This window comes from Marmota flaviventris, chromosome 1 (genome assembly GCF_047511675.1).
Source record: "Marmota flaviventris isolate mMarFla1 chromosome 1, mMarFla1.hap1, whole genome shotgun sequence".
Taxonomy (NCBI): Eukaryota; Metazoa; Chordata; class Mammalia; order Rodentia; family Sciuridae; genus Marmota; species Marmota flaviventris.
Genome location: NC_092498.1, coordinates 81,747,846 through 82,036,203, shown reverse-complemented (window position 1 = coordinate 82,036,203; position 288,358 = coordinate 81,747,846). Strand labels below are relative to the sequence as shown.

The window sequence follows — 288,358 nt, the reverse complement described above, 5'->3', positions numbered from 1 at the left end:
ATGGGGAATGCAAGCATCAATAGTTCTTAAAGTTCCCCAGGTAGTTCCAATATCAAGAACCTCTGAGTTCAGTTGCATGAGAGGAAGCAGGCACTGGGATTTTTTAAAAGCTTCCAGAAGATTCTAATGTGTAGAAATCACAGAGCAGTTACCTGTACAAAGGGCATATGAGCATTATTTCTGAGTTCTCTTGCTGTTTGCTGCAGTAGTGACTCATGGTGAGGTGTTGCCCCTGAAGAACTGTTGTGAAGCAGCTCCTAGTCCTGTACTGTTTATATTCCTAACACACGGTCAGGAAGTCCCTGCTTCCCCCATCCTCAGGTCCTAACATCTGTCTTGGTTGTACGTCACGGGCCTACTCACAGAGCATCGCAGGTGCATCCTGCCTCTCCACTCTCTCCCCTTCTCTTTGACAGAGCTCAGGCTTGCCCGGGCTGTACCCTCAGGGTGGTGTGGGAGAACATGCTAATCTAACCCACCAGCACTTGCTCAGGTAGGCTGAGGGAATCTGAGTTACTTTCCCCAGAAAACACTTGCAACCCCAAGTGTTAGTAGGAGCCTTTTGGAGAAAATTCCTTCAACCAGACAATCTGTTTCCTGGGAACCAGTCTTAATCTAGAATCCTTTTTCACATGGCATTACAGCCAGCCACTAAAAATAGATCAGAGCCCTATAAGAGTTTAAATCTTTTGTCATTCTTGCCTCAGAATAAAGCGGAATCTCTTCTAGTGGATCCAATTAGCACAGCCAATCCCAAGGAAGACAGTTTGGGGTGATGGGACTTTCAATGGTCTCACACTCTGCCCTGTCCCCACCATTTAGAAAGTAAAGCTAAAAACACAAGCTTGACAATGACAAAGCTGAATATCAGAAAACTATTCTTGTTTACTTTTCCTGCTCTCCTCCCGGTTTTGGAAAAGAGATCTCTTTTTCATAGAGAGACCAGACACACTAAGTTTAGCTATTGGTTGTGCTCTGGTAGGGAATGTTCTGCATCTTGGCCTTCCTAACTCTAAAAGAACCTAAGACCCACTTCTTTATCACTCTTTTATTCAAACCAACCTAATTGAATACATTTAACCTTTCTTCTTTCTTTAAGCTATGTGATTTAAACCTTTCCTAGTTATACATTTCCTTGAGAACTTGATGAAATTTCTAGCCTAGTACCCCAGAAAATTCACCAAAATATAAAAGTCTGCATTCAATTTTAAAAATTCATGATCCTCCAGGGATAGACCTAAGGATTCATGTACAACAGAAGATTCCACAGAGAAAAACCTAGATGCCTGGACCCCAAGATATTAGTCTGTTTACCTCCATTTACCAAGCAGCACTATAGGCAATACAAAAATAGACCAAGTTTGCAGAGGAGATGGAGAATTTTCACCTCCTCTATCTTAGTGTGGAAGAAAAGCTGCCAGAGAGACCAGGTATTGGGGGCAAGCCCCCTGGACTTGGAGTGGCCTTCCCTTTTCCCTTTCTTCACAATCTCTTCTTATTGAAATGCTACCCATTCAAACCCAGGGCTGAAGTTACAGCTTCCCAGTCACCCAACTTTTCTCTGCATCTCCTGCCTTAGCACTTTTTTAGTACAGAGAGGCTCCTATTTTAAATTTTCAGAGACTTTGTTTACACCTCTCTTGGGGATCATGATTAGTTCTGTTCTTGTCTTGCCTTCTTTATTACAAGATAAATACATTACGGGGAGTGATTTACTTATCCTCATATACTCTACAGTGCCAACCTTATTGACTGGTCTGGAACAGAAGAAATTTTTACTGCTGGTGTTAGAAATGAAACATGATGTGACCACTCACTGGTTCATTCTCCTCTAACCCATGAGATGTGAGAAGACATGCATCATTCTGCAGGAGCTCTGCCTAACGGGTGAATTGCTAGGATTGTCCACAGGCATTTTCAGCTCAGTTGGAAACCACTGATGGGAAACAGAAAAGCAACACAGAATTCTGACTCCTTTGTGAATAGGCCATAGGTAAATGGCTCTGGTCACCTCAGCCAGCTGAAATTCCAGGAAGATCATCACAAAGTTTCTTCTACTAAGCAGATTAAGGCCAGTCTGTTCAGTGGGTCAGTGAACCTGACAGGCTACTGAGTAAAGTAGAACTGAATCCAACTGTCAACCATCCAGCACAGTCTGTCCAAGGAGGCCTTTGTTCTTGGGAGAAACTGGATCCTTTGCAAATGGCCACAGGATCTGGGAGCTGATTTTAAATGGAGGAACACCTAATACATCCTCTAACTTGTCTGACACCTCCTTCTACTAAATTAATTTGTTTCATCCACAATTTCATGTCCCCAGCCTGCTTATAACTAACTGATCAGCAGGGATAGAACCATAAAGACAATTTTATTTTTGTTTCCCATGGTTCCCTCAAATCTTTTAATTGGGGTGGTTGATGAAAAGTCAGATAAAAGCTAGGACAATACCACAACTGTTCTGGTCACTATGAGATAACAAAAGTCTTCCAATTACTTTGCCACAAACAGTTTTAATTTGGGCATGGACTCTCCACAATTCCCACCTGGTTCAGGAAGAAGAAAAGGTTGATGGTTCTTTTCTTTCTGTATCTGACATTTCTAATTCTTCTCAGGATAGCTGAACCTTTTGGACCAGTTTCTAGGACATTCAGGGTTGAAGCAGATGGAAAGATAGGGGACAGGGAAGTCCACATGATTGGCATTGTCATAAGATGGCATCCCACTCTCTACACCTTTCTCCTGCAGTGCTTTCCCAAGTACATCCTAAGAAACCCCAATGGGACTCTCCTGATCCCTCTCACTGTCTGCCATTGATATTATAACCCTAGCCTCTTAGCATGACACCCCACCTTCTTGGGCAGGATCAAGGAGCTGGCATTTCTACCACAGTGTCCACAACTGACTTGACCCCCAGGACTCATGCCCATGCCCATACAAAGGAACTCTCTGGATGCAGCTGCCCACCGTACTGCCACAGGCCACATCTGATTTCTCAGATGTGATCAGGTATTGGTCCTCTGGGTCCCTGAAGGGAATACATATTTATCTTTCTGAGTAGGGATTATTAAAGCCAGGGGAGCAGCAGTGCACTAAGGCTGGCCCTCCCCCAAAAAGTGATTTTTGGAAAGTCTTCTCTTGCCCTTTGTCCTCCTCAGTGTGAGACTGGGAGTAACCGGTGTGCAAGCTGGTGTGCAAGCCCCTGTTTGAAGTACGTGCATGATTGTCCATCTGATAACTTACATTGACACCTAACAAAATTCATATTTTGGTGTCCCAGTTGATACTCCCAGTTTAACGCTTGGTTCCAGGTTACGGCCTTGTTTCCTCATTCATAGCTGATGGCCAGGAGTGAGCTCCTGCTCCAACACCAGCCAATTTATTGGTTGACCAAAGTCTTATGATTTTGTTATGATTTTGTTCCAGCTGCAATAAACAAGCAGGGGTGATCAAATTTGAGTAAGTAAATCTGAACAAGGTAATACCCTGCCATCACTTTGTGCTAGGAATTCAAGCCAAGGAGTCTCCTTGCAGATGGGTCTGGTCGCCTTATTAGGGAAAGCGAGCCCGAGTAAAAAGCAAATGAACCAGTTGAGAGGGACAATGTTGAATGGGTGAAAAAAACACAGAAGAGCTGGGCGCATTGGCACATGCATATAATCCCAGCAATTTGGGAGTCTGAGGCAGGAGGATCATGAGTTCAAAGCCAGTCTCAGCAACTTAGTGAGGCCCTAAGCAACTCAGAGAGACTCTGTCTCTAAATTAAATACAAAAACAGCCTGGGGATGTGTCTCAATGGTTGAATGGCCCTGGGTTCAGTCCCCAGTAACACCCTGCCAAAAAAAAAAAAAAAAAAAAACACAGAAGAGGGAGGCCTTGAGGAATCTAGCAGAGGGAGGAGGTCTCAGTTCTTCCTGTGGTCATGCTGGGATTGTCTTTTGGCCCTTCAATATCTGGGAACTTGCCTATTGCATGTTCCCATCCCATCTTCCTTACTTGGACCAGCACAAGAAGACTTCTGTTTCTTGCAACCTGATCAGTTTAGCCAGAACAGGAGGCAACTGAAATTCTGGGTGTCTTGGGTAACAATTCTCTGAGCAGTTCTTTGCGGTGCCTCCCATCCCCCATCAGATATTAAATGCTGCCTCAGATCAGTTGTGCTGAAAAGGACTTGAGTGGAAAATGCACAATATCGGCCAGACTGCCAAGTCAGCATGACACAGGCTTGGTTTTGCTTTGTGGTTTGAATGTTGCCCTCCTGGAGCAGGGAAAGGGTATTGGCTCATAGGAAATCCCACACTGAGTTTTTGTTGTGACTTATCAAATTTGGGAAAAACTTCATAGCATTAAGGAGACAAGCAGCAATTTGCTGACAAGCGTGGAAGAGTGCTTCCCAGCTCTGGCCACATACATTTGACTCACCTGACACACTTTTAAAACTATTAGTGTTGGGTCCCACCCAAGCCAATTAGGTCAGAAACAGAGGGTACAGCTCAGACTTGGTACTTTTTCAGATCTCTCCAACTTATTTTAATGTACTGCCAGAGTTGAGAATCGCTGTTCTAGAGGAAAGGAGGGAGAGCTGTACAGCAACTAACATTTATTAGTCATCTTTGAGTCTCTATTATGTGCTAGACAATTTACCTAGTAGGAGATATTATTTATTGAGCACTTACTATATTCATTTGCTAGGGCTGCCACAGACTAGGAGACTTAAGTAACAAAAATTAATTTTTCACAGTTCTTGAGGTTAGAAATCTAAGATCACTATGTCAACAGGATTGGTTTCTTTTGAGACTACAGTAGATGGTCATCTGTGTCTTCATGTGCCATGTGTGTGTCTGTGTCCTAATCTCTTCTTTTTAATTTTTTTTTTAGTTGTAGATGGACACAACAACTTTATTCATTTATTTATTATTTTATGGTGCTGAGGATTGAACTCAGTGCCTCACACGTGTGAGGCAAGCACTCTACCGTTGAGCTATAGCTCTAGCTTCTTCTTCTTATAAGAACACAAGTCCTATTGGATCAGGATCCACCGTATGACTTCATTTAATGTTCTGAGGTACTGGAGTTAGGAATTCAACATGTGAATTTGAGATAGGGCATACAATTTGGTTCATAATTCTTACTATATGTATAAGGCACTGTTTTAAAAGTTTTATATCTTGACTAGTTTAATATTTCTAACAATTCTCTGGTGCACACCTGTAATCCTGATGGCTTGGGAGGCTAAGGAAGGAGAATCATGAGTTCAAAGCCAGCCTCAGCAACTTAGCAAGCCCCTAAGCAACTCAGCAAGACCTTGTCTCAAAAAATAAATTAAAAATATATTTTAAAAGGCTGGGGATGTGACTTAGTGGTTAAGCACCCTCGGATACCTAAAAAAATTTCTCTGAGTCATTGTCTCCATGATACAAATGAGGAAACTAAGGCATGGAACAGTCACAAAACTAATGATTAATGGAGTTCAGTTTCAAATCGAGGCAGTGTGGATCCCAGAATGCATGTTCTTTACTCCTGCACTTTTCCACCTTACAACATCCCTGGCCATTAGCAGGTTATAGGAGTGGAGCAAGTAACCTGGAAATCCCTCAACATAATATGATTTCTTTACACCATCGATTCCTTAAGGATCCATGGGGAAATGGGAGTGGGGTGGGGCAGATGGGTGTTCATCTCCACCAAGTTATGCAGAGACCTAAGCTGCAGGGCTTTCACCATCCTGTCACCTGGACCACTCCAAAACATGTGGCTTTCTTAATTCCTGGGACCAGGGAAGAGAGAGATGGAGGCTTTTCACAGCTTTAGCCTCAAGTGACTGACACATGTCATTTCTGCTCATCTTTGGTTGGAGCTAGCCACATGACTCTCCCTAGCTGTGGGTGGTTGGGGAATGTAGAGAAGCAATAGAATACTTGTAGGCACTCAATCCTTTGCCATAATCCATGAGGCAGCTATTACTCTTGGTTCAAGAAGCAACTTCAGAGAGGTTAAAAAAGTGCACATATGGAGACACAAAATTTGGAGTTGGGCTCACTTGAATTCTTGTGCTCTTTCACCTCATTGGTGACAGGCTATAGACATCTGGAGGAGGCCTGCTCTGTGCCACTTAGCATTTATTTACCCTGGAGGGCATCTAGTAAATGTTAAACATCAACACCAAATATAAGGTGACACTAGAAATCTCCCAAGTTGTAATATAGATAATTGTGCTGTTTTTATAAGGTGTTCTCATTAAATCATTGGATGAAGAATTTAATGCCATCCTGGGAATAGAAAGAATCAGACTTAGTGCCTAAAAATAAAGGACTAATTCATTGTGGGTTCTAATAATGTAATTAAAAAAAAAACCAGTTACCAGGTAGCATAACTCATGTGCATGTAAAAGACTGCATTTACACTGCTAATGGCAGCTGCTTGCAGTTTCTGGAACTCTGCCATCCCAAATTGCTCCAGGTACAGCATTGACAAGTTGGAGGAAAGTTGGTTTTTCTTATCTCCATTCTCTGTGATCAGCCATGACTATGGTTGTTTATTAACCCACAGCATGAATAGGAGGAAGGAGTTCACTCAGCTGAACACTCCATGGTCAGAACCAAAATTGGACAAATGGTGGTGTTTCTCAATCGCTTTGCATTTATTGTTTTTTCTCTTTTCAATTGTATCTAAGAATATTGGGTATTTTCCAAATGACCAGTGCAATGGACTGAATGTTTATGTACCCCAGAATTTATGTATTGAAGCTTAATCACCAATGTGATGTTATTTGGAAGCAAGGCCTTTGAGAAATTATTAGGTCATTAAGGCTGAGCCCTCAAGAGTGAGACTGTTACTTTTATAGAAAAAACACCGTAGAGGTAGGCTACTCTTTCTACCATGTGAGGACAAAGCTAGAAGACCCCATCTGTGAATCAGAAAGCGGGCCCTTACTAGGCACTGAAACTGCTGGTGGCTTGATCTTAATTTCTTAACTTCAGGAACTGTGAGAGATGAGTTTCTGTTGCTTATAAGCCATCCAGGTTTGGGTATTTTGTTACAGCAGCCAAAGCAAACCAAGCCAGCCAGGTAAAAGGGAAAAGATGAGTATGACCTGAGATGGGAAACCCCATGCCGGCCCTGAAGTGGAGCTGCTTTGTCTCTGGTCCCCTGTGAAGACCCACTGAGAGGTCTTGGAGGCCCTGTGTGCAGGTGTTGTTTAACCACTGTCCTGTAGGCCAGTGAAGTGGTTACTTGCACATCGTTCCCCTCCTTGGGAATTAGATCTGCATAAACAACAATGACGATCTGGTTCCACACTTCCCTCCCTGACCTGGTGACAGTGCCCCAAGGAGCTGCAATTCCCCAAGACAGGGCCCAAGGAAAGAGCACCTGTCACAACACACTCAGTGCCCACCCCCCAAAAACCCAATGAGAAAAACAGCCACCGTTAATTTGCTTTACAGCCTGCCAGGCACTCTTCTAAGCTCTTTATATATTAATTCATTTAGTTTTCCCGACCGCTCTGTGAACTAGGTACAATTATTATCCTTATTTTACAGATAAGGGAGCTTGAGGCACAGGGACTTTAAGAAACTTGCTCAGTCTCTCAACTAGGAAGGGAATGAACCAAATTTTGGACATAGGCAGAATGGTTTCAGATTTCAGGCTCTTAATCAATGGGAAAAAGAAAAAACAGGCCCCCTACCCCTTTGCCAGAAAAAAAGCCCCATGATTTACAAGACATACTCTCTTAATTCCTTTGCCAGGCTTGCTTTGTTGACTTTTGTAAGATCCAGCCTGAGACTTGGGCTACTTGCCAGAGAGATCAGACCCAGATTCTGGCTGGAGGTCCACAGGGATGTGGTTCCCAAATGGGGCTGATCAGTAAAATCCCCTGGGGAAATTTATTTATTTATTTTTGAATGTTTAGATTTTTGTTTTAAGCAAAAAAAAAAAAAAAATCAAAGCCTAATATGGCTTTATACCAAGCATATGGGAATATTATGTCAGATGACTTTACTGAAAGTAAAATTATTTCTAAATTTAAATATGTACTCATTTTTGTTACATAGTAACATTAATTTATTTTTCTATTTTTATTATTTTTTATTTACATGAAAGTAAAGTATATTTTGACATATTTATACAAACATGGAGTATATCTTATTCTAATTAGAATCTCAGGCTTGTGGTTGTACATGATGGATGTTCACTGTGGTATATTCATATATGTACGTAGGAAAGTTACGTCAGATTCATTCCACTGTCTTTCCTATTCCTATCCCCCCTCCCTTCCTTTCATCCCTTGTTTTCAATCCACTGAACTTCTATTCTTCCCCTCCCCCTCCCTTGTTTGTTAGCATCCACATATCAGAAAAACATTCAACCTTTGGGTTTTGGAGGATTGGCTTATTTCACTTAGAATGATAAGTCTCCAGATCCATTCATTTACTAGCAAATGTCATAAAGTCATTCTTTTTTATGGCTGAGTAATATTTAATTGTGTATATATACCATATTTTCTTTATCCATTCATCTGTTGAAGGGCACCTAGGTTGGTTCCATACCTTAGCTATAGTGAATTGAGCTGCTGCTATAAATATTGATGTGACTGCCTTACAACAGTCACATTTTAACAACTTTTGATATACCTAGGAGAGGTATTACTGGGTCAAATGGTGGTTCCATTCCTAGTTTTTTGAGGCATCTCCATACTGGTTTCCAGAGTGGTTGCACCAATTTGCAGTTCACCAGTGACATGTGAGTGTACCCTTTTCCCCACATCCTTGGCAACATTTATTGTTATTTGTATTCTTGATTGTTGCTATTCTGACTGAAGTGAGGTAAAATCTCAGTGTAGTTTTGATTTGCATTTCTCTAATTGCTAGAGATGTTGACCATTTTAAAAATTTATTTGTTGACCATTCATATTTCTTGTCTAGTTGAAGTGCTGCTCAGTTCTATTGCTCAGTTCTATTGATTGGGTTATTTGTTTCTTTTGGTGTTATTTTTTGTTTTTTGTTTTTGGTTCTGGGGATTGAACCTAGGGGCACTTAATCACTGAGCCACATCCCCAGACTTTTTTGTATTTTATTTAGAGACAAGGTCTTCTTGAGTTACTTAGCGCCTCTCTTAATTTCTAAGGCTGGCTTTGAACTCATGATCCTCCTGCCTCAGCCTCCCAAGCCGCTGGGATTATAAGTGTGTACCACCTATAATGATGTTAGTGTTTTGAGTTCTTTATATATCCTAGAGATTAATGTTCTATCTAATGTGCAGGTGGCAAAGATTTTTCTCCCATTCTATAGGCTCTCTCTTCAAGCTCTTGATTATTTCCTTTATTGTGAAGAAGCTTTTTAGTTTGATACCATCCTGGTATTATTATTATTATTATTATTATTATTTTGTACCAGGGATCAAACCAAGGAGCACTTAACCACTGAGCCACATCCTCAGCCCTTTTTATATTTTATTTAGAGACAGGGTCTCCCTAAGTTGCTTTTATGTTTTATTTAGAGACAGGGTCTCACTAAGTTGCTCTTGGAGGACCTGTGTGCAGGTGTTGTTCAACCTCTGTCCTGTAGGCCAGTGAAGTGGTCACTTGCACAAAGTTCTTCTCCTTGGGAATTAGATTTGCATAAACAACAAATTTATATTAATTTTACATTTTATTTAGAGACAGGGTCTCACTAAGTTGCTCTAGGTCCTTGCTAAGTGGCTGAAGCTAGCTTTGAACTTTCGATCCTCCTGCCTCCACCTCTCAAGCCACTAGGATTACAGGTATGTGCCACCTTGCCCATCCCATTTATTGATTGTTGATTTTACTTCTTGCACTTTGGAGTCTTGTTGAGGAAGTCAGTTCCTAAGCCGACAAGATGGAGTGTTGAGCCTACACATTCCTCTAGTAGGCACAGGGTTTCTGGTCTAATGCCTAGGTCCTTGGTCTACTCTGAGTTGGATTCTTCATTCTGCTACATATGGATTTCCAGTTTTCCCAGCTCCATTTGTTGAAGAAGCTGTATTTTCTCTGATGTATGTTTATGGTGCCTTTGTCTAGTACGAGATAACTGCATTTATGTGGGTTTCTCTATGTGTCTTCTATTCTCTTCCATTGGCCTTCATGTCTGTTTTGGTGCCAATACCATGCCATTTTTGTTACTGCAACTCTGTAATATAACTTAAGGCCTGGTATTATGATGCCTCCTGCTTCACTTTTCTCATTAAGGATTGCTTTGGCTCTTCTGGGCCTCTTATTTTTCCAAATGAATTTCACAATTGCCTTTTCTATTTCTATAAAGAATGCCATTGAAATTTTTTTTTAAAAAAAATTAAATATATATATTTTTAGTTGTCAATGGACCTTTATTTTGTTTATTTATATGTGGTGCTGAGGATTGAACCCAGTGCCTCACACATGCTAGGCAAGCACTCTACCACTGAGCCACAAACCCAGCCCTATCATTGGAATTTTAATAGGAATTGCATTAATTCTGTATATTGCTTTTGGTAGTATGGCCATTTTGACAATATTAATTTTGGCTATCCAAGAACATGGGAGATCTTCCCATCTTCCAAGGTCTTCCTCTTTTTCTTTCTTTAGTATTCTATAGTTTTCACTGCAGAGGTCTTCCACCTCTTCTGTTAGATTGATTCCCCCTGGGGAAATGTAAAGGGCAACTATTCCAGTCCTGCCCCTGAGCTTCTCAGCCAGCCTGAACCCTGGTAAATAATGCTACACTCCCTCAGGTGTTCCTAATAGCCAGGCAGGGTTTGGAGTCCTTGCCATAGCAGAATCAAAGTGTCCCCGGCACATGGATAGACCAGAGCAGGCCAGAGGTAACAGAAGTAGGCCCAAGACAAATTACTGTACTGCTTTTATGCATGGGCAGGATATTAAAAATAAGCCTCAAGGCTGAGTTTGAAGAAGGCAGTAGTCAGGCTCAGAAAGGAGTCTGGTTTTTAATCTTCCCAATCATATTGTCTTAGTGATGGCATCAGAGTCCTTAGGATAACACACTTTATTGTTTCTGTTCCTTTTTAAAAATAATTAATATTTTCCATTGTAGAAGATACATATTCATAAAAAAAAGAAAGAAAAGAAAAGAAAAGCACTGGCATTCTTACCTCCCTGAGTTATTCTGCTAACATGTGGGTACAAAGAACCACTTCCGGAAGGTAAACTTCCTGTTTCTTTAGGACAAGCTGGTGGCACACCATTGCCATTTGCCACCCCAATGTGTGGCGCACCAGCCAAGGATCTGATGAGGTTACCAGAGCTTGAGGCCCAGGTTGAGCTGAGCTGGGGTCCATGGGTCTGTAAGATCTGATAAAGCCTGAGCCATAAATGCATTTGATTTGGTGGCGCTGTGCCACTAGCTGCCACAATTACTATCTTCATAGCAGCACCATAACCACTAGCATCAGCTCAGAGTCACAGTATTCAACTGGCAGGCAACTTTAGAGACCTGGTGGTGATTTTATGAATAAGGAGACAAAAAGCATGGAAGGACAAATGCCACACCCCTCCATTGTCCCTGGCTAGGAGTTCTAATATTCTTGAAACTAAACTGTGCTTTTGGCATAGGAAACCCATGGATTCCTAAGGGACATGATTAATGAATAGGCTATAGAAAAACAGATGGGCAAATTCAGTGGAGCTTGACTTTCTGTAAATCCTTTATGACTACTGGTTCACCTGTTTGTATAGGCTGACTGTCACTGAGTTGGAAGAAATCCATTCAACAGGCCCAACAATGGTTGTGTTCCTGTATCTTTTTGTGACAACACTGCCACATGCCCCTTCCTCCCTTTCTTACCATCCCCCCCACACACAATGCTGTTAAGTTTGGTCAAACCTGAGCTGGCAATTTTGGAGTATCTTAATAATGGCTATTTTAATGGATTTCCTTTAAAACTATTTTTGCAGTGTATGGCAGGGAGTGGACAAATTTTTCTTCAAAGTCATGTAGCAAATATTTTAGGTTTTGTATTGGATACAACTACTAAACTCTGCTGTTGTCACTTTAAAGGAATTCACAGGCAGTGAATATTGTCGGTGAATGAACCTAATTGTTCCACATCAAGTTGTTCCACAATAAAGATTTCTAGTTTTTCAGCTTTTTCATTGTTGTGATCAAAATACCCAACAAGAACAACTTAAAGGTGGAAAAGCTTATTTGGGACTCACCGTTTCAGAGGTCTCAGTTCATAGATAGCTGACTCTTGCTCTGGGCCCGATGTGAGGTAGCCCATCATGATAGAAGGCCCCAGAAGAGTCAAACTGCTTAGTTCATGGTAGGGTCTGAATGCAGAGTGGGAGGGGAGAAAAAGACAGAAGGGAAGATGCACCCTTCCACGGGGGCTCACCTCCTGCAACCGTGGGGCTCACCCCTCGGGCTTACCTTTTCCAGTTATGTTCCACCTGCTTACGGTTACCACTCAGTTTGTCCACTCAACTAGATGAACTGATTAGGTTACAGCTTTCACCGTCCAACTATTTTAACCTCAGAATGTTCTACATTAACAGGAGTTTTGGGGGGACATTTTATATCCAAACCACAATAAAACTGCATTTACAAATATAGGCAACCAGCTTGCCAAGCCCCTATTCTATTAACACAGCTTGTCTAAAAAGTTTTAATTATTTGATGAAATGTCAAAAGAGAAATCAATTAATCTCTCAAGTAAGTGAGTATGTAGTCAGATCCATCAAAAAAGTTTGCTTTGTTCTGAAAATTCTTTTTCTCCTGCTTTTTAATGACTTCCAGATTAATGTTCTCAGCAAATATATGTGTCAGTGTACCACAGGAGAATATCCATGGTGTGGGATTTTTGAAGCTCAGACTAAATAGTTTATGGAGGTCACTAAGAAGTTCAAGCAGATGAAGGGTGGAATAACAAACAACTCTAAGATTTTGGTCTTTACTAAGCAGGAAATGCTCTCAAAGTAGCTAATTCTTTGTAGGAATGTACTATGGTTATTTTCTGCATCAGTTGGTTACAGAAACAAACCACCTCAAGGCTTAATATTTTTTGTGGGGGGAGGGGGAGGGTACCAGGGATTGAACTCAGAGGCACTGGACTACTGAGCTACATCCCCAGCCCTATTTTGTATTTATTGAGACAGGGTCTCACTGAGTTGCCTAGCGCCTCACTTTTTTTTTTTTTTTTTTTTTTTTGCTGAGCCTGTCTTTGAACTTTCAATCCTCCTACCTCAGCCTCCTGGGCTACTGGGATTATAGGTATGCACCACTGTGCACCACTATGGGATTGACAATAACCCCTCATTCAGTTCATAACTCCATGGATTGTTTGGTTCTTTTGATCTGGGCCAGGTTTACATAATTATAGACTAGAGCTGGCTTGTGGTCTACAGCCAGTTGGCCACTTCATCAGGGATTGGTACACCAGCATGGCCTTATGCATAGAGAATATAACAACTGGCAGCGAGAGCAATGACAGGTGGAGAAGCGAGCACTAGATCTCCTGGCTCTCATTCTCCAGCAAGCTAGCCTAGGAGTGTTTGCATTGCAGTCCTAGGGCACCAAGAGAGTGACTAGAAGCATGAAAGTCTTCTGAGGCCTAGGCTTAGAACTGGCACACGGTGCTTCCACTGTGCTGGGTGGCTCTAAGCAAGTCACCAAACTAGCCCATATTTTAAGAGTGGGGAGATAGATTCCACCTCTTTCTGGGAAGAAGACAGAGCGACACTAAAAAGGCCATAGATCCAGAGAGGCAAGGACAATCATGGCCTCAATCAACTTACCAGAGATTCTAAAATAATAGGCAGAATAATGGCAAAGACAGGACACGAAACCATATTGGCAGCATCATTCAATTGTTTAGAGGAAAACAAAATCAGCAAGATTGACATATATTTCCACAGTGTGGAGGTCAGCTCTTATTGTTGAATGAATCCAGACCATGTCTCAGGTATTAATTCCGTCCACCTTAGGGGCCTGCCTGAATTCCAGTATATTTCGTAGTGTGTGCCATTGTACTCTGCCTTCAAGAAAGCTCTGGGTATGAACATTCAAACTGTCAAAAGAGAAATTAGAATGTTACTTTTTGATTGACAAGAATTCTTTTAATTTTTAACAAAAGATTTCATTATGGAGTTCCTTGAAATAGTGAGTTCTCTATTCACCATGTAATTTACTTCATACAAATTTGACATGAAAATTTTCTGAGCACTCCTATCATGTGAAACATGACACATCCATATTTCTCTCAGGACTCCTTTCATATTAAAATAATACTCCTGGTTTTGCTTTTCACTGTGTTTGTATATATGAAACATCAAATCTACAAGAAAAGTGCCTCTTTTTCTTTTTTTTTCTTATTAGGGTGGTCATCCACATTAGGTCTTGGGGGAAAATGCTGACCAGAGATTCAGTGGCTGCAAGTTATAGCCTCAGTTTATTGAGATGGTCCAGATACTAGAAAAAACAGTGGCTTAGAGCAGGAGATTTTTGCTACAGCACAGTCTTTAGCTCTTCCTGACTTCAGTTCACTAGGATGAGGACATCCCAGGTCTATCACTGCATGATTCTATTGGCTGACTGTGTGACTGCTCTGGGTCTTGGTTTCCTTTTTTATAAAGTGGGGCTAATGGTCCCTACCTTGTCAATTTCACTACATGGTAAGTAGCACTGGAAAAGCCAGGGGCAAGTTCATAATCAAGCTCCTAAAGATTGAACTTGAGACTGCCGTATTTACATGACATTCTTCTAAGTAAATTTCTTTTATACCTAATTTTGTATTCATAATTTTGATTTATTTTGATTTAGAAGGGTTCTCAGAGCCTGAATAGGGCTTCATAGATAATGTAAGAACAGATACTTTATTAGAGAAGGCTCTACAGCTTAGAAGTGGGAATCCAGTTTTTGGATTTAAGGTTTTTGCCTCTATGTACAAAGACTTCTGGAATGGAGGACACACAAAGGCTCAGCCACCATTTGCACTTTAGTGAGAGTGAGTTAGAGCTTTTCCTGAGAGTAGGTCCTATCAGAAAGGGAAAGATGAGAAAGCATAAAGTGGGAGACCTTGGAAGGAGTGGGAGATAACTCAGAGCTCAAGACAAGACACAGGCAAGGACCCTGGCAGAAAGGATGCCAGCCATAGTCCTAGAAGAGGGTCTGGACCCCTTTGGTTACTGAATCCTAGGGCAAGTCCAGGGGTGCAAGGGAAAGGTTGGAAAGCCCTGCACCAAAATGTTGATGAAAAGCATTTATCTTTGGGTGGCATAAATATATTTACTATCTCTTTTGTATATATTTTTATTTCCCCCCAATTATAAAGTTGACATGGGTTGTCTATATCAGAACTTTTAAAAGTTGAAAACAATCCTACATCTTAAAGCAAAGAATACAGAGAAAACACCTCACACTGTTAAATCAAAGACTGAGTTGCTCAGAGCTTAGATAATGTTTCAGAAGAAGGCCTGTTCTATTGGATGGTTTTATGTTTCCAGACAAACATGTCTATTTTAAAGAAGCATTTTCCTCCTTGATGCTGATTCGGGTTAAATAAAATGTTTTTAAAGCAACACAAAATTGAGTCTACTTTTCTTAAAGATGCCATTAAGAAACCATTAGGATTAAAACCTTTACCAAGTGTATTCAACTTAATTGAATTCTACAACCATTATTTATTGAGTGCCAGGATGTGGGAGTATCTAGATGAGGAGACTTGATTGATACCCCCTGAGATGCTCAAAGCCAGGTTAACAAGACAGGTAGAAAGACAAGAACCACAAAGCTGCCTGTGCTAACTGCTGTAGCCCTATTAACTCCTGCCACACCAACCTGATGGTCTTAACTCCAAAAGCCAGGAGAATATGGACAGCTCTTCAAAGCAAGGCAACTTTTCTCTATAGCTACTCATTAGTCACCACCAACAACATAGACCCAGATCAAACTTCAACTCTCAGCCATTACCTTGGATTTTAATACCTGCTCCCCTTCCCAGGCTCTTCCTTGGGTATGTCACCCCTAAGCCTGCTGGAGCATCCGTGAATACTCAGTTCTCTTCAAAGCCGGCTTTGCTTCCACCAGGTCATGCTTCCCCCCTAACAAAGCTAAGAGTGAAATTCCAAACATCTGCTGGGCAAGGCAGCGCATGCCTGTAATCCCAGTGGCTCAGGAGGCTGAGGCAGGAGGATCGCAAGTTCAAAGCCAGCCTCAGCAATTTAGCCAGGTCTTGAGCAACTTAGTGAAACCCTGACTCAAAATAAACTATTAAAAAAAGGGCTGGGGATGTGGCTCAGTGGTTAAATGCCCCTGAGTTCAATCCCCAGTACAGAAAGAAAGAAAGAGGAAAAAGAAATTCCAAACACCTATACATGATCATGATTTGCCCCAGTTTCTCCTAATCACCCCAAACATCAGGTGGCTTCCCCTCTTTTGCCCATTCTTCTAATGAACTCCACAAAATAGAGGCCCAGAGTGTGAAGGGGGTAGAAGGGAAGAAATGAATTCAAATTAGGAAGCTTCTTGGAGAAAATGCCATTTAATCTGGGCCTGTGAAAGTGGGTATGATTGTAAAAGGTGAAAGCAAAACTTTCTGGAATTGGGAATTTCATGAGAAAAGGGCCAGAGGTGAACAAAAGGAATGGTGGATTTGAGGATGGTGGATTTGGAGACTGCTCTGGGATCAGTACACTGCTGTTAGAGGAGTGTGGCTTAGGGGACAGATTTAAAGGAAAGATGATTGGCAGCTATTCTGCAGAGGGTCTTGCATGTCAGCCTAAGGACCTGTAAGTGTGTTGTTTGTGCCAAGGTGATAACCCTAAAATATGGTTGAGGGAGAAGAGCCCATGGAATTATGTGTGTTGAAAGTGAGCCCAGAATCCCTCTCAGAAACCCTCTGCACACAGCCTTTGTTCTTAGCTCACTACATAAACCAATAGGTGGGAAAGAGGCCCAGGAGGTAAGGCCCACATTTTAGAGCTTCTGAATCAGCACTCAGAGGCCTGCCAAGGTACATGCTCCCAGCACATACAGCCCTTCCTCTCTCTCTTATGCTCTATGAAGAAATGCTTACCGAGTCTAGGCAGATCTACAGGCATGCACTATGCCTCCAGGCATCAAAACTTCATGAAAAAATCACTCTGTGCACAATTCAGACGCATGAACCTAGGAGCCCCCACTGATCAAAAGAAACATGTTGTCAAAAAGACCCAGTATGCCAACCTCTATCACAGGACAGAGTTAGGTTCAGCTCAAAAGGAAGCAGACAGGTGAGTTCGTCTCAGGGAAGAGACACATTAGAAACATAATCCCTCCAGAGCCGTTCTGAAAATTGCCTTTGCTGATCCAAGATAGAAAAAACAAAGTGCATTTGATGAGTTCAGCTGAATAAAATCCTGGAAAATTATCTGAGTTTAAAAAGATTTCAAAGCAGAGCTTAAAAGCATTTAGCTGGTTTTTTTTTTTTTTTTTTTTTTTGGTGGGGGGGAGTGCACACATATGCACACATGCACACACACACAGGGGCAAGCTCAGGCAATGATGGTTCATGGCAATGGTGTCTGTATCAGAGAGCACCTCTAACCTCGGGTAGTATCATTTATTGTTCATTTCCTACAGGGAGAAGGAAGCGGAGGGCTAGCGAGACAAGAATTTTAAAACAGACTTTAGAAGTGAAAGAAAATCACATGTTTTTTTTTTTTTTTTTTTTCCCACTGGGAAGAATCTGAATCCTTTGTGCTTGTTATTTTGGAAAAAGTGGAAGCATTGAATTTTGGGGGTGAGAGTCAATCTTGAATTGTTATGACTACAACAGCATATAGAGAAAAGACATCAGAAATATATTGGGGCATGAACCCAGGGGAACAAGCAGAATTCTTCCCATTTTACCTTTCTCTGTTGTGGGCTGCTTGTCCTTGGGACAGACTAGAAGAGGCTGAAACAGAGAAGGTAATTACCTGTGCACTCCTTCAGTCCCCCGCGCTTCCTGTTGCCACACCTGGCCAGGGTGTGATACAGATCTTGCACCCATTGGCCCTAGGCTTCATGGAATCCAGAGGTGGTAGAGATGCATGGACAGGCCTTAGGTGACAAGGCTGACCTGCCCTATAGAATCAGTCTCTGTAGTGGTTGCTGTAGCTAAGCAAGAGGCAGAGGGTTTAGGAGACAGGTAAAGCCCTGAGCATCGGAGCAGGCATATGAGATGAACTGATACAGGGAGGAACAAAAGTCATCACATTGGCTTATTAGGAAGACCTGCCCTTCTGGCCAAATTACATAACAATCTTAGGTTGGACAGAAAATGTTAATGTTCCTGTTAGTTGGTTCCAGATGCATTTCCCATTTGAGCACTTATGCAAGGAATGGAATCCAAGAGTCTCAAGATGGGAAACTATTTTTAAAGACTTGTTCAATGTCCCCTCTTGTTAGAGTGCTGCACTCTCAGTTTATGTCTAGAATTCTTCCAGGGTCTTGTTCAGCCCTCATCAAGGTGGACCTATGAGACTGCTCCAGCATGTGCCTCATCACAGGATTTTAATTGAGCATTTACTAAGTGCTATGGTTTTGCTGTGTTCACCAAGATTCATTATACTGCTTTGTGTCCAAAGTTATGGTGTTGAGAGGTGGTAGAACCTTTGCCAGGTAACAAATCGGGAGGGCTCTACCTTCGTATACAAATTACTATGGTTGCCATGAGAGTGGGTTAGTTACCATGACAGCAAAATGTTTTAAAATGAGTTTGGCTTCCCAGGCTGGCTCTCCTTCCTTCCTCTGTCACCATGCAATCTCTTCTAACACATTCACTTGCCATTCTGTTTTTCCACCTTGAGAGGCCTTGGTGAAAGGCTGGGCAGATGTTAATGCCCTGTGCTTGGGCTTAAATAAACTAAATAAACCTTTTATTTAGAAATTAGCCAGCCTTTGGTATTTTGCTATAGCAACAGAAAATGATGGACTAAGACATCAAGTTCCAGGGAAGAATATGCAGAGCCTGCTTTTGGGGACCTGGAAATTGCCAAGGGGTTCGTTCTCCCTTACTGGTCCAATTAACTCCCTCAGGCAAAGACCCAGGCTCACTCTCAGGACCCTCAGTATGTGCTCCTCGAGTGGATCTCACTCCCATCAAGTCTTTGCTGTGACATCATCTTTGCAAGAATACCCACCCTGAGTACCCTATTTTATTCATTTATTTACTTCAATATTAGGGATTGAACCCAGGGACATATTACAATTGAGCTACATCCTCAGTCATTTTTTATTTTTTTATTTTGAGTCAATGTCTTGCTAAATTGCTGAGACTGGCCTCAAACTTGCTAGTAGAGGCATCTGGGGCTAAATTCTCCTGCCCCAGCCTCCCGAGTCTGGGATTACAGGTATGTACCACTGCGCCGTACTAGAGAACCTTATTTTTAAATTGCGGTATCCTTGATTTTCTTACCCTACCTTCTCTAACTATTTCTTTATTTGTATATGTGCTTCTTCTACCATACCATGTAATTCATTTAGTGTGATGGCTGGTATTTATGAATAGTATCTTTCCCCTAAGAATGTCAACTTCATAAAGCAGAGATTTTTGTCTGGTGGCTTCACTGTTTTGTCTACTGATATATCCCAAGTACCTATATTGTTACTGACTGATAGAATAACAGTAAGTCAGCCGTGCGGGCCCTGGGTCCCTGGGTCATGCTAGATGGAGTGGGGCAGGATTCCCTGCTGAGCAAGCTGCAGTTCAGATGGCTGCTTCTTTTTCCTCTTAGGACAACACTGATCACTTGCTGGGAGCTAATAGAGGCATCTGGGGCTAAGTCTTATAAAGCTGCTTCCAGGCTAGGATCTCATTTCTGTCCTCTCTGATCACAGTGCCTGGAATTTCAGAGGTACTCAGTTAATGTTGATAGAAATGAAACTCAGATGGCAATGAATTTAGTCCCTCCTTTCCCAAACACAGAGACTCCTTTTCACACTTTTTAAAAATCACCCAGGACTTGGGTCTCTCTATGTGTCTCCAAACACAGCCACGTGCAGGGAGAGGCTGGCTTGGTGCCGGGTGGTGCCGGGGGTGATTCTTATTCCTTGGTGCCAGCTTGCACCACAGCTTCTCCCTCTTCTGTTCCTAAAATTCCTCCCTAATGAGTTGCCCAAGCCCTTGCAGATGTCTGCTCTCCTTGCTATCCTTGCCCGTCATCTCTGAGTCAGCTTGGATTTAATCAGGCTCCTCCTTGCTGGTTGGGTCCCAGATCTCCACTGTCAGAAGCATTATTTACATCTCTCAGCTCTTTTCTAGGTTACCCAAGGAAAGCAAGGGGAGGAAGTGAAGATGGGACATATGGGCCAAGAGATGCCTAAACAGGCTTGAATGGCTGGTCAGGTATCACTGGGCCAAGAGTCCAGTCTTTCTGATTTGCATTTGATGGTGGTTTCATTTCTAAACCAGCAGCCTGCAACCTGGCAAGGCAAAGCCACGCAGCGGGGATTCTTCATGCTGCTTTGGTTCTGGAGGGCTGATGGCAGATCTTTCCAGACACTTTTTCTCTCTTGCTTGGGGCTTCCAGGAAGTGTGCAGGAAGGCGGTGCTTCTGCCCGCATCTCTGTATGGCTGTCAGGCGAGAGCTTGTGCAGGCGAGGAAGATGTTATCACCAAGCTAGACCCATCTCTGTGGCAGAGACAGGGCTATAGAAGGGGGTCTCTGGTGTTAGTCCTCTGTCTATTGTCACAACCAAGAAAGGGAGTCCAAAGGCCTTGAGCACCATTCCCATATGCCGGTACACCTCTGGGAAAGGATCTTTACCATTAGATAGCCAGAGAAAATAGGGTTGACTCAGAGCAGGAGGGCAGGACATGGAATCCAAGTCCCTTCAATGGGAGAATATCCTTCTGGTGTCAGGATACCCTTCCTTCAGGACTTTGCTGTGGTCGTCAATGCCCACTGGTCATTAGGTGAGTGAATGGCTTTGGGAGCCAGATCCCTGTAATCCCTATACATATAGCTCCTAGGACATAATCAATGTCCTTTAAATGAATGAGGAAGAGGAAACTGGGGGATAAGGAAGCAGAGTGCCTGGTACACATGGAATGTCTTCTGCCATATTTTTCCAAGTTTACCACCTTGCCAGGACATTGCCCATATGTGTGCCCTACAGCCCATCTCAGGCCCCATTCTGCCACATTCACTTCCTCTAACCCTGACAAAATCGGATAGCAAGTGAAGTGGTCACAAACTCCAGGTGGTTTCTCTGGGAGCATGAGTTGTCATCACCTTCAGGTAGAGTCATCAAAAGACAAGGGAAGTCAGCTGCCCACCACTCCATCTGACGCCAAAGCCATCAGTGTAACAGCAGAATCAATTACAGGTGCATCAGGGTTGACCCACTGGCAGCATGAGGCTGGGGCCCCATGGAGGAATCCACCACTACAAGTGTTCAGTCACAGTTTTCCTCAGCCAAGGCCAGGGTCTCCAGGACGGAGGGAGAGAAGAGATAGGCAGATATGCTAGGGCCAGACTTCAATTTAGCATGCTAATTGTAAATACCAGTGTCATTTTACTGAAAACAAGAGACATGTTGAAAAAGAAAAGAAAAACAAAACAAATCATGGGTGTTTCTACTGATGTCTGGCTCTCCATCATGTCCAAAATGAGGATGTTTATCTCCATATTAAGTGTCGCATATTGGTCCATGATTTGATCTGGTTTGTTTGGGTTGGAATTAATTGATTTAATGCCGTGCATGAAATCCCTAACAGAGACTCCCACCTATGGGCATGATTGTTAGTTACAAATCTCTGCTGGATCCAGGAAGTCAATGAAATCAAACCAACCCAGGCTTTGCTGTCTCTCAAATTTGCTGCCTATTTGTATATCATGATCACTTATAAATATTTGTAGTGGCTTCTGTGAACAAGATAGGGAGGCCACAATAGGTGAAATCACAGCTAAATACTTCTCTTTCCTGTTATTGCTCTGAACTGATCTCAGTTTTTAGCCAAGCGCCATGTTTAATGTGATTTGTTGTTTGTTTCCTACTGGTTCTTTACAAAAGAGGTGGCTTCTTAGTAAGTAACATCCAGCTTATCACTTCTCTGGAAAAGTATGTTCACACAAGCCAGTTAGAGAATCTTCCTTAATAGTAAACACTAAAAAATAAAATGAAATGATGATTAAACATATAGGAACCAACTGACAAGTATTTATGGTATTTTTTCTGAAATGGTCAGCTTTCCCCCAGGGAGTGCCCTGCATAGCCTGAAAAGGATTAGAGCAAATAACTCCTATTTCATTTGTTTACTTTCCCTTTGATGGATGCTCCATGACACTATGATCCTTTGGACTAATGTCTAGGGAGAAAAAACATTGAAGGATAAATGAAATGTCAGTTAATTCCGTTATGCCATTTATTGACATCCTGGCTGGGCTCAATCTCTCCCCAGGGGACACTGTACAGCAGAACACATTTGATGGGAAATATAGATTGTGTGGTCATAACAGCCCAATCAAGGTAACCACAGGTCCCAGGTTGGCAAGGGAGGACGTCAACCAGAGGGTCGACAGAGCTGGAGAGAGTCCTGTTCCCCATCTGTGTGTTGTGCGAGCTCTGTGAGCTTACGGATATTTGCAAAGACGAGGAAGTTAATGTTCTGTGATCGGAACACTACCCATGTGCTAAAAATCATGAAGCAGACCCAAGAACCCAATCCTTACCATAATTAGGCAGAAACCCCCACTGTATTTGTAACATATAAATTCCTCTTCTTGTTGGAAAGCTTTGAAACACAATATCAGCGACAATTTCTAGGACTTCCTATTTCTTGTGAGGACTAAGTTACTCTGTCTTGCAAAAACTAATTTGGCTGCAGACTTGATGATGTCACTTCTGCTTTGTTGTAAAACCTCTGACTAATCTAAAAAATGGGACAAAAAGCACTTTCTTTGAACTCAAGAAAAAAATTTTTTTTTATGTAGACTCCTACACAAATGTAGACCTCCAAGTGCCCCTTCTCCACGGCTTGGGTATAAAGTTCCAAGAATTTCAAGACTCAAGGTCCAGAGAATCTTTTAGGGGAGAGCCCCTATGGACTCTGCAGTCAATAAACCTGCTTCCTGAAAATTCCTCAGATGTCCAGCCTCTTCTGTCCTACCTCAGTCACACTAGTTAGAGGTCCCAAGTCAGACCCTGCTTATCAGTTATCAGTGTGAAAGTCTCTTTAGCCTCCAATCTCCTCCATCACAAGGTAGGAATAACCACACTCACCCCCAAAAAACTTTGAAGACTCTGAGGTGACACTGAAATGTAAGCAGTTGTCATCACTCTAACAGTGTGCCTTCTGATGCCACCTTTCTTTCCTACTTTAAATAGCACAGCAGTTGCTTTGCATAGAACTGGTGACTCCCTGTGTTCTGATCTTCATGCTTCCCTGCCTCTTGTCTGCTGGAGAGAAGCTGCAGGAAACCCCACACCTCAGCTCTTGTTTGGGCGGTAAAAAGCCAAGGGGGCAACTGAGTTTGCTGAGAAGAGTTGAAGGACTTTCTATTTATAAGAATCTAGATTTGTCACCTGCCTAAACTCCCCTCCCGGTGAATCCCAGCATGGAAAACTAAGGCAAAATCTGCAATGATGTCCTCCATTAAACTTCTGAAACCATGTAGGGTTTTGTGTAATTTAAAAAATATCTTACCCGATGATTACATTCGTTAGTCAAATAATTTAAATTGAAAATATCGTGCTCCCTTTTATTATTGCTTACTGTGGTAAACAAACCCTTCTATTCTAGCTGGAGTGTTGGCATTCTTCTGAAATTGAAGCTTCCTTGCTTCATCTTAGCAAATTTGATAAGTGATAAGGAGTTTCACTGGTCCTGCCCTAGGATGCAGAGGAGTTGGTAGGAGGTGGGAGACAATGACCTTGTTTTGCAAGGGTTGGACAACCCAGAAAGCAGTATAAGTTGGGGATTGCAGAAAGGTCACATGTCTGTCAACACAGATCTTGATGTAATTAAGATTAGATCAAGGACATTAAGTTCAAGTCCTAATCAGCCTAGAACTTGGAGTCCTAGATTTCAGGCTGGAAGGCACATTGGAGGTGATCTAAATTCTTGCCACTCAAAAGTGGGGACTGAGGTAGGCCGTGTCAGTACCACCTGAGAACCTGGATAGAAATGCAGAATCATGGTAGCAGAGACTGCCAGGAAGAAAATCCCCAGGGGATGGAAGCACATTAAAATTTAGATGCACTGGACTAAACCTTTCCTCTTGTTTTATAGATGAACAAAGTCACAGGACATCTAAATAATCTGTCAAGAGCATCCAGCAGGTTGCTGGCAGAACAGGCTCCCTCCAGCTGGTACTCTGGTTCTTGGCTATCTGTTATGAGTGGCAGTGAGTTAGGGACCTAGTCCCAACATCTTAGGTGAGTCTTCCTGGTGAAATATGCCATGATGACATCAAGCAATTCTGACTTGCTAAGTCTGGTCTTATCTTTGGTTTAACCAAAATTTCTATACTACTTGTATAAATGGATTAGTTCTTACCCAAGTACAACAGGTCTACTAATTTAATCTGATTGCTGGTCACATACTTGGATGCCTTGAAAATGAACAGTATTTATGACAGCAGAGAGGAGTGTAGCTTTGCTTCCATGGAAATGCAGCTTAGGATTGAGATAGGGTCTTTCTCAGGGCCTTTGCTCCTGCTGCCCTGTTGTCTTGAATACTCCACCTCTGACTCTTCACAGGTCAGGCTCCATTTGATCATCTAAGTCTCATCCTTGAAGCCTCCCTTGGTCACTCTATCTAGAGTCAACTCTTCTCCCCATCATATTCCTCAATCACTTCCTACCCTCATTACCTTGTGTTGTTTTATTTATTTATAACAATTATTAAATGGAATTACCTAGTTCTAGAATGTGTTGTGTCTTTTCTCTGAGAGCAGGGATCTTGTCTCACTTCTACACTCTACCTCCTATTGACCCAAACCAGTGCCTGACACATGACAGGTGCTCAATAATTGTTTGTTAAACAAATGAATGAATAACTTAGAATGAAGCTTGCCATACTGAGGGCTAGGATAATCACAAAGAACAGCTAACATTTATTGACTTTCACAATATGATGGACACACACTACATGCTTTATGTACATTGTCTTATTTAATTTTAATTTTTATTAACATTTCAAAAAGCAAGCATTGGTAATCAAGTATGATGGTGCATGCCTGTAATCTCAGTGTCTCAGGAGGCTGAGACAGGAGAATTGCAAGTTCAAGGCCAGCCTCAGCAACTTAATGAGACCCTCAGTAAGACCTTAATAAGACCTATGAAAATTAAAAACTGAAAATGGCTGAAGATGTGATTCAGTGGTAAGTGCCCCTGGGTTCAATCTCTAGTACTAAAGGAAAAAGAAAAAAACATTAGTGTTGACTGGCATTAAATACCTTCTCTTAAAATTAGAGAAACTCATGGAGCATAGACTTGGCTTCAGGAACATGTCCTAGAGGAAAGACCTGAGCAGGTTTTTGCATAAAGTAATTAGCACTGGTTGAGCTTCTTGAGGATCCAGGATGAACTGGTTTGACCAGGAGAATGGATACTTCTAAGACTGTGTTGGGTGCCCTCACCAGTTTCCTTTAAACACATGAATAGGGACAACAGACTTAGAGGGACAGCTTGGAATGAAATGTCCCCATGGACTTTCCAAAGTGACAATGGGAAAATGATGAACTGTCTCCCACCCCCTCTTACACGGCCTGTAAAACCATTTGTAACAGGAAGTAACTTGTGCCTGAAAGGATCATGATGCCAACCAGAGGACAAGCCTTGCTCTTCTCATTTTTTCACCAATTTTGGCCTCAATCAAGTAAATGTTGTGAGGTTTACAGGAGACGAAGGGCAATAAACCTACTCTCACCACAGGAACTTAGTACTTTCTCTCTCTCTCTCTCTCTCTCCTTTTTCCCAATTTAAGATTTCCCAGGCTGCTCAGTCTCCGATCCTCTCTCTGTGTAGGTTTCCATCAGCTCCACACATCCGTACAAAACAGGTGCCACCGGCTGACTCAGTGGGATGGCCCTTCCAACCCACCAAGAAGGCAGCCAGACAGGCATGACTCCAGCAAGAGGAGGGGGAAAAACAACTTGAGTAAATGCATTTCATTCCAGAGAAGAGCTTTTTAAAAAGCTGTTTAACATTTAAAGTTCTATTATTATTTTTGGCAGCATGTTGAGTCCATGTCTCTTTTTTGGCTACTTTTCTAGTACTTTATGTATCTGGAAGTAAAATTTGCAACTGATTTCAGTAACACTAGGGGAAAAATTTCAGTGCAATTATAGGAGGTATTGAAATGTTATTTAGATGTTATCTTGTATGCTTATCAAATAAGAAACATAAGTTAAAATGACCCACAATATAATTAGCATGTTATAGAAAATGCCTTAAACATGCATCACTGCAGAATTAATTATATAAGTAAAAAAACCAAATCCAATAACAATCACCATCCACTTCAAATTAATTACTCAATGAAAAAATTAAACAGGGGTAAATAAGCGCACAGGTGGTCCCTTGCATCACATGGTCAGTGGTAGGACCTAAAATTTTTTATTTGAATAATTTTTTTCTTATGGAAAACTTTAAACATACATAAAATTAGGGCTGGAGTTAGGACTCAGTGGTAGAGTATGTGTTTGGCAAGCAAGAGGCCCTGTGTTCAATCCCTACCACCAGTTCCCCCCCTACCCCGCCCTGGAAAAATGAAGACTATGTATCCATCATCCAACTTCAAAACTATCCATTTGTTAATCCTGTGGACCCGTGATGAGAAGAAGAGATGATAATGAGGAACTTGTATCCATTGGAAAGGCAAATCAATTGTCTATCATGGCAGGGATGGGTCTATGTTAAATATTTAGAGCTACAGGAAAAATAAGTGGTCCACAGGCCTAACCTCAACCTCTGCTTTGAGACATACAGTAAAAAATAAGGTCAAATTCACAAGTATCTGTCATTTCCCATGATTCCATGATGGTCCTAAATATTGTGTTGGACATAGAATAATCATTAGAATGCTAGTTTGGCAGAGAGTTTTCATTTTCCCTTCCAGATATAGTCTCCCTATTAACCCCCCTCTTACCTGCATCTTGGGAGGCTGATCTTCTTTAGATGAAAAGCACCCACCACTTTCTTGCTTCTGTTAGGTAGAGTCAAGGGATAGCAGGAAGAAGGATACCCACAAAAAGTTAGAGAGTGGGAAGCTAAGCAGAGAGGGTACATATGGGCTCACAAAGAATGTGAGGCTATGCTATGGGGCCTTGACTCTCCAGCCAAGGAGCTCTTGTTAATTCAAAAAGCTCTTGAATACTACCAATCATTTGGGAAATGCATATCCAACCAACAAGGAGATATCACTTTATACCTTCTCTGATGGCTATTAACCAAAACACAAAAATGACAAACATTGGTGATGTTGTGGAGAAATTGGAACCCTTGTGCATTGCTGATAAAAATGTAAAATGGTATAACCACTGTGAACAACTCCATAGCTGGCAGTTAGTTACTCAAAAAAATTAAATTTAACCATTGTGTAAAGCAGTATGGAGATTCCATACATCCATTTAACCATGTGTAAAGCAGTATGGAGATTTTATACATCCATTTCTAGAAAACTAGAAATGGAACCACCATTTGACCCAGATATCCTACTCCTTGGTATATACCCAAAGGACTTAGAATCAGCCTACTACAGTGACGCAGCCACATCATTGTTTATAGCAGCCCAACTCACAATAGCTAAACTACGGAACCAACCAAAGTGCCCTTCACCAGATGAATGGATTAAGAAAATTACACACACACACACACACACACACACACAATGGAATATCACTCAGCCATAAGAAGAATGAAATTATGGCGTGGACAGAACTGGAGAATATCATGCTAAGTGAAAAAAGCCAATCCCAAAAACCCAAAGGCTGAATATTTTCTCTAATATTCAGATGCTAACTCACAATAAGAGGTGGGGCTAGGTAAAAATGGAGTTACTTTGAATTAGGTAGAGGGGAGTGAAAAAAGGGGAGGTGGTATAGGGGTTCAAAAAATAGTAGAATGAATCAGACATTATTATCCTATGTGCACATATGATTACATGACTGGTGTGTTTTCACATCATGTATAACTAGAAGAATGAGAAGTTATACTCTCATTATGTATGATGTGTCAAAATGCATTCTACTGTCATGTATAACTAATTAGAACAAATAAAATAAAATAAAGAAGCCCATAAAAGAGTGTGCACTATGACTCAAATGGCAATCTTGCCCCTCCCGTGGACTGTGCCAGGAGTTCTACACTTTCCCCTTCTTCTTAATAAATTTTCTTGCTTGCTTGCCTCCACAAAAAAATAAAATAAAATTACACTTAAATATTACTATATAATTCAGCAATTACATACTGGGTCTATACCCAAAAGAAAGCAGGAACTCTAACAGGTATTTGGATACCAGTGTTCACAGCAACAGTAGCCACAGTAGAGGAACAATGCCACTAATCACAGTGGAACAATCTGAAAGTCCATTTGTAGATGAATAGATAAATAAAACATGAAATAGTCTATATATACAATAGAATATTATTTATCCTTGAAAAGGAATGAAATTCTGGTACATGCTATAAAAAAAGATGAACCTTGAAGACATTATTCTGAATGAAATAAATCAGGCATAATGGGAAAAGTATTATATGAGGCAGAAAGTTATATATATTATATAGAGGCAGAAAGTTATAGATTACCCAGGGTCAAGAGGAGGGGAAATGGAAAACGATTGCTTAATGGGTACAGAGTTTCAGTTAGGGAAGATGAAAGCGTTTTGGAGATGGCTGGTTGTGTTCGTACAACAATGTCAACATTTTAAATGCCTCTGAACTGCATACTTAAAAATGCCTAAAATGGTAAATTTTAAGTGTATTTTATAATTTTTAAAAATAAAAGAAGACTTTGTACCTTCACCCACAAGCAAAGCTGTGAAAATTTGTTTGGGGAATAATATAGCAGCAATGTACAGGATTAAAATACGTCCTCCCCTTAGCCCCCGTCCACTCAGCTCAATTAACTTCTCACTAGTGACTTTTTCTTTTTCTTTATCTTTCTTTCTTTATTTCTTTTTAACTTTTTTGTAGGTAGTCAGCATCTCCCAGGAGAAAGACAAGATCCAGGAAGCTGGTAATAGGGAGTCCTTTTCTGCAGGGAGTTAGGGCAGGTAACAGTGCTGCCATCAGACCAGCCCAGATCTTTTACAAGGGGCCAGTCTAGTCCTCTTCACCATGACCTCTGCCTTGAATTTAAACTACAGCTGCATGTGTTATTATTATAAGAGACTGGACATCAAGACTGACCGTAACATCCATTGCTTTAAGCAAAATTTGCACTGAGGAGGAGGATTGAGAACACAAAGAATTCTGAAAATTGCCTTTACAATCTGTCTTGAGGGTGAGATCTTAAGGATGATATTTTAATGAGGCACATACCACTGAATATGCCAAAATAGCATCAATACTTTCTCCAAACATGAGGAAAGAACATCAGATTTATCTAATAAAAATCTAACTCTGCAATAATGGAAAGGGGATCAGATGAAATTAGAAGACCAGAGTTTGAATCCTATGTCTGAGAAAACTAATATGCAAATAGACATTGTTATTATAGTTAGAAATCTCTTGCACACCATTCTCATTTATTCTTTATACCAAGCAACTCTTTTCACTATTCCCATGTGACAAGCGGAGGCACTGGAGCTGAGAGATGACCTGTCTTGAGGAGTAATTACTGAGTGGCAGACTGATTCTGAATCAAAGCTGCCTTCCCCAAGGCCAGAACTCTGAGGGTTCCCACAGCTGCCAAAGTCAGGCAATTACATAGAAGACATGATTAGAGTGTTCTAGTTCCCCAAGTTGTTACAAGAATGAGAGTTGAGTATTGTTCCAATGCATTGGTCCAATCACATGGTTCTTTCCTGTTTTTCCTTTTTGCCTTGTAATTTCATATCATAACCATTTCAATTCATTAAGTCTCAAGAAACCTGAGAGGTAGATGGAATAGACAAATTCAGACCTATTTTACAGATGATTAAATTGAGATAGAGACTCTGACTTGCCAAAGGTCACACAGTTAATATGCTGATGCTGAATGGGGTTAGAGCTCAGGATTCTTATCTCTGGGCTACAGATTTTCATCACAGTGCAGAGGTGACTCTACAGTGATCCTTATATATGATTAGAACCCTGGCCTATGCTGAGCACTGTGAAAAAACCCAAGCCATTGCAAGCTAGTATCGCCCATAAACAGGTTGTAATGGAAAAAGAGGAAACAAATTGGAAAAAAACTTAAAATTGGAAGCACAGTCTTTACTAACTTGATTTTTTTTTTTTTTTTTGCATATTAAGGAAAGGGCACCATTGTTAATTGACTTTTAGAATTAGAAAAGGTCAGATGTGCAGATTACAGTGTTATTGTGTTTGTGTCTCCTTTGCCAGCCAGCCTCTGTGCGAGTCACTTAAACTTAAAAAGAAAATCTAAGCCTCTTGAAATGCAAACCCTCCCAAGAGACTGATATGTGTAAGGGGCCCATTGCATCTTCTTACTCAGTTGATTCTACCTGCCTCTTTATTCCCACTTCCCATTCACAAGTGCCTAGCGCATGCCCTGAACCTTACCTTCTAAGTTCATTCATTTCATCAACCAATATTACTGAGCACTTAACATGTGGAGCATTTTCTACTTTCTTGGGAAATGCTGGTGAAAAAGATAAGCATCCCTGTCCTCTTGGTCTATTCTAGCAACTTTGAAGGTAATTTACCATTCAGATATTAATGACATTGAGTAAGTACATTGATTTCTAAGGCAAGGGGGGATCATTACAGTATTGTGATGCATTGCTGGTTTCTAACCACAGCCTCTCAATGATCATATCAGCTGAAAAATAATATTGATAAATAATATTAAAAGAAAATAGTCCTTAAACTCAATGTGGGCTTTGAGTTGTCCTTACATGTAGGATTGCTGGGAGCCTGACAGATGTTATCAGAGAGTAGTCCTTAAGCAAATTGTCTTTTTGGTTGGGGCAATGGGTTAAGTTTAAATTAGAATTAAATACTAGGGAAATATTTGTATCATAGCAGTCAATTCCGAAGAAATCTTTTCTTCCCACTTTATTCCAAGCATTATACTAACCATTCATCATTGAATTGTTTAGGAATTTTTTGACATATACTTTGTTTGTCTACAAAGAGTTTAATAATGATGGAGAAACAGAGTTCCGGGTGCAAATATGGCAGAATGAGGAGGGAGAAAAAAGAATAAGAGAATGAAAGAACAACTCAGTAACTTCTATCCTAAGAAGTGCCAACAGGAACAAAAACAGAAATGTATCATTTCACTATCTCTCATTTGTCCTTCTAATCTAGGCCCATCCTTTTGAAACGAATGTAGCCTTGAAACTTAAAAGACTATTTACAATGCAAGGGAAGCAAAACTCTGAAAGTGTTAGGTGGTGGAGGAGTAGTGCAGCTTATTATTTCCTTTAGAAAATGTGTTAAAGTGCAGATATAAATGAATCAGTAAGTACATTTTTAAAAGAAAATGTGAAAAACGTTGAGCTCATATATTTATAGCTTTAAGTTCATGAAAGTTCTGACTAGGTGAGTTAGGGCTTTACTTTTTTAATTAAAATAGTTATATTGAAATAAATATAGAGTCTCTGGTTTTTTTTGTTGGTTTTTTTTTTTTTTTGGTTGTTCATTTGTTTGTTTTGGTATTGGAAAATGAACTCTTTTTTTTAATTCTGAGTCAGGATTATACCAAGTTGCTTGCTTAGAGCCTTGCTAAATTGCCAAGGCTGACCTTGAATTCGTGATCCTCCTGTCTCAGCTTCTTGAGCTGCTGGGATTACATGCCCAGGGATTCTATGTATTTTTAATTTAAAAATTTAGCATATTCTGTGAGTAGTTTGTTCAGAAAGGAACATGTTGTTGGGCACTTCTCTGTACACATCATTTAAGTTCTAAGAATTTTTCACTTCCTTAGGCCTAATTAACATGAGTAGTTATAATTTTCTTGGTTTTCTGGGGGGCGGAAATGACAGTGACTTTTGAATGTGGGTGATAAAATGATAAATAATTGAACAAACATCATTGGGAGCTATGTAGAAGTTGAGTTAAACTCTCCAATGTGAGTGGAGGGTGGGACAACAAAGAGGAGGAAGATTTCTTAGTAGCACAATTGCTAAGCAGAAAGGTCCTTAACTGATTGCTAAAGTGCTTCAAATTTGCTCAATTCTGCAAAGGATGTTGACAGACCATTGTTCAAGGGTTTTTTGTTGTTGTTCTCATTTAAATGCAGGGGCATTTTATCACTAATCTACATCCCCAGCCCTTTTTATTTTTTATTTTCAGACAGGGTCTTATTAAGTTGCTTAGGGACTTGTTAAATTGCTGAGGGCTGGCCTTGAACTTGCTATTCTCCTGCCTCAGTTCTCCTGAGTTGCTGGAATTACAGGTGTGTGCCACTGCGCCTGAATTCTTGTTTTTTTTTTTTTTAGTCACCTAATTAAGATTCATAAAATGACCTCATTTGTGAAAATCTTCATTATTGCTACTGTTTACGCTAAAAATATTTTAATGGAATTCATTGTTTTATGCTTTTTTGCATTATCGAAGACTCCTCCATTTATAGAATCTGCTTTAATCCTGATGGCTGCTCCATTTAATTAGTGAGCAATCTCTTTAGCTATAAGCCAGAAGAATAGCATTTCCCAGATTAAATTTTAGAGAGGTTTTTCTTAACCTCTGTCAATTACAAATTGGAAAGATTGCTTGTCTATATGCAATGCTGAGATGTGTGTGGATAGGTGTCATAGTCACAGAGACAAAAGGCAGGGAGTTGGCCTGGGTATGTCCATCTCACAAATTTGATTTGTGTGTGCTTTTTAGTTGGGGGACATTGTTCAAAGAAACAAATAAAAATCATTAATGAACTAACTGAACCACATGTCTTCCATCTTATTTATAAGTTTAGGAAATTGACTTGAAGGAGATATTGATTGGAAACCAAAGTGGTGAATTATGGCATATCAAGGGCCTTTTAATTAGTAGAATTGCCAATAGCCTTGGTTTGAACCCCTGGGGCAACTTAGGGAACAGTTTGCCCACACTGAAGTCCCTTGCCACTGACCTCTACAGAGCCTCAACTCCCACAGATTGTTCCAGCACACACTGCAGACCAACCCTTCTCTAATTCTTCACCGCCTCATCTTGAGATACTATCCTAAATATGTCAGGAGGGCCCTAAAATTTGGAGGGGAGGAGAGAACTGATAGAATTAATTTGAATAACACATTAGATACTCCACAAAAATCGTCTAGATCTCTAGTAGGGGCTTGGCAACATTAACATCACTAAAATTTAAGTATTACCCAACTCTCTAATTTTCACCAACCATGTATTGCCTACTCTCATATTGGCAAAGTGTCAAGTGTCAAGACATAATTCTTTTGTTAACAACACAGAAACATAAAAAGCATGAATTTTCATGAGAGCTGAGATTAAAAGTTTTGACTAGAACATGATTTACAAAATATTGTGGAAATAATAAATGGTCAAAGTTGAGTACTCTTCTCTCAAGTCTAATGCAAAATTATTGATTAAACCATTTGCACTTGGCAAATTGCTGTGATTCCCACTTCCCTGGCTCTCCAACTCCTGGTAGCTCATAGAACCTCAGTTTGGAAGTTATATGAACCATACATTCCCTCCTAACACAGCACAGGAGTGGGAATGGAAGAGGACACAGAGGTCCTATGAGCTCTTTCTGATGGGCGAGCCTAGAGGCGCTGGGCTGACCCAGCAGCTCTCTTTCTTGCCATTTTAGAGATAGGCCCATCTGAATCTCCATCTGCTGAGAAACCCCAGGCCTTGTCAGCTTTCACTGAGAACTCAAAGTAGACATGAATTAGCTTATAGGACTATATTGGGAGGTGTTCAGTGATCATATGCTGACTGCTTGTCAGAAATAGTCCCTCATTATATAGGTTGATAATAGGGTTTATAAATTCAGGGGCCTCTCTATTGATGGAAACTCAATTGTGATTTATATATGGCAGGCTCTTTTGAAAGAACTTCACCTTCTTCTTTAGGGATTTGCTATGTCATAGATGTTATAAGGAACTCACATACCAGAGGTCCCTCACCTGAGAGAACTCATATTCTTCATTTCCCCTAAAAGTTTTGAAGTGTAATTAGAAATAATGAACAAGATTTACATGAGCATCTTAGATGAATCTTAAAAACATGGTGTTGAATAAAATAGTTTTCAGTGAAATAAACGAACTGAAATGAAATTTTCAACACAATAGAATTTATGTTTATTGTGTAAGTCAGCTGTCCATCACAATAACAAAATACCTGAGATAATAACTTACCCAGAGAAGAGATTTGTTTTTTCACAGTTTTGGAGTTTCCAGTTTGTGAGCTGTTGGCCCGTTGCTTTGGGCCTGTTGGGAGGCAGCGCCTCATGAGGGAGCACATGATAGAGCAAAACTGCTCATCTCATGGCCAGAAAGCCAGAGTGAGTGAGGAGGGACCCAGGATCCCACAATCCCTTTGGTGGGCACAACTCCAATGACCTAAAGACCTCCCACTTGGCCTTACCTCCTAAAGTTTCTACCACCTCCCAATAGTGGAAAAATTATTGAACACTCGGGCTTTGGGGGCATAGTCAACATCCAGACTACAGCGTACATTAGGAAACACAAAAATATGACCAATAACCATCCCCATTTTATAAAAAATGCACACATATCAAATGCTTAAAAATGGCATTGCCTATGAGGAGGAGGTGAAAGGAGAGACTAGAAAGGAAAAGGTTAAATGAAACAGAACAGGCAGTCATGGCCCAATGAGGTCATGCTATGGACTGAGCACAATTCAGTCAGTCACCTCTGTGAACCTCAGAGTCAAAGATACAAGAAGAATAAAAGGAATCTTGTGATTCTTGGTAGAAGTGAAGGGAGGTCCCTGTGCACAGAGAAGAGAAAGGGAACCCATTTCCTCCTTCATTCTATACTCTACCAAGCTTTCTAGTGAGATATAGAGTAAGGGCCATGCCTAATAAATCTTATCAAAGAAAAAAAAAAAAAAAACAAGCAGCAGACTGGAATTGGCCTGTGAGCTATAATTTGATGACTTCTGGCCTAGGGAGTTAGTCCTGGACAATTGACTTGGCCTCCTCGTCCACAGTAGAAACTTTAAGATAATTTTGTCATTCAAAAATATGACCTGTGAGGACAAATGCAAAGGCACCAGGCTTATTTAAATTCAGAGAAAAAGAGTCTAAGGTCCATAGGGGCTTCCATGGTAATAGAATCTCAGATACTGAACATTCAATGCTGGGATAAATAACCCATGGGCAGGGTTCACATCATTTTTCATTTGATCAAGTCAAGAGCATGTTTCGTAAGCAAATGCAAAACTCAGGAGTTTTCCAGAATTTGTAGCAAGTGGAGTGAATTTACATTCTGTGACATCCAGTAGAACTGTGTAAAGGGCTCCCTCTCTTGCCTTTCTCAGATGCACTGGTTAAATCTTTGGGAGACCCCTTCCAAGAACCCCCATGCCAGGTAGGGAGGTGCCCCAGGCAATAGCTAAACCCATGCCTGCCACATACATATATTAAGGAAACCTAACACAAATGTATAAAGCTCTGAAAATGATCACTTAGAGATGAATAGGCCAATCAAGCTTTGGAGATTCAAGTACAAGGATCATTAGTGTGATTTTTGGATGTTAAAAGGAAAAGGTTAAAAAAAAAAATCAAGCACCAATACTGCTTTCACCTCTGCCCTGCCCATTTGCTTCTACTTGCTAATTGCTAATTATTGTCTCTGGAGGCATCTGTCCCCAGTCTTGTTGTCCAGCAGGGATCTCAGCTTCCCTCTGATTATGGAGTCCCAGCTCTTTCCCAGCAGAGGGACGGCTGCCTCCGGTACAGAAAGGACAGCCTGTACCCTGATGTGGCTGACATCTTAATTCAGTCCTGTAACAATGCACTTTTCCAGGACTGTGCATTGGTTTCAAGTTAGATTTCCCAAGGCACCCTGCCTGCATTCTAGTCAAGTCTATACTTTATTGCTATAGCTCCTATGATTTGCTCTCTTGAGAAGAGGCTGTAAGGTAGTAAAGGACCCTTTATAAGCCTGTATAAGTTAGTATCTGTCATAAAATTCAGCCACAGAAATGCCCAGGAGTCCATGGGTTAAGAGAACGGTGAGGAGACTCATTAGCTAAGCACATGTATCTGTGGGGACCCATTAAGATCTCAGCTTGGGGTCTGTACACCCTGCCAATGACAGGGAGGGAGTTCTTCAAGCAGACATAGGGGAAAACATTAATAGTTAATGTCTCTATGGACCTTTTATCCCTATGTCTGGTTATAAATCCAGAATATTGGAGTATTGAAACTTATTCCTGAACAAAGTACATTCTGTTAATTCCCTAGTCATGGGAAATTGTCCTCAGTAGGGTTAACTCATACCTGATTTGAGAGACCATTGTGGATGGTAGTGCTAAAATGTTAATCCAACTGCATATTTCCTGATAAGTGAATGTTACTTTGATAAAGAAAAATGATGTTAAAAATGTTCATCTTAGCTCACCCATATTGAGGACCAGGGTGCACATTAATTACTACAATGTTTGCATTTTCTGTGTTTTTCTAGGATAAAGGGGAAGACTAACTTAAAATGTGGAGTGTCCTCTGTCTTCCCCTGTCTCTGTCATTGTCCCCTCAACTCTGCAGCTCTGTCCTGTTTTACCTCAGTTCCTATATCTGGACTCTCCAGGCTACCTCATATGGACCCAATTCCTCTTCACAAATCTGCATTGCTCTGGAGGAGGGAAAACATGTGTTTTTCTTTGCCTTACCATTCACAATGGTAACAGTGAATCAAGAAAGAAACAGAAAGAACACGGATTCTTCCCAGTTTGTGAGAACACCCTGGGTGTTATGTTTAAAGGGGTGATAAACTGACTATTGTTAATATAAATGGCTTAGATTATTGAGTGCTTATGATACGTCAGCCACTGGACTAAGCCCTCCATGTGTATTTTATCTTCACAATAACCCAATACAAGAGATATTAATTGAAGACCTCTTTCAGGTAGGAAAACTGAGATACTGATAAGTGGCCTGCTCAGGACATATAGTTAACAGGCAGGGTAGAATTTGCAACTAGAAAGCCTGGGCCCTACTTTCAGCCTCTACTACATTAGGGAAAGGCACAGGGGAGAGATTATCCCCATCTGGCCTCTTTATGTGGCTTCTCAACTCCATCACCCCTTGTTGAATTTACTCTGTGCACATTTAAAATGCCCAGTGGATTAATCATCCAGCACCTTCTCACCCTCCTCTCCTTATCATGGAATCAATCCCTGTCTATTCAGGTAATTATTAGCAGAGGAATAATTGTGAACATATATGATTCATGTGTGTAGATGACAGAAATATTTTCCTATTCTTAATCTTGTCTACAGTGCTATCATGAAGGAACATTCTGATATTTACAACCTAACCTCTTAGACAATATATAGTTTTGTTTGAAATAAATGTCCATGTGACATAACTCCTCAGTTTGCTAGAGACTGGATATGGTTTTTTGTTGTTTTAGTACCAGGGATTGAACCCAGAGGCTCTTTAACCACTAAGCCACATTTTCGGCTCTTTTTAATTTTTTTTTTAAATTTTGAGTCAGGGTCTCGCTAAGTTGCTTAGGGCCTTGCTAAGTTGCTGAGGCTGGCTGAATTTGCAATCCTCTTGCTGCCTCAACCTCCCGAATCACTGGAATTATAGGTGTGCACCACAGCACCTGGCTGTTTTGCTTTTTAAGATAAATATGCCTGATCTATTAAAAAGACCTCTTTGGCAATGGGGCAAAGGACTATTTTCCTGGTGCCTTTTAGGAACAATGACATGTATAAGAAATGACCATGCTGAGTCAGAATTGCAGAACTACTTTTTGAACAATGTACAACTTACAGTCCTACTTTTCTGCCCCAAAGGGAAGACTGGTTCCATTGGCATTATTCTCCTCGGAGGTAACCATCCAAAGACAAATTTGCATACACTGACAATACCTGAAACAACAACAGTGAGAGTCAGCTGACTTCTATTTACAGTATTCCATGGAGTTAGGTGTTGTACTAAGTAATTTACACATATTAGATGGTTCCTGAAGATTGGGTACAATATTATACCACTTGGCAGATGAGAAAACTGAGATATCGTATGGCAAATCGGACACTTAGTAAAATAGCAGAGCCAAGATTTTAAAACAGATCCCATTGACTTTTTAAAAAAATGCTTTTATTTTTTTGGTATAGATGGACACAACACAGTGCCGTTATTTTTTGTGTAGTGCTGAGGATTGAACCCGGGTCCTGCCCGTGCTAAGCGAGTGCTCTACCACTGAGCCACAATCCCAGCCTCGATCCCATTGACTTTTGAGTCCTCTGATTCACCTTGATGCCCAGCCAAGTGATAGTCCCAGCTGCTACAAGGGCCTGGCAGTTCATTTAAATGAGTGAGGTCAGCTGCTGTGAGAGAACAGGAAGTGGTGGGGCTGTAACAAACCTAGGGAAAGAGAAATGAGGCAGGTTTTAGGTCCAGTTGCCCAGATCTGATTTTTGCAGAGCAAAATGTTGACAGCACACACCTGAAGCTCATGCTGAGCCCACAGGCAGTCATCTTCTATCTCCACTGCACTGGCTCCCAACTAAATTTGCTTTCTCCTAAATGTTTACCTTCTGAACATAAGTGCTCCTGGAACCTGTGCTCTAATTCTCTGATCCGGCTTTAGAAACACATGATGTTGAAGTATAGAGAAGTGGATGAAGCTGCCCATTTCAGAGCCTCTTATGACAATTTACTCCCCTTAAGAACCACTGCCCTTTCAAGATTTCCTATGGCCTCCTTATTGAGCCTAATGTCTTCTTTGCCCCAGGCCTCTACAAGCTCTGAATTGCAGTTGCTTTTCTTCTATCTCCCCCTTACCTAGCATGTTTCTGTTCTCTCTCTGTTGCATAGTTAGCTTCTTGGAAACAGACCCAAAGCCTTATTAATTACATCTTCCCACCTTCCCCCAAGGCCGAGCTCAGTTCTTAATAGGTTCACTTTATTGAGTTGAATATATACAAATTACAGTACAAGTGAAACTTATCTTTGTATTACTATTAGGAGACAAGTTCAGTTCCTTTAATAAAGAGCTAAAAAGACAATTACTTGCCCTCTAAATCTCAGTTTCCTCACTCATTAAATGGGAATAATTGCCTAACGACAGGAATCATTCAAATGGTATAGACTTTTTAGCATGGAACCTTCTGCACAGCAGGCACTCAATTGAGGCGGGTCCACAAGTTGCACATGAGATTTAATAGAGTAGAACTAAGGCGTACTCAACACCAGGGGTTCCATTGCAAGAGGTCACATCATAGGGGTCATAGGGAACTCATAAAAGGTCTCTTTCAACTTCAGACAACAGAATATATATTTGTGTTGCTAATTGTAATTACATGTTTCAACTTAGTTAATACTTTTTTTCCTCCATAACAGCAATACACACCATTTTAAGTGATGAAGGTGCTTAATTATACTTTGTTATATGGGTTGCATTGTGTTCCTCAACACTTGTAGAAATTCATCTGTTACAGTCCTACCCTCCGGTCCCTCAAATGTGATGATATTTAGAGACAAGGCTTTTAAAGAGGTAGTTAAGGTAATGAGCTTATGGGAGGACCCTAATCCAATCTGGCAAGTGCACATAGAAGAAGAGGAAATTTGGACATGCATAGAGATGGTAAAGATGCATGTACATGGAGAAAGAGCCATGTAGGGACACAGCAGGAAGATAGGCACCTGCAAGCCAAGGAGAGATGCCTTAGCAGAGACCAAACTTGCCAACATCTTGACCATGGACTTCTAGACTGCAGAAACTGAGAAATAAATTTCTGCTATTTACACCATCCAGTCTGTGATCTTTTTGCTGTGGCTGCCCTAGTCAATGTTGAGGAGAGACAATACATTTTATGTCTTCTAAATTCTCAGCTAGGACTCCTGTAACAAAGGACAGACTAATGAGAGAAAAACATACAAATTTATTAAATATAAGTTTTATGTGAAATAGGAGGCTTCATAAGGAAATAAAGACCCCAAGAAGCAGCTAGGATTGAATGTTTATATAGTGACTTGGACAAAGAGTGGTAAATTATGAAAAAGTAACAAGACAAATGGATTTGAGTTAGCGCACTTGATCATGAAGAAGGATTTAACAAGGATTGTTTATACAGATTTCTTTTGCTTTTATCTTCCCATTGTTGGTGATAAGAATGTTACTTTCTTCCTAGTACAGGGAGGACATCTTGCATGTGGGGATTTATCTCCCATTATCTCCAAAGGGAGGGTCAGAGTACCCTTTTTGCACCTGCTGGTTCTTGAAGTGCCCTTAACTCAAAATAATCCTTATGCCAAAAAGGCATGTGTGGGGGTGCCCGAGTCTGCCATCCTTCACAAACCAGTATACCTTTCTCCATTGGACCTCAGCCTCTGTTTAGTCATGTGGCTTCAAGAAAATTGGAAGTGGACAGCGTGCTGTGGATGGGAGAAAAGCTTGTGTGGGGAGAAAGAGCATGGGTGCTAAAAGCTGACCTGATATCTGGGGGATTTGCTGAGAACATGGCAGCTCCTGTCAGCATCCTGTCCATTCCCCTGAGACATAGCCCCTGAGGCTCACACCAGTCAGAATTTAAACTGCCGGCATCACATCCCTGGGGAAAGGGTTTTTCCAGTGGCTGAAACCTACTGTCATTACTCAGGGCAGACTAAGCGAGCCAGAGAATTGATGCCGAGTAGACTGATGGGAGTTGAGTATAAGCACCTCCCTCAGCTTCCTCACCCTCCAATGGAGCAGCACCAACAACTCCACCCTGGCTTCCAGAGTTCTTCAGCAGAAGTAAGCTACTTTCACTCAAGTGGCATCTTCATCGATAATGCACCTTGGCTCCCCTCCTAACCCGTGTTGAAGTCGTCCCAAGAGGACATCTTGTATGTGGGGTTCTTAGGAGCAGCTCTCATATTCTAATTCCAGGGTGTGGTGTTTGGGAACTAGAACTTACTGGAACCTGCTCTCTGGCTACTTGTGTGTGTGTATGAAGCCACACCATATTTAAAGCTGCTGCTGCCCTTGCTGCTGCTGTTTCTAATCTGTCAAGCTGATACACCACACTGAGCTCCTCCTAGAGTACCTTGTCCCTCCTCCAATGAACTCTTGTGGCCTCTCCCTGAAGGGAGGGGTCCTCACACAGGCCTGTCCTTTGCCTCATGCATATGCCTTTGCCTCAGATCAACTGCTGTGCACCTTTTCTCCATAAACACAAAAGCCAATCCTTTCAATGCTATGGGTTTTTATTAGCTTCTACTCTTGTGTCATGTTTATATTTTGGGCAGGTGTGTTTGCATCAGCATTATATGATTTTAATAGGTTGTCTTGTGTCTGACCCAGATATTTCCTTATGGGACTGCTACAAAATCTGCTGTGAAGTTTGGTTTGTTGGAGGGGCTGGGGTTGATTCTGAATTGGAGCCCAGGAGACCGTGACAGACTTGACCTCTTATGAATGGCACGAGCTGTCTTATGGGTACTTGAAGCTCTGGCCAGGTACAGGCTGCTCACAAGTCTGTTCTCCTTTACTTACAGTTTGACAGGGTGCATTTCTGGTAAGTCTACTCAAAGGCCACTCAGAGCAATGCTCAGGACACTCTGTGTCGAGGAACTTCCAGCATTCTGGGCTACTTTAGCCCTCTGCAGACTGTTTACCCCCAAGCCTGCCATTGTGGAATGAGGACAGCCTGGGTTAAGCCTCCAGACAAGTCCCTTAGCAAAACCTAACCTGACCACATATTTAACCTCCTGTGGTTTTCCAGTGAGCTTATTCTGGAAAGGTATTGTCATGGAAACTCTGTTGCATCTTTTGTGAATCCTTTATATGAATACATAAATCCTGAGAAGTATTGCTGGCTTAGGAGATTTATAGGAAACGTTCTGGGTCCACTAGCATGGCTTTTAATCAAGAGTTAGTGCTGCCTGGTCATTAGCAGAGGGCCAAAGGTCAGAACCACCATTGTAAAGGGCTGTGTCTGACCCCTCCATACATCCCAGCCAACTTACTTGCCTTCTGCTCTTTACCCGTAAAAAGGAAAATAAAAATGGGTGGTACTCTAGTATTTTCCCTCTAATAATAGAAAAGTGTTCCCTATGAATTGACTAAAGTATATGGAGGGAAGATTTCAATTCAGCCCTGGGCAAATCTACTACCTGTGTAAATCCACCCATTACATTTGAATGGACTTCCTTTGAAATAGGTCATTCTGTAAAATAATGAGGGTCTTAATCCTTTCTGTAGTTTAAACATTTTTAGTAAGATAATTTCTCCTAGCAACCTGTTGGGTTATTAGTTCAGACCTAATGCGAACGGAATTAGGAATAAACCGTGAGGCACAAAATCCCGTTTGGTTTCCAGAATTTGTTTTCCGAAACTTAAAGAGGTTTATTTTTATGTTGTTTCAAGAATGGAAAATGAGTTTGGTAGACATTATCTTGTGATTCCTGACCAACAAAGCTGCATTTGGCAGCTCTGTGGGAGCAGGTGTCCTCTTGGCCTGAATCCTTTCATCTCCTGTATCCATATCATCATCTTGTGGGTTTTTGGTTCAATATATCTAAACTTTTCTATTCGGGCGTTGACCATTTCATAACCCAAGTTTTTCTGTAGCTTACAATGTTCTCCAGCATCTTTGGGATGTCCTCACTGATACAACTCTCAATATTCCAGGGAGCTTTGCCTCCTGTCAAGGGACTAACAGTCCTAACACATGCTTCCACCACGTCCCTACCTAACCCAGAAACATGCCTGCTCTCTGTGGCTCACCTGGCACCTTCCAACGTCCTCTGCCTGATTTTCAAGACCCTCCATAATTCAGCCTGTCCCAGACACCCCAGCATACTTTCATTTCTGACTACCCAATGTGTTTTGTTTTTCCCACATACCATTGACAGGCCCGATCATTTCCAGTACTGATGGGCATTGTTTTTCTAGTTGTGTTGTGCCAAACACCAAAACAAAAACAAAAACAAACAAAACAAAACAAACAAACAAACAAAAAACACTGTTCACTTAGATTATCACCTAAATGACAGCCCCTGTCCTTGAGCAACAGACAGCCTGGTTGTTGCTAGTCCCATGATTTTATTCCTTCCCATTCCCTGTCTAAATCCTTCTCATCTTTCAAAATGTAGCTAAGCTACAATGTCTTCTTCTACTATACCAATTCCCATCTGTCTCCTCCACTGATGTTATGGAAGTTTTATAAACTCCTACTTCTAAAACAGTTTTTAATAAGAACTCTGCTGCTGCAGAAGGCACATCCCCTGACTTAGTCATCTTTCCATTTTGCATCAGAATGCAGTGGAGCTTAGTGACTATTACAGAGTTTTCTCCTTTTTTGACTCTCTCGATATTAAGCTCCATTAGGGTATAGATTTTGCCACTGACGTCTGTAGCTAAGGCAGTGCTGAACAAGGATGAGATTGGGATTCCCTAAGTATTAATTGTTTGCTTACTGGGCATGAACTATGATTAAACCCCCGAAAATGTTCAATGTTGCTATCTTTTTAAAGGCAAAATTAGCATTATGTCTAGTTTGATCCCAGAGATATTTAATGTGAACCAAAGGGAAAATCTCCAACCCGGGAAGTCCCATTCCAGGAAGCTGTCAAAATTGACCAGAGAGAAGAAAGAATCAGTCTTTTTTTAAAACCAAGAATAATAAAGTAGATTTCAAGCAAGGCAGCTTCAATTATTTAGAGCACTGAGTAGCTATTCAAGGTTATTACTATGCAAGCTGCGAGGTGGAAAAGCCAGCAAAGCAACATCTCTGCCCTCTTGTTAGGGATTGAAATTTTCTGAGGATTACCTGTTGTCATGGCAGACAATTAGTCTCCTACATACCGAACAGTAACTATGAGGAGTCATACATTCTCTAGTAAATGCTCCAGAAAACGCAGCCCCCAAATTGTGCCATTCTGTCTGTCATTTTCTTCTCTGGGAGGACCTGAGTTGCCTCAAGTAGACAAATGCAACAATGAAATAAAATAAAGTTGCTTTGGGGAATGCCTTGTCATTTTCTGCTCTCCGGTTTTACTTCTCACGTGTGATCCCTGCTGGTTGTCACTTCTTCAGAGTATTTTTAGAATTCTAGTACAAACAGATGTGCTGGGTGTTGGATTTCCATTTGTGTTGCTAGGTCCTGGACCACAGGCTTCCAACCCTTCCCCATATTGCTTTGCCAGCAGGGACTGGCCCACCTCACAAAAGCCATGTAGAGCGTCAGCTTTGTTCGTTTTCAAGCTTGATCTCTCAGTGGTGATGCTGCTGGTGGTGGGGAGTGTCCATTTGAAATAGTTGAATATCCACCAAATGAGGAGCAATCCTTCAAATTATAGTTGAATTCATAATAAGTGACTGAGTGTAGATGGATATCCGTTTGATTTTTGGTTTGCTACACATGCCACATTTAGGAAGTTAGGCTCTGATCCAAATGCTGTAGATCCTAGATTTCCTTATTAAATTGCCTGCTTTGAAAATCTGATGAGGCCTCCATCTCTTCCATCAGAGAAATTCATGGACATTTTAAAATATAATTTCAGGAGGTTCTCAGCTCTACTGAAGCCCACAAACCCCAGATTGAAATGAAAATGAAAATAATCTCTCAGACTCTTATACTCCTGTTAGTACCTTTCTAAGTGTGTTTTAGATAATAACTCATTTATTCCCAAATAATCCTAGGAGTCAGCTCTTGTTATTATCTCTATTTTGCAAATGAAGGAACTGAGGCCAAAGATGTGGCCTAGTAGCAGGGCACAGTGGCACATGCCTGTAATCCCAGTGGCTCCTGAGGCTGACACAGAAGTATCTCAAATTCAAAGCCAGCTTCAGCAAAAGCAAGGAGCTAAGCAACTCAGTGAGACCCTGTCTCTAAATAAAATACAAATTAGGGCTTTGGGGGAGCTGGGGTGGTGACTCAGACATAGAGCACTTGCCTAGCATGTGTGAGGCACTAGGTTTGATTCTCAGCAATCCATATAAATAAATAAAATACATGTCTATCAGCAGCTAAAAAATATTTAAAAAAATAGAGCTGGGGATGTGGCTCAGTGGCCGAGGGCCCCTGAGTTTAATCCCCGGTACCTGACTCCCAACAAAGATGTGGCCCATGAGTCTCCACATAGTTGGTTAAAGGCACAGAGAGAACTGAACCTAGCTAGTCTGGCCCCAGAGACCCTCATACAATAAAGTTCTGCTCATTTAGGGTTAGACATCATCAGAAAGATGATAAGAAAGAAGGGAGGATAGATAACACACAACAATGCTTCCAAACCTTTCCTGTGATTTCATGGGCTCCTAAATTTATTTCTGGTCCTTTTCTAATGTCTACATTGTAAATAGAGACCTAAAAGTTATCTTGGCCATATATCTTGGAAAGAACTATTAAAATGTTACAAACAATAAGGCTTGTTGATCTTTTGAGTCTCCTGTTTAAATAAGCATAAAAATTCTATTGTTACCATTACAAAAGGTATCTAAAAGAATGTTTCGATTTACGTATTAGAAAAGTTAAACACTTTCAGTTTTGATCTGGATCATAAAGTTATAGTTCTATGTAATGGCTTACTATGTGGAGAACCATACTGTAAATAATGGGTAATTTACACATAAGCCCCAATTCACAGCCAAACAGGAATCCAGGATAGCAGACATGCAGACACAGTGAGTTATGACTAATCATGCACCCTTTCCCCCAGTGGATTGGAGAACTGAGTTAGAGTGCCTCGGTGTTGACAATGAAGGTTTTAACATTTCACCAGGAATAAGCAGAAACTTTTATTACTAATAGCTATTTCCACTTCTAAATAGACAGACATCATAACAGAAACCCCATATATGGAAGATTTAGTTCACAATATATATATATTTGGTACCTTTCTGGGTTAGATTCTTCAAGTGTATTTTGTCCAATCCCTTCCCACCTGATAGCATAAGTATTTTTTTTTTTAACTATTACACCCAGGGGTGCTTAACCACTGAGCCACAGTCCCAGCCCTTTTTTATTTTTTTATTTTGAGATGGGGTCCAGTTAAGTTAGTTAGCAGCTCTTTTAATAGAAGTTAGGAACAATGACCTCCTTCAAGCCCTCCTTCTCCAGGGACTATGTCGTCCACATGAGTGTCACATTTAAAATTTTACCCTAAAGTTCTTCATTGCTGCTCTTATCAATATTACCTCTTTTTAGAAGGTTTATTTAGAAATAAAGCATTGATATAAGGCTTAGTGTTTCTCTTCATCAGGCTTCATGTAAAATTTTAGAAAAGGAAAATAAATCTGGGGGATTGACCAAAATAACATATTCACAAAATTTATGTAATTGTAAAAAATATATGCAAATTTCATATCCAAAAAAGTGTGTGTGTGTGTGTGTGTGTGTGTGTGTGTGTGTATCATTTAAATATCAGTTGTGGAATTTTGGGCCTACACAATTTCTGAACACAGGAAAGATGATAACTAATAATAGCTGACACTTACGTATATTCTTATTGTTTACAGGGTGCTTTCATAAGCATTGTTTACTTTAGCTTTTACAACCACCCTGCATGTTGGGTTTTATTATCCTTATTTTATAGATGAGGAAAGAGGCTCTGTTTTATAGAGAGATGAAGTGCCAGGCTGAGGTCAAAGAGACAATAAATCATCCCGTGAGACTTGACCTGGGTTTTTTCTGACTCCACGCTCAATGTGTGTTCTATTACCCACAACTGTGTGTCCAGTGTGACAGACCAGGAAGTCATATTTTGATGGCTCGCAGTAAAGAGGTGCTTCAGGAATAACCTGTCTAAACGTTTTGGAGTTTGCCTAGAGAGGGAAATACATGAGGGAAGAAAAGTTGGTGGAAATTGTATCTAGGCCACAGTTTGCTTCGCAGATTAGGTGGCCTCCCTGGGGCTTTCTGAGGATTAAGTAACAACAGCACCAGCTGCTTGGAGATAGCATGGTGCCAACAATGGCACCCACTGCCACTTTCTGGGGCACCTTTCTGGGTTAGATTCTTCAAGTGTATTTTGTCTAATCCCCTCCCACCTGGTAGCATAAGTATTACACAGAACAGAGCATAGAGGCAGAGAGACAAAGTAACTTAAGGGCATGTGATCAGAGTCAAAGAAACCTGGAGTTGAACCTGACTCATCTGATGACAAAGTGTGGTTCTTCCACTTTACCACCCCAGGTCTCCAGAGTGGCCACCTGTGTAGAAGTCATTTTTTTGTTGGAATAAAAGTGGTATTAGTTCCATGGAACTTAGTGAAAAGAGCGATATTATTTTATACTTTTGTTAATTTTTTTGATGCTTGCCTTAACAGAGCAGCTGAGTTCTCAAATCTGCTCCTGAATTTGGTATTTTGCAACATTTCTTGTCTACAGCCATCAAGAAAATAGTTTAGAGCTGGGATGTAGCTCAGTCAGTGGTAAAGTGCTTACCTGGTTTTGATCCCCAGTACTGTTAAAAAAAAAAGAGTAGTATTTTGAAAACATCCTTACAAAAACCCTAAGAGGGCTTTGAGCAAGTTTCCCATCCCCAGACCACACTGAGGATCCCTGCTCAATAGTCACTTCAGTATGCATGAGGGCCAGTGAAATGACCTTTGTTTAGAAAGGTCATTATAGGTTCTCAAATTCAATCATCCACCTGATGATACAAAAATCCCACCAAGTTCAGTCTAAGCTCCCCATTTGGTAAGAATAGCAACCATTCTGTTTGGAAAGTACTTTGAAGGCCTCAAAAAGGCTTTATTATATTGAGAAGAATTATTTTTTTCTCTTAGTGTCTTCTTTGGTAAGTCTAATTCCTCCTTATTGTATTCAAAATGGTTGAAAAAAACTCCTTTGATATCCCTTGGATGCTGTTATCTTCTCCAAGCTAAAGACCTTCTTCATGTTTAATAACTTTGGAGACCTGCTGCTCCCAATGTTCTCTGGCCCAGATTTATATCTTCTCACTAGGATCTGCAAAAGCCAGTTTGAGCTCATACAATATTGCTAATATGCCCAAAGATAAGTTTGCTCATGGTCCATTCTGTACTTATCTTGGGTCAATGTTACAAATGTATAATATTCACGGACAGCAAGATGCACACAGTATGCACCCTTATTTGCACCTACGGTGGGTATGTTCCAAGATTCCCAGTGAATGCCTAAAACTGTGGGTAGTACAAGCCCTATGTGTACTATGTTTTTTTCCCTATACATACATACCTATGATAAAGTTTAATTTATAAAGTAGGTACAGTAAGAGATTAACAAGAGTAGCCAATACCATGTTAAGTAAAATAACAGTGACTTGAACACAAGCTCTGATATTGCAATAGTCCATCTGATAACCAAGAGGGCTACTAGGTGACTAATGGGTAGGTAGCATATACAGAATAGGAATGCTGGATGAAGGGCTGATTCACATTCCAGGTGAAATGAAACACGATGGCACAAGAATTCATCATGATACTCAGAAAGTTTCATGACTTAAATTTATTGTTTCTGGAATTTCCCACTTAATATTTTCAGACCATGGTTAATCATGGATAACTGAAATCAAGGAAAGTAAAACTGCAAATAGGGAAGGACTACTGTATCCCCAAAGGTCTTTAATTTCAGGATTAATTTAGAAAACGTCCTGGTTCCTCTCCCAGTTTCTTCTCTCAGCCTAGTCTAGACTCCACTTTTTCCTAGGCATCATTTCATCTGCCCCTTCCCTTTTCTTCCTATCTGTGCTGTGCTTTATATAAGTTTAGGAACACTGTTATAAACAGCACTTCATTTAAAGTGTGCACAGAATACCCTAATATAAATAGCCTAAGAAAAGCACAAGAGATGCTTCTGTTCACTGGATCACCATTTTAATTCTTCATGCCTGGGATCCTGTAACCTGCTTTGCTGGCTGCCCAGCATCTTGCATCTCCATATTCTAAAGCACTTTACATACTGATGCTAAAATCATCTTTTTTCCCTGCTGATCTGAACATGCCACCATCTGGAGTCCATTTATAGCCTCCCAATACCCTTGGGATAATGTATTTTCTTACAGCCTTAGAGACTCTGCATCTGCCAAGACCTCTGTATTTCTGCCCTTTACTGAGGATGGCAGTGTTTAGGTAGTCATGGCTTTGTTCATTCATTTGTTCATTCATCCATCCATCATTCATTCACTCATGCATTGATTTACTTAGCATCTACCATGTACTAGGCACTTTATTCAATGCCAGAGAGGAATATAATGATGAATCATTTATATCTTCAAGAGGTCTACAACTTCAAATAGGTTAGATAAAAGCATATGTGACTTAATTCAAATACAGCACAGACTGTGACAAGAGAAGTAGTAAAGGTAGAACTATAGTTGTAGATAAATACCAAGGTTTACCAGGGTAAGGATTAATGCCAGATGGGAAAGGCAGAGAAGCCTTCCAGGAGGAGGTATTGTTTGATCTGAGAATGAGTAATTTCCCCTAAGCAGAGAAGGGGGGATGGGACAGGATTGATTTGGCCTTCTTGTTATCTGTTGGTTAAGTTAGTTTCTTTGTTGCCCTTGTCCTCTGTCTTCCTGGGCATTTGACCAAACAGAATTTTATTTTATTTTTCCAAGAATATCCAAATACCCAAAGGTCCAGTGACTCTAAATACCTCACTTAAAAAGGAAGTTTCCAGAATGATAGTAGAGTAGTAAATAGCAAATGAAAAGGCATGTTGAGATTTTGTTTCAAGATTATAATGAATAGAAGATGAACTTATAAGGAACGGCATCCATTCTGGCACCCATCCTTATCAGCCGCTATTGCTGGCTAGAATCACCAATGCAAATCATACAGGAGAGTTTACCATCCCCAAGGGGAATATCTGCATGATGCATAGTGCATGGTGTACTAAAAAATAATAGCACAGTATCCCACAGGTTTGTCATGACTAGTCTGATGGCAGATAGTTCTATTTATGATTCTTGAAAACTAAAAGTGAGTAAGGCTTAACATTTTTAGGTTTGAAACATGTTTCATATTTTGCTACATTTCTCTCAAGTGTGTATGCATTCTATAAGAAAACATAAAAATAGCATTAGCATCAAGCATGTAAATGCTTCTTTCTGGTACACTTGGTAGAGGCAGTAAGGGAAGCCTTGGGTTTCTTACACAATGATCTGCCTTTGGGTCACCTACCTACTCAACCTTAGCCCTCCTGAAGGTCATGTTCATTTAATCCATTTGAGTCATCACATACCAGAGGGTTGGCAGAGTTGAACAGAAAAACAAAAATTATACATGTGTTTATTTTTGAGAGGTGGTAAAGCAACACAAAACATCTTCAATTAGGACAGAATTCAAAATGGGATATGATGGGAAGATGGACTCCAAAGAGGATTCATCAAAGTCCTAATATCTGTAGTGTTGGCAATGTCATTAGTCTGACATGCATTCTCTACATTTATCAGAAAACAAGCAGGTAGATAGGCAGTGGAGGAGCTCAAGGGAAACAAAGTCAATCCATGACTTCCTTGGTTTTCTTGGTAACCATATGGAGTCACATAATTAAAAGGTAAAAAGCCACAAAAAGCATTACCTGAATTCCATATGACTGGGAAGGAAAGTTGTATTGTCATGTCCTCCAAGGGCTGAACTTTAGCAAGGGGCAGACCACCTCTTCTCCTCCTCAATCTCCTAGCCTGGGGCTGCTCTTCACCATCAGGTTTTTGAATTCTGGCACAACTCTCTCTAGTCCTTTCTCAAGACCTCCAGTTCCCCTCTCCTCTCCTTGGCTAGGTTTTCACTTGGGTGCCTATCTTGTTTAGTCAGTGTAATTGCTACTTAAAATTAAAGCCCACAGAACCAGCTTTGCCCTACTTTCCTGGGTTAGCTAAATCTAGAACCATTTAAAAATTTGTTTTTGAATAAGTAATAACATTCACATGTTTAAAAACATATAGTTATTTGTTAACAATCTCTTGTCTTTTTCCCCATGTAGCCAATGCCAACCACTTGCAAGAAATTTCTAGAGTTTCTTTATGCACACACAGAAGTGAATATAAATTTCCTTCCTTTTTATTCAAAAGGGAGTATGTTCTTCACACTTTTTTGGAACCGTGTCTTCTGAACATCTTTTACTGGATACCACTCTAAACTTAAGACTTAAATAATTTATTATTCTTGCACACAGTGTTGTGGGCTGATGGCGCTCTTCTGGGTAGTTCTTGCTTATGCCTCAAGTATAGTTACAATCAGATGCCAACAGGTATAGACATTCTTTGAAGGCTTGGCTGGCCAGAATGGAGGCCGATGTTTAATGGGAGATCAATTGCCTGAGCAACTTCACATGGACTCACCACGTGGCTCCAGTTTCTCACAATAAGGAGGCTGGGTTCTGAGTGGGCATGCCCCAAGAACAAGTGTTCCAATGTAGCAGGAAGAGGAAGCTGCCAGGCCAACTAAGGGCTATTTACAGAACTGATAAAGTCATCTCTGTGTGTTCAATTGTCCAAAGCATTCACAAGGCCTGCTCAGATGAAAGGGGATGGAGATATCAACCCCATATCCTTATGGGGCAGTTTTGAGATCACATTACCAATGAGCTTGGGGTGATAGAAGATGCTATAATGATTGTCTTTGGAACCTAGCGTCTGCAACACCATCTGAAGTAATTTTCTATTCTTCCTAATCTTCTCTTGTACTGTCTAATAGCAAAGCTTTCATTTCTGCTTTCACTGCTATGACTAACCCAGGTTCTCAATGCTTCTTAGTCATTATCAGAGCTAACTTCCTGCTCTCCATTTTTCCCTCACTGCCAATAGTCAATAAAATGTGTATTTTCTCTCCATAGATATTTCCATAAGTTCAGCTCTGATAAGCTCATTCTCCAAAGTAAAACTCAGCTCTGTTAACTTAGCATTTAGGAAAAGTTGCAAACTGCTGGCCAGCAGTCTTGTTTGACCTTCGTGGTGTTGGGAAAATATAGGATTTGCATTTTTTTAAGCTTCTAATATTGCAAAACCAGGAGATTTTATATAAAAATCCAGGTTAAGCTCCACTTGAAAAACTAAGTTCTGATATATGGAAGCATTTAATTATTCAACTAATATGTTCTAGATACTAAACAAAAGAGGGGAAAAAATCCCCTTATGGAATTTAATTCTAGTTGTAGGAATTTCAACAATAGACAAAATAAATAAGCAAATTAAATAGAATGTTGGATGGTGATAAATTTTGTGGAAGACTGAGGAAGGAATAAGTAAAGAAGTGGATGCGAAGGGCTGTAATTTAAAATCACATGGTCAGGGAAAGCTTCACTGAGATGGTGGCATTTGAATATAAAAAATGAAATGAGGAAAAGAAATATGGATTTCTAGAATGGTGCTATACCATATTGGATAGCCACTAGCCATATGCTCCTCTAAATTTATATAATTAAAGTTAAATAAAGTTAAGAATTCAGCTCTTCAGTCACACTGGCCACATTTCAAGTGCTCAGTAGCCACACGTGGTAAATGGCTGCAAAAGAGAGAACATTTCAATCAGTGTAAAAATGCTGTTGGACAGCACCGTAGAGAAGTGGCATTCCCAGCAGAGGCTTCCGCATGTGTAGAGGTGCTAGGGTGGTTCACTGCTTGATTTGAAATTGTGGCATGGTTCTTCTGTTTACCATTTCTTCCCTTTGTTCTTGTCTACCTGTTTTTATACTGAGAATACATAGCCTTTGTCATTTATCACCTTTATCCAAACCAAATTTTCAAAAGGCCCTTATTGATGTCAAGTTTTAGACACTTGGTCAATGTCACAGAATCTATGGCATCTATGGCCTCGCATTGGGAGTTACATGAAGACCAAGAACCTGTACCAGGTGACAGAACACACATGTTCTGTTTGGAGCAGAGTGGGTTCATGGGATAATTCAAATTGTATTCTTAGGGGTGATATGGTACAAACATTGTTGCCTTAGAGTGAATGTTCACCAGAAGTGTCCTGGAGGGACTCTGGTAGACAAAGTGTATCAGGGGAATATTTGAAGTCCTGGGAAGGTGGCATTCTGGGGCTCAAGGCAATGACTACCTACTGGAACTGTAGTGTTTTAACACTATAAGAACAGATACAGTCTGGCATGAAGTAGGATTTCAGCCTTGGATAAATATAAGTGACAGGTATTAGGAAACCATAACAGACAATGGAATGTATTATAGAATTCTTTCTAGTAAATGCACAAGCCTAATGTGACAGGATTTAAGGCCTTCTACAATGTGGCATTGGCATCCATTCCTAGTTCTTCATTATATTTCCTCCTCTCCCACCAGCATGACATATTCTTAATGCTCAGTAGATTCTGTGTGATATCACCTTGGCGTTTTGGTTACACTTCCCCTCTTTACTTGAAGGACACTTACCCTCCTTTCTGCCTACTTGAATCTTTCCCACTCAGCCTTAAGGTACAATTCAAACTTCCCTCCTTTCATTGATTTAACTTAGAAGCTTTTCTCCTGCCTTATGCTATTAGCAAGAGTATAGGGGCTAAATCTTGTTTTGCTATCTACACCCTTTTCCTTACCTGGTCACACATATAATTCTTACTTGCCATTAAAAAAAAAAAGTGAACAAGTTTATTCAATTCTTGCAAGGTATAGGAAAAAAAAAAAACGGGGACCCCAGTGTCCTACTGATTAGAGGGAAAACCACTGGTTGGCTTTATTGAAGAGATGGAGCTGGGATGTAAAGGGTCACAGCCCCTGCGTTAAGGCCCTGCTGGAATAGTCTCTTTTTGGGTGCTCCAGGATTCCTACTCCTGGAATGGTATAAACAATGATTCACACCACGCTTGGCCTTCGCAGTTTACCAAGCACATTCATCACAGGCAGCAGGCTTTCAGGGAAGATCAAGTTCCAACATGTTAACAGAGATTCAAGTTCGGGTCACCAGACTCGCACCTTCTTTGCTGTACACCTATCATAACCAACAGAAGTTTCTCCCCTCATCTTTTAATGATGAGTATGCCCAGAGGGGTCGGCGTCGGGCAATTCTATGTCACGGTGTTTGTCTTGTAGAAGAATACAGAGCCTATTTTGAAGTTCTTTGGTGAAAACAGTCGCTAGAAATAAGGATTATGATGTGGGGCTAGGCTGTGCGTCAAGTGCGGGAGGGAGGACGACTTCTCAGAGCACTTGGTCGAAGTCCAGGTCAAGCCTGGCTGTTGAGAAACGGGAAGTGCACCGGAATTTTTCAGCCCGTAGGGAATGGGGAGCTGAAGAAGACGGCAGAGGAGTGGGCTTAACGGAGGATTCTGGGAATGCAGCACCTGTGTAGGAGGGTGCTTTCCCCCGGGCGCCTCTTCTGTTTGAGTCCGGGGTGGGAGTGTCTGAGGGGCTAGGGCTTCAGACGTAGGTGAGCAGCGGGAGAGGGCGGGGCGGGGCGGGGCGCACCTGGGCCGGAGGGGGAGGTGCACAGGGCTGAGCCTCGCGGGGGCCGTGGAGCGCGCCAATGGGCAGCGGCTGGCAGTGCGCCCCGCGCCCGAGCCGCAGTCGCGCCCTCTCGCTGCTTGGCGAAGGCGCGCGGAGGCGAGCTCCGTGGAGAGAAGCTGCCGGGGCCGCGGCCGCGGTCTGGGCATGAGGATGGCGGTGGGCTCAGTCAAGATGCAGCCGCCGTGCGAGAACCCGGCCCTGGCCGCGGCGGTGGCGGCGGCGGACAGCGCTCTGCGCCGCAGTCCCAGCGCCCGCGAGCCGGAGCGCGAGCAGCCGCCGGCGTCGCTGCGGCCGCGGCTGAAGGACCTGCCTGCACTGCTGCGGAGCGGGCTCACGCTGCGGAGAAAGCGGAGCGCCGCCGGGGGCCGGGTGAGTGGTCCCGGCCAGAGATGGGGCACCCGCGGAGCGCAAGTGGAGCCCGCGCCCACCCTCCGGGCGATTATAGGGGGCGTCTGGAAGTTAGGGAGGCGGCGGAAGGGGCTCCCTTCTGCCGGACTGCGCTGAAGAGGAGCCCGGGACGGTGGGTTTGGGGTTCCCCTCGGTGAGCGACAGCTTCCCCACCCCCAGATGCACTTGACTTGACCAAAGGGCACCTGAATTTAGGTTGCTTAACCCGGGCATCGCTGAAAGGACAGTTCGCCTCTTCTCAAATGGGAAGCTGCAGGTGTCCGGTGTCTAGCAGTCAGCCAGCCCTATCCGACAGTAAGCCTCAGGCCCTACGAATGGGATCCCAGTTCGCAGGACGCATTCAATGTGTTTGGACGTCCCATTGCAAGCTTTGGGCATAAGGACGGGCTCTGGCCGCACACCCCTGACCCCCCGACCCTCCTGCCCCACCCCACGGTAGAGAGAGAGATTCAGGAGTTGAAAGTTCCTGGGTGATCTTCTAGTTCCTGGTTTCCAGCCTCTCCAGCACTTAGTACTCCGGACATCCCCTTGAAGAGGAGGGTGCACGCCCCCAGGAATCTTAAATATTGACTTCCTGATGGTGTGTTCAAATATGATTACCTGTCAAGGAGTGCCCCTCATTGAGTACTAAGTGCATCTAATGACCTGAGCAGGTCAGACATGTTTGGTACTGGAGAAGTGAGAAAGCTCTACTGATTATCCTTCAGGATCTTTAAGCCACTCAGGAGGCCCCAGCAGGGTTTCTGGACACTGAACAGACTTACTCAGACTTCTCTTCTCACCAGGGGAGCACCTTTGGTGGGTCCTACTCAGTTTGTAGGAATTCCTCATTATTAAGTAGTCTTCACTGAGAAGTTGCAACAGTATACATGATTTGGGACTGTAACTTAAAACATGAAGTCTTGGTTGTCCACTTTAAAAGATCTTAGTGGAATACTTTTAGCTCTTGCATCTTGGGTTTGTGAAACTTGAGGGTTGGGGGGTATTTGTGTTGGTGTGGATTTCTTTGGGTGGGGAAGAGTCAGAAGTGGTGAAGGTCTTCCAACCTCTGGAGGCCACAGTTCCTCCTTTCCTAGGTGTCTTTTCAGAAGGATGATGTTCTGAGGATTATCTGTGTGTAATGGGACATTCTTAAAGTCGGTGACCAGGAGAGTTTTTGGAACTGTCCATCAATGACCTTAGATTTGGCATACAGGATTGCCTGCAAAGAAAGCAAGGAAATGTGTTCCCAAGACATGGTAGCTAAATAAACACAAGAACCAGAGTTATAGACTTTGCAAGAATCTAGGGAAAAGTAGGTCAAATTGTGTTCCTATTATCCTTGACAGTTACTTTTTCATGGCACAGAATTCTGAAGACATGAGGGCAGCCAGGCAATCTGCAACAAGAATTGCTGAGAGTTTCTGTATAAATAGATCTGTAGCATGCATCTACATAGATACTTCCGTTGCTCACTGCCTGGGATGATATGTGTCTTGCCAATATACATATCTACTCTTATTTTCTTAATTACTTTGAATAATATATACTTTATTAACCCTTCTTTAATTTTAGTACTATGTTAGTTCTTTTGGGGGGGCTTAAGTGAATGGCCATATTTTTTTCTTAACTGGGGGAAGATTGTCATATTTTCTATTATTGGAAACCCATAATTTTCAACAATTTTTCACTCTTTTTGCTTTGAACTGTGGTTGTGATGTTGGAACCTTTGCCATCAAATGGGTAGGAAAGAGTTTGAAAGAAATAGAAAAACAAGTGAAATGTGTACCTGTGTTAGCCAACTTGGGTTGCCATAACAAAATAGGCTGGGTGGCCTAACCAACAGAAATTTATTTTCTAACAGCTCTGGAGGCTGGATGTTGAAGACTTCAACATCAGTGTGCAGGCTGATTCAGGTTCTGGCAAGGGATCTCTTCCTGGCTTGCAGATGGCCACTTTCTTGCTATATGCTTCTGTGTCCTTTCTTTGATTACTCAGAGGGAGAGACAGCTCTCTTTTTCTCCTCTTACAAGACCACTAACCCTATCATAAGGGCCTCACCCTCACAACTTAATTTAATCTTAGATACTTCCAAAGTTCCCATCTCCAAATACCAACAAATTGGGGATTTGGGCTTCAGCATAAGAATTTTTTGGGAGACACAAATGGAGATACAGACTTTCAGAAGGGATTTGAAAGAAAGAGAAAAACAGATAAGATATGTTCTAGACTGGTTGGCTAGAGATTTGTTTCCAGTGCAGCTGAGTGAATTCAAGGGCCAGTTAACAGAACATTTTTACAATTGGTAAAGGAGGAGCTCTGTGAATTACATAAGTAAAGTTTTTAACTCTTGTATTGATCAAGATCTGAATTTGAAATATGTTTGACTTTTGTCCATGCTGCCTTGGGCTTCCACAAATTTGGACATTCTGACATCAACTCAGTTCTTGTAGGTTGTGTTGCTCCACCCTGGTGCATTGTAGGCTGTCTCTTAACTGGGACAACCAAATAACTGCTGTCATTTGGTTGATATAGCATAGTTGCTTGGTTCCTTGGGTCAGTCACTTCCAATATTATTGAATTCACAGTCCTATTGGTTAAGACACTGCATCTCTTTAGGATAAGGGAGCCAAAGACTAAGTTTTGCTTTGTGGAGGTCCCTATTGAGGTCACCCCTTAAGCCTCAGTGGCAAGTAAGCTTGAATTCCCACTAAAACCTTTAATGTTTTTTGTTTGTTTGTTTCTTTTTTGAGTAATTGGAATTGAACCCAGGGCTTCACACATGCTTGGCAAATGCTCTGTCACAGAGCTACATCTCCAGTTAATCATTTAAAAAATTTATATAATGGAATATATAAGAGAAGGGCATAATAAATCCTCAAGTTTCAACAGTTATTAGCATTTACCAGTCATGTTTCATTTATTTCTCCCTTCCCTACTTTTTTTTTTTTTTGTGAGAGCTGGTATATTTGAAAGCAAAATCATAAACATAGTGTCATCTCACTTACAAATCTTTCAGTTTACATCTTCAGTAAGGATATTTTAAAAGTGAAACAACAACAAAAACTTCTGTTCCTTTTTCATACCTAAGAATTTTAACAGTTCCTTAGTATAATTCCCATATTCAAATTTTCTCAAATATGTTTTTTTCTACTATTAATTGTTGGCATCAGGAATTCAATGAGGTCCTCATGTTGCATTTGTGGTTAGGCTTTTAAGCTCTATTATTATAGTCCCCACCCTTCTTTTTTCAGGCCATTGATTTGCAGGAGTGAGTGGTTGGTTTGTCTAGTGTGATGTCCCACTCCCTCAGGTGATGGTTTACTTGTGGTGTCATTTAACTTGTTCTTCTGTTCTTCACATTTCCTATAATGTGGTTGTTGATCAGAACTTAGTCTCAAAGACAAGTAAGTATCCTTCATGGGTGTTGCTGTGTAAAATCTGTTGCATCACGTTGTGAGACACATAATGTCTGGATGACTCTCTTTTTGAGAAATTAAGATTGATTAGTGGGCCAGGGAAGGCAGTGCTCATGACTCAGGAAGCTGAGGCAGGAGAATTGCAGGTTTAAGGCCAACCTGAGCAATTTAGTGAGACCTTGTCTAGATAGATAGATAGGTAGATAGATAGGAAGGACTTGGGGATGTAGCTCAGTGGCAGAGTGCCCCTAGGTTCAATCTCCAGTACTGGGGGAGAAGATTAAAAAAAAAAAAGATTGATCAGTGGGTCCAAGTAGTGTTTCCTTATATTTCTACCCTTTACCTAAGATTTTAGCCTCAACAGATGGTTATGGAACATCCATTTCATTATGGGGCACAAAATGGTGAAATTCTAAATCCATTCTACCTTGGCATTTATTATTAGAATTTTGTATATAAAGAATTTTTCCTCATAAAGTATTTGGATCTCTTGAAATTCAGATTATTCAGGAAAGACAGGGGAAAGATTCTTTTTCCCTTTATGAATTTGCAGAGTAATGATTTGTGGCCCTAACAACTTCCAGTGATAACTAGTTAGCTTTTCTAAGTATCTTTAAGAATTTGTGGATCTTAATGTATTGGTTTCAGTCCATTGTGGTAAATGTTCTTTTTGGTACTCTGTTGGTCCTTGTGTCCTATATAACTTTTACATGAAGCCTCAGTAGGCTTCGAGAACTATCTGGCAGGAGATATTCTAGGCTTATCTTGTATATTTCCTGCTCCAGACCCGAAGTCAGCCATTTTTCCAAGGAGCATGAATAGTTTTTTAACTGAAAAGGGTTCATTGTTCCTAATTTCTGTCTTTCTTGGTCTTAAGCCTTTACCTTAATTCATTCATTTTTCTTTTATTCCTTCTATTCAGGCAATGCCAAGACTGGTGTCCCCCTCCTTCCCCCAATAAAATAGCTGTTAACAACCATTCTCTCTTTCTATATATACTGCCAAAATACTGGCCTGACTTATTTTGGTCTTTGCTGCTGTGATGTTTTCGGCAGACTCTACCACTGTCTTCATCATCTTGAAATCTGTTTCATTTACAGCAGCCAGAGTTATTCACAGTTGGGCCAAATTGACTTCATCACAGTCCTCTGGGTGATCGTCAGCTTTTGGATTAGACCTCAGAAAGGGTGGCTGTCTTCTACCCCTTAACCAACCTCCGCTAGGCAGTGGCCCTGTGGCAGGTGCTTTTCAACTTGGAGAAACTGGGCAGAAGAGCTGGCAGCTCTCTGAATGAGGCTCTCTTATTTCAAGTAAGGTCACTTTCCCTTGTGATTCCTCTCAAAGAGGAACAAAGTGACCCCTTCCTTCTGTCCAACTGGAGTGCTATGGGTGAGACTCAAATACCCTCCTCTTCCAGAAACTTGACTTTGCTGATTGAGAAATATGTACTGCCTGTTGTTATACCAGTACACTCAATTTATACTCATTTTAAACACATCTCTTTCAGGCAAAGCATCTCCGTTCATTCTTTGTATGTAAATTGAAGTCTATTGGTAACACATCATAGCACTTAATTATGTGCCATGCACATTCTGATACAAACTTCATTTAACTCTTACAAGCTTGTGAGTTAGATACTGATATTTGCATTCTACAGATGTGGAAACTGAAACACAGATATAACTTGCCCAAGATCACAGAGTGTGTGGGTGGGAGGAGGGAGGTTTGATTCCAGGAAGCCTTGTTCCACAGAGCCCAATCCATGCTCTGAATTGACTGTCTAGTTTTCCTCAAATGCTCCAAGGGCAAAGGTTTTATTTACTTTAAACGACCACAGCCTTATAGCACCTGCTAATATTGCCTAACCACTGTGAAGATGGTCACTGAATGCTCCTGATGCCAGACTTTAACTTTCATTCATTGGAACACAGAGAGGCTGTGGCTCTCCTGTTGGGTGTGGGGCAAGAGGAATGGGGACAAACATTGTGATTAGAGGTGAATGGTAACAAATGGTGTTTGTCAGCTTTTCCTCACTGTGACAAATACCTGAGAGAAACAACTTAAAGGAGCAAAGATTTATTCTGGCTCACAGTTCCAGAGGTTTCAGACCATGTTTAGCTGGTTCATTGCTTTGCATCTGAGGTGAGGCAGAACATCATAGCAAAAGGGTATTGCAGAAGAAAGCTGCTCAGTTCCTGACACCTGGTGTTGAGAGCCACAGCCTAGTTAGAATGGCCCCTGGCATTTTGCCAGAAGTAATGGTTGAGAGGTGAGCCATTAAGATGATGCTGGATTGATTCAATTGTATATTAGACCTTTATACCAGTAATAGGGTGGCTCTTGCTGCCTCAGGCGCCCGCTACTTTGGAGTTCCCATTGAGTTCTCTAGGTTTGAGAGTGAATGTGTGCAGCCCAGTGGAGGGAGTTCCGGTGGGTGTGTGGTGTTCCTGGGGGCCACGTGGGTGGCGTTCAGGAGAGTTCCCGGGGAGTGTGCATGGAGTACTGTTGGAGTTCAGGCAAAAAAGTTTCCTGTTTGAACATACAAGTGCTATGTGGCGGCTTGGTAATTTGTGCCCAGCCAGACTGCGGCAACCTGGGAATCTGAGAGATTGGTGCTGGAGGATAAGATAGAGCCCCAAGGGGCATGCCCTCAGGGACCCCACTCCCTTCAAACAGGTCCCACTTCCCACAGCCTCCACCACCTCCCAGTAGTCCATTCACTTACCAGTGGCCAATGAGGTCAGAGCTCTCATGACCCAATCATTTTTCTAGATCTCCACCTCTGAACACAGCTGTATTAAGGACCAGGCATTCAACATAAGAGTCTCTGAGGGAAACTTTATATCCACACCATAACACTAATATTTACCAAAATTAAAAATAGTGTTTGTCATATTAGCAAAAATCACCCAGGTTCACCTTGATCAAGGTCAATCCAAAAACCTTGTGAATTGGCCCAGCTTACCTATTTCTTATCTGCTCATAGTAGCCTATGAGAAGATAAGTGTCATTAAAGGATACCTGCATCTGCCAGGGAAGGTAGTCAGATCAGATACAAGAAACACTTGATGAACTTAGAAACGTTGGCATTGCCACCTCTGATAGCTGACCAACTACCCGTTTGAACCTGGGTGCCATAAAGGTGTTAACCACAGCTACAGAGAAAGTATGGTCATTCCTCTGTTTCTGAGGAGGATTTGTTCTAGGACTTCCTATGGATCCCATCTTCACAGATGCTCAAGTCCCTTATATAAAATGGCATTCTATTTGCATATAACCTACATATATCCTGTGTACTTTAAATCTTCTTTATATTACTTATGACAACTAATGCAGTGTTGAGGCTAGGTGAATGGTTGTTTTACTGTATTGAGTCTATACATGTTTTTTTTTTTTTTTCCCTCCAAGTATTTTTGATTCGTGGTTGGTTGAATTTGCTGATGCAAGATGTAGAGGGCTGGCTGTAAAACTCTATAGATATCACCTCTAAGTATTTGGAAAGAAGGAAAGCAAACTGTAGATTTATTTATTCTGTTTTACTTTCATCGAATTCTAGCAAAGGAATTCAGTGACAAGTTAATTCTTCATTTTTAAAAATGTTTTCCCTATCCCCCAACCCCAACAGACTTTGGGTACAAGATTAGATGGGAGGAAAAGAGCATGGTATAACTGGGAGACTGGGTTGGACGCCCACTGCCACCGCTCTGTCTTGCAAAAGTTATTCCCCGAACTCCAGGAGTCTCTGGTTCTTTCTCTATAATGAGATACATCTCAGGTCAGCTTTTCCAGGAATAGAGACAATGTAGATAAGTGTTAGGTACATTGGAGCTTCAATTTTTCCTTCCCTGTCCAAATGCTTATTCTAGGAAATAAGCATATTTATGGAAATCTAGGCATAGTTTGCTTTTTTACTTTTGTATGCAATGTCAAATTCCATTTTTTTAAAAAAGTGATTTTCTAACACACACTGCATATTTTAGGTGGTGTCTAAGTCCTGGTACCATAACAAAATAGGCTGAGTTTCATACTTGTACTGTCTTTTAAATTGGCTTGGCAGTAATTCATAACTTGGGTAGCTAAAAATAGATGGAAAGGTGGGAGCTAAGTCACTGGTGATGACTTGGAGTACTTGTGATTTTTTTTTTTTTCAAATTCTTGACTCAATATTGCATAACAACCCTAGTTAGGAATACTGGTAATTCCAGTGATGATATGTGTTTTGGAAGTAGTTTGTAAGAAGTTGTGAGATTTTATGTGAACTCAAAATAATTCAACTTACCAGTTTAACTTTTTGTGGCCCATATTGCTATATTCAATCATTCATAAATGGGTGTGGAGAGGAGAAAGTCCACAGGTACTATTGTAGCAGGTCTTTTATCAGATTCAAACCTTCATAATCACCTAAAAGGAGGAATCATTTTCACTTATGAGGGAATTATGATATGGAGAGGTTGAGAACACTGCTGTGGCCACCCAGGAAAGAGTGGGAATGGAGCCCAGGATGGCCTGACTCCAGAGACCATGGCCTTTCCCAGTACCACACTAAGGCTCCGACATCATAGTAACATGTAGTATATTGAAACGATGGATGCACAGAACATTTCAAGTCTCAGTGTAAAACACGATTCATTTTCTTGCCAGTGTCTGCAGTGGTAGCTTCTAGGACCAGCACTAATTTCCTACAGGTATTGGCAGCTGTTTGAGCTGGGCAGCTGTCAGTCATCTCCCAGCCATACCAGCCATCCTGCAAGAGGCTCAAAGGTTGGGGACAACTCATCACAGGACCACTTATTTTCAGCTCCATATTATATTATCTACTTAGAGAGTTATAAAGCAAGCAAGCTGCTTTTCTTGCCTATATAAAAAACCAGAAGAAGAAGAAGAATGAGTTTCTTGTGACCCAGGATTTATGTTTCTGATGGTAACATGCTTGACATTTAAGAAAATTGAAGCTGGGTGCAGGGGTCTGTGCTTATACTTCCAGCTACCAGGAAGGCTGAGGCAGGAGGATCTCTTCAGCTCAGGAGTTGGAGAAAAACAACAGAGTGAGAACTTGTCTCAAAGGGAAAAAAAAGGAAAAAAGAAAAAGAGGAAGTCAGAGTTTGTGTACCTGTCAAAGTCACTGAACTCATTTACAATTAAATGAAATAATTTAGAATATTCTAATATTTTTAATGAGTTTAGACTTTGGTATATTTACCTTTTAATGTAGTATGATTATCTGAGGTGAATGGATCTATTTTTTTTATTCTAGGCATTTTTAGGAGTCAGGAGTTGGCACTGCAGAAACACACGCAGACATAATTTTGCTTCTCATTTCAGGTGGCTCGTGGGTGTTCTAAAGCCTGGACCACACAGACACCCTGGTTTGAAAATCTTCCCTCTCCTGCCTTCTAAAGAGCAAGACTATGGTTATATAATTATTTTACTGTTTATCTAAACTTACTATAATATTTTGACACGAGAACTCATTCAGTCGTAAATATTTTATTGAATTAAAATATTTTATCAGCTTGTTGGGTTGGAAAATGTTCACCTCTGAATGTGGCAAATGTTTCAGTAAGCCCTGGTAGTTGGTAGTGATGATGATGATAGCTATTGTTGTTTAATAAGTCCTTATATAACATTTATCCTGTTGGGTCATTCAGAGTACCTTAAAACAGTAACTTCATCCTAGTAACACAGCCTCATGTGACAGATTGTCTCATTGCGCAGAGAGGCTAAGTTGCCTAAGATCACCAAGGAAGCAGAGAATCTAAAATATGAACCCAGGAAGTCTAGCTTCAATCTATCTACAGTCTTTTGTATCCCCTCTCTAAATAATCAATGTATTTTCTTGATTATATTCCCCTTTTTTCTTCATTTTAATATTTTGGAAATTGGGCTGCATCTTAAGTGGATGTGTTCATTTAAAGGAGTACTATTCTCCCCTGTAAAGGTATTATTAAATTAATGGTATGTCTTAAAATTATTGGTGCCTTAGAATAAAAGAAGTATAGTAAGCCATGTTTTCATTTGTTAAAATTTAGCTGTGTAATTCATAGAAATATCAAAGTTTTAAATGGTGCATTCAAACAAATCCCTATTAATTTGTGGAAGTATGAAAAATGCAAATTAAGACTCTATTAACAATTTATATGAACATTGATATGGCTTAGGTAATGATTTCAATCTCAGGAGAGATTAAATTTAAATGTTTATTATAAAAGGCAGAAGAGCTGTAGAGAAATGTTGAGGGTGGAAGAAACCAAACTCAAATTGTGAGGTTAAAGTGTGTGTGTGTGATTTATTATTGGTTTCTTCACAGGTTGTGTTGTGTGTGTGTGTGTGTTTTAAAGTAAAATTTAACTTCGACTTCCCAATAAATTTCACAAAATGGACAATACATTTAGACTTGCCTTTGAGTCACCGTAATTTGTGTGGGGTGAGTAGGCAGATCTTCCCTTCTGTGACTCAGTTAATCCTTTTTGTATTTTATCTGCTTTGTTCATGAGACATTCCTGCTTGTAAAATGCTTTCCTTTTCATGTTGTACCATTTGTGTTGTCTGTAGAGAAAACATAATTCAGGATTCCTCATTAGGCAAAACAAGTCTTGACTAAAGTTGAGGAGTCCTGAAAACCAGGGTTTTTGCATTGTAGCTAGTTATCTTCCTGTATTTTTTTTCCCCCTAACTGGTCTAGCAACTTACACTGCAGCCCCATTGGTTGTTTTCTCCGGTTGAATTTGACCTTGTCAAATCATTTGCCTGTAGCTGTTATGGGCCGAACATGCAAATACTTGTGATTGCCCAACACTTGTGCCTTTGGTGCTGACTGTAAATTTGTTTTACTCTTATGTTGCTATTGAGGGAAGTGAGCGGCTTATCTCTTCTGCTTGCTCTACCTCTCCACATGTTGACTACAGTGAGCAAACACTGTAAAATACTTTACTCATCATAGTGTGCTGTGGATTTATATATAACTATGAAATCTTTTGTACTCTCTCTTATTTTTTCATTAGAGAAGAGAATGTGTATTGAAAACTTTTGGAGATCAGGAGAAGTCTGATGCCTATTTCAATCCGTTAAAATACTATTTATCTGTAGTACAGTAGAGAGAATATTTCTCTGTAAGTTTGTCAATTAATGGGTGTGTGACTCAGAGTAAGTCAAGTAAACTAAGTCTCTTGTTTCTAAGATGGAATATTTATATTCTATCATGAAAATCAATAGTGAGGTAGGATATCCATCTTTATTTTTTGCAACAAGCCTCTTCTGACCATTGTCAGAGTGGTGTTCTTTCTACATTGAGATGTCTACTCAATCTGCAGAGCACTTTGGTCACATCTTAGACAATATTCACTACATCACTTTAGTTGGGGAAGAAGATAATGTCCTATCAGAGGGAGTATTCGAAGATGCAAGAGAAATCTGATTAAATCAAGATCTGTCACATCAAAAACATGAAAAGAACATATCTCTAAATCTGTTTTTAGAAAGTTAAATCATTAGGTCATAAACTGAATTCTGGGAGAAGTGTCAGAAGAGAACTTGGTGCCAGTCCCTCATTGTGGCTGTCAGAGACCTTCCCAGGTAGTTTCTTTCCTTTTGGAGAAGATGCTTGTTGCTATTTCTTGTCATCAGTAAGTTACTTCTTAGCTTCAAGTTAGCATCAGTATTTTCTTTCCTCTACTATTTCAAGTTTTGAAACAGCACCTGTTGAAACATTCGAATTTCCCCATGGTTTTTGGCACATAACTCCTTAAGGAAAAAAATGCCTCCTAGACCTATTCTGGTCTACCTTGATATCTTAAATGAGGTTAACTTTAAAATCCTCAGCAAATTCAACTAATCAGCCATTGGGTATTCCCTCTGCTGTTGTTTATACAATACTTTCATTTACAAAGTGCTTTCACACACATTCTTATTTCTCTGTGTTCATAACTCTGGAATAAGGTATGTATTTTTTTCTCTTGTGGGTTCAGAGGCAAGTAACTGAGCTTTCCTGTTTGCCTCTGCATCCTGTTCACCTGTGTAGTCAACATCTGTGAAGCAGAGGCGGTTTCCACCTAGTTACATAGAGGATGCTCAGTAGGGCTCTCTGATCACATAGCCAGCTGTCAGGATGGTGCTGTGTTGTAACTTTGTAGCAGAAAGACAAGATGCCTTAAGTGGACAACCTGGAAGTTTAATTTGTACTCTTCTCATCCAGTAGAAGGTAGCATTTTTGATTCTGGAAAATTTGAACAGTTTCTGAGGGAGAAGATTGCAATAAATTATTGTTTTTAAACAATTAAAAAACCCCCATATGATGAGCATTTGGAACATAGAGGACTTGTGGCCACAGTCCTGATCACTCTGTCCATCCCATGCAGTCTCTTCTCATCTCTGTTCTAGTGTGCACCTTGGAGGCTGCCCTCTGTGGACTTTGATCCCTGGGATTCCCTCTTCCTCTAGCTTTGGTCTGGGTGTAGTCAGCGGGAGCCAGGAGGAGAGAGGTCCTTCTCCTTACTGGGGTGTGGGTGGTGACAGTGAGCAGCTATTAACAGCAGTTCCCACTGGGCAGTTCCTTCGGCCGTCTTCAGCCTCCTGTGGAGCTCCATCTCCCTGTTTCTCTGGCCTCCACCTGTTAAATGTTTTATAAGCTGTGAAAGTCCCCATGTGCTGTAGCATGTCCCAGGGTATGTGAACTTTGCCCACACATCTCTGATAGGCTCTTTTCTGAGAGAACTTTTGGCCGATACAGGATCCCAGGTAAGAGCAGTGTGATGGTGGATGGTATAGTTGGGATGTGAAGAAGCTAAGGAATGGAGTGGGCATTGGGCGTGGTCAAGGTAAGGAAGCAGCCTGATACCTGAAGTTCATGTGGAAGATGGGGGAGAGGCAAGGAAGGGCCTGTCCTTGAAAGTGATGCTAAGACCCAGGGAGGGTCCTGAGAGGTCTCTGGACCTCTGGTCAGAAGCTGGTTGTGTTAGGACATGACCTGAGCTCCATTCCTATGTCATTCCTATGCAGAGCCTTAGAAGAGTAGTGTTCAGAATCAGAGAAGCAGTTCATGCGTGCCTTTGCATGGTCTCTTTTTCTGCCGCTGCCTTTTTCTCAGGCACCTGAGCATTGCCAGCTTGTACACAGGAGTTCTAAAACCTTGATGTGGTACTTTGATCTTGCTAATTTTTGTCACAGTATATTGAGCATGTTCTGAAATGCCTGCCAAAACTGTATTCACAAGGTAACAAACGGTTGAATAGAATAATTACACCTTTGGATCCTTTGCCCATGGGTGCCGGTGATGGGTGTGTCAGTGAGATAAAAAACATACTTCATGATTTTGGTACTCAGCCAGATCATCTCCTATACTAATCTTGCCATGAAGCAGGATCACAGTTAGCAATTTTATTTGTCTGTGAGTTCCTTTTAGATTGAAATGTCAGGCCAGGTTGAAACTACTTCCCAGCTTTTGTGAGTAATATTAGGATAGTAAAGGCTGGATACTTCATTTTAACAAATGGAACATTTGAAGACAAACACATTTTCTGTTGTTAACAGTTTTGTTTTTTGAATAAGAGTTCTCTAAGAGGAAAAATCAACTCTGGAACGTTTTTCTCCCTCTTTCTGGGTTTTTGTTTGTGTATGTATCAGCATGGATGTGTGTATGAGGGAGTCCACGGTGTGACTTCACACATTTGAGACAAATCACGATGAATCACGTTATCCAGGCTTAAAGCATGTGGATCCTTTGGTGCTGCTTCATTTTCCCTTCTTTCTGGTCATTTCTCCAGTCAAGCTGGATGGCTGGGTACCCAGAGAAGACAAGCTGCTGGGTACACAGAGGGGAGGGGCCCAGAGGTACCAGGAACGGGGTGGAGCCTTATCTAGATAAAGTCTTCCTCGAAGTGGCCGTGCTTGAGCATCACCTGTTAGCATGGAAGAGGAGAAGGGTTCTAGCACAGCAGCCCTGGTGGGAGAGTCCCTGTCCTACTTGGGGTATGGAGAGGAGCTCTGTGTGGAGAAAGGTGGTAGTGGGCTTCTGGCCATGCAGGCTGCCTATTCCTGTCTCAGACCTGGGGCAAGAATGGTTCTTGCTAATCTAGCTTGTTTTCACCTCTAGTCTAGAGTGAAAATTGTCCCCAGCCCCCTACCTGGGAGGGAAGCCCTTTCTGTTCTTAGCATCTCCTGCTCTGGGTTCAGTCCTGAGAAATCTCTGGTGAAGCTTTCTCCTGGCATTTGACGATTCACCTCCTTACTCACTTCCCTTGGGTGAGCCCCTCTTCACTCTGGGTTTGGTTTCTTTTGGCTTTGCCATTCCTGTCGACCTGTTCTCCCTGAAGGCCTTTCTGGAGGGCTGTTCTCCCATGCTTCTTCTCTGAATCAGCACACCCTATTGTTGCACTCATTGTTTAACAGCACGGCCCTTCCATTTCTTCACTCTTGTGTCTGTCAGTTTACCTGGCCCTGGCTGAGGTCTCTGTTTCATGGGCGACAAGGTGCTAGATGCCTGTCGCAGGAGTTTGGATCCCTGGCGGCCACCTTTGCATATTAAGACTCTCACAGAAGCCCTCTCCCAACCCAACCTCTTTCTTAAAATTTTCCAAGACTATTTAACTTCTCAAATCCCCATGAAGCGGAACTGCTACAGGGGCTTGAGGAACCACTGTCTAACTGTTGTGCATTAGGGAATCGAATGCTGTGCACTGACTGCTAATTAGCATTATATTTTCAAACCCACTTGTTTTAAACAGAGACTTCTGCCTTGGATAAAGGATATACACACAGGAAGTTATTGCTCCAGTGAGAAGTAAAATTGTGAAATTCAAAACCAGTTTCATTTCTTAATGACTGTAATAAGCATTGGTTTTTCTATTTAAGCAATTAGCTTTGGGAATTCCAGGCTAACCCTAAGACCAAGTAAAGTGGACTAATGTTTTTGTTAATTGTTCCTTTCACTGCAGAGAGCATCCTGTGATGTAGCACCTGTCTGTCGCAGACTACCCTGCTGTCTACTGCAGCCACCTTTTCTGATATCCTTTCTTTCTTCTAAAGTCTCTTTGGGGCACCTACTATCTAATAGTCTAGGTTTTGCTGCAGTGAGACAAAAAATCTTTGTAGCTGAACATAACAAAAAAGTTTATTTCTTGCTTACAAAGAGAAAGCTTTGCATGGGAGTGCTGTCCAGGGTAATTGTCCTCCAGGTGTGATCTCTGCTTCGATCTTATGACAATTCCATGTCCACATCTTTTTTCATAGTGACTGCAGGATGTGAAGAAAGAGTAGAGAATTGCACAGAGGCTTTAAAATGCTCTGCCTGAAATTGCTTCTGTTCATATTTCATTGGTCAAAGCCAGTCACGTGGCCTCGCTCAGTTAAGACACTGGGAGCGTCATCCTTCCCAGACCCTTGAAGAAGACAAGCATAAATGTTAGTGACATCTACCTTGGTCATTAGATGCTGAGAATATAGAAATGAATAAAGGCCTGACCCTGGTCCTCAGAGATTCAAAGTGGGTGAGGCGAACATGTTGATAGTAACAAGTAATTTTTACAACGTTGTATAAATTACAAAAATACGTGGTGCAGTGGCTACTGTGATAGAACCAAAATACCCCAGGAGCACCAAGGTGTAGAATCTACCTCCCTGTGCTTGGGGACAAGAGGAAAAGCTCAGTGTGGAGGTGACATCGGAAGTGAGGTTGGTCTGTTTACCAGGTTCAGCTCAATGCTGCCTTGGTGAGGGTGTTATCTGACTTGTTTTATATGTCGCATAGCATCTAGACCAGTAATTTGTGACATAGTTCTAAGAAATAGGCTTACCTGTTCTTTGAGACCTCAAGAAAGAAATGAGAGCAAACCGTCAGTAATGGAACAGACCTGCTGGTTCAAATGAAATGCAGCACACAAGTGTCGTTTTAATGAAGACTTGCTAAAAATACTTTACTGAGCAGTTATGCTACTGACAGTTCTTTGATCTCAAAAATTAAACTTGCTGGTACTCTATGAGAAGAACAAAGCCAAGTGTAGAATAACAACCAAAGTTCGTCGTTAGGTGACGGAGGTTGCACAGGCAGTACTGTGACTTGTCCAGAATTCTGACATGTTTTTTTGTTGAGCATAGATGTGCGTGGTATGTTAACACTGCAGGGAATGTCCTTTGTCAACAAAGGTGATAGTCTTTTCCTCAGCTGTGTTCTTGTCCTCCACACTGCTGTGGTCTCACTGGCTTTCTTGACCATCTTGTCATGTTCTCTCCTCAGGGCCTTTGCACCTCCTGTTTCTCAATCTTAAGCCCTATTTTTCTAGATACCCACTCACTTGCTACAGGTCTTTGTTCAAAGGCTATTCTCTCAGTGAGGTCCCTTGGCCACCCTGTTTTAAGATTACAACATCTACCTCCTTCCCATGTCTGATTCCTCTACCACCTTGAACATAAATGAGAATGTGCTCATAATTGTTCAAGATCAATCTGTGCTCATAATTGTTCAAGATCAGTCTTCCCCCACTAGGATATAACCTTGTTTTAGTCAGCATTTTTGGTGCTGTGGCCAAAAGACCTGACAAGAACAATTTTAAGAAGGAAAAGTTTAGTTGGGGACTCACAGTTTCAGTCTCAGTCCATAGACAGCTGGCTCCATTCCTTGGGGCTTGAGGTGAGGCAGAACATCATGGTGGAAGAGTGTGGCTTAGGAAAGTGGCTCACATGATGATCAGGAAGCTGAGAGAGAGACTAAGCTCAGCTCACCAAATATTTACCCCAAAGGCACGCCCCCATAGACCCACCTTCTCCAGCCATACCCTACCAGCCTACAGTTGCCACTCAGTTAATCCCTGTCAGGGGATTAATTCACTGATTGGGTTAAGGCTCTCATAACTCAATCATTTAGCTTCTGAATGTTGCATTGTCTCACTCAATGAGCTTTTGGGGGACACCTAATATCTAAACCATAAAAACCTATTCCTATGCCACTAGAATAAAGCACTATTCTTTATAATTCAGTAATTTTATAATGAAGTTAATTTAATTTATTAAAAATGTATTACATGGCCCTTATTGAGCTTTGCATTAACATTTGGAAACAACTTTTATGCAATATGTGTGTAGGGGTGTATACATGATGTTTTTTTGATAGAATAAAGGTGAGATTGTTATGTGGACATGGAAGACACCATCAGAGTGGAGAGAGAGAGACTAAGCAGACATTATCAATTGACAAAAGCACTTCTCTAGACAGATCAGTCTGGTGGGTGGTGTGCAGGATGAGAGGTGGAAGTCTTGGAGGTCACATAGGGTGGTGGTCCAGCTGACAGACAGGGCTTGTTTTTAAGATGGAGGCATTGGGAATGAGATGCCAGAGTTTGGGATGAAAAGGAAGCGAGAACTTAATAATTTGCTTTTGAAAATCAGTGGGTACACAAAAAATCAGTTCCTGGTCTTGAGAGGAATTTAACTCTGTCAGAAATATGACCAAAGGTGGTCTGTGTTCTATGTAGAAAGTCTCCTAGATTCCCAAGACTCTTAAGAAATTATGTGCAAGATTGTGTGTGTGTGTGTGTGTGTGTGTGTGTGTGGTGTTTGTATGAAAAATCATCTTAATTATGTAAATTACCTTCTACAAGAGAAAGAGAGAGAAAGGAGATGCTTTCTATGTGGCTTTTAGGAGACATGTTTTAAAATTTCAGTGCTTTGGTTCAGGGATGGAGAACAGGATGGCAGTCTGCAGCCATCCTAGCGGCCCCGTGCACTGTAGTTGGTATTGCTTTGTGGCCTCCAAGCAGATGGAAGTGGATGCCCCACCCCCTGCCCTTGTCCTCACACAGCATCTGCCAGAGGCCAGGTCTCCCCCTTCAGGGCCGGATAAGCACAGTGCCAGCTGCCCTCAAGGCCAGCCTTGAGTGAGGTGGGGGAAGATAAGGTGGAAGATAGCCGTGTGGGAAGCCAGGAAGCTGACTGGAAATAAAGGAGGTGTTTATTCCCATTGTCCACTTCTGACTTTCCCACTTCTTAAATTTCTGTGTGTTTTGGGTCCAGGGAATTGTGTCTTAATGATACTCATAGCTGCTTTTCCCAGGAGCCTCCAGTGGCTGTGAACTTCTGTAGCTGACCATGTGAGACTCCCCACTGTCATGAAACTGAAAAGAACAATAAATACCACTATTCCTTCTTGCACTCATAAATTTATAAGAGCTGTTTGATTCTCTCCGAGTATGTTGAGGACTTGGCTCATTTATAGGACACACATGCCCCTATCCACCTCCAGCCTGCACCCACGTCCCTCTGCTCCTGCCCCTTGGGTAACTGACTCCTTCCTGGAGCTGGATGTGGTGGAGGCTCTTGGGTTTGGGATGAATCAGTCAGGGGTCTTAATTGTAAACAAGAGAAATGAACTCTGAAATTGCTGGAAGGGTATTGGGATGCAAGTCAGTTTGCAGAAGGAAGGGGGCGGGACCTTAAACTTCAAAAAGGGCAGGAATGAAGGGCATCATTCTCTAGGGGAGAAGACACAGGTGGAGAGATTCCAGGTACAGATGCTGGAATCAGCCAGCTAGGGGTTCATTGCCATTTACCAACTGAATGACCATGGACAGGTGACCTCTCTATGCTGCAAAAGATAGTCATGAATAATAAATATTTGTAAAAAAAAGTGCTTAGAACAGTGAGTGGCAAAAGGCAGTATGTCAATGTTTGGTAAGTACATACTACTGATTCAGCTTGTGAGTGTACAGATGGTCCCTAATTTAGGATGCTTTGACTCAAGATTTTTCAACTTCATGATCCCATGAAAGTGAACCTCTCTTAGCAGAAACTATACTTTAAATATTGAATTTTGCTCTTTTCCTGGGCTAGTGGTATGCAACATGAAGCTCTCTTGTGATGCTGGCAGCAATATTGTAGCATTCAATCAGTCACAAGATCGCTGGAGGATAAGTAACAGTCTGAAGTGTGCTGTGTTGCTAAGCTATGATGTTCGATTGATTAGGTGTATTCAATGCACTTTTTGACTAATGATATTTTCAATTTAGATGAGTTTATTACATAGGGTATGTATGGACATATGTATGTTGGTAGATGTTGCTAAATAAATGCCAGGTTGCACCCTAGGCTACAGGTGTCCCCTCCACGCACCACTCTTTTCTGCTTGCAGTGGCTCTCCCTTATTGCCAATCTCTGCATAAGGACTGATTTTCAGTCCTTCGTGGTTCTCTTAAAAGCATCATTTATGAGACATCATTATTAATAATGAAGGACACATAAAAGTTCTTGGTTACTACTTTTTTTTTTTTTTGTACCAGGAATTGAACTCAGGGTCACTTAACCACTGAATCACATCCCCCACCCTTTTCATGTTTTATTTAGAGATAGGGTCTTGCTAAGTTGCTGAGGCTGAACTTGAGATCCTCCTGCCTTAGCCTCCTGAGCCACTGGATTACAGGCATATGCCACTGCGCCCAACAGTTGCTACTCTATTTTACCTTGCCACCTTTATAGATAGTATAGTCAATTTTTTTCTGCCATCTGTGTGTCATTCTTTTTGATACTGTTTTTATGATCATTGTTAACATCCTTTTTCTCGTTCCTCTTGTTATTTTGCTAAGTGAGAAATAGCCAGTGGAAACTCCTATAGAAGATAAATTATCCTACCTCTATAATGGTTTTTAGAAACTCTTCTCTTTTTAAAATTGCAGCATAAGCATTTAGAAATATAAAAGAACAGGCACTTCTGCAAAATGTTCTTTTCCTTCAGTTTCCTTCCAGAAAATTACATCTATCCATTCTTTTGTATTGAAATAGTCTTCTTTAAGGAAAGATTATTAGTAGTGTTGGTTATTCAAGCAAACCCAAAATACAATTTATTTATATAGAAAATTTACTTAAAAATATTTGACTGGTATGTAGCCCATGTGTTGAATTGCTGTTTGTGTCTCAAGGTTGGTTAGCTGCCCTCCTCCCCCACCTGGCACACACCTAGAATATCTAGGCATATAGTCATTCAGATTATCCTGACTTTAGATATGTTAAGTTCCTAAATATTTATTTATTGAATATTTTTAAGATTCAAAGCATATTTTAAAAAGTGACAGTTTTTTTTCATTGAAAGTTTAACATGAGAATTATAGAATCATCATAATACAATGCTAATATTTAATAGGGCCATGTATCTATATTGCATAACTTGATGAGCTCAGAGTGTAATTTTTGCTGGCAGGCATAAGGGGTTAATTAAAAGCATTTTGTTTCCACTCTGTATGTCTGTCTGTATGTTTTTGTGACCTGGGTAATCATATAAAATATACTTCTTATGGTGTGGGTTGCAGTTATGAAAAGGTTTGAAAGCCAGTAATTGAAGAAAACAGTTACAGCATCTTCCAATGTCTGCACACTATGTAGCCAGTTGTTCTCTCAAGCATAGAAAGCGTGAGAAAGGCAGAGAGAAGGTGGTTAAAGATTTAATGTATCACTTGATGCTTAATAGGACAGTAATTGTGTAGAGATGTTTGTTGTCCAGCTTGAGATACACAGGACTTAAGTGAGGGTTGTGTGAAAAGAGTTGACTACCATGAGTCATGGAATTAATTTATAATTGGAACCCTTTCAAAAACACATTTCCCATGTGTGTCAAATCTTGTCAGTAATAAGAAATGGGGATGGCTGTTGAAAACCTTTTGTTGGCATTGAATCTGTACTTCAGAAATGTGGCTGAGAGTGGAGGGAGAAAGTGCTTTTCCAAGAGAAAGGAAAGTCCTGTTGTCTGAAGTTGGAACAGTACTCATTTTTACCTTCATATCAAGGCTTTATTTGTACTGACGACTTCTGTGCTGTATTAAGTACACATTTGTAACAAGAAACATGGGTACACACTTGTGCTAATTAACTCCTGGAGCTTCATGCTCATGGTTAGGGTTCTAGCACTGCCATTTACAAACCTCACTGAAGTGAAGAAGTAGTTTTGACAAGTACTAAATCTCCACGTGGCAACAGGCATTGCAATCAGGCAACGTTAGGCCTTGTAAAGAACTATCAGCCTGGAGGCTTTAGTTATAGTTTAGTTGGATTTGGAGATAACCATTTGCAACCAAATTTGGAATTCCAGAATCCATCAAATACAGTTTTTTAATTTCTTTCCTTCCCTTTTTTTTGGTTGTTGAATCCAGGGGCACTTGACCTCTGAGCTACATTCCCAGTCTTTATTTAAGTTGCCCAGGCTGGCCTCAAACTTTCAATCCTTCAGCCTCTGCCTCCCGAGTTTGGGATTACAGGCATGCACAGCCACACCCAGATTTGTTTTTGTTTTTTAATTATGGTTTAAAAAAACATAAAATTTAACATTTTAATCATTTTTTCAGTGTACAGTTCAGTACCATTAAGTACATTTACATTGTTGGGTACCCTTTCTCTAAAATCATAGGTTTAAAGCCAGATGGGTATAAAAACTTTGTTATAAGTATGCCTAGGATTTTAATAATAGTACAGTGTTCTAAGTTTTCCCATTACAAGGGTCTTCTAACTCATGACTTTTAAATATGTTATAGATATAGAAAGAAATCCTTGGTAACCTGTTCATTGTGGCCCCCTTTCTGAATGTATTTTTTTTTTCTGGAAAGTTCTTGGTCAGCTGAATATTTCCTGGAACTATTTTTGTTTCAAGGAACTCACATAATATCAAACTCAAAAGGGTGCAGACATACAAGCTTCTATAGGCTTTCTGCCCTGGAGAGGGGCATATCTCTTAGAAGAAAAAGGGACTCAATCATTCAGCTTTTATCTTCCATATATGAGTTTTAAAATAGTTTCCACTCTAGCTTAGGAACTGCTTAAACACAACTGCCCTGGTGATTTGATCTTATCCCCAGTGAAAGATTTGTGTGGAAAAGTAGTTAATTGCACATGTATTTCAGGGATGATGATGATCATCATCTCCTCCTCCTCCTCTTCTTCCTCCTCCTCCTCTTCCTCCTCTTCTTCCTCTTCCTCCTCCTCTTCCTCCTCCCCCCCTTTTTTTTAGAACCAGGGATTGAAATCAGGGCCACTTGACCACTGAGCCACATCCCCAGCCCTATTTTATATTTTATTTAGAGAAAGGTTCTCACTGAGTTGCTTCGCACCTCCATTTTGTTGAGGCTGGCTTTGAACTCAAAATCCTCCTGCCTCAGCCTCCCAAGCCGATGGGATTACAGGAGTGTACTACCACGCCTGGCTGTATTTCAAGGATCTTTAAAAACCTCTTTCCTCCCATGGGTTGCTAACTTTGTCGGTCTGCATGTTATAACTTCGGCACACTGACTTGTATCCTACTGGAGGTTTGGCATGCAGGAACCAGGAAGGAATATGATGGACAGTGTAGACTGTGAAGGAGGGAACAAGTGTAAATTCTTGCTCATGGTCATAATGAAGCCAGTGTCTTATATGTAAGGATCACAATTAATTAAAATATTGATGTGTAGTTTGCATATCCAGGAGTGAGTAGTCAATGCAGTACCTGTACTCTGCAGCAGAGGGGGGGTTTAGAGTCTACCAGCAATATATTGATTGTGTGCCTTCAGGTAATGTATTAAATATAGCTGTCAATCATGATTCATTGCATATCTTACACTCATCCTTTTCAAGCTGAGGTAGAACTTGGTTTGCACAAACAATTAAATTCAGCTACTGGGAACCCAGACAGTGAAATTATTGATATTTGTCTTTGAGGTATTTCTTCCTGAATTGTTTTGTTTAGATGTTGTCAAAACTGACTGTTTACAGGTCAATAGCAGGAGAAAGTCATCCGAAATGCTTTAGCAAATTGGTCACAGAGCAGACACTGAGGTTATTAGAACAGGAATTTTGGACAGAGCTCAATTTGTATCCAGGATGGGCCCCTTGGAAATAGAGGGACTGCCCCATATCTTCCCGCTCTGCTGTTTCTGTTGGATTTTCTCCACATTTCTTTTCCTTCTTGGAGGGATCCCTCCATGTTCCATGTTCTCCTTTATACTCAGGTCTCATTGGGGGCAGGCAGAGTGACTAAATGGGCTCCATTGAGCAGAAGGAACATGAATAGACTCATCCTCCCCAGCAGCAGCTTTAACCTTGTCCTGCTTGGAGTTGTCTCTCTCTTTCCCATCCATGAATACATTCAGAGTTCACTTAAGTTCAGATTTCTTTCTGACTGTAGACATGGTCTTAATCTTTTATGTATGAAGAGTAGCCATTTTCATTGTGAATATTTCTTCATAGGGATGGGGGTGGGATGGTGGTGAGAGTGGCGATTTTATGTTGTTTTATAGCTTTTTTTTTTTTTTTTGGTACCGGGGATTGAACCCAGGGATGTTTAATCACTGAGCCACATCCCCAACCCTTTTCATATTTTATTTAGAGACAAGGTCTTGCTAAATTGCTTAGGACCTCACTAAATTGTTGAGGCTGGCTTTGCACTCATGATCCTTCTGCCTCAGCCTTTTGAGCCATTGAGATTACAGGCGTGTACCACTGTGCCTGGCTGTTTTATAGCTTTTATTCTTAGTTATAAGGGTAAATATATTTGTTATAAAAATCTACCTAGGAGCCGAGTACATAAAGCCCATTATGTTATCATTTTTGGTATATATTCTTTTCTATTTAGTTTGTTTTGTTTCTTAGATGAGTTCTCATCTCACTTTTGTTGCCTAAGCTAGTCTCAAACTCCTGGGTTCAGGTGATCCTGCCTGAAGTATAGTTGATTTTATGCTGTGTCTTCAGTTTTACTTTTATTTTTTACTTTTCACCGGAATAATTTAATGTGTCACAGCTCACTAAAGCATGTGTAATAGCTGCATGTTTTATCCTGTACTGAGGTGAAGGTGGAGGAAGGGATGAGGCTTGGGAGTGAGGGAATGGAGGGAGCATATTGTTTTGGAGGAACCGCAGGTTATAAAACCCTTTGAGTAGCAAACATACCCCAGCAAGAGGTCTCTTTATGCCTCTTGTGTTGGCTGAGTCCTTGGTCTTCTGCTTTTGGAATGTAGGGTACCATAATAACTTTAGGTCTTCCATCTGGAGACAGAGAATCCATCAGGTTAGCATATTTGAAAGGGGCCCCTTTTTAAAAACAGGGTTGTGACTTACTCTAGCTGGGCTAAATTAAGTTAGGAAAGAAATTATGTTTGTTATTTCGTTTTATTCAGATAGAAAGCAGGAATACAGTTGCAGGTGTTCACAGTGAAGGTTAATTATTCAGAATTCTAAAGTGGGATGCCTTATTCTGAGGTATCTCTTACAGTTATCTTTTTAAAATATTTTTAATTGTCAGACTTTATTTGTTTATATGTGGTGCTAAGAATCGAACCCAGTGCTTCACATACTTTAGGCAAGCACTCTACTGAGCCACAAACCCAGCCTACAGTTACTCTTAAAGAGAAGGAGTGAATACAAAAATCTTTGAGCTGCTTTCGGGTCATTTACTGGAATATATGTAAACTGGAATCAGAATGTCGCTTTCTTCTTAGATGGTGAAAGAAAATAGAAGAGGAAAATGTGTCCAGAAAGTTGGAGGTAATCACAGGTGGCTTCAGACTGAGGATTTGGTAACTCTGGTGTTGACCTCTTTACCATTTTTCCTTTTGGTTGCAGAGTGACCTGCTTTGGGAACCTGGTTTTTCTTTACTTCTTCAACCAAGAAAGTAGGAGGCAACTTCATATCTAAACCTGACTGATATATATACTGACAAGTCATTGGTAAACAGGCCAGTGGGAGAGGTTTGGAGGAGTAAAATATTTTGCAATTGTCAAATGCAAATGATTAAACATTGAAACAGCCTTGTAATTTACTGTTTTCTATTAGCAGCAGTAAATGAGCTTTCAGATGGTAATGGGTGTTTAGCTAAATAATTAAATAAATACATTTTATAGATTCCTGGGTCAGATGTGTTTGAGAAATGCTGAAAAATAGGTCTATTTGTCTTAACTTTTAACATGACTATGTGCATTTTTCATCCTTAAGAAGGGAAAATAGAATAAGCAACATCTTCAAGATTCTCTTTGCCTATATAATCCTTTTCAGGAGGACCTTTATGGATATCTTGAGGGATATTTGATTTTTGGGGTGGAGCCTGGAATTTGTGTGGTCCAAAGGCCTGCGGGTGAGTCTGATGCTGCTGATCCACAGACCACACTCAGGAAGGTAGTAGGTGACTGTGGATTACTGCCACCTGGAGATTAGCTGAGATGAGCTCCAGGAAGGTGTTAGGTGGCTTTATTCACATTCCAGGAGTCTTAAGGGAGGTTCCTAATGAGCAGGGAGAACAGAATGGCAGTTGGTGATGTCTGCTACCCTGGCAGGGGAGTTTTCAGAGGGGACCAGAAATCCCCTTGAAATCCAGGATATCCACGCACTACGGTGACCTGCAGAGTATGGGCTGCAGAGACCACTGTGATGTTTGCTGGCCCTGTACTAAGTCTTTGTACCAGAGTAGAGAGTTGCAGGGAGGAGGAGGGGGAAATGATTTGACAAAAGCCTCTGTGATGACTTATTAGGACAAAAAATAAAGGATGTCCAGACAGGTTAGAAGAAATAATACAGTGAGTAGATGAGAAAGAAGGTGATTTGGTGGAGGCAGAAGGAAATGTAAACCAACATCAAGGAGCTAGGAAGGGTTAGGATAAACAGATGGCCTCTGACTCACTATTGTTCAGCTTTAGATTTTCTTGACTTTATGATGTTTCAAAAGTAATATGCATTCAGTAGAAACCATACTTTTTTAGATCTGAATCTTTTTTCTGGGCCAGCTTTATGTGGTACAATGTTCTCACGAGATGCTGGGCAGCTGCAGTTAACAGCAGCTCTCAGTTCACCAAGCAATCAGGAAGGGAAGCAACCAGGAGTGTAGAGCGTATTGTGTTGCCAAGCTAGGATGTTCGGGAGGTTAGGTGTATCAGATGTATTTTCAACTTAGGATGAGCTAAGCATGACATAACCCTATCATAAGTCAAGGAGCAGCCACAGTCAGGGCAAGAAAGTTGTCAGCATCAAGGCAGTACAATACCCACCAGGCTCTTTCCATTATAGAGAAGGGGCCTCTGCAGAAAGGACCATATTTATGAATCCTGAACTTTGTGGAATCTGATTTCAGCAAATAAAGAGAAGTGATAGTTGTCATAGCGGGAAACATTAAACATAGCTGAATACAGCACAAGATGGGAATGAAATTTCAATTCTCTAGTATTGCTGCTCAAATGTATTAGAAAAGTAGAAGGAAGTGAAAGAGACCAACGTGGCTATATAGTAAACTTTTGTAGAAACTTAGATTTTAAGAGCATATGCAGGGGTTGGGGATATAGCTCAGTTGGTAGAGTGCTTGCCTCGCATGTACAAGGCCCTGGGTTTAATCCCCAGTACTATAAAAAAAAAGACAGAAAGAAAAAAAAGGAAGGAAGGAAGGAGGAGGAGGAGGAGGAGGAGAAGGAGAAGAAGAAGAAATAATAATAATAATAATAATAATAATAATAATAATGATGCAAGCATGAAGAACGAGGGTCATGTGACCCAGAATAAGGTTTCACAAGCCTGCAAGTCTTAAGTGCCTGCTAACTGGGGTCTTGTGAAATAAGTGAAGAACAACAAAGCTAACAATTTTATCTGTGATTAGCACAAAAAGAAAGAAGGCATAAGCTTCCTTCTTGTGGCAGAGTTAGATGTTAACCAATGAGAGACACTAGCCTTATCTTTGTCAAGAGGATATTTTTTTTAAAACAACAGTTGCACCAGATAGAAATAAAGTTCCTACCATTGATATAATCTCAAAGGAACTAGAAAAAATGAACTTCCATGATACCAAGGGTTTGCATGTGGGATTATAGCAAACCTGTTATATCCTAAATGCTGTTAAGATTATTCACAGAATTACGGAGGATTGGTGTCATAACCCTGGAAGAGTGGGTGTTGTGAATTTTTAAAGTTGTATATATGAAGTGGTAGACTGGTAGTTTAATTTTGAGCATCTTGAATTCTAAAATGAATTCTTAAGTAAAATACTCAAGAGCCTGGGGAAGATACATAACCAGGAGTGGCTATAGATTTGGAATGAATTACAGAGTTTTCACTTGTCAGCCTCCAGGTAAAACTTTTGTTTGTATCACAATTGACTGCATCTAGAATTATAAACAGTGATGGTGCCAAGCTACCATTGACAGAAATTCATAGCAATTCTGTACCCAATTGGGAAAGTGCCTTGACCCTAAGCACCTTAATAACAAATTAGCTTTTGTTTCCAAGTTAGCCCTTCCAGACTCCCAAGTAAGGGAAATTGGACCTAATCTCATGGGTCAAGTGTGTGGATGAAATAACCCATGTTCAAGAGATGCTTGATGTAAAAGCCCTGGGGAGGTTGTAATTTTATTTTGCACACATCCTGTTTTCCCTTCTGACCAGGAGAAGCCTTGGGTGAAAAGATTCTATCTTGGTATACAGAGAATTCTGAAAGTGTTCCATGAGCCTATCTTTGTAGCATGACACTCTGCCATGTCCTAGGGATGTGGTTGAAAAACAGGATCCTCTCCTCTGAGAAGCTTAGGAGATAGTAAGGGAGACCCACATTCCTGTATCTGCTCATGGCAAAGTTTGTGGAATACTGCACCACAACGTGAGTTAACATGGCGCTGAGCACTCACCTTGCAGGTTCCGTTCTGAGCTCTTTTACTTAATTTTAAGTTAGTGATTCTCAAGGTGTACTTCCAGGACTCACAGCATTAGCATTCTTTAGGAACTTGTTAGAAATGCGGATTCTCAGTCTGTACCCTAGATCTACTAAATGCAAAACTTTGTATAGGGGCCCAGCAGTCTCTCTAATAAACCCTCTAGGAGATTTAGATGATGCATGCTTAATTTTGGGAATTACTGTCTTAAGTAATTTATTCTTTATAATATTATGAACAGTTTTTATCTCATCCACTAAAGAGACAAAAACAGAGGCATAAAGAAGTTAACTTGTCCAAGAACACAACTTTTTTAAGAGGTACAGATGGGCTTTGAATCCCAGCAGTGTGAACCCAGAGTTTATTCTTAACCACCATGCAAGACTGCCTTCCGGAAGGTGCAATGCACAGAGGAAGGGGCTGTAGACTCCGGAAGGTGAGCAGAGCTAAGGAAAATTTGAACAGAGATAAGGAGGGTATTTATGAGAGCTGAATTTCCCCTTCTTTATAAACACTTAATGAGCATTAACTATATGAAGCACATCATGTTAGACACTGTGGACATTTGAGTGAAACACAGACACTGTCTTTTTAAGATTTTTATAATGAATCAGGAAATTCAAATATAAATATCTAGAATAGAAAGTACTTTGGAAACACATAAATGAATTCTAAAGGGCAATTTGAGCATATATGAATGCATTTCAACAAACTATATGAAAATTTAAATGTATTCAAGAAAGTCACTCCAGGCAAAGAAAATATCGTGCAAGATTCAGATGTTTGAAACAACATATTATACTCTTGGATCTACTAGTATTTTTGTATATTTGGCCCTTAGCGTTACTTTTTTGTAGTTTAGACTTGTCTAGATTGTGGAGAAGTTGGAAGTTCCTGGTTTAAAAAGAGTTGTTTCACAGCTCCTTTTTCATTTTTTAATAACCATGCTATTGAGTTATCACTGACATTCAAAAAGCTCTACCTAACCTGATGAATTTGAAAACGAGAATATACCATGAATCAGTCACTATAATCTATGCTACGAACCCACTGATCACCTCCAAAAGCTTCCTCCCATCTTCTTTATTACTTTTGGTGATAACATAAGACCCACTTATTCTCTTAGCAAAATTTTAAGCATAAGATGTAGCATTGTGAACTGTAGGTTCTATGCTGTACAGAACATCACTAGGACTTACTTATTTCGTGTAACAGAAACTTGGTATCTTGGTATGCAGAGAATTCTGAAAGTGTTCCATGGGCCTATCTCTGTGACATAACACTCTGCCATGTCCCAGGGATGTGTGTGAAAAAGAGGAGTCTCTCCTTTGAGACACTTACAAGCTTGTAATAGATACCCACATGTCTGTTTCTGCTCATGGCAAAATTTGCTGAGTACTGCACTTGAACGTGAGTTAACATGCACCAAGCACTCACCTTTCAGGTACGGTTCTGTTTTACTTAATTTTAAATTAGTATCATTTGACTAGTACTTTCTCTCACTTTTTGTTTTGATCTTAGGTCAAAACAGTTTTTTGGCTGCTATTTCTTTTATGGAACATAGTGAAGATGGAAATGGCCTTAAACAAGTAGTAGAAGAAAGAATCTTAAATTGCAGAGGTGATTTTGGTGAGACAGTCAAATGCTACAGTATGTTGCTGGGAAGAGTATAGAGCTTGTCCTGCTCTGTGAATTCCATCTAGATCAGGGTTGGTGAAGTTTTTTTGTAAAGGGTCAGATAGTGAGTACTTTGGGCTTTGCTGCCTACTACTTAATTCTGCTGCCATAGTAGGAAGCAGCCAGAATGGATATGTAAACAGATGACACCCCATATTCCAATAAAACTTTATTTATAAAAATAGGTGGCAACTGGGTTAGGTTCATGGACCCCTAGTCTGAATTCTTAGCTCTCTTACATAGTTCAGATGAAATAGGCTCTCGAATGGGCCAAGTCACCCCAGAAGGACCTTTCTAGTGCTGTTTGTGTACCTGAGTTGAGTAATTGAGAAATAAACAGTAGAACTAGATTTCTTAATTTCTTACTTCCACTATAAGACTACTTATCACACTGTTTTGTGCCTTTCAAAATTTTACGTAGTTTGACAAGGAATTTCTAAGAGACTAATTTGTTTCCAGCTACCAAGGAAGGAAAGAAAAATGTCTATTCCAATATTTCTGTTTTTCTTTTTATTTTCTTTCTTTCTTTTTATTTTCTTTCCTTCTTTCTTTTTATTTTCTTTCTTTCTTTCTTTTTGTATCTGAGTTGAGTAATTGAGAAATAAACAGTAGAACTAGATTTATTTCTTTTCTTTCTCTCTTCCTTTCTTTATTTCTTTCTCTCTTTCTTCCTTTCTCTCTCCTTCCTTCCTTCCTTCTTTCTTCCTTTCTTCCTTTCTTTCTTCCTCCCTTCCTCCCTTCCTCCCTTCCTTTCTTCCTTTCTTCCTTTCGTGCTGGGGATCAAACCCAGGACCTAACACATACCACTGAGATATACCCCACAGTCAATTATTATTATTATTATTATTTGAGACAGGGTCTCTCGCTAGATTGCTGAGCCTAGCCTCAAACTTGTGATCCTCCTGCCTCAGCCTCCCTAGTTGCTGGGACTATAGGCATGCACCAACATGCCTGGCAATTCAGGTTTCTCTTTCTGACATATGAGTAATTTAGGAAATGAAAAGAGTACTTTTTTTTTAAGCTATTGAAGACCTCACAAAACAACTTGTGATTTTCACTATGAAGAAATAGTTATATTCATGTGACTTTTAAAGCAAGCACATGTTATTCAGCATGTAGCTGTCTATAGGCACATTCTATGCATGACCACTTAAAGGGTTGATGGAGGCCGGATAGAGGTGACAGTGGGCTTAGCACATTTTTGAGATGTATATGCTTTACCACTTGGCCTGAGAATTCAGGGATCACTAGACTTGGTGCCATTGGAAAATATCACCACTGGACCATTAGCTCCTGCCACACATCATAGAAGGGCCTAGACTTACAGAAGGCATAAATCCCACTGGGGTTTGAGACTGGTTGAGGAAAGATGGCAAGGAACCACAGATGGAGCCAGGAGGTTTTCTACTTAAGTGGCAAGTACTTACTTAGAGGCAAGTACTGTAGGGTTTGGAGAATGAGATTAATCATTGAAAGGCTCAGGCTTGGATGGGCTTTATGTTTCACTTGTGTGGGTTGAAGGAGGGCAGCGTGCAGAAATGTAGAGAACTACACAGGGCAGAGGTGGTGGCAAGGGTGTGGTGCAGAGATAAGAAGGCACATGGCTTCAGAGGACTTGCTTCTCTAGAGGACCTGCGAGTTCCTACGAGAAAAGTGCAGTTAGGGACTGGGTGGACAGGTTGGTGAGGGTTCTGACTGCTAGGACGAAGACTTGAACAGTGAGTGGCTGGGAGCACTGGGTTGGGGGAAGCTGTTTTATTATTATTATTTGTTTAATTTTTTAAAAATAAGGTGAGTGGCATACGCCTGTAATTCCAGAAGCTTGGGAGTCTGAGACAGGAGGATCACAAGTTTAAAGCCAACCTCAGCAACTTAGTGAGGCCCTAAGCAACTCATTAAGACCCTGTCTCTAAATAAAATATAAGAAAGGACTGGGGATGTGGCTCCATGGTTAAGCCCCCTGGGTTCAATCCCTGGAAGAATAATAATAATAATAATAATAATAATAATAATAATAATATATGCCTGGTGTGGGGGCTCATGCCTATAATCCCAGCAACTCAGAAGGCTGAGGCAGGAGGATTGTGAGTTCAGACCCAGAGGCAGGAGGATTGTGAGTTCAAAGCCAGCCTCAGCAGATTAGTGAGGCACTTAGCAACTCAGCAAGACCCTGTCTCTAAATAAAATATAAAAAAAGAGCTGGGTATGTGGCTCAGTGATTGAGCACCCCTGAGTTCAACCTCCAGTATGAAAAAAAATAAAATTAAATAAGGTGATATGAAAAGAGAGGTTTTAGGGAGACTAATCTGATTTGTGTGAAGGTTCTGGAGGCCAAAGCAGATAAGAAAGCTAGTAGAGGTGTTCCCTGGTGTAGCCTGAGGAAATCATGTTGAGTGCATACAGCATCTAGCAAAGAAATAAATGCTGTATTTGGGAATGATATTTGAATATTTTCCTGAGTCTGCACTTGGAGGGGTGAAAGAGACCATTACTTAAACAACAACAACAACAATAAACCCTTGACTATTTAAAAAAAATTTAGCCTTAAAAGTTGCAAAAATAGTGCCAAGAGAGTTCCCTCGGAACCATCCTCAGTTGCTCCTAATGCTAACAATTTTACACAACCCCATGTGTACAGTTCTCAAAACCAGCATTGATCTATATTCTAAAATTCAGACTTGTTCCAGTTGTCCTACTAAATTCCTTGTCCTAGTCCAGGGTCACTCAGTGCTTTGGCTGGCAGTGTTGTTCGATCTCCAATCTGGGATACTTCTTCAATTTCTCTTGGCCTCTAAACAATTTTAGCAGAGTTCAGACTAGTTATTTTAAAGAATGTCTCTTATTTCGGAGCTGCCAGGCATTTTCTTATGAAAATTTCAGATATGTATTTTGACAAATATACCATTAAAATTGCCAATCTCAGTTCTTGACATCAGGAGATAGATGATGTCATCATGTCACCTGATAGACGATGGTTTTTATCACTTTGTTAAGGTGGAATCTGCTAAGCTCCACTGTTAAGTGACTATGTTCTCCTCTGTACTTACTAAGTATCTTGAGGAGAGATACTTTGACACTGTGCAAATATCCTATATCTCATTTAAGCATGCATTGATGATTCTTGTCTCAGCATTTATTTTTGTGGTATTTCCTCAATGGTGCTTTTGTTTTCCTCTTTTTATTGCATTTAGCAAGTAGAACTATTCTGTGAGGAAAGGCTGTCTTTTCTCCTCCACTCCCATTTGTTTATTCTATTACTTCTTTACATCAGTATAGATTCATGGATAGATTATTCTATAAGTTGTAATTCAATACCTTCACTATTTGTTTTGCTCCCCAGAGTGTCCCAGATCTGAACAGTGGGAGCTACTTCAGATTGGCTGCTGTGGGAAGGGTCCAGGTATGATGAGGTTGGTTCATGTTATGAAAATAGGAAATTCAGTGACAAGTGGGGGTAAACTTTCTGATTTAAATATTTTCTTCCCTAAACTTTTAGTTAATAGATTCCTAAATTTTAAAGGGTTTTCTGTGATTACATTAACCAGGGAAGCCCACCCTAGTAGGCAAAATTATTCTCTTGTTTATAAAGATAGCCCTCCAAAATAATTTCCCAAGGACTGAATAAAGTCAAATCGATGAAGCTTTGGGATTTGTTTTCATTGTACCTAGATTATATATTTTCCCCAAAAGCTTTGGGTTCTTGCTGACTTATCTTCCTAGGCAGGCAAGAGTGTGAAATTTTTCTAACTATCCCCAGAACTCACTTTGCTTTTTCTACTGTAGCTTTTAAGTAGGGAAACATGTTTATACTAGAATGTAGCCTTTAATACTGGGAAGTCAAAGTTGAGTTTAATGCTGGGATGCTATTAAAAAGGCATACCTTTCAGAAGGTACGCAAGTACTATGCTCTGATGGCAGCTGTGAAGATACTTTGGCTTAGGGCTATGTCTAGGACGGGCTGTATGGAAACACATACCACATGAGCAGGTGCAGGGCGAGAATTGCCTAACAGTGGCTCTTTGTTTTGCACAAGTCACTTGGAGGCTTTGCCACAGATATCAGAGCTGTTGGCAAATGACTCTCGCCCCCCTTCCTTCAGCAGGTCGTGCATAGGAGAGGAGTGCCCCAAGCCCCATGGCTGAAATGGGTGAGGAGAGGATCCAGCTGCCATTCTCAATCACTTATTTTTATGGCTTTTACTCAAACCTGGCTGCACATTAGAGCCACGTGGGGAACTCCCAGAAGAAAGAGATTCTCATTCAGTATGCCTGGGATGGGATATTGAAATGGTATCTGTTTTGTTTTTCTTCAGTTGCCTGAAGAAAATGTAAATAGGTGGTCTTATTTACATCTAGGATTGAGAACCACTGGATCTTGAAGAGACTATTTGTGACTTCTTAATGTAATTAGATACTCTTAGTATAATTAAGTAGGCTTGAATTGCAAACTGGGCAAAATTTTTAACCTCTTTTAAGTCTACTTTTGTCATCTTCAAAATAAATTAATAGTACCTACCTTGTAGGTTTTCAAGGATTAAGTGATACAATACAGGTAAAATACTTAGTTTGGTCTCTGGCACATAGTAGGAACTCTAATACTATTATTTAGTAACATGTAGCATGTTATAACAGAGGGTGACTTTGGAATCAATCAAAATTTTGTCTCAGTCCTGGTTCTAAACTTTCCAGCTCTGGAACCTTAAGTAAAACACATTATTTCTCTGACTCTCTGGCCTCTTACCTATAAAAATAGGAATATGTGTGTACAGTATAGGAGCAGTGCTTAAGACAAAGGAGGTGCCCAGTGAGCCTTTCCTTTCTGTCACCTTCCTTTTGTTCTGCTTTCTTATCACATCACAGGGCAGTGGAAAAATGTAATTTCAAGAACATCATTGACTTTGGTGTGGCCATGCTATGTTGAGATGTTATTACAAATGGCCTTTTTGGCTATGACTGGCTATTGTCTTGGGCATGTCCCTTGGATCCCTCAGGAAACAGTTGTGGACCCAAATTGCAAACAGAGCTGACAGAAAGAGTTGTGTTCCCTGCCCTTCTGCCTCAGCAGCTGTCTCCTGTCTCCTGTTTTCCTTGCACTGAACTTGTGATGCCTGTGCAGACTGCCTGGGATTCTGTCCTTTTAATTTTAATCAAGCTTTCGTTGAGATGCAAGTTTATCCTGGGGCTTATGAAGGACCCACAGTCTCAGAAATCTTCTGGACAGCTTAACAGATCACAACCTTTATTCTGTTCTATAATCTCTTAAACTTGTCATATTTATGAGTTACTTATAGAGGCTTTTTGTATTCCTAGGTTTCTAAGAAATTCAGTGTACTTATTCTGCCATTCCATCCTCATATTCTACTGGACCACCCAGAATGGGGAAAGGGACAATGGCTGAAGGTGACAAAAAGCTGTGTCATGAGCCGAATTCTTGCATTATCAACAAATCTAGTAGTTCTTATTAGTTCATATTGCTAAGGCAGGTCATATTTCTGTGACTATTGAACTGTGACTGTTGAAGTCTTTCTCTTTTCATTTCTGTTCTTAGTCATCAAAGTAACTGGACTGCGGATAGTACTAAGGCATCCCCTTTAAGATCTGGTGAAACATGTTCAGCAAGATATTTCTAGCACCTCTGGAATGAATTCCATGTTTGGTTCAGACCCAGCTTCATGGACTATTATAGTTTAAATTGAGAAGGCACTGAACTAAAAAAAAATATGGTAATGTATTGTTGTTCATCAGTTATCCTTTTGAGTTACGCCATTATTTTGTTTTCTGGAAGTCCATTTTGTAATTGCAGTTTTCTAATAAATGTTCAAAATATGAAGTTTGCCTAGAATCATTTGGGGAACCATTCTCTGTGGTTCATTAAAATGGAAAGGAAGAAAAACAAATTAATAGTAAAATCCGTTTTCGTTTGTGTTGTTCCTGTCCCTCTCTCTCTGAGGTGTAGTGTCTTTGGTGAGTTATCTAGATTACATAGCTCTAGCAGTTGGAGATGAGAGGAAAAGGAATTGTCACCTTGTCAGTGCCTCGTGTCTAAGAGATGCTGTGCTGAGGTCCTTTGAGAGGATGGTTGGCCTTGGAAGACCAGCCACCTGAGATTACAGAGCAAACTGATAGGAAAATCAGAACGAAGGAGGAGAATTCAATGGATTTTAAGCATTCTTTAAGTCCTGTATCTTCTGATAAAGGGGTTGTGTAAATGAGGGGTGGTTTAGCTGGTATAGTTGGCACACACCTGTAATCCCAGTGACTCGGGAGGCTGAGGCAAGAGGATCTCAAGTTCAAGGTCAGCTTAGACAACTTAGTGAGAACCTTTATCAAAATAAGAAATAGGTGGTGGGGTATGTAGCTCAGTGGTAGAGTGCACCTGGATTCAACCTCCAGTAGTGCATGCGCATGTGCATACAGATCCGTGCACACACACACATACACACACACAAAGGGTTGGTTTCTTTTTTGTTGTGTCTATTTCTGGAAGTTCTCACAGTGCTTAACAATGAGCTCAGTAGCTTCTTCATAAATATGAAATGAATGGAAGTAAATTACTACTGGAGCTTTGAAATGAAGCCCTGGAATGCTGAGGGGAGAAGGAAAATCAGGAGATTCAAAGGTAGGAGGAAAACAGCTTGAGTACTTGTGTATTCAGGGAAGGATATTAAGAGGGGTTTGCACTTTCTAGGGTGGTACTGTGATGTTCTCTGGGTAAATGCTTGAGAGTGGTCCTCCAGGTGAGTTAGAGCAGCAGCCAGTAGGCCCATAAAATTAACTAATAGTTCTTTTTTATTACCTAGTAAAAATGAGGTAATGGGTAAAATAATCCTCATGTTATTTTTTTTCTTCTCCTTACATCTCTGGTCCTTGCTATTTTTGATCAATACTGAAAACTTCATAAAATGGTTTCTTCAGAACTACAGAGTTATAAGAGTTATTTTTAAAAATGTTGAAGGGGTCAGTCAGTACTTTACTGAGATCCCCAAAGAGCCCTGTGTCTACCCGCCCCCAGCTCAGTGGACAAATTTGAGAACTACTGGACTCAAGTGTTAATGAAACAGAGCTCACCTGAGACCAGTTAAGAGAGGGCTTCATAGGAGTTTCTGACAACAAGTCCAGGAATTGTGTCCTATAAAAGGTAGTTCTTATTATGTTGCTCTTGTCCATTCCCTGTGGGCTAGCAGCTGATCTAGCAGTGTTATCCATTCAGTATAGGAAGAATACCATTGCTTTATCTACTCACCTTACCAATCTTTTGAAACAAGGCATCCATGGGGGATGCTTCTGTTAAGTGGGATTGTGTGTCTGTAATACTAGTGTGGAGACGGCCAGATTTAGGGTGGCAGCAGAGAGAAAGACAAATGGTTTATTTTCTTTTGTGAAAACGCCTCCACCTAGTTTTATAGAACTTGTTTCTATCTAAAAATTTTCTCTTTAACTAGACCATGTGAAGGATTTGCTTTTTTGAGTTAATTCAGACAATTAGAAGAGTAATAAAGATTGTTATTTCCTGTCTGCTAGATTGATTTTTAAAATGCTTCTTGTTTAGGGGGAAGTAACTTATCACGATGATTTCATTTTCATATTATAAATCTGGTACATATGCAAGTTTTAAAAATAAATGAATATATTACATAGCTCAGATGATCTAAGGCCTAGGAAAGGCCAATTGGAAATGTGTAGTAAGTAGACCAGAACAGTGGGGATTATAACATTTATTTTCTATGATGCAAGTTGCACTTCTTTAGCAGAGCATCAATTGGCATTTCTGGACAAAGAGTCAATCATTTTATTTCAAGTTAATTAAAAGATAAGTAGTGTGGGAGTTATATGGAGTGGGCACAGGGCGGAATGGAAATTCTCTTTTTAGGCTAAAATTTGGTAGAAGGTTCAGATGGTGGCGTGGTATATTTTGTAAATTTAGCAAATTATTCTAAGAAGTGGAGGTGGCAGGCTAAAAACTCTGGGCTCTCAAAAGACAGCAAGCCTTGGAATAGAGGTATAAAGAGCTTTTAAACATAGGCTGGAAGTCCAGTAAATGTTAGTTTCTCTGTTCTTTTCCCTGTACTGCAACAGGAAGTGATAATCGTTCTCCATTGTGCTCAGGCACATGTGGGTGATGGTGCTGCTTACAAGATTGTTGGGTAGGAGAAATTAGCTCACGCAATTCAAACCATTCAGCAAATACTTATTTAGTTGATATGGATATATGAATAGCTAAAATAAATGAATAGAAAAATAAGCATCTTGATGTTAGGTTGTGTGCTATATATTGCTTGGTTGTGAAAACCAAGCAATCAAGTTTCCAACACTCTTTCAAGGAGCTTATGGATTCCATGGAGTGAATGGTTGCACAATGCAGAGCACCTAGGGGCTACTGTGTGCATAAGAAAAAAACAAACTAAAACAAAGAGCTCCAGAGAAGAACAAAACCCTGTGGGAGGAGCTTCACTCAGGAGGCCATGCACACACCTGGACTTTGAAGTCATTGGGGTTCAGGGAAGCATCAAGGAAAATGGAAGTTTTTAACATGGAGAATGGTGTGACCCGAGGCAGGGATATGAGTGTCATGCTCTTCTGACAAGTAGATCTTACTCAATTGCAGAAGACTTATATGGAGATGGAGAGAGAACACTAGAAATGTCTGGGAAGCAGGCTGTGGTGGGGCCAGTGACCCAGGGTTCATTCCCACAAGCAATAAAGTACCTGCTTCTGAGTGGAAGGGATGGTTTTAGGAGATTTGCTTAGTTGAGGTTGGCAGGATGGCTTGAAGCGGGGTGACTAGAAGACAGAGAAATCCACTGGGAAGCTGATGTATCAGTTGAGGTGGACAGTGATGAGGGTTTGAGTGGGGGTGGTGAACATGGACATGAAAAGGAGAAACGGAATCCCAATCACATTAAGAATAAAGTGATGAGGACAGAATCCCAGACTTTCTATGTTGCTTTTGTTGGTTGTACTTCCTAGTTTGGGAGCTAGTCAAGTAGAATATCCTGAGGCCCTTTTGGTATGAATGTTGACCAGAAACACCAAGTCAGAATAAGGAGGCTAATCCCATATGGCCCCTGGCTTAGATTTAAACTCAATTTTTAGCAGGTATACCTCCCAGGCCTACCATTATTGCCTTTGGTACAAAGGTTTCCTTTATTCTAATTTTTCCTCTTGTTTTTCTCTTAAAATAGACTCTGTCAAGAAGAATTTCCAATCCGTACCTTGAACATACTCCTCAGGTATGATTTTTCAGTTTTCTTTCTCTTACTGCATTTTCTGTAACAATGACTCACAAATTCTGGTGCAGAATTCTTCAGTTATTGCTGTTGCCTCTGCTCCTGACCTCATAGGGTTTTGCAAAGATTCTGCAATGATCACATTTTCTACCTACCAGGGATGACACAGGGAAAGTGTTTGAGATGCTCTGTTCATAGTGTCATGATGCAGGATGTTCACAGGATGGGTGTGGGTAATTCTTGTTTTCTACACCCTTTATATGGATGCATTATCGATGTGGCAGAGTAAATATGTAATATATTTTTCAATTTTTTATATTGATAGAAATGGCTTTTTTTGCAAATAGTGAGGAGTTTACACTGAAAACTATGTAAAATGTATGTGTATAGTTATCTACTGGAGGGATACATCCTGTATGCTCAGTGCTGAGAAAAGATAGGGACATCTTTTCTGTGTTGCATTAAAGAATTAGTTTACAAACATTTACATTCCCTAGGATACCAGGAGACTGAGTTTTCTGAGGGCTAGGATGTTTTCTACCTTGTTCCCCACTGTAACTGCAGCATCTAGAAAAGACCTGACATTGGCAGCTGCTCAATCAATGTCTCTTGAATGACTGATTGAATGAAGCTTCTGTGATGTCGGGACAAGTCAAGTGTCAACTGACTCATACTTCTTCCTTGGTAATACTTTCTGTCATATGACTTGTTCCAAGTTTTGATTTTTTAAAAAAATATGTTAACATGTTAAAGCTAAATCATTTCTTGCCCTTTTCACTTTCTCATCAGGTTGCATTTTGGTGATAGTATTGGGATAATTAAAGAAGTATAAGGACAGGGTTAACATGTTCCTTGTCAAGTCATTATCAAGAGATTATCAATTTATTTGCTTCAAGAGAAGACATAAATGTTTTATAGGTTCTAAAAGAGTTCACCAATAGGACTGGGGACATAGCCACATGGTAGATTGCTTGCCTAGTAGGCATGAGCCTGGGGTTCAATCCCCAGCAGCACCACCAAAACAACAACAACAAAAAAAAATTTACCAGTAAACATTTAAAAAGATGTAAGCTTGCACCTACCAACATTTACAAATTTTCATGAGTATTTATGTTATGCAGATAGCTCATTTTCATTTAGCCTCCTTTGCTTATGTGCTGCTATAGAGGAAGGCGCAATTAGAAAGGAAGAAGTTTTAAAAAGTAGGACCTAGACTTCTCCAGAGCTGAGAAGTAGCCTCCTTCATCTCTAAGAATCAGAGGCTCACATGAGGGAATTAAAAGATTAAAAAAGAAGCTAAATGAAATTTTTATCTGATAGATGGAATTGTGAAATACTATAGATGGAACCAAGATGCTTGGAATTAGCTGTGAGTTCAGCAGTTGAATATCACTTCAAAGCAAAGCAGCCTGCTGTCAAATTGTGTCATGGTTCAAGATGTTCACTGAATAAGGAAAAAAATTATTTTCTCATCTTCCAAGACCTTTATATGAATGCATTATCAATATGGTAGAGTTAGTATATAAATATTCTTTAACTTGCTGCAGAGATAGAAACACTATATTTAAAAAATAGTAGGTGTAAAAAAGCTTTGTGTTTTAAAAGGAAATTATTTATAATTATATTTAGGAAAAGAACTTTTAGAATTTGGAAAATAGTTATTATAGCTTAATAGCATAAGTGGACCAGTAGCTAAAATAAAATAAGGTAATTATAGGTCTGTAGCTACATAGGCTAAAATGTGTCTCAAGCTTAGGGATTTGGTCATGATTTTTTATATATAGCATACTATTGGGAGCTCACACATTGTCACGTTATTGTTCTACATTTACAATGAATGTTTGTCTTTTTCATTCAGATTTATGGAGAGAATTCTTCATGTGCAGGAAGAGCACTGAGAAATATTATTATCGTTCAGGCTGCTGACCTGGTGAAGGACAGAGTGAACCTTAAGGGGTTTTACAGGTAACACAGTTTCTTAACACCATATCAAAAACTTTCCTTCAGGGAGAAAAAAAATACCTCACAAAACAAAACAGCAACAACAAAAACCCAGCTTGTGTTAAATTGTGACCTTGATCATAGAGAGGTGGGTCATATCAGTACCAGCAGTGGAGGGGTTGCTGTGTTCTGTCTGTGGAGGATTCTGGTGATAACTTTTCTTTTGTTAAACTTAATCTTCTGTTTGTTTACCATAAGGCTGTGGTTCTGAAGTTAGGGTACAGAATACCCAGCTACAAGTGTAGATTCAGTTGTGCTTCCTCTGAGATGTGGTATTTTATATTTTCTTGACTGTGTGTTGTCCTGAAAAATAATTAGAAATACAGGTCCCTTCTTCAAGGATTTAATTACGCTCCTGTGGGGATTCTTTGGCGGTCCGTGAGCAGAGAGAGAGCTGCCTCACCCTCCAGGTGAGAGTGAATTCCATAAAAGGTACTGTTCAAAGTGGGGAGAGGCAGATTGGTGGAACACGAGGCTTACCCACCCTGCTAGTGAGTAAGGGCAGAGATATATTCAAGTAAGCAAGTAGGTTCTTGGCCAAGTTTAGAGTAAAACTGGACCAATAGTGTGATTCCTTACAAAGTTTGGAGCACATGTTTGCAATTTATGGAAAGCCAAAAGTGGATTATCAGCTCTTTATTTTGCCAGGTGAAGATACGAAGCCATACCAAATGATACCAGAAGAAAATTATAAAAATAAAACAAATAGAAACTACTATCATTTATTATCACTCTTCTTTAAGAAATGACATTTTAATACCATAAAGAATAGGAACAGTACTCAGAATAAACGTGTACATAAAAAGGAGACGTATTCTCAGAATAAAGGATGTTCTTTTCAGTTAAATAAATTTAGCTTTATGAAAAATTCATATTTATAATATTCCTGTTTTTTCCACTGGCCACAGATGGGAAACATTTCATCATGGCCTGGATTCTGGGGATAGCAATACTTAGGCTATTGGAAGAAGAGGACTTTTTTAAATTGAGGCATAAATTATATACAATAAAATGCACAAGTCTTAAGTATGCATCTTGATAAGTTTTTTATTTATTGTGTACTTATGTAATCATTATCTGTGTAACCACTGTGAAGATGTAGAGTATTTTCATGTCTTAGAAAGTTCCTTCAGGCCTTTAAACAGTTAGTAACTTTTCCTTGCAACCAACCATTTTTTTTTTAATATAAAAAATTTGGCAGATTATGTATTCTTAGGAGCCATTAATTAAGAAAATACGAAGTGTGGGGAGGAACCACAATGAATTAACCCTTTAAGGTCCTGTATTAAATCACATAAGGCTTTATGTAAGTTTTGAAAAGATGCTATCGGCTAAACATGACCTGTTCTGTTTATGAACAATGCTTTTGCATATTTGGATTCATGAACATCTTGAAAAAGCTCCATTATGTCCTTTTCATTTGAAATTCATAGCCCAAAGTGTGAGAATTACTAGTTCATAGCCCAGGCCACATCAACAGGACAGGAAACAAGAGGGGCTGTGGTAGTTGGACTACTTCATATAGAATCTATTTCTGTCTGTCTGTCTACCTGTCTTTCTCTGATTCATTTATTCAGTAGGTGATGGTATTAACTTTGGGCCCATCTGACTTGTTAAAAAAGTAAAATCATACCTGTGAGTCTTGGGATCTAGTTGTGAGTAAGCTCATAGGATTCCTTTCAGTTACTGCATAGGCTATGTGTAAGAGCTATCATTGTTCCTATTGTTATTTTCATTTGTTGAGATCTCCATGGATGTAGATTGAAAAGGGAATTGGGAGATGTATGTTAATCAGGAAAAAGAGCCATCTACCCAAGTTAGAACAGTTAGAATTTAGTGAGAACAGAGCCTGGAGTGTGTGTTTTGCTGTGACTGGAACAGAACGACTTTTCTTTTATAATCTAAAGACTGATTAATGTACTGAGTTTAAAGATGAAGTGCTAGTATGATTGCTTTGAGTGGATCATTTTCATTTGTCTGGTAGTAAATTGAAGTAAAGTGTTCTCCATGTACTATGTAAGAATCCACTTTCAAGACTTTGAAAAGTTTTCTATTCATTTCATACTGTAGGAGGAGTCCCACTGGCTTCTGAGACTTCATTTCCTTTGCATAAATAAGTCACTAAATACCACCATCCCACTTACATTTGAGGTTAGCATATGCATTACTGTTTCTTAATTGCTAAAATTGTAATGGGAGAGAGGAGGAGGCCAAGAAAAAACGAATTTTCCACTCCAGAGATTAGTAAAATTCATGTTTTGTTATAGCAATCACAGAGCTTTGCAGCTCCAGCACCTCTATATCACAGTGTTCCTACCTAGAATTGCAACTGTAGTTAGATCTGCATGTACCAGGAAAAATTTCTGGATTGAATACAAGTCTGAAAATACACTGCGGGTAAAAACTGCTGTCAGTAATGAAGTTGCTCTATTCCAACCATCTCTGTTTTCTCACTGCTCTTCCTGTGCTGAGATGATGATATTTTGACCTGATTATTGCAGACTTGGTCAGCAATTCAGGGGTCTAGGTATTAAATGCAGAGGCGATTTGCCTCATTTTGTTTGCTTTAGTGATATTAATGATAGTGCTTATCATTATCCCTCATGTTTTCCCTGGTACAGGTGGATGGTTGAAAGTGATTTAAACATAATATGATAGAATTAGGGGAAGTGTAGAAAAGGATCACATGCAAAGGAAACAGTAGCTTATCTGAAGGGGAGGCACAGTATCCATTAAGATTGTCACAGTAATACCATGTTCTAGACTATGGGCTTAGAGCCCTGCCCTCCAAACAGGTTGAGCCTTTCCCAAAGAGAAGGGAAAGGTGGGAGATTGGGGCTTTGTGGTCAACAGTATCACTTGAGGGCTGATTAGGAGTGGGGCTCTCAGGTCCCACACAGCCTTTAGAATCTTACTTTAACAAGATTCCCCTTCCCTCCCGGATGACTCCTCAGCAAAATTCCGAGAAGCCTGGTCTACATCACCATTGCACAAGCAGATGTATCCATATAGCTACCTTTTGCAGTTTGGTGGTTTGTTTAGTAAATAAATGTTTTATTGTGTGGTTCTGTATTCCAAGTGATGTCATACACTCAGCAGGCTGAGAAGCTGCATTGTTTTGAGAAAATGAATTCAGATGATACAGCATTTAATCCACAGGACAAAATTGCTCTCAAAGCCAGAGACACTGGTTAATTGAGAGAGGCGTTGAGGAATTAGTTAATTAACACTTTGAACCTTGAACATCAAAGGTGTCCTGTAAAATTAGAAGTTAATATCAACCATTTGATCTAATTGCCTCTTTTGTTGATATCTGTTTTCTCATTTTGTTTAAAAAACATCTGTATATTTGACTTTTAATCTTTCTGTTGTCTTCATGTTAACTTGCAAGTGAACACGTCTGAAACTGGCTTATGTGCCTTAGATTATCTTTTCCATAGTGACACTTTACCCCAAAACATGCTTCATCAAAAGCTAGAATATCTGACCAAGTGTCTCAGCAGAGAAGTTCATTACCTATTTTCCTTTGTCCCTGAAAACATAGCACCTCATAGCAGTCCTATGTATTGTCAGTTAGGTATGATTCCAAGATATATGTGACCATGCCAATCACGAGAGATAGAAAAAATGTACTTCTATTTTAGGAATACAAATAAATAATGACATCTCTGGTCCTTCAATATTGACTATAGACTAAAGATCGCCAATACATGATGCCACTCTTTTTAATTTTCTTTCTTTTTTCTCTTTTTAACATTTTAATATAATTCCACCCTCTTTTTTCATAACAAAGGGTGGAATTCAATGACATTTCTGCAAATGAAGAAGCATATTTCAGAAAGTTTTGTTTTTACACTGAGGCTGATACTGATGGAAAAGTAGGCATGAAGATACTGTTTGAAGTAACCAGGCTGTGGCATATTGTGTTTTAAGACAGAGTACAAAGAAGGTGTTTTATGTTTGGTTACACATATAGCTGGATCTATGGACTTATGATCTAGGCTATTTAACTAGATTGTTTAAATTATATTAGAAAGATGCATAACCAAATTTGTTGCTTGAGACAAATTTTGGGGCTTAATCTTGGAAGAATCATAAATAAAACTATTTTCACCCACTGTGGTTACAATTTTGTCCCGCCTTCTAGGAATTATTTTGTTCTCAAAGGGACTAAATAAAAATCTACAAATGGTTGAACCAGAGTTTATCACCACCAACTTGAAGAGTGTGGCTTTACCAGGGCAGAAGCACTATGTATATAAAGGGCTGCTAAATTTATTCCTTTATTTACTCAAACATTATGAACTTATTTTGAGAACTTATTTTGTGCCTCAGGCTTTGTAATTGTTGGGGATTCACAGTAAGTTGTACAAAGTCAACTGTTTTCCTAAAAATTATTTTCTGGAGGCAGAAACAAATATTATTCACTTGAAAAGATGTAGAATTACTACATAAAGGTAATTTGAAGAAAAACTATAAGAGGATTTAACTCTTAAGTTTTCCTAAGAAGTGATATTTAAGCATTAATCTGAAAGATGAATAAGAGGTTATGTCATTTGTTCTTGGCTTGCTTGAACAAATGTTTAAAAAAGCAAGAATATGAAAGGAAATGACATTATACATAACATATTTATTTATTTAGAGGAAAATATGGGGCCAATTTCTCATTATGAATGGCTTTGCTTTTGTCCAGGAGGAGCTGTGTTGGGTCAGAACTAGTTGACTGGCTTCTCGAACATTGTCCTTTTGTCCAGTGCAGATCTATGGCCATAGGAGTCTGGCAGCTCCTACTAGACATGGGAATCATGTCATCAGGTTAGTATTATATACTTTATTAAGCTGTTTGACCAAAATATATTTGCGTTTCTAGAGGATGTCACAACCTGGATGGAAATTGTTTTTGAAGGTAAATATCTACAATCCTTTTTTTTTCTAATCAAAAGTACCAAGTCATCTTCTGATTCACTTATTTTTATTCACACGTTCTAAAAGAATAATTAGGAACTTGTTGATTTAGAGACTAATACCTGTAAAAGGTCTTTCCCTCACCCTCTCCTTTCTCTACTCAAGATTCTACTCACAAAGTTTTTTAATCAGTGACATCTTTAGTTGCTTGCTCTGAATGTATTATTTATCTTGCTGTACTTAATCATCAGAAACTGATTTTGTGAGTGGGACGTGTATGCCATTTTAACTAAGTAATTATGAATGCTTTGAGATATGACCTATGAAGATTAGCTGTTTAAACAGGATAGAAAATAGATGGTGATATCTCTTTTCTTAGTTGAGCCCAGGGAATTGAAAGATTAGAAACCTAGCAATCTGGATTCTTTAGTGCAAATCTCTCAGGTGCTGGCTCATCACTGAGAAGTCTTTTTTTCTTTTTCTTTATAGGTAATGAATTTTGAGAGCATACCCCTGGTGCCATTGTGAAAGAGTGGTACAGATGGGGACATGGTTGTAATCTTCTTAGTCAATAATACCTAGCACCTAATACTCTTATTTAGAAAATCAGTTAACTGCTTTTGTGGAATGGAGGTATTATCAGCTCACTTGCTAGGTTCAGCCTTCTGGTTAATAGAACATTCATTTTGTGTTAATGTTTTTTTGGAAAAGTCTACAACTTATAATTCCTTCACTTGTGGGTTTCCAACCATGTTAGTAATGACATTTTGGATCAGGCAAGTCTGTGTTGCAGATGCTATCCTGTATGTAATAGAATTTGTGCAGCATCCCTTTCTTCTGCCTTCTAAGTGCCATAATCACAAACACACACTAGAGTTATGACAACCAAAAATGTCTATAGACATCACCAAATGTCTTCTGAGGGGGGCACAGTCACACCTAGTTGAGAACCATGAATCTTGCTAACTTAAAACTTGCTGTCATATAGTAATTGGGTGTCAGTGAAGAAATTAAATATATTAGCTTGTTTTTGGACACTGAAAAACATTTCTTGCCATCCTCTTTGAGTCAGTATTGATTTTATTGACATTTGTCTCTGAAGCAGAAGAATTATCAAAATCTTGTGAATATGCTGGCAAAACTTCAAGTAATCAAAATAGACTAGCCAATAAATCCTTTTCAATTCAATGGGATAGTGAACATGAATGAGCTTACAATGTAGAATCATAGTCTTACCTCTGGCTTCTCCTTAATAATTATTGGGTTTTCAATTTATTGTTTTATTTTGATTGTCTAAACTATATACTTTAAAAAAACTGATCCATATCTTTTTTTTTTTTTAATTTCAAACAGTGGACCAGCATCTGTATTTTCAAGATACTTATGTTTTCTACCAGTTTTCATCCGATGAATGTAGCTACCTGTACTGTGAATTTGAAAGAGAAGAAGAATGGCAAAATGGTGTCAAACTTCTGTTGCAACTTGTTCCTCTCATTCCTGCTAGAGCTGGCATCTGTGAGCTGTAAGTGGGGGTGATCATGCGCCATTGTTAGATGATTCTTAGAGAATGTGTACTGTGTCCAGAGACTTTGCTGTGCTCTTTAAGATCACTATCCAGTTTAGGAGGTAGTTGTACTATTCCAATTTTTTAAATCAATTTTTAAATTTATATATGACAACAGAATGCATTATAATTCATAATACACATATAGAGCACAAATTTTTCATATATCTGGTTGTAACAAAGTATATTCACACCAATTCGTGTCTTCATACATGTACTTTGGATAATGATGTCTACCATATTCCAAAGAACTATTCCCATTTTTCAGATGCAAGTTCAGAAAGGTAAAATAAATTGCTGAAAATTAAATCCAATTCCAAGACCAATGTGGTGTTTAAGTCCCAGATGTCCGTGCCTCACCAGCTGCACCACACTGCTCCTGATTTACCATTGCTGTATGAGTAGATGATCTAAATTAGGAATAATCATGATTGGGCTTAAATATGAAATGAAATAATAACTCACTTCTTAACTACCATTCCAAGTCGTGACTTTGCTAAGAAAGAGCTCAGCAGACATTTCTGAAAATAATCTAGATGCAATATTTGGCAAATTAAAACACGTGAATCATTATCACATGAAGATACTGAATCACTGTATGATTAAAATTAATTAAAATTAGAAGAGGCTTAGGAACAAAACTTTAGCTGTGATATGGAGACTTTGCCATGCCTTTGTTTATAGTGACAGTGACAAGCTTATTTCAGAAATGAGTTACAAATTAAAATTTCAGCTGAAATCTTTTATATACATAGAATATTTCAGGTCATAGAATATATCTCCATATTGTTAACTCCTTCGAGGGCAAATGAAATTATCCTCATTTCTTAGGTAAAAAAGTAGGTTCAGTTCAGATAGACATATCTGTATAATGTAACAGAGGTTAGTTACTCTTATTAATTAAAAGGTGACATTGCTGAATGGTTAATACAGTTTGTTTTTAGGAAATGAAAGTTTCAGGATATTATGAGACACTGTGCTAATAGATTTATTGAAGAGAATATATTTTATGTCAGGTACTGTGCTAAATAAATGCCTTATGTTCCATATTTCACTTTCAGAAGATTTCCATAAGACAGATACTGTTATTATCCCAATTTATAAGTGAAGAAACTGAGGCACGGGGACCAAGTAACCAGTACAAGTCACACAAAAGTAGCAAGCACAGAGTCTCGGTGTTTGGATCCATGTCTTTATAGCTCTAATGTCCCTTCTTTAAACACTTGCTATGGCATCCTTGGAAGTTATGGGGATCATTCTAGTATCCCCTTCTGAAAGAGTATAATCAGAAGCTATGAAAACTGTTTGAGTCGTAAAATGGTATGGATTTTCCCACCACTGCTGTTTATAAAGGCCCTTACAATGAGAAAGCAAAGTTCAATATCACTGAGTAGGCCAAGTACGGAAAATGTTCTTTATTGTAATGTGCTCTTAATAAGGTCAGAAGCATCTAAGAAAAGGCAAAGAGCATGTCAATAAACTTTAGTGAGCTTTCTAAGGAGTGGGATGCTTATAAACCAGAAGTGGTGTACTGGCTTTGACTCGGAGGGACCAGCATTCACTAGTAGCTCTTCTCAACCATTTCCTGTTCTGCACACGAAATGGATATGTGTGCAATCCCATGGGTGTGCCCAGATTAACAGGGACAGGAGGGCAGCAGAAAAAACCTTGCAAGAAGTCTTTGTGATTTAACACTACCTCCTTCTTTCCACCTCAGAAAGCAAATCTGAATGTCAGTGGGTGAGGTGACAGTTCTGTGGAAAGCCTGAGTCTCTTCTAATTTCTAAAAATGAAAATACTTTTAAAATTTGAGCTCTAATATGAATTGCAGATGAGTTGCATCTTTTGTCACACTGATCACTTTGGACACAAATGTCAGCTTCTGGAGTTGAGAATCACCATAGCATGCCATGTTTATCAGCAAGTTTTTGCTGTTGGTGTGAACATGTGCTTTTGTGAGTGATCACTGACTCCTGCAGACAAATGGTCACTGGGGACCTATGAACCCTTCTGTCTCCCTTATTATAAGTATTAAATATAAAAAGATAAAATTATTGGAGTGGAGAGAGAGAATTTTTTCCCCTGTGATAGAATTATAAATCAATTCGTGTAATGGTAGAATGTAGTTGATTAAATTTTGGGAAGCCAGGATTCTGTTTATGTAGATTTGGAATGAACTATGGTCAGGGACACTGTCCTCTGACATTTGCATTGTCAAAACTCTTGGCATGGTTCCATACCTATGTTTCCATCCTAACTCCTGTTCTGACCTGGCAATCTCAACCTCTTCAGCCTCTGGCCCACACCAGTTACTCCTCCTGTGATGTGATGCTCTTGCTCTCTCCTCTGCCTCTGTCCTTGTGAGTTAAATTCTACCCAACCCTCAAGGGGGAGCCCAAGTCCTACCTTGACCACAAAACCTTCATAATGTCTCTGATCTGCATTGATCTTTTTTTGGGTAACTTATTGCTCTTGTTCTTTGTAATAAAAAAATAAATAAAAATAAAAACATTTAAATCCACTCTTCTGTGTCACTCTTAGCTGTATGTTGTTTCATTTTGATCCATTCTACTTAAATCCCTCTGGATTCTTATATTGTTCATTCATGTTGTTTATTTATGGGCTGAAAACCTTTTTCTTTTTAATAAGCTTTTTGATATTCAGGAGCTATTAGTGTCTACCTATTAGGTCCCTCTAATTTGCCATCTTCTCTCTGTCTTTCAAATAATTTGAGAGAACCACTTAATGTCTCTATGTAAACACAATTCTGTTCTATACAATGCATTTCTAAAAGAGAAAAAAATAAAGAGGATTTCTTTTTTTAAAATTTAAAAAAGAATGTTTAAAGTAGGAGGGAAAATGAAGCTGCTTCAAGTTTCCAGGCTAGTTTGAGGGAACAAAATTTCTGTTCTAAACAAAATAACTTTTATACTCCAACTGAATAGATAATTCAAAAGGAGAGAATTGGTTGTCAAGGGTGCTATCGTGGGCAAAGAGAACAGTCATGGTTCCTCATTCAGACTGACAGCCAAGTCAAGTTACCCAGGGTGTACTTTTTCTAAACTCTGCTTTTGTGTTTTGGGTAGGAGGAGAGGAAGAATCGATGAAGAATGAAGAAGTAACAGTGTAGAGAGGCAGCCTATTCATTCCTTCAGGACCAGGAAGATGTTTCTCTCCAACATTAACTTACTTGAGGATCTAGGCCAAGGATCTAGGCCTTTATGGCAGCTCCCAACTCACCAGGTGTGAGAGGGGCAGGCATCTGAGCAGACAGAGCCTGTGATCCTTGGATATATAAAAATCTTTCCAGTTACAGAGCAATTGATGCTTATGCTATTATTAAAAGACTTGTAGAGGGTTGCCGAAATTGAACTCAGGTTGCACTTAGATATGTAAAGAAAAAAATATAGCTTCTGTGTCTTTTACTAGTGGGATCTTGTGTTTGTTGTCTATATGAGCCACCATCCCATTGGGTAGTCAGAAGGAGAAGAAGTCCCAAATTTTTGTCCAATCCAGTAAAATCATTTTAATATAGTAATTTTTAAAAATCTTTTTTAAACCACTGACCATGTTTTGGTACAAGAGCTCAGTCTTTCAGCATCTTGCTCTGCTCCTCAACTAGACATCATCCAGAGACATGATGAGTGGTGTGGGTCCCTGGACCCCTCGTTCTTGACAGCGGAAGACATGGGAGGCTCTCCTGTCCCAGCTGATACTTTCTCTACTGAAAGTGTCACTGTTCTGTGCACAGGTCTACATGTTGCCAAATGCAGTGGTTGATTTTCAGTCCTCGTCTTACTTGACAGGCCAGCGTCCCGTGGCACACCTGATCACTGCCTTCTGGAAGCAGACTTTCCACTTGGCATCCTTGGTTCTTTTATCCCACTGGCTTCTCTTTTGCAGGCTCCTTGCTTATTCTTCCTCTTCCTACAGCTTCAATGCTCTGATGGCTTGCTGACTCTGGAGAGACTGCCCCATTCAAAGATAGTCAATTTCTAGAGACAACTCCTGCAAGCTTACCTTTTATATGCAGATCAACCAATCCTAGCCCAGCCTTCTTCCACCTCAGGGCCACTTTCCACCTCCCTAATCACCCCAGGCTCAGGTACCAGGCAACTAAGGGCAGCCTCTATGCCCCAGGGCCTGGTGAAATTATTCAAACTAGTCAGATCCCAGCCTGTATATCCTACCTCATCTGGTATGGCTTGTGGGAACCACAGAAAATTCATGCTAGCATTTTTCCTGCCTCCTGACTGACCATATGGCCCCTTGAAGTATGTCATTCCCCTTCCTCTTGGGAACTGTAAATCTTTTCCGCGGCAGTCTTCTCTGAATCCAGTGTCCTCTGATTATTCAGGTTGGCCACACCTGAACAATAATAAAACCTGTTTTTAAAATACTGACCTCTAAACACAGAGTGTCCCAGAGCAGTCTTTAGTCTTCTCTGCTTTTCTGTTCCCTCTTTGGATATATCCTCACCCAGCCATGTATTTAATGTCAGCTCTGCAGCAATGGCTCCCAAAATTCAGGTCCCCTTAGCACCCTGTGAAACATGGCACCCACCCCCCACTCACACCTGCGGACTCCCTCACCTCTGCTCTCTTTATGCTCATCCTGCTTAATTTCTCCTTTTCTACCTGACATGGGTAAGCAACATGAGAACTCCACTGGCAGTCTTAGTTTCTGAAAGATGCTGGATTCACACCCTCTGACTGGGTAGCTCACGTTCAAGTCTGCCATTCCAATGTCCCAAATCTACCATGTATACTTCTGACATTTTCTCATTGGATTCTCATGACACCAGGATAGAAAGCAACACTGTTCAGGTAAACAAATAGTTTTTCAAGTATTTTCCAAAACCTTTTCCATAGTGAAACTCAGCTGAAATTTTGTATTAAGATCTTAGGTGACAAAAATTTCCATCTGTCTTTTTAAATGTTTTTATAGAAAATATTACTCTGCTCTTAGTCTTTGTTATTACTCATCACTCCCTCTCCCAAGGAAGCCTGGAGTCCTCCAAAATTTCCATTGTTTATAGATAAGGCTTATTCCACATATGGGAACAGATGGCTTACTCTTTATCAGAGCACATCTTTTGCGGAGGGGTAGGTCAGGTACCAGGGATTGAACTCGGGGGCACTCAACCACTGAGCCACATCCCCAGCCCTTTTTTGTATTTTATTTAGAGAGAGGTTCTCACTCAGTTGCTTAGCACCTTGCAGTTGCCAAGGATGGCTTTGAACTCTGGATCCTTCTGTCTCAGACTCCAGAGCCACTGGGATTACAGGCCTGTATCACCATGCTGGGCCAGAGCACATCTTAAATATACTACAGGAATTCTAGCAAAAATTGAACTTGTAAGTGCTGGGGTAGCTCATGGTAGAGCACTAGGCTCAGTCATGAGTTGAGCCTAGAATATGTGAGGTTGATCAAAGGGTTCAAACTTTCAGTCATGAGTTGAGCCTAGCATGTATGAAGTCCTGGGTTCAAAAAAAAAAAGTTTTTAGGATTGGGGTACGTGAGCCTTTGAAATGAAATTTAATTAAATATGAAGTGTTAGTCTTCAATTCCTCAAAATAAAATGTGCAAAAGATATCAGTATCTGATTTTATTTAATTTTAGACTAATATATCACTGTGTACCCTGGACCTTTAATGAAACCTGTCATATTCACAATCTGTCACTGTTTTGTAAATTTCCTCTGTCAGCATAACTAGACTCTATGAAAAATGATTTTCTTTCAAGAGGTGAACAGGTGTTTGCATTCATGATATCAAGATCTCAAGAAAAATGTAATTCTTATTCTTCTACCATCTTACTTTAAGAAAAAAAAAAGATAGGAATTTGCTCTTTTAAGCAATATGGACCTCTTCAGAATATCACAGTTAAGGGCAGGGAAAGGGGACAATGTTGATCAAAGGGTTTAAACTTTCAGTCATGAGTTTGAGCAAGTTCTGAGGATCTAACATGCGGATGGGTATGGATACTGACTATTAAATATACAGTGTTTACAGAGATCAAATCACCACCCTGTACACCTTAAATATACACTGTTTATACTCTTTAAAGATGACTTTGGTTTTATCTGAGTGAGATAGGGAGCTAGTCACTCCAAGATTTTGAGTGAGGAGAGATGTGCTATATCTTATATTTTTGCAAGATCACTGTGGCTCTTGGGTCCAGGCGAGAGATGTGGCTGTGACCACAGTGGTGGTAATGGAGGTGGTGAGAAGTGGGAGATCCACTTTGAAGGAACAGCCAACAGGATTTCAGGATGGGTATAGCAGGGAGTGTGAGGGAGAGGGAGGTCAAGGATGATTTCCAGCTAGAAGGGGGGAGCTGCCACTCATTGAGGTGGAGAAGGCTATAGGAAGCTTGTTCTTTTATCTTTGGGAGAGGGGTGAGTAGAATGATGACATATCCAGTTTGATGGTTGGTGGGACAAGGGCAGAGGAGCAAAGCTTCTGCCATCCTGAATCCTTACCTGCTACCCTTAAATATTAGATCTCAGAAACTTATAAAGACATCGGCACCAGGACTCAGCACTCTCCCTTGGAGAATTAACCAGCTCTGGCCTGGCCTGTTGGTAAACAAAGTCCTTTAGAAGCAACCAGGAGAATTCCCAAAGACAGAACTTGCTGGCTGAGAGCTTCCTACTGGCACAAACACTCAGGGATGGGTTTCCTTTCTTGGGGTCACTCCCTTTCTCTCCTGTCTGTCACTTGCTACTGCTGTTAGTTGCTGATTCCTGCCAAAGTTTCCTTGTTTCTTTTCTTTAACCACTGATACACCAAACCCACAGCTTCTCTCTTGTTCACATCCCCCTTTGGTAATAATGGAAAATATGCAAATATTAGACTTGATATTTTTTCTGCAGCATTTGTTTCATTATCTATTTGATCTGATAAGTGAGAACTTTCCTGGGTTGCACTGATGTGTATTTGCACATATAAATAAACTTTATTTACATTTTATAAGAATACATGTGCTAAGAAAAGTGAATTATAGTTTTGGGCGTTTAGACATATAGAGTTGAGTCGGTAGAATAAGGTAAAAAGTGGCCATGGCATTGACGGTAGAAGAGTAGCCAAGTGCTGTCCTCTCATTTTCTCCCTTCCTTCTTTCTCAAGCTCTTTAGCTGTCTGCCTATGATGGCCAATCCTGTTCCTCTGAGCCTCCTTTACATTAGGTGAGATGCAGGTGGCTGCAGGTGGAGGGGAGACTGAGTTCTGTTGGCAGGAAAGGAAGAATATTTCTGAAGTTTAGAGCTCTCAGCCGGCAGTGGGGGTAAACCTGAAGAGCAGGGTCTGGAAATGGTGAGCCCAGACCTGGGCTCTAGAGAGGTAATTTTGGTATCTATATGAGATTGAGCAGAAGAAGAGAGAGCAGAGCCAAACAAGTGGATTAGAAGGTGATCAGAGTTATGTATTCAAGAGAGGTAAAATGCCTGGACTGTCTGAGAGGCCTGGCAGGGAGGGAGGGACCAAAGGAAAGAGGAGGATGTGGTGGTTGGCCAAAGAAGAGATGGCCATGGTGTGAATTGGGTGCCACAAGGAGTGAGAGGCCCAGAGAGATGGTGTGGGCTGGAGGCAAAGGGGTCAGTATGAGTCAGGTGCAGTTCATGGAACCTATCAGAGGCTCACATGGGTGAGCATAAAGTTCCTGGAATTGCCACATAGAGTTATTTTGAAGGCAGATGGAGAAACAAGGAAGCTCAGGGGGATTCAGAAGCTAGAGAAGGATTTGGGAATTCTGGGTATAAATCTAAATCGTGGTGACTGAGGTAGTAAAAGTGGGATATGGGCGGCAGGATTGCTCCCAGGAGATCATCACTCTCTTTCATATCTATTTCCTTCAGAAACGTTTTTGCCAAGGTATGTTTTGTGCTGGAAGGATGATGAAAGATAGTTTTGCTTCTGAGCATGGACTGAATTATTTGTCACTAGAGCAACCACAGCTCAGCCAATTGCTCATGAAATAACCATTACCAGTCATGTACACGCGTGCTTCCCTTGGAATTTTGAGTTTCTTTCAGCAGTTTATTGGATAGATTCATGGCAGAATCTGTGCTAGCACTAAACACTCATGCCCATTAACTAATCCTCCAGGGATCTTTTGGGGTTTGAGAATAACGAAGAGGCAGCACCAGCCCACTCTTTCTAAGACAGATAAAGCAGAAGCCCTTGCTTGGTGCCCCTGTCTCTAGGGTGCTTGGCTCTTAATTTCCTGTCAGATCCCTCCAGTCACTTTAGCTTAATCACGTAAGTCTGGTTTGGTGGCTTAGGTTGTAAAGGGTTTCAGATAGATAGATCTCTTCTCAGTAGAATTTTAATAATAAAATTTGCTGTTTGACAGACTCATTATCCAGATTTTTTTTTTTTTAAATATGCCAAGGCATAGTGCTCAGTTCCCACTGTTTTTATTGGGCAGATCATTAGCAAGATTTTCAGATACCTTGCTGCTGCATGAGTAATTAAGGTATTTGATAACCTGAGCACTGCTCTATACCTGCATCTAGCAATTCTTGTAAAGGCAGTGGCTTGTAATTCATTGCTTTGATTTTAAAAATGTGACTTTTTTTTATTATTCTTGAAAAAGGGTGTAATAACATTTACAGAAGCAAGAAGCCAATGCTGGAATTGATCCGACTAGCTTTTCCCTTCTTGAAGAGTTGCTGCTCAGCTCTCCTGTGAGCTGGGAGAAACCTTCCTGCCCCACAAGGCCTGTGCTCCAGGTGGCCCACTGCCGCTTCTGAGATTGAAATCAATCACTGGATTGTGATTCTGATAACATGGCTCTACAGGGCAATTACTGTGAAACACTCCACATGCATAGAATGTGTCGAAAGGGATTACTTGTGGAAATAGATTTGGGAGACAATTTTATATATTCAGTTGGCATTAGTCAATTTTTTTTCTTTGATCAAACCAGGAAAAAATGTCATTTGTAAGATTTTTCTTAAGTAGAAAATTTTATATTAGTATATACATTTGCGTAGTGGAAATTTTTTCACAACTTAAGTTAAAAATATAATTTTTTAAGTAAAACCACTTAGGGTAGCAGTATGGAGAGTATTCAAAAGACTGGGAATGAACTACCAACTATCATATAACCCAGCTATCCCATTCCTTGGTATTTATACTGAAGAACTAAAATCAGCATGCTGTAGTGATGCAGGCAAATCAATGTTTATAGCAGCACAACTCAAAATAACCAAGTTATGGAACCAGCCCAGGTACCTGTCAACAGATGAATAGATTAAGAAAATATGGTATATATATACACAATGGAGTTTTAATCGACCATAAAGAAGAATGAAATTATGGCATTTGCTGGTATATGGGTGGAACTGGAGAACAACATACTAAGTTAGATAAACCAGTCAGAAAGTCAAGGGTCCAATTTTTTTTCTCATATATGGAAGCTAGAGCAAAAGAAGGAATGAAAGCAGGGTGGCTGAGGGGATCCCTTGAAAATAGAAGGAGTTTGGTGCAGTAGAGGAAGGGGATTGAGGGGGAGGGAGAAAGGACATGAAAAGGGAGGAACAGTAGCATGAAATTGACCAAATCACACTATGAACCTATGTGAATATACCACAGTGAATTCCACCTATGTGTATATCTATATACAGTTCCAATTACAAAACAATAAATAAATAGAAGGAATACCAGCAGAGTGGAGGGAGGGGAATGGGGGAAAGAAGAAGGGAAGGAAAGAGGAAGAACTGGGACTGAAATGGAACAAATTATGTTCTATGCATATATGATTATAATGTATAATTATAATGAACTAGTAAAAACACTTTTAATGTGACTTTTCCTAAACAAACAAACTGATATACCTTACCCTGTTAATTGTTTTACAAATGCATGTTTGTTTTTTTTTTTGTTTTGTTTTTTGGCTTTTCAACTGGGCTGTGGTCTCGTGCCGATAAAGCAGATTTCTTCTGCCATTTGTATTTTCATAATTTCCATTATAGTATTAGGCCTAAAACATACTATTTCACAGAAAAGTTGTTTAAACTAAAACTCAAGTGTAGTGAAAAATTCACATTTTATACTTTTTAAAACTTGGATTTCATTTATATCTAGAGGAAATTTTAGCACTTAACCACCTTATATTTCTGATGTGCTTTTGTGCATGCCCATATTTGTATTGGGTGTGTCAGGGTTATTCTGTGATATTTGAAGAACAGTACTTGATCCTTAGAATTCAGTTGGTGCATTTGTGTGGGGGGGGTGTACCATGGATTGAACTCAGGGGTGTTTAACCACTGAGTCATATCCCAACCCTTTTAATTTTTTTATTTAGAGACAGGGTCTCTCTGAGTTGCTTACGGTCTCACTAAATTGCTGAGGCTGACTTTGAACTTGTGATTATCCTGCCTTGACCTCCCCAGACATTGGGATTATAAGTGTGCACCACTGTGCCCAGTTTAAAAAGATTTTTACTAATTAATGTTTAAGAAATAGTTGTCTTGCAACAGGATTGTGTTTCTGTGGCTTTACAGACACAATGCTGTTTGCATACTTTCACTTGTGTCATAATGATGGTGTCATTAGTTGCCCTTTATTCCTTATAACTTGGAAGATAAATTTGAGGGACCGAAGTTGAATACTTTGTTTTTTGTTTCTCAAAGGTCTCATCAGAAAATTGAAGACGCCGAAGAAAGCAGTGATGAGATTCTTGCTCGTCTAACCTCTGCGGTAAGGCCATGCAATTTCCCTGTCTAGGGGTGCAGAAGTAATGAGGCTGGGTCTTCCAAGGAAGCCTGTTTGGGTGGTGGTGTAGAGAGAGATTTGCCCTGTGGCTGCTCTTCATTGTAGGAGGCCCAAGGCATGGCAGAGAGAAAGTGGCTTTGATTTTCTGTGCCCTGATGCAAACGCTTTTGCAAGATTGCAGATATCCCTAGTGGAAAGTTCCTGCAGTCTTCGTGGAGGCGTAGTATCTGATTGTTTAAATCCAGTATGATTTAACCTAGGAAAAATTGTGATCTGCTGCACAGTACAAAAGACTTTCTGTTTTATTATGGAAAAAACACTTTAGGTAACAAAAGGACAGAATGTTGGTTTTTATTGGTTAGTTGGTTGGTTGGTTGGTTGGTTGGTTAGTTTTTGTCTTTGTATTTTTGCAGTACTGTGATTTGAACCCAGGGCCTCCCACTTGCTAGGCAAACACTCTACCACTGAGCAACATCCTCAGCCAGGACATTGGTTTTTAATGTACTGTACTACACCATTGTCATTGTGGTTATTTTTTAAAATTATTTTTTATTTTTTATTTGTTTCAATTAGTTACACATGACAGTACAATGTCATTGTGGTTATTAAAGCCACTGATTGAACTTGGTAACAGCATTGCTGGTTGAAGGAGAGTTCGAGGCTTTCTTCATAGCAAAAGTTGGCTGAGGTCATTAATCATCAAACTTTTTTTTGACAGGCTCTAGCAGTACCGTGTTACAAAATCTTACCCATTGACCTGGCTATTTGGAAGCTTTTCTACACTTCCCAAAGATTCTTTAGTTCTGCTTGAATTCCACAAATAAAACGATTATTGCATAAAATCACGCTTGATTGGGTTATATGTATGGATGAAACTATCTGCACAGTGTTATGCACCAGTTTTATCACCTGGGCATAGCTTGAAGAATGAAAGTTGTCTGTCCTACTCTTTTGGCATGCAGCTTAGGAAAGTAATTTTTTATTAGGTATAGTGATGGTTGGTATAAAATGTCATATGAAATGAAATATTGACAGCATGTTATGAAAAAAATATTTAGCATGGCTTTTATTGTTTAAAATATGGACCAAAATGGAGGAGTGCCTATTGTAAACAAAATAATAATTGGCATCTTAAAAAAAATCACTCACTCTGGGTCAGATACCATGTTACATACCATATGTATGTATGTGTACATGTACATACACATGTGTATACATTCTGCTAAATTGCACCACAGTTCTATGAAGTAGCTGGTATTACTTCTGTTTTGCAGATATGAGATCTTTTAGAGGTTAAGTAATTTCACCCAGCTTGAAAGGAACAAAACCCGAATCTGAGCTCAGAATGTTTTCTCTCCTAATCAGGTTCTCTCAAATGTCATTTCTCATTTTTTCATAATATGGAACATTTATTTCAGAAATGGTAAAGATATGTAAGATTTGGTCCCTACAGCCATACCAAAGAGGCAAGACAGGTAGATTAGAAAATTGACACAGGATATGGTTGGAAACTGAATACCGAAGAAAGTGATGTCTAGATTTTAAATGCAAGAACAGTCGCAGAGAGCACCATTGAGGTGACTGTACCACCACTGAAGACAGCAGAGCTTTGAGCAGGTGATGATCTGGGAGATTTCTTCTAGCTTCAGGACTTACTGTGGGCAGGTGTGAGAATAAGAAGGTGCAGTGGGAAAATAGTACACTCACCTGATTAGAGGAGAAGGCATTAGTTAAAAAATGAAAGATTTTTTTTAACAACATATTAATTTGATGAAGTGAATGTTTAAGAAAGAAGAAAGTTGGAAGAAGGGAGACAGTTGGAGATTGAGGAAAGCCTAGGTTATGGTAGATTTTGTGGAAATCAAAAGAAAGACAAGTTCAATAAGGAATATAAAGAATTCTTAAAAATCAGTAGGACCGGGTAAAGGTAGAAGGGGAGTCAGAAGACTAAAGTTCCAGATTCTTGTGCATGGACACACAATGATGCTTCTAAGAAGTTGAGTAAAGTATGTGAAAAGGGAGATGATTTGGGGGTACATACTGATGTTTGTGGAGATAAGAACATACAAGTATTCAGAAGACAGGAGTCTGGTGTTCACGGAGGTCAGGGCTAAGTCCTTTGAAGCAGACAGAGACGTCACAAATGCAAGAGCAGAGTAGAAAAAGGAGTCTAGGGAAGACCCACAGTGAGAGATCACCAGGGAGAGGAGAGGACAGGGAGAGGAACAACTGGGTGGTTTTTACCCTGGAAATCAAGTTCAAAAGAATTCACTATGAATTTAGTTGAAGTAACCTAACTGGGAAAATACTCAAGCTGAAAGACTAAATAAATCAAGGTAAAATATAAGAGTGGCATTTTTGAATAAAAGGACAGTTTCATCTTTTCAAAGGATGCTTGCTTAGCCTAGAAGAGAAAAAACAAAACAAAACAAAACAAAAAAAAACTGTTCTGAGATAGAAGATCTTGATTTTTGTTTTTTTCCTAATAGTGTGACCTTGGTCAAGTTGAGCTGTTGGGCTAAACCATCTCTAAGGTTTCTCCAAGTTCTAAAATTCTACTGGTCATTCTGTTAGCTTTTATTAAGGGACTGTTGTGCTAGGTTCACCTCTTCAGAATGTGGTAGCACCTGTTGGCACTGGTAGATACATTTTAAGCTACCCAGGTGCTAACTGCCTGCAACAAGGGAGATGTTTACATGCATCACCCAAGTTAACCATTCTCCTCTACTATGACCCTCTCAGGTGGTAAAGGAGTAAAAGCAAAAGTCACGTTTGTAATGTAGAGTTGTCGATGTGCTCTCTGAGGGTGTGTGTTTTGGGGTCAGTTGAAAGGGGCAGTGGTTTCCAGTGGTACAGTTAGCTCTGCCCTCTTGCAGATGCACCTTTTTTTATTTCAAATTTGGGAGTTTTTGTATACCTGTCTCTTGAAACAAAACAACATAAACAAACAAAAAAAGAATCCTTATTTCTTTAATCCCAATAGTTTATTTCCTAGTTCTTCTCTTGGGTTTATCAGCAGGAAAGATCCTGTAATCTATAAAAAAAAAAAAAATACCTGAAATTCTACTCTGTTAGACAATTCTAGTGAATTTTCATATTGAAGAAACATGAGGAATAGAACATGAGTAGAAATAAAAGTGCCTTTATAATTCCTTCTGATTTAGAATTATCAACTTTATATAAAGCATGAAATTAAAATGGTCCAGTCATATATCTAGTAATTTTTTAGGGAATGGTAACCTTTCCAAGTACCTGACATATAAAAACTTAAATAATTAATTCTGTGGGAAGTTTTCAGCTTAAGAAAGGACAGGATGTAATGAACCCTTGCCTTTATGTGAAGTCTTCACAGATGCTCTGGCGATTGTTATCTGGGATCAATCTGTTTCCCTGTTGCACATATGATTTATACCTTAGCCTCTTTATAATATCTTCTGGCTTTTTTGATAGCTTGAAACCCCTTTTCTTTTTTACTTGACTCTGAGTCTCTGGAGGACCAATAAAACTGGTCAGCTGAGAAAGTCCCTTGAGTCCCTCAGCCTATTAGTTTCCATCTTTGAAGTTCTGAGCATAATCTTAATTTTAAACTTGCTTCTTCCAGTGTTCATGACAAATAGAGTATTCAGAATTGATGAGGCAACTTTTATATATTCATATTATAACCTAGGGTTCTGCTTGTCAAAACTAAACACAGGGAAAATTTTATGGTGCATTATGGATTGTTTCAAAGCCATAGCTGTTGTTTTAATCAGTTTTTTTTTTTCAGTGACTAAATGATCTGACCAGAACAAATTTTAGCAGAGGAAAAGTTTATCTGGGGGCTCACAGTTTCAGAGGTCTCAATCTATAGACAGCAGGCTTTATTCCTCAGGGCTCAAGGTGAGGGTGAACATCATAACACAAGAGTGTGGCAGAGGGTGATCAGAAAGCAGAGAGAGAGAAAAAAAACACTCCATTTTCCAGATACAAAAGATATACCCCATAGCCATACCCCCAATGAGCCACTTCCTCCAACCACACCCCTCCTCTGCCTCCAGTCACCACTCAGTTAATCCCATCAGGAATTAATCAATTCATTGGATTAAGGCTATAACCCAATCATTTCTCCTCCAAACCTTCTTGCATTGTCTCATTTGTGAGATTTTGGGGGACACCTCATATCCAAACCAAAGCATCTCTTAAGGATGTAAATTTAAAAAACAAGGTGAATATTGAGGCACTGATAAGAATTGAGAAGTTATTTGGGAAGTGTCCAAAAATAGGTAATATAAACATGGACATCCTTAAAAAGGAGTAAAAACCAATTCTAGACTTCATTCTCTATGTACTTAAGACCAACACCCAAAGCAAAACCTATTAGTTATTTCTGTTTCTAATGGCTACCTTTTCACGATGGAAATTGTGGAGAGAGAGAAATACAGACATCTTAATCTGGGCTTGAGTAAAACTTGTGATTTTTATTCCTGGTTTAATTGTGAAACTCCTGCAGTGATGTGCGTTCAGCTCAACTGCGAAATGTGTATGTTGGATTCCTATTTGGTTGGATGGCAACACATCACTGATGAATGGGTGGTAGCACACAGTGTCCTCTATGCTGCTTGGTCCAGCAAAATCAGCCCTCTTGAGAAGACCACCTGAGAAGACAATTTGAGTGCGTAGAGTGAAACCCAGCCTTGGTGCTGGCAGGGAGTCTATGCCCATATCTTGAGAGAGGAATTAAAATGACAAAAGGGGAATTCAGAATTTAAGAAGAGAGCTCAATGCGGATGTGAGCAATATTGAATACTCCTGGACCATGTGACAGGCACTCTCACCCCCTGCATTCCTCCTCAGAGCTGACTCAGTCTATCCTTTTCATCCATTTAGATTTCTTTAGTTGTGTGGTGCTGCTCTATCCCTGTGCTCATTTTACTCAGTTCACCTGGCTTGAACGTAGAACTGCATCCTCTGATGCGTATATTGGTATTTTTCAAATTCCTTCTCATAGAGTCTTGAGGTACAAATCATTGCTCCTCTGAGAAATAGCACAGAGCTAGAATCTTGTCAGTTGAACCCAAGTTATAAAAGAGATGGCTGCTATCAGTTTGAAAAGATCTGAAAGGAGCTATAGCCCCAAGAAGCACAAACCTATGCTAGGATATAGAACTTTAGGTGAAATAGAGAATAAGGAATCTGCTATAGATTTTATTTTTTCATCTCTCTAGGGAAAAAAAAAGGTGGCTATAATTAACTGCTGTACAATGTCAACTTCACAAAAGCATTTTTCACTGCTTGGTGTCTAAAGAATGTGACAAAGTTCCATCTGTTTCACATCAACCGTGAACTTGTTCTTTCAGATTTTCTAGCATCCTTTTTTACAAAAGTCATGTTCTCACTTTCCCCCATTTGGGATCCTGTTTGTAGATAAACTGGTCTGGTTGTGGTCTTATTAACAAGACCTGCACTCAACTGGGGCCTCTGATTCTCCTTTCATGCCTTCTTTTCCTTAAGAGTTCTCTTGAGCAGTACTTGTTACAGAACCACCAGGAGGCAGTCTTAATGAGAACAGTTGTCCCGCCAGCAGAAGCATGAGACTATGAAATTCAAAGACCTAAACTTTTAAAGATTCTCTCTTCTCAGCAACAGAGCCTGTTCTCCTATTTTCCTTTTACTCATTTAAAGCTCCTTTCCCATTTGCCACAACTCATCTTTCATCTGAAACTTCAGTCGTTTTCTTTGAGCTGCATCTGCCACGGGGGTCTATTTATACCCTTCCTTAGTGCATGAAGGAGTTAAAGTGGCTAGGAGTCCTTCAGTCAGTTCTTCTTGATGACTCAACAATTTGGATTCGATACACTGAGTAAATTCCTCTTTGAGTGGTAGTATCTGAAGATAGCAGTGACAGCTTTTTAAGTTGGAAACTATCATATTGATACTCATTCAAGAAGCAGAAATAGCATGGGATTTGGATTTCAATGAACCTTTAAAATCATAGGCTACTGGAGGCTCATTTAAGGGACTGGTTGCCAAGTTAGCAAGGTCTGAGTAATGTTGGGTGAGTGGAAGCGGGAGAATCTGTCACAATGAGTATGTGAGAAGCACAATCAAGTAATAATTTTTTTTCAAAACCATATAAAAATGGGTTTTAAAAACACAAACACTTAGTTTCCACTCAGTACTCCTTTTATTGTCTGTCTGCCTCTTCCTTTATGGAGTATTGAGAAATGGAGTGTAGTTAATTTCCTCCCCTCAGTCTCTCATAGACCTGAGCAGGCTTGTCTCTTCAGAGGAAAAAAACTAAGTTACTCCCCCAGGGAATGACTAACCTGTCAGGCTGCCTCAGGATCACAAACATCTTGTTACCTTTTATTTCTTATCTATGGGGAAAGTAAAATTCCTACCTAGAATCCTTAGTCCGGTTATATCCGTTTCAGTGACTTAAGAGATGATATATGATTTGGGGAAGGGCCAGGTAGACCGAGTTCTGAGAGGAGGCATCAAGCAAGGCCTAAGAAATCAAATCTGTTTTGAGATTTGTTTTAAATGAGCCAGTGCAGTTGTAGCACATCCCTTGTGTAGGCTTCTTGTTTCATTTGTTTTTGGGGAGCTGCAGGGCTTGCTACTCCCTACCCTGTTTGTGCTTTGGTGCTGCCCTTACCTGGCTACCGTGTCAGAGGGCCATGGGTTGTGGGCTGCCAGTCTCTGGGTCTCTAGGACCATACAGAGAGCAGGTTTAAAAAGCTCCTGCAGTTCCCCTTAGTTGGGATCTGACAGTTAACACTTTACAAATCTGTGGCTGTTGATACCTGAACAGATCACTGAACAGTATACTGCCATCCCTTATTAATAAAAAATGTTATATGCTCAATGTTTCTTTCCCATCAAAATTGTTTTTATCATCCTGGGAATAGATCCACAAATACCATAAAATACAAGTGTATATATATATACACATACCTTTTTAAAATAATTACTAAGTCATCATCTCTAATTCCAAAGAAACTATCCGAGCCTACCCAGATTATGTGGTGATCTAATGGAACCCTAGCTCTGAGAATTTGGTTTTGGGGAACAGCTTAATATATGCTGTTTCACCTACCAAAATGAGGCTATGTGAGGACCTTTATTTTAAAGCATTTGTTTGGGACTTGGGGGTTTAGCCCAGTATTAGTTGTGCTAAGTAAGATTGAAGCTCTGGGTTTTAGCCCCAGCATAAAAAAATAAATAAATAAATAGTAAAAAGTAAATAAAATATCTATTGAGAAAGGTGAGTGGAGACCATTCAAGAGTATCTCAGTGAGTCCCTCAGAGATAGAAGAAGAGCCCTATGGGTTTTTTGTTTGTTTGTTTGTTTGTTTTTGTGTGTGTGTGTGTGTACATGAATATTATAGTATTGGGTATTTGTTCCCAAGATGAAGAAAACCACTTTGATATGCATACACATAGAAAGTAGGAACTTTTTTAATTGGCAAGGAACAGAAATATACCATTCAACCGTAAGTCTGGATATTGACATCACAAGTTTGCAAAGTTACTATGAAATCCTCTCTGAGGGAAGCCAAAGGAATTATAAAAGAACGACCATGAACATTTCATATTGAGCCACTTCTGTGTGTATTTGTTTAAAATAGGATTTATTATGTCTATCTTAGATGAAAGTAATTTTGCACACTCAAGTCACTGTTATAGCCATAATTGGACAAGGACCAAGGGGCATATAAAAAGGGACAATTTTTGAGCTTTTGTTTTTGTTGTTGTTTTGGGTGATGATAGAATAAGGTAAATTTTAAATTAGTTTCTGTTGTTTCATATTGCTGTACAAATTAGGATATAATGACATGTTATGTAAATACTAGGTAGAAATAGCATGCATTCTTTCCTGTATTCGTGAAGGTCAAAGTAAATCTGATGGTTATCAACACTGTTGATCTTGCTTTGCAGCTTCTTTCACATTCATCTGATACTTGGCTTGTTTAAGTTGAATGTCAACACTTCATAATTTTTTAATCAAAAAATGCCCCAAATGAAGCTCTTCAGAAGCAATCCATTATTAACACTGAAGGATTTATTATTTTCTAGGTTATTTTTCTTGTGTGCATATTTATTTTAAACACAAAACCCCAAACCTTTGATTTTGTAGTCTTTTGTTTTTACTGTGTTTCCAGGGCTAATATTAGTATTACCTAGAGCATTTACAGTGGTGCTGAGTATCCCATTTCATGGATTTAGCATGTCCTCTATATTTAAACTTTGTGGTTATTTTCAATCTTTTTCTGTTAAAAACACACAAAGATGAACTTCTATATGGGAAAATCTTTTAGGGAAATAATTCACAGGTGTTAATGTATTAGGCTACTGTCGACTTATGAAGACCAAGTGATAAATGTGTAAGAGGCTGACAGAAGTTGGTGGTTGGTGCATTTTGACCTTGTCCAGGTGTTCTGTTGATGCCTTCTGTGCGCTGTCACACAGTCTTACATCACAGCATAAATTATCCACTTGGAGGGATGAAGCATTTACAACAGGCTGTATTAAAGATTTAATTAAGCATGCATATGAATTTTAAAAAACAATAGAGGGTTGAAAAGGGTAGTCTTCTTTTTATTATCACTTAGAAAACTTGGTATTCATTGAATGGGCCTCAACAGGTTGGGTTTGGAGTTTGATTCTGGAATTCTCTCCTTATTTGAGGCTTTTCATGAAATGATGCCTATCAAAAGGTATATCAAAAGCATTTTGGTTTTTAACCTATTAGAAATCTTTAAGTACTGGTAAGCGTGTCTGCATATCTGTCTGATTTAGCAGTTTGGAAGTTCATCGAGCTGGTTTTCAGGGTCTACTGCGTGAACTCAGAGGAAAAAAAAAACAAAAAAGAATATGGCGTGGTCCATGTCTTCAAGTGGCTTGCTGTTTACCAGTGAGTAGCTATAATCAAAGGTAGTGTAATGTCAGTTTCCTGTAGTGAGTACAATGTGCTGTGAAGGTCAAAAGAAAAAGTCGTGGTGCTCAGAGGTTTAAGATACGTCCCATGGAGGGAGGAGCCTTGGATGTATGTTGGACATAAGGGACAGTGAGAGTGAACAGAGAATAGCATTGTAATTAGAAAGAACAGCATGAACAAAAAGCCAGAGATGGGTAGGTTTAAGGAATGAGTATCATTTCTATGTGGCAGGAGTGTGCAGTTCATAAGTGGCAATAATAAAGAATCTCCTTTGTGAGGTGGGCAGGGTGAATTGTCTCACATCTATAATTGCAGAGGGAGGGGTTGAGATTTGATTAGGTAGACAGAAATAGCCACTGAAGCACCTGAGAGGATTGGGATGTGCTGTAAGGAGCTTTACCTGGTGACATCCTCGTTGGATGGATTGGAATGCGGAGGGAGAATCAGACTGTTAAGTGAACCCAGGAGACCCCGTTAGCACTCGGGGTTTCATTAAGCTCAAATCAGTTGAGCAGAGAGCTAACTGTACAGTACCTCCATGCTGCAAGTACTACATAGTATACCTCAGTAATTAGCATAAGGCACTGTTACAGTTTAGTGGAATTTTTGAAGTTTTGAGAACATCAAGGCTGGTCCCTTTGAAAGAAAGACAGCAGGGAAGGAAGGCTTCAAAGGTCTCCTTCTCTATTCACTTATATTACAGATAGAATAGGAAGACCCATGGCAAAACTATTTCTCAAAGGAAACCCCCGAATCCCATTTGCTTTTCTGAGCAAGAGGGAATCGATTTGTCAGGTAATGATAGTGTGGACTGTAAATTCATGCATGTTTTTCACATTTGCCCTCCTTCCCATGCCTTGTGTTTCTTACCTAAGCCAAGAGAGGAGGGTGGGGAAGCACTCTGAAGGCAGAAGTATATGTGGGGAATGTGCCTTTTTTTTTTCCTTTCAAACTTTAATTTTGTACTGCATCACATACTGCTCACAGATGCTGTTTCCTCAATGAGTTTTTTTTTTAAATAATTCAGTTAGGCAGATAGATATTCCTGATATTTGAGATTAAACCCAAAGATGACAGTTACTGGAAGATCTGTTTAGGGTGGAAGAAAAACATTCTCAGAGATAAAATAAGGAAAAAAAGGCAAAGGTTAAGATATAAATAACAACTAAAATGTTGTTTGCACTCATATGTGTCTGTTTTTACCATAAAACCAAGTATATATAGTCAGCCAGCCCTCTACATCCTCAGGTTCCACATTCAACCAACTTCAGACTGAAAATATTTGGAAAAAAATTGGATTTGTAATGAATGGGTACAGAATTTTTTTTCACATCATTATTCTCTAGGTAATACCGTATAATAATTACTTATACTATACTTATACTATAGTAGATATTATAAATAGTCTAGATATGATTCAAAGCATATGAGAGGATATATCTGGGTTTATCCAAATACCACAGCATTTTATCTAAGGGACTTGAGCATCTGAGAATTTTGGTATTCTTGGGGGTCCTGGAACCAATTCCTCACAGATATAGGGGGAGAATTCTGAATAGCTTATTAAATGAGCTGGATTTGATAAGATACAAGCAGAAAAATCCTTTAATTTTTCTCACCACTGTTCTCTCCAGTCAGCTCTGAGTGTCTCATTCCACCCCTGGATGAAGCTTTGGGTAGATCTATAGCTTTCCTTGGCTTTCACAGATCAATCCGTTCATTTAGATACGAGAAGTCCAGTTGAGTCCAACATCAGAGTTTTAGTCTGTGCGGTCCAGAGCATCTCCTTCCTCCTAATCTAAGCCTGGGTTGACATTCTCATCTTGTTTCCTGCTTTTCCTTCTCTGCCCTTCCTCTTCCTCTACCCCCAGCACTACCCCAGTGAGGGTTTGAGAGGCTAGAAGGAAGAGATCAAGTCAGTAAAGGTCTTTCTTGACTGCTACAGTTTTGTGATCTGGTATCAGGGTTCTCTGTGCAAGAGCTGTAGAAATCTATTTTTTTTCTACATGGGGTCATCCTGTGACTTGGCTGGATACTCCCGTTCCTTTGGAGCCATCAGTTGCAGTTCCAAGAACTCAGTCGTTTCTCTTCTTCTGAAACTTTAAGACTGTTCCTTTAGCCTCTGGCTTGTGCCTATAGTTTCCTTCTATTGGAGGAACCCCACCTTTCCAGGAGTCTTGTTTTCAAAATGACCTACACCCAACTCCCTTCTCATACAAAGGAAACATGAAAGCATTATTGTCCTGCCCAATTCTGGAGGAGCAGGCCATCCCAGCACAGCACAGCACAGCTCTTTCTTTGTTCCTTTCTTTGCCTCTCTTTGCCCCTTTTTGTTAATCCTCTTATTTTTTTTTTTGTTGTTGTTGTTTTTAATGGCAGCAGTCCCTTTGTCTCGTTAACTCCAGAGACAAATGCTAGATAATTCAAGTGATCAAGCCCCGCCACCACTTGATTCAGTGTGTATGTGTCCCCCTGCACTTATGCAACCAACTGTCCCTGCAGCACTGCAACAACTCCCTTTAAACAAGTGATCTTTGTTAATTCCTCTGGGATAATCTTCAAGCCTCCCCAATATTTCCTTGAAATGAAGTGGGTGAGTGGTGCTGAAAGGAGAATTTTGCTGCTTCAAGGGATAATGGAATCAGGCAGAGATGCACCTAGCCCTGGCCTCTAGTTCTGAGCAGTTTTCTCCAATTGTTCTTGGTTTGGTGATTCAGCAGAAATGCTAAGACCACAGGACAAATCTCATTTAATATAATGTTACCTATAGCATGAAGGTGAAACTATGCCTAAGAATATATTATAGCTTAGCAGGTAACAGAAACTTTTTCAAGCTTAATAGATTCTATGCTAATCATAGAAAAATTAAACCAGCATTTTAATTTGATTTGAATTTGGGTTAGAGGAAATACTAAGGAATAAATCCTAATAAAGCATCTTCTAAAGGAAGGGCTTAAACATATTAATACTTAATTTACAAAACAAAACTGTATATTGGAAGTCAGGCCAAAAGATTTACAGAAGATTTTTAAAATATAGCGGCTTAGGTTGTAGCTCAGTGGTAGAATACATGTTTAGCATGCATGAGGCCCTGGATTCGACCCTCAACACCGGTAAAAGAAAAAAGAAAGAAAAATATCATAAAACCCTTTGACAAACTTACGAGGTTTTTTTTTTTTTTACTTATGCAACCAAACTTTGTTCTTTAAAACAAAAGAGTCTGTGGATCTTTGGAGATTATATTAGTTCAAGCTTCAGTGGTCTATGGAAGAGTATGAGGAGGCCAGGTAGCTGAGTAAGAACCTACAAACACATGAAAGAGGTATGATGTATAAATAGGAACTCAGTTTATTCTGGGTCATGTTTATGTAAATTACAAAACGTTTTTAAGAGCTTATCTGCACAAGTTGCCATAGGTCAGATATATAAGGCAATATGTGGATACTTAAGGCAGTGAATACATGGAAGACATTTAGAACAATGTCCTGGCACATAGTAAGTGCCACAAAAGTGTGCAATTTATTGTTTTGTTATTTTATATTCTGTACTGTGTGTAGGAGATTATGGAACTGAACAGGGTGATCTTTACATTACTTCTAGCTGCCATCCTGTGCTACCAATATTTTTCCTAAAACTAAAAACATTAACATGAATGGTAGATATTTTAATAATCTGATTAATAAATAAATTTTTATAGTTTATATCAGCTATTCAGCACACACTGTGTACAGGATTAATTCATTGAACACTGGGACTATGGGTGATTTTCACCCTTCTACTTTTATACATTTTCCAAATTTTGAAAAGAAGCATATATGACTATAAGTAAATAATACAATAAAACAACAAAAAGTGGTTTTGCTTAAAAACGTACATATAAATTGCAATATGTTTTTCAGATCATGCATACTATGTGGTGGTGATGAGACAAAAATGAAAATTACAAAAAAAAATCTTGATTATTATGGTTAGCACCATGCAGAAATTGAGATGCAGGCTTTATCTCAATGAAGGAAGGGAAAGAACATTTTAGATAGACTCATAAAGGTAGGAAGACATCTCAAGGGGTAGAAATGGCTGCAAATGAATAATCTAAGATGAACTTGGGGGTCCTGGCTGAGGCTTGAGGGTAGAGTAACAAAAAGTTGGGAAGGGAAAGCAAGAGAGTTTGGTGGATTTTGTAAAGAGTTTATAAGGATTTTATAGCAGGCAAACTATGTTCTAGAACTGGTCTCTCTTACCAAGTTACTTACTGTAAGACCCTTAAAAGGTGCAGAGAGCTAAATTCCTAGGATGTCTCTGAGGAAGTGTGTTATCATTCTTGGGTGGATACAAGGGTCCCCAAAGATAAATCCCCTACTCAGTATCTGTGAATATTATGTGAGAAAGCAAAAGGTATTTTGTATATACAACAAAGTTGGGTTGTCTACATCTACACAGTCTAATCACATAAACCGTTAAAAACACAGAACTTGCCCTTGTGGGAGTCAATAAGAAATGACAGAAGAGAAGAGAATTCCAAGCCTGAGAGGATTCAATTGCTAGCACTAAAATGTAGGTCCTAGTGTGTAAGAACCAGAAAGAGGACTATAGAACTAAGGGCAGCTTGCAGGTGACAACCAGCGAGGAGACAGGACCTTCAGCACTAGATTCTGCCAATGTCCTGAAGGAACTTGGAAGTATATTCTCCCCTAGAGCCACCAGTAGGAATACAATCCTGTGGATACCTTGATGTTGGACTTTGAAAACTCTAAGCAGACCACCCAGTGGAGCCTGGACTTCTGATCCATACAATATGAGATAATAAGAGCTGTCATGTTAAACAGTTAAATGGGTGCTTATCTGCTATGGCAGAGATACAAATCAATATATATATTGCTTATTGAACATGCCCATAATCCCTTGATTCATAATAGTCTTTTCCCTTGAATGTCAAAAGCTGCCAGGCCACAGCTAGTTAAATTGATGATACCTATGAAGTTTCAAAGTGAAATCTGCAACTAAAGTCTATCCTTCATTTATTTATGAAAGCTTCAGTTTTCTGTGGAAATATGTTTATTTTTAAAGTGAACTCTGAAAATATAAGCACTTGAAGCACTGTCTACAACTTTTTAATGAAATGTTTCAGCCTCAGAACTAGACTCTATTTGCAAATTTTATGCTAGTTGCAGTGTGTGTGGGCTGGTAGATAGAACATAATGGGTTGAGGTTGTACTGATTGTCAAGGGTTTGCAGTTTAGGTGGGAAGAGGAAGATTAAGCATTTCAAATATAAAAGCAAATAAGGGCTGGATATGTTCCTTCTTCTATTATAGTCTATTGTTTAGCTCAGAGATACTAATTATAATAATGTGTTGGTGACAGTGAAGCTAACACACACACACACACACACACACACACACTCTCTTACTCCATGCCCAGCACCGTTCCAGAGGCTTTATACATATCAACTTATTTAAATCTCATAGTCCTATGAAGTAGAGGACTATGGCTCTCCCCACCAACTGGAATCCTACAGCATCTCTCAAGGCATAAAATAAGTGGAGATTTCCTACTTCTCTTTTAGACTTTTGGATCTCAAGTTCTGAATCTTGCTCTTCTAAGAAGCCCTTGCATGTCAGCAATTTCTGTAGACTTTGCAGTTGGGAAGGGTCTTAGTTGACTTGGGTTTATCCCAATGCGTGTTTCTGATGTAACATCCTTAAAAAGTTCTCCAGAAACTTCTTCCTACAGATGGAAGACCCCATCCACAGAAGATAACTGGTGATGGGGTTAGATTATTGCTATGAATGTCTCCAAAAAGTACAGTGACCAAGAAAGGACATTTTTGTGTAAGAAATTATATGTGCTGTGAAAGAAAGGCAGAGTAAGGCATATATTTGCAAATTATGTTATGTCTTTGTAGAAACTTTATTACATTTTATCATGCAAATTCATTGAAGAATATTTACAATGTCATATACATTTAAAAATAGTCTGGACTTAACAGAAAGTGGAAAAAAAACTTGAGATATAAAACTTAAAGATTTAATGATGTAAACATAATGAATCTTTTATTTCATTATTATTGCAAAGAATAGTATGTCCAATATATACTTTTTTCCTTAAAATTTATTTCATATGTATGAAATTTTTATTTATCAGGACATTTGTGTTGGTCAGCAGTTAGGGCTTTGTAGAAGTCACTGATCAGAGGTCATGAGCCACTTTGAAGGCTGAAGGAGCTGATATACCTGCTCCTTTGGAAAGATGTTAGTGTAATTGGTTTACTTTTTCAGATTTATTTCAAACATTTGTAGCTCCCCTGTTTTTTGTGTCATGAAATTTCCACAATAAGAAGTGGCTTCCCACAGTTGTTTTTCATTTGTTTGTTCAGATTGGCACCACCTATATCTCTGTTGGGTGGAGGGTGGTGTAGATGTCCATAATATCACAACTGTAGGCTGACATGTCACCACCACCCCTCCACCCCTGTGACACAAACACTCCATGTGAGACAATAGCAGGGTATTGGAGAAGGAGGCATTGTGTAACAAATCATTAGAGCCATTCCCTGTCCTGGGCACTTCTGATACTTACCTTCCTATATGAAGCATTATCTCTTGAACCTCACACAGTAGACCATCTCCACTGTGGACACTTCTGGATATTTGAAAGTTCTAAGAGTTAACATGCTCTTTTGCAACTTTTATCTGTTGGTCTGATTTTCACCTTCTACCTTTCAAACACTTGAAGTTTAAACATTTAAAGAACGTGATCATTGATCTTCTTCCCCCTAAGTCTTGTCTTCTCACTAGCAATTATAAGAGCTTGTTATGGTTTAGGTGTGGCATCCCCCAAAAGCTCATGCATAAGACAATGCAAGGTTTGGAGGAGAAATGATTGGATCATAGCCTACCTAATCGGTGAATTAATCCCTGATGGGATTAACTGAGTGGTGACTAGAGGCAGGTGGGATATGGGTGGAGGAAGTGGTTCATTGGGGGTGTGATCATGGGGTATATATTTTCTATTTGGAGAGTACAGTCTCTCTCTGCTTTCTAATCATCATGATATGAGCTGCTTCCCTCTGCCACCCTTTCTTTCCTGACATGATGTTCAGCCATACTCGAGCCTCAAGGAATGGAGCCAGCCTTCTATAGACTAAGATATCTGAAACCATGAGCCCTCAAATAAATTGCTCCTCCTCTACAATTGTTTGGTCTGGTCATGTATTCATAGAAGTGAAAAAGCTGATTAAAACAGAGCTTGTATTTTTTTTTTAAATCACAAATATATATATAACAATGCCAGGAACCAGGGTCAGCATGATGAACAAGAGAGTTTGTTTCAGTGGGTTTTTAAAATCTAGTATTGGAGAGCCCAGCTAAAGGGGAGATTTCACTGGAGTATACAAAGTGCTATTATAATTGAGGTAAGTGTAGCGTGCTACTGGAGTACAAACAGGGCTTGAGTCAATCAGGGGAGATGGTGGCACTCAGGAGAAGACGGTAATTAAGTTATGGCCTGAAGGACAAATAAGTAAACAGTCACTCAAAGTTGAGCAGCAGAAAGGCATTCTATATAGATAGTATGAGGAAAGATCCAGAACAAAGAGCATATACATTCAGAGAATTGCAATTTTTTTTATATTTTATAAATATTTTACTAAGTCTGGAGTATAGCTTATCATTATCATTATTATTATTATCAACTTATTTTGTTGGAGCATGGATTTTGAAAGGAGTAATGGAAATAGAGAGGATAGTGAGGACCAGACCAGAAGAATATTATATATACAGTATTAGATGTTGGACTCTGTCATAGTGTCATGGAGGAGTCTTTGAAGAGTTTGCTGGAACACAGCAGATTTTTAAGGTGGAGGGAAGTAAAATGAAAATGACTTCACTTTTGGAAATGTTGAATCTGAGTTACTAGTGAGACTTTCAGATCCAGAAGGTAGATGGACATTGGGCTCTGGGGCCCAAGAGGTATAGACTAGAGTCAAGGATACAGTGGAAGCCATGAGAGTGAATGGAAGGAGAGGAAGGTTGAAAGAACCCATAGGAGATCACTATGGAACATCAAATTTTAAAAATAGAACCAGGCACTGCAATGCATACCTGTTATCCCAGGGACTCAGGAGGTTAAGGCAGGAGGATCACAAGTTCAAGACCAGCCTGGGCAACTTACTGAGACCCTGTATTGAAATAAAAAAATATATAAAGAACTGGGGAGGTAGCTCAATGGTAGAATGCCCCTGGGTTCAATCTCAAGTACTGGGGGGAAAAACTCAGAGGAAAAGGGGTTCCTTGGTAGAAGAGAAGTAGTATTCAGGGAAGAAAGAGAAAAGCCCACAGCATATGAGGGTACAGAGTCCCAGAGGTTAAGAAGAAAGGCAGTGTCAAATTGTGCAAGGAGGACAAGGTAAATGAGGACTGTCCATCAAGTTTCGCTACAGGAGATGACTATCTCCTGGTTGCCCACCTGTGAATATTCTATACCTCTTGAACCAAAACAAAGGATACCCTAACCAGATGTTTATCTTTCTGGAATACATTATTTTTTTTGTAACCTGAATATCATTCCTCTAGTAATATTCCTAAAAATATTGTTATTCATTCTAAAGAATCCCATTTCTGTTGTTAACTTGCATTATGCTTATGATAAATGAAAACTATCAGGTTTTTTCCCCCCTGTCCTGGGGATTGAACCTAGGGCCTTAAGGGCACATGTTGGGCAAGCCCTCTACCACTGAACTACACCCCCAGTCCTTTTAATATTTTATTTGGAGACATTAGAGTTGCCTAGGCTGATCTTGAACTTGAGGTGCTCCTGCCTCAGCCTACTAAGTAGTTGGATTACAGGTGTCCATCACTATGTTTGTCTTAATGTGAAACTCTGTCAAACTAGATGTACATGTAGCAGACTTAAATAACAGACTTTTAAAAATCTAAGTGAAGAACTTCATTCCAATTCATTTTGTTAGTTTCAGACCACTTCTCCATATATTAGGATTTGAATGACTGGCCAGTTATTATCTTAGTCATAATGACTAATAAGCTATATGTATGCACTCAACAAAATAGTCTATATGAGAGATTCTTAAATATCCTTAAATGCCTTGAAACAGATGAGTAAGCATAAGTGTATTTTATCATCCCCACATACTTAATAAATACCTCTTTGAAATGGTGACAGAAATTATTGGAGAAACAAATATTTGTTAAATAAACTATTAGAATAGAAAATAGTAGTTCTAGGCAGACATATAACTTCCTTAATTTCTAATTATTGGTTTGTATTAACAATTAATCACAAGATTCTCTATGTGTCAGAACTGTGGCAATATTAGTCCTTCAGAATAAAATAATGAGCTTGAAAATAGAAAACCAGGCCTCTGAGAAACAAAGAAAATCATTACTCAGCTCATGCACCTCCTTCATAGAAGAAAAGGCCCAACTCACCATCATTGCTGAGTTTGTCCTTAAGAGGACAGTGATTAAGAAGCACATTTATTTTTTTTTCTAGAATTCTTAAAGCCTATAGTAGCTTAAGATTTTATAGTGGTTTAAAAGTTTAGTATGTTTGGAAATAAAACACTGAAGGATATTGGGTCATAATTCTTCTTGTATTTAATTTTAAAAATTGAGAAAAGGGTCTTCAAGTGGATTTTGGGGTTTTGGTTTTTGTTTTATTTTGGTACTGAGAATTTAGCCCAGGATGCTTAAACAATGAGCCACATCCCCAGCCCTTTTTATATTTTATTTTGAAATAAAGTCTCCCTAAGTTGCTTAGAACCTTATTAAGTTGCTGAGGCTGGCTTTGAACTTGTGATCCTCCTACCTCAGCCTCCTGAGCTGCTGGGATTACAGGCATGGGCCACCACACCTGGCAGTGACTCCATGTTTTTAAAACATTTTTATCACAGTTTCAAAATTTAAATGTTTCTAGATTTATTGAAAACGTATAGGAAAATTTTTAATTGCTGGTTCTACTTAGAATTAGTTTGTAAGGAAAACCTTTTGGGTGGCTAAGATATTTGCCAGTGTTCATTGACTTTCTGTTTAGACCTTCACTGACTTTTGTTTAGCTCTATGCTTTGTTTTCAAGGAAGCCTGCTCATGTCTTCTCAGTTAACCTCTCCCAGGAGATGCTCTCTGGTGATCAGAAGTTGCATTTAACACTTTCTGTTGCCTCTGGAGTCTTAGCTTTGATGCACAACAGCTTTGTGAGCATTTGGGTTTTGAGACCAAAGGTGCCAGGGAAAGTGCTAGTGAAAAAAAAAGAAGGCAGAGTGCTGGAAATAAGATTGGCTTTAATTCTCCCTGAATTTCAGAGCTATTTTGTGAGCAGTCCTGATGGTTATTTTTAAAATATTTTTTATTAGACCCTCATAATTATGCATAGTAATCAGGCTCATTTTGAAAAAATCATATCTGCAAGGATTTTGATTTTAAGCCCCACCCTCCGTTGTTCTCCCCTCCTCCCTCCTGCCATTCTTCCTCCTCTATTAATCTTCCTTTCTTTTACATATACATAAAACTGAAATTCCTTCTGGTATCTTTATATGCATATAGCATGATTTGTTAAATTCATTCCATTTCTCTTCCCCTTTCTCTTCCTTCCTCTCTCCCAACTTGTTCTCCTCCTCTTCTTCCACTCATCTTCCCTGTAACTTTATGGTGTCTCATTCCTTTGAATTTGTGATCCTCCTACCTCAGCCTCCTGAGCCGCTGGGATTACAGGCATGTGCCACTGACTGCCTTCTTTCCCTTATTTTGCTCTAGCTTCTACATGAGAGAAAACGTTCAACCTTTGATTTTCTGAGTTTAGCTTATTTCACTTACCATGATTTTCTCCATTTCCATCCGTTTACCAGCAAATGCCATTATTTCATTCTTCTTATGTCTGAGTAAAACTCCATTGTGTATATAAACCACCTTTCCTTAATCCATTCATCTACTGATGGGCATCTGGGTTTATTCCATAGTTGGACTATTATGAACTGTGCTGCTAAAACATTGAAGCAGCTGTACCACTATAGTGTGCTGATTTTAGGTTTTTTGTGAGCATCAATGAGTGAGTTAGCTGGGTACTTCCCTAGGTTTTTGAGGAATCTCTACACTGCTTTCCAGACTTATTGTACTAATTTACAGTATTGCCAACAATGTAAATCTTTTTCTTTACATCCTCACCAGCATTTATTATTATTCATGTTTTTGATGATTGCCATTAACACTGGAGTGAGATGAAATCTTAATGTAGCTTCAATTTGCATTTCTCTAATTGCTAGAGATGCTGAACATTTTTTAATATATTTTATTTATAAATAGTTATATATTATTTATTTAGTGGCTATTTTTGTTTATTCTTTGAGAAGTTACTATTTAGTTATTTTGCCCATTTATTGATTGTACTATGTATATTTGGCATTGAGTTTTTTTGAGTTCTTTATATATTCTGGGTATTTGTCTCTTGTCATAGTAGTAGCTGGCAAAGATTTTCTCCCATTCTGTAGACTCCTTCCTCAGTCTCTTATCATTTCCTTTATTGTGCAGAAGCTTTTTTTTTAAATTTATGTTTTAAATACATGACAACAGTGGAATTCATTACAATCCTTATTACACATATAGAGCACAATTTTTCATATCTCTGTATATAAAGAAGCTTTTTAATTTGATGACATCTCACCTATTGAGTCTTGTTTTTTAAAATTTTTTTAATTGTAGTTGGACACACAATGTCTTTATTTTACTTATTGATTTTTATGTGGTGTTGAGGATCGAACCCAGCACCTTGCAGGTGCTAGGCAAGCACTCTACCGCTGAGCCACACCCCAGTCCCTTGAGTCTTGTTTTTATTTCTTAAGCTTTAAGGGTCTTGTTTAGATATTGGTGCTTACACTTATGAAGTGTTGATCCTATGTTTTCTTCTAGCAGTTTTAAGGTTTCTGGCCTAATTTCTAAGTCTTTTATGCATTTTGATTTGACTTTTGTACAGGGTGAAAGATAAGAGATCTAAATTCACTCTTTTACATGTAGATATCTGGTTTTTCTTATCCTGATGGTTATTGAAGATAGAAAGCCAAAATATTTTGCATGTTTCTGACTGCAATTTCTGATGTGTCCCTGAGGAGAGGGTAAAATTGGGGCTATGTCTTATCAGTCCCTTAATCATTCTGTATTCCTATTGATATTCACAAGGGCAAGTATGCCCTCAGCTATATGTTTTGCATTATACAGTTGCTTTGTGTATTGAGTAAACAGTATTTTAAATTAAAGTTGAAGCTTTGTAAAAGCTTCCTTGCAATTTTCCATGTACTTGAGTCTGTCAACCTGCTGATGTAGTAAGTGAATCTAATCATTTGATTGGATTACAGCATGATTTTATCTCTAAGACACAGTGAAGGCCATGTCCCTTTACAAATGAATTAAATTAGAGGACAGCATAATAAAAAATAAAGATTGATTGTCAGTTCAGATGAGCATAAGATTGAAATATGGAGTCTTAGGGAAACCTCTCTGTCTTGTGGAACAGAGCATTGATTCTTAGCCCCAGATGCAACCTATAGTTAGTTGTAGGGGAAGTTTGGAAACATATTCTGCTCACACTTGGGCCTCTGCCCCAGAGAATGTGGTTTAGTTGGGGTTGGTGTATCAGTATATATATTTTTTAAAGCTCCCAAAGTGATTCTAAGTGCTGTCAGGTTTGAGAACTATGGAATAGATGAAAACTCAATCTATTTAAAGAAAGTATTTCTTAGTAGACAAGAAATAGTGACTAAAAAGCCATAGGATAGGAGGAAAGGTGAGAAAAATAAGGGGGAGAAACTTTTAGTGTAAAGTAAGCAGAGGTTTACATTCTCATATTCACAATTCTGAAATAGAAGAGCTCTGAAAAATCAAAAGTATTTCATAGCTTATTTGGTAGCAAAATCTAACCAAAATTGAACATAATGGATATCAAAACCTGAGGTTTTTTCTAGTCTTCCTCTATTCCATTTGGTATGAAAAGTAATTATTGCAGAAACATTAACGTGTCCGATAGGTGTCTGATTTTAGATCTTTGGGGTGAGCATCAAGAAGTGGAATGCCTAGTTTTTTTGAGGTCTGCTCCAGATCTCACTAAGTTTATAATGTAGAAAGGGTACCTTTATGAAATTTTGAATTCTGAAATTCATTTGGACCTATTGGGATGAGAAAGGGAGTTATAGATCATAGTAGGGAGGTTTATTCTTCCTGAAAAATTAACAATACATTTCACCCCACTGCCCACCCTCCTCATTAGGTATTGAACTCTGGCAGGCTGTACCACCCACCTTCATGCCCAACTGTTTTTTGGGGGTGGGGGGTGGGAGATTTCTGGGGCCAGCTCTTTTGATGTATTTATTTATTTTATTTTTCAAATTTTGAGACAGGGTCTTGCCAAGTTCCTGAGGGTCTGGCTGAATTGCTGAGCCTGACCTTGAACTTTTCGAGCCTCCTGCCTGAGCCTCCCCAACTTCTGAGATTATAGGCATGCACCACTGAGCCAAGAACAATGCATTTCTTCTAATTACCTAGGCAGTGGTTAGTGTCCACATTAGATAAAAACAGAAGCCAATATCAGAATGTAGCTCCTGACTCTCCTATATACTTTACAAGCCTAGCCTGATTAGAAGGTTCCATGTCAGTCTTGGTGAGAGAAAGTAAATTTAACCAACAACACAAGTAAATACAGTAGAAAAAATGATCATTATGCTATAAAAGATTTAAGCAACTCACCAGGAATTTGGACACATCTCAGATGGGTAGTTCTTGCTCAGGGTCTCTTAGGAGGTTGTGGTTAGAACTTTGGCCAGGATGTGGTCCTCTGAAGGTTTGATGGGTGCTGGTATATGGTATTCCTTTTCTAATGCAAACAGATTCCTTATTTGTATGTAAAGAAAATTCTAGTGTGTTTATACAGTTGCTCAAAATCTTTATTTTTTAAAAAATGTAAATCTATAATTATTTGCAAAGGAGGCTTTGAGTCCCCCTAATAAGTTTTGAAGATTCCCTGTGGGAGGAGCTTACTGCAGGAGAATGCCTTCTCTGTGAGTGTCCCTTGTCCTCCCTGAGGCAGCTTTCCCTCTTCCTGGGCCCTTTCTGTATCCTCCAGGGGTTGCCTCAATACCCACCTGCTGGGGGTCACTGAAGGTATGTCTATGCTCTGTACAAAGTGAGGAAGAAACATGCAGGTCCTTGCCTCCAGCCCAAGGCTTCCAGCCCAAAAGACAGCCATCAGTCACACAATTTAAAATGATTAATTACATCATTGAGTGTGTTTAAGAAACAAACAAAAAGATCTGAAGAGACGCTACAGAGGGATTGCATAATGGGACTGTGCCAATTCACATAGCTTGATCAGCACTTCCCCTTTGTGCTTTGTAGGAAGAATACCCACCTTTTGTTTTGTTTTGGTTTTGAGGTGCTAGGGATGGCACCCAGAGCCTCACACCTGCTGGGCAAGCACTCTACCCCTGAGATAAATCCTCAGCCCCTTTTGGGGTTTTTGTCAAAATCCTTTTATTTTCTTGGGCCAAATAATGGAAGCTCCTCTACATCCCACTCTGCATAAAACACTGACTTCCTCCCACTGCAGAGATTCAGAGAATGTAGAGGGTACAGAAATCTCACTTAGTTCACATTAAAAAAAAAAAAAAAATTAGAGGCTGGGAATGGTGAGGCATGGCTGTATGTAATCTCAACCACTCCAGAGGCTAAGGCCTGAGGACTGCAAGTTCCAGCCAGCCTCAGCAACGTAGTGAGACCCTGTCTCAAAATAAAAAGTAAAAATGGACAGGAGATTTAGTTTAGTGACAAAATACCCAATTGAATTGGTGTTCAATTCCCAGTACCAAAGAATATAAAATAAAATAAAATAAAATGGGCTGGGAATGTAACTCAGAAGTAGAGCACTTGCGTAGCATGTGCTAGGCCTTGGGTTCAGTCTCCAGTCCCATAAAACAAACCAAAAAGCAGCTTAGATTCCTTCAAAATTAAACTGTGAAGTTATTCTGGACTTTCTCACTGCCTGTCTCTCTTCTTCCCAAAACCGCAAAAATGCTCTATTGTTTTCTTGCTCATCCAATTCCTCCTTTCTTTCCCCAGTGAATCTTTGAAAAGATGTGGTATAGAGTGTTGGGAATATAATACTTTCCTTTTTTTTGAGCTACTTATGCCTTGAGCCTTATTTCTATTTAGAGAAGGAGAAACTAAGGATGCTGTGTAAAGAATTCCAGTTGGGAAAGCCAGAAGAAGGGGGTGGAGAAGACAGTGTCTAACTCTCTGAGCCTTGAGGTGATCCTCCTCACCCGTCATTCTCCATCTCTGCTGTCTTCCTATCTCTGAGCCACCGTAGGCTCTTCCCTGGGAAGAATGGGGAATCTCTTAACAAGATCCCAGTGAATGATTATAAACATGCATGACACCATGAAGGAGGAAAATCCCCAAGTAGATGATAATACTATAATAAATCTTATCAATAACCCCAAATTTAAAATATACAATGATTGATATTTTAATTGTGTTGCTTTTTTTTTTTTAATTTGAATACATACCCATGTATTTATAAAGGTTTAGCTCTGGGCACTCATGACTTCCATTCACCCTCCCACCCTGTCCTCTTTTCCCCCTAAGTTTTCATTATAAGCTTTCCAGCCATAAGGTTTTTCAGAGTCCAAACTCCCAGTATTGAAGAGAGAGGGAATGATTACCTTCTAGCTACTGCACAGTTGTCCTGAGAGAATGGCATCAAATAATCAGCTAAATTATGAGTACACACTCTCCCTGACATGCACACCAGCCCACAGGGAAAGCACTTGGAACTGCCTCCCTCGGGGGTAAGGATGCCCTGGCCTCTGGGAAAGCAGTCCTGAGTGGAGTCTCAGGGTCTAGCACATTGCTGCTCTCACCTTCCAGTAAATGAATATAAATTAAATTAATTTGAATAGCAGATCTGCAATTTAACCTTGAACTCCCAGACTCCCCCTTTGAAGTGTTATTACTGTAATATATTCAGTTGTGTGACCCTCCCCAACTCCCACTGTCACCACCTCCAAATTTCTCAGCACACACATGCTTCTGAGCTTGAGAGCTTGTGTTGTGAAGGGGAAGACCTTGCTTATTAAGGAATTTTTATTGCAACCTAGCATAGATTTTACAAAGATTATCCTCGTGTTATCCTTGAAAGCAACTGGGTTTATGTTTTTTTGTCTTTAATGTACCTTTTTGAGAATGTATTTAAAGAAGTATTTAAGCATTCACAATGGGAGGGACAAGAGGGCATGAAAGTCCTAAAAAATTTGGAAGATAAAAATTTGGAGTTTAAGACACTTGGGATGTTAAGGGTCATTTTATCTTCACATTGCACCTCAGGTGAGTCGGTGACACTTGGTTTCAGATGGTGTATTATCCAAATGGTTGCTGTAAACCTGTCAGGTCTGCAGTGGACATTCACTACATTTGAGCAAAGATTCAATTAAACCAGGATCAACTATCTCAATGTTTCTAGAATTTCTACATAAACTAGCATCTTTGAGGGATAAATAATATTTCATATCTTTGTCAGGATATCATATATATTTTAATAATTTAATTCATATTTGCATTATTTCTGAAGGTTACATAGTTTTGTTTTTGACATACATATAGCATATATTTGCTGGGAGCCATATATTGATCAATATTTCACAATGTATACATTTGGCAACTAGTTTAAAAAAAAGTAATTCAGTATGATTATTCCAGATTTTTTGGGCCTGAAATTCTTATGCAAAGGCTTTTCCATGTATTAAGAGAAAAAAAAAGTGATGGCATAAACTTAAGTGCCATTGCAACCAGTCTTAATTGGGGTTGCATATCTGAAATCAAAGTACTGATTTGGTAGCTTCATTTTTCTTCTTCTAATTTGATTTTTCCCTAATATTTCATTAGGTGCAGAGAGAGCTAGCGGCTGTTATTGCTTTGAAAGCAAGGAAATCTGGTGAGTAGTCTCTTATGGGGCTGAGGGAAGATTATAATTTTTGGTGGATATTTCACATATCACCTGGAAGTGTGCAGTTGAATGCATCTCAGATGCTTTGGTATAGGATGCAGAAAAGTATCACGATTGTTTTAATAGGATTCATTCTACCACATGCTTTTATATATCATTCTCTAAAGTAAAATTTCACTGCTTTGCTCTAATTTATTTCAGATTTCAAGGATAAACTAAGTTTGTAGTTCATTGCAGCCCTGAAACAGATCTAACTACATAAAAAGAGCAAGTAAATTAGCTTGAGTTACATATCATGACACAGAGAACAATAAACATTATAATGGTGATCTTTCTGTAAGGATATATAATTTTCTTAATCAGAAATTAGTTTTTTTCTAAAAACACTTTGTTTAATGACATTTCAAAACAGAAATTTTTCATAGAACTCATTACATAGATCTGATTCCTCTTACGCATGGGATATAATCTATCAAAGTAATATGTGGAAAGGAAAAAAGGGGCTTTCAAATATATTTTGAAGGAGAAAACAGAATTTTCTGCTGAAATCCAATATGAAATGGAGACTCACTGAAGTAGAAAAATGCTTGCTTAGAGAGAAATGGCAGAAAGCAGCATCATCTGCCATTCTTCCTGTTGGGAGGGAGGAGGTCAGTGCTGAGTGGAATAAAAATCAGAAAGGAAGTACTTCTTGTGTAATCTTAATTAGGATAAGACTTTTGTAGCAGAAAGACTATGACAAAATCAAAAGGATGACAAAACTTAAGGAAGTAAATTGCATGAAAATGTCTTAACATGCATTATATATTTTTCTTTTTCCAGTTAGAAGCTCTAAGATTTGCTTACCTCTCCAGTTACTTTTTTAGTCAAGCATGCCCTAGTGTTAGTTTATAACACTCAAGTTACTTCCTCTGTGCATTTGGCTGCTCTTGAGGACACAGGGATTGGACATTATAAAGGCAATGGAGAAAAGGATGCATGGAATGGTCTTCTTGGGTATTGAACAGGGAGAGCAGTGTGGACAGGGTTGATTCCTCAGTGAGCAGCATGATGCAGTGGATACTTGCAGGGGTGGAGGCCACGATGGAAAAAGGACACCAGTGTAAAGATTGCAAGAGGAAGGCTTAGACATAAAGCAGGCTAGAGTTGACCTTGGATCTTATAAGGATGAGATGCAACTTAAAGTCTGTATGAGTTAGAATGTCTCTGTGCCTTGGAGGGTAAAATTTGGTTTTTCAAGGTTTCAGAATAATGTAGAGAAGCATTCTAAAACATACAGTGTGCCATTTCCAGAGAAAGAGCAAACTTCATAGAGGGAGGCTGGAATAGAGGGTGCAGATCCCCACAGCATGGAATGGTAGGAACAGAGGAGGTAATCCCTGTGGTTGACCAAGTTGTGCCAGCTCTGTTCAAGGGACAGCAAGGAGGCAAGAGTGGCTGGAAGCAAGAGAACAAGGCAGAAAAAAGTAAGTTGTGGACATTCAGCTGAGAAGTTTGAACTTTCTGCAGATGAAGGGAAATGAAGATGAGTGAGTAGAGCCATACACACAAGATTGTGCAAAAGAGCAGTATGAGGCAGGATCAGGGGTGGGGGGCGGGTGGTGCTAAGTGGTAGAGCACTTTCCTAGAATGTATAAGGCCCTGCTTCAGGGAGCCAGGGAAGAGGTATGAAGTTGATTTTACTATGTCTTCTCACCACATGAGGTTAGCTTGTCTGCTTTCTTTCTCATTTGACCTATGGAACAGGTAATACAGAATACAACTTTAGCAATTTTTCAGGGACAGAGAGATCTCACACATATATACTGATTGTGGAGACATAAATTCATAGTTTTCAGGAAACTATTTATTCAGTATGTTCCATTGTCCCTAACTATGTGTTCCAGTAACTCCAAGGCTAGTGTTTAGGGATCATATAAGAATCAAGGACATCTTTTGCATTGCCTTTTTCAACAAAACACAAATAGAAATAATATGTAAGTCCCTATAGACCAATGACTGATGTGATGAAATGTTAAACAGCTTTAAAAATGATGTTATGAAGGATTAACATAGTAAAATATTCAGTGTTGTATACAATAACATATATTACTTTTATTTTTCTTAATAAAAAGAGCTTGATATATTTTTCTTACTATTATAGTAGAGCATGTTCATCAAAAAATTATAATACATTAATGTATGAAGAAGAAATTTAAAAATCATGTATCTCATCAACATAGATAACTACTGATACTCTTTTGTTGTTGTCTGGGTGTGTATATCCAGATATTCTCCTATTAATATAAAGATACTATATTATATACAGATTTTGAGGTACTTGTAGTTTTGCACAAATTTGTAATAATAAAGACAGATCCTGAGTTCCTTTACCCAAGTTCCCCCATGACAACACTGGGCAAAGCTATGGTATTCCACAACCAGGGTGCACAGCACTAACATGGGTGACAGCATTTCCGTCTCCACTCAAGTTGCTGGTTTATAGCTGCCCCAGCTTTCTACTTGCCTCCATTCCTTCTGTGACCCGCCAATCACTAATCTATACTTTATTTCTATGATTTTGTCATGTCAAAATATTACATAAATGGCATACAGTATGTAACCTTTTGGAGTTGATTCTTTCATTTGCACAATGCCATCTATCCCATGGCATTGAGGTACCATAGCACTTTCAAGCGTGTGCCCATTGAAGGACATCAGGGTTGTTTCTGGTTTGGGGCATTTACAGAAGAAGCCACTGTAAATATTAGTGTACACCCCAGGATTTAATGTGAGCCTAATCCTTCATTTCTCTGGATGAAATATCCAACAGTACAATTTCTGTTGTATCGGAGTTGCATGTATGTTTGTTTTAAGAAACTGCCAAACTGTTTTCCAGAATGGCTGAACCATTTTATTTCTCATCAACAGTGTATATAACTAATCCAGGTTCTCTGCATATTTGTCAGCATTTGTTATTGCCACTTTTTATTAAATCTTATTTAAGCCACCCTGGTAAGTATATATTACTTTTGATATCTCCTTGCAGTTTTAGTTTGCATTTCCCTGATGGCTAATGATGTTGAACATCTTTTCATGTGCTTATTTGCCATCATAATCTTTACTTAAATCCCCCCTTTTCTAGTTAGATTGTTTGTTTTTTTTTACTATTGAGTTTTAGAATTGTTTATATATTCTAGACATTAGTCCTTTGTTGATATGTGACTAGCAAATATTTTCTTCCAATCTATAACTCATTTTATTCTCTCAATAGTCTTTTACAGAGCTAAAGTTTTTTATTTTAATAAAGTTAAATTCATTAAATTTTTCATGGACCATGTCTTTAAGAACTCTTTGCCTGGCACTAGATTTCAAAGATTTTTATGTCTTTTTCTTCCCTAAGTTCTGTAGTTTTATATTTAAGTCTATGATCCATCTTGAGTTAATTTTGATATAAGGTATGAGACTTACATATAGTATTTTTTTTTTGTTGTCGATTTAGTTGTGGGTTTTAGTCTATAAAGTTGCTACAACATTTATTGAAAAGTCCAACTTTTCTTCCATTGAATTGCTTTTGTACTTTTGTCAAAAATTCTGTAAGTTTGGGCTGGGGATGTGGCTCAAGTGGTAACGTGCTCGCCTGGCATGTGTGGGGCACTGGGTTCTATCCTCAGCACCACATAAAAAATAAAATAAAGATGTTGTGTCCACCGAAAACTGAAAAATAAATATTAAAAATATCCTCTCTCTCTCTCTCTCTCTCTCTCTCTCTCTCTTCTCTCTCTCTGTCTTTAAAAAAAATTCTGTAAGCTATTTGGGTGTATTTCTAGGTTTTCTCTTCTGTTCTATTAAATGGATCCCATTGGTTTCCATCACTACTTTGGTCTTGATTTCCATAGCTATATATAAAATATTTTCCATAGAATTAATTTTTATGTCAAGAATATAGATTGCATCATCATTTTTATTGTATAGACTATACAATTTATGTAATTAGTTTGGAACACTTAGATTTTCAAGGACGTTTTTTCATTAAAGAATAATAGAAGGACCTGAACATATATTATTATACAAAGATCATTTTGCTCTTTTCAATTATTTTCTTATACGAATTAATAAAAGTAGAATAGCCAGATCAATAGCCAAGTGTGGACAATTTTAAAATTTTGTTTCACATTTGAGATTTAAAGTCATCTGGACTTTATTCATATGTATGATGTAAAGAGGAAATCAAGTTTTAAGTGTTAAACCAGTTACTCCAGCAAATCTCATGGAGTTCTTTGCCCAGTGATCTGGTAATGGTAACTCCATCATATATGAAGGTTATATATATGTTCAGTTTTATTTTTGGTCTCTCTATTCCATTGTTCTATTTACCTACCCCTGTGACTACACTATCCTGTTTTAATTACCAGTGTTTTATAAGACTTTTTTGAGTAAGTGAGAGGGGAATGTAAATCTTTTCTTACTTCTCTGTTCTAATCAGTCTCAATTTGTCAAGTTCCATGAAAATTCTCTATAGGGGTTTTTAAGAGTGCGTTCATGGTGGTGTTACTCTTTGGCAGAATGCTTGCCTAGCATGCCTGAGGCCTGGGTTCAATCTCCAGCACCATAAAGAAAAATAATGTGTTCAATTTGTAGATAGATAAATCTTTTTGAGATAATAAATGTTTCCATCCGGAGAACACAGTGCATCTTTCCATTCATTTAACTCTTATACTATTTAAAATTTTTTCTCCATTTAAAAGTTCCAGAAAAGGAGCACAGAGTTCTCATGAACTCCCTGGCCCACTCCTGGCCCACATATTTAATCTTCCCATTGTCAACATCATAACCAGAATGGAACATTTGTTACAATTGATGAGCCTACTTTGACATACTGTTATCACCTGGAGTCCACAGTTTACATGAGGGTTTATCTTGGTGGTATACTTTATATGGGTTTGGGAAAACATAATAGAATATACCACAAACTGTTGATAGTATCATAGAGAGTAGTTCTGCTGCTCTAAAAGTCCTCTGTCTGGGCTGGGGGTATAACTCAGTAGTAAAATACTTGCCTAACATGCATGAAGCCCCGGGTTTGATCACTAGCACTGGAGGAGAAAATCCTCTTTGCTACATCTATTTACTTTTCCTCTTACAACCACTGATATTTTGCAGTCTCCATAATTTTGTCTTTTTCTTTAATGTCCTATAGTTAGAATCATTAAAATAGGTAGCTTTTTAAAACAGGCTTCTTTACTTGATAATATGAATTCAAGGTTCTTCTTGGTTTTTCATGGCTTAGCATTCACTTATTTTTAGTGCTGAATAATACTCTTTTGTCTGGATGTCCCACAGTCTGTTGATTTGTTCACCTACTGAAGAACATCTTGGTTGCTTTCACATTTGAGTACTTGTGGAAAAAAAAACTATAAACATCTCTATGTAGTTTTGTGGGGGTGTGTTCACAATTCTTTCAGGTAAATACCAAGGAGTGTGATTGTTGGATTGTGTATCAGAACAGGTTAAATTTTATTACAAACTGACAAACTGTCTTCCAAAGATGTGAACCTGCAGTGAGGGAGCTCCTGTTGCTCCACATCCTCACCTGTATTTGTAGTTATTTGTGTTTTAGATTTGGGCCATTCTAATTGATGTGTGGTGCTATCTCATTGTTTGTTTTCATTGTTTCTCTTTTGAATTTTTTGGATCGTCTTTATTTGTTACTTCAGTATGAGCTTCATAGAAAAATTGAGCAGAAAGTACAGAGAGTTCCCCTGTGTGTCCTGTCCACATATTTTGCACAGTGTCTCTCACTATGAACATATTGCACAGGAGTGGTATGTTTGTTACAACTGATGAACCTACACTGATACATCATAATCACTGGAAGTTCATAGTTCACATTAGGATTCACTGCTTGGTTGTACATTCAATGGTATGTTTTCATTTTTTAAATTTCATATACAGTGCTGAGCTTTTTCACGTGATTGTTTACCTTGCCATTTGTGTGTCTTCCTCAATGAGCTAAGTATCCAGATATTTTGTCTATTTTTAATTGACTTATTCATTTTGTTTATGAATTTTAAGAATTCTTTGCATATTTTATTTAACAGTTCCAAATCAGATATGCCTTTAGCAAATATTTTCTCCCAGTCTGTGGCTTTTCTTCTTAGTCTCTTGACAGTGTCTTTGTAAAACAGAATTTTTCTATTTTAATGAAGTCTAAACTTTCAATTATTTCTTTCATGAATGATGCCTCTGGTGGTGCATCTGAAAAGGTATTGCTAAGCAAAAGTCATTTAGATTTTCTCCAATGTGATTACCTAGGAATTTTATAGTTTTATGTCTTACATTTAGGTCTGTTGTCCATTTTGAATTAATTTTTGTGATATATATAGGTGTGTGTCTATTTTTTTTTCATTTGTATGTCCAGCTATTTCAGCACCATTTGTTGAGAAGACAACATTATGTTACTTCTTGTAAGATAGGTTGATGGCCTGGTGTTGTAGCTCGGTAGGAGAGTGCTTGCCTAGCACAAGTGAGGCATTGGGTTAGATCTTCAGCACCACATAAAAATAAGAAAAATAAAGGTATTGTGTCCATCTAAAACTAAAAAAAAATGTTTAAAAGGAATGAAATTTTTTAAAAAATTGGTTGACTGTCTTTGTGTGGGTATACTTCTGGGCTCTCTGTTCTATTCCATTGATCTAGTTATCTGTTCTTTCACTCCATCCCTTACTGTCTTGATTACTATAGGTTTATAGTAAATTATGAAATGAGATGTAGTCAGACCTTTGACTTTGTTGTTCTTCTTCAATACTACATTTGCTATTCTGAGATTTTTCACTTTCCATGTAAAACTTTAGAATCTGCTTATCATATGTCCTCATCTATTATCTATCTAGTTGACGTCTTTTCTTTGTTCTTTTTCTTTTTTTAAATTCTTGATTTTGTATCTCATACAAGTGTTGAACTCAAATTAATTCTAAGAGTTTGTTTTAAAATTATCTTAGATTTTCTACATGACAAACACATCACCTGTCACTGAAAAATATACCCTGTTCATGGATAGGCAGAACTAACATCATCAAAATGGCGATATTACCAAAAGTTCTCTATAGGTTTAATGCAATGCCAATCAAAATCCCAACGGCATTTCTTGTAGAAATAGATAAAGCAATCATGAAATTCATATGGAAAAATAAAAGACCCAGAATAGCAAAAGCAACTCTAAGCAGGAAGTGTGAATCAGGCGGTATAGCGATACCAGACTTCAAACTATACTACAGAGCAATAATAACAAAAACAGCATGGTACTGATACCAAAACAGGCGGGTGGACCAATGGTACAGAATAGAGGACACAGAGACCAGTCCACAAAGTTACAACTATCTTATATTTGATAAAGGGGCTAAAAGCATGCAATGGAGGAAGGATAGCATCTTCAACAAATGGTGCTGGGAAAACTGGAAATCCATATGCAACAAAATGAAACTTAATCCCTTTCTCTCGCCATGCACAAAAGTTAACTCAAAATGGATCAAGGAGCTTGATATCAAATCAGAGACTCTGCGTCTGATAGAAGAAAAAGTTGGCTCCGATCTACATATTGTGGGGTTGGGCTCCAAATTCCTTAATAGGACACCCATAGCATAAGAGTTAATAACAAGAATTAACAAATGGGACTTACTTAAACTAAAAAGTTTTTTCTCAGCAAGAGAAACAATAAGAGAGGTAAATAGGGAGCCTACATCCTGGGAACAAATTTTTATTCCTCACACTTCAGATAGAACCCTAATATCCAGAGTATACAAAGAACTCAAAAAATTAAACAATAAGATAACAAATAACCCAATCAACAAATGGGCCAAGGACCTGAACAGACACTTCTCAGAGGAGGACATACAATCAATCAACAAGTACATGAAAAAATGCTCACCATCTCTAGCAGTCAGAGAAATGCAAATCAAAACCACCCTAAGATATCATCTCACTCCAGTAAGATTGGCAGCCATTATGAAGTCAAACAACAACAAGTGCTGGCGAGGATGTGGGGAAAAGGGTACACTTGTACATTGCTGGTGGGACTGCAAATTGGTGCAGCCAATTTGGAAAGCAGTATGGAGATTCCTTGGAAAGCTGGGAATGGAACCACCATTTGACCCAGCTATTCCCCTTCTTGGACTATTCCCTAAACACCTTAAAAGAGCATACTATAGGGATACTGCTACAACGATGTTCATAGCAGCACAATTCACAATAGCTAGACTGTGGAACCAACCTAGATGCCCTTCAATATATGAATGGATTAAAAAAATGTGGCATTTATACACAATGGAGTACTACTCAGCACTAAAAGATGACAAAATCATGGCATTTGCAGGGAAATGGATGGCACTAGAGCAGATTATGCTAAGTGAAGCTAGTCAGTCCCTAAAAAAACAAATGCCAAATGTCATCTCTGATATAAGGAGAGCAACTAAGAACAGAGCAGGGAGGAAGAGCATCAGAAGAAGATCACCATTAAACAGGGACGAGAGGTGGGAGGGAAAGGGAGAGAGAAGGGAAATTGCATGGTAAAGGAAGGAGACCCTTATTGTTATACAAAATTATATATAAGAGGAAGTGAGGGGAAAAGGGAAAAAATAACAAGAGAGAGAAATGAATTACAGTAGATGGGGTAGAGAGAGAAGATGGGAGGGGAGGGAAGGGGGGATAGTAAAGGATAGGAAAGGCAGCAGAATACAACAGACACTAGTATGGCAGTGTGTAAAAACGTGGATGTGTAACCAATGTGAATCTGCAATTTGTATATGGGGTAAAAATGGGAGTTCATAATCCGGGTGAATCAAATGTATGAAATATGATATGTCAAGAGCTTTGTAATGTTTTGAACAACTAATAATAAAAAAATTAAAAAATAAATAAATAAATAAATTCTTGATTTTGTGTCTCATACAAGTGTTGAACTCAAATTAATTCTAAGAGTTTGTTTTAAAATTATCTTAGATTTTCTACATGACAAACACATCACCTGTCACTGATGACTATTTGGTTTCTTACCAATCTATATACTTCCTTGTTTTTTATATTATTTCATGAGTGAGGGCCCTGTAACATATGGGTAAATAATATCAATAATAGTTGCATTCTTATTTTGTCCCTGACTTTAATGAAATATAATGTTTTGTTGTTTTTTAGAAAATTAATGTAGACAAAGAAGATTATTTTAAAGAAAAACAAAGACAATACTTTCTCACACACCCTCAACCACAACAAATAGGGAACAACCTAGAGGTAAAAATAACCCAGAGTATATATTATTATATTCAAAGAATTCAGATGTGCATATTCTAGAAGTACCCACCTGTTTTACCCTGTATTTTCAATGCTTCAGTTGACATAAAAAATAATAATTTCAAGGTACAAGAGAGCCGTAGTCCTAATTGTTGTATTCATCCCTTCCTTCTACATTCTAGTCAGGCCCTGCTATATGCTTATACATGGTAGGATATGATACTGAGCAAGGACAAATCTGGCCCCTGCTATTTTTAAAACACAGCATATATTTTATAAATAAAATGCATTAATGAGTCAATGACTGTCTGAAAAAAAGAAAACTTATTATTGTGAAGTTAGAAGGTGATAAAATACAGGACCATTAAGCACAGACTTAATTAGAGTTCCAGCTGCAGTATGGGGATTTCTATGTCAGCTTCTTGTTTTTTAAAACTGTGTTGAATTATTTTTAAAAGGGAAAGGAAATAGAAGCTAGTATACATTTAATTTTTTTTTAAAGTATTAAATTGATAGTTGGCACATCTGGAGCTTGACAGAAGAATTGATTACCTTAGTATCTTCTGTCTTGCAGTAAAATGGCTAATTAGGGCTCAGGTGGTTGTGCCAGATTTATGTCTAACTGTAAAGGGTTATTAAAATGAGCGCTAATATAAAGAAAAAGTTTTAGTTTCAGCTCACCGTGCAAATAGAAATAAAAGTAACTGCCAATCAATACAGATTTTATGAATGATTCAAGACACTAGCTTATAAAAAATCCATTTTGTTATAATTTTCTAAGAGGTCATTAGGATATGCCTTTAAATATTTTTTTTTCTTCCTAGAGCTAACCTTAGTGGATGTGAAGAGCATTTGAAGGCCTTGCAAGATTTACAAAAATGAACAGTTTTTGCTCTTCTTTTTGTTGTGTTGTTTATCCCACTGGTAATTTTAGTTAGCTCATTAGTGTCTTAACAGATGTGTTTCTGCCACTTTCTGGGGACTCCACAGCCAAATGTTTAACTCTTTTTTTTTTTTTTTTTTTTTTTTAGAGAGAGTGAGAGAGGAGAGAGAGAGAGAGAGAGAGAGAGAGAGAGAGAGAGAGAGAGAGAGAGAGAACCTTTCAATATCTCTTCTTTTTTTTTTTTTTAGCTTTTGGTGGACACAACATCTTTATATGTGGTGCTGAGGATCGAACCCGGGCCGCACGCATGCCAGGGAGCGAGCTACCACTTGAGCCACAACCCCAGCCCCAAATGTTTAACTCTTGTTGTCTTTAGATCCTATGACATTTGTGCCATGGTGGGCTTCTATTTTTGGAAGGCTACAAATCCCTTATTGGTAAATGTCCTTGGCAGTGTTTAAATTTCACTCTGTTTAATTTAAGGGGCACTTAACCACTGAGACACATCCCCAGCCCTTTTTTTAAAATTTTTATTCGGAGACAGAGTCTCACTAAGTTGCTTAGGACCTCTAAGTTTCTAAAACTGGATTTGAACTTATGATTCTTTGGCCTCAACCTCCCATATGTCACTAAGGAAACCAGAATAAGGGAGAAGGACTGCAGCACAGGCAAGAACAACTTGTGCCCACTGCAGGAGGAATTGTTTGCACTGTCCCAACCTCAAGATTTAGAGAAGAAGTAACCCCCGCACAGGCTGAAATCTGCAGACACCACATAAACCTGTTTTCCAACCTAGGTACTAGCATTTTCAGTTAGGTTGCCACTTTTAGTTAGTAAGGTTCAGCATTATGAGATTAAAGATGTCATTGGTGAGAAAACATTTTGGCTATTGAGAAGGGGAAGGAATAATGTAAAAACTCCTAAACTTTTCAAGTTGTGGATAACAGTATTGTTTTTTTCTGTTTCTAGGATGAACCAGTCAGGGATTTCAGGTTAAAGTGTTTGTGTATCAAGATATTTTACTGTTTTTCTTTATGGTATATAATTTAAAAGTATGTAAAACGGCCAGATGCAGTGGTGCATGCCTGTATTCCCAGCTACTTGGGAGTCTGGCGCAGGATGATCTCAAGTTCTAGACCATCCTGGGCACATTTAGTGAGACCCCGTCTCAAATCTAAAAAATTTAATTACCATGGGTGGGGTGTGTGTGTGTGTGTAACTCAGTGATAGAATACTTGCCTAGCATGCATAAGGATCTGAATTCAAATCCCAGTAATTAATAAAATAGTGTGTAAAATGGCTTAGCTTAGTGTGTTTAGTTTTAGCTTTTAGAAAATGTCATTATTTTTATTATGCTAGAAAGATGAGAAGGCAGCCAGTGTTTTGTATTAAATTGTTTCTTCTAGCCTTACAGGTTCTAGTTTGTTTTATCATCTTCAAATTCTAAGTTCAAAGAATCTATCCTCTTTCATCTTCGAGTCCTACATTCAAGCTTTAAGAGGCATTTATCATGATCATATGATTTCAACAACCGCAGTACTATCAATTGCCACAAGACTGATCTCTATGTAGATGAGGCCCAAGTAGGCATCCCTTGGATCTGGTAATCACGGCCCACTCGTTAGATGATATAAGGGTGTTTAATCATCCTGGTAATCTGGATAAAGTCCCATTTTCTCAGGTCTACTGTTAGTAACAATAACCAGTCACCAATAACACATTTTAGGAAAATTTAGTAGTTTCCAGTCCCCTCTTAAGAACATACATGTAAGACTGGGGAATCACATGTTACAGGTTGCTCTGATATGAAGCATTTGTGAGATTTGAGGTGGAATACAATTGAAAAGTCATGTTCAACTTCAGGGCCGACACATTCCAAATAAAATATATTCTTGTTGCTTGGTCCTGAGAAATGAAATTGATTTAGATTATTTTTAATAACAGACAATAAGGTCTTTTCTTTCCGACATTTAGAAGAAAAGCCCCTTTAAAAACCTATGTAATTGCTCCGACTTTTATGTGTTCTCTGAATTCTTACTTTTTGTTTTTAACCAACAGATTCTTTTATAAATATAGTACCATATTTGACTTTATCCTGATCCTTTTGTAAACAGATAGCTCATATTTAGGGGCATGCATTAAAAATGGGATTTTAGAGTAGTTGTTAATAAAATTAAGGGTCAGCGAAGACAGACTCATCTGCTAGTGTAATTATTTCTATCTCAACTCCTTGTACTTTTCTGATGCTGTGTGATAATTTTTTATTGAAAAATTTAAGTGCTTTTAACAAGCTATAGTGATCGGGTCTTAAAAGATTTTTTTTCCCCTGTAATCTCCAAGTGCTCTAATAATGAATGTTTGAGCTTAAAATCCTACTTTATAACATACGTCTTTTGGTTGTATTTTAAATAATCAAGAGATTATACTTATCTTTTAGTGATATTTTCAACCTCTGCAGTTTTCCCAAGACTCTCCCAGGCTGTCCTCAAAGGGTGCACCTGTGTTCTCAGAATTGATTTTTCCACATGGTTTGTTTTTATCCTTTTCCTTTCCTTTGCCACTTCTTGTATGCTGTCCCTGCCAGCGCCCTTCACTCTCATCTGTGGTCAGCATGGGCCTTCAGTGATGTCTTACAGCCCCCACCAAATGTGTTGCTTAGCATTTGTCAGTCAGGAGGAGAGAAGAAACAGGTATTTTCCCCTAAAATAACCAATACAGCATTCTTGTCTTCCTGATTGATGGATGATCTAGGGTGTTTTCCCTAAAAGAGAGAGTTTTGCCTAACACCATGCTGATCATTGCAGTTTGTAAAAACCCTCTCTTTCTCCAGTGCTATAATAATTCCTTGTTCTAACATTCCCAGAGTCGATTCTTCTGTCCCTGCTTGCTGACTGATTCCTATATTCACATCCTGTCTCCACCAGGGCATGTTCTTATCGAGCAGTGATCAGTTCAGTTGGTTGACAGGTTGTATCTTTTTTTCTTTTTGTAGTGGTTTGAAATCACATTAAGAGGCTTGAAACGGTAATTTTCAATGCAGTGTAAAGCTGAAGGATATTGAAAATGTAAAACTCTTACAATCAAGAAAATAATAGCCCTGGTAAAACCCAGGAATAATTGAAAATGCATGCAGCAGATGCTTTGTAAATTTTTCCTAACTCTCCCACTGGGATACAAAGAAAATTGCCTTTAAAAAAAAAATCCCGTGACACTGTCTTTTATAATTAGAGCTATTAAGTTGAAATGATAAATAACCATTCAGTGGCATACTATCAAAGAAAATCGCCCTTTGCACTGATTTCTTCTGAATAGCAAGAGATCTGAGAGTATGGAATACAGGAAGTTGGATTCCTTTAACCCTGAGGATTGTTTAGAATTAAGGAAATTAAAAAGCAGGCAAGATGGTTTTCTTTTTTATCCTACAATATGGTCATGTCCGCTAAGTTAGTAAATGAAACTGTTTTTCCATGGAGGTAAAGAATGACAATCACAGCAGAGCGCACTACAGAAATGGCAGGTTTTTGAGACCTTGGTTTTCAAATATGTACTACAGGACACTTCAGTGAGGGCTTGTAACATTTATAACACTCAATAGACAAAGACAATTAAATCATTTTAAAAGGGAGCTTGTTCCTATTGTAGAGAATTAGACTCTGAGAAGAACAGGACACACGGATGGTCTGTCCCTGGAATGTGATGACACACAGAACAGGGCCTTTTCTGGCCATGGATGTTCCAGGACAATGATTTTGTGCTGTTCAGATTCCTATTTGTTATTGCCCATGTTTTATGCACGTAGGTAAATTTTGAGAAACAGTTTCCTGAGGCTTAGAGCAGAGAGGCCTATGAGAAGCATTGAAGGGAAAATCAAGTTTTTTAGTTGAAATCTAAGTAGCTTCTAGCATTGCAGCTCCTGGGAACATGTTTTCTGTAAGGCAACTAGATGAATATAATGAGAGTACCCTGTGCATCAATCCAATATTAGTTCTACACCCAAGGTCAAATGAAAGTTAATGACCATTTGTACACCAGAGATCTGAAACCCACATTTTATTTCTTTCTCATAATGACAAAAAGGAAGAGCAATTTATATTTAAATTGATTTAAATTTCAAAGCATAAACACAGAGGTCTCCGTGGTATTATTTTTTTTTTTTTCAGTGAAACTTCCTGGCAGGGATCAACTTTCTTAAAAAAGTCAAGTCCCATCCCAATCTCATTCCCCAGTGTGGACAGCATTTTGTGTTCTGTGGAACTACTACTATGTCCTCACCCTGCTGGGTTAGTGACACTAAATCAGAAGCCAGCATGCAATCTTAGGGCCACTTGATTTAATGATTTAGGTTTTGCATTTGTCGAGCTAATTAGCTGATTGAGGCAACTAATGGGTGTCTTTAACACACTGTTGCCTGGACAGCCTCTCCCCTGAAGCCTGCCAGCTCCTTTGTTCTGGGTCCTCTGGGGAGTGGGAGCTGTTTCCTGGATGAACACAAGATATATGGCACCCAGTACTCAGGGCAGGGCCCAGAGGCCATTATGCTAATCACCAGGTGCCCTGACAGGATGTGCATCCACTGAAAACCTTGTATCTGACTAATCCTGAGCATCTAAAGGTTTACATTTAGGGGTGCAAAGGTGGGGTCGTGGAGGGAGATTGTCCATCATTCACTTTTAGAATTTATAAATCTGTGACAGCTTCTCTTTATGCCCCTCAGTTACCAAATAAAAGAAATCCATAGATGTTTTTAAGTATTAAGTGTTAAAATGCTGAAGGAAATATTAGAAGTTGATCACATGATTGAAAGGAAAACTACATTAATAGCTAAAATCATCTCTAATAGGTATTAAAATATTCCTTAAGAAGAAGTATCCTTGCCATATGCTGTTTTCAGTGTTGCACCAAAATCTAGCAGTCCTGGTTCTGGAGTCAGGAAATTTGACTTCTACACTGTTAACTATGATAACATCATCCTCTGCTCAGATTTTTTTTTTTTTTTTAAAAAGGAAGAGGTGGGCTTAGTTGATGAACAGTGTACCTGCCAGAAGGTCATGTGCTAGGCACTAAGGACTGAGAAGTTTGCATTTCTCAATTACACATTACTATCTGACTCCATAGAATACAGAAATAATAACTGAAGATAATTCAATTTTTTCCCCCAAACTTTTTTCATATCATTGAGATTTTTTTCTCAGGGAAAATCTACAGAAGGTCCTCCCCTCTCCCTCCAGGGGACATTTTCTGCTGTCATTTATATTGACAAGTAAGAGCCATCAAGGGAAATCTTCATCCTGGCCATATGACCCAGCTATTGTCCATCATTCGTCACATTAAAAGTCTAATTGTGTAAATAGCCATGAAAATGGAGCAGTTCTCAGCTCCATAATAAGTAACTCAAAGCTCATAATTTGTTTCAGATGAATTCTACCAGCATAAGTAATGCTTATGGCAAAAGTGAAATTTACTTCATGCATTATTCTTTTCACTTATATAATACATAAATACTTAACATTTGAGGATTTCTAAGTCATTTTCTTTGTGAGTGGAAAAACAATCTGTGGTTCCAGCTGTTTGCATTTTTCAGATAGGTTATAAAAATACTAATACTGTCTTACAGTGATTGAGATCTTTTTGTGGGATGAGATTTAGTAATACAATATTTTTACTCTGCAGCCCATGAAGGCATGCATTATATATTTTTAATTTAGGCAGTACATTTGAACATTAAGTGTTTTTGTTTAGAGATGTGTAAATTAGTTTATGAAATAAACTAATAAACAGCTGCATCAACCCATGAAGCTATGGTTTGGATACATGGTGTACCCCAAAAGCTCATGTGTGAGACAATGAAGAATGTTCAGAAATGAAATGATCAGATGATGAGAGTTGTAACCTAATCAGTAGATTAAACCACCGAAAGGGATTAACTGGGTGGTAACTGTAGGCAAGTAGGGTGTGGCTAGAGAAGGTGGGTCACTGGGGGCGTGCCTTTGGGAGTTTATATTTTGTCCCTGGTGAATGGAACTCTCTTTCTGCTTTCCAGTTGCCATGCCCCAAGTGGTTTCTCTCCACCATGCCCTTCCGCCATAATGTTTTACATCACCTTGGCCCAGAGCTACTTGGACTGAACCTCTGAGACTATGAGCTGAATTGTTCTTGTGAGGCGTTTTGGTCATGGTGATGCAAAACTGGCTAAAACCTTTCTCTCTCTCTCTCTCTCTCTCTCTCTCTCTCTCTCTCTCTCTCCCTCCCTCCCTCCCTCCCTCTCTCTCTCTCCCTCTCTCTCTCCCTCCCTCCCCCCCCTCTCATGCTGGCTATTGAATCCACCACCCCCCTTACCCATGAATTACAGCAACAGCCCCAAAGTTCCTCCTTGACTAAATGAAGTATTGTTTTTCTAAAGGAGCAGTCATCAATTTTAATTTGTATAGTAGTTATCTGCAGTACCTGTAGATAGTGCTAATTTCTGGGCCCTGCCTCTTGGGCCTTCATTTGATTGTGGATAGTGGTCCCAGCATCTGGATTTTAACCAGACTTTATTTAACCCTAAGTGATTTAGATGCTACACCTTGATGAATACATGTCAAAGTCTATATGATCTGCACACTCGAGAAACAAACTGGTTTTTATAAAGGGCATTTGTTGTTCTAATGAACCAGGCATGGTAAAGAAAATTAAAAATATACAACATATTTATACTACTACCAGCTCATTTATTGGAGAATCGCCAGACTTGTCAGTATTTCTCTACCTGAATAGAGATTTTCTGATTGAAATGACATCAGAATTGTAAAGCTTTATGACACTACCAGTAAAGGCTTTATAAGTAAGGAGAATTCTCAAGCTTTACTTAGTGAGCAGAGTCAGGAATAAATAAATATTCGCACTAAAGTTTCTATATGAAACTTGTCAGGAACGTTTTTTAGAGCTGATTTGCACTGATAAAAGGGGAAGTGCATTTGAACCTGGCTTTGATGAAGCGCCCCTGAACCAAAGCCATGGCCGTCTGGTTCTCCTCTTGTCATCTGGTGAACTTCGATTTCTTGTAAATGCAAACATTTCATTAAAACAAAGTATTTGCATTAAGACCTATTAAGATCAACTTGGGAAGTTTGTGCCTTATCATGTTGGGTTTTGTTTGTTTGTTTGTTTGTTTGTTTTCCTGGTAGAAGAATGTGGAAAATTTGAGTTTGAGGTTGTCTTTACAGCCTTAGGAATGGAGGATAATTTTTAGAAATAGTGTCTGTGTACCTGCGTTACAGTTACTACCGAGAACAAAGCGAGACAAATGCAGCTTGCTGCCTCGGCTTTGTAGGTTCTACTTTTCTTCAGTGTGTTTGAAACAGTAGAACTAAGTGCAGGTTCTTTCCCTCTGTCCCAGGGATGCTTTATGCAGCAAGCACAAATTCAGCACATGCGAGAAAGAAAGCAAACTTCCTGTTGAGGGGTGAGGGGAGGATTAAGAAAAATTGGAGATTGTTCATCATCTCTGGCTGAGAACCCTTCCTGCTGAGGGTAGAGAAGTGGTGAAGAAGTGGGGTGGGGGGCAGGCAGAGGGGGTCCCCAGGCAGTGGTGTGTCCACCTACCTGGTATAAGAGAAGTGGCAGACTTTCATCATCACATATCATCACACAGCTGATATGGTGGTTCTAACACCCCAGTGCCTTGTACCTCCAGACTCCAGGTCATCATGGAGACTGACCTCAGGCTTAGACTTCAGATCTCACAGTTGTACCTAAATCTGAGTTCTTGAAGTTGCTTTTTTTTTTTTTTTACCTTGTAACATTAGGCCTATTTTGTCAATCTATGTGAAAATTCCAAATATATATACTTTTATTCATTTGAGAGGAAATATGGCTTCAGCGTGGACTTGAAAAATGTGTACATTGTCCATTTCTTCCATAAATAGTGTTGGGAAAACTAAATATTCACATGTAGAAAAATAAAATTTGACCCTTACCTCACATCATATATAAAAATCAACTCCAAATGGATTAAAGACTTAAACTTTAAGACCCCAAACTATAAACACTTAAAAAAATGTAGAGAGAGGTTTCATGACATTGGTTTTGAAATGAATTTTTTAAAAAATATTACCTCAAAAGTACAACAGCAAAAGCAAAAATAAACAAATGGGATTGCATTGATCTAAAAAGCTTCTGCACAGAAAAGGAAACAGTTAAAAGAGTGAAGAGACAGACTACAGAATGGGAGAAAATATTGGCAAATCATCTGATGAAGGGAAATACTTGAAATATTCAGGGAACTCAGATAATTCAATAGCAAGACCACAAATACCCAGTTAAAAGTGGGCAAAGGACTTGAATATAGATTTCCCAAATGGAGTCATACAAGTGAGCAGCAGGTATATGAAAAAATAATAGCCTTAAATATCAGACCAATGCAAATTAAAACCGCAGTGAAATTTCACCTCATACCTTTTAGGAAGGTTATTGTCAAAAAGACGAAAGTTAACAAGTGTTGGTGAGGATGTGGAAAAAAAGGGAACCTTTGAATGTTATTGGTGGGAATGTAAATAAGTCCAGCCATTATGGAGAATAGTATAGAGGTTCCTCAAAAAACTAAAAATAGAATTACCACATGGTCCAACAATCCCACTCTGGCCCTCTACCCATAGGAACTGAAATTATGTTGAAGAGATGTCTGCACTCCCATGTTCACTACAGCACTATTCACAATGGCCAAGATGTAGGTCACTCTCGTGTTCATCAGTGGATGAATGGGGAAAAAAAAGTGAGATAAATATATAATGAAATACCATACAAACTTTAAAAAGAAGTAAATGCCAATGTGTTAGTCAGCTTTTGGTCATTGTGACCAAAAAACCTGATAAGAACATACCAGAAATGAAAAGTTCACTGGGCTCACAGTTTCAGAGTTTTAGTCCAGGGTATGCTGACTCCATCACTCTGGGCCCAGGGCAAGGTATAACATCAGGCTTGGGGGTGTGGTGGAAGAGCACTGCTCACCTCATGGCAGTCAGCAAGCAGAGAGAGAGGGGAAGAGACCATGGGGAACATGAACACCTCCAGGGAACATCACCAATGATTCACCTCCTCCAGCCACGTACTACCTGCCTGCATTTACCACCCAGTTAGTCCATTCAGACTAGGATGGACTAATTAGGTTACAGCTCTCATAATCTAATTATTTTATCTTTGGCTGTTCCTGCATCAACACAGGAGTTTTTAAGGGACACACGCGTTCAAGCCATAACAACTGTCATTTGTAGCAAATAGATGAATCCAGATAACATTTTGTCGAGCAAAATAAGCCAGCGTACAGGAAGGTAAATACTGCACAGTCTCACTTATATGTGTGTGTGTGCAGGACGGGGTGCAGAGCAGAATGGGGAGGGGAGTCAAAGAAGTAAAGAGCAAACTGGTGATTCCCAGGGGCTTGGGTAGATGGCAGGGTGAGGTGGGGTTTGAGGATGGGAATATGTTGACCAAAGGGTTTACAATTTCATTTAGGAGGAATAAATCTTTGAGGTCTATAGTACAGCATGGTGACCAAGGTTAATATCTATTTCAAATTGCTAAAGGAATAGATATTAAATTATTTCACCATGAAAATATATAATAAATATGTGAGGTGATGGATACATTAACTCGATAATAATCATCCCACAATAGATACCTACAGTCAGCTCTCCATATCTGCAGGGTGTACATCTGTGGATTCAGCCAACCGTGGATCAAAAATATTTTTTAAAAGCTTGCAGAAAGTTGCAAAAGGCAAAACTGAAATTTTCCATGCACTGAGCACTATGCTGCATCCAGGTGATTGAAGTGGTGGCGGGTACCCCTCCTGGGAGCCACCTCTCCTCACTCAATCCTCAGTCTCTACAGCACTTGTTTTTTGAGCCTCTTTCACCTTGTATCTCATTTGTGTACTACCTAGTTAGGCCTACAATGGTTGTGTCTATACCAAACAGGTACAGATTCTTTTTTCTTGTTCTTATTCTTTAAATAATAGAGTATAATCATTATTTTTATAGCATTTACATTGTCTTAGGTGTTATCAGCAACCTAGAGATGATTTAAAGCATACAGGAGGATGCATGTAGGCTATATGCAAACACTTCACCATTTTATATAAGGGCCTGGAATTCCCTTGTATTTGGTAACGTAGGGAGGTCCTGATACCAAGGGATGACTGTATATAATAATAGAAAATCATCTACAATGTATACCTATGTCAAAAATCACATTGTGCCTCATAAATACATAGGAGCTTCTTTCTTATCCTGAGACAGAAGCACTCAGGAAAAATAAAGTTCCTGACTATGCTTGCTGCTGATTGACTCTGAGGTTGCTTGCCTTGTGAGAGGGTTGGAGGCCAACTTTGAGACAGTCTCCACCATATCTCAAGCCTGAATTTGTGTGCAGACCAGCACAGCATACCTGTCCTCAGTACTGTACCTGGCCTCATCTCTCAGGCCCAAGCCCAGCCAGGGAAGATGGGCCCTGTGCCTACTGTCCATCTCCGCTGTTCTCTCCCCTCCTTCCCACCAACCACTGGAAGCAACCTGGGACAGCTCAAGTTTTTCCAGCCCATTATTTTCTGACTTCTTCCTTCAGGGGGACAAGCCTGGGGCCTGTTCATCACAGGAGAGAAGAATCTGAGATCTGGTAGTTACAGAGTTGGGTCTTGAGGTACAAAGGCAAGTAGCATTTTTCTATAGATCTGTTTGTTGTCATGCTGCAAAATTCTACCTTGGGTGTTAACATAGGAATATTAATGACTTTGTCTTTATGTTTCTTATCTTCTCCTCCATCCCAAGGATACATGGCTTGATTAGGAAAAAAGTTCCCATTTAATATGAAAGTGCAAAAGAGAAAAGCATATTGCCGTACTTGATAGTGGAAAGTCACTGCCGGTCGGTGATGGAGCACCTCACACCCATGCTTCATTCCACATCCATCCCCGGGTTGTGGTTATGATCATCCTTCCCACTTTTCATAAAAAATGAAACTGAAGCTTAGTAGTTGATGGAACATGTTCTAGGTCATATACTAGAAGTAGAATTACTACATGGAAGTAATTCTACATTCCCCCCAAACATATTATGAAAGGAAGTTCCTTTAAATTCTAGCTGGGTCTATTTTGATGAGGGAAATGTCAGGTCTTTTCTGGACTCTTCTTAAGCTGCACCCCTCCTCTTCTGTTTTTATTCAGTGGCCCTTATGGAGTCTTTAATTCTGTTCTCAAAAACAGGGACTCCCCGGGAACTCATGGTGGTTCCTCTGTATGTTTTAGAATTCCATAGTCATATCAACAGGAAGATTTAGCAGTAAAATTATTGACAATTTGGAAATAAACAACAAAAAGAGCCTTATAGGAGTGTCAAAAAGTTGTAATAAATATGATGATTAACATGTAGATTGTCTTCTGTGAAGCCTTAGCTAATAAGAGTGTTCCATATAGATCTGACCTATTTTGTTTCCTGGCTTATAGTCCCCAAGGCAGAATTATGAAAAGCTGTCGTACACAAACCCAGAGACTCATGTTCAGCTCTGGTTAGCCACTTGCTGTGACTTAGTGGCTGCCAGAGGCTCATTTTCTTACTCTGGAGATGGAGCCAATGGCACGTGCCTCTGGTGGGGTTAAGTGACATGGCATGAAGCACATAGCTTTCTGATGGCATAACACAGGCTCTGAAGCCATTAGCCAAGACAGATCTTTTCAAATTTAGTTCCCAAGAGAGATCATATAGTGTGGTGGCGTGTACTCGGATCTTTTTAAATGAATGAGCACCATACAGTGTCTGAGCGTCATTGCTGCTCCTGTCTTGTACAGTGTGATCATAGCAGATTGGTCTGAATCTGTCCCATCATCAGAACACATCCTCAAAAGGCATGTAGAAAAAGCTAGATCATTCTGCCTCTCAAGAAAAATGTCAAAGAAGAATCATACCTAAGCTTACTTTGATTTTTATCCATTGAGGTTTTATTTTGGTTGGCTAATATACAAGCTGTCTTTGTATTACAATAATTTTTTTTTTCTGGTACATTGCTTGGTAAGCATAGGAACGGAAACTGGCTACTGGGTTCAAGTACTGATTGCTCTTTATTGTCCTGGTCAATGGGGTCAATGTTTATGCTCAAATTAAAGGACCTGATATGGGATACCTTTGCTCTAGTGACATTATCATTTTTCTGTTGAGTAACTTTTCCATTAACTGGGCTTGTATTGAATTTTATTCAAAAGAAAATACTGTAAAAACCTACTAAGAAATGGGAGAGAAGGAAGTTTGGAGGGTCTTGACTGTGAGACAAAGACACAGAATTGAAATGGAATCCTCTCTGCCTTAGGGCTGGGATAAATCATGCATCAGGGAGGCAGTGGGCGAGCAGCAGCCAGAGCGCTTCTCTCTTGTTAGAGCCCCTCCAGTGCAGTGTGTGCAGTGTAGGCGTCGGCAAGGATGCTGGAGCTTTTTAGCTACATCAATTGTGTCTTTTGAGGGTGGTAGATTGCCAGCATACCTTCATTCAAATGTGAGTGAAAGTAATACATTTCTTTTATGCAGCAAACATTTTTTTTCTACTCTATATAAAAGCATGGTTTGTGAGGCTTGGGGAGGAGGGAGTGGGCACTTAAAAAATGAGTAAGTTATTATGGCTCTAATTTTCAAAGGCCTAGTAGGAAATTCAAGTCAGTTCTTGCTCAGACTCTTGGCAGTAAACCTCCTGCTTTCTTAGTTTTCAGCTTCCCATTTGCTTAATTAATTTTAGACAATTTAATCTCTCTTTTTTTTTACACTGTTGGGGATTAAACTCAGACCTCATGAATGTTGGGAAGTGTTCTACCACTGAGCTACATCCCAGCCCTTTTTATCTTTTGAAACAGGAACTCACTAAGTCACCAACACTGGCCCCAAACTTGTGATCCTCCTGCCTCAGCCTTCTGAGTAGCTGGGATTATAGGCATGAACCACCATGCCCAAAGACAATTTAATCTTTATAGCATATTGGTACAGATAGAGTCAGACCTCGGTACTTAACTTTCTTTTCCACTGACTCCTGTGTAATTCCAGACAAGCTATTTAGCCTCTTTTAGATTCAGCTTTTCAATCTGTAAAATGAGGATAATTAGTGGTACTTGAAATCAGATTAAGGGGGGGGGGGGGAGTCAACTGTACACCTGCCCTAAAATATCACTAGGATAACAGATATTATATCATCTCATTTAACTCAGATTTCTATAATAAGAATAATAAAACAGACAAAATGTACATGGAGTCTGCTGGACATTTATAAATGCTCCTTGATGGAGGTAAATATATATATACACATATATATCTATATATACTCATCTATCTGTGAGGAACACTTTCTCAGTGAATATTGAGAATACTTTCTCATTTAATCACCACTCAAGGCCCACCATGGCAGCCCCACTAACCTGTAGATGGGCTAGCTTTTGGGTGGTGATTAGTGATAATTCTAAAACCAAATCATGCCTGAGGAGTTGCTCAGCCTGGACAGTGTGATTTTTGTTTTTTGGATTTTTTTTGTTTTGTTTTGGGGGGTGCTAGGGATTGAACTCAGGGGCACTCAATCACTGAGCCACATCCCCAGACCTATTTTGTATTTTATTACAGACAGGGTCTCACTCAGTTGCTTAATGCCTCACTTTTGCTGAGGCTGGCTTTGAACTCACTTTCCTCCTGCCTCAGCCTCCCAAGTTGCTGGGATTACAGTCATGCACCATCGTCCCTGGCTTGGATAGTGTGATTTTTATACATGTATGTGTAAATGTGTAAGAAAATTTATGAGTGTCATAAAAATTAAGTATTAAAAGTGTCGGAAAATATACTCAATTATAATTTGTCAATTTAAAAAAAATATTTTTATAGTGTTGGAAAATTACCAAATGAGATGATTTTATAAAGGTAAATGCTAAATCCCAAGAAATATCATTCACCTTTTATTATAGAAATTTAGCCTCTCACTAGTCCCACTAAATAAGTCCTGAAATATATTTAATACATATTAACATTAAAAGGTATCAAATTATTAACCTGCTTCCAGTAGTCACATACCTTAGTTCAGGAATGCTAGTATCTTTACCACAGGGATATAGGGAAGATTAAATAGGATAATTCACATTAAAAGTTTATCAAGTGCCTGAAACAGTTAGAACTGTACACATTTATCACTATCATAGTGATATTTCCTTTGCCCATCCTACCTCACTTGCTACTAAATGAACTTCAAGTTCCTTAGCCTAATATTCATTCCTGTGTTAGTCAGCCTTCCATCCATATAATAAATGTCTGACATAATTAACTTATAGAGTAAAAAGACTTACTTGTCTTATATATACTTTGGAGATTTCAGGACATAATTGATTTGCCTATTTCTTTGGGTCTGTAACAAGGCTGCACATCATGGCAGAGGTGTGTGGAAGAGTAAAACCACTCACCTCTTACCTGGGAAGTGAAAGAAAAAGCAAGCAAGAGGCCAGGGTCCCACAGTCTCCTTCAAGGTCATGCCCCAATGACCTAAATACCTCCTATTAGGCCCCACCTCCTAAAGGCTTCACCACCTCCCAATAGTGCTAAGGTGGTGGGGGCTTGGGGGGGACTAAGGCTTTACCATATGAACCTTTGGAAGATATTCCAGATATAAACTACAGTAAAGCGCAATTTCTTTTCCAGTTTTGTATTTTATTATCCCCATACTGCACTGTCACTGTGCCTAAGCTTTTATCCAATTTTCTTCTGCTATTTAACAGTTCATCACCTTGACTGCCTTCCTCCCCTCACCTAATCTGCCTGTCAGAGTCTACCCTTTCTTTGAAGCCGCTTGGATTATCTCAATCCCTTCCTCTCAAGGGGATGTTACATTTTCCCACTTGTATTTATCTTACAATTATTGCTTTCTGAATTGGCCACCTTTACACAGCATGACTGTGTACTAGAAATTATCTCTAGTGCTGGGAATATGAAAATATTCTCTTCTTTTTTTATTATTAGTTGTTCAAAACATTACAAAGCTCTTGACATATCATTTTTCATACATTTGATTCAAGCGAATTATGAAAATATTCTCTTCTTTTGAGGAATTCATGATGTAAGATTAGTAGAGTATTGTTTGTGTTTCTAACTATAAAACACTGAGATAAAAACATTGGTGTATGGAAAAAGCTCTGTTAGTCCAGGAGAGGGTGCTTCATTTGTCCAGGGCCCCAGACATGGGTAGTGAGGACCTCAGAGGCCTGTTCATGAAGATGGTATTTGGGCTGGGGAATCCCGTGGATAGTGTTACCTGGTGAAAGGGGGGAGGAGGATCTCCCAGGCCAGAAACAAGAAATGTAGGAGATGCATCTGGAGAGAGAGTCCGAGACCTGATGGCCTGGCTTTTGAGGTCAAGGTGAGGGCTTCAGCTTGAATGTTGGTCAGTGCTGAAGAAAGTGGAGCATTGGTGTGAGAGCTTCCAAGCCCACACATCTCTGGGGACGGTGCTATGGAACTGGCCTGGTATTAGGGTCATGTTCTCTAAATGGCAGAGGCCAGGTGGTGGTGGGGTGGTGACATGATCACTCTCCCACCTTGGAAATGCAACTCAGGCAACTGTATGGAGAATAGATGAAAGTGAGGCTGTGAGAGCAGCAGGTGAGAGCCGATGACATCCTGAGCCGTGACAGTGGCCAAGAAGACGGGCGGAAGTGTCGCAAGTGGAGAAGTGACAGGATTTAGTACGAGACTGATAGGAAGGCCAGGTGGAGGGAAGCCCATGAAGATGCCTGGGGTTTCCAGGTCCTTCCAGGTTCAGAACGTGGTGGTGATCTAAGGTACATAACAAAGCCCAGGAGGAAGAAGAGGCTGTGGAGCAGAGCAAAGGTGGTGCCTACAACTCCAGGCCCCGACATCATCACTCCAGAGGACTACTCCCTCTCGAGGACAGGGGCTGGGCTGCAGCCTGCATGTAGGTGACAACATCATAGTGCATGAAACAAAAATGTTCCCCGTGTCACTGGAGCTGCAGGCCTGGATCTCAGAGGAGAGGGCAGAGATGCTGACAGTTTGGGGAATAACCCTCATTGCAGTGAGGAATTGCAACCATAGGAGCAGAGAAGATCACCAAGGGAAGTGACAAAGAGAAGAAGAGAGATTGGGACAAACTTGGATTTTTACAAGGGTTCAAGGATGCAGAAAAGAGGGTTTTAAATCAACTGTCTCAGGTTCAGGTGAGAGGCTGCACAGCTTGGGGCTGAGAGAAGGTTGTTGGGATAGAGAAGCAACAGTCACTGGTCAGCATTCAGAGAGGAGCTCCGGGGCTCTGGACAGCCGGGTTGTAACCCCACATGGAGTGAGTGGGTGGTAAATTCCCATTCCTAATTTTCAAATTTCAGTGCTCAAAACAAAACAAAACAAAAATGTAAAAAGTTACACGTACATTTTTTTCTTTGTAAAGACCAGAAGAGATTTGAGTGTTGGGAAACATTTGGGTTATTTATTGACAACAGTAAGTCTGCTTTCTGAGCACTTCTTCCTGCAGGATCGTTCCCCTGCCCTCCCTCCTTCCCGCACAGGATGTGCTCCTTGCTGAATGTGCATGGCATGTTGTTGAGGGGCCTCCAAAAGTAAATATTATGACCAGTTCCAGGAGGGTACAAAAAAACAGTTGATTATTTACATAAAGAGGAACTGGGTCCTGCCTCCTGCAGCCTGGAAACACAACAGTGTTTTCTTAACATTTTTATGTCCACAACCCATAGAACACATAAAGATCCTGACCTGCTTTGCATCTCATTCCCACTTGTGAAAAGTACTAGTTGTGATGCATTTTCAATCTTAACTATATTCCCTATCCTTTCTTTTGCATCCCATTCTGTTTCATTAAAAATGAAATGAGATCTTGGTCAAAAGCTGGGTGTAGTGGCAGGCACATGCCTTTAAACCCAGCTACTTTGGAGGCTGAGGATCAAAAGTTGGAGGGCAACCTGGGCAACTTCGTGAGAACCTGTCTCAAAGTAAAGTAACAAGGGCTGGGGATATAACTCAATGGTAGAGCACTTGTCTAGCATGCACAAGGCCCAGGATTCAATCCCCAGTACTGAAAAAAAAAAAAAAAGAAAAAGTCCTAGTCGGGATTAGTTTGACTGGTGCTGTTCTGCTCCATCCTTGACTGAGGCAGAGATGAACAGCTGCAGATACATACATTTACATATGAAGACTAGGAATGAGAACTTCACCTTACTAGTCTCAGTGTCCTGATCTATGAAATGGACATGCTTTTATCTGCCCAAGGCTGAATGTCAGATGAGACCCTTTATGAAAGGGATTTCTCTTTGAAAAAAAAAAAAAAAATGCTGCCCAGGTGAAAGATTATATTATTGCCCAAACTTAATTTCTTGGCAAAGAATCTAACAAATCATTTTTCTTTATTATATTTGTTGATTTCTTACATAGAGACTTAAAATACTAAATTTCCGCCTGTAGGAAAATTTTTCATTTGTTTGGAAGAAAAAAAAATTGTTTAATTCTTAAAGAAGGGTCCCAACCATAGTGCCTTACATTCGTTGAGTATTTAATGTGGCTCTTAATCTTTGCAAAATTAATCAGAAATTACCTAAGCATTGCTTTGAAAGGACATCAGTTCTCTTTTTCCAAGTAATATTATTAGTACCATTACTAGGAGAGTTTTTTTTTAGCACCCATCTTAGTAAGTTAGGGATGGGGGTGGGGAGAAAACCTTTTGCTCCCAAATCATCAAGAAAACGACATCAAGGCAAGCCTGGAGATCCTTAGGGACTATCAACTGTCACTCATCTTGAATCCCTTTTGGCTAATTTACAAATAGATACATTTAAACTAGATATTATGTGAATTAGTGCTAATTAATTCACATATTTTCTTATTCTCATGTGGACTCTAATGTTCACTATTCAGAGTACATGCTCTAGATCTTAAACTTGTGTTTTTGTTGTGGTAAGTTATTTTCAAAGGCCGTTTCTTGCTTTAGATTCTGAGTGTGGAGAGATAAGGGGATGGTTTGTGTTGGCAGAGAGTGAGGCTCCCAGCCTCCCTGGGCCCAGAAGCTGTCATTCCTTGTGTACGTGTTCTGCTGGGAGAAACTGTCCCAGAGTCAATATTTGCATAGGAAAATTTGCCCAACCTACCTTTATTTGATCAGATAAAAGAAAAACTAAACTCAAATCTGACAGCTTCTGCTTCCTCCTTATAACACACAGTACCTCACTACTAGGAGGTATGAGAGGGAAATTGTCTCCTAATTTATTCTCTGACATTAACATTAATCTGCCTATTAAAGGTTCAGCAGAGTGAGCATTCCTTTTTAGATGGCTCCAGCCACGCATTTCATGCATGTGACTTCATGGGGTGATCATAAATCCTTGGAAGTCCAGGGTAAACAAGTTTTTGTTCCCAAGTGGTATATATAAGCCAGTGGCTAAAATGCATCCTTGGAATTATGATTTTTCAGTATTTCCAAGAAAATAATGTTATTTATATGTTAGAATATTGTCATTTCTTCACCTCAGAGTATTGCGGTTCAGAGTCCAGCAGAAAGTCTCTCCAGTATGCAAACTAGAGTCCCATGACCAGCCTCAGTTTCCCCTCTCTGTTAATTTAAGTGTAATGCCAGACAATAGATTTTGAAGTCTGCAAAGCTGCAACAATAAATGTAACATTTGAGAGCTGGGGATATACTTCTGTGGTAGAGAGCTTGCCTAGCATGCAGGAGGCCGGAGGTTCAGTCCCAAGTAACACAAATGGGTGAATGAAAGAACAAAGCAAGCATTATGTTGCCAACAAGATAGAAAAAAAGAACTGACTTTCTACCCTAAGTTTGGTTGTATGTTTGTATGATCCTCCTGTAATTCTATTTCTTTTCTTTTCTTTTGAGGGAGTACTGGGGATTGAACTCAGGGGCACTTGACCACTGAGCCACATCCCCAGCCCTATTTTGTATTTTGTTTAGAGACAGAGTCTCACTGAGTTGCTTAGTGCCTCACTTTTGCTAAGGCTGGCTTTGAACTCATATTCCTCTTGCCTGAGCCTCCCAAGCCACTGGAATTACAATGTGTACCACCACACCCGGCTGTAATTTTAATGTTTTAAACGATGAGAATGAACAACTTGACAGGTATTATCAATAATTGTAATTCTATTTCACATATTAAGAATTATGCCTAAATCTCAACAACACAAAATTGTTATTCATTGTCCTGAATGTTTAATGTCCTAGGTTAGTAAGGTAAGAAAAAGAAATGTTTACACCCAAGTACCTTGTTGTTTTAAAACAAAACAAAACAAAAAAATGAATTTAGGGCCTGGGGCTGTTAGCTTTATGGTAGAGCGCTTGCCTTGCACATGTAAGGCAAGTTTGATCCTCAGCATCACATAAAAATAAATATATTGTGTCTATCTACAACTAAAATACACACACACATATCATTATCATTAAGAGACTTCAATATTTATTTAAAGTACTTTTAACTTTCATGTGAAGTATATATACAATGAATCGCCAAATTGTTAGGTATACACAGAGCTTTGACACATTAACCTCATATTCCTTTCTGATAAGCTAGATAAACCTCTCCCAACATCCTGCTATACCCTTGAAGGGTACCATAAATATTGTGTGTGAGAACAGTGCTTGACAAATGTACCATTCATGTGGTTCACAGGATTTGGGGCTACTTAGAAGACAAGGCTTGTGATTCAAATTTTCTGTCTGATGGTTCTCTCTGTAACTTCTGCACAAAATCCAGTATTGGCTTGCAAACCTTCAGAGATCAGCATCTAACCTGTTAAGGAAGTAATCTGTTTCATTTTTGTACAACTCATGAGTATTCAAATGCCCTTGTTAATACAGAACTATGCATAACACTATTCATCTCTTTCTTTCTCCTATTGCAGATAGCTCTTCTCAGTTGTAAAGAGTCCTTCCTCAGCTGTGTGGGGTGGTTCACACCTGTAATCCCAGCAGTTCAGGAGGCTGAGGCAAGAGGATCACAAGTTCCAGAACTCTTGGCAATTAAGGGAGAACATGTTACATAGTGATTCTGCCTTTGTAGTGGTTCTGCCTTTAACTGCTCATCCACAGAGGGACTGATCTGTATTAAGATCTGTTCCAAAGATGTTTTTAGGTTTCTTTTCCACATTGGTTGTGTGAGTCTGAGGTCCCTGGAGAGCCTTGCTGAGAGGGAATACCATTTTGGGGTCATCTTCCAGTTCTTGCTGAACAGCAGCCCAAAATTTTCAGAGGTCTCAGTCCATCGATGGCCAATCTATTCCTCTGGGCTCATGATGAGGCTGAAGAGCATGGTGGAAGGGTATGGCGGAGGGAGCAGTTCATTACATGGCATCAGAATGGAGAGGCTGAGGCAGAAAGAGTCTAAAAAATATATTTTTAAAATAAATTTAGTAGGCTAAAATACTCCAGAATTTAATTTTCTTCATTATTCATCAAAACTAAAGCTTTAAAGAGCAAAAATTCAAATAAAGCACAAATGAAATACCCAAGTGTGACTGCTCCTCATGTGATGTGATCCGGCTTGGTGTATCACTAACTTACCCTCCAGGATAGTACTTCTCATTTCAGTTGATTAAATGGAATTCCTCACTTCTGCAGCCCTCTGCCATTTTAAGTGGAGTTTAGGGTGTTATTCTAGATTTTGTTTTTCCTTTGAATTCTCACCTCTAGTTTTTCCAAGAAAACATGAGTGTTTTTCTTTATTCGAAGTTTCCTCCTAACTGGGTAACAGTAGCTACAGGGGGCCCCTTTGAACAAGTATGAATGGCACATATATATTTTTTTCTTAAAAGAGGAGAAAAGTCTCTGCCCCCTTCCACTGTTTTTGCCTACCTATAGATGCTCAGCTGGCAGGACTTACCTTGGTGGTCTGTGGAGTTAACAGAATTTTTCTTCTTCCCTTCTTCTTTCATAAATAGCTTAGAAAAAAGTAGCTTATTATGTAAGTAGGTATTGTCAAGTAGTGCCATTGTGGTCACTCGGGGATGAATTGTCGGTCCCAGTCAGGGCTTGCTGAGTAGTGCTGTATTCACAGCACTGTAGGGGGCTCCATGCTGAGTGCTGCACCCCAGGCATGAAAGGCATACAAAAGCAAAAGGCGCATGAAATGATATTCTAAAAAATACAGAGCAGAGAGCAAATATTTAAAAGTACACAAAATAATGCAAAGCGAATCCATAAGTACAGCAGGTTACTTCCCGTTAGCGAGGTTGCTATGTTTTTGATGGAGAAGGCAGAAAGGGTAAATGTCATGGTGGATACAAGGAATAATTTATCCTGCTTTGCAGGGATCACTGACCCCTGCCTCTCCCTCTTTTCCTCTGTTCAGTTCACAGGCAAGTTGTGTCCATTTTGTGTAAAAAAAAAGAAAAAAGAAATACAACTCAAGTCATGCAATGTTTCTCCTGCTCATTGTCACTCTCTGGTCTAAGCCCTTGTCCTTTCCAGACAGTATGGTAGCAATAGCTGCCTAACTGGTCTCCCTACTTCCACTTGATTTTGTTCTCTGTGAAGAAGCCCAAAAGAAGAAAGGAGCACATATATCAAATCACACAATTTCTCATGTAAAATTCTTTAAAGGTTCCCCATGTTCTTAAGATCAAATCTAAATTTATTGTGGACTGTACTGTGTTCAGGATTGTCTCATGTCACTGTCCTCTGCCGTGTGTAGCTTCATTCACCTCAACCTTCAGGTCTGGGCCCCAGTACCACTTTTTTTTTTTTAGTTTGTAGGTGGACACAATACCCTTACTTTACTTTTAGGTGATACTCAGGATCAAACCCGCTGCCTCATGGGTGCTAGGCGAGCGCTCCACCACTAAGCCGCAACCCCAGCCCACCAGGACCACTTTTTTAGAGAAGCACTGCCCATGACCCTCTCTATACAGTGACCTCTGCTAGTTGGTCTTCTGCCATCCTCCCCCACTCACTCACTTACTCTCTTCTCTCTTTTTCTTTCTTTCTTTCTTTTTCTTTCCTGCTGATTGAAACCAAGTTTGCTTTACTACTGAGCTGTATCCCTAGCCTTTTTAAATTTTATTTTGAGCCAGGGTCTCATTAAGTTGCCCAGGCTATCCTTGAACTTATAGTCTTCCTGCTTGAGCCTCCTGAATTGCTGAGATTATAGGCGTGTGCCACTGCACCCAGCTCCTATTTGTTCTTTTAAGGCCCTTATTGTGACTTTTAATTTCATCTTATTTTTTCTTTAATTACCAGTTATAGTAATAGTTGTTATTGACTATTTCCCCAGATAATATTTATGCTTCATGGAGCTAGTCATCACTCTTTGATTTGAGTTGCATAGAACACTTTTTTTTTTATTATTGTTGCTGAATGTTAGTGTGAAGATAGAGATTCAGAGGAAGCTATAGAGTCTTGGGGGAAGGCTTTCAGTGATGAGCAGAAGTTCACTTAGTAAAATAAATAATACATAGGCCAACACCTGGCACTTGTTTTTATATTTTTTGAGACTGATTATTTTAGCAGTTGTGCCCAAGCTGGACTGAATAAGGAAGAAGCTGAAATCAAGGGCTTAGCGTAGGAGGTTATTGCAACAGTGAGGGAAGGGAGATAAGGACTTGGACAGAGACATATTGGGGAACAGAGAGGTGGATTCAGGACTCCACAGTTTAGAATTTTGTGGTAACAATGCACCAAGCAACCAAGATATAAAATATTGTGTTTCTTTTATTATATGACACTTACACAGCCTGCCTGAAAACCTCATTCATAAAAGGGGGAAAAAAATGATTCCTCTCAATAGAAACCTTTATCCGTATCCCAGATTCCCTTTGGTGAAGCACAACACTGCTATGATGTCAGGTTGGATTTAGGTGAAGAATTGAGATTAAATTTTCCTGCTCCCATGGATTTAATAGATGGATAATGTACATGAAAAATGTCCGGTGATATATTTAACTTTTCATCCAAATATCAAGAAATGGTAAACAAACAAAGAAATAGTGCTGCAATTTAAATTTTATAAATCCACCTTCTATCATTTTTCCTGCCATATTGCTGCCTGAAAGAAAATTACGTGAAGCATTTTTCTTATGGTGCTACATTTGTTTTCTCTTGTTCTTTTTTTCTTTAAGCAGTTGAACAGGATGAGGAGGACAGTGACAAGCGTGTGACTGTGACAGAAGCTGAAGGGGCTCTGGATCCTCAGGTACCGTCAGTTCTGCAGCAGCTCCTTGCTGTGCCTTCCTCTATTCAGGGTGGTGAGGGGAACAGGTGTTTGCAGATGATACAGATTTTACCTTTTGTGTTCTGTAAATAGTCGTTTGGTGGGAATAAAGTATTTAGTTTTGGTATAAAGGTACTTCACAAGAAGGACCCTGAACTGCCAATCCTATTTACAGGACTTCCCACAAGGTTTCTCTGCCTGCAGTTTCAGTTATTCATTATGTATCCAAAAAAATACTAAATGGAAATGTCCAGAAATCAGCAATTCATAATGACATTTTGTTTTTCATTTTTGCAGTGCTGGACTGGGGTTCAAACCCAGGCCCTCATGAATGCTAGGCAAATACTCTTCCACTTAGCTACATCTCCAGCCCAACTACAAATTTTAAATTGTGTTCCACTCTGAGTAGCAAGATAAAATCTGGAGCTGTCTGGCTCTGTCCTCTCAAGGATTTGAATCATCATACCTTTTTGTCCACTGTATCCACGCTGTATATACTACCTACTTGTTAGTTACTTAGTAACTATCTCAGCTATCAGGTCAACTGTCAAGGTCCTGCAAGACTTGTGTTTATGTACCCTTACACAAAATAGCCTAACACTATGTCACAGTATCTGTGTCATTTACCTCACTTCACCTCATCACATAGGCACTGTGCCATCTCATATCATCACAAGAAAAAGGATGAATACAGTAAATAAGATACTTTGATAAAGATCACATTCATAACATTTTTATAGTATATTGTTATACTTGTCCTATCATTAATTACTGTTGTTAACCTCTTACTGTGACTGTTGTTAATCTCTCTACTGTGATTAATATATCAAATTTAAAGTTTGTAATATGTAACAGAAAAAAATTATCATAGTTATGTATACATATATAACTAGAAAAATATATAGTATATATAGGGCTCAGTAGTAGCTGTGGTTTCAGGCATCTACTGGGGGTTCTTGGAATGTATCTTGGGACAAGAGGAACTACTGCATAATTTGATTCATGAGGGGAAAATGGAGGGAAAGAGAGAGAAATCCCACTTTCCAGAGAAAGCAGAGAACCTGAAGGAGAGGCCACCCTTAGGGCAGACCTTCTCTTGAAGAAGGCAAAGGTGAATGGTCCAACTAATGGCACCAACAGCTGCAGCTGTCCAGACAAGTGAGCAAGGTGCCTTACCTGCCAGAGATGCTGTATTAGCCGTGGTCACTAAGCCATGGCATGGGTGTGCTTTTGGTAGCAATTTAGCCTCCAGATACCATTACGACATTAAAACATAGGACACCCTATGGCTGTCAAAAACTATATAAAAAGTGGAACATTTGAAGATTCATAGCCTGGTTGACCTACTGCCTTCACCTTGAAGTTTCTAAATCTGCTGATCCAGTTAGAATAGTCACACTAATTTTTTTCAGTCAAGATTACATATGTTGTAACATTTTAATAAATTCACCTGTTGTGCTCTTATAATGTTAAAGATGTTGCCTTCTACGAGTTTCTATTGATATTACACAAGCAAGCCTGTCCAGGGATCCCCAACTTAGTGCATTTACTACTTTCTCAGAGATTTTATAAATTATTAATTTATTGGTGGGCTGCTTATAAGCTAATTAAGTTATTTATTTATTTATTTGTTCATTTATTCATTCATTTATTTATTTATTTGCAGTGCTTGGCAGGGAACTCAGGGCCTCCCTCATGCATGCCAACACTGTACCTCTGAGCTACATCCTCAGCCCAGATGTTTCTAAATTTAAACTGCTCTTGCTGTTTATTTCTTTTGAACTTATTCAATGGGCAAAAGTCAATTTGAATTTCATTTTATTTCTCAAAAGGATACACAAATCCTGCTCTTTGAGATTTTGTGATTTTATTAAACAACAGTAACATAACCACATATCTACAGGACATAGAGAAGAATGAAACCAGTGAATCAGTAATTAGATGAGGAATAGATTCTGTTTAGGTGCAGAGTCAAGGTCACTGGAAAGCATAATTATGAGTGGTATAGGTCAAGGCTGTATAGGAAGGAAGGCCACTGTTACCTGCTCTGTTCTGTCAAGCTTCACCTGAGGCCACCTGGAACTACCAGTTTGATTGGTTTGATTCTGCAGACCCACCTATCTAGCTTCTTTGGATAGAATCAGTAACTCAGGTCATAGGAGATGAGCTGAAAGAAAATTTTCAGAGTTTTTGCCCTCAGATTCCTGGGCAGAATTAGAAATAAATGTGTAAGCTCATGGGTGTGTACATATGTGTATAATTGACATGACTTATTTATTTGATGTTTCATGTATACACATATAGTTGATTGAACGAACACCTGTATGCCAGACTCCAGGCATACAGCTGTTCTTCACTCCAGGGTATTTTAAACAATTTAGGTGAATATTGGTTTCTCATTCATTCTTTGTGGTACTTTATTAAGTATTATTACTGTGGGGGAAATGCCCCCGCTTTGGGCACGTAAAGGATTAAGATGGTCACTAACCCAGAGAGACTGGGCCTTGTCATACACAGGTTTCCTACCTGCCAAAGAACTCTATTCTCTCCTCATTAGTTGCCTCCTCTCTTCCTTCTCTCACTAAAAATGTTTTTGTTTGTTTGTTTATGCCTAAGAAACTCCCTGTTTCAACATTGTCTGACACTGTCAGTTCCAAGAGAGCATTTAGACTTGGGTTTGCTCCAAATGGCTGGCAAGTCTCTTACTGTCTCTAAATCTGAGTTCCCAGTGAGTAGCACTACCACATTTTTGTTGCTGTGGTGTCCCCACTTTGCTGGGCACTATCTATCATGAATGGTTTTCATCTCTGTAAAATTGAGATATAAGGTTGTTGTGAGGTTGAAATGAAGTCATATAAAAAGATCTGGAGGCCATCATGCTAAGTGAAATAAGCCAATCCCCAAAACCCAAAGGTCCAATGTTCTTTCTGATATGTGGATGCTAGTATACAGTAAGGGGAATGGGGAAAATAGAAGTTCACTGGATTAGACAAAAGGGAATGAAGGGAAGGGATAGGAAAGATGGTAGAATGAACCAGATATAACTTTCCTGTGTTCACGTATGAATACACGACCAGTGTAACTTCATATCAGTTCTTGTGGTTACAAGAATGGGATCCTAATTAGAATACGTTATTCTCCATGTTCTCATGTATATCTAAAAGAGAACCAATGAAAAAATAAAGGCAAATTTTTAAAAAAGTGTCTACAAGAACTGGGGATGTAGCTCAGCAGTAGAGCCCCTGCCTGGCATTTGAGAGGCCCTTGGTTTAGCCTGTAGCACTGAAAAAAATAAATAAAAATTAACAAAAATGCAAACAGAATCAAAACACCTGTAGTCTTGGCACATAAAAGAATTTCAGTCAGTGTCAGGCAGCACAGTGTGAGGTGTCGGAGCCCTGCCTCTGGGACCAGTCTGCCTGGGTTCTTTTCCTGGCTCTGCCATAGTAGCCTTGGACAATGCAGCTCTCCCTGTGCCCCTTTTTTCTTTTCTGTGATCACATCAATATTAACAGTTAGCACTTCAGACTTGCTGGTCACTCTTCTAAGGTCTTTGTTTTTGTCCAGGTGCTTAAACCTCACAACACACCGTACGAGGTAGATAGTGTGATTTGCATCATTTTATAGATGAGCAAGACAGGTTGGTTCCAACATGCCTGCTTTTAATCATGGTTCAAACTGCTTTTCCAACTTCTGTAAAATGAGAGTAATTGTTGGTTTGTTTTGAAAATTAAATGACTACATGTGAAGCAATTAGTACAATGCCTGGTACATAGTAAGCACTCAAAGATTTTAACCTCTGTCAGTTATTATCAGTATCATCATGATCATCTGTCTCATTGTTTTTATTTAAAAATTTAAGTGGCTGGGATGCAGTATTACTCTCCATCTGTCTTATAAATGAAACATTCTAGCCACTTTATTCTTTACTACAAGAGTAAAGGACTCGAGATCTTTGTCAAAATGTTTCTACATTTTCCAATGAGATCTTTAATGAGTAATTTGTAATTGGTCAAACTTTGGAAATTGTTGCTTTGAGTCAGTTGGATATTGACCACAAGATTTGATAATTATTTTCATTCTCTCCTATCCCCCATTTGAATCAATCATTTCACTATTAGGTGATTATAACTGTAAATTATACAACTTAATTGCTAAATATTTTAAATTTCATCAGTAGCCAAAGTGTACTTTAGAAGAAAAAAATCCTAAAGATAGCTCTTATTTGGACTGTCATACAAAACACATAATCGTTTTATATCCTTCATGTTGTAATCCATTAGTTTGCTTATCCCCTTTGTTTACGTTTTAATTATTTTTCAATTTTGCTGCTCTGCTTGCAATTCTGAGCTGTAATTTCTCTCAGGCTTAAACAAGATAAAATATTAGTGGCCTCCCTACTCTAGTATAAAAGCTCAAGGAATCAGGTGTATGAAATGGATGAGCCCCTTACTTCATCAGCTATGTAAATTTATCATATTATATTATGACTTTAACCAGAAGGGAATATTCTGTAAGTATAAAGATTAAGAGAGGACTTGAGGGAAGCAATTATAAATTCCTTGTGACTGGTTTCGCTGCCTCCTGAGCTCTCAGTAGGCTCTGGCAGGATGAAGTTTTGCACCAGAGCATAGGATGGCTCTGTCCAAGCAGGCTGCAGATCAATTCCACTCAGAGGCCCGGAAGAAGGAACCTGCACTTTCATTGCCTCACCAGGACAGTGAGGGGCTCGGAGTCATGGAGTGATTTCTAAGGCTGCCTGACACCCCAACCTGGGGTTGAGGTCTGCTGCTGTGACACCAGGGGTTTAGAAAAGCTGCCTTGACTGTCACTCTTTCTGTTCTGATGCAGTCACTGTGGGCACCTTGTCGTTCTTCCTCAATGATCAAATGGAGTATTTTCCCATCCCATCTATGGAGAGCTTTTTTGTAGTTTTCTTCCCCCCTCCCCAAAAGAAGTTTGACAAAATAAGTATTTGCCTCTCAAAAAATTTTTAATTTTTAATTAATGCCCTGTCTTCTGAATTTTCCTGAGAAGAATACTTAATATTTTCTGTTTTGGAAATAGGTGCATACAGTTGAGTAATATAACATATCATCCCAACTCATCAGAGATTTGTTTTGTTGTTTATATTTTCTGTTTAGAATAAAAAAAATATTCAGTGAATTTCTTTAAAGTTTAACTTTTAATGGAATAAATATATTATGTACTAATCAGTAAGAATGTATTTGGATAGCCTTAGATTGTATTGAGCAGTATTTGTTCTATTTTTGCAAACAATGCTTTCGTGAAAGTTTGACTATTACTTCCTGGTTTTGCTTTGCTGATAGCAATTGATAGCAATTTACTTTTATCTTTAATTTAACTTTTTACTTTTATTCTTTTCTTGGTAATGAGGATTGAACCCAGGGGCACTATCACTGAACCACATTCCCAGACCTTTTTTTTTTTGAGACAGGGTCTCACTAAGTTGTGTAGGGCCTCACTAAGTAACAGAGGCCTGCCTTGAACTTGTGATCCTCCTGCTCAGCCTCCAGAGTTGCTGGGATTATAGGTGGGCACCCCCATGTCCAGCACTGATAGCAATTTTTGCATGATATTTTGGCAAGGTATTTTAGAAAAAAAGGTGATTTTTAAAGTTAAGATGATTCAGAGAATATTTTCAGACTTGGCACTATACTGTTTTACCTTGTGTTACAGAAGGACTGCTTGCTTATAAACCCATGTGCCATTTCATAAGGGAATTCTGTCCGAGTTTCATATCTTTCCACTGAGGGGGATTGACACAACAATTTTATGATTCCTTTTATAAAGGAAACAGACTTTTCATTAACATAACATTTCTCAAACATTGAAACTCATATGAACAGCTTTAATTATACAAAGTTTTTAATTACAAAGTTTTAAACTTTAATTACAAAGTTTCCTCCTTTTTTTTTTTTTTTTTTTTTTCAAAACAGACCTGGAAATAAGGCTCTTAAATAATGCTTCTGACAGTCACACATTAATCTTTTATTTTTTTTCTGCCTTAGCAGTGTTAGGTAAGCTGTATATAATTAATTTCACATAGATATATTAAATAGACCAAAAATGTGAAAGTAGATCAAGGGATATTAGTTATCTTGTTTCTACTGCCATAACAAAGCTCCAAAATTTATTAACAAATTCATGGATTTCTTGAATTAAATCACTAAATTATGGAGCTGTGAAAGGGACCCCAGAGAAAATTTGGCTTAGCGTGATTCTTAAAAAGCACTATCTTATAAACCATCTAGGATATACAGGCATAATTCTGGGCTTAAAGTTCCCCAGGGGATGAAGCAGCATTCATAACCCTCCTTGAAAGTTATTTTGGTAGTTGTCTTGCAAGGAGTGTTATAAAATTGTCTCATGAAAATGTATCTAGAAATTATGTGGGAATCAGAGAATCAAGGCAGCAGTATTACTTCTTCAATTAGAAGATAATGGAGTAGTAAAAAAAAAAAAAAAAGTAGTGAACAAAGAGAGACTCAAACAACCAAAACAGGCAAGGAAATCTCATCTCAAAGTGCCCACGGGACAGGAAAAAAAAAAAAATCAAGACACTGGGCTGGGCTGGGCTGGGCTGGGCTGGGCTGGGCTGGAGTTCTTTATAGCTCAGCGTTAGAGTGTTCGCCTAGCACGTTCGAGGCCCTGGGTTCGATCCTCAGCTCTACATAAAAAGAAATAAATAACATAAAGGCATTGTTTCCAACTAGACCAAATAAATAAATAAATAGAAGATAATGGAGTAAATATACAGTAATTCGGTTAATCTGAAACTCATTTTTAAAAGTAATAACATTTTGTGTTTAAAATACATATTTGGATCTGGGAATATAGCCTTATGGTGGAGTGCTTGCCCCGCATGTGGGAGGTCCTGGGTTCTTTCCTTATGCAAGATAGATAGATAGATAGATAAGATAGATAGATAGATAGATAGATAGATAGATAGATAGATAGATAGATGGATTTTTATTTTTTTATATTTGATTGGTGCACCCAAATATCTGGTTCTAATAAAAATGTTTCCTCCTAAAAGAAGAGCCTGTTTTCAGGATGCTTATCATGACATGAAGACTGGTTAGAGTTCCTTTCAAACTTGTCTTCTCACACGAAAACAGTCAAGGCCTCTTCTTAGTCCCAGCATTTCCTTGCTAATGCCTTTATCAGTTGTTTAAAAAACTGTGTAGAGGAACTACAACCAGAGTAAAGACTATTTCCGAATTAGAATTTCCGAATTAGAATCGGTGGGAACTCAGTCTTGTGGCTGTGGAGCCTGTGCTGGTGAGAGCAGGCTGGTTGTCCCCTGTGCCCCTCCATGCTCTCACCTGGGTGCCAGCTCTGCCTGGGCCTTGTCCTCTATCACATAGGGGTGGGGGCCACATCAGGGAGCAGAGAAAAGGTGGTGCACTAGCCCACACTGCAGAAAAAACCACAGAGGAAGACCTGAGGTGGAGGCTCGTTAGCACCCTCTCTCCTGTCTCGGGACAGAATCTTAAAGTCTGTAAGGATGACATGGCAGGAGACTCAGTTTTAGACTCAGGTATAAATGAATTTCTAGATAACAGAAATATATTCCTTTAAGTGATATAATGTTTAAAAAATGTTACTTGCAAGGAGAAATAGCCCCAAATAGTTCCCGTGCCTTCCTACTTTAAAAGAACACTTGGCACCCTGGCCCTCTTGTCACCCTCCTTAGGATTGAGTAGAAGAGCATCTTTGTGATGCTCCGTGTATGTAGCATCATCTCTGGTTATGGGCTCCATTAAAATCCTGACAAACAGAAATATCCCCTTATTAGGAAGGCTAGGGTGAATAAAGGATTTAAAAGTAAAAACCGAGTGGGCCCTTAATAATACTTGACTGGTGGCAGGGGACGGGGCAGTGCTGGGGATGGAACCCAGGCCATGCGTGGTCTGTCTACCACTGGTCTACACTGCCAGCCCAGCAATCTCACTTTCCTTCTCCATTCCACTTTCCTCTTATTTTAGGTCAGGAGTTGATAAACCACAACCTGTTGCCTGTTTTTGTTAAGTATTTTTGGAACATAGCCATGATCATTCGTTTACATATTTTTATTTTTAAATGTTTGTGTATGTAGTACTGAAGATTGAACCCAGGAACTCTATACCACTTCACTATATCCCTAGCGTTTTTATTTTTATTTTTAGTTTTGAGACACTTAATTGCCAAGGCTGGCCTAGAACTTCCAATCCTCCTGCAACAGCCTCCTGGGTCACCGGGATTATGGGCAATCACCACCTTATTGTTTCTTGCAGTTCTTGCGCTCCTGCTGTAGAACTGAGTCACTATGGCAGAGAGCCCATGGCACACAAAGCCTAGAGCATTGACTCTCTGGCCCCTCACAGAGGAGGTTTGCCAGCATTTGCAACTCCAATGGCTGTCACATGCCTTCTTTTCCATTACTTCTAACATCTTCTCCCCGCGCCCCCCCCCCCCCCTTGCTCTCAGCTAATAACTTGATGTCTTGATTTTCTGGGAAGTAGAAGCCTTCAGAAAAGAATTTCCCCAAGGTCCCTGTATACTTGCCCCTCTATGTCCTCCTCCTCCTGTTCCAGTAGATGAAATATTTATATTTCTGTCTTCTGAGGGTAGATCTTTATCTTTCCTGCTCAAGAACATTACTCGTGAAAATGCACTATCCTCCTCCTGCATCATCAGATTTCCCTCTCCACCCAGTGATTTCTGATACAAATATGAAATCATCAAATCAAATATGATCAGGATGCTGGAATGCCCCTCATCTCAATGCCAATGAGCAATCAAGCAAAACTCCCTTCAACCTGGCTTTCCAGCCAGGGCCCCTTTCTTTCCTAACACAATTAATGAAGCTTGTCTCTACCCCCAAATAAAATGACTTCTTTCAAAGTCACTGATTATTTCTGTCAAATTTAACATCAATTGTTTTGAACATCTTCTTTAATTCCTGAGCAGCATTCGGAGAGAGGATTTTGCTCCCTCTGTTCTGAAACATCTCCACTGCTCTCCAGATCTTCCTCGGGAGCTGCTCTTCCTTAGTTTCCTTTCTAATCACTTGTTATCTTCCCAGTGTCTGAACATTTGACTCAGCTCCTGGATTTACAACCTTCCATCCTTACAACCAAAGTAGAACCATCTAAACTTTGATGTCTCCAGATTCCAATTTATACCTGGATCCCTTCCCTGAGCCTCCAGCAACCCCACTGGGATGTCTAGTAGGTATCTTCCTTCCAAGACCTCCCCCCAATTTTTCCAGTCTCAGTAAAAGACAACTTCATCCTTCCAGCTGCTCAGACCTGATATTTTCAATGCATAAAAATATCAAAATCTGCTGGCCCTACCTTGGAAATATATTCAGATTCTAACAAATCCTTATCATGCCCCCCACTGCCACAAGTTCCAAGCTGTCTCTTATGTGAAAACCAATCTCCTAAATGGTCTTCTAGATTCCTCCCACCCAACCCAGAACACATAATGACCCTCCAAAGTATAAATCAGATTAATGCCAATCCTCTTTTCAAAACATTCCATTATATCTTACTCAGAGAACGAATCCAAACTCTTTATACAGGCTGTAAGGAAATAGGTGATCTAGTCCTACACCTCTGTGACCAGCCTCACCAGTCTGTCCCTTACCAACCCTGTTCTGCTGCACCTATTCTTTGTTGGTCCTTGAATTTGTGAAGCACAGCCAGGCCTCAGGGTCTTTGCACGGCTGTTCCTCAGCTGAGAACATGTTTCCTCTGGGTGTTCACATGACCTTTTTCTCACTTCCTTTAGGTTTCCACTCAAAGTTGTCTTCCTAGAGAATCCTTCCCTGACATCTCTATTTCTCTAATATATTGAGTAATTCTCCATCCTGTTACTCTGCTTTATTTTCTGTCCTGTCGCATATTACCACCTGCTATTTCTATTTATATGTTATATAAACTTTTATTGAATATAAGTTCCATGATGTGAGAGACCTTGGGATTTTTTGCTGCTGACTTCTGTAGTCTCAGTGGGTTGTTGCTCAAATAAAGACTTTTGAGTGAATGAATGATGAAATAAAATAACTTAAAGAACTAGGGGCATATATCTTGAGAATATTAAAAGTTATAGTAAATATTTATATTTACATATTAGAAAGATGGTCATTTTTGAAAAGGAATAGGCCTAGTGACAATGACTTTAAAAGACAAAAACAGTACTCACGAGTTATCATTAAATAGTTTTAGAATTTCGCCTAGAATAATATGGGACATTCCAAATATCTGGCTCCTCCATCAGTGTCTTAAGATAGACTGAGATCCCCGTCCAATGAAACTTAGAAAAAGAACCGGAAAACCAGTTGTGAAGGATGTTGTAAAAATACCTGTCTGATTTGGGTGGAGGAATTCTACTTGCAGTCCTCTGGGAATCTGTGATTTGGGCCACTTCAAGGATTTTCTTTCTTTCTTTCTGAATTGGAGAAACAACTAGATAAAAGGGATGTCACTGCCCTTGGGAATAAAGTTATTGTCATTGCTTTTAATGGATGGTTTCTATTTTTGTAATGCCCACTCAACAGCATGGGTGGCTTCAGCACAAACCATGAAGACCATGTAGCTTTGTATCAATTTTGAGCCCCTTCCCCATATTTGGTCATGTTGCTGACTACCACGTTCAAATCCTGCATGCTGTGTTGTATAAAATAAGAATTCTATAGTTTTTACTACTTCTGCCAAGTATAACTTCAGATCTCTTTATTAGATCATGCCTTAGTATATCAGCATGAACCATTTTGGAAAGAATTTGAACAGAAACATTTTATAAATTGTATGTTAGAATGGATGCATTTGTATATGTACATATACATATGACATATATTTATATATAGTATATGTATACATATTCATTATATGTATTCATGTGTGTGTGTGTGTGTGTGTGTATTTTCAATTCCAAAGTTCTATAGTCACCTCTTTTCTCATTATTATTCCTTAGGTATTTGGACCTAATAAAATTTTTGATACTTAATGGACCACTTCCAAACTCTGATGAATAAAAAATTTAAGCTTTGTTTTTTCAAGTTCTTATTTTAAATAAAAATTTCCACTATTTTCATGCAACATCAGGAGTATTTATTCATATTGCATAGTAATTTTCCAGTTGTGACCAAAAAAAAAAAAATCATCTTGTACGCCTCTTTTTAAGTGTGTATTTATCTATGGAATGATCTAGTGAAGCTAAAGAATTGAGAAGTTGTAGGCTGTTATTTTTAGGACTCTGTATCACTTCACCCTTTTTGCCAGAGTGGTTCCTGGCTAACTTTCCCATGAATTTTTAACCTCTTGCTAGGCTTTGCTTATGTAACAGGAAACAGGCTGTCAGGGACAGACAAATAGCAGCATATCAGGCACACACGTAGTAGCAAATGATTTAGTTTGCCCTTCGCTCTCTTAAAGTACACTGATACATGATCTCAACTTCAAGTCTTTTGGCATGAGAGCTCTAGATTAAAATAATTTCAGTTTTAGAAAGGCAGAGGAATATTTTACCAAGATCATGACTGAATCCAGGTCACAGAAAAAATGAGCCTATTATAAGGTGAACTTCGCAGTGGTGCCATGTCCTGGGATTGTGGATTTAAGTATATCTTCGCTTTTTCTCCAACTCTTAAGGCAGGGGTGATGTGCAAGCTTCAAGAGAGAGATGATATCGCACGCATTGAACTGGTCCAGAAGCTGGCAAGAGAAAACTGTCAGTTTTTGCAGACAGACAAAAAAGAACTGGAGAAGTCTGAACACGTAAGCCCTTTTCGTCTTGGGGATGCAGGTTTGAAGGGGTAGAGAATGTTTCTGTCTGGTTATATGTTTGAAGAAAAGAATAGCTTATTTTAAATTTTTTTAGGTTTGGGGTTTTCTTTCTTCCCCCAAAGCATCCTCCTTAGCAAAAATGTCAGATACTCATAGCTGTAAGCTAGCGGTTTATGACACTGGCTTTGTAAGAGAACCCTTCTCTAAAGTAAGCCACGTAGGTATCTGAGAATACTCTTAGGCAAACATGAACACCTGATGGCTTCCAGGTTTGACTCTGGAAGTTTTGTCCCATCAGATTGTTCAATGAATATGGATTTTGAAAGAATGTTCTGGTGTACTTTTATCTTTGGCATGAGGGTAGATCTACTTGTCAAACTAATATATCCTAAGTCACTAGAAATAGATGGGGACAGAAGAACAGAATGTCGATGCTCACATCAAGTGGGAGGGTCAGAGGGAGATTTCCCTGTATCTTGTGAATGTTGTGTTCCAACAAGCACGACATTGTTTGGACACAGCTAAAGCTAGGAGAAAGGTCGTTCTGCTTGGTGCCCTGAAAGCAGTTATTCAGCTCCAGCTTAGAGCTGAGACTGCTGCCCTCCCGCTGGGGAGCCAGGGCAGCCACTGTCTTCTGCTAAACATTGTTGTCCTCTGATTTTGCTGTTGTTTGTAAGACTTCAGTTTCGGTTGGTCGGCACTCTCCAGGATTGCTCATGAAGGGGAACATTCCTCTGTGCTCATAAACATGTCTTTCTCTGACTTTAATTTTCCCATGGAATTTTATTTTCATCCCCTTCCAAGGGGGAAAAGTTGCTTCATGCTTTTCCTAGTCCAAGTCCATCAATACAGCTGTCAGGGTCTTGCTGAGCAGGAGAGAAGGTGAGAAGTCCTAGGCTGGCTGGCTGCTTAGTTTAATAACACAGCACATCTCTAACAGTGTGGCCTCAAATTGTAACAGTTGGTGTCTCAAGGGGGGGAATAATTAGGCAGTTTCAAAGCCTTGTGACTAAACTATTTCAGGGCTGACTATTGACCTTAAGTGCAGCAGGGAGTCCCCGACACCTTCACTTTGGCAGGTACCAGGGAAAAATTTAGGGGCTTGTTTAAGTTGTTCAAAGTCCTCTGAAGCTTGAGAATAGCAAAGTATATCCATGTGCTTAGGATTTTGAATATCCCAGTTATGCAGCTTAAATTTCTGAAAACAATCCTCCTTTTGACTCATTTCAATCAGAAGAGTGATAGTTTTCCTATGCCTTGTTTTACTGATTTCATGATGTATATGTCCCTACATTTTAGCCTGATTGAAATTAGAAAAAGCCTTAACTATTGATGATATGAAAACACATCATAGTGCAACTGAGCACAGGGGCCCAAACCCGTAATCCTGGCTATTTGGGAGGCTGTGGTAGGGCATCACAAGTTCAAGGCCAGCCTGGGCAACTCAGTGATACTCTGTCTCAAAATTAAAAAATGAATTAAAAAAGTGACAGAGCACTTACCCAGCATGTGTTAACCCCTGGGTTCAGTCCCTAGTACCATAAAAAACAAAAATGTCATAGTGTATTTGTGATCATTCTTCTTTACTAGTGGTCCTTAAAATGAACAGTTTATCTTATAATTGAAGATTAGATGCAGTGAACCAGTGACTACTTGAGATGGGGTATCTTTCGAAGTCAAACGTAGAGTACCACTTCACTGAAGTCAGCGGTCATCAGCTTTAGGCCACAAGAACTTTATGCTCATTAACGTGATACCTGTGTTGCTTCTGTCTTATGCTTACTTCAATTCCAATTCAGAATGTTATCAATAGTTCTAGCTAATGAGGTTAAATACCCTCCTAAGATCTAACAGTAAAAATCTGAACTTAGGGGCTGGGGATGTGGCTCAAGCGGTAGCGCGCTCGCCTAGCATGCATGCGGCCCGGGTTCGATCCTCAGCACCATATACAAACAAAGATGTGTCCGCCGAAAACTAAAAACAAATAAATATCAAAAAATTCTCTCTCTCTCTCTCTCTCTTTCTTTAAAAAAAAATCTGAACTTAGCGTTAATCAGAATGCTTTTGACATGAGACAGAAATTTAATGGCTGAAGATTTGTAACTTTGCTTATGGTTATTTGTTCTTTTACCTTTAAATCTGCATTTTAAGTTTGTAAAATAGAGCACTAAGGTCTTTTGCTTCTTACGAGGGTGTTGTATGTTGGTGCATTAACACCTCAGAAGTGTTTATGCTTCTGAGAGGGAAGATGAATGTTGGAATTATGACTTTCCTGCAAAGCATAAAGAAAGGAAAGGTGAATATTAAGGATTTCTCCTTCTTTATGATGTGTATAAAGTCAACCATTCTGTGATCTCCCTTCTGCAAGAACTAGTCAGCTCTCAGGGCTGGTGTTGATATACTGCTCTACTAAATGAATTACTCCTTAATAACTAATGCTTACATTTTTATGATAATCTATTAAAAATAAAACCCCAACTGTATTTTAAAATTTTCATGTCCTGAGTATTTGCTAGACCTCTGCTGGCCCACCAAGTTCACCGTGTTCCTGAGATGGAAGCAGCACTTTCTTTTCTCCTGCAATCACAGTCATCTGCTCTTGCTTAGGGAAGCTCCATTCTAACACACAGCATGTACAGAGGAAGCCACAGTTGACTAGTGTAAACCCAGGTCTACTGTTATCTCCTCTTGTTTTAACAATAATGACCAAACCCTGGAGTTAAATACAGATTTCCTTTGTTTTATTATTTTGCAGGAATTCATCTGCCTTATCTACCATCCCTGGGCTCAAGCTAGCAGAGCAGACAATGGCAGAAATTTAAGTTAGAATCCAAATTGCCTATTTACTCTTTTTACTAAGCTCCATTGCTACTCTAGTTCTAGAGTGCTACATCCTTTTTTTTATATATGCACCAATAAGGAAGTTACTTTGAAGTCTGCTGCCTTGGGAATGACAGGAGCTTGATAGAACAAAGGCTTTGTTGCTGTTACATCTTGTTACAAATTGAAGGGGATTAGAGCTTTCTGGGTAGGCATTTCTAGTATTTTCTTTAACTGGTAAATGCCATGATTATAAATGCATACAATTAGAGAAACATTTCACTCTGTGCTTGTGCCAGGGTGTTTCTGAAATTAAAAAACAAAAAAAAAAAAGTTAAGTGTGTAATTATCACAGGTTTTTCAGGAAGCACTCAGTTTTCCTACTTTCTATTAACTAGCTGTAGGCAAAATTAGGCAGTGCTTATTCCTAAGTGTTGAAAATTATAATGTGAATTCTTAACGAAGAGGATGGCAGTGGGATATGTCTTCTAAATTAGGATAGGAAGATTAACATTTAGTCACTAATTCTTTAAAGAAACTACCTCTGATGTGGGCATTGTTTTTCCTAACCTTAATCCTATGATTATTATCAATAGAGGAAGGGGCATATGTTTCCAAACCAGGACTTCTGCACTTGACTTTGAGTGATGACTAATGGTCATAAACAAGGGCAGGGAGGAAAGAGCATTTTAGATGCAGGAACCAACAGGAAAACATAACTAGCTCCTGGTGATTTGTGGGGAATGGAAAGAGGTGGGTTGTAAGGGAGGCTAAAATTTGGTTGTGAAAGACCTAGTAAACCACCCTGAGGAGTCCAGGCCTGCTTTTCTGGCAAAAGAGAGCCACCAAAGAAGTGAAGTGGCACAATCAGATGTGGGCTTTGTCAGATCTCTCTGGCATTGGTTTAGAGGGAAATGTGAGTGAAGAAAAAAGAAATGTTGGCAAGAACCTTCAAAAGCTTTCCCCGTGAGTCAGGTGAGAGGTGCTACCCCAATCCAGGCAGTGACTGGGAACTGAGAGGGGGTAGCATTCAAGAGCCATTCAGACACTAAAACTGGCAGAATTTAAGAGTAGTAATGGGGCTGTGTTTTCTTTTTTATAAGGAGTAATATTTGAATTTTGGTTAAGCCTTCTTCAGTATAGGGTAGACCTAAGAATGCTCTGTTTATCTTTGCAGTGGTCATCACTTTGGCCCCCAAATCACTTGAGCCTTGCACCTTGCTTTGTTTTCCTGTGGTATGTTTCAGGTGTCTGAGATCTTGGTATTTATTTCCCTAATGAATTGTTAGATGGGGGTTCTGGCTACCAGTGTGGAGACTACATAAACTTTCTTTTCAAACCAATCCCTTTGAAATACCTTAGGCAGAGAAAATTTCTGGTAGCTCCAAATGAACTGGCTTATTTTTCCAAAGCCTTGGCATTTGTTGCAATGTCGTGTATGCTTTCTTCAGAACTTATTGTGTCTTTTAGGGATGCTCTCCTGACCTATTTTTACGTGTCTGGGTTGCTTTACCTTATACTACTATTCTAGAATGCTCTCCATCATTCATTCATTTACTAGACTTTTATTTAAGCCATTGTTTAGAGATTATAATAACTATGGTGGCTCCTTCTCCTCAAGAATTATCGTCTGGTTGTGGAGAGAAGACATAGAAATTAATAACAGCAATACAAGAAAGCTGTGATGGGAGTTCCAAGACACACAGGCATGAGCACGGGAACCCCAGCTGGAGAAACCTATAGCAGAGGCAGAGTTCAACCTGGACCCTAAAGTAGGTTTTGAGTTTGGATTTACACAATTCTAATTGAAGAAAAGCATTCCCAGAGGGAAGAATAGCACTAGAAGGTGCACAGAGATGGCAAAACAAACGATATTTTTCAGAAATCAGAAACCATTCTATCACCAGGAGTCAGGGATGGGAGAGGAGTTGGACAAGGGTCAGGAGAATGATTTAGTGAGAATTGAAGCTGAAACCCAACTGTGGAAGATTTTGAGGCCTGAGAAGTTTTACTTTGTTTTCAAAACAATAAGGAGCTGGTATTTGGTTTTGTTAGTTTTCACTAAAAAGGAAGATGGGGTGGGGCCTTCGTGAGATAAATGGTATTGTTTCAGTCTGACAGATTAGCCAGCGGAAGCTGATCTGGGCCCAGAGGGAGGCAAGTCTGATGGCCTGGGAAGAGCGTCTTCCCTCTGCCATCCTCATCGGCAAGAGGACCTCTCTGAGTCTAGGAAGCTGAGATGACAGGATCCTGATAATCCTGAGGACTGGGAACTGCTAGGCAGGCAGCCCTGGGGTCAGAGGGAGAGGGAGTGCTTAGGAAGGGATGGTATTGATGGGTGTGGGGAGGAAAGAGAGATTTGAAAAGCTCATAAACTATTCACATTTTAGTGTCAGTACAATAGCTGTATTAAAGTATGTGTCTAGATGCGGGTCTTATTTTCTGAAATATAACTGCACTATTTACCAGAAAACGGCAGCTGTGTTTTTCCTGAAATGTAGCTTATGCTTTGTAGTGTATTAAATTGTGCATTAGAAACACCAACCACAGCTCCTGAATGGATTTCCTAACGTGTAGAAATGAGGAGTCATAAGATGTATGTGAAAACCGTGTTCAGCAATCCTTTCCTGAGGGGCCTTGTCGGTGTCCCTGCCTCTCCCCACCCAGTTTTCTTCAGTTCCTTTGTTAAGTCTGAGGACCCACCCTACTTCCTTCCCCTTCTCTAATTCACTTCTCTAATGAAATATGGGTGGGAAGGGGATTTTGCACATTCTGAAACTGAATCTTGGCATAATCTGCTGCCTACACCAGGTTCCCTATCTCTCAGCCTCCACCGGAATTTCCTTTTCCCTGTTTCCTGAAGCCTCATCCTGGAATTCTGCCTACGTCAAAGGGTTCCTTGTTTAAGGATTACTAGGGGAGAAGTGGTCTGGAGTGTTCCAGCTGCTGTCACTCTTATTTTACATATCAAAAATAGGTCTCCAGGGCTGTGGTTGTGGCTCAGTGGTAGAGTGCTTGACTTGCATGTGTGATGCACTGGATTGGATTCTCAGCACCACATATAAATAAATAAAATGAAGGTCCATCAACAAAAGTAAAAAAAAAAAAAAAACTTAAAAAAATCTACCTCCATCTTTTTCTGATTTTCATTTGGCTTATTACTTTATTGGTTTTTTAAAAATGCAATTAAATGAAAGGTGGAAATCCTCTATTTGCTCTATTTAGAATATGAAAAGGAAATGTGTTTTATCACTCTATTCAGACTTGTATTCTACATCCAGATGAGTAAAAGTTCAAGCAAGCTCATCATTGTTTGAAGTTTACCAGTACATTGATTTTATCTAAGAAAATTACTTAGATTTTATAATATTATTGCTTAGTATTAAAAGCCATAATTCAGACCTGATAAGTAGTTTTTAACACATCACATTGTCTACTCAAGCTAAGAAGTCACCACATTAGTGTTATTTTTTCTTGATAAGAAATTTCTGACTTGGGTTGGTATTAAAGTATCTTCGTAGAAAACAGACTTCCTTCAATGAATAGTTTTAGTCCATTCTTTAATCAGGATCCATCTGGTCACAGGATAACAAAAAAGTAGTAGAAGGTAGTTCTTGCCTCCATGAAGTTTACAATCTATTTAAGAAAAGGATTTATACATGGAAAATAACCATTTCATCAAGGATAGCCATTTAATGAAGTGTCTGAGTAATTTCTCAGGTACTGAGAGAGAGAGAAATAAAGCCTGCTAACACATTTCCAAACAGCAAGTCATGCTCTTCCCATTCATTCAAGAGCAAAGTTTACAAGTTTAGTTAAATTCTATGATTTTTTTTTCCTCCAGATAAATGGCAGTAGACTGTCAGTGAGAGTCAGTGATGTGCTCATGCTGTCTGGTGGAGCCATCTGCTCATTAGCTGTATTTTTAGGTTCTCGAAAGAAGCCCATTGCAAGTCTTGACATTTTTTTTTAAATTAGTTTCAGCATTTTTTAAGAAAGAAGAATTTGTCATGATGCTGTTTACTTTTCTGAAAATGTTCAAGTTTATTTTTAAAGGCCCAATTAAGAAAATGGATACTGGCTCCGTTAGTTTGATTTATCAAACTCATATTGTCAAAGGGTCTTTTATTCTGTGCTGTATGGATACTGCTTCCAGGGTTTATTAGATTCTTATGAAATTAAAATGACTATATCATCTCCAGTATAGTTGGAAATTATTAAAGTGAAGTATTAAAAATTATGTTATTTTTCTTTGGCTTTTACACATACACACACTCCTACTAGCAGTACATCTCCCTCCAAACCATACCCCAGACAACCTTACATTCTTTTCTTTGCTATCCTGATGCCGGCCTGACTGCATTAATATAACAATAGTAATATCTGTAGACTATTGTGTGGTCAAATAACACTAGAAACTTTTGGCAGTTTAGTTTTTGGGGGGATCATAATAAGATGCTTGAGGACAAAACATTGCAGAAAAGATGCAGACAGATGGAGACTCCCTGATAACTGTGTTCTGCTGAGGATTGGAAAAATGAAAAGAAAAGCTATGGGGAGCTGGGGTTGCAGCTCAGTGGTAGAACACTTGCCTAGCACATGTGAGGCACTGGCTTCGATTCTCAGCACCACATATATATAAATTAAATAAAGGTATTGTGTCCACCTACAACTAAAATTTTTTTAAAAAAGATTTTTTAAAAAAGAAAAGCTGGGGGGATAGTAGAGGATAGGAAAGGCAGCAGAATACAACAGACACTAGTATGGCAATATGTAAATCAATGGATGTGTAACTGATGTGATTCTGCAATCTGTATATGGGGTAAAAATGGGAGTTCATAACCCACTTGAATCAAAGTGTGAAATATGATATATCAAGAACTATGTAATGTTTTGAACAACCAACAATAAAAAATTAAAAAAAAAAAAAAAAGAAAAGCTATGGAGTAGTAGGGCGATGAAGGTCCCAACTTATGATGTGCTGTGACTGCTCAGGGACTGCCCTGATAGGCTACTATTTTTGTGGAGTTGATGCTCCACAAGGAATTCCAAGGCTGAATTCACATTAAGCTGTGTGGTAAGTTTTATGAAGTGCTATGGAAGCTTCTAACAGGGACTCAACTAGTCTAGGGAGTCATGCAGATTTCCCTTAAAGGACAGAATCTAAGCTGTTGGAGAAGTGAGGAGAAGTGAGGAGGGCTGGGGAATCCAGGCAGAGAAAAGAATAGATGTGATGATGTCAGGGGCCTGATGTGGAGAGGATGTGGCAACTAGGGGAGCAGAAGCAAGAAGCTACAGTGTACTGGGGCTACGTAGGAGACGCAGGGCCAAAAGACGCAGGACCTCATGGGCTTTAGCCTAACATGGTGTGTTAAAAGCAATGTCAAGCTGTTATGAAAAATTTAAGCAAAAGCAAGAAAGATGATTAGATTTAAAATTTGAGCTTACTTCAATGTGGGAATAGGTTTAAAGGTGAAGGATGGATCACATTCAGTCCTTTCAAAGTTTTCTGACTCTCCTTTCCTTGCAGTCCTCTCTCTTGGTTTCACATGAAGCAGTAACTGACATACATGTTAAAGACTTGCTGTGAAGAGCTCAAGTTCTGGGACCTCAGTTTCAGTGAAGGCAGAATGCCCAATTATAGCTCAATTCTAATTTATTAGCTTTACCCTAAAGCATATTGCCGCACTTTTATTTTCCTTTAGGAAGTTGAGTTGGATGCATCCTAGCTTTGTAAAGGTGAATTTTGAGCATGCGTGTACCTGTATGTGAAGGCTTTTTACTAATGAGCATTATGCAGGCAGCTATGTTCACTTAAAGAATAACTTATTGTGCTGTATATGTGCATCATATTGATTTGGCCAAACTTTGATGATTTCTCAGTGATTTGGATACTTCAGTTGATACAGATTTTTTAAAAAAGGAATTTATAAAAGATTTCCATGTAGGATACAAAGAACCTTTTTTCCTTTTGCCATGAGAAGTGGGTGGAAAGGAAAGATTCCATCTGGTACCCAGCAGTCCTTAATATTGTTTTAAGATAACAAAAATAGAAGCTGAAAATACCATAACAGAACAGCACAGACTTTAAGCAAGTGCACAGTACATATTTTTCTAATAAATCATGTTAAATATCCACATTTTCCTTAAAACATAATCATTTCCTTATTTGCCATGACATATACATTTGTCTTTAATTTTTAAAAAGCTGTCTATTCCATTATTGCAGCAAAAGGATTATTGTTTAGATTTTTAGAAGTTAGTGCTACAGCACTTAGGTTTACCTGGAAGAGATTTTCATGGGGCTTCCACCTCCTGACCCTTTTTCTTATATTTCCCTCCTATATTAAAAAAAAAAGTGGAGAAATAATATATAGCATGCGTGTTCACTTACATTTACTGTAAAATGTACATAATTAAGTGAACGGGGCTCAACAATTCTAACAAACCTTTATAAATGTCCTCTCTGTTCAGGTTCCAGGAATGGCTGGGCATGATTAAGGCATAGTGAGTCATAGTAAAGGATTGGGGGCTCTCCAACTTCTAAGAGTCACATAGTAGGAGAGGATAATGTGATCGTAAGACAATTAAGATGGCAGGAAGTAGCTTGGGGGTAAGGATTTGTACAGGGGTTCAGGAGAACTTAATGAGTCATAGGAGGATATCATGGTGACCTCAAAGGTGGTGGTGGAATACATCAAGGTGGAATTTTGGCCCGGTCCCATCAAAGAAGAGAGAAGTACTTCATCCAGAGAATTCTTTAAACCTTGTATGATCTTGCCTTAGCTAGGATTTATAGAAGTAGAATAAGCTTTATGGCGATACCTTTATGAATGAAGGGTTCTAATGATCCCCAAATGGTACAATGCATGATAAAATCCCAAACTTAATTTTATGGTTGGTGAATGCTATCACATTCTCCCGGCTCAGTGGACTGACTGTTATGACAAGTTGGGGGATTGTGATTTTTCACTATGAATCTGAGTACCCTGGAGTTTTCCTCTGAGAATCATAGACATCAGAGAGAGCTTTAGAGATCATCATGCATCTTGATGGTTTGATAAAGAAATTTTCTTTCACAAACTGGCACCTGCTAAGTAGGATTATAAATAGTTTCCTCTAAAATGGGCAACAACTACTAAATGGTTGATTCTTTCTTTTGGGAGTTCATCAATCACAAGAAAATGTTAAAATGGTCAGGTCAGGTGGCATGGCACACACCTCTATCCCAGCTACTCCACAGGCTGAGGCAGGAGGATTGCAAGTTTGAGGCCAACCTGAATAACAAAGCAAGACCCTGTTCCCCAAATTTTTAAAATAATAAAAAGGGTTGAGGATGTAGCTCAGTGGTAGAGTACCTCTGCCCCTGGATTCAATCTTAGTACAAAAGGGGGCGGGAAGAGGAGGACAAGAAGAAGAAGAAGTCGGGGGAGGGGGAGGAGGAAGTGGAAGGAGAGCAGGGCAGGAGAAAATGTTAAAATATTTCCTTTCATTGATAATATTTTTCTAGTAAAAAGATACATTTTAGTCTATGTAATCAAAAGCAAAAATGATTAATAAAAATAGTAATTACCGGGTTGGGGTTGTGGTTCAGTAGTAGAGCACTTGCCTAGCATGTGTGAGGCACTGGGTCCATTCCTTAGCACCACATAAAATAAATAAATAGATAGATAGAAAAATAGATAGATAGATAAATGTACTGTGTTCATCTATAATGAAAAATATTTTTTAAAAATAGTAATTACTGGAGATCATTTAGGTTTGTTAGAGGATGTTATAATTCAGTCTTTGTGCTTTTATCTCTTATTCTTGAACTTCTTTTGTGGGCCCAAAACTTGGGGCTAACATAATTGAAGTGACCCTTGCTCTCAACAAAATGTGTTTGTAGAACCACTTCCTTCTTTTTTTTATCTGTTATTCATCAGAAAATTAGCAACTAAATCCAGGCATGGTGGCACACACCTGTAATCCTACCAACTTGGCTGAGGCAGGAGGATCACAGGTTCCATGCCAGCCTCAGCAATTTAACAAGACCCTGTCTCAAAATAAAAGATAAAAAGGGCTGGAGATGCAGCTCAGTGGTAAAGCAGTCAGGTGTCCCTGGGTTCAATTCCCAGTACCACTGCCAAAAAATTGGGGGTGGTGAGGCAACCATTAAGTGCTTCTCATTAAACACCCATTGGAAAGCACATAGCCAAAAATTATCTCAGTATTAAAACAGTATTCCTATCTCTAAACACATGGGGAAAGAGGATAATTGAAATCATGGAAATAATGTCATCTCCTCTAATGGGTAGGACTGGAATTTTAAAAGATATAATTGGGTAAAACTACAGAATATAGAGTGGCAGAGGCGGGAGCACACGTGGCCCAGGCTGGTGCTGACTTAGACCTGTAGATTTGCTATTAAGGGTTAACCCCAGGAGGTGGTAAAAAGAAGATGATGAGCCCAAAAGAGACCAGTTGGGACTAGAGATGCAGTTCCCTGTTTGAACACCTGTCTAGCATGTGCCAGGCCCTAGGTTCAATCCCCAGCCCCAGGAAAATAAATAAATAAAAAGCCAATTTTTGCCGCTTGTCTTTAAGGAACCTACTTGAATGCCAGATCCGTGTGCACAGAATTCTTTAATGACTTGTTGAACTATTAAATGCCACTTCCATTGTACCTTGGCAAGCACATATGACCTTTATCTCCATTTTAAGTGGATCCCATTTCTGTAAATCTGAGGTTCCTGTCCTTTGGTGTTACTCAGAATCTTGGCATACAGAGGAGATTTGCCCAGACCTGAGAAGATTTACCACACCCTGGAAAAATCCTCATTAATAAAGATCAGAGTGGCCCTGAGTATGTTCAGCATCTGCAGCTGCTTATGTCCTTCTGCCCCACCCCCTGTGGTTTGCCATTTTTACATCTTCACTCAGACTTCATTTATGTTCCACATCCGGCTAGTCCAGAACATTTTGCAGTGAAAAGGTGTCTTGTTGGGCCCACGAATGGCAGGATGGCAGGCTGCAGCCATCTCAGCCTGGGGGACCCTATGCAGGAAAGAAGAGTTGGGTAGCATAGGCCTGAGGAAGTCCCAGAAGGAATGGAAACATTGCCTACCTAAAGTGGTGAGCCAGACACCAGGGAATTTGGTCACTTGGGTTTTTGCACTCAGGTTTTCAGATGGAGGCCAGCACCCTGATGACTGGCACAGACACATAGTTTGTCCACCATTAGCAGCTTGCTTCAGAGTTTTGTGCTTTAGCTCATAGAGATGATTAGAAAAATCACACCGTGTGAAGACGGTAGCAGCCAAGTAACTGTGTAGCTTGCTACCACCAGAAGCAGTTATTACTATTTAAAAAAATTTTTATTTGTTCTTGTTAGTTATACATGATAGTAGAATATATTTTGACAAATCATACCTACACGGAATATACCTTCCCATTTTTGTGGTTGTAGATGATGTGGAGTTACACTGGTCGTGTATTCATATATGAACACAGAAAAGATATGTCCGATTCATTCTACTGTCTTTCCTATTCCCATCCTCCCTTCCTTACCCCAACATCCCCCTGTCCAATCTGATGAACCTCCACTCCCTCACGTCCCCCACCTATTGTGAGTCAGCATCCACATATCACAGAGAACATTCAGCCTTTGGATTTTGGGGATTGGCTTATTTTACTTAGCATAATAGTCTCCTGTTCCCTCCATTTACTGGCAAATGCCATAATTTTATTCTTCTTTATGGCTGAGTAATATTCCATTGTGTATACATACCATATCTTCTTTATCCATTCATCTGTTAAATGGTACCTAGGTTGGTTCCATAGCTTGGCAATTGTGAATTGAGCTGCTATGAACATTGGTATGGCTGTGTCACTATATGCCCAGGAGTGGGATAACTGGCAGCAGTCATTTCTACAATGCTTAAAGTTGGTGTTGTTGAAGACCTACCTGATTTTTAGTGTTCTACAGCTGTCTTTTTTTCCCCCATGCATAGTGCAAGTTTTTTAGGGACTTAAATTAATTTTCTTCATTGAGAGAAGCATTTGCTGAACACCTGTGACCCAGGCATCCTACAAAACAGAACAAAGACAGAAATAAACAAGATGAGGTGTGAGCCCCAAAGACACTACCACTTAGGGAGAAGGATGGGAAGACAGAGGAAGGTAAAGAAGACAATAAGCCCACAAAAGAAAGGGCTGGGAGGGGCTTCCAGAAGGGAGAAAAAAGTCTACTTTGAATAAGGTTTTAATTTCCAGAAAATTACTTCCTCACATTCCTGGGAAGTATTTGCTAAATTAAGCATCATCTTTTACTTCCTGGGTGATTATCTCTGGTCAGAATACAAATCAGAAATGGCAAAGATCATAAACCTCAAATCTAAAGAAAGTCACGTGTTATTGGAGTTTACCATGCCCCATCCCTCATTATCCTAGCTACAGAATATGCTTTCCCACCTCTCAAAAATTGATTGTTTTACATAGTCTTTGGCCTATTTTATTGAATAAGCTTGTTCTAAAAACAAGTTTCATCTGCAAGATGTTATAGGTGTGTTCAGTAATCCAGAATAAGGGATCAGGCCCCTTGCTGGGATTTTTAGCACATTTCTGCTACAGATTTGTTGTTGTTGTTATTGTTGCTGTTTCAAAAGTTTTACTAATGGAAAAAGTAATGCATGCCTTTCTTAGAGAATGTAGAAATAATAGGAAGCTGTGTTAGAGCATGCAAAGAAAAAGTGGTAAGCCCCAGTTCCCCCTCAATTGCCTCCTGTCCCCAATATTTGCAACAAGAGGCTTTCCTCAAGATTTCAGAGCATGCTTTATCTGCCACTCTTCCACTTGGGAGCAAATGTGTTTTACAAATTTTGTTCTTATTAATGATCGGTCATGCCCAACTCTAAAACAAAACAAACAAACAAAAAAACTCTCTACCAAAATGTATATTCTTAAGAATAAATTTCTAGCCGTGTAATTACAGGTATGAATCATGTTAATCTCTTTTACGTTTTTCCCCAGCTACTTTCCATTAAAGCATGGGCTGCTTTTGCTTACATCAGCAATACATGAAAGCACTTGCCCTGGAACGCCCTCACCCTCACCTTCACCTTGCTGAGTGTCACACCTTTTAATAGAAGACACTCAGTATCTTTATCAGGTTGATGGGGGAGAGGGAAATACTGTCTTATTCAAATTTACATGTCTTTCCTAGTGAAGTTGAATATTTGCAACTATATCAATCTATATTTCTTTCACCTATGAATAATCTATTTACACACTTTTTTCCATTAGGAGTTTTCTCCTTGTTTTAGATAAGTTCCTCACATACAAAAGGTAACAAAATTTTGTCATATTTATTATATAGTTTTCCCCAGTTTGTTCCTGTTTACTTAGTTATTTTTATTCACATGAGTGAAACTGTTCATTCTTTTTTTATTATTTAAAAAAAGCCTTTAAAATTAGAAAGCTCTTCCCCATTTTGTGACCAGATACTCAATATTATTTATTTTTAAATTTCTACTAGAATTATTCTTTTTGCTCAGGTCTTCTGTATAACTATGATTTTTTTTCATAATGATAAAGTACGATTTGTTGGTTACCTATTACATGCACAATTTTTAATCAGTTAATTTATTATTTTGTTATTAGGAGTTTTAAAAATTCCATTTTAGGCGTGGGGATATAGCTCAACTCAGTGGTAGAGTGCTTGCTTTGCATGCACAAGGTCCTAAATTCAATCCTCAGCACCACCAATAAAAAAAAAGTCAATTTTTTCTCAGTTTAAATATGTTACGTATAGATTTAGTGAGTTGTTTTACTTTTCTGAGCTTCAATTTTTTTTATTAATTAAATTGGGATATTAGAGATCTAAGATTTCTTCTGACTCTAAAATCCTTTTTTTTATCTTAAAGACTCCCCTCCACAAATTCAGCAGCCTCTATGCCTTTGAGTGTTGAACTTTTTTGGAGGGAAATGTCACCATTTTCTAATGGATACCAGTTGGAAGTTTCAAGTAACTTTTTTTTTTTTAATTCCAATTGAATATGCCTATCATTGCCAAGAATCATTCTGTTCTCTTATGTTCCCAAAATATTCCTATGGATAGAACTTCTAAAAATGTATTCTTTGTGAAATGGTGTTGATATGGGACAGATGGCTAATCTAACATATCCAGCTAGAACCGTCTCTGTTATCAGGGTATTAAAGCCATATTTTAAGTCAAGTTGTTAAATATTTGGAATTGTTTTGTTGAGTTCAGAATGTCCTGAAGAGGGAAGAGATCTGAAACTCCCAGATCTTGGCAAACTGAAAAAGCAGTAGATCTTAATTGCCTTGAACTCTTGGAACTAACAAGAAATGGCCTCGTTATTGCTATTGGCTGCGTGCCTTACTTGACCGCTACCCACAGCATAACTTCAAACCACAGTTATTAGAAAATGCTAATTTATACTTTTTATGTGTCACTCTATTCTATGAAGAATTCACTCTATGAGCATGGTCCCTGTGTTTCATTCGACCTTTTATGTCCCCCATGACTGGCACTAGGCTTTCAGCATGTGTGGAACTGGATCTGGTAGAGATAGCAATTGTGGATGGTGGGAAATATTTCCCAATTTCAAGCATTTAAGTCAAATTTTTGTCTTATTTTAACCTTCTCTCTTCTGTTTTATCTCCTGATTTTGTTTGTTTGCTTGTTTGACTTTCAAATCGTTGTAGCAATATTTCATTGCATGTTAAATTCTCTTAACCCATTTTAATACCAACTGTCTGTAATTGTGCGATGCACTAGGAGGGACACATTGTTTTTTCTTTCTACCAGTCTTGTTTCCAACTGTGCAATGAAGTTTCTGAGATGTTTACCACAGATATTTAAAGGCAAGCCTCTATAAAAACACCCAGGAATGTACAAAACATGAAAAAAAAAAAAGCAAGTGTTTGCTTACGATGCCTCATATCTCTTTGCACCCATCCCATGTGATCTAGCAGTTGCTATGGTAACTAGGAATTTTTCATTCCATAACTTGCATACACTCTGGGGCTGTCCTTTCATTCCTTCTTTGCCGTCTGAAGTTACATACACATGTGTGTGAACACACACACACACAAAGCATATCCTCATGCACACACATGAAAGATTTGGAAAGAGTTCCTTGCCTGAATTATTTATATTTTTTAAGTGAATTACTTTATACTTTCTTTACTTTTCTCTTAAGTTTGAAGAGTACTTCTGCTGGATCTGTTCAGAGTTAAGAAACACACACACATTATTTTTCAAATAATTTCACTTTCTGAATTAGGTCTTCACTTAATCAGGAGGCATCAAATGCATCTGAGCTTCAGATCCTATGAGAGGAATTTGAAAGGAGAAGCCAAAGCCATAGGGCTAGCCAGTTAGTGCAATACCTTCATATAGGCCTTATCAGGCTGTACGCCTGTACACACCCTGTGTGTGTGTGTGTGTGTGTGTGTGTACAAAGCAGTGCCCTCACTTGCCCTTTGGCCCAGGCTGCATGATTCTAGGGATGCTGATGATCCCTGGTTCTAGCAAGCAGGTGGTTTATGACTCAAATTCTTGAAGATTTCTCAGCTCAGCTGACCCATCACATATTCCCTGGGACCTACTAAAACAAGCAGGACAAATGGATGCAACTCATGAGTCTCAGCAGAAAGAAACAGCCATCGTATCTGGAACATAGAAGCAGCAGACAATAGTAGAGCTCCAGCTTCCTCTCCTCCAGTGACTATGGCTAATGTCAGGCCCTATTCAGTTCTCTCCTGTTCATGATTGAATTATGCTGACACCAAAGGAGGTGGGTGCTCCCTTGCAAATCATCAGTAACCCCACCCAGAGACAAAGGACTCCAAAGTTGTTAACAAACTCTTGACATTTACAAACTATAAGAGGCAGAAACATCTGCTCTTCTAAGTCTCCCTTCTGTTAGATTTTGGTCTCTGGAGGTGTGTCCTTCTTGGCAGTTGAGATATGAGTTGAGGGGTATGGTGATTGCCAGAGAAAATCAATTCTGCCTTCCCATTAAAGTGATCCATTTCATCATTGCCAGTCCTCCTCTAGCAGAAGGGTATGGAACCTCTTTTCCTGCAGGTTCAATGAGCTCTGTAATTAACTCCTATGATTCTGTCAGTGGAACAGTAGCTTCTACTGAAAATGAAAAAAAGGGTTGACAATATTATTTGTTTCCTAAATTTGGATGATATTTACATACACACATACATGGACAAAAGTATAGCAAGGCCCTGATACTAATTCAATTTTGTTAACACTTGGGTGTTACCATACTTAAATGGCTTATCACTACAATATACGTGTGTGTTTTTCTGCATCCTATTATTGAGGGCTTTCTCTATGTCTAGCACTTGACTGAATCTATAAAGGAGGTATTATCTCACAGATAAGAAAACTGATGCTCAAAGAGATTAAGCATCTTCACCAAGACTATCCAGCTAGTATTTGGCAAGTCTAGGATTGAACCCAGGACCCAGGCAGTTCTATCTTGGTTTTGTTTGATATCAGTTGAATTTTATTTGGACCATAATTTCTTTGAAGGAATGTCATTATCTGAGTTCAATTTTTAATGCTGTTAAGAATTGTTATTACCCATGAAAGAGAGAGAAATGGAGCATGGGCTTTAGTGGAAAGAATCCTGGTAAGGCATGTGGATTTTTAACAAATTAGATTTATGTAGTCATAGTCATTGGTGATCGAATAGTAGCTGAGTTGGGACTGCAGTAAGTCCTTTTTTTTTTCTTTTTTTTAACCTAAAAATCCCTTGCGACAGATTACATTTCACATAATGCTTTGAAAACTGGGGAGTATATTATTTTTCCCAGAAACATAGTTAAATGATAGTTGTCACGATTTGACTCAAGACAAGACAACCCCTATCATCCATCCATTCCTTAGTACAGTTTGAGAATCTGTCTGTAACTATGAATCTGACTGTTCTCTTAGGACCTGCCTTTCCTTGGGTGAGAAGTGGTTCAAAAGACCCTGGGGTCAAAAAATCAAGCTCTGTTTGTGCTCTGGGAGAGGTTTTTCCATGGCTCAGACTCCTCCTGGATCAGACTTTGGAGTGCTAGTTCCTGGACCCAGGGCCTCTAGATCTTGTCCTTTTTGTTCTAGCTTGACTTTCTCTTTCTGTCCTCACATGTTCTCTGGAATAAGTTTCTCTGGAGCTGGACCTCTGCCTCCTGTTCTTTGCCAACCTCTCTGTCCTTGATCTACCTAGTTTACAGTGTCCGTCCACTTCTCCTTTACACACCAGGCCACTCATTCATTTAGAGGGCACTTGCTCTCAGTGTAGGATGAAACAGAAAACTAAACAGGTCCCTGTCCCCATGCAACTAACCTCAGAGTGGAACTGGCCTTGCCATTTGTCCTCCCTCTTCTCCATCCCCACTCCCAAATCTGGTCAGCAACCAAGAACATTTATATTGCAACTAGAGGACTTGCTGGAAAAGATTTAATAAAATTTAAGCTTTTATGATTAAAAAATTAACATCTGTGTGATTGAACACCTGCTTTCAAAGGTCACATGGGGAGAGTGGAGGATGAAGCAAGCTGCAGGCACTGCATTGTAGTGCTGGCATTAGACAAGCAAGAGTTAGGACAGTAAAGCCTGAGGGAATTGGACTAAGTCAAATATGGAAATGCTAATATACCCTGCCCCAAAGTTTTTATATTTTTTAGCTATTTTCCTGACAGCAGGAAAATGGACATGACCCATATGGTGTAGTCTAAATTAGAAAGTTAATCCAGCTTCTTGGAGACTCTGGAATGTGAAGCAGGACAGTTTGTCTCCATTGCATCTTCTCCTCCATTCTCACCTATGTGCTGTGCCTGTGGGAGTGAGTCCTGACCCCTGGGGCTGTGTCACCCCCATCTCTTGCCCTCTAGCTTGCATGGGACTCATTCAATGGAAGACACAGACTGTACAGCAAGAGTGGCAGGAAGAGGGTCCATAGTGCTTCCCACTCTGTCCAACTTCCTCCTGCATTTCTGGCAGTGACTGCAAGACATGTTTGGTGCAGCTCATTTACACCTCCAGCTTCTAAAGGATCCTATACTCTCTCTTACCTCTACTTGGCCCTTTCAGCCTAGTGGTAGTTAGCGCTCCCTCTTTGCTAGCCCATGATTTTCTCACCATTTTTGCTTAGTTTTCTCAAATCTGTCCCTGCTTCTGTAAATAGCTTCTCCATTGAACACTTTCTGCTAGTATCCAGGATGATCCATCAAGCTAGTACAGCATGTTGAAATATCTTTGTGATAAAAAGACATTGACTCTGTATTTCAAGATACTGTACTTTATCCCCGTCTCTTCTGCTTTACTGTACAGCAGGTTTGCTAGCTGAAGTAGACCCAGCATCAAGTTCCTGAGCTTGCTCTTGTTTTAGGATTCTTAAACAAATTGTTTATATGATGTAATTCTTAGAGGCAACAGGATGCAAAGCAGTTCTTCCTTAGCAGCTAAAAGCTTTCTATCCAGATATGTTTACTGGTTTTCTGTGTTTGGTCAAGTTTCACAGTAAAGTCAGACTTTGCCTAGGTTCTGTACATTTGAGGATGGTGAATTCTATTAGTCCCATTAGCCTTCACTTTGAGTTATTAATTTTAATACGTATGGTATAAAAATAAAGAACTAATTATTTCTTAATTACCCTCCTTCTGCTAGGGTAACCTATACAAAGATGGATTTGTTAGGCCAGCACCTTTGGTCTTGTAGTCTTAATAGCTTACCTTGACACACATCTGCTTACTTAATTTTTCTTTTAACCAGTTGTATCTTGCCAGCAATGTTCCTTTGTCCTTTTGTGTTTAATTCTGGTTTTCCATGAGAAAAAGAATCAGGAGATACATTGTCAGCAAATTCTGTGAATGTTAGTCTCAGACAAAATTCTTTTTGGCCAGAGATTTTTCGCCCCCTAGATAAGTATTCCAATTCTGCTGTACCCGCATTTACAGCACAAAATAGATGCGGGCATTGGTGGTTTGGTTTGCTAAGCTGTGCTCAAATTTCCATAGTACGAGATGGGAAGTGATACCTAACTGCCAAATCACTCGCCTTCTTCCTATTTGGGACAGCCAATCCTTGGGGCTTCTGTGAGAAAAGCAGAATCAAAACAGATGAATTTTGTAGAACTTTAGCAATGGAAAGGATGCCGAGCCTAGCCCTCGTTCTCAATCCAGAATCATCTTCACTTGTTCTGTGATAATGTTGACAGGCTCTGCTTCAGCTTGAGAGATGGCTCATTCTTCTTTTGTTCTTAGTGCTTTCTTACATCGAGTCCCAATCAGCTTGCATTATCTTGCCACCCACCAGTGGAAAATTACCTTTCTGGAACATCCTGAGTAATTCCAAGATTCCCTCTCCCAGAAGGCAAGATAACTCAGGGAATGGAAATAACCTACTATCGTTCATTCTTCTGATCTCATCTGTCTAAGACATTCCAGCTCCCCAACTTAACTCCCTGGGGCGTGCTGCTCAGACCCCCTGGTGGCTGCTTGGTGCAGAGTTCTCAGTATCTCAGTCAACAAATCCCTGTGTCCTAGGGCTCCTGTCTGCTTGTCTCTGTTCTCTCTCTCTCTCTCTCTCTCTCTCTCTCTCTCTCTCTCTCTCTCTCTCTCTCTCTCTCTCTCTCTGTTCTCTCTCTCTCTCTCTTTTTCTGAGGCAAAATTTGCATAATATAAAACTAATCATTTTTACAGTATATTGTCAGTTTCTGTCCAGTTCTTGAGCCCACTAGGCCTAAGGCGGCTTCTGTATTGGGAACCTTGCCTCTATCACACTTACCTACTTGTCTCTGGGTCTCAAATTTATGAACATAGATGGCCCCAGAAATGTGGCAGTTACACACACAGTCCTTGCCATGTGTAACTTTCTGCCTCGGTCCCTGCCTGGGTCCCTGTCAGCCCTTCATTTTCCCCTTGCTGTGTCTTAGGCTCTGCCTGACCTGAGCTGATTGAGCTGTGCCCCCTAGTACCATGCTCAGCCCTTGTTGACCCTCTTCTCTTCAAATTCAATCCCCTAGATGGTGTTCCCAAACCAGACAGGCCATTCTGAATGCCAAACTGACTCACCAGGTCCTTGATACTCCTGACCGCCAACACAGGTTGTCTGTCTTTGGCTATTAGTACCAGAGCTAATTAAAGCCACTATGACATCAGTGATCTATAATAAAGAGCACTGATCACCTTAAGGGACATCAATGGTTCTAGTTATAGGCACTGGAAAACAACCTGTCACTGAGGTACACCTCAGCCTCACCACCTTCCTGCTCTGTGACCTGTCACAAATATGTTCACAAACTTAGAACACAGCTCTAGAACTTGTGCTACCTGTATGACTTCTATTTTTTTTTTCCATTTTTTGGAGTGCTGGGGATTAGACCCAGGCCCTCACACATGTCAGGCAAATGCTCTACCACTGAGTTACATCCGGAGCCCTTTTTAAAAAATTAATTTTGAGACTGGTCTTGCTAAATTACCTAGGCTGGCCTCAAACTTGTGATCTTCCCAACTAGCTTGGATTATAGGCATGTGCCACTGCACTTGCCATTGTATGATTACTTGATTAGTGTTGTCCCTGAATTAAATTCTTCTCAATGTTTTTTATTTGAAAGGTTTTCTCATGCTGCCTGAATTAGACAGGTGATTTTGAAGCAGTGGATCCCATGAGGAGTGTTAGGGATCCTGGTTAGGGGAGAATAGAGTAGGAAAGGGAGATCAGAGGCACAAAAGACAGACTTTGCCCAGTTCACAATTTAGCTTGCAGTTTGACCCGTTCATAGCCACCCGTTTGTTTTGTTCATGTGTCATATAAGGGATGGCACCATTTAGTAATGCCTTCCTAGTGTTGCGTTAGTTGCCTGACCTCTTAAATGTCAGTGGTAGGGATGCTCAGTTTGCTAGAACTTGGTTGGAGTCCTTGCACTCTAGCAAGTGGTTATAACACATAAGTTCACAATTTCCTCAGAAGATGAACAGCATGGTAGAAAGCACTGAGTGGAGAAGAGAAAACCTTCGAGTACGAGTGGCCTTGGAGCCCTGACACCAAGTTCTGCCTTCTAGAGAGGATTCACCTTCTTTGCACTTCTGCTCCCTCAATGATTTGCATGTTCAGCGAATCTTCATCAAGTGACTGTCATTGAGTTAGAAAGAGAAATGGAGAGAACAGTTCCTGCCTTCAAGATGTCCTTGTGTAGTAGAGAAGACAAAGAGAAACCCTGACAGGGACATTCCATCTGCATAGAGGGGGTTAGAGACTTAGATAAGGTGATAAATGCATGAGTTCTGAACATGGTTCCTTTGGGAATTCATTGACTTCAGCACTGAGAACTCTAGATTCTGCCTGGGAAAATGAGACCACACATAAAAACCCTATATATTTTCAGAGGATTCTCTGAGTCCCTGAAGCCCATCCATGAACTCCAGCTCAGGACCCTTGTAAAGTATATGCTCATAAAGTAGCAGGGACATGCTGCTCTGGAGAATGCCAGTAGTCGCCTCACAGGATGACTTGGGAAAGGAGTCTTTCCATTATCTCTGAAAACGAAAAATCAAGAAAGTATTTGTAACAATTCCTGCAGGAAGGAGAAATCCCTCCATGATCACTTTTCTTGGTAGTGCTAGTGATATGTGAAAGCGAATACAGTCAGAAGCTTGACTCAGGACAGCACAGGCTAGGACCTGCTAAACCACAAGTATCAAGTTTTCATCTTACCTTTTTATTAAAAAAAAAAGTCAGTATTTTTATAACTTTATAGGTATTTTCTTCCTAAAAAATAAGTCTGTTGTTCATGTGAATAAATGAAAGAAACAAATTACATGTTTGATTTAGGAGTATACAAGCTGGTCATGATCATGGAAGTTAATCTGAGTCAGAGGAAGGCACTGGTTCCATTATGCATTTGGAATTCATAGGCAGGATGGCAGCGTAACCAAACAGAAAATAAATCAGAGCCGTTCATCCAAAGAATGGAACAAAGATGAGGACCAGGGAAAACGTGGAAGTCTCGTCTGTTTTCATGCTCCTGATTGGCCCCGTTCAGAGTCCTGGGGTTCTGTGAGCAAATGGCTTTCCCTGCTTTCAGCTGAGGGCACCTGTTTATCTTTGTGCTTCCTCTTCGCCCACCTTCCCACTCATCCCAAATAATGGCCCTATAGGCAAAGCTGTGAAGGATCCATCTGGCCAGTTGTTGGATTCCTTGTTTCTCCTACCATCCCCTCAAGAGATTAGGGACAAGAACTGGTTTCTACAGATCTACCGGCTAAAGGGTATGTTGGAAGGAGGGGCATGTACACACCAGGGCTCAGCACCATGGGCAGAGGCAAGAAAGAACATTTTGCTCCTGTGATTGCCGGCCCATTCCCCACTTCACCCTGGATGTCATTATCACACCTACCACAACCCCTCCTCCCTTGAGCTAGGTGCCATTTTACCCCCGGATGTTCTCCCACTGTCCTGGGTAGTTTTGTTGTCTGGCTCCTACCTCACCATCTCCAGCCCCATTCCTGGCCATCACTGACAGGAATGTTCTGTGTGTAGCTCTCATCACCATGACATGGGAATGTGTTTTATGCTTAACACCATAATTGCTGTCTTCATTATCACTGCATACCAATGGCAGGGCAGTCTCTGGTACTTTTTCAATGCCCTCCAGCTAAAGACCACCAGTTGGGTTTATTGCTTGTTGGAGTGAGGATCTTGACCCTCAAACCAGGGGGAACCATGGGGCATCTCAGTAGGAGGGTGCTAGAAGAAAGCACTTGTAAGATTTGGGTGTGTATTAGGTGAGCTTGGGAACCCTTAAGGAAGTGAGATTTTGCTCTGGACTAGATGCTGTTAAGAAGCAGGGATAACTTCAGGACTGAATATGGTACTCAATCTTACCCTCACCTTGGAGGGCAGAGTAGGGCAAAGCTACAGCTGTCACTGAAAAAAGAACAGTCACTCACATTATTTGGGCTTTTGAGTATATTGTGGGATGGACCATGTTCATGCCTATGTTCAGATATGATTGCTGAGTGGCTGTGTTTTTGTCCTGTGTCCCATCATGGTCACACAGTGGTTTAGTCTGGTGTTGATTCTCTACTAAATCACTATCAACAGAATACCAAGTCCTAACTACTAGTGCCAGGCCAGCTTCCAGCTGTCAGGATCTGAAAATATAGGGAAGAAAACACAAAAGTTGGGTTTTTTCCCCCTATTCTCTCACTCAGCAACCTACTCAGACTTATGACCAAATATGCCGGAGTTTTCCCCATACTCCAAGCAGGGATTCTGCAATGAACACCAGCTCATTGATGTCCTGCAGTGGAGCTGGGTTCTGACACTGTGTACCTGGAGACAGCATCAGATCCCACAGGTTGAGAGCCGAGTCCTCCAAGGCTGCCTCCAACTTTTGATGCCAGTTACAAGCTTCAGGATGCCTGTGCTTCTGACCTATTGGCTATAAACTGGGGTGCCTACAATCCCCTCACTGGATTCAATTAATTTTCTAGAGTGGCTCATATAAATCAGGAGAACATGCTTACTAGTTTATTGTAAAGGATCTTTTAAAGAATATGAATGAGCAGTCAGGTGAAAAGATGCACAGGACAAGGTCTGGAAGGGTCCCCAGCACAGGAGCATCCTCCCCTGAGGAGTTGAGATGCACCACCTTCCTGGAATATGGGTGAATTTCTGTTTGCCTTCCTAGAAGCCCCTTGAACTCGGTCCTTCTGGGGTTTTCTGGAGGCTTCCTTACGTAGGTATAATTAATTAAGTCATTGACCATTGATGACCAACTCCATCTTCAGCCCTTCCCCTCCTCTGAGGTAGAGGCTGTGGCTGTGAGTCCCAGCCCTCTGAGTTGGTGGTTGGTGCCCTTGGCAAACAGCCCCCCATGGTGTGGTTATTTAGGGACTTTCCCAAATGTACCTCATTAACATAAACTCTGGAAGTATTCTGGAGCTGCTTTTGGAACCAAGGACAAAAGGCCACCAAATACTTTAATTAAAGATATTCTTAGAGTTGCCCTCAAACAGGAAATTATAAAGGTGAACAGGAGCTGTAAGTCAGAAACCATGGAAAAGATTCAAGACATGTGTATCTCACAGGGCGGTTCCTTTCTTCCTCTTCACCACTCAGATCTGCTCTACTTCAGGCATTGGCTCCTCAAGGCCTGCACTGAAGCCCCCATGAGGAGTGGTCCCCAGCCCCTCAGAGTTCACAACTCAACAACACTTTCCGCAGCCAGACAGAGGCCCTGTGGTGATGAGGTCTTTCCCTGAAGTGCTCCAGCCCCTCCATCATCTCTCCCTCTCCTTCACCAGTCCAGGGTGGCCCCTCCATCTGTTTTCCTCTCAGGCTCCTGAGCTCTTAAAGCAGAAAGTCATCAAACCAGGTTTTGTAGCCTCAGCAGTCTGCAAAGCTGCATGGCAATCCTTTTTTCATAACTAGTTTATCTCTTGTTACGCGCCCTGAAGCCACTTTTCCAGTAATGTCCTCTTCAGGCCACCAATTTCACCTCACCCCTTTTAGAAGATGCCTCAGTTCCCACTCTACCAAGAGGATAGGGGCCCTCATGCGATCAACCTCAGCTTCCTTATTCCCTAACCTACATCCTCAGCTTTCTGAAAGGAAGACATCTGTCCCTTTTCTAGCCTGATCCTCCACTTGTGTTCCTCATTCTGTCAGCTCTTCCCTCTGTCCCCTTCCCACCTCAGTGCTTTCCCCATCTGCACCACCCCCTTTCCTCCATAATGAAACCCCCAGAGGCTGTTCCACCTCTGTTCCCGTCCTCCTTGGTCCACTCTGCCTTAACACTTGCTCTTCCCCTTCTTGACCTAAAGGGATCCCCTCCTCGCCTTTTCTTAGGTTAACTGTCTTGGTCAACTTTACAAGGTCAGGCCATCTTTTTCCTTACTGACTTGTCTTGGTTTTGTTCTTTGTAGTCTCAAAAACAAGAGGTTTTCCCTGGGACTCTGATATTCTCGCCCTTTACCCTTCACCTCGCTCTCTTTTTTCTTCTAACTGCCTACTAAACATCTCCCGCATGGTGTCTTATCAGTAATAAAACATCAGCTGTCTGAAACAGACTGCTCCGTCTTCCCATAAGCAATCTTCTACACATCTTTTTCTCATTTGGTGGCGTTCCCATTCTCTTGATCACCATAGTTTTTCTTCAACTGCCAAATCCTGAGGGTTCTACCTTTTCCTTTTTTTTCTTGCAATTGGAAACATTCTAGTATGCTCACCAAACTATGCTTAGGTTGCCATGGAACATATTAACTTAGTTAAGAACAGGGTACTTTTCTTACTCATCTTGGCCTGCCACATGGTATCCATCACCATGGACGTCCTATCTAAAGGAGGCCCTTTCTATTTGTTGACTTAATGACTGTCGATTAAGTGGGGTTTTCTTTTTTTGTTTAGTTTGGGTTTTTGTTTATTTGTTTGGTACTGGGGATTGAAGCCGGGGGAACTGAAATGCATCCCCAGTCCTTTTTGTACTTTTTTATTTTGAAACAGGGTCTTACTAAGTTGCTGGGGCTGACCTCAAACTTGCAATCCTCTTGCCTCAGTCTCCCAAGTTGCTGGGATTACAGGGGTGCACTACCACACCTGACTCCATTAAGTGTTTTAACATTTTTCATACATTTCATGAAGTATTTGTCATTGAACATATTTTCCACGATAGCTCTCTTAGTACTTTTACTCTTAACAAAGCAAGCACCAGAATAAAATTTCATACCCAGAACCTCAATTATGGTACTTCTGCCCTTTTTCAACATGAGAAATTTTTTAAGGGTATATGGGTCATTAGCATTCATTTAACTTTCCTTCCCCAGAGCTCGACATAATGCATAGGATTATTATGTTTTCATGGCAATTTTTTGATAACTTACATCTCCCTTCATTCATTGATTTTTCTGCTTTTTCTCTTCTTTATTTTTAACAGGTTTTCAAAATAGAACCTATTACAATGACATAAGGTGCTATTGATAGTACATCAGTCTGATTCAGCTAATGCCCTGCCCAGTAGAGTATGGCTGCTGTGCACAGCCATGTAATACACGTCAGTTGCACAGACATTAGAGAAGCCCTCCCATCCATATGTATGCACGTGGCCTGCGGAAGTTAATAATGCCATATATCACGTGCGTGTAGAATGTAAAACGTACTTCGGAATGACAACAGTCATATAAAATGAATATTGGCTCACGACTAGAGGAAACCCAGGGAAAGATTTTTATCCTTTCAAATCACACAATTATTTGTCTGTGGGTTTTAGTATCCCAGACCTTCATTCCTTTTTTTTTTTTTTCCTTTCTGGTCAATATATGCCTTTCTCTCTAGCCACTTTATTTTACTTCAGCCACATGGATAACAAAAGAACTGCTTCAGAGAAATGAAAGATAGCAATTACACATTGGTATTCATGTTACGGGAGTCACACTGCCGTCCTCAGGGAGTTGAACAATGAATATCCAACATTAATTGCCACAGAAACTGTGCGTCTGACCTTGCTGAAATGTAATACATCAGTTTTACATAGTAAAATTATTTGCCACTAAAAGATTTTCAAAGAATCATCATAAAATTAAACTACTGTTTAGAATGACCAATACTGATTGTTTTTAAGAAAATCTGTGAGGATTTAAATGACTGGATCACTGCATTTCTTAAAAATCAGAACACCAGGAGTTAAAATCACAATATTATTGATTTGATTGGTAATTATGACAAGATTAGTGCCTTTCTATTCTTATAAAAGGTGAATAAATCATTGGTATCCCTGATTGGCCTATAGAAGCAATTAATAAGGCAAAATGGATATGGCACTTTCTGGCCATCAGGGGTGGGGATAACCTCCTTTAGGTTTGTACCTGATTAATAGGATTTTTCTGTCAATAGCAGAAACATGCTAAAAATCTTAACCCATGTTCAAAAAGGTGGCATCATTTTTAAGGTGAAACCTACATACTTTTACCTTTTTTTCAAATCATCAAAAGTATAGAAGTTAGGTTTTCTTACATGCATCTTCATGATTCTCTGTCCTGGGCTATCTTATCCTTCCTGGGTATTGCACATTGGGAGTTTCACACTAAACCCTCTGGAAGTGTTCATCGCTCAGAGTTGTGTCCACACTGCTGGGTCAGCAGGGAGCGTCCTCTGCAACTGAGCCACGTCAGCGGGCCACACTGGCTCTGGGCTGTGGAAGCTGTGTGTGCAGAAATGAATGATGGTTCAGCCTTCTCTCCTTTTAAAAAGGGACTGAGGTGAAGAAAGTCAGTGCAGCCACCCATGACATCCAAATTTCAGCCTCGATAAGATTCTAACTAGAGATCCATTTTTTGTTTTTATGCTGGCAAAACAAGCACATGATAAATTTGAAGACCATCTGGGGCGGGAGGGGGGACTATCTGAATGATTAAATGGGTAGTTTTCAAGTAAGGCTGTGCTCATTCTTTAGTGTTTAAATAATGTATATTTTTATATGATTTCCACGATTTTTTAAAGAGTGTTTAAAAACATTAACCAGGTAAAAGAGAAGTCATATGCAGTTAGTATGTTGTGCTTTTTTAAACTTTGAATTTTGTGTTCTCTAATTCAAATTGTTCAGATAGTTTAAATGAACTCTTTGAATCCCAACTCTCATCCTCCCTATTTCTTTTAAGGTATTTGTGTCGCTCTACTGCTTTATGTTTCTATGGAACTTGAGTCTGGATTCTGTATATTAGAGGGAGACTCTTGGCCCTACTCCTGATTTCTTCCAAATCTTTAAAAGAAATGGTGCTGTAAAGCTAGCACATGCAACTCTAGTTAGCTCCTTCTTAATTTTCTCTTCTTCTTTCCCTCTCCCATCCATCACTCCTGTCCACAATTAAAGCAAGATGATGAAGTGACGACTGTTCAGGTTAAAGAGCAAGACCAGACCGTCCTGCTGCTGAGGAAAGTGCGCGGCTGTGGCCCTGCCCCCACCGCTGGGAGTGCGGAGAGCGATTGGAGGTGAGAGTTTCCCCTGCAGCCGCGCAGGCACGCGCTCCCAGTTTCCTTCCCTGCTGCCTTCTCTTCCCCTCGCTCCATCTCACTCGCTCTCTGCCTCCTCTACCCTCCCTCCCTCTCTTTTCTCTCCGCCTCTCGCCTCTCCAGTTCTAGCTGACTGCAGAGCTCTTAGCAGCCAGATGGACTCAGTTCCCAGTGAAAGGACAGGGATGGCAAGATCTTTTAGCATTTAGGGGATGCCTTTGTTAGTAACCGTTCACAATGGGCAGCTCCCGGCTGAGAGTCTTTGACCCTCATCTAGAGAGGAAAGATTCAGCGGTGCTCTCAGACCGAGAGCTGCCCTTGCCTACCTTCGATGTGCCTTATTTCAAATACATCGACGAAGAGGATGAGGATGATGAATGGAGCAGCCGCTCGCAGTCTTCCACCGAGGATGACTCAGTGGACTCTCTGCTCTCTGACAGATACGTGGTGGTGTCGGGAACCCCAGAGAAGATCTTGGAGCACCTTTTGAATGACTTGCACCTGGAGGAAGTCCAGGACAAAGAAACAGGTAAGGCAAGGGGTGTCTCCTGCTTCCAGACTTGCAGGAAGCTGCTGATGCCCTTGTCAGTATCCTTAGGGGCGAGGCTCCCACTGTTGGCTGAAACCAGGTGGGATGAAATAGCATATGCTTTGTGTGCCTCCCCCTTTGCCCTGTGCTGTTTTGTTTAAATCCAGTAAATGGACACATGTAGTTCCCAAGCAGCTGCCTGGGAAGTAACTGTACAAAGAACATGATATGAAGGGGGATGTTCTTATTTCTTTGGTAATTTTTACTAAATCTTACCTAAAGGCAACTGGCAAAAGGCCAGTGTTCTATAGCCCTTGTGCAGTGGAAAGAAATACAAGGGGAGGAAGGTTAGCAGACATTTACCTGGTGTGTAGGAGATGCTGAACTGGGGGCAGCAGCTTCCCTGCTGAAATGTCAACAATTACTGCAACTACTCAGCAGCTATATGCTCAGCAGCAACTTCTGCTTTTTTTCCAAGTGGTTTACAAACTGCTGCTCAGAGCAAGCCCTGGGGTGCAGAAAATGATACTCAGCTTTCCAGACAAGAAACTATAATTCACTAGAGCCTTATTGATCAGACTTGTCCTTTTTTATTCGACCTGAGAGAAAAATACCCATTTAGCTTTTTCATCCATGCACTTTTGAAAACACTACTACTCCATTTATAAAATGATTTACCCATAATTTCCTTTATCAGGGCAGGGAGAGCACTTGCTTCTCTGATGCAGAATTTGCAATTTGTTCCAGCCTGGAGCAGTTATTCCAGTGAATGGGACTCTGGTGTTGGCCTGAATTTTACAACTTGATCCCCTCACTAAAATGTACTTTTTGTGGCTACCATAGCACCTGTGACACCCATACTTTGCAAAACCAATTGCATCAAGAAAAGAGAGCTGCAGGTTGTATTAGTACAAAATATCTACTTAGGTTTTTACCATGCAGAAGGGATGGTAAAATTCAGTCTCCTTGAATCCCTGTAGTATTTTTTGTTTGTTTGTTTGTTTGTGGAAGGGAAGAGGGTTACTGAGGATTGAACCCTGGGCCTAGACAAGCACTCTTACCACTGAGCTACCTCCCCAGTCCTGTTTTTTTTATTTTGAAACAAGGTGTCACTGTGTTGTCCAGGCTGGCCTCAAACTTGAGATACTCCTGCCTCAGCCTCCTGAGTACAGCAAAGACTATAGTTGTGTGCACCATGCCCAGCATCAGTAGTTTTGTTTGAACATGAGTGATGGCTAGATCTATATTACATTACAAAGGTCAATAAGAGAAGCAATGTGTGAAATATGTGAATGGGTTTAAAAAAAAAAAAGCAAGTGATTCAATCACGTATCCTACAATAATGTTATTGTCAATTTCAAAATTCAAATGAATATTTGGCATTTAATTGGGAAAATCAATAGCTCTCCCTTATATACAACAAAATAAGCTAAAAGAAAAGTATTGTTGTGGCACTTTCTGGGTTGTTTTGTATGTTTGCACATTAATATTTCATGCATTTAAGCACTATTCCCATGTTCTGCTTCATCAGGCACAATTATCATGGAACTGGGCATACTTTCCCACATAATGATTGCCAGACTACTTTACACAGGTGGTTTGCACTTAAAAGGCAGGAAGTTGCCTGTCATGGAAAGAGAACAGTATACTTTAAATGTGGTAGAGCTTTGGAGGTGTTGGATGCTTTCTGCTGCTTAGTATCATAAGCATAGAAATTATTTAATTTGAATTCTTTTTTTCTTACTACTTGTCATTAGTTTGTGTTCTCTCTCTCCACCCCACCTTGCCCATTTCTTTGAGGTGCTAAAGATGGAAACCAGGACCTGGTGCAAGTTAGACAGGTGCTCTACCACTGAGCTGTACCCTCAGCCCATCCTCTTTACTTTTGAGAAAAATGGCCCAGGTGCTCACTAACAGGTTGGCCATTTAACAGGGAATGTCTTATCACCTTTATTACTGTTACTAATGCCAGCAATTGCTTCCTGTTGGGAATGGGGATGCACATGGTGTCTAGTGATTTTTATTCTCAATTATACCAACCCTGAGGTCAAATATTTCACTTTGGCCACCTGCACACAAAGCAGAGGATCAGGACTCAGTGATTTGACCCACACAGCCCTGACCTAAGTAGAGCAGGAGGGGGCTAGTCAGGGTCAGTCCCACCTGATTGCTGCTCATTTCCTTAGACATTGAGGGGTAGACACACATGAAACTTCAGTTTTATAGAGACATTGGAGAGTAAAAATAATAGCAACTTTCCTCCCATCAAAGGATAATTTGATAAAAAGGAAAAAGTCAACTTTGGAGAGAGTTATGTGCATAGAAAAGGGACACCTAAGTGGAAGTCTCATGTAGCTTTTCAAAACTTTAAGCCTACGGCTTGGAGAAAATACAACTGAAAAGCTATCATGTAGCTTTTTGTTGATAAAATTTTAGAAAACAAAATTTTGCATGTACATTGAAGAAAAGTGCTTATTCATTTGCACTAGTTAGAATACTAAATGAATGGTATATTTCAAGTCATTGAGGCCCCTTGCCATTGACTGAGGTGAGTTCTAGTTCTTTATCTTGGGGGTGGCCGGCAGGCTCATTATCAGAGGCCTGTGTGTGCAAGAGCCTAATCGAGCTGCATAAACCATATGGAAGACAGATGGAGGGAAATGAGAAGGGGCTGCAATAAAAGCCTGCAGCAGCATTTTTATGTTCCTGAGCGCCCCTTTTAGTGAGGTAGAGCCATATGGGGCCAGGGGAGCCATATGGTGGCCCCTCCACATGGCCCTGGTGGCAATGAGGAGGAAAGTATGGGAAGAAATAAATGGTCCTAGAAGCTGGGATGAGCCTGTTCTGGATTCTTACATCCCAACATTCCTGTACCCACCAGAGACTGGGGAAGACAACCAAGAAAGAGATGCTATTTTCCCTTCTGTTTCCCACAAAAGGCACTTAGTTGTGAAAATGTAGGCCCAGACCCCAATAGAGGAGGTCTTCTATGCTCACACAGGACAATTGATATTAATATACAAATAGAAAAGTTTACTGAATTGAATGGAATCAAAAGATGCATGCCAGACTTTTGAGATAAAGTGTTTATTTCTGTTGCTACTTGAATTGAGAATAGAATAGAAACAATTCAATAATTCATACAGTACTCTACCGCCAAATCAAGCTGAGTTTTAAAGGCAAAAATTGTTATAGGGATGCTGAAAAGCAGCCTACTAATGACTTTTATAAATGATTTGACATCCACCTACCATATCTACTTTCAAGCCCATCTGCAGACTTTGCCTTCCTGGTAGTACCAGGCACAGGGAGTCCTCCAGGGATACCTGTGGAATAAAGAGTGAGTGAGTCCCTCTAAACTCTTAAATAGAAGAAAGGAGAATGCTGGTAGGGAACAGGTAAACCAACCAAGCATTTAGATCTTCCTTTGCAACCAACTTTGAAATCTTCTTTCGTCTAGTACTTTCTCTTCTGTTTACTCATTTAGCAATAATACTTACAAATAGCAAACAGCACTAAAATTCTTTATAATCTAAACTTTTGAGCATTTTTTTCCTTTCTACCATATAGTTCTTCATTTTTTTTGAAATGGAAAAACTGAAACTGACCATTAGATGTTTATTTGTGAATGTGGAAAGTGATTGAAGTTGTCAAAGATTTCCCTTTTCTTTCAGGGTTCAGGTTCTGACTTGAAACATTTTAGATTGTTAGAGAAAAATGAAGCAGTTTCTGCAGCTCTATCTTTTATCTTCTCAGAAATAGGGCAGGCATCATCGGGGCACTCTCAGCCCACGAGAATTACAGGGAAGGCAAGACTGAAAAAAAACAGGGAGCTGTGAGTAGAGGGGCTGCAGGGAGGAAGGTGCCCGATGAGAACCAGCCAGCTCTTCCCGGGGGTCCCAGTGGTGTCCCCCTTGACACCTTTTCCCTTCCCTGGAGAGGATAAGTATGTGTGGCTTAGAAATACTTCTGTAGAAAATAATGAGTTCTGTTTTAAAGCAGGGGGGAAGCTGTATCTGATTGATTATATAGAGAAAAACCTTAATACTGATCTTTCTTTTTGAGTATGTGTTGTGATGAGCCTGCCTTAGGAAAAACACAAGACGAAATGTTATTTTCCATTTCCTATTCCCATTTTCTAATTCCTTACTCATCTTTTCGAAGAAAATGCACTTATGATGATAGGCTTCCAAGGAAAACAAGCAAGCAGAGTGAACAAGATAGTCAGAATAGGGAAAGCCTGTGACTGGTTCTCATTAAGCCTGACCTGATTTCTTTAAGGTATGGCTGCTTTTTTTTTTTTTAATCGTTCTGTATATTCTATATTCTATTAATGTGTCCTGGTGTAGACATGTCTGCACAATCTGCCTTGATTGTTCCATGGGTGCCTCAGCGTCGGTGGTTCACTTTTAGCAGCAAGTATTAGGTAGAGCATGTAGTTGAACAAGTGAATCCCTCCCTGCTCCTTTAAGGCTGTAGTTCTGTGGTAGGGCCTGCTTTATAGTATGGAAGTGTCTCCCTTGATAGGGAGAGTCCAGAAGTTTTTGGTGGCCAGCCTGGTGGCTTTTTTGAGCTTTGCACTAGCAGAATTTTGAATAAAGCTAGGACAGATGCCTCATTTTCTCTTAACATTTTATCTCCACCCCTGACAGCACCAGGCCCATAATAAGCCCTTGATATGTGGTTTTTATGGGAGAAAATTAAGAATGCTTTTCTTCTGATCATTGGAAAGATAGAACACAATTTAAGTGATCTCCTTCCTTGCTTGACTTTTAGGATGGAACAGAGCTTCCTCACTCAGGTCATGAAACCATTATAACCCTGTAACAGCAGTCCCTGTTGCAGGACTAAAACTGTTTGAGGGTAGGTAGAGAAAATTTTAGGTAATGGTAAGTCTTTCTATGGTCTTATGCAATTGATACATACTTTAAATTGTCTTGTATTTATATATTTTCTACCCTCCCCCAAGATGTTGGGGACTGAGCCAACGGCCTCGTGCATGCTAGGCAGTGGCTTTACTGCGGAGCAATACCTCCATTCCCTTTTGTTTTTATTTATATCATCATATAACAAACTGACCTGTGTAGCTATCTGTGGCTGCACATGAGCAGCACCAGGGCACTTTTAAACAAATCCCAATATCCAAAGATTCTGACTCAGTAGGCTTGAATAGGGCCCAAGTCTTCCTAGCTTTGACAGCTTCCCAGGTGATGCTAACATGGGACCAGGTTTGGAAACCTCTAAAATAGAACATTGACTGTATCTATTTCACTTCCATCTTTTAAAACACCTACTGTAGGTTTCTAATGTTTTTACATGTACCCTTGCCTCTAAGAGTTAGGGCCATGATTTTCTCCTCCTTCTCCCCCTTCCAATCCCCTCTCCAGGACTCCATGTCCAGCAGCATGTCTACTGATCCCTGGAATCTCTGCATTCTGAAAAGTTTGCAATTCACAAACTGCACTGCTTGTCCTTCTACTATAGTAGTTTTGAGGAAAGGACAAAACTAGAGTCCACACAGCTGTTTGGCTTCTCAGCTCTTGGAATGAGGTGATGATTTAGTGAATGCAACCCATTTGGACTTTACAAGGGTTCTGTTGCCCTACAGAAATCACTGGGTGGCCCTTTGGTCTCATGGCCAAGAATGCTTACTTCTCTTGGAAATAATGTTTCAAGAAAGGAGCAAACACATATAAACAGAGTAGAAAAGGGACTGAAATGAGCTTCTAAAGCTGAGAGTCCCAGATCTGTGCTCCATTAATAAACCAGCCTAAGACCTCAAGCAAGTCATAAGTGAAATGATCTCTGAGGTGTCTTTCATCACTAAGACTCTTGGCTTCAAAGGGTTCTGTGCCCTTTTTTTTTTTTTTTCTTCAAAATATGTCAGAAAGCCACAGAATTCTAGATCCAACAGAGACCTGAGAATGCATGTAGATGACCTCCAGAATCTTCTGGTCATTTTAGGGTAAAAGCACCATGATTTAGCCATCTCATGAGAACTGAGGAAATTAGGACTGACTTCATGATACTTCATTTTGCTGTTGCAGTTTTTCAGCCTCATGGAGCAGTTAGAATGCTGATGGGGTATTGAGCTTGGAATCCAAGGCTCAGTGGCCATACATGGTGGTGATTTAAGTGTGTTTGTATATAACCCTGTCCAATGGGAAACTTTTAAAGTTCCTTTGAGAAATTATGCCATAACATTTCTGAAGAACAGCTTTGATTTATCAGCAGCTAGTAAATTCCATTTGCAGAGTTTTATTACCGACTCATTTTGGGATATTCAGAAATAGTCTATTGCAAGAGAAAAGCTGCAGTTTTCCCCCAGTTATGAAATATACTACATCATATCTCTTGTACTTTCAACTTTACAGACTACTATAAAAAACATAACAGTGCACTTTTAATTTTTGAGTAGTCTCTATATGCACCTGAATGAATACTTTAGAAAACTCTATTTCCTTCCTTCTCTATATAAATATCTTTGACTTAGTACTAGGTAGGACCATTCTAAATGCTAAGGATACAATGGAAAACAATAGACAAATACCTTATCTTCATGGAAGCTTATCTTCTAGGGAAGGGAATTAGAAAATAAATAATAAATGAAAAATACTGCATATTCTAAGATAAATGCTAAGTAGCCAATATTATTACAGACACTAGTTTAGGATAATTACACTCCTGTGTCCTCAAAAAAAGATCATTATCTTGATTAGGATAAAGATTTTGCAAGTGTAGAAATAAGTCAAAACTAATCAAACTGTGTGTTTTAAATCAGGTTTATTTTGTGTCAAATGTAGTTCAATAAAACTTTTTTAAATGAAAAATTATGTTGGCAACAAGATAACTTAATGTATTTAAAGTATTTTAGGAATTAACTTGAAATAAAGCTAAGAGCCAAAAGAAATAGACTAAATTAAAATAAAAGAAATAACATAGGAGAAATAAAAGAAATGTAAAGTATGTACAATTGCCCCAAGTTAGTAAATAGCTGCTGTTAGTGCTGCAGAATCTATGCACATGGAAATGTTTGATAAGGATATCGGCCTTTTACTATCTTAAACTGTGAAAAAAAAAGCTTTCTTCAAAATGAATAACTGAACTGGGATGCACTGAAGGTCTTTTCAGCTTTATGAACCTGTCACTTTTAAATATTAGGTTAATTTTGCTTGCATACATACTAATAAAAAAAATCAGTGGAAGACTGAATTCATTTGCACAAACTCCAGCTGCCCTGGGTGTGCCTGACATGCAGATGATGAGCACCACTGCTCAGCAAAGGCCTGTTTTCCACATAAGCAAAGACTCAAGCAGCTATACATGGTGACAGAACTCCCCGAAATGCTGTCAAGAGAGAACTGCAATAAAAGTGCCCAATTCGAATATGGTTTCTACTTTGCCCTGTCATGTTCATGTTGTGGTTTTTGTTGGGTCTGTTGTGATCTGGTTTTTTGGCAGTTCCCTTAGCTTCTCTCCTGATGACTAATGTGGAGAATGTAATGTGTTTGTCAACCATAATGGAAGCATTGGGAGACTTTATAAATTTATGTTGACAAAGTGAGGAGATAATTAGAGCTGGGTTGAAATGTTCTTTTCATTTGTCTCGTTTTTAAAAGCAGAGGTCCCAGACTGAATGATATTTGAGACAGGCCCCTTCCAGAACTGAAGGCCAGAGTTCAAAGATTATTCAGGACTCCAATTCATTTATCCAAGCCTCATCCCATTAGATGGATCCTTGTGCAGAATAATTGTTGGCATTTCATGACTTTAAGTGCTAGGTAGAAGTTAACTAAGTTGCTTAGGTGATCGAGTGAATGTTTGAATCTGGAAAAGCACCCAGATATACTCCTAGCTTTATTCCAAAAATAATTTGTTAGAGACTAAAATCATGGATTAAATACATAACTGAATTTTTTTTTAAAAAGGGTATTGTCCAACTCAAACTGTACACTCCTCAAATCAGGCCCTTTGCTACTGAATGAACTAATCACCAGAAATGGTGGGGCTCACCTGTAATTCCAGCCTTTTCTAATCCCAGCCACTCAGGAAGCTGAGGCAAGAGGATCACAAGTTCAAGTCCAGCTTCAACAATGTACTGAAATCTGGTCTCAAAAAAAAAAAAAGTTGTGGGTGTAGTTCAGTGGTAGAGTGCCCCTGGATTAAATCCCCTTACCACACACACAAAGAAAAGGTGAATTAATCTCCAGCACAAAAATCTGCTTGTTGATTTCCAGCTCTGAGCAGGAAAGCCAGCTAATTGCTTCAAAATGCTTAAAAAAAAGAGGGGCTGGGGTTGTGTCTCGGTGGCAGAGCGCTCGCCTAGCGTGTGCGAGGCCCTGGGTTCGATCCTCAGAACCACATAAAAACAAATAAATGAAATAAAGATATTGTGTCCAACTAAGAAATAAATATTAAAAAAAAAAAAGAGGGAGAGGGATTCTAGCTGACATCCTATCAGACCACTCAGATAAGTGACTGAAAACTAGATTTGCCTTTGGATTTCATTTAAGATGTTCATCTTCTGGGTTAATCTATTTGCACCACCTATTAACATGCAATATTATGTATGATAACAGGGGAATTGATGCTTTAACACTGCTAGTAGATTGTGGGTTCATTAATACCCTTGTTGGTAATGAAGCAAGGTGAAATGAAGTGAGACTGAGCTGAAGTATAAGATCATTAACATACACTGACTAATAATGGAAATGTGGACAAATTCATTACAGCATAACCAATGGGCAAAGGAAGATGTTTAATGGATAAGGCTGTGATAAGTAGGTGTGCAGCATACCTTTCAGGGAAATTGTGCCTCTTTAGAATGAGAGTGGATCCATCATTTGGATGCGTTTTTCAAAATTGCATCGTTTTCATGTTTACTCCATGCTTTTGCTACAGTTTATAGTCTGAATTTTAATTTGATTTTGCAAATAATTTCAGCATGAATGATTATAAAAAAATGTAATAGTTTTCCAACGAGTGTCAAGTTTTCAGTGAAATGCAGGGCCATTTATGCATGTTTACCCAATATTTGTAGTGCACTATGTAGAGATGAACATTTTCATTCAATGTTTAATTTTATATTCTCTTTCAGTTTCTCCCCTTGTTTATTTTGTGCCCACTGTTAAAATTTATACATGTGAGTATGTCTCCTTATAAATAAAGTAGAAAATAAAAGCACTGGGCAATTAAAACTGTAATATTTAACCACAGGGAAATTAAAATTAGCTTATCAGATGTGACTTTTGCCATAAAATGGTGACCATTTATAGCAGACTTTGTAAAGAGAAAGTACAGGTGCAAGTCCAGAGCATCCTGGGGACAAATTAAAATATCCTAGTTTCCCTGTGTAAAGGACAGCCATTATGGACGATGTAGAAATGAATGGACTTTCTTCTTTACTCACATTTGCTTTGGGGAGGGGGATGCCAGGAATTGAACCCACTGAGCCATATCCCCATCCCTTTTTTGTATTTTTTGTAGAGAGGGTCTCACTGAGTTGCTTAGTACTTCGCTTTTTTGCTGAGGCTGGCTTTGAACTCACAATCCTCTTGCCTCAGCCTCCCAAGCCACTGGGATTACAGGCATGCACTACTGTGCCAGGCTCACATTTGCACTTTTTATTTACATGTAATTGTTTCACCTAAAAGTCTTTCCCTCCTGTTCAAGCACCCAACTTGATTCCCATTTTTGTTATATAGAGTTCCATGGGTAACCTTGGGTTGTTTTCATAGTTAAGTAAATTTCTAATTTTCTAGACTGGCTGGAGAATAAATTATTGCAAAGAAAATATTGTGGCATACTGAGAGTCACCATAAGTATGTTACATGAATTGTCGATTTTCAGGGATCAAAATATATAAAATTATCTGTTTTCAAATATATAATACAGTGGCCAATCCAAATACTCAACCCAGTGTATCTGATAAGTCACAAAGTTAATGTAAAATTATGGGGTCCCAATAGTAGTCCTCAGTTTTAGTGTTATATAAATAGGACATTGGCTTATGTCTACAGAGTCTCCTTGACATAAAATGAAGGTTGCTTTTTAAAAAAAAAAAACATTTTTTTTTTTGATACCAGGAATTGAATTCAGGGGTGTTTTACCGCTGAGCTACATCTGGATTCCTTTTTATTTTTTGAGACAGGTTATTGCTAAGTTGCTGAGGCTGGCCTCAAACTTGCAATCCTCCTGCCTCAGCCTTCAGAGCCACTAGGATTACAGGCATAGCAGCTGATTGAAGGTTGCTATTGTAACACAAATCCTCTGACTAACTCATCAATTTTCTATCTGTAATTCTTTAGAAAAAATAATCCTTACAGCGTAGTTTTTCAGTTTAGTGGTAGCCAGGGATTTCATTCTTTTAAAAGGAAAATTCTGTTCTCAAATTTTTAAACCATATTTTGTCTGTAAGTTTCACGTCATTTGGCATACTTAATATTGGATTTTAGTAGAAACACATGTTATTTTGTCAGTGCCCTGCTGTATTTCCAGAAGCACCTTTCAAGTCAGGCCTTTCTGAAGGAGCGCATTGAAAGGAGCAACAGAAATTGAAAGGAGACATTCATGAAGACAAGATGCTGTGTCAGTAGTGAGTTTGAGAACTAATAAATAGTTTTAGCACAATGATAGTTTCCCTCTAGCACCAGCAGCTGAAATTACTAGAGGGATGGGGGTGTAGCTCAGGTGTAGAGCACTTGCCGTCGGTGGGTGCAGCCTGGCTTGGATCCCCACACTGGGGGCAAGAAAAATCTTGAAATTGCTTGGGTAAGTCAGAGGTTGAGAAAACTCACTCTCTCCATCTCTTTCTCTGTGTCTCAGAGATCTTGTGTCATCTCTCCAGACAACTGATGGATTTAAAGTGAGTATTTCAGATGTCCTTCTGAATTTTAAAATGCTGTGACATCTTCCTCAATTAAAAGTTAGCATCCTATCAGAAAATGGATATTTAAAACAATGTTTGTGTAACTGTGTATACTTCAGATCATCTTGCAAGTGTGCAGAAGGAATGTTAGCTGATAGCATTTTGTTGAATTATAATCACTGCATGTTAACCTCTCACAGCATGTTTCAATCAAATTATTGCTTCATTTAAAGGTTGCAATGCTACAGATAAGCTTGTACATAAAAGGAATATTCTTTGTGTGGGAGAATTTTTGCCTTTACCTATAATTGAGCTTTTCCTCGTTTCTCTTTGCAGTCTCTCTCACCATAACTGTCCTCTCCCATTTCCCATTATTCTTAGTTTTTGCCCTTGAGGCTTTCTCAATGTACAATTGAAACCATTCTTTTTATTATGTTTGCAACTTTTTCCTGAGCTTAAGGCTGCTACTGGGCTGGCAGTGCTTCCCCTACATCTCAGAAATAAACACAATTAGTCATAATTGTTGCATATGGGTGAACAGATAGCATGGAAAACTAAACCCCAGAAATCCCAATCTTGCCATAATCTAAATGTTGACAGAAAATAATTTTCAGAGCAATTCCCTTTTCTGCTCCAGACTTGGTAGTCTTATCTCTATTCAGCATTTAAGTATATTTGTGAATCCTCTTTTAAATCTTTCAAATGAGCTCTACTTAGTGCAAATATTATAAGTTGAAATTGCCCATTGCATACCTGGCTGGATACTTGTATTTAAATTCTTAGTCTAAAAGTCATCATAGTTTTAGGCATATGGATATATGCATGCTTTATCTTATATCCCTTCCAGTGTGCTTTAAATGTGTCCATTATGAAGAAGGATTCATACAGTATTTAGGGCAACTTAGGTTTCCCCTGTCCCACGTTTTCTTCTGGTCTTGCTTGGTATCATTTATTTTGATTTTGTGTTGCAGATTTATAGATTTCTCAAATCTAGTATCACATCATGTATTTTGTTATGGAAAATAAAAAACCAGAGGGATAGCTCCGTGGCAGAGCATGTATTTAGCATGGACAGGGTCTTGGGTTCAAATCAACACCCATCCTAATTTTGGATTTTCTTTCCAGAGTGGACCATACAAAATGTGACTTCTGAGGTCTTGATTCAATTTGATCTGAATTTGGAGACATTGCAAGCCATTTTTAATAACCACTAATGACACTTGTAGACAATTTGGGTCAGCTCGAATTGTGCCAGAGTTGATTGGCATAGCATGCCTATCTCAGAATTAAGACATTCTACACCATTTGACAGTCTCCTGAAGAGGGAGGTTGTTCTTTCAAAACAAAAACATTTGAGGCGCATGTGTGTTTAGCAGATTCTAGAAATCCATAGTATTGAGATCAGGATAAATCCACAATACCTATTGCTGCTTACATGTTATTTTCCTACTTTTGATAATGGAGAAACTTGAAAAGCAGATTTATTACTGATCACATGCTTGAACCTTTGAAAATGTCGCAGTGTAAATGTATTATTTGTGATTAGGCATGGTGCAGATTGTAGAAAAACTAAGGGTGGTATAAACATGATGTAAATGTATTTTTCTCTCATTTAAAAATAGTTATGGAAAAATGCAGTCCAAAGCTGATCAGACCACCCTGATATTAGCCAGTACTAAGATTCCTTTCAGCTTTTGTCTCTAATATCCCTAGAGTCAGACCTTCATCTGACAGGCTCAGATGGCTAATAGCATGCTGGTCCAGGCAACCCGATGTGGAAACCATGAATATACCTTTCCATCACACTGGCTTCTGAGCCAAAACTTAGTCTTGTGATCACATCTAGCTGCAAGTGAAGTTGGAAAATGCACTGCTCTTTACTTCAAATATCTAGGAAGCAAAATGCCCAGATTCTTAAAGAAATGGAAAATAGCACGAAATTTTGTAATGGAAGTTGTCCTTAGTGATTTTTTTTTGACACTGTAGACCTGAAACCATAATTATATATTTGTTTCTTCAAAGAAACATAAACATTGTGATTTAAAGCATTTAAAAAGCCTACAGAGTGGTTTGGATAAACTCTTATATTCACTTGACCAACTCAATATTTTGGGCAAGGTGACATGCCAGTAATCCGAGCAACTCAGGAGGCTGAGGCAGGAGGATTGCAGGTTAAAGACCAGCACGAACAATTTAGTGAGACCCATCTCATAAAAGAGCTGGGGATGTAGCTCATTGGTAGACTTCCTCTGGGTTCAGTTCCCAGTACTAAAGAAGAAAAATTTAGAATAATCTTGTATATATTAGAATACTAGATTTACTTAACTCTAAAGTACCTCCTCACTTCTGATTTGGGCCATTGAATTCATGTTTGAGAATTCTACATCTTTCACTGCAAAATCCTTAGAATTTTTTATAAAACATACAGATATAAAACATATATGTATCTATAACATATATACATATATATACATATATACGTACGTATATATATGTATATGTATATGTGTATATATATATATATATATATATATATATATATATATATATGAATTAAACCCAGGGGCACTTTACCACTGAGCTACTTGTTAAGTCTCTGAGGCTGGCCTTGAACTTGCAGTCCTCCTCTCTCAGCCTCCTGAGTCTTAGGGATTCTAAGAATGTGCTATCACGCCCAGCTAGAAATATTTTTCATAAAAGAAATTAAACATATCCTAAGGAACACTTAGTATATTTTGCCTTGGAATTTCTTTTTTAAACAAAGACACAAATAAAATGTATTCTAGGAGTAGTTGATAGTGTATAATTCTGTATAATACTATTGTAATATAGTAAGAAATACATATTGGTCTCTGCCCCCTAGCACACAGCTCTAAAAACCATGTGATTTCCTGAGAGATAGAAATGATAGGAGCAACTTTTATTTTAATGTTTAATCTCAGTCCCTGGTTTCTAACACAAGAGCTTCTAAGATCCTTGGATGTATAGAGTGATAAGAGTGTCTTTTTGTATAACTGGTGATCAGGTCCCCCCCGCCATAGCTTCAGGATGGGGGCTGGTCACCACAAAGCCCAAGGCTATCACTGAAAGAGTGGACTGGTTAACACACCCTACCACCTCCAGGGAGGGGAACAGGTTGGGAGACTAACTCAGTTACCAATGGACCATGATTTAATCCATCTTTCGTACATAATGAAACCTCTATAAGAATACTGAACCTTAGAGCTGGGGGAGAGCTTCTAGGTTGGTGAACACATCTATGTGCCAGGAGGGTGGTACACCCCAATTCCACAGGGACAGAAGCTTCTATACAAGGGGCCCTTTCAGAGCTCACCTTATGCAGGTCTTCATTTGATTGACTTTTTAATCTGTTTCCTTTGTACTGCTGCCTTTTATAATGAACCAGGGAACGTGCACCTGAGTTTTGTGAGCCGCTATAGTAAATGATCAGACCAGAGGAAGGTTTTATGAAAGCTCCCAATTTATAGCTAGTTGATCAGAAGTACAGGTGACAACCTGGCGCTCGTGCCTGGTATTTGAAGAGAAGTGCAGTCTCATAGAACTAAGGACCTAACCTGTAGAGTCTGTACTAACTCCAGGTAGTTAGTGTCAGAACTAAAATGTAGGACAATTGGTGTGTTGAAAATAGAAAATAAGCCAGGCACGATGGCATACACCTGTAATCCCAGCAGCTTGGGAGGCTGAGGCAGGAAAATTGCAAGTTCAAAGCCAACTTCAGCAAAAGTGAGGCACTAAGCAACTCAGTGACACCCTGTCTCCAAATAAAATTCAAAACAGGGTTGGGGATGTGGCTCAGTGGTCAAGTGCCCCTGAGTTCAATCCCAGGTACCAAAAAATAAGAAAGTAGAAAATCACTTTTTTTCTTTTTATTATGTTGTGTTTAGATTATTCTTGGTGATATTTCAGGAATTCATGTGCTCATTACATATCTGTAATGTATCATGATTAATCATGAGATTTCAATAGTAAGAGAAAAGTCTAAGGAGGTTTGTAGTTTTGGGAATTACATGTATTTAAAAAAAAATGGGGCCCGGGTTGTAGCTCCCTGGTGGAGCATGTGCCTAGCATGCAGGAGGCTCTGAGTTCCATCCCCAGCACCAAAAAATAAAATAAAACAAAAGGACCTATTAGTACCTTTTAGAACAAAGGAGTTTGCCTGAATGCCTTTAGCGTAAGGGTGCTAAAAATATTTTAGCTAAAAAAATAATCTTGATCAGTGGCAGCTGATATGTTTAATGGTCTGTTTGCCCAGATGTTGAGCTGATAGGCATAGACCATACCTGAGCTGAGAGACAACTGAGGCTTTGACATGGAAGTTTTTTTCCTTTTAATCTAGGAAAGAGTGAACAAAATGTAATTGTGATGAATAATTTTCAGTATCTATAATGTATGCTATGGAGAAGTTTATCTAGAAGATTTTTTGATTTGTCTTTCATTTAAAAAAAAAAGTTTTTGCCTTAACATTTTGAGTTTTTAAAAGTATAAATATGCATCATGTGTAATTGGCCATTAAAACGTTTAATGAATTTGTGGTCTTACCCTTCCGCGTGATGGTCAGTTCTACCTTTAGAAGAGTAAATTGACTATTCAGTTACATCTACTGGCTATGGCCAGTGGAAAATAACAAAATACTTTTGTCCCTACAAAGGAACTCCAGCATACTGGCACTTAGGGAAACCAACCTCACACAGAGGCATCTTTGACTATCCATAGCTAATAAGAAGACCAAGCTCCTGTGACTATGCTGTCCCCACCTTCCATACTTGTGGATTCCATGATGCTCCTACATTTCTCCCCCCACACACACACTAGCATGGATTGTTTGCACCCACACCCTCAGGAGAGCCAAGTACAGTGAGCAATAGAGACAGAGATGGGACTTAGCAAACCTTGGGACCCAGGCCCCTTCCAACACTGCCTTGCTGAGGAGCCTCAGGTTAGTATTCCCCTTGCTTATCTCAGCCTCCTGTCATCATCTCAAGAGAACATAAGACCTGCCTCCTAGGCAAGGTGTGCAGAATTCAGATCATGTAGGTAACGATCTTGGTACCAGCATACAGTATGTGCTCAGTAAGAGAGCACAGTTAGGGTTATTTTCAAATGCAGTGGTTGTCATCATGTTCCCCCATTGCTTTTCCTCATGCCCAGTATAGCCACTGCTGCCTTTCTAGTGCACAGTAAAGAATAAGTGTGGTTTGAAGCAAATTTGGTGGGACTGAAGGATGTGCTGGTAGTGGTGGGCAGGGTATAGAAGCATGAGCATTCACACCAGTGGGATATTCATCAGCCTGGGGCTTATAGGCTGCCTAATGTGGTCCTTTGATTATCACCAACCAGATTCTAAAAGCCTGCAAACAGCTTCACATCGTCCACAGCATAGAGTACAGCACTCAGCTCTGAACTAGTAGGAGTTGAGTAAATAGTAGCTGACCAAACATAAACCACCATCTCCCTTTCACCTGTCTGTGAAAGAAAGCAACCAAAGAATTCTAATGACTGCTCTGGAACTCAGAACACAGGGCAGAGCTGCTGCCCCTCATTGGTTATATATTTGTTCTTAGAATATTTTTAAATATGGACAATACATTAAATTTTCTTGAATGCAAATTCTTAGCTGTAAAAGAGGCAGTTGGCCATCCACTTCGAAACTTTGAGGGAAATAACCTCTCTCCAACAGATCTAGAATTTCTGTTCTAACCAGATACAAAACAGAAAAATGTTTTTGTCTAAAATTCAGTGCTAGTGACTCACAGTGACCAGCAAAACATTAACATTCAGAATTGCAATGTATTTCACGTTTTGGAAAGAAGCTGGTAATGCAGATTCTTCTTGGTGCCTAGGAGGTAAAAACATCACACCTGGACCTGAGATAATTTAAGTATTAAAGTGACTATTAATTGCTTGAAATAACCAGGCTTCTAATTTAAGATATGTTTAAATTAATTTTTCTGTTTTCTGAAGCTTTCTCTTGTTTAGTCGACAAGCACTTAGGAACACAGTTTGTGCCTTAGCATGCATTATGTGATGCTAATCATGTGAACAGCCAGCAGCTTAGAGAGTCAATTATGTTAGACTGAGTGGATCCTAGAACAAAGATATTCGTTTTTATTGGTAGATGCTGGTGGATTGGTATTGAAGGCCTCATACCCATGATAGTTCCCATGCTCTGATCTATACTGTTAAATAAAACGTTACTTGCATTGATCATGAAGAATTCCTTTCTCCTGGCTCATATTTTTGAGAGTGACTGCTGTTCCTCATCAGTGAGCCCTGTACAACTATAACAAGAGTCTTTGGGGGAAAGTGTGCTAAGTGTGTTAAGAGCTGTAGGTTATTCTTAGTTCTTTCACATCTCACTAGAGCATGTCCCCAACATTTACTAAGGGGCACCTCTCCAAGGGCATCACATCTGCACAACACCTCCAGTGGCCTTTGAGTGCTCCATCTGAGAAAACTCCTCCCAGCAGTGTCTGCATTCCAGTTCTCTGGTTGTCTCGGCTTCTATTACATTTGTGTCTCCTGATTCTCTACTTACCTTTTTCCTTCTCTTTCCTCTTCCTTGATTCACCTTTTTCTTACCATTGTCCAAATGTGAATACCTACCCAGCTCAACCCTTAGACAACTGCTTATCTTTCCAATGCATGTATCTGAAAATCCATGGCGGCCTCAGTCTTCCTATTTATATAGTGGCTCCATAATAATAATTCTAACCATTTTTGGTAACCTTAGATCTTTGATATTTTCCCCAATGGCTTCACTTAGAGTAACTAGGGAAGCCAGGCTCAATAAGTTTGTAAAGGTAAATTCAACTCCCTCTCTTTATTCTTCCTATCTGACTTTGCTGATACAGTAGTCTTGATCCATCTGTTTCTTTCTAATTGCTCCCCATCTTGAAAACTTCCATTGAGTTCCTTTTCTATGGAAGGAGCCCCAAGTTCCTTAGTCCAACTCTCAAAGGCTCTCCAGGAATTGACCTTACCCTACTTTTCTGTTGTACTATGAAATCTCCTCTATTACCATTTCACAATTATTCTATAGAACTAGGACTTAAAAACTTTTATGTCCACACAGTTAAAAGCAAGTGAGTGAAGCCAGCCAGGGCATAATGGTGATAAACTGGAGCAGGTCCCCTACATAGACAGGTAAATCGGCTCTAAACCATGGTTGTGAATATGAGGGGCCCGCCTGGTATTGCCAGATCTTCTGATCTTTAAATATTGCCAAATACCAAAAAAGAAAAAACATGTTTAAAAGCTAAACAAGGTCTTCGGGGCACAGTTTTATGAATTAGTCACAGATACACATGTATCTATTTCTTTGCTCACACTTTACTACTTTCTCCTCTAATTCTTGGAAGTTCATAGTTCTTTATACTTAGATTTTGTTGCTTGATTGGAGAATTGGGATAGAGTCTAAATAATTTTATTTTATGAAAATAAAGGCCAGATAGTATTGATAGAGGGCCTACTGTGGGCCAAGTTCTCAGCTAGTTGCTTTAGTTACACTGTCCTAAATCCTCACTACAGCTCTGCTAGATGCAAAGATGCCATCCACTGCACTGAGGCTCAGAGAGGTTAGGTGTATTATGTCACAGGCTACCCCGGAAGAATTTCAGCTCTCTAATCCCCTTTGCATTTTCATATCATTTTCTGGGCTTTCCAGCAATCTTAGAAGACTTGCATGTGAGCCACAATTGGATTTTAATTGTGCTTCTATGCTGACAACAGCTAATTGGGGCTGGGACAGCAGTTGCTCTTAGGGCCTCTTGCCTCTCCTAAGTGAGGGGAATCTGCAAACACAGTCTCTTCTCTGCATACTACAGCCTGGAGAAGATAGGAAGGCACTGTGGTCTTACTTCTTGTGCCTCCTAGAAACAGTTTTCAAAGATAGTGTGTGGATTTAAACATAGTTTAGAACATAATACCTGTTGTATTCCAATCTTTCTTTCCCAGAGAAAAACACAAAAGATTCCACAACGAAATTTTTCAGTTAAAATAAAAATAGACTTGATTATTTGAAGAGCACACCCAAGCCCTATCTACTAGGTTAAATGGGTAACTTTTAAGATTTTATGTGCAAATCACATTAAACAAATAAGCATTTCTTGTGCAACAAATACCTAAAAACAAAATTAGATGTCAAACTTTGTTAGGTTTAGAATGGGTATGAAAAACTGGTGAAATTATAAAGAATAGGCAGGGAATGAATGAATTTAAAAGCCGTGGTAAACAGCTATATTTAAGATTATTAATATCACTTTCAGAAATGTAAGATACACCAGGAAAGAATCATAGCTTTAATAGCATAGCACTTTATGTCTCAAAGCCTGAACATTAAATTTTTTTTTAAATTTGTGCTTAATCAAATTACATAGTACATTTTGGTAGTACTCAAAAAATAATGGTGAGTTATAACATTCCAGGGCCAGAAATGGGCCCTTTTGAAAGTTCAAAGCTTTTCTTGGTTCCTTGAAATCAAGGTTTATGTAGGACATATTTTAGTGTGGCTTACATTCCATCGTATCTGCAGCAAAAGTGCAGGTGAAACAAAACTGCTAATAGTACTTAGGGGAATTTGAGTTAGCACAGAAATGTTGAATGTTCACATTACCATACTTAGATTAAATAGCTACCACAGGCAGTTGCCTGTCAGAACTCTTCATTTGCTTTCTTGGTAATTCACTTTAACAGATGAGTGGTTTCATTATTACAGTGCATTTTTGCTTATGAGTGCTGAAAATATAACGGAGGTAGATTTCTACAATTATTCCTAAGTAACCCTACACTCCTAATGATTTCTTCTACTTCAAGGATTTTGTTTTGTGCTGTTTTTTACCAAAAAAAGAAAGAAAGAGCACTAAGCTTAACCCTTTGGGTAATATGTAGAACAATTTCTGTAATTTGATTACATTTGCATAACAGAACCCTATCAAAAGGGTCTGTACCAAACCTCTTACCTATTCTACCTTGACACAACTCAGGGATGCTCTAGAGATGCTTGTGTTTTGCAAAAATAAAATGGAAATTTTTAGTGCTTGCTACACTTGAAATAAGGATGGGAAATATTTTAATTGATACATAAAAGAAAATATGTTCAAGTAGAATCAAATAAAAATAGGCAATAGCTTTCTTAGACCTAAAACTGTAAAATAATAGTGATAGGAGAAGGTACGTTTTATGTCAGTGTGACAATTATACCCAGAAATTTTAGAGCCATTCCTATTTGGACTGCAAACTTATGTATTTTATTTCAAGTTCCATAGATCTTAAAACGAATAGTTACCTTCTGATTTTGATAATTATCTGGATGTTACTTTTATACTGTAAGAGTTAAAAGAGCCACTAGAGAAATATTCTTTTTAGGAGGCTAGAGGTGTAGCTCGGTGGTAGAGTACAAGGTTACCATGCATGAGGCCCTAGGTCCAATCATCATCACCCCAAAACACCTTTCATTTTTGGTGGAGTGGGGAGGATGATCCCAAAAGTGTAGTGAAAAAGAGAGGGCATGGTGTGCACACCTGGAATCCAGCCACTTGGGAGGTTGAGGCAGGAAGATCATGAGTTCTGAGTTCAAGGGCAGCCTGAGCAACATTGTAAGGCCTTATCTCAAAATAAAAAATTAAAAAAAAAAATAGTGATGAGCCAAGAATTTCAAAGAAAAGGTTTTTTTGTATATTAATACCTAGGCATTCAGAGAGTTAGAAATCAAAATGAATACATCTCTTTATTCAGAATGTTATTGTATACGGCAGCTATGAATTTGTTTAAATGAAAGATGCTTTTATGTGCACAAAAGTGCTTTTCTGCCTAGTCTTAAATTACTATTAATTAAGTACTATGTAATATAATAGATAATTATAGTGTTTTAATATGGATGCCAGTGGATTTGCTAGTCTTTCTAAATGGCTATTGTGGGCTAATATTCTTCAGGGGATCATTCATATAGCCATTGTGGTTCTAAAAATATCTCTAAATACCATTGGGACAGCCTTTTTTGAAACATGGCTATTATAAAAACGCTCTTTTATTTGAAGTGCATCATTTTGATTATAGTTTTTTTGTTCATATCACTCAATTACTTCAGCAAGAAAAAAATGCCAAAGCTGAAAAAAGAATAAACCAAACCTCTTTTTATATATATAGAAATTTTTCAGAACAATATGGAAGTTAGAAAGAAAAATATTTGAGTTAGAAATATAGGGAATCTTCTATTCATTAAGATTTTTAATCATTCTGTTCATTAGAATATTAACTGGAGATGTGTTTATGTAGCCTCATTGTTTTTATTTTAATTAATATTTCTATGGCAGAGAGATAATTAGGTAAATGCTGTTGGATATTAAATGTGGTAGTAGTTTGGGGGAAAATAAGCACTTCAGGGTCAAAGCCCTTAACAAAATATTGTGATATGTAAATTGATTAATTGAATAGAATGCCAGATGGGTTTGCCACTGTCCAACAAGACTCTCATAGCCACTGAGTTCATTATTAAGGTTGTTAGCTACTAATGGAGTAAATCTTGATTAGAGAATAGTCCCAACCTCATTAAATATAGCTAAGTGTAAAAACATTCCAGAATCTGAACCTATGTGGCACATGAAGCATTTTAAATGCCAAACGTAAATTCTCATCATCATCACTCAGGGGTTTCTGTGCATGTGTGATTCCTACCTATAAGAGCACACTCAAGATTCTAGGCTATTCTGTTGTGCTTGCTGCCTATATCTAACATTGCACGCAAAAATACTCGGTTTCATTTCTAATCAGACCAGAGGAGTTGAGAATTTTAATCAACCACATTTAGCACAGCAAAATTTTGCCATTTATGGGAGCATTTCTATTAAATAACATCCCAGAATGATACCTTTAAAGTTGTATTTCCAAAATATCCCAGGGTTTCAGACACTATGTAAATAGTTGATTTCAACTATTTAAAAAACTATAATAAAAATAACTATCCCAAATTTCTCATTATGATTACCAGTCATTAGTTTGTGCTACCAGGTTAACTAGTTTGAGGCAGATCTAGACTATAGCTTCTCCTGACTTTTTGTGCATATATTTTAAAGTTTTGTGCACAGACCCTAGCAGAGGCCTGCTAGCTCCTCTATAAATGGAGGCTGTTCATTGTCTGATCACCACCACAGCTTTCTTGTATAGGGTTAATTTAGGCCCCTCCTCCCACTGCAAAGCCCAGACACACCTGCCTGAAGACTTGCTTTAGGTCAGTGATTGCTAGCATCTTGCAGTGAGATGCAACATTGCAAGTTTAGGCTTATTTTAGTGACCATTTGTCAAATTTATTATTTTGATAAGAAATACTGTTACTTATCATAAATATCTTTGGTGAAGATCTCATACTCTTCATTAAAAATTCTGGTTCATTTTAATTAATATCATCTTGCAATTTAAAAAAAAAGTTTTGATTTTTGACATTACCCTTTGCAACCATTTACTACTAATGTGGATTAGAATTACTTTAATGATCTGTAAGCAAACAACCCATAAAAATAAATTAACCCATGCAGCTGATATAGCTGATACAGGCATCACCACAATTTCTTTTTTTTTTTCTTCTTCTTATTTTTTTTTAAGATACTGGAGATTGAACCCAGGGCCTCACACATCCTGGGCAAGCACTCTACCACCAAGCTACATCCCAGTTCTTTTAAAATTCTATTTTGAGACAGGGTCTCACTAAATTGCTGAAGCTGGCCTGAAAGATGCAATCCTGCCTCAGCCTCCTGAGTAACTGGGATTACAGGCATCCACCACTGTGCCCAGCCACTACTTCTTATGTGTGAATTTTGTATTTGTAAATATGGCCTTGATTAACTTTTAGAGTAAATGCAACTAGTTGTTCCTAAGAATTCCAAAATTTTTCTTTCATCCAATGTTCAACTTATATTTGTATATCTCCGTACTAGGTGATTATTTATACCTACACATTTACAAAGTGTAGATCTTGGCAAGCATGAATATTATGGAGTGTATGACTCAGCTCAGGCTGCTGTAACAAAATACCATGGACTGGTCGCTTATTTCTTATGGCTTTGGAGGCTGGGAATGCTTAAGATCAAGGTGCTAGCAGGAAGTCAGGACTCTACAGGGACACTAATTCCATTCATGAGGGATTCACCCTTAGAACCTTATCTAATCCTAATTACCTTCCAAAGGGTCCTCCTCTTACTACTACCACATTATAGACTGAGGTTTTGATTTATGAATAAGGGGACATAAACATTCAGTCCATCATAGTATAAAATCTTATTACCAGTATAACTTACTACTATTTTATGCAATTAAAAAATTGATGGCCAAAATGAAAATTAAATCACATAAAAACAAATGAATTCTAAGTTAAAGAGCCTAGACAAGGGCCATTGTGTCAAAATCACTACTTTGCATTCTACATATAATCTTTTTCATCATTTGGGAAATCATGTCGGAGGATAGAGTCTGCCTGTTTAGCAGCTTCATATTACATCTCAAGAATAGGCAAGGCAAAGAAGAGATTAAAAAATGGATCCTCTTTTTCTTAATAGAAAAAGGAATTAGGAAGCCACGTGCTATGCTATGCTGTGCCTGCTCTCCAATTTTAGGTGGACTCAGCTCAGTCTCTCTTCATGACAGTAATAAAATCACATCTTTCCCCCAACTTCTTGAGATAGATACATTTGAGAGATGAAAGTGAGTGGCCTTGAACCTCATATGTGTCTTCTGAGTTTTATTATCCATTGTTCACATGCCCTCTATGTAAATAAATGGCTTTGGAAAGCCTTAATTTATTACAACATGAAGGCTTTGTTCCCTGTAGGACTGGATTATATACTTTGGAAGTCTTACAAAGTTTATTTTTTAACACATTATTTATGCATTGGTTTTTCCAAACATCTTTACCCACAAATATAACTGATGTTTGGGGGAGGGGGAAGGTGAGAGTTGTATGTTTAGAGAGCCTTGCAAGTAAACATATCCCACTGCTTGAGGCATTCTATGTAAAGAATTTCTCAAATCCTAACTTTAATACATAATGTGTTTTGTGGCCTTCCCACTGCCGCCATCATTTATCAGATTTCCGCCTCATACACTATAAGAGGCTGGATGCACAGCTGCCCTTCTGGTTGCCTCTTTGCTTACCTCGTATTTGTTTTTTTGCAGAGACCCTCCTCGATGACTTCCTTCTCACGTACACCGTCTTCATGACAACTGATGACCTGTGCCAGGCGCTGTTAAGGCAATATCCTTCATTAACTTCAGGATGCTGCATGGGTTTCCTCTCAGACAGATGTCTCACATTAGGAATTAACTGCCTTTTTTAATTTACTCACCCTCACGGTAGAGTGCGGACATGTTAAATATTAATGTCATGATGTCCAAGGTAAAAGATGGAATGAGACAGAATTGACAGGGACAGATGAAAATGCAGAACTGCTATTTTCTACCACCTCAGTAAATTATACTGCTTATATTATGTTTGCTTTAAATCTGCTTCTCACCATTGCTTAGAAATCTGGAGCTAAAATAGGCCTTGGAATCAAGAGATTGAGTGGACTGGTAGTATCACACAGAAAGTGGCCTTAGAGGGGGACTTGGTCCATCAGAGTCAGACCACTTGTTTGGAAAATGAATGCACTTGTGTGATGTTGTGTTCCTAGGCAAGTATCCCTGGGGACACAGATCATTCCCCTATAAGGAAGTCTGAACTTGCCCCTGGAATCAACTGTCACCGGCTCAGAGCTTTGTCACTGTGTGCTGTCTTAGAACGATAGAATGATTAGAAGGCTAATAGCCTTATAATTTTACCCACTAACTAGAAAGGATGCTACAGGGAAGCTGAAGGCCATAGGGCAAAGCCACATAACTTCTCCAGGCTCCAGAGCTTCTTGCTTCAAAATGCTAAATGAAGCTGCTTCCAAAGCATTTAAGTTTTTAATAAATTAATTAGATTTAATTAATACTTTTTATTCTTAGAATTAAATTAATTAAAGACTTTAAGCATTTAATAAAAACCTTTACGTTTTCATTAAATCAAAGTGGGGATTCTACTCCAACCTGCTTAAAAACAAAAAATCAGGAAAATAGTATACTTTTTGTACATGCCAAAGTTTTATTAAGACCCAATGATAATGGTCATCTAATATTTTTTCCTATTAATTACTTATTACGTGTCTCCAAACTTTACAACATTTTCTTGCCTTAAAGAATACTTTAAAACTCTACAAAGTACATAATAATAAAAGTAATGTCTTCTTAAAAATATATACAAGTTAGAAATGGTTATTACTTTTTAGTGCTTTACTGTGTCCTCTGACTAAGCAAAGGTATAGGAATTTTGACACTTTCTAGAATTGCTTCATAATTCAAAATTTTTGATCCTAAAACATAATTAGTTTTTAATTTGGAAAGTTTCAATATGTACAGACTTATTCCATATTTTCCAAGTGGAGCATTACTAATAAATATAACAATAATTATGAAGTTTTAAATTTCTCCATTGGACATATTTAGAAAAAATTTGTGAATTAATCTCATTTACATTTTAATACATGTTTCTAAAACAATTGCTATCTATTAAGTAATATAAATTATACATTTATAGTGAATTAGATGCCTTCAAACTATTACCTTTAACTATGATCCTAATATTTTATTATCATTTAATAATTTTGTTTCTGGAGGATATTACTAAGCAATTTCTTAAAGTTTCCTTGGCTATAAAAATGTTTTGAGTCTTTGAGAAAATTTAGTTCAAATTCTTAGTAACCTTTTTATAGATTATCAAACCTTATAAAATCTAAAATATTTTAAGCCAGGAGTCTTTCTAAATGATTATTTCTGTATTTTTACACACAACCTTCTTTGACATCTCACAACCAAAAAACAAAACAAAAAAAAATATAGCATCTTATTAATGTGAGATGTCTTTGTGCATCTTAGTGAATCTCACTTTCATATCCTACTACTACCAACTTCTAAAGAGCAGTCCAAATTTTGGGAGGGGTATGTTTTTCCCCTGTGATTCTTAAACATTATTTATAGATTAGAGCCATTTGTGCTGGGTTTGAATATTTTAGGTGAGTATTTTTATTGTAATAGGATTAGTAGCTTTCAGCTTTTATCATCATAAAGCACAGTAAGCTATACCTCTGGGCCAGTTAATATTCATGCATTACACAGAAGTCGTAACTCTCTCTCAGTGCCTTTGTGCTAACCCCCACCCCAAATGAATTTATAAATCAGTATAATTTAGCATGGACAAAAGGTAAAAGAGTCTATGTACCTTAATATAGGAAAGGCAAATAATATAAATGCAAATTTAATCAGTAGATATTTTAAAAATATATATCTTTCAGGGAGGAAAGAACAAAGTGAAACAAATAAATGTTAATAACTACAAATAGAGAAGAATGTTTGAAGTTCAGCCCCTAAAACTGCTTTATTCTGCTGGTCTGTAATTGTAGAATATATGCATATATGCAATTTGAATTAAAAGCTCATATTTTTTCTTTAGGTCAGTTATATGTGCTGACCTAAAGAAAAAAATAAGTTGTTGGTATTTTTTTAATTTTCCAGGTTATTTTTTTCTTTATATGAGTTAAGATATTACTTTCACAGGAAAAGAAGAAAAGGATATTTGTATAAATAGAAATGATGTAGGATAAATCTTCACACTTTGGTTTTCAAGAGAAGAACTAAAAGAAACAAACACTTGAACAGATTTTTGTGTGCTTGACTGATTCTATTTCACTGGTGGAAATTAAAGGTGACCATAGGATTCTTGAATAATGGGACTGCATTATGTTTAAAAATATTTGCAAAGTCTGATTAGAAATTTTGCATTTTTAATTTTTTTTTTTTAATGTTTGGGAACAAACTGAGGGCCGTGTGCATGCTAGAGGACACTCTACCAATGAGCTCCATCCTCAGCCCTGTATTTTGGAATTATTTATCAGCATTAAAAAATACATAATCCTGGGCTGGGGCTGTAGCTCAGTGGCAGAGTGCTTGCTTAGCATGTGTGAGGCACTGGGTTGGATCCTTAGCGCCACATAAGAGTAAACCAAGACATCTGGTCCATCTACAACTACAGAAAAAATTAAACATATGTAAAATCCTGTTGACAACCCCAAGCTTACTTGTGTTTGGTTTCAGTATTTCCTAATCCCAGTTAACTTTTTGGTGTGTACGCAATGTTCAGAAGTGATGCTTTTGGAGGCAAAAAGAGTTGATCAGTTTAGAAAATTCCAAGCTGCTGTCTCATTCCTAATCATTTAAGCAATTTACTTTTGATTTGTTTTCTTTCTCCCTCTCCCCTTCCCCTTCCTTCCTTCCTCTTTTTCTTTTTTTCTTTCTTTCCTTCCTTCCAATAATGGGGATTGAACCCAAGAGTGCTTTACCACTGAGCTATGTTCCTGCCTCTTTTTATTTTTATTTTGAGACATTGTCCCACTAAGTTGCTGAGGCTGATCTCAGTCTTGCAATCCTGGTGCGGCAGCCTCCCAAGTCTGTTAGATTACAGGCCCACATCACCATGCCTGGCCGATGTTGTTTGTATATAATTTTAACAGCAAAGTTAATACATGGTCATTATATACAAATTAGGAAATGGTAATAAGTAAAATAATTCATGTACTCTGAAATTTCATTACATTGAGAAGCCACTGTTAACTATTTTGTATATATCCTTCCGAATAATGAAATTATTTATATTAGCATTGTTAACAGAAATGGATCATCCTAACATATCCTTTTCTTATTTTCTTTTCTGGTAAACAACACATTGTAAGTTCTCCATGTTGTATGTAAACTACTAGACCATCATCTTTATGGCTGCAGAATATTCCATTGAATGGATATTATAATAACCTCACTAAATGTTCTCAAATGATGAAGCATTTAGGTTCTTTCCTATATTATTTTTAAAATTTTCTTTTAATGAAAATGAAAATTAGCAGTCCTTTTACCTAGGACTGGACATTTGAATTATACCACAAATTGTGCTTCAGAAATATGTGTTCATATGAAACTACTTTAGGAGTAATTGGTTTTACAGAATGCAAAATTATGAGTATCGAAGAATATCTGTCTTAATTCTGATTTAACTTTTATTAAAATAGTATTTGCCTATGTAGTGAGGCCAAGTCTCCTCTAGAAGCCACCCTTGAAATCAATGGCCACATCTCTGAATGAACACTAATCTCACCGCTGCCTGTGGGTCTGTATCAGCAGCTGCCAGTATGATAGTCCAGTCCTCTCCTTCAGGCCTCTCACCCAGGATACATCATTTTCTGGGTTGGCTTTTGTTCTTCTCAGTGCCCTCCTTTTACTTTTACTTTTTCTTCCTGCATTTTTATGTACTTGTAGATTCTTAGGGAAATGTGCTTTAACCTATTTTGCAAAGACAAGAATAATCAAATCTCTCACACACCTGTAATCCCAGTGGCTTGAGAGGCTGAGGCAGGAGGATTCCAAGTGCAAGGCCAGCCTCAGCAAAAGCAAGGCACTAAGCAACCCAGTGATACCCTGTCTCTAAGTAAAATATAAAATAGGGCTGGGGATGTGGCTCAGAAGTCGAGTGCCCCTGAGTTCAATCCCTCGTACCCCCGCTTCAAAAAAAAAGAATATGGGAATCTCTTTATATTTTTTTTTTATTTCAACAACATAATATTCTTTCTTAACCATTGCACCTATTCTGCTAAGAAGTATCAAGGCAAAGAGGAAAACTCAGATGTTCCTTGTCGGAAACGTAAAGTCTTGCATCTTGTTTCCCAGTGGATTGCTCTGTACAAAGACTGGCTTCATGAAGATGAACATTCAAAAATGTTTTTAAAGGTAATCCAACACTTCCAGTTATTCTTTGATGCCAAATGATAGATTTTATTTACACATTTCAAGTCTCATATGTGGGACTGGGGTTATAGCTCAGCAGTAGAGTGCTCGCCTAGCACATGCAAGGTCTTGGGTTCGATCCTCAGCACCATGTAAAAATAAATAAATAAAATAAAGGTATTGTGTCCAACTAAAACTAAAAAATAAATTTTTTAAAAAAAAGTCTCATCCAACTTTTTTTGATAGTCAAGTTGTGATTCAGAGAAAATATAAATTCATTTTGATTTCTGAGGCCTGCTATAAGTAGAAACTTGATTTTTAAATATTTTATTATGAAAAAATAGTGAAGACAAATTTTATATTCACTAATTTAAGATAATATATGTAATATATATAAGATAATATGTAAGTCATGAGAACCTTACAAATGAAATTAAAAAGTCAAATAATATATACTTCAAAATTTGAAACTATTTAGTAAGTTGAGATTTATTATAAGTTTGAACTAACAAGTCTTATATCTGTATATAATATTTGGATAAGACATTATTTATCATCTTAAAATTATATTGACAAAGTATATAACTTTTTCAGAACATGGCATATTTTAAGAATTTTAAGAAGTAATAATTTTTGAAATAGATACTAATCTAGATGTACATTTCAAAAAAAATTGAATTGGATAAACTGATTTATTCAATTTAGGCTGCAGTATCTTTTCAGCACGAACAATTCTCTGGAGCTGATTAATAGACAGATGGATTCCTTTAGACACCAAAACCATATTAGGTATACAGATTTACATAGAGAGGAGATAGAATACAGTTCTACCTAGGGAGAATTCTATGTTAGAACAGGCAAGCACCTAAACTGATTCTGCATTTCATGAAGGGAATGAGTTTGAATTTAACATTTGGATGTCATTTAGACATCCAGTGAAAAACTGATCTGCTTATCTACATTCATGTTATTTTCAAAACAGCTTATTAGTTTCACTGATATTTTTCCCTCCCAAATGATTATGTACATGCACCTTATTTTTTTTAATGTAGACTAGGCATGGAAATCTCTAGTAACAAACCAGGGATCTCTGTTTCTAGCATTCCCTACACATAGTCCCTAAAAGCAGCTGTTGAGCAGTTAGAATTAAACCCCTGCATTGTCCTGATTCCACTTTGGGCCAGGTACTCATGGAGCGAGTCATTTTCTTTCTTTTTTGGCTTTACTGGGGATAGAACTCAGGGCCTTACACTTGCCAAACACACACTCTGAGCTGTGCCACTCATTTCAGCTGCCATTTGTCTTTTCCCTCCAGACCATTTACAGGAATGTTCTGGATGATGTCTATGAATATCCAATACTTGAAAAGGAATTGAAAGAATTTCAAAAAATACTTGGAATGCATCGTCGTCAGTAAGTAATTTTTCTTCTGGTAGTTAATGAACACAGCAAATGTAATAGAATTTGAAATGTCTTTTACATAAAGTTGATCTTTAACATTTGACACTGGGATTCATCTTGATTTCTTAGCTTTACTACTAATAAAATGGGTATTTTATTTATATACCACAAAATAAAATAAAACTAAATTAAGCTTATTGACTGCTTTAAAAAAAAAAAAACTCTATTTAACATGGTTAAAACAAACTGGGAGCTGGGCATGGAGGTGTAGACCTGTAATCCCAATGACTCGGAAGGCTGAGAAAAGAGGAGTGGAAGTTTAAGGCCAACCTGGGCAACTTAGGGAGTCTCTCCGAAATAAAAAATAAAAAGGGCTGGGGATGTAGCTCTATGGTAGAGCACCTCTGAGTTCAATTCTCAGTACCAAGAGAAAAACAAACAAATAATAGCAAGAACAAAAATAAACTGGGCCCCAACAACCTGCCCAAACAGAGTTATTTAATAAATTATTATTTTATTTTAAAAGTCTGCATTTTTACTTTGTCATTTGTGGACTCATAGCTATCTCTATAGAATAGGAAAAAAAAAGTTTCATAAATAAGTTCCAGGAGTGAGTCATGGAATATTTTAAAAGCTCAGTTTTATAGGTTCTATGAGGTTTCTTTACCAATTAAAAAGATTAAAGAACCCATTTACTCAATGATTCTTGGTGTGTGCAAATGTAGATTAGGACTGGCAACACCTGACTTTCCTGAGATTTTACCCCGACTCTTCTTATCAAATTTGGTAAATGAATACATCAGGTCATTATTCAGTTTTTGGATATAGCTGCAGAATTCACTGGAAGGAAAGAGCTGTTCTCTGATTGACAGGGCACTACCTATATCTATGGTAAACATGAACACATACGTTGCCAATCAGCCATCATAAGTGTACTTCTCATAGAAAATGTTAATTCAGGCCTTTTTGATTATTGATTTGAAAGGTAAAGGCTGGCTTTATTTTTAATAAAGGAGGTCTCCTTTCAAATGAAATGTAGATATAAATTAATCTTATAAGCAAACCACGTGTAAACTTTGGTCCTCAATCATCAAAATTAATAGTTAGAAATTTAAAAGTCGGGTGCAACTTAGGACAATGGGTTGGAAATGAATGTTGTGAACCATGATGCTCTTCTCTTATCACAGTCTACATTATATTAGATACCCATAGCTTAAGACTCCTATGAATATATAAACTAATAAATGAAACAAAAAAGGGGGGTGACAATTTTAGGTCAAAATAATCTCTCATGGGAGAGTCGTTCTATGCCATAAGGCAGTCTTGTGTACTTGGGAAACTTTAATTTATGTTTAATACATTTAAATACAACAAGTACCTCAGTGGAGTTTAATCTTTTTTCGTCTTCTTCATGTTACTGGGAATTAAACCCAGAGGAACTCAACCACTGCACTACATGGAGACAGGTACTAAGATACTTAGGAATTCACCAAATGGCTGAGGCTGGTTTTGAGTTTTCAATCCTCCTGTCTCAGCCTCTGAGTCTCTGGGATTGCAGGCATGCCCCATCACACCCAGCTGAGGGTTTAGTTTCAGTGGAGTAAATAAATCCAGTTACTCTCTTAATTCTTGGCTTTACATTCTGTGTGTAGATAACACAGTATGTCTGTGGAATACGTAGCTTCTTTTCTTCCTGGTTTGTTTGAAATTCAAAACCCAATGTCAAGTTTGTTGTAGATAGTAAATTAATAAATACTGTGTTTTATCTTTTTTAAAGAGGAAAATCCTTTACCCAGTGCTGAAAAATCAGTCTTCTGTGACAATAACTGCATTGTTCTGGGTTTGGGACAAAGATTGACTTGTTATCTTTTTCTTTTCAGCACTGTAGATGAATATTCACCACAAAGGAAGGTAGGTAGACCCTTTAGAATTGGCAGTGGGGAGATCTGGTTTGGAGACCTTACCTGGCCTCACTTGGCATTTCTCTTTCTTTTTTTAGTTGGTGAATGGTGGCACTGGGGTTGAACCCAGGGGTGCTTTACCACTGAACTATATATATATCCCCAGTCCTGTTTTTTTTTTTTGTTTTTTTGAGACATGATCTTGCTAAGTTGCCAAGGCTCGTCTTGAACTTGCAATTCTCCTGCCTCAGCCTTCTGAGTTGCTGGAGTATCGGTAGGCACCACCATGCCTGGCACCACTTGCATTTCTTCATAATTAAAATGAACACTGCTTCACACATAGCTGGGAAGGCAGGGAGGCCCAGGGCCGCAGCTCCCTGCCCTTCTCTGCTTTGCTGTGGTTTCCCTGTGCTGGTACGGATTTGATTTTAGCCATGTCCCCTTGGCTTTATGACATTTTCAATCTTTTGTGGTACATTTGGAGTCTCAGAGCTTCCCTGCTGTCCCCAGACTGATAAAATTTTGAATTTTAAAGCATTCATGCCCAAAACATTTAACTAAGAGAATCTTGACTCCAGGAGTTAGAAAATCTTATAAGGAAAAGGTTTACACTCTCACCAGGACAGAAAGGGAGCTGGTAGCGACAATATATATGTTCCTATTAAACTTGATGAGAGGGACATACAGAATAAGACCTCAGGCGCAAGTTTTGTAGAAGGAGACTATAATGTACCTATTTCCTTTAAGAAAGTCAGTGTGCTACAAGAGAAGTGGGAAACCATCTCCAGGCTGCTTTTGTGAAATATATAAAAAGCCGAAACTCAGATTGTGGTAACTGTAACTTTGGGTTAGAGTTGAGATGGGGAAGCCAGGTCTTTCTGGGGAGAAGAGTCTTTGGATGTTTGTTGTAGTTTGTAAAAGACAGAGGTGGAAAATGTGGGAGTATTCTCTAGCTGATACTAGGAGTAATTACAGGGGCTTTTTGCCTGCTACTGGCCTTGGCCACAGCCCATTGTATCTCTCAGAATCGCCACCTCCACATGTGTTAATTGAGGCAACTCCCAGTTTATTTCTTCAAGATTGGATGGGTAGATTTCATATTTAAAAAAAAAAATTGGCTAGCTCTTTTGGAACATGTTGTAAACAGCTGTGGTTTTCCAAAGGGCAGGAATACATTCATTCATTGTTCTCTTTCTCCCTTCTCACAGAATAAGGCCCTTTTCCACCAATTCAGTCTTAAGGAGAACTGGCTCCAGCATAGAGGAACTGTGACCGAAGCAGAGGAAAGTGAGTAGGATTTTCAGGGAGGGGTGGGGCTGATGAACTGCAGTTAGTCACCATGGCTCTCGGATCTGAACACCTCAGCCTGCCCTGAACCATCTTTTCTGGCTCTCAGCAAATCATCTGGGGATGATTTCCTTTTTCTTCCTTTGAGCATTACAGTTTTCTTAGATTGTAACACTGTCCAATGGACCCAGAATATTTTAAATTGGAGAAGCAAGGAAAGAAGGCTGTGCCAAGGACCTCCTTGACTTCTTGGGTAGAGGTTCACAATATACTGGAAACTCAATGTTTTCCTCCTGGAACCTTCTCCTTGATTCTGCTCATTGCCCAGGACTAACTGGAAAGGCCATCAAAGCCAGCGTGCAGGATGTTTGCTGAGGCAGTCCCTCTGAAATTTAGGGAAGAGAAATGAAAGGAAGGGTGGTTGGTGGAAATTCCTCCAAAGCAAAGCAGTGTCAGGCAGCGCCATGCACTGAATATGTTCCCAGCCAGTGCTCATTAGCTGACAGGGGTTCATGACTACAAGGTTCTTTCCATTAGCACCCAGAAACTTAAAAGCCTTTCTAGTGAATATTTTATACTGGCACCAAAATGGTGGCAGTGGTTTCCTCCCATTGGAACAAAGGTTGAGACAAGTGTAGAGCCAGGAAACAATGAATTAAAGTATTCACACTAGTGTGATTTTGAACCTCTCTTTGACTCATATTTCTCCATGTGCTAAAATTTGAAATATAGACATTTAATGTGTGTTGATTTTCTTGAATATTTTAAAAACAAAGTGTCACAAGTTTGCCTCTTCTGTGGTGTTTGTATAAATGCTGCAGGTAGATGAGTCTATTGTCTGACATCGTCAGCTTCCCCAAGTGAGAGCAAACAAAATTATCTTACCTCATGATGTGTTAATTTCTGAACTCCCTCGCCCATTTATCTTCTAATTTAATTGTATAGTTTTCCAAGCTGAGCTGCAAAAAGTCCAAGTATTTCAAGGTTCCTGGCCTCTTTCTCTTTCATCTGTTTATTAAGCAAAGTGTAAACTAACCCTCCAGTTAGTGGTTTGTAGACTGGATCTTTGCCTTGCTCAAAAATTGCATTTTTCCATTAAGGGAGGAAAGCTTTTTCCCCCTTTACAACCTATTGACAAAATATAAAACAACTATTTATTAGAAGCTATTGTTTTAGTGACACACCCAACCAAACCACGCAAAATCTGTCAAGTGCTTTCTACTTATATGTTTGCTTTAAGGCTCTAGACATGTCAACTCATGGTTAGGCTTTTGCTTTGTTTGCATTTCTATGAAAGGAATCCTTGGTTATTTTTTGTGATGCCATTTAAATTGCATATAAAATTTCTCTTAGGAGCTCATTCTTTTATATATATATATATATATATATATATATATATATATACACACATACATACAGAATATCTAATTATCCTGTATATTCTGAAGCAGCTAGTGTTTTATACATTCAGAACAGCTGATTTTAAGAAGCAGTGTGTCAACAATGTACGTTGCTATTAAAAGTTTTTGCTATTAAATCATAACCAAAAAAAAATTTCCAGGAGCCATTTACCCTGATGGTGATAATTTCCTAGTAATAATTATTAGCACCACAGATAATAAAAAAGGAAATTAAAAAGGTGAGAAATGTGACCTCTATTTGGAAACTAAACTCATCCCTACTTTGATAAGGGGGCAAGAGGGTCATTCTTAATGATTGAGAAAGCCGAACACAAAAACCAAGACAGATGACTGATTTTTAGATAAGCTTATGAGAATTCTAATAGCAAATGTGCTGTTTTTTATTGGTCCACTGAGACTGTTATGAAATGGAGTGTAAAATAAAAATTTATGAGTTAGATGTTTTAATATGCTGCTACTTTGGAAGATCCTAGTCACTCTCAATAAAGAGATTCAAAAGTACAGTCCTATGTAGCACAGATGCCACTATATTCTAGTCAGACGGTCTTTACCTCGATGCCAGGAGCATACATTTCTAAGACAATTGGGGAAACCTAACTACTACTTATGCCTATTCATCAGCGTTATAACATCTAAGTCTCCTGTGCTTGCAGGCACATACTTACAGGCATATAATCTGGGGCACTCCTGTGCTTAGGCAAATGCGTACATCTACTGCATATGCTTTAAAATGAAGAAAACAACAAAGTGGGTGCCTTGATTTGGGATAGTCTGTACCTCATGATCTCAGTTCTGTTCATAATTTGTTTTGACTTGTACAGTTTTTTGCCACGTGTATATAACGGAGCACTCCTATGTCAGTGTGAAGGCAAAAGTTTCCAGCACAGCACAAGAGATCCTCAAAGTTGTGGCAGAAAAGATCCAGCATGCAGAAGAGGATCTGGCTCTGGTGGCCATCACATTCTCGGGGGGTAAATTATTTTCTGTCCTTGCATATTAACCTTTCACTGGCTTTCCTCCAAAAGGAGAGAGTTGACATTTTTGTAGGATAAACACTGAGCTCTTCTCTTCTGGGCCCCCAGCTGGATGACCACAGTAACAATGAGAAGCTGCCTACCAGAGGTGTTTCCATGACAACAGTGGGGTAGCATTAGATGCTGAATTTCCTCCCCGAGAACTGAATAGTGAGGCACACCAGTGTTTTGAAATGCATTATAAAGCTTTTCATATTTTGTACTCTAGATAACCCTTCCATTTTCATATTTAAATTAACTTGGGAAATTGCTAAAGGATGACATTTCTGTAGGGGAAAAAAAATAAAAGATGGCCTTGAACTAGTCTTATTGCTGGCTGACAGTTTAATACATAAAAACTCCTGTCGGAAGAAAGGAAACTACACAATAAGCCAGAGCTCACAGGGCAATGTACCTTCAGGTGGACGTGGGGAGGAAGACCTAGTTACAGCTTTGCCTTCTGTTGGACTTTATTTATCCACAGAGAATGCTTTATTGTCTGTTTTCAATAAGATCACACAGATTACAAGCTGTCACTATTGATCTACTCAGCCTGAACAGACCCCATCATTTTCATGGGGACCTGTCAGATCTCAGTGTCACTGGCCTCCTTTTTGGCTTACTATCTTTATTTAATATCTCATTAACCCTGAGAAAAATACGAAGAAAGTAACTAAACATCAGAAGTTGAAAAAAATATAAGAACTCTGTGAACTAATCAACCAGAGATGGGGCAGGCAGGGGAGGGGAGCAGATAGACCACATTTCTGTTTTTCTTTGTTGTTCAGGAAGAGGTGAACCCCAGAATATACCCAGCATGACACTAGTTAAAGCATCATGAAATAGTATCTGGATCCTATCGCTTTGAGACCTACAGGCAGGTAAAATGGTCCTGTACGCTAGTCCATTACACAGCACACAGGCACTTCTCTTTAGGCCTAATGAAAGAGAGTCTCTCCTCTCTAGAACTCTGTACAACCTCTCAAAGCATGATCTAGGGCTAGAAGGGAGCTTGGTAGTAGAGCACATGCTTAAGATGCATGAGGCCCAGGGTTCAATACCTAGCACCTACCCCTGCCAAAAAATGATCTAGGGGGAAAACATGTGAACATGATGTATTCTAATCAAGGAGTGGTTGTTTTTTTGTTTTGGGTGGGGCAGGTGGTACTGAAAGTTGAACCCAAGGGTGCTTTACCACTAAGCCACATCCCCATGTTCTTTTTACTTTCTATTTTGAGACAGGGTCTTACTAAGTTGCTGATACTGGCCTTGAACTTAGAATCTTCCTACCTCAGTCTCCTGAGTTGCTGGGTTTATGGGTCTGTACCACTGCAATCCATCAAAAGTGGTTGAATTTTTATTAACATGTTTTAGATAGATATGATAAGTGTATATTTAATTTTTTGAGTGACTAAAAATATTAAATGATTTTAAACATTGAGTTTCATCAAAACCAACATTTGCTGCTCAAGATGCAGCCCCTGCAGAAAGTGATCATTAGGTCCCTGTCCCAAAAGGGCTAGAGAACGAAGGGGCTTCAGTAAACTTTACAACACAGTTGCTGGTGGCCCTGGGATGACTTGGAGCCGACAGAAACTGGCAACTAATGAGGGGCTCTTTTACTACCTAATATCTATTTGATGGCTGTGAAGTACCATTTTCATCCTCTATTAAATTAGATTCATCAGGATGTGCAGTGAGTTCTAATGGGGTCCATTGCTAATCATCAGTAGAAATGTCAGCTCGTCTCTGGAATTAGCCTACAGATTTGAAAATGTGCCACCATTTCCCATCCTTTAGGATTTTTTGTTTGTTAGTTTGTTTTTTAACATGTAAAGAACCTTCCTAGCCAGGCATGGTAGCATGTGCCTATAATCCTAGCAACCTGGGAGTATGAGGCAGAAAGATCACAAGTTTGAGCCCAGCCTGGGCAATTTAGTAAGATCCTGTCTTAAAATAGGGGGAAAAAAAAATAGGGCTGGGGATTTAGTTCAGTGGTAGAGCTCCCTGGGTTCAATCTCCAGTAATCCACCTCCACTCACAAAATACCTCCCTGGGCTGGGATATAGCTCGGTTGGTAGAGTGCTTGCCTTCCATGCATAGGCCCTGGGTTCAATCCCTAGCACCACACACATACACAAAAAAGTACTTTTCTGCCTGCATCTTATTACCCTCCTGAACAATCATTTTTTGTTGTTTTGTTTTTGTTTGGGGGTAGTGTTTTGTTTCTTGCAGTACTGGGAATTGAACTCAGGAGTGCTCTACCACTGAGCTACACTCCCAGCCCTTTATTTTTATACTTTTAAGACAGGGTCTCACTGAATTTCCCAGGCTGGGCTTGAACTTGTGATCCTTTTGCCCTGAGCTTTCTGCGTAGCTAGGTGTGCATGCCACCCAGCCTGGCAAAAAAAAAAAAAAAAGTTTTAATTAGAAAAAAAAGATATTTAATGTATTTCTTGCTCTGTTTACATATTTTGTTTTACAAATAATGTTTTAATGCTACTTCAGGATGAAATAACAATTTATTTCATCAAATTTGTTTATTCTTGTCAAAAAAAGTTTTGAAATGTTGGAGGTTTATGGCTTTCTCTTTAAAAAAAGTCCTATTCTAAAAACTTTAGTAGTTTCTAGATGCTTTGTACCCAGGTTATGGGTACATATGATATATGTGTGTGCTAACAATAACCTACTCACTTACTCAGAGGTTAAAATTCGGTTTTGATCTTTTATAGTACAGTAAAAGATCTGAAAGTTCTTTAGAACCCAGCTGAATGGAGCCATTTACTACCCACATCAAAAGTGCAGCATTCTAGTACTCTTGGTCTTTATAATGCTGGACCATTAAGAATATATTAGCCGCTGTCATTTATTTTTTAAAAAAATTTTAAAAAAATCATATATTAGAACCTGGCACAGTGGCCCATGCCTGTAAACCCGGCAGCTTGGGAGGATGAGGCAGGAGTATCACAAGTTCAAAGCCAGCCTCACCAATAGTGAGGTGCTAAGCAACTCAGTGAGACCCTGTCTCTAAATAAAATACAAAATAGGGCTGGGGATGGGAATGTGGCTTAGTGGTCAAGTGCCCTGAGTTCAATCCCCGGTACCAAAAAAAAAAAAGAAACCAGAATAAACTGAGAATCATATTTTTGGTTTTAGCAAAACAGGAAACTTACCAAAAAGTAATAATCAGTGTTCAAGTTTTAAAATTATTTTTAGGAAAATATAATGAGTGTTTTTCTTAAAAAAAATAATTGGAAAGCAATTTTTGTCAATAACTTTAAAAATATCCATTCCCTTTGACCCTATAATTTTAGTACTGAGAGTCTATCTTAAGAAAATCATCTATAAGCAGACTAGGATTTATGTGCAAGGATGTTGACCTCAGCAATATATATTATGGCTGCTATGCTAATAGAACCCATTTATCAAGTGCCTATTATGTGCCAGGCCCTGTGCTAGTACTTACCATGTATCATGTCATTTAATTTATATGACCAAAAGAAAGGAAACGATTAAATGTTCAACAGTAGAGGAAAGATAAGATGATGGCATAATGAGCTGTTACATAACCAATTAAACATGACATATATAAATAACTTTGATAAGTGGGTAAGAGCTTATAATACAATCAGAATATAAAGCCTTAAATGGACCCAATTACAAGTCTATGTGTGTATGAGTAATTATAAATGCATGTGAATAATAACTGCAAATATGTATAGGAGTATAATTATTTTGGAGAGAGGATGATGAGTAAATTTTACTTTGTTCCTTTAACTGTCCTATGTTCTAAAGAATAACTAAAGTAAGAACTTCAAGAGAGTTCTACTCCATGGCATTCAACCTGATTAATGCCTACACTGAGCTGAGCAGTGATATCCATGTTACTTCTGGTGTCATGTATAATGTGTAGAACTGAATTAATCTACTTTAAATCCTAGTTAATATACTTTTGAACATATTTCGTGGGCAATTTTAACTCAGTACATGTTTTGTGTAGGCCTATTTTGTTTATAATTACTTTTTTTTTTTAAATAAAGAAAAGCACGAACTTCAGCCGAATGACTTGGCCATCTCCAAATCTCTTGAGGCATCTGGTCGGATCTGTGTCTACCGGAAAGACCTGGCTGACACTTTGGTAAGAACCTTTAGCCCTGTACTTCAAACCTAAATGTCAGACTCAAGACATACTTCCACATGCTTTATAATGAAAAAAAAATATATATATATATATATATAAAAAATATATATATATATATACATACACACACACACATATATATATATAATATATATACATATATATAATATATATATATATATATTATATATATATGTATGAACTGTGTCTTTCCCTAGCCAGCTGCCAGAGCACACTGCTTCTGCAAAACAAGGAGCTGCCTACCTTAGGAGCTCTTCCTGCCTACCTTAGGAGCTCTTCAGCTCCTTCTCGCTGCTTTCTGATCTCCTGAAAAAAGGGATTGGAAGCAAGTGACTGCTTCTCCTATGGAATTTCAATTTAGCTTATTCTTGTTTGGGAGGTATGTGGAGATCAAACTGAGAAATGTTCCGCGGGTGAATTTAGGGGCAAACAGACTGAATGCTTTGGTTCAATGCACTCGGTGCACTCTGAGTGCTCGGTTTCCTTGAAGAAAGAGTGAGAGGGCGGGGGTAGAACTTAATTGGTAGAGTGCTTGCCTCACATGCATAAGGCCCTGGGTTCAATCTCCAGCACCACAGGGAAAAAAAAAAGAGAGAGAGAGAGAAGAAAGAGTGGATTATCAGCCCTCCCTATGTAGGATGGGGTCATAAGGATGGACATCAGACACCACTGAAGAACAGGAGTTTGAAGAAATTTAGAACACATCCTTTCAGTAGTCAAGACTTCAGTCTCTTGGCTGCTTCTTGAAAGGCAGGGTCAGGCTAGATCCACCATCTAGGACAAGCAGGCTCTAACAGTGTGATCATACCTTCTAGACTCAAGGCCCTTTCATGGAGTCGTCACTGGGGCCTGTCTTTCTAGCTGGCTCCCATTGTATATATAATTAAGGAATTTTTATCCCACATGGGTTAACCAAAATTGTTTTAATAAAAACATTCTATGTAAAATTATCTGCAGGACATCAAGCTAACATAATAATGTTCATCACTGTCAATTTTCATATTTATAACCTGATAGGGGTTTGCTGAGTAACTGACCTATAGTATCTCATTTAACATTCCCAATAAACCTGTAAGTTTTAGAAAGGCTAAATTACTCACTAGCTTCCTAAACCACACAAGGGAGAGTGCTAGGATTTTTTTTTTCCTTAATTTTATTTTGAGACAGGATCTTGCTAAGTTGCTGAGGCTAGCCTCAAGCTTGCAATCCTCCTGCCTCTGGCCCCCAAGTAGCTAGAATTATCAGCATATACCACCATGCCCAGGCAGCAGACTACTAGGATTTTTAAATCCCGTTATGTTTGACTCAGAAGCTCCTGCACATTCCTTTCATTTATAGGTGATGAGGAAGAAAAGGAGTGGGAAGCATTTGCTTTACTTGGGCCTTTTCTGTTCTGACCTTTAGCAGATCACAGGTCCTACATAACACCCTCAGTGAAACATGATCAACTGGGTAGTTAGTAAACATTTTTTTAAAAAAACTGGGGCTTGAACCCAGGGACACTCTACCCTTGAGCTACATCTCCAGACTTTTTTTTTTTTTTTCATTTGAGACAGATTCTCACTAAGTTGCCAAGAGTCTTGCTAAATTGATGAGTCTGGCCTGAAACTTGTGAGCCTCCTGCCTCAGCCTCCAGATTTACTGAGCGTTACCTAGCCCAGCTCTGCACAGTATCTCTTTTAGTAAATATTGAAATTGATTGTACCCTTCCCTGTGATTTAACGTGTAGCCACTCTGGGGCTCCCGGCAGTGAAGGGACCTGCAGTTGAATTGCCTCCCAGTCCTCTCTAAGCCACACAGCCCTCATGCGGTTCCTTGATCAAGCTGTTCAGTCTCAGGCACCCGGTGCAATGTCTCCATGGAGTAAGTGGTACTGTGATGTATGTTCTAAGAGAGGCCAGATTCCATCCTGCCCTCAGATGTCTCCCCCATCAACTTGGGGCACCACTTCACATTTCTTCTTGGGAATCATAAAATTCAGTGTTTCATCTGAAAAGAATTTTAGTTAAAATAGAACATCATGAGGGAAGAATAACACAGGAAACACAAGAAAAACCTAAGTGAAAGTTTTGGAACCCACTAGCACTTTGATTTCATTTTAGTATATCTTTTAGACATCAGGAATTAGAATATGTTTCCTAGACTAGGGAGTGGACGACCCTGAACAACCAACCAGAGGGGCAGTCCCAGGGTAAGGGGCACGCATAGGGAAAATTTAGATAAAAAGCCAAATGAACACACCCTTACAACTCCAAATTATTCAGCCGCTATTGGTGTTCCTTCCCTTTGACAATCTGTGGTGAAGTCAGCCTGGTCCCATCCTAGCAGACTGACCCTGAGGAACCTTGTCCCCCACCCCAGCACCTCCTCATCTGGAAGCTCGTTCATTTAGTCAGCACTTTCTGAGCTCCTTGCCATGGCCAGCACTGGGGATAAGAGGCAGTTTAAACCTTCCTCCTCTGAATCATTGTTCTTCAGAGGGAAATCTCTGAGAAGATCTTTTTGTTATGAGTTGCTTTTTTTGTTTTGTTTTGTTTTTGTTGTTGTTTTGTTATTTTTAATTAGGAAACCTCTTAATAAATGTAAAACTTCTAGAAATGCAAATCATTTATTTTTCAGATTAGAAGTAGACACTATTATTTGGCATCTGAAATAGTCCCTCCTTTCTGCCATATCTTTATTTTTGCAAAGTCCCATTCTCTTAGTTATTAGCTATTCAAGTCCAGCCCCTCAAATGATGGAAGAATTTGTATTTTAATTAGAAAGTGTCAAATATTTTGGAAAGGTGCCAAATTATTTTTTAATAGCTTTAATGGTGATGATAAATTTAAAGTTGCATTGGCATTTAATTATTTCTGGCCAGATTTTTAAGGAAGTTACCAGCCTCCTATGATTAGGCACCATTTTTTTTTATAGAGAAAGCAGCTAATACTTAAGAAGTTACCATAGGATATAAATGAAATAGCTTTTATTTTTTATTCCATGTTGAATTTTTTCACTTTCCACGGGCATTTTAATAAAACTTGTAAATGTGTATCTGGGATGAGACTTGTTAAACATATTTCCTGTAAAAGCCATGTCTGTCTTTATTGAAGTGCACTCTGACATTTCTTTTGTTTGTTTTTCTACTAACCCTGCTGGCACATTAATTCTTACCAGCAGCCAAAGTGATTTCAGGGCTTTTGCTTTCATTATGCTGTCTGCCAGGGCAGTGTTTTATAATCAGATTTGTGGGTGGGTGTGTGCTGGCTTGGGGGGGGGGAGGGGGAGGGGGAGGCTAACTCAGTGAAGTATCATTGATCACATTCTACCAGTTCCAAGACTGTTTCCTAAATTGGCTATAACTCACTGAAGGTGAACAGACCAGGAAAAATATTAAGCGCACCCAGAAATGATTACCTTTCTTATCTGGGCTTCTGGTGAACTTCTATAGGCAGCCAATTCACTGAAAAACTTGTGGGAATTACTGAGGCTCCTTTTTTTGCTTGTCTGTCGGTTTAGAACCCGTTTGCAGAAAATGAGGAATCTCAGCAAAGGTCAATAAGGATTTTGGGAATGAACACTTGGGATCTTGCTCTGGAATTAATGAATTTTGATTGGAGTCTGTTCAATTCAATTCATGAGGTGAGTAGGGAGTGAAAAGATCAAAATGCTAATGCTATTTTCACTGTGAATTCTTCTTGAAGAGATGTTTTGATGTGCAGTGGTAGAGTTATGCTAGGATGGCATGGTCCAAAAGTTATTTTGTGGACTTAAAGTATGTTGGAAGTCTGACCCTACCCTAGGTAAATTGGGTTATGTAATCATGCTTTTATATACTTGTGTATAGTAGTACAGATATGGTATATTTTTATATGTGTATATACATTTATATAGGCATATGATTTGTGTGTGCATATATATACATATATATGATGCTTTAATGGAATTGAAGAATGGTTTTATGTTTGATTTTTGATTTTCCCATTTTTTGCATGAAGTTTACAGTAATCATATTTATATTTGAACACATACACATATAAAAGATGTGTATACCCATCCTTTTACTTAAGAACATTCCAAAATTTAGACTGTGCTCTTAAGACTTCAAATACTTTCTTTCAAATATTGGATATTTTTCAAATTTCATATCCATTACTCTCTCTCTTCTGGATAGAGAATAACATTTTTGAATAATAGATTAGGAGCTAAAACGATTAATGAGTAAATGTGGCTGGTAGAAAGGCTCATAGGAATCGTGAGATGAAGAATGTTACAGCCCTGTGTGACCACATGTTGGACTTTACCATGTAATGACATTTTTCATTCCAAAATGGCTTTTCCTTTTGAAGGAGAACCTCATGCCCTATTTAAGGATCTTTAAGTTTCATTTTTATTTTGGAATGTCGGTTTAGAACCCATTTGCAGAAAATGAGGAATCACATTTCACATTTAAAAATTTCAATATTACCATCTGAATTTGAGCAAGAAGTGTGCTTGCTCAGGCTGAATGACTTTGTCTTTGGCAGTGTTGGTGGTATGGGAAGTGCCACTGCTTATGCAGGGGAGAGTGTGGATTACTTCTGTCAAATGTGCACACACTGTCATTTAAAAACAAATCCTGGGGCTGGGGCTCAGTGGTAGAACACTTGCGTAGTACTCGGGAGGCCCGGGGTTTGATCATCAGCACCAGATAAATAAATAAATTTTTAAAAATAAATTTAAAAAAAAAACAAATCTCTTCTGTTGCTTTTGTGCAGTAGATATAAATAGTTACTGGTTCTGCTTTATTTGTAAATTATTAGGACTAGCTCTTAATCTCAATTTTCTTTCTGTTTACATTTTGGCAATATCTCATTATCAGTGGTTCTCAAAGAGCAGGTCCCCAGGCCACCATCTCCAGAACCACTAGGGAACTAGATAGAGTTGTGCATTTTCAGCCTGTCCAGAGTCTACTAAGTCAGAAATCAGGGACAGGCTGATTAGCTCTCAAAGTCTCCCAGGTGGTCCTAACTCACATTAAAATTGATAACTGATTTGAAGTCTGATGTGCACCTTAACAAACACTAGTAGTGTTTGTGTTTTCACTTGAGTTTTCTACATAACAAGTTTGAGAAGTTTAGGGATTCCATTTGACCTGTGATTATAACTTTAGAATATTTTTATTTTTATCATATAAAGATATCTTCCTTACAGTCAGAAAAATTATATGAGGATTCTAGGTGAGCATTATTGAATGAGGCATCTCTAAAACTAAAGCTCAATCACTCTGAATTTAATATCCTATTATTTGTTCTGTTTTCTGTAAACATATGAATGATATGGTGTGGCTACCTGAAGCAGCTCTTAAAAATGAACGAAATGTTCTATCTGCTTTATGTTGTGCTAAAAATAATCCCTGGCATGGGTACATTTTCTTTCAGCAAGAGCTTATCTACTTCACATTCAGCAGACAGGGAAGTGGGGAGCACACTGTGAACCTCAGCCTTCTGCTCCAGAGATGCAATGAAGTCCAGCTCTGGGTGGCCACAGAGATTCTGCTCTGCAGCCAGCTGTGCAAGCGAGTGCAGCTGGTGAAAAAATTCATCAAAATCGCAGCTCAGTAAGTTGCTGGTGGTGAAAGTGCTATTTCCATTATCTCCTTGAGAAAGTACTTCAGTTTTGTTTTTTAGTTTGTTTTTTGTTTTCTTTGGTTTGGTTTGGTTTTTCCCCTTGTGATAATGAGATGGTTTGGGAGATAAAAACATAATATCAGGGTAAATGACCAAATGTTCTTGAGTATTTAAGTTTTGCATTTAAAAATATTTATATCTTAAAGTAAATGTCCAAATAACAGACTGAAGCACCATGTTCCATGCTCAGAACTAATAAACAGAACCCAGTCTTACAGTGTCGCTGGCTTAACTACAGTAGACTCAGCAAATGGGAGAAGATGATGTGAGTGAGAATTCTTGAAAATCAGGTGCATTCTGAGAGGATCCTGCTCATTGTTTTTTGATGCCTATAGTATAAACTTTTGCAAACTCTTTTGTTAGAAAGCCCTTCACCAGCTGCCCTACCTTCCCCCTGAGCCTCACCCCCTAGGTGCAGCCTATACTCTGAATATGTCTGTCATGCACAGTAACTTCCAAGTCTGGCCACGTGGTATTGGCTCTGCCAAGAATGGCCACTAACACTCAGCAAGTTGCTGCTTTTCTTCAAGACCTTGGTCAAATGTTACTTCCTTCCAGATGACTTTCAGATGCAGGTCCCAAAACTTTTTAAAAAGTAAATAAATTAAAAGAATAAAATCAGATGCCAGATCCACTAACTCCCCTCAGCACACGCATACTTTTTACCCTTTTAATTCTTTCACTGGACTCTGTTAGGACAGGAACCAATTCTATTCAGTGATTGTGCCTGGCATAGAATATGGTACACAGCTGTGACTCAGTAAGTGTTGGTTGAATGAAATTTTAATAATTTGTCTCTTAAAATACAAGATTGGATTCAGTTAGCATATTCAGATAGCATTCTGCTATCATATATACATAATTAAAATAAATAAATAAATTTTTTTTTTTTTAAAAAGTACAAGATTGTTATCCTTCCTAAGAATGTTCTTTGGGCAGCTTCCCAATAGAAACAGTGCAGATCAAAATCTTCCCCAGTTACTTTTGCCTCCTAGGCTTCCCACTTTATTTCTTCTTTGTCTTCCAAAATAGTTTGTATGTCACACAATTTTCAAGTACAGTCATCTCTGTGTCGTCAGGGGATTGGTTCCAGGATCCCCCTCAGGATACCAAAATCAGAGGATGCCCAGATTCCTTATATAAAATGGAATAGCATTTGCATGTAGCCTGCATACATCCATACTTTAAACCCTCTCTAGATTATAATACCTAATGCATTATGAATACTATTTAAATAGCTGTTATCCTGAACTGTTTAGGAACTCATGACAAAAAAAAAAAAAAAAGCCTACACATGTTCAGTACAAGCACACCATCATGGTCCTAACTACATAGTACATGAACTGCAACTGGTTGAATCCACACATCTTGAACGCATAGACAGGGAGGGCTGACTGTGCCTGTCAATGCAGTATATTCAAGAAACATATCAATCATATGTATAGCTCTATACAAGGTAGGTTGGGGCAATCAGACTGAGTCTGCCCAATCTTGCCTTCAAGCAGCTTGCCGTCATCTGGGATACTCCTATAGCTCAACCAGCTGCTGTGCAGAATAGGGTTGGGGAATGTCCTGGGATGAGGTCTGATTCTGTAAGGGACTTCAGGGAAGGGAAAGCTCATATTCAGGGTGTGGAATCGGAATCAGGAAACACTAGTGAAGGAAGTAGTGTCTGAGGACATATTTGCATTCTGGGTGGAATTTGATAGGTAAAAAGTCTAAAGAGCATTCTCTCCATGGAGCAGCCTCACTGGAGACAGAAGCACAGTCTGGCCAGGGAAGGCCACCTCCACAAATCTGGGGAATATAGAGGGATGTTTGTAAGGAAGCTGTTAGAGATTTATCTGCAAAGGAAAATGTTACCAAACCATGAAGGATCCTGACTTTCATCTGAATTAAGGAGGCAGAATGATGTGATCAGAATTGCCATTCAAAAACTGTACCATAGGTGAAAAGACCCCAGAAGGAGGAGCTTGTGTTTACCAAGGCAAGAGATCATGGAAGCACCTGACCAAGGTCTGCTGTGACTGGGATGTAAGGGAAGATAACAGGTTGAATCTTAAGACTGCTTTTATGCCAAGTGCTTTTTTTTTTTTTTAAATTCAGCCTGTATATTCTAAAATGGACTGTAAGATTCCTAAAGATGAGTCTCTTTTAGGTAAAAAGCTTTCTTATAAATAGCTATTACATGGAGAAATAGGACATCAATGTTCCAAGGAGTAAAATGATACCACCCAGCTCCATTCCTAGTATAAGATTATATCTATCCTCAGGGAAAAGAAATATATTCATATCTTCTCCATATAGCTCCATGCTCCTGAATTATTTATGGTACTGGTATCTGTCCTGGCCCATGGGATGGAATGCCAACAGAAACATAAAGTTAAATTCCTTATAATCACACTAGTAGGAACAACCAAGGGAAAACAGTAATTTCCACAATCATGAAGTGTTTTCTCTGCCGAAGGCATCCTATTTACATATTCATGTTTCCCTCCTCAGCATCCCCATCCCCCACCTCTGTGGATTGAGTGGATTTTATTTCCTCACAGAGACAAAGGAGTGTTTGCTGGGCTGGAATGTTTAGTGTCAGTCTGTTCTTTTCCTGGAATGAATGACCCATGGTAACAGGATTCCAGACTGGAATAGTAGCTGATATTTGCACTGTAAAATTTGTCTTCTGCATAAATTGTATTTACATTAATTCAGTTCTATTTTTAAACAGATACAGGCATCAGTTAGCTTGTGTTTTGTTGTTGTTGTTTTATGTTTGACTATAAAGAAAAAACCTTATGGGCTATGAAAAATATTTGTAGGGAGCTAACAGATAAAAAGATGAGAATTATATTTAAGATTTTATATGATAAATGATGCTGAAAAAAGAGGAATAATAAACTTTTTATCATAAAAATAATAAAACTATTTCCCCAAAAGTTCTTGTTTCAACTTTGGGAAATGCTGTGTAAAGAGCTCACTGTATGCGAGGCAATCGGATATGGACAGAATATAAAAAATGAATGGATACATACTCTAATGTTAAGAGCCTGCTGCCCAGAGGAGATGATATATGGAATGACCAGAAGTGAGAGAGACCACCAGCAAGGTGCTTCTGGCAGAGGGATGGAACATTCCTTCTGACCAGAGCCTCAGCACAGGGTTGGGTATTTCAAAACATCAAGTTAGGAGGTGGAGCTAGCTCTTGTTTGTTCTGGCTGGTGTGAGCTTTCCAGGGGTCTGAGGAGGAAGAAGGAGTACAATGAGTGAATTAATGACCAAGGAGAGGTGGAGTCACTGAACTGAGGCCTAAGACAGCAGCCATTCTCATATTAATGGAATATATCAAGCCAGGTCCACCAGGGGAAAGCTGACAAGGAACCAGGTAAAGGGGTCAACTGAAATGAGGCCCAGTTGCCTCATACCTACCAGAGACAGCTGACAGCCTAAAACTGGCAGGACTCAGAGGGATAGGCCCTGCCAGCCAAGGCTCCACAGTGAGGTGCCTGATGATGTGTGCCACCCAAGTATCTTTGACACTGGGTGTGGAGGCAGCAGTACTTTCCCAGTTCAACTGCTCATGGGGATAGAACCTCTTGGAACTCGGGTGTAGCTGGACTGGGACAGTGTCTGATTCACTAGGCAGCAGCCTCTGCCTCTTCTCTAACAGCCCAAACTATTTCCCTGGTTATAAACTATACATTCTTATTTACTCCTTGTGCCTCTGGATATTTATAAATAGCTTTGAGGGAACCTCAAGAACCTTTAAAGACTTCCTAGCTTTTGCTGGTAAAAAGTTGTCAGGGAGGAACTAAAAATAACTTAAAGGCCAACACTAGCTGAAAAATAAATCATGCATATGTTCTTGATGAATGTAGCTATTGATGATGGTAGTGAAGTGCCTCTAGTACCTAATATAACATGATGTTTACCTAGAAAAGCAGAATTGTAGACCATGTCCCAAAATTCCCTTTGAGATGTTGTTGGAGATATGATGGAAGAGATGGCATCTGAAGGAAACTAAACTAGCATTGCTAGGTACCTGTTGAGTGCCTGGCTCACTGCTAAACACATTGATGTTTAGTTATTGAGGCAGAACAGTTTGTTACTCTTAAAGCCTTACTTCAGAGAAGTTGTGTTCAAATGCTCTCCAGATAAAGAAGTGTCTGGAATTCACAGGTTGCTCATTCTGGTCTGAAGTCCAAGCCCTCTCTCCTGACTTTGAAAATTAGTGGGATATTGACCACATTGGCCTCTGGTGATTGATATTATGCAGAATGGATAACCTTATAGAGTGCCTGGGGCACAACATGATCTTAGCTGTCATTTTATTTCTTTATTTTTTTAATGAGAAAGGTGAGAAAGAAACCCCAGGATAGATGCTGTATTTTAAACACATACATAATATAGTAGTCATTTTGTTGGTAGCAAAGAAAATGTGTCTAAGTAGGGTGGGATGAGGAAAACATAGGCCTGTGAGGTGAGACGTGCTTTTGACTGTCAAAAACTGAGAATAGCAGACCAATTCAAGAGAGAAGGATATGGCATGGAGAGAAAAAGGTGAATTAAAGGTTGTTCTGTTGAAGTTATAAATGCATACAAAATAGGTTTTAAAGGAAAGAAGATCTTGTGAAATGTCAGGAGGTGTCAAGAGCATAGACCTTTTCTTAAAGGAAGAGCGAAAGCACGGGATCACTTCTTTTGCTTTAGGAACAGCCGAGGGTTCCCACTCCTCCCCTGGGCAGTGAAGGGCAGGGAGACTGAACTCTGGCCTGAAAGAGTCTTTCCAGCTTTATCTTTTGTGATCACACATTTAAAGATTATTTCCTCAAAGTGTACTCTGCTTTCCTTTATTCCATAGCTGCAAAGCCCAGAGAAATCTGAATTCCTTCTTTGCCATTGTGATGGGCCTTAACACTGCTTCTGTCAGCCGACTGTCACAGACCTGGGAGGTGAGTCTTGGGGTCCCATTGCAGGGGGGTTGGGCATGGGCAAAAAAATGAAAGAAAGAAAAAGAAATTCCAGAGAAAGTCTTTATTTAAAATAAATTGATTTATGAGTAGGTCGTGTAGCTTAGTGGTAGATGGCTTGCCTAGCATGCTCAAGACCCTGGGTTCCATCCTTAATATTGCTAAATAAATTAATTTGATTTAAACAGTTTAAATGTGATAAGTACTAGTAGGCTAAAAATGCTGAACAGTAATGGGTCAATGTGGTAGGGAGCATTTCCATCAAATATTCTTTAAAACAGTTCTCTAATATCTATGAAAATGATGAAAATTGTAGAACATTCCTTAGCTATGATCAGCCTTCCTCCTGGGGGCGCCACTGCCATGCTGGCTGGTCCTGTCACAGTCTGGCCTGCATGATGCCATGTGCTCAGAAGTGGGTTTGCAGTGATGTTCATGAATTTGACCTTCAAGGCCTCTCATCTGCAAGTCTCCAGCATCGTGTTCACATGCACAGCACATATCTTTGTAAAATTTGTCAAAGTAAAGTTATTTTAAAAGAAGGCCCACAAAATGTAATAAGTTTGAGGCCCCCAAATGCTGACTGTCCTCCCTCTTTGAATGATGAAGGCTTTTGGGGTTGGAAGATAGAGGAGTCTACTCAAGTTCTGTCACATGGGCCCTGAGGACAGCGTGGGAAGGACCGAACTTGGGGATCCTCTAAAGAGCCAGACACAGACCTAGGACTCTGGCTCTGCCTCTTCACGGCCGGACTCCTTCTGTCCTCTGCTTTCCTCTCCTTCTCCCTCCTTTCCCTGCCTCACTACCTCACTGTGTGCCCTTCCTCTTCCTTTTCACTCTGTAACCATCCCGTCGTCTGTTCTGGTTCTAGCCTGTGTATGGCTGGTTGTGGTGGCCTCTCAGGTGCAGTTGCTGTCGCCGACTGTACCCTTCTCTCCATGGATTCCCTTTTGTTCAGTGGGCCATCTCTAGGGGAATGTATTTTGTGATCCAGGGGTCAGGGTCAGTGCTCCTTAAAGGGGTTCAAAAGAAAAGAAATTAAAGGCTTGCCTGCTCTAGTTAAGCAAACAAGACATTCACATACATCCTAAGGTTACAGGAGATGGGTAACAAATGCCACAACCTGTCAGGATGGAAAACAAGTGGCTGTCAAGGGCCTGTGGAGAGCAGAATTTGAATTAAGCCTCAAGAGAAAAATTTGATTTGCAAAAATTGGGAAGAGAAATAATTCAATTATGTTCAAATAGCTCACATTCAGTCTGCATATTGACTGCCTATTGTGTGCAGGGCACTGTATCAGTGCCCTGAATGATAGAAAATGGGTACCTTAGAACATAGTGTGCATATGATGAATGAAGCCCTGCATCAGCCTCCTTGGACCAGAGAGGAGCAGGTGAAGGAACTCATTCCATCTCAGGGTAGCTGAGAAGACTAACAAGATACCCTGGCCCACACCTGTGATCATTGCTACTAGGGAGGCTGAGGCAGGAGGAGTGCAAGTTCAAGGCAGTTTGAGCAACTTAGTGAGATCTCATTTCAAAATAAAAAGGACTGAGGATGTCACTCAGTGGTAGAGCACCTCTGGCTAGGGCAAAAGAAAAAGAAGAGGGGCTGGGGATATGGCTCAGTGGTTAAGTGTCCCTGGGTTCAATCCCTGGTACCAAAAAAAAAAAAAAAGGTAATAAAAGAAAGAGGTTTGAGGAACTGAATCAGAGGTCAGCAATTTTTTTTAAAAAGGCTAGATAGTAAATTTATTTTAGGCTCTGAGGACCACATCGTTGCTGATCTTATACTCTGCCATTGTAGTATAAGAACAGCCACATACATAGAAGGCTATGATGATGTTTCAATAAGACTTTATTTACAAAAGCAGCCAATGGGCCAGACCCCTGGAGTAGAACAGTTTGACTTTGGACACGTTAGCTTTGAGATGTCACTGGGATGTTCATATGGAATATCCAGTAGACCAAGGCATAAAGCTCAGAAAAAAGGTTAAAGTCAGTTGCAAAAGTCTGCATTTTTTAATCTTTAAATTTGTCCTCCATTCATTAGGAGGCAAAGGCAGGAGAGCAGTTTTCAAATGTATTAAACTATCTGCTTGCTGGGAAAAACTGAGTCCAGACTCAAAATTATCAAATTGAAAACAACATTTATGAATCATTTAATAATGAGAGTTTGCCTCGTTATTTTTTACTTGGTTTGGAAACAGAAAATCCACAAACATCTTTTTGAACATCGTTAATGTTAATAGCTGGAATTTGTCAAGTGTCAGCCACAGACTGTATTCATTTCATGAGTTTATTCAGTATGAGTACTGAAGAAACTTAAGATCAGAGAGCTTGCAGACTCACACCAAAATACACAGCTGGAAAGAGGCAGAGTCAGAATTCACACTGAGCCTGGCTGCAAGCTTGAGCTCTGTAACCCAGAAGGTCACTAGGTCCCTATGAAAGGCATCCAGGTTTTCACTTCCTCATGTTGAAGATGGGCTGCAACCTTTCAGACCTTTGTCATTTGGCCTGAATTTTTCTTTGGAAGGATGGTGTAGGTTCCCATTCTCTGTCATTCTTGTCAGTGTGGTTGAGCCTGAGGATTCAGTGATTCTACCCATTAAATGCAAGCTTTGTCACGTAGGTTTTCATGGCCCTTCACTAACTCACCCTCTGCAGTAAAATACAATTATATCATTTATATAAAAAATGTCAGCCAACATCATTATTTCCCACTCAGCAACACTGTTAAGAAGATGAGAACATTCATCAAAGGTAGACTATGGAATCAAAATCTAAGTTTTTATTAAATTATCAACAGTGTGTGGAATGTCTAACCAGCTAAATTCCTGAATCTTGTGGCTGTTATGTTAAGCTATTTTTAGCAACATTTCTAAGCAACGTCATATTAAGGAGATGATGAAAATTGCATAATGAGAAGCAATCAGGGGAGAGCCAGATGACCGAGGTATTTATGCTCAAAAATGTGACACACATAAGCCCACCTTACTGAAAACTCCCAATGCCTCTCACGATAACTGACTTCTGTGACCTTTTGTTGTTTGTATTTGTTTTTTTAGAAAATCCCTGGGAAGTTCAAGAAACTTTTCTCTGAACTTGAAAGTTTAACAGTAAGTAGTTGGGCTGGAGGGGATTTATTCTTCAAATTAACATTAGCGTCAGATTGCCTTCTAGATTTCAGTGGTCTATTCTGTACTTCACTGTCAGGGAGCCTCGACAAGTTTGCTTACACATGAAATAGGAGCTTTGCTTTTTAAGGAATGAAGTGAGCTGGCAGTTTCTGCTTCTTCCTCTCCATGTATAAGGTGCTGAGAATAATCTTTTCAGTGTGAATTTTCTGAAGACAGGTTTTAAGTCGAATCCATTTCAAAGCCTACGAAATTCATCAGTATAAATTTAGCAACAACTAACGTCTTTGTATTATTTTTTATTTTTTGCCTTTTCTCCTTTTTACTAGTTCTTAGGTTTAGATCCAAAGTTTATAGTTTTCTCTTTTATAGCACAGTAAACCAGTGTTCTCATGTTTTCTCCACATTGTCTGCAGTTTTTTTTTTTTTTTGCAGCATACTTAACAAAAGACCTTTGAGGTTACCTCATGATAGAAATTATGCAGAGGAAACTGTACTTAAAGAACCTATTTGAGGAAAATAATGGGGCAATCAAAAGGTGTCTCTCTTCTGCAGTCATTTCCCATTATTGTAAACCAGTAACTTGAGTTTCGTCCATTGCTTAGATTTCCTGCCCTAATTTAGTGAGTTTATTCTCCTAGGAAACCTTTATCTACTTTATTCTCAGGAAGAATTGCCCTATATCTAAGTCATGTTCAAATTGTTTATCAAAGTAGATTTGGAATTGTTTCTATAGCACCATTGATTTTTCTTTCTCTCTGTAATCTGCTTGGTTCGGCAGGATCCTTCCCTAAACCACAAAGCCTACAGAGATGCATTCAAAAAGATGAAGCCACCAAAAATTCCTTTCATGCCCTTATTGCTTAAAGGTAATTATTTTCTACCTTTTGTACTATGTAATTCCATCTTTCAGAAGTTTATCACTCTAACTGTAAAAGGCAAAAAAGGGAATCTTGGTTTATTTCTTTACAGGAATTTTGAGATTCATACCTGTGTTTGCTTGTGATCGTTTTTCAAATACTCAAATATTTTTGAGATACCTAGACTGCTTCATTGTGCTTGAGCAGATGTCAGAGATTTTCACTTAACTAACAAAGCTTGACATTGTTTTGTGTTTTAATTTTACTTTTCTTCTAAGCCTGGTGTTATTTTCTTTAAGTCTGCAATATATTTAACTCAAACAAGAACAAGGCTGGCATAAAGGACCCAAATGGTGATTGGTCGTGCTGTGTGTTTGCAAGCTGAATTTTGGAGATACAGCCCATATTGGGTGGTTGTGTGAGAAATCCCTTTCATCAAAGCAACATAATAGATGAAAATTATTGGTGGAGGTCTGAGGTTGTGGCTCAGTGGTAGAGCGCTTGCCTCGCATTTGCAAGGCCCTGGGTTGGATCCTCAGCACCGCATAAAAATATATTTATTTTATAAATAAAGGTATTGTGTCCAACCACAACTAAAAAGTAAATATTAAAAATAATTATTGGTGGAGAGTGTACCTTCTGCTTTCAAGGAGTGGAATTCAGTTGGGAAAGTGACAGCCCAAAGGGAGACCACTGAACTCTGTTCTTTAGAGCACCATATAATTCATTGTGAAACCTGTCGTTTAAATTTACTGGTATCTCAGTGATCGCTTTTTCAAACCAAGGGGACAAATAAAAGGGAACTCTTGGGTTCGGCCTATAATCCTGACATTCTATCTGTACCTTCACCTGTGTGCTTCCCTAAGAAAGATTTGGGAATTTTTCTTGACCATATTTTGATTCTTAGAAGGGATTTTGTAGGAATATACCTTCATCCAGCTTCTGCCCTTCAGAGCTAACTTCCCCTGGGTCAGGGCCCAGTGATTGGACCCATAAGTGAGATTCTGAAAGTGGGTTGCTTCAGAATTGTGTAGCTGGCTGGCCTGGCCTCGCCATCCTCAGGCCTGCCTCTCCCCACTGCTACCCCACTGGCAATAATGCTGGCCTCCCTCCTCAGAACAGCCAGAGCTGCAGAATTGCTGTGAGTTCCTGTGCATTTCTGCCGTCCCTCATTTGTTCTTCATCTAATATGAAGCAGGAATCCCTGTGAAGCAAGAATATAAGGGTAACCGAGAGATAGATGCACAGAATATTCCACTCCAACTGAAAAGATTGTGTTAATGCTGAAATGAGGAGAGATTGCTATGCTGAAGTAACAATTTAAAAGCTCAGTTGATTTATTTGTTAAGTTTTAAGATAAGTTTATTCAGGCTCATGCTTTCTATTTGCAGAATAAAACATCAAGTGGAGGGAAAGGGGTGGCAGGTAAGAAATAGCACTTAGAATCATTTAGATACAAGAAGGGACACTAGAAAATGCAGAAGGTTGTGGGAAAGGAATTGATTTTTGTAAGAAAAAATTTTTGAAAAAATACTTTTAAGGTGATAAGAAATTAGTTGATGGTATCCCTTTAACTTCATTAGATTAGAGTATAGCTGTGTACTGTGTATTAGTGCTTCTTCTCCCAAAATGTTTAATGCAGTCAAGTGTCACACTTACATCTTAGCTTAGATGCAATTTTCTGCTCTACTGAGTTTATCTAGACCTTTTTATTGGCAGCAAAACAAATTTCACTTTTTTTTCTGCTGAAAAATACATTCACTCATTCCAAAAGAACAATTAGAAAATTAAACATTTTTCTTCTTTTCGTTAGACGCCTTCTTGAGTTAAATAAGCATTTATTTTTCCTTTACTTTAATTTTTCTTACAAAACTTAAACAATATTAGTATTCTTTTGTGTTTAAAGTTACCATTTTTGTCTGAGATCATTTCCAGAAGAAAATAGAATGAAATTTTTAAAAATATGTATCATGCCCCAAGATGAGGTATCTTTGAAAAAAAAAATACACAACATTATTTAACTCTTAGATTTTTTTATTGTGTGATTTTTTTTTAAGTGGTAATGAACTATTTTAGATTTAGAGCAACTGGCTTAATTTTCAATGAAAACTCTTTTTCCTTCCTCTTTGTACCTTCTACTTGGAGTTGCTTTTAACTAGAGAATAGAACCAAACTGAACTCCTTGGGTGCTTGGGAAGGCTCAGGCCTCCCAAGTGTCACTCTTTGTGTTTGTAAGCATGCAGATTATCAGGTAAATGGATTACCTGGGGATCCTTCCAGCTGCCGGCTTTCCTCTTTCCCAGTTGAATTTTGTTGCCTTTGATGTGCTTTCCCCCTACTGTGCTGTGGAAGCCAGTTCCAAAAGGGATGAAGGGAAGCCCTAAATGAGTGCGAGAGGAAGTCTCCAGCAGAGCTGAGGTCCACAGCAGCTGAGCAGCATGTGTACCCTCTGTGATTTTTGAAGATGGTGGTCCCTTGCACTAGTGTGAATCATCAAGGGGTGTTTGCGGATTAACTGTAGTCCCTGCGGGGAGCTGCATGTCTATCTCAGAGCACAGATTACTGTTGCAGGTTTGCGGGGGGTATTTGAAGGAAAGGACTGTCAGGGTGCTTGTGTGTTTCTTCTTCCTCCACCACTTTCAGTATCCTTTCATCCAGTTCAAATTTAGGAGGAGGTGTTTGGAGCATGTTCAGGTGTCTCTGGTTGAGACAAGGACCTGGCAAATCATATCCCGTGACTTAAATTCGCACATTCTAGTTTTGAGCTCCACTACCTATGGCTGTCTTTCTCTTACTCCTTCCTCATCTCACATCAGCCATTCAGCCACATCAGCTCTTCAGCCACTTTCGGCCCTTCCCCTCTGGGCTGCAGCCCCTTCCAGCCTCTCTCTGCCCGCTTGGTCTAGTCAGCTCCCTGCTTATCAACCTCTTCCTGGCCTCTCCTGGCCCTGAGTTCAGCCTGAGAGGGAACCCCCAGGAAGAGCAGAGATTTAAAGCAGGAGTGAGTGAGGAGGAAAACAGTTCAAAAGTTGGAGAGGCAGCAAGTGTGCCAGAAATTCAGCAGGTGGACTATAACTGGAAGGCCCAAGACTCTTCAACTTGAGGGGCAGCATGGCGAGGGTCCCCAACTCTCTGGGTTTGAATCCTGGCTCTGATGCTTATAGTAGGGGCATGGATCAGCTGGGGATGTCCTTTGGGCCCAAGTTTCTCACCTGCTTACCTCCTAGGGTCTTATTGTATATAGTCTTTTGTAAGGGTTAAATGAGTTAATGCAGGTACAGCACTTCAAGTTGTGTCTGACATCATTGTCACCATTGTCCTTAGGAACATAGGGAGAAGGTGCAGAAAGGGACCCAGGAGCTCTGAGAGTCATCTGTAATCTGGAATTTTCTATGAGGAAGTAAAGGCAAGCTTCCAAACTGTGTTTCATGTAGACAACGAGCTGTTTTGTTTGCTATACACGAAAGTTAAAAGCTAACTCTGTTGACTACACTTTTCTAAATATTGTGTCACAGAGTGAAAGCTTGCAGTTATTTTCTGAAAGCAAATTTGTGAAAGATAATAAAATAACCAGAGAGTGTCAGATTGTGTAATTAATTGTGAATCGTTTTCCTATTAGGACACCAGTTTAAAAGGAAAAGCAGCTTATGAAAACATTGCAGGCTACACTGCAAGCTGTGCACAAGGGAAACCTTGGTCAGAGTTGTATCAGTGTGTGCTGTAACCATGTCACTGGAGTCATCTCCTGGCAGATAGTCAAAGCTCAGTGGCCCAGTGTTTTGTAGGCAGGTTTCAGAAGCTCTGTATCTTATATTAGCCCCTAGGGACCAGCAGAATAAAAGTGCTGATTAAATGCAAATATGCTTTCTTTCTTTTTATTGGAGTTTTAAAGCCCTTCATTCCCCTCTTTTTCTATCAGGTTGTTTGATTACAGTTTTTATTTTTATTTGATTAGATTTCCATGTTTGTGATAAACCATGAATATTTTTGTGCTCTTTAAATTATAGTATATTTCTTATTATGATCCTTGTAAATGCTCAGAGATGGACTTTCTGATCTGAATTTGTGTCATTGTTCGTTATCAGAGATTCAGTTACTATCTTCATTGAGTCTGATGACCAATTATCTTTCAAGGAGGCACTTCTCTGTATTTTGCAACCCAAAAGAGATTTTTATTTGAATCTCGTGTGTGTGTGTGTGTGTGTGTGTGTGTGTGTGTGTGTGTGATGGAACCCAGATCCTTGTGCATTCTGAGCAGGCCCTCTACCACTAAACTGCACCCCCAATTCCTTGGTCACTTTAAATTTTGTGAATCTCAAGCAAAAATTAGCTTTCCCTCCCTCCAAAAGTGTACCTTCACCCTGCCTGCCTTATTTCCCTGTTCATCAGTGATGTTTTCCTTCTACGCAGCCAGATGGGACCAGAAATCCAGCTGTTTCCAGCCCTGCCCCTTTCCTCACTCACTTCCTATATAGAATCAGGCACCCACTCTGGGAACCAAAATTTTAAATTGAATAGCTAAATCTAAATTTTAACTATTTTAAGTCAAGCAAATCCCATATACCTTGCCAGGGATTTTTAAAAAATTCAAACACATAGATATTAAAATCCTGTTGTGTTTGAGTATTCATTTATTTTCTGCTCAGTTGTCTGGCCTAAAAACATAATGGGCCAATTCAGTCAGAGAATAATGTTAGTTTCTTTCTAGCAGGTTGAAGTCAATACTTGACTGAGAGTGTAGAGCATGTTCTTTCAGTAATATTAAACTGAGAGAGAGAGAGAGAGAGAGAGAGAGAGAGAGAGAGAGAGAGAGAGAGAGATCGTGCACTTTCATAGCAGATATTATACAGGTTTAATTTCAAACTGCCTGGTTAAATGTGTGGAATAATTCCATCAAGTTTAAGAAATATTTACAGGTTCCATTGTTTCCAGACCTCTTCAATCCTGCTCCATGACCCATTCCTAACAGTACATATGTCTTTTTGTTTTTAACTTTCAGATGTAACATTTATTCATGAAGGAAATAAAACATTTTTGGATAATCTCGTCAATTTCGAAAAACTGGTAGGTAGATTTTATCATTTCTCCTTTTTCCCACTGTAAACAAAGTCTATCAGCTTAATCAAATGGTTGAGTATGTTTCTCCATCAAACACATGGAGACTTCCAGGGGCTTAATTGGCTGCACTTTGTACATTGTCAATACACCATGTATTCCACTTAAAAATAAGCGTGCTAGCAAGATTTAGGAAACAAAACATGCAACTGTGTGCTTTATTTTTAAAAATAACACTTCATTGGGTGAATATTAATCATTGAGTATTTATTATGGAACCAGAGTACAAATGTAAGGCCCCTGTCAGGAGGAGTTCACGCACTCAAGATTGAACTTTGCTTCTTTAGAGTGTCTCCTGATGCTTCGAGGTGCATTGCTTTAGAGGTACAAAATGAGAAAGTCCTGCTGGGCAGATGTGTCTGCCTCCCAGTACCCCAAGCTTGGATATGAACCTGGGATTTGTAGAGTCTCCATGTGAGAGGAATGACCACCCCTCATGGGCTCTGACATAGGAGCTGCCTGCTCATGAGTTGGGGGGTCTAGTCTGTTTCCCACATATGTGTTTCCCAAATGTCTCTTTTTGAATGTTCTTCTGTATTCTCCCAGGTACTTTGTCCTACAATGGGCTCCATGAGCCCTTCTGACTGACTGTAGGCAGATGAGGAGTTACCATAAGAACAGAGGGCTGTGATGTAGAGTCCTCCAGAGAGACCCACTTATACTACCAGAGGAACAGATTTGTCTGACAGATGAACTTTAGTGTCATAGATTAAATGTTCTGTCATGGTTAAAGATGATCCTGGTAACCTTCTCCAGGGATCCTGACCTTCAAGTGACCTTTTCAGTAATGGTAATGGACTTGCATGAACTCATTTAGGAACTGACCCCTGTTCCCAGTGAGACTGGGTCAGGCCTCTGAGAGAAGGTTGATTGAGGTAGGGGCCATAGACCATGACCAAAGAACAGTTCAAATTGATGTATCCAAATACAGTTTGGCATCTGACCTTTGCCTCATAAGAGAAACTGCTTTGATCATTAGGCTGACTGGCCACACACAGGGTGAAGCTACACAGGAAGAGCTGGTAGCTCTTGTACAGCTCCACAGCTCAGACAGAGTCTGAAAGTAGACATCTTCAGACATCTTTCCATAGTGCCCTTCTAACTACTCTGAAGACAGTTGCTTCATTGACTAATTAATTTTGAAGTGGAAATGTTGATGAATTTTCAAGGTTCTCTGTATGTTCTAGAATCAGAGTTTAGTTGTTGTAGATGCTCTATCTAGTCCAACCAACCCAGACAGAAATAGATAAAGTGTTGTTATTATTTTTGCTTTTATTTATTTATTTATTTATTTATTTGTTTGTTTGTTTTTGGCATTGTTATGTAATGTCTTGAGGATCACAGCACACCTATTAGCAACAGAGGCTAAAGTCACTAGAATTCTCTTCTCTAACAGGTTAATCTCCAGCATTTGCTATTAATGAAATGATTACAGTAATATGAAGCTTTTGATCAGTACTTACTTTGCCTCCTGGTTAAGAATACCAGATGAGCTTGGTATAGCATGTGTGAAGATGTGGGATGAGATGGGTCACACCAAGTGGGATTCTCTATAAAGGTCTAGTCACTTTTTCACCCTGACCCAGACAGTACAAGTTGGAACAGCTGTGCTTTCTGTGACCTGATTGTTGCCTGTGGTTAAGTGCAAATTCATGGTTGACCTTCTCCCCACAGTGAATCAGTGATTTGGTTAAGCTTCTGTGTCATTTCCCTTAGATAGTGCCACCAAAATGAGAGAACAATCCCATAAAGGCACAAGTGAATGTCATGGAAGTATTCCTGTACCCTCACCCTTTCCTTCTCTCCACCATCAATGGTCTTTCCCTGCTATCTCAGCAATCCCTCAGAAGCCTTTTAATGCCAGCTTTCATGTGCTAGGACTCCCAGCTAGCAGTGGGAACCCAAACAAAGCCTAGATAATACTGATTTCACTAACATTAGTAATGTACCCCCACATACCTTTTATTTATTTATTTTTTCTCAGTACTGGAAATTGAACCCAGGGTTGCTCTACCACTGAGCTGCATCCCCAGCCCTTATTTTTTATTTTGAGACAAAGTCTGCTAAGTTTCTGAGGCTGCCCTCAAATTTGCAATCTTCCTGCCTCAGCCTGCTGAGAAACTGAAATTACAGGCACGCACCACCATACCCGTCTCATACCCTTAATTCTTTAAGAAAGTTTAAGGAAGTAGTATGGCATAAGTAATAATCTATTTTAAGTTCCAGAGAGGAGAATGAGGATATAGGTGCAGTTGTGTAAGCACACAGCAGGCCCATAGCGCACACCACTATCCAGCAGTTACTAGCACAGCATTTCTAAACAGAGAAGACTTTGTGCTATCGGTGATCTCCTGGTCCTCTTAAGACTTAAGATGGCACCTGATACTCAGCATGCTTCAGGTTGACCCAGCCTTACATGGGAAATATAGGGTGAAGTTAGAATTTTTCCAAAAGGACAAAAAAAAAAAAAATCAATTTTATGTCACACATAGATCTGTGTTATACTTGAATGCTAGAGAGTGAAACTGACCTTCCTAGTAGAGAGTATTTTTAAGGAATGTTTTAGCAAAGGCCAGGGTTTCACTGAAGTTAAAACAGGATCATCTTTCACAATAATGAACCAATAGAACCTAAGTGAATTAACTTGTGAGAAGCCAATTCCTGGTGATGGATATTAACTTAAGCCAGCTAGCAGATAATTCAGTGTATTATCTTTATCTGGCTGACACAGGCCAACACATTAGATCAGAGCACATGCAGATCCAGAAGTGCTCATGGGCTCTAATAAGATTTCTATTGTTCCCTGGGCTAAGTTCCTTGCTGCCTCAGCAACTCTAAATGTTTCCATCTCAAACTATCAAATGGTAAAGAAACAAAGGATTTCTCCTTCTCTTTTTATCCCTCGATATTAAGAGCATCATCTTTTAACATATTCCCTCCCTCCCCCTTCAGAGAGCCTGGAAATGAGAATCAGGACTCAGATTTCAATGCCACATGCAGTACCGGCCTTACCTCAGCTGGAGACTCGCATGAACTGCATAAATGGCACATGATAGAGATCAATGTGACGCCATAGCCTAAAACAACGAGAAAACTGTTCTGGGAATAGGAGTAAAATTTGGGGAAGGAAATTTAACAATACATTCACATAGACATGAGTCAGGTCTCATTTCCTTTGCAAATGCCGCTTGAGCTGCTGCTGTAATCACTGTCCCATTTAATTTTCCACTATTGAGTGGAAGTACATTAGCAGTACAGTTGTGAGAACAATTTAATCAGTAGGCCATATTCAAATACCATTTCTGTCATTCTGCTGGATTTTAAGTGAAAAAAAATTTTCATGGTTAACATTATTCTTCCAGCAATAATCCACTCAGAGTTTACTATATGTGGCTGATCCTGTGTTCAGACAAAATGGGAAAGATGGTGCCCAGTCAGGGGTTCTGGAAGACCAGTTAATGAGTGATGTTGATTCTTGAAAAACAGGATCATGTTTGGATTTGGGTATGAAACAGAGTAGGGAGTTACTATATATTCTCTAGAGACACCAGAGAGCTAGACTATGATGACAACAATATCTAGAAATTATTCTGGCAGTAGAGTAGGAGGAACCATTATGGAGAATAATTTCACCCAAAATGCTATGTCTGCCATCATGGAAAACTGATACTGGTAGAGATAGCTAGGAGCCCATAGCAGGTACAAAATATAAGGAGATAGGATCTTGTCAGAAGCAGCTGCACATTTAAGAAGACTGGAGATCATGAGGACTTTTTTTTTCTTTTTTTTTTTATTGGTTGTTCAAAACATTACAAAGCTCTTGACATATCATATTTCATACATTAGATTCAAGTGGGTTATGAACTCCCATTTTTACCCCAAATACAGATTGCAATTAGAAAGCCAGGTGCAGTGGCGCACACCTGTAATCCCAGCAACTCAGGAAACTGAGGCAGGAGGATTGCAAGTTCAAGGCCAGCCTCATCAACTTGGCAAGGCCTTAAGCAATTTAGCAAGACCGTGTCTCAAAATAAAAAAGATATAGAATGTTGCTCAGGGGTTAAGCACCCCTGGGTTTAAGCCCTGGAACCAAAAAAAGAAAGAAATTAAATTAAAATACTGAAGATGCTAGGAGGAACTGTAAATTATGAACAGAAACTAGTCCTCACAGAGATGTTAATGTTGTAGAAAGCATTCATCATTCATAAGCACCCCACATCCTGCCACCATTTGAGCCTTTGAGCTCACAAAGCTTTCTGCCTCCCTTCAGCACTAACATGGGCATCTACATGTGTGATATGTGGCAGGTGCTCCAACAATGACAGGGACAATGCACACAGCACAAAGAACAGTGGGTGTGGTGGGAAAGGAACCTCCCAGGTCAAGAAGGGAGATCTCTGAAAGGCTTGATGGAGAGAAGGTGCCACCTCACCTGCAGAGAAAAGTCTTAAGCAAATGTGGACAGGAAGATGGGGTGGGAGGACTGGTTTCTTCACGGCATGCTTTTCCATGGCCCAGAATCCGTGCAGCCCAATTTGGAAGCCTCCATTTGTGCACACAACGACTAAATATTCTTTTGTTATGCAAGCTCAATATAATCAATTGAAATTATGTTTGGCATTAAGTATAGCTCATCTCTAAAGGTGTTAAGACTATCCATCCTTCCCAGAAAACACTGCTACTTCAGCAGCACCCTAAATAACACTTCCATTGATATATTCTTTCCTTTTTTACTTTCTAGCACATGATTGCAGACACTGTTCGAACTCTGAGACACTGCAGGACTAACCAGTTTGGTGAGTAGTTGATGTCAGGAATGTACATAGAATACACATTAGTAGTGAATGTGGTCATATCACAAGTATTTATGGTCATTAATTTAAACAGCATGTAAAATAAATACATACATATATGTATATATGTAGCATATTTTAGATCTCACTTTGATTCCTCACTGCATATTTGGGATATAGAGAAAGACAAGATATGATAGATCATTAGTCTCTCATGAAAGCAAGTTTACCCTGTCCAGAGTGTTTTTAGACATTCAGGAGCTCTCTACCAAACCCTTACCCCAGAAAATGTTGCATAGCTTGCCCATGGTCTCAGAATTATGGGTGAATTTAGCAGGGCAACCCTGTCCCTGACCTTTTTTGCTTGGGGCCTTCTTGGACTAGGGGTAGTTTGTAAAAAGTGCCTAAAGCAGCCTTCCAGAATTTTCTCGTCTCCAACAAAAACTTCCTGTCAGGAGCAGCTTTTCAGCAGAGAAAGTATTTTTCTGAACACTTTTGTAGAATCCCCACTGAGACTATGTATGTAGGAATATTTGTCCCATTTAAAATCTCAGGCATAATTTACAGTGTGTTTAAATGGTGTTAGAACATTGCAGGAAGGAAGGAAATCTGCTTTATTGAGCTGAAGGAGCTTTCACATGGGGTAGCAGAATCCTGACACCCACTCTAGTGAATGTGCATTGTTAATCCTATAAGTACAGAGCAGAAAACTGAGGCTCAGAGACCAGCTCAGCAACCATTGTATAAACTGAGGCTGCCTGACTTCCTTGCCCATGCCCTCTGCCCTGTGAAGATTTTATAAATAAAAATGGTGATTTTTAAAAAAAGAGTTGAATTCAGTAATTATGAATCAATCAATAGATGATTGCTAAGTAAAACTTAAATTTAACACATCCTCATTTAAAAAATATTTATCAATAATACAGAAGTATATGCACAATAGAGACTAAAAGTCTTCCCTCTCAAAGAAAGTGCTACTGTCTGGTATGCATTCTTTAAAAAGCACTTTCTACTTTCTACACAGTGATGCTCTTGGCTGGCAATCTTGTCGTCCAGGAAAGCAAATTAGAAACTGAACTTCTGTATGGATCATGAAGTTTTTTGCTTGAAAAGGAGAATTATAAAAACAGGACTCTAATTGTCTAAATATTCACATCAACCAATACCATTTAATATGTCTTTATGTGATTCTTCATTAAATATATAAGTATATGCAGCTATACTAGAAACAGTTATAAATACATTATCATGGGGATTCTTTCAAAAGTACAAGCACAGTGTCACTTCTAATTTTTTTGTCTTTCTTTACTTTCTTTCCAGTATTTGCTGGGTATTCAGCTAATTCTAACACATCAATCTCATCCAACAAGGGATGCTAGATTATGTTTCTTCCAAGTATGAGCAAGTAGTTTATACTGACTTGGCTGGTCTTGAACCTCCCACCTAGAGGAACATGACTCTGCAAAGCACTAGTTAAAGGAGAAATTGAACTTTGACGCCAATTTGGGTTCAAATATCGATATACCTTTAAAAATTGGGTAGGACGGAATTATCTGTGTTAATTTTAACAGTTTATATGGGCCTAATAAACTAGTGTCAATATTTGGGATAAATAATGTTAATCAAGTCACTTAGAAATGATACAGTATCATACAGGTACCAGTTGTCATGGTTGGGGCTACTCATACTGCCATCTTTTAAGATTTGCAAACTAACAACAAATTTTTCTTTAGAGCATCATGTTTTCCAAGCCAATTTTTACTAACCCAAAAGCAGTTTCTTAGTGTCTTCCAGAGAAGGCATTCTAGAATAATGCAGCTTTTGGTTCGTGATAAAAGCATTTCACTCCCATTTCTTGCTGAAATTAGGAAGCCTTGTTGCTTTTAAACCTTAGAGTTGGGCTGGAGTGCAGTTCAGCAGTAGAGCTTTTGCAAGGCCCTATGTTCAATCCTCAGCACCAAAAAAAAAAAAACCTTAAAGTTACAAAAGTTGCAAGCCACCAATAACAGACAAATCTTAAGTTATTTCCTCATAAAATGTATTTGTCATAGAAGATGTTGTGGGGCAGGTATTTTTTCCAGGAGAAAAAAGTGCTGTAATAAATGCTCAGCTTCACAGTCTCCCTCCTTCTCCAGTGAGCTCCAGAGTCACACCCTGCCTGCAGGACTCCTGCTTGCAGTTCCAGGAGGCAGGAGGGCACACTGTGACCCCATATGCACTGTCTCTAGCGAGTTGATCCCTCTCCCCACACTGCAAGTTGGTTTGTTTCTGGTTTTGTTTCTTGAGTGTGGACTGGGCTTGCTCCACTGTCCATCTCCGGTTCCTTATCAGTGTTGTCAATAGCCTTGGCACGTACGTGTTCACAGAATGCAGACCTTTATACAGTAACCTTCTTGTGGCCCCTTGATTCTTTGATCGTCCTGGACTCGTGGGTGAGAACTCCTGGCCTTCTCTGAGTAGACCTCAACCTGTACACACACTGTGATTGTTAGCCATACCTTCGGTTCTGTTATATCCTTTCATTCAATCTTGCACTAACTTTTTCCCAAAAAATAAGGATACCAAAGAAGTGTGCAAAATCTAAAAAAACAAATAATAAGTTGGTGTTTTTGTGTGCTGAACAGATTATCCAACAAATCCAGACCGAGGCCAGCTATGGGTTGAAAGACTGCATAGCACAGGAGCTCAGACCGTGGAGTGAGGAACCATGGGGCCTGGGATACATCCTGATCACACCACTAAATTATGTTACTGTGCTCAGTTTTCTCACTAGGGAGAGGGATGGCAGCATAACTTCTACATTGGGTATAATGTCAGGTAATGACTGCTATAAATACCGGGCCAGTCTGACAGCCCAACCTGAGGAATCCAGCCTAGGTGAAGGGGTTTCTACTGTTAGGACAAGGAGGCTGCTCCCCAGATTCTGACTAGTGAGGACCGACTGGGAAGATTTACTCTAAGTCTTCGAGTGGGGTTTAGTGGGATTTAGAAATGGCATTACGGCTTTTGTAAGAGTGATTGTCGACTTTTCCTCTAAAATATAGGAGGTGACGTGTCTCCAAAGGAGCATCAAGAGCTGAAGTCCTATGTCAACCACCTGTATGTCATCGACAGCCAGCAGGCCCTGTTCGAGCTCTCCCACAGGCTGGAGCCCCGAGCATGAGCCCGCCGCCCCGCCTTCCCCTGTGACTGCAGCACTTTGAGCCACGGGAAGGTCTCTGCCCAGCAAGCTGCTTTCCTGTGAGAAAAGAAGTCGCTGAGTTTTATCAGTAGACCACAAGAAATGCACAGGAAAGCCAGCCAGAGTGTGTTCAGGAAGTGATGTCAGCCGCCAGAGACGGAGAGGAGAGGCTCCTCCACGCTGCTGTCGGAAGGAAAAGGCAGAAAGAGCCAGGAGCATTCTGGGAGTGGAGCAGTCTGGTTTCTCATGATCACGTGTTGATCCAGTCCAAGTTTCAATTTGAAATGTGCCAGCATTAAGAGGAGAAAACGTGTCCTGACGTACAATGAACTAATATTTCAGTAAGAGTGTGCATACAACAGGAAGGAGTTTCCCTTTTCCTGGCATTAGATTCCTATCCATAGGCTGTTGAGGGATGGTAACATCTACAGACAGTGATGGCACCTCTAGATTTCCAGGGAGAGGGAAAGGCCTCTTTCAATACTAACTGACATCAACAAAAGCCACTGTGTCTAGGGAGACTGGAAGATTTGCTGCTTGGCAGCCCTGCCCTGCCGTGCAGAGGAGAAATGTCAAGGCATGCACTTCTTTGCATCCACAATCACTTACCAGTGTCTGCTTGCAGGTGAAATTAGTTTCTGTACAACTGATTTGCAGTATAGACAAGGTAAACTAAGTTGCTTTGCCCATAAGGAAAAATAGTAGTCTTTAAGAAATTGACTCATGGTTTAAATTCTGGGATTTTCTTTACATTTGTAAGCAGGTTTTTATTTTTTATGGGGCACAGTTTGATTTTTTAAAAAGCGTAGTGCCTGATGCACTGTAGGCACTCAGTAACAGCATATTGAAGTAACAGAATCATAAAGGTCTGCATTCTGTGCCTGGTGGAGCCTTAGTGTTTTGCATACCCCCAGGTGGGCTCCTTGCCCACAGGATGGAATGAGAACAGCCCCTGAGGGAGGTGAGGCAAGATTGGGTGTGTGAAGCACTTAGCACCCTCTAAAAAGAACAAGATGATAGGTTACTGGGAATTACCAGTCTTTCAGCAAATGGAAAGTGCCCAGAAATATCCAAATGTCTGATTTATGCTGGAGACTTAGAAGTCTTAGTTCACCTCCCAGCCAAAGCAGGAAGCCTTGCTATATTATTTGCCTTTTTCTCCCTGTCCCCAGGAAGTTTCACAGTCATCTGAGTCCTTTTTATTATTTCTAGTTTTACAAGTTGGGCCCCTTATAGCAAATAAGACCTCTTACTGTTCTCAAGGACTGACTTAGAGGGGCTCCCTCAATCTTGAAATAAACAAAAAAGCCTGGGAGTGAAAATAATCCAGTCCTCCTTGCTAGCTAGTTGTTTGTCACCTTGCTAAAATGCAAGGCCCTGCTTTGTGTATTTGGTCGCTTCATTCTCAGAAGAATATGTGAATCCTGGTGCACTTCCACTCCTGCCTGTTCATTTCCTAAGTGCCCATTCAGACCTGCTTCCTTTCTGTCTCGTCAACACTCAATTCATTCTCATTACTGAGGTGTGTCCAGTGCTTCCTGACACCCTTATAGCAGAGCTGTTCCTATGGGGGGAACATTTCTGCTAGGACTTTCAAAGAAACTCAGTCTGGCCCAGCATGTTACAATTCAGTCCTGTGAAAATTCACAGGATTCTATAGAACAACTCTGCCCAGGGCTGGTCCACTCAGAGAAATGCTCCATGCTGCTGATAATGAAATAAGACCAGAGCCATAGAATCAGGGAAAACAGCCTTTCCTGAGGGCTAATCAAGCACTCAAAAGGCTCATCCCTTGGGCTAATAGAGAATGGCATGGGCTGAAAGCACATAGTACCCATTTTTGTCTTTCTGTAAGCTAGCCACCAGAGTTTGTCCATTGCAATTATGGTAAGCCATTTTGACATTGCCTCTGCGTTTTATAATTTAACATATTTACACTAGCTCTACATTGCACCAAGTTAGAGATTACTTTTAGACAATTAATTTTCAGTGGAGATCCATCTATTTCAGCAGAGCACATGCTGCCTAGACCCCGATTCAGATAAGTACAATCAGCCAAACAAAGCCACACAGATATTATGTCTCAATACATTTTATGTGGTGCTCATTTGCCTTTTCCTCCAAAGCAAAAGGAAGGTAGGATCTTGTTTGGTTTTGATTTGCTTTTCTACCCTGATCTTCTGAACATCTAAAATCTCGAAACCTTTCTGAAATTTAACAACTGTTTCTAGAGATTTCCAAGGCAGCAACTCTGAGCATGTCCATCAGCAAACAGGCACAGAATGTAACCACCCCCTCCTGTGGATGGGGATGGCCCTGATCCCTCTCCAGACTGTCATCAAGGCCTTTTCAGAATTGCCTTCATTTGGACTAGGAGGGTGAACTGGGAGATGTCAAAGCTCTTTTCCTGCTTTCCTTTGGATTTTTATGATTGCATAAAATTTCCATCCACTCTGAAAATCTTGTGTAATCTGGCACCTTCCCCAGCGGGTGATGAATGGACACCTCTAAATGGGTTCTTTCTGTTACAGCATGACTCTCCCTCAGCTCTTGTGGGTCTTTGGATTTGTTAGCATTTAGCAAACCAGCCCTGCTTGGAAGTTAGCACAGGACAGTAGACCACAGGTTTCTATAGGCAAAATCACAAGCTTTCCCATTTAAAAAAAAAAAGTACACATTTGCAGATGTTCCATAGGCTACATATTTTAAATTCCCTCCCTTATGATCTGTATAATTGCCAGATGGTTGTAGTGATGCATATTATGACCTACTTTCATTTTTTCTAGCATCCTTAATTGTGTTTAGAACAAATTCATTTTCCTAGACCAGTACCAGTTGGAGGTAGTGTGGCATATACATTGAATTTAGAAGAATGAGAATAAAGTGAACATACCCACACCTCTCAGTTTGTAGGGAAAAGATGTCACTCGCCTGTGAAGTGGGAAAGAAACAGGTGCAGGGAAGAGAAGGTGCTGCTGATGACATCTGAACCTGGAGCTGGCCCTTTGTTGCAGCCCGAATCCCAGCACTGCAGTTTTGCTAGAGCCGATGTTACACACTGCAGAACCAGAACCGCCTGCTCCTACGTGGCACAGCCAGTGCAAACTTCTTAGAACCTGGGCAAGAACATCACAATTTGGAAGATCTGATCCACTGCAGTCATCCAACACAGGATTTCTTCTAAATGCTTCCAACACGTGTCCTTAAATTTCAGCCTGCTGAGTAGTGAGTGGGCCAGTTTCACTTCAGACAGAGGGGGAAAAAAAGATTTTAAGATTTGCCAAAAAGTGAGATGAAAATGTATTACTGTATAAAGCAAAGCTGTATATACTAAACATTTTTTAGCAGAGCAATATTTATTTGCATAGCCTATTTATTGTATTCGTATGACACTGTTATTAAATACCAGGATAAAATCAATGACCAGAAGCAAGGAATCTTGCCTTTTAATGTACCATTACTGGGGACTGCTGTGACATTGTCAGCCTGCATTAACAATTAGAAGATAGAAAACCCGCCATCAGGGTGTCTACCTAACTTCTCAGGGACTACACTTGGTAGTTATCCACCATTAGAAGAGCTGGTAAATATGACACATTTGTTGAGTTACCAGAATTGCCATTAACAGTGTTTCCTTTCTCCTATTTCATGCTTTCTGCCTCTGTATATATGACTGTGTTGTGTATTTATCGAAGCTAGTAAGCAATAATTTATATGTAAAAATGGCCAAGCAATATAAGGTTAAAACTTATATAAGTAACATTACCTTATCTTGTATTTTCAAGTGTTTTTTTAACTGCTTTTCCAAATATAAGACTATGTTAAAGATACTATCCATGGCTCATCACTCCTTGCTTTTTCCATGATGTCCCAGTGACAGGTGGTACTCGATGTGGACCTCAGAAGTCATTTGTTCCCTGAAAGAGCTACAAGTAGATGAAGATATTCTCAACATGCCCACAGAAACCTGCTCCCTTACCCTGCTACTGGGTTATTGCAGGCAGTTCCTGAATACCATATGTTGGAAACTGCATCAGTGGTGGTGTTCTTAGATTTGGGGAATCATATAACCACTGTCTACTCCTTGCTCCATGAGCAGGGCCATAAGAGAAGTGCCAAGTCCAGTGGTGATACCCTGGTCCTAGGGTAGAGGTCCTGATGACAGAGGAGCTGTGGGAAGATGGCACAGGAAAGGGGGATATTAATGATGTCTGGGGCCAGTGGATAAACTAGCTTTATCTGTACCGTGGTAGACCCCAGCAGTTTGGAATCCTCCCAGTCTTTCCCTTTAGGACATGTAGACATCTTGCCCATCAAAGTCAAGAAGTCTTTGGCATGATGTATTCCCTCCTGAGAGGGGAATCATACATCTCACCATGTTGAACTCTTGCTCTGTCCAGTGAAGAGTGGAGACAAGTGACCCATGCCACTTAGAGCAAAGTCCATGCTTGCCTTGTCTGCTTTGCTAGGAGCCCCCACGCTGTCCCAGAAAAAGGCGGCACTAATAACCTGAGTCTTGGAGCACCAGCAACGTGAAGCAAAGCTCCAGCTTGGGAAGGACACATAACTTGAGTGAGAAATAAAATGTCAGCATTTGAACCCCTGAGATTTGGCAGTGGCTCATTACTCAATAGAATTTCGCCCAGGCTGACTAATGCACTTCTTTTCCCTCAATCCATGTGTGGGCAGCAGTATTGGCTTTGCTAGTGCCAGATGGATGAAGCCACCTGTTATCACATATCCATGCAAAGGGCTTATGTATATACAGGAAAAGACAAAGTGATCTGAAGACAACTTTCTTGGGCTCTTAATCTCCGGGAATTGGCATCTGTGTGAGACAGGGCAGTGGGAAGAGGGAACAGGACAGCACCTCTCCCACAGCAGCTGGGAGCAGAGAGGGGCAAGCACCACTGGGCTCTCCTGCTCTGTCCTGGTCCCCTAATCACCTCATGCATGGCTGCTGACTCCACAGAGTTCTCCCAGAATGGAGCCAGGTGGAAAATAGGGAGAATGGGAAGCCTAGGCTTCGGCTTTGGATGAGAAGAAAAGAAGAAAGGGAAATGCCTACTGCTGAGGATGCTACCATGTTTTCTTCACAGCCAGCACTGGGGCAATGACCAGGGCTCTTATGAACTCAGAAGCCTGTTCTCGTCCAAGTAGCAAACCTCAGAATGCAGCTGGTAGCCCCACCTGCGATGCGCTAGCCACAGAACCTTACTTCAAGGCACAGGCTCCGTATCAGGGCCCGTTTTGTGTCCAAGCTCTTTTGAATCTCCAGTGAGCAAATTTATGTTTGCTTTTCATAAATTACTTTGAACACAGGAGATTGCTCCTGCTTTAAGCTAGCCGGTGTTCTTTAGAGAAGCATTCCTGTTACTGAAGGTGGCACAAACCTTGTCTTACCCAAGCAGAGAACCAACAACTCCTCTCCAGAACAAGAAAGGCACCCTGATGATCAGGGTGAGCAAACCATGCAGAATCATGGGGTCCTGGGGACACGCTGGGAGCCCATCCCCAGCCAGAAGCAGAGTTGGGTCAAGTCACATCGCTTGGTGTTTTTTTTTTTGTTTTGTTTTGTTTTTTTCTGTTATGGCAACTCTGCTCAGGAGGAATTCAGCCTTCTCTTTGGCCCCACTGGGGATCCTAATTGCAATCCCTTTTCTAAGGCTCAAGGTCTTCCAGGGACTGGGGTAGTGTTCCCTTTGAGCCTTGTGAGCATTTCTGCCCAGGTCACCTCACTCCTCTCTACAGCAGTCCCAGAGGGAGCTCTGTGGCCACCCTTCCAGCCACCTTTGAGCCCACTGCTCCCATCCCAGCCTGGAATAAAAGAGCTCAGGGTCCTCCTCACATGGGGCTTGCACATCAGGTTAAGCCAGGCAGGAGGAGCAGAGGGGCCATTTTGAACTCTCCCAGCATGCCGCCACTTACTTTCTGCTACAATCACACCAGGTTGAAGATCTTGACAGGTTTGAGAATGCTCCAGAAAGACTAGAACCAGCTCCTGTTATGGGTCCCCCAGTATCTCTGGGGGTCTCTACCATTCTCTCCCAGGTGTTCAACATGGAAGTGAAGGGTGGAGTTACAGGAGCTCCCAGCTGGACTTTTCTTCTCCAGGAAGACTCTGGAAGGCCTTGGCAGCTGGTCTGCCTGAGACCACGTCCACAGGAAGTGGTGTTGAGCTTCCTCTCCTGAAGGCCTCTTTCATGCTCACGGACATCCACAGGTCCGCAAGCTGTCTTTGTGACTAGAAACTCATTTCTAGTTAGATCCTGAGTGAAAACAATCATAGTTTGAGACAATCCCTGAAGTAGTCACCTTGTTCTTGGAGTCCTGATCCTCCCCCCCACAAAAAAAAAAAAGGGGGGGGGAGAAGTAGGGCTGGGGTGTGGCTCAGTGGCAGAGCACTTTCCTGGCACGTCTGAAGCCCTGGGTTTGATCCCAGCACTGCAAAACTAAATAAGTAAATGTCAAAAATCTTTTTAAAATAAAAAAGAAGAAAATAAAAAATATAAAGCAGAGAGATTGAAGTCAAAAGCATCAGCCCACATAGGAGACTCAAGGCAGTGGTAAGAACTTCCCCAAGTTCTGTAGCAATGGTGGCTCTCTGGTGTGTCAGGACTCAAAGTCCTTTTCTCAGGGACAGCCTTGGATGGTAAGTGGTGCCCCTCTCCATTCAAGTCCAAACCATGGGGTTGATCTGGACTCCTCGGCTCTCACAGCCTTTGCTCAGCAAGTTCTCCACCAGCTGCCCTTCTCCATCCCCACTCACCACACAAGTCTAGGACCTTGCTGTCCATTACTCCAGTCATTACAGTCACCTTCTATATAGTCTTCCACCCTCTAGTCTAAACTTCCCTCCATGTAATGTCTAAACTACACCAAAGAAACTTTTGTTCTGAAATGCAGATCTCATCACGTTTCTCCCCAGTTCAAAAGCTTTCCATAGGCAGCAGAACTAAACCTTGTTTCCTCATAAACTTCTCATATTCTGGTCTCTAGCAATCAGTACCAAGGATTGAAATTTTAAGCACTGAGCCACATACCCAGCCCTTTTAAATTTTATTTTATTTTGAGACAGGATCTTGCTAAGTTGCTTAGGGCCTCACTAAGTTGCTGAGGCCTACTTTGAACTTGATATCTTCCTGCCTCAGCCTCCCAAGTTGCTGGAATTTCACATGTGCACCAGCACTACCCGTCTTTAATGCTCCTTGAAACATATTCTACACATAGAGATAAATGGATTTCTACTAATTAAAATGTCTGTTAAAAATAACATGCACCAAATATTTGGTAAATAAATAAGTGTATCTAAGACTTCCTTGCTATTTTCAAGGTGTTAAATCTTGAAGCCAAACTGCTAATGATGCAGACAGCTGTGTGTGCATAGGTATGTAGGTGTGTTGACCTAACAGACGTCTGAAATCACCTTAAGGACAATGAGCTCTTTCCCATCAGAGATGTGCAAACAGACTTGAAGCCAACCACCACGGATGGTTTCAAAGGCAATTCAGGCATTAGCTAAGGGCTGTGCCCTGCAACCTTTATATAAAACCTCACAGCCCACAGCAGTTAAGCTGGCATGGATCTGTGTTGCTAGACTGAATTCATTTTCTAGCTATTTTTTTTAAGTGTCTTAACTTTAAAAATGATGTAGGAAATTACTGTTCATGTGTCTTTGTATTCCTTTGACCTGGGCTGGGCCTCAGAAGGGGGCTGGAAGGGAAAAGGCTGTGGGAGGAGGCCGGAAAGGAACACCTCATGCCTTCCATGTCCTGCGTCCAGTGCTGACTCTGCGTTCTTTCTAGGGACATATGCCTCCAATAAACACAAGAGAGCCCCCTGGAACCAACCCCTGGTCTGCTTTCCAGGACCAAGCCGGCTACAGCTTCTCAGGTGGTCCTGGATCTGCATAGCTCCTCCTGGCTGTGTTTCTTCCAGGCTACTGCCCTTGGAACCAGCCTTAAGAAAGTCCCAACTTTCCACACCAATTTTACACTGCTGTGAGAAAGGAATTTTTGTATCTAAAAAGTACTCAGCACAGCACACAATACACATTTGTTGCTTAATTAATATTTGTTGACTGAGGTCTTTGCTGTTGTCATGACCGTGACACATTAGCGACATCTGGTGGACAAGTAGGGATCTTGCACAGAATTTAAGTCAG

General features: G+C 39.5%; 1 protein-coding gene and 2 long non-coding RNA genes across 4 annotated transcripts; 1 reads left to right on the top strand and 2 right to left on the bottom strand.

Moving 5' to 3' along the window:
- Positions 1-54,659: 54,659 nt before the first annotated feature.
- On the top strand, positions 54,660-284,027 carry Rapgef5 (Rap guanine nucleotide exchange factor 5). 2 transcript variants are annotated; one of them, XM_027932668.2, is made up of 26 exons: positions 54,660-54,986; positions 92,898-92,945; positions 94,801-94,907; positions 99,637-99,758; positions 101,202-101,370; positions 112,052-112,118; positions 137,990-138,038; positions 171,327-171,397; positions 183,079-183,204; positions 211,918-212,036; positions 212,498-212,586; positions 236,636-236,714; positions 241,165-241,309; positions 242,622-242,719; positions 244,588-244,618; positions 245,817-245,895; positions 248,138-248,287; positions 252,370-252,467; positions 255,993-256,115; positions 257,894-258,072; positions 262,998-263,088; positions 266,177-266,227; positions 267,027-267,114; positions 272,105-272,169; positions 276,962-277,016; positions 280,058-284,027. In XM_027932668.2, the coding sequence occupies exons 1-26, from the start codon at positions 54,762-54,764 to the stop codon at positions 280,174-280,176; spliced, it is 2,643 nt and encodes an 880-aa protein (XP_027788469.2). In that variant the 5' UTR covers positions 54,660-54,761; the 3' UTR covers positions 280,177-284,027. The 2 variants fall into 2 exon arrangements, with proteins under 2 accessions (XP_027788469.2, XP_071469821.1); XM_071613720.1 differs by having other exon boundaries at positions 171,324-171,397.
- LOC117794747 (uncharacterized) lies at positions 61,945-62,809 on the bottom strand. The gene is made up of 2 exons (XR_004618611.1): positions 62,703-62,809; positions 61,945-62,177 (listed from the first exon to the last, which is right to left on the bottom strand). It is a non-coding gene; the product is annotated as an uncharacterized lncRNA (long non-coding RNA).
- On the bottom strand, positions 69,502-71,096 carry LOC114090472 (uncharacterized). The gene is made up of 2 exons (XR_003582358.2): positions 70,993-71,096; positions 69,502-69,795 (listed from the first exon to the last, which is right to left on the bottom strand). It is a non-coding gene; the product is annotated as an uncharacterized lncRNA (long non-coding RNA).
- Positions 284,028-288,358: the final 4,331 nt, after the last annotated feature.

What these genes read in the sequence shown, in the direction of transcription:
- Rapgef5 (XM_071613720.1), top strand. Translation starts at nt 54,762, where the DNA reads ATGAGGATGGCGGTGGGCTCAGTCAAGATGCAGCCGCCGTGCGAGAAC. An exon ending in AAGGGGCTCTGGATCCTCAG is followed by an intron (nt 171,398 to 183,078) that starts GTACCGTCAGTT and finishes CCAACTCTTAAG; the next exon opens with GCAGGGGTGATGTGCAAGCT. An exon ending in GGCCATCACATTCTCGGGGG is followed by an intron (nt 248,288 to 252,369) that starts GTAAATTATTTT and finishes TTTTAAATAAAG; the next exon opens with AAAAGCACGAACTTCAGCCG.